Source organism: Neopsephotus bourkii, unplaced genomic scaffold (assembly GCF_033783945.1).
Source record: "Neopsephotus bourkii isolate Nb327-2 ecotype Australia unplaced genomic scaffold, CSIRO-AGI_Nbou_v1 NB_1820, whole genome shotgun sequence".
Taxonomy (NCBI): domain Eukaryota; kingdom Metazoa; phylum Chordata; class Aves; order Psittaciformes; family Psittacidae; genus Neopsephotus; species Neopsephotus bourkii.
The window spans coordinates 5,364,541-5,652,898 of record NW_026902293.1 but is presented as its reverse complement, the minus strand read 5'-3'; the positions used below and the strand labels follow the sequence as shown (position 1 = coordinate 5,652,898).

Sequence of the window (288,358 nt, the reverse complement as noted above, 5' to 3'; positions counted from 1 at the left end):
ATCATTGTCAATTAAACAGTTATTTAAAACATGCAGTCTCAATGCTTTATACTTACATTATAAATAACATTTCTATTCCAGACTCTGTCACAGAAATGGATACTGGTATTCTTGAAATGTATGAACATATTCAGTTAAATATATGCTAATAACATATCATATCTTAAAACAAGCAAGGCAGTGGTTTTGTTAGAAACTCTAAATTGTACCTTATATCCTCATATGTGTGGCATTAAATCTACCCTTTGTATTTTTTGCTTCTCGCATGCATAACTGAAACGGATTTCTTTGCATCTGACCAATGCAGAAACCGCAGGGATATATTTTTAATAGTATTCATTGTGATTAGGAGCTGTGGAATAGCCCCATAGTCATAGCAATGTTAGAATGCCACAACTATTTGATAGGAGACGTTTCAATCTGTCATCATCTTGTGTGCCCTGACCCCGATAATACACCAATTCAACCTGAGGCACAAACAGAAATGGTGAGGTAGGGTTGCATTTTTTTTTTTTTGTTTTTAGCACAGCACCAGTCACGGCTTTCATGCATTCCTGAGAAAAAAAACCCCACAACTTCTTTTATTTCCTGTGCTGTTTATCCCTTATCTAGCCACGTAGAAAGATATTTTGTTTCCTGAAACACAATAAACAAGTGGAAGGGGGAGAAAAATCCTTCCTTAGGTAACCTCAGAACAGAAGAACTTTGTGCATTATGCAGCTCAGGCCATGCCAAAATGCAATTTGGAGGGTGTCCAGCACTTCATTGGAAAGTAATGGTTTTCACTGAACTGAGTTATGACCAGCTGTTTACAGACAGTCTGTGACATACTGATAGAGCAGAACACCGTATGTTGCTTTCCAAATCAAATGATACAAGAAGTGTGACAGAGTGGAGAAACATCTGTCATTAGCAATTTTCAGCACGCTTCACTAATTCTGGACAAAATACGAGTAATGAACTTACCGCAGGAAACTTCAAATACTACCACTGCTGAAACAAGGATATAAACAGCTAGTGCTCCTAATGACGTCTAATTTAATTCATTTGCAGTAAGAAACAAACAAAGTGGGTTATTTGTTTTTGATCATGGGGTAGTAAATAGTAATGCTGATCACAAACATTCATTTTAATCAAAGAAAAAGAGATTGTGGAACTCAACTTTCCTGAAGTTCAGACAGAAGGTGATTATCAGGTGCTTCTTTTTTCTTATTCTTGTCTAATACCAGTGGTCTGGGCGCCTTTTATTTTATTTTTTTTTAAGCCAATGAGAAGTTGTTATGTTACTGTATTACAGATATTGTCCCTTTGCCTTGGTCCTGTCACTTACATATCGTCTGCCCTCCTCCTGAACCTTGAGAGCAAACCTGCACTTTTTCTGCATATTATCACTCCCCAGTGGGCATGAAGACAATGGGGAAAGTAGTCCATTGCTGACTTTTACTCCATTTTCCTGCATTATGGCACTGCTGCTGTCGTTCACATTCTCATGGTTCCAGATGTACTTTTTTAAAAGCTACATTTTAATGTGTATGTGGCCTCTATGTATTACCCGCTTCAGTGTTTTCCGGTTGATTTCTCTATTTTCATCATATCTGAAGACCAACCACTGTAATTTTGTGATGATTTTCACTTTATGTCTTTGAAATCAATTGAATTGTTCTGATATTCACATTCAGGGGCTTTCATTTTCCCTTACCACTGATAACACAGCATTTTCCTGAAACTGTAGGATTAAGTGGAAGCCCACAAGGAAACAAGGGGGAAAATGAAAGGACAGGTTGTTACTCTTTATATGAACTTTCAACTAATGTTCACACAAAGCTATAATATGAAATGCAGAGGATAGATTTAGTCCAATCTATTGGTGTCCTACCTATGGGACTTCCCTTGGAATGGATCCCAGACCAAGAGAGTGAAAGTCATTCTGAACTGATGACTGTAAAATGAGTGTAGGAGGTCTTTGAGTAGCTGTGTAATTGCAAAATTATTCATGATAAAAAGCACTAATCTAGAATTCCCAGGTTTTTTAGAATTTCCTGGGGTGCAGCAGGAAAACTGTGTCACTTTCTAACACCTTGGATAAACCAAACTGGTCCAAGCACAATATGTTGAAGAGGCAGAGAAAATTTATGGAAATATTTTTTTATAGTGGGAGTTTATGATTGAAATATTTTTCTCCCACTTTAATGCAGGAAAGGAAAACTCCTTCACAGAAACCATTTCAAGAACTGCAAATATGAAGTTCCTCTAATTCTTATAGACATCTACATAGGAGAGGAAAGCAAACGGAAAATAGAGGTACCATTGACACCTGTCATTACATTTGTGATCTAGATAATAAAGTAAGCAGACCCAAGCAATTCGCTAACACTAACGCTATTCTTTACATAAACAGTAAATGTTTAGATTTTCCTGTTCACTGACTAACAGCACACATATCATAAACACTAAGCTGTTATAGTACGTTTCGTGTGTTGATTCACTTTAACAGTTGTTAGTGTGAAGACAGGAAAAGAAAAGTGGGTGTAATGAGACCATGTGCAGTATGCTGTGAAAACAGAGGCCCTTATTTGGCATAATGGGTTGCACCATAAGGGCCATAAAATTGTGCATGTGTTAGTATCATTTTAATTATTACGGGTGCCACATGTTAAGCAGAATAGCGGAACTACTAAAACAGCTTCAAAATCCTTACTGCTGATCGCTGCATTTAATTACAAATAGGAACATTTGGAGATAGGTCACCATAAAACCCTTCTGTTGTCAAATGAGCTCAAATCTGATTTTTGTAATTATGTTTTTATACCACAGATCCTGTTAAATAACTATAGGGAATAAAATTTTAATAAGAACTTATTAAATGCAGGTACATCTTGCTTCCTAAGACTATTTATGAATGTTCTTCGTCACATCAAGGTACCATCACTGCTTCTGTTTTGGTCAGTGGTGATCATTCAACCTTAATGCAAATAAGCTGAATAACTTTATGTGCCATGAAATATTGTTTTTTATCAGTGAAGCATAAAAACACTGGATTTCAATTATTCATTCTGTTTGCTAGAGCTGTGTACAGTACTCTAATCCTCTAGTACCAAGGCACTTTCATTATAAAACTACATGTCACATGCAGTAGAATATAATTAACCTTCCTAAGGCAGAGTTTTGTTGTGAGGAATGACAAGTTTTATTGGTCTTTGCCCTTTTCCCTTGTAATAACATATTCTTAAGTTCATATTAATAATGTTCTTTTTTTTAGTATCAAAATGAAAATCATAAATATATCAAATTTGTAATTTAATAAGCAAAAAATGACTATGATATTAAAAGGTGTTAAAAATGGTAATTTTGGATTTAGATAAGTAAACTTTCATTTCATGTAAAGACTGACTATAAAGTTCTCTACACAGAGATTTCTCTTGGGAAGGGTGAACAAATTAAAGAGGTATTCAGCGATATAAAAGGGAAGTAGCAATTGATCATATGTTGTGGGCTGGATTTTGAGTTATACTAAGGACAGCAGCATTGTATTTGGATATATTGTTCAAACAAGATTAAAGGCAGAATGCATGTGCCTGTGTAAATCTCTGTGCATTTATCTGTTCATACTCCCTGTTTCCTTTCTGGAGTTACATGAAAACTTAAACCAAACCTGACCTTGTGGTTTTTCAATTTTAAATATTGTCACCAAATAGAATAGAAAACCAACAACACATTGCAATGTCTAAAGGAACGTCCGTTTTATGAGAGATTGCCATTGGGCTCATGGGCTAACCCTCAGTTAAGAGCATGCTCCAGAGCTACTGCACATACACTGGCTTCAAGAGACCATCAACTGGAAGTAAGCAAATATATAGTGCTTCCTGGAATGAGACTGTTGTAATTTGTAAAATGGTCAGTGGAAGAGAATTACTTTACTAGTTTTGATGCAGACTGACTGCTCTGCATCATTTATAGCTGCATGGTAAAAGCTCTCAACCCACATAGCAGTCCAAAAGCCTATGCCCTGGTTCACAAGAAAAAAAAAGAAAACTCTTGTTGACTTTCATAACTTTTTCAAGAATGTGATTGAATAAAGCTAAATAAAGACCTCAAGATATACTGAGTGCCAGGAAAACAGTCCAGAAGTTTTGGCAATGGCACCAGGCAGGCAACACCAGGAAATAATGGACTCCTCTGTATTAGAACATTTGCAGGTTATGTGCTAATGAGAACCAGTAAAAACATTCGTACCCAGTAGGCTAAAAACATAGATATTGGTCTGGCTTCATTCTGATCTTAGACCATTTTGAGCACTTTTACAACTCCATTGGCCCACATATTATTTGTACTCCTCCCTGTAATGACAGAATGGAGTCCTTATTGCACCTTAGCTCAGTGCTGTAATAATTCATTGTCTGTATGTATGAAATTGTCTCTCACTAATGTGAAATCCTCGTCTGACATAGTCACCCTCCTCCTAAAAGACAGGCAGCTAAAATCAGATGCTTGGCTTCAGTACTTCCATTGTAACTCTGAATCCCATGTAGCTCTGGTTGTGATCCTATTTCATGCTGTAAAGCCTGCTTAGTGTTGGATGGAATTATGTCCTTGCAGGGGAAAAATAATAATAAAGGAGTGTGAAGAATACTCAGCTGATTAACTGACAGGAGTCGTGTAGAGAAGGAAAAAAATAGAGTGTTTTATCTGTGGGGTTTGTTTCAGGCTAATTCCATGAATTGCTCTTGCTCTGCGACTACAGAAATACAAATTTCTTAGTAGCAAGAAAATAATGAAAGGGATATCTATATAAATACTGAAAGTTAAAGAATGGTAAGACAAGTTGTCAGGAACATAATGGCTCATACCTGTGTGTTTGGGTAGGAAATGCTTGTCAACAAAGCGGAAGTCCTGTATACCAGATGTATCAGTCCTCGTTCCTAAGGTACTTGTATTCTGCTGCCTATGGTGACTTGCTTTGGAAATTTGATACTATACTGATGATATCTGTGCTGTATTTATTTGCTTGACTAAATCTCCCCATCTACAAAGGGGGAAAAATCTGATTAAAAAATTAGACACAGTAACTTCTGTTGTTATGGAGGAAAAGGTTAGAAATAGAAAAATAAGGGTTATAAACATTAATTTGTTTTCTGGGAAATAGTATTTTACATAGTTATTTATTTAACTTTAGTATTTGACTTCGGTCACCAAACTAATCATATCTTCTCTTACATAATTTGTATCAGTTCTCAGGTAACAAAGACTATCATCCCCATGGTCGTTGGCTACATTTAGAATCAGACAGTATTACTAGATTTTTAGTATTGAAATTATTTGAAATTTTTATTATAGAAATTATTTGATTGTTCCAATCAGAGGAAAAATATCCTAAAGAATAGGTTGCTATAAATTAAGAAGACTTAGTGTTTCAGTGACTTCATCAGATATGTTTTCTGGTTTTACTTCTCCATAGTGCCTTGTAGTACACATATTTTTGCTGCCAAATTAATTACATTTGCTGGAATTTACAGCTACTAAAGCAGAAACATTTGTGGCCACTTCATTTTTGTCTCTAAGTCTTTGATGACTATGAGGTATAAAGTGCACATAAATGAAAGTGCCACATAGAATCACAGAATTGTAGAGTAGTTAGGCTTGAAAATGACCTTGAAATCATTTAGTTCCAACCCCCTATGATGGGCAGGGACACCTCGCACTAGACCATGTTACCCAAGGCTCTGTCCAACCTGGCTAACAACGACTCCTAAGGGACACCACTTGTTGCTCGTCTTCAGCTGGACACTGAGCCATCGACCACAACTCTTTGCATGTGGCCATCCAGCCAGTTCTTTATCCACCGAGTGGTCCACCTATCAAATTGATGTCTCTCCAATTTAGAGACAAGGACGTCATGTGGGACAGTGTTGAATGCTTTCACAGTATCACAGCATGCTAGAGATTGGAAGGGACCTCAAAAGATCATCTAGTCCAATCCCCCTGCCGGAGCAGGAACACCTAGATAAGTTTACACAGGAATGTACCCAGGCGAGTTTGAATGTCTCCAGAGAAGGAGACTCCACAACCTCCCTGGGGAGCCTGTTCCAGTGTTCCGTCACCCTCACTGAGAAGAAGTTTCTTCTCAGGTTTAAGTGGAACCTCTTGTGTTCCAGTTTGTACCCATTGCCCCTTGTCCTGTCATTGTTTGCCACTGAGAAGAGCCTGGCTCCATCCTCGTGACACTCCCCCTTTATATATTTATATACACTAATAAGGTCACCAATGCTTTGTCCAGGTAGATGACATCAGCTGCTTTGCCCCTATCCTGAGTGTCATTAAATGTGAAGAGAAATATTTTTGCTGCATATTGGGAAGCATTCTTGATGAGACATTCCATCTGGGTCACTCTTCTGGCAAGGCTACTGATGAGGACTGCTGCTTGCAATTGTACATATGTAACATTTTTCTCCTGCAAAATGTTAATGTATGCTGAAATGGAAGCTCACAAATCCACTACATTTGCTTATCTATTAGTTTAATATTCAGAAATATTTGCAAAATGGTCAAGGACCTTTTAGATACTGGTCAAAATGTACCATTTTATTTATGGCCATACTTGCTGTGTCATCCAGTTACTAGAGGTAACTTGACATGTCAGTGCCTTTTGTGAGGCATGTTGTGTTGTGTTAAAGCTTTTAATTTTGGGCCATATCATTAACAAATACACTTTAGCCTCCAGACCTGATCTGGCTTTTCAATGAGTTTAGGTTTAGTACTTTGTAAATGTAGAGAACAGCTAGTGCCCATTGAGCTAATTACCCCTGCAGTACCCACCCATCTCTGGATCTTGGTTCATTTTTGAGATAAGGGAGAAACTGCCATTGCTTTGTTTGTCGTGTGTTTTTGGGGGATGATAATTTAAAGGAATGTCTAAACTTTTTTCATCTGTATCATGCACAGATTCTCTATCCTTCTGAGCCAAATCACGCCCTAAGAAAAACTATCACTTTACTTCCATGAAATGTTACTTCTTATTATGCAAAAGTGTTGCCTGTGTAATTTTATGTGGAATCTTTCTGTTCCTTTCAATCTTATTATGATTGATTTGGCTAAGCTGTCAGCAAATATCAGATTCTCTGCTTATCCAGTTCTGTGTTTTGGTTTCATTGTGAAAGTCTATCAATCACTTTATTAAAGACATTTAAGACTTTCCCTTCATCTCATAGCTCAGCTTGTGTGAATCACAGTGCTTCTCCAGTTGTTACATGATGATGGTCATGAAGAAATGCTTTACTTTCCTTAAGAGTCAAAATAAGCGTATCATGGTACTCAGATACACATGGTACACAGATACACAAAATATCTGAATGACCCTTTAAAATGCTCAGCAAGCAGACAGAAATACTAGCATTGGGGAAGGATGTGACAGAAAGTAGTTATTATCCATATCCAATTATTATCCATAACAGGGTAGAATCTAAAAGCCACCACAAGACTGAAATTCAATTCACTGGAAAGGGATAGAGAGTTGGACTCCTTGCTCTGAATTCTGACTATTTAATTTAAAGAAAGATACCAAAAGGATGGGGGGAGGCTTTTAATTACTACTGCAAAGACAATAAAGAGAATAATCTTACAGTTTCACATATTCACAAATTATTCATGCTGGTTGCTTAAATCTATGGCTAAGGGCATTTATGGAATTTTTTAGAATTCCAATGCAATCCACAGCTCTCTCTGCTCCCATTTTACATATTTGTCATCCCAGAAAATATCTGTGATATTTCTCTGGCTATTCATTCTGTACTATTTATTCTTTACTTACGTGTACCATTGAAAAGATTATGAGATGGCATCCATGCTGAAGAAGCTGAAAATGGGATAACCCAAGAGGATAATTCATGTACTGAAACAGGAGCAGATGTCAAAAGAGACAGCTTGTCTGGTTTGTTTGGATGACGATTCTCTAGCATGTATTGACGGAGCAAGATTGTCAGACAGCCTGTTTGTGAAGTTCAGTATTGCCTGTCTTAATCGTTCTTTATGAGGAGGTGATATTTTGTTGCAGGCAATTGTAGAGTGAAATTTTTGTGCATTGTTTAAAATAAACCAGTGCTGTCCTACTGAGCAGAATCCTTTGCAAATATCCAAAGTCCAGTGAGAACAACTGTCATTTTGACTTCTTAAAATGAAATTGGATGGGCTGCCTCGTCTGTGCACCATGTGCAGAGTTCTGTGCACTTCCTCTGGTGTCCAGATGAGAAGGATTCAACTGACAACAGTGACAAGGAAGGAGAAATTGGTTATAGACGGAAGTTTGGGTAAACCGAGTCATTTAGAAAGTAATATGCATCTGCTACATCCAGGGAAACGTGCTTCCTTAGGGTACAGCTTGTGTTATGATGCAGTGTTAAAGAAAAGGCAATGAGGAATCTGAAGAATTTGTGGTATTTAGTACTGATCAGAAAAACGAAATTCTACCTGGCTGACCATGGTGGGTGATCAGATTTTCAACTGTCTGCTTTCTGTGAAAGTCAACACAAAAATAAACATTCAGCTCAAAAACTGATGTTAACATCTTAAAGGGAATGAATGTACCCCTCAGGTTTTGTGAATCCCAATGATATTAAGGATTGAGGGGTTTAGGATGGAGGCTTAGCTCCTTTTAGCAAACTGAGGAACAGAGAACACACCCTCCAAGAAGAATAAGAAAGGAAAGGTCATAAACCCCTGTCTTCACAGACAGAAATGTAGGTTTTAAGCTAATCTGACATGGTCGTGTATGCCCACCCACCTCAAATATTATTTTATTGATGTTAAATTTGCTTTTCTTAGCTACCTAATTCTTCAGTTTTTCAGTAATACTCTCACTGAAACACTTCCGTTGGCTCCAATTTTTTCTTCTCTTGATGTTGTGGTCATGTTTGTTTAATGTACACAATATTTTGCTCCCCATCTCCTTTTCTGGTTTTTCCAATTTCCTGAAGGCCATAAACTACTGATGGTGATTTCAAGTTTCTTCCATTTTATTTAAAATTCTTGTATTTTACAAGACTAGGATTCTTCAGGTTGAAATTGTTGGATTCTGCTCTCTCTTCCTATTCTTGTTTTACTGTTACTAATGTGCTTTCTACTTAATTTCTCCATCCATGCACTTCTCCCATCATCCTTCATGTCAGTTTTTCCATCTCCTTGAAACAACCTTCTGCCTCTTCTGTGCCAGCCATCAAGCCCCCTTCTTTCAAATCCACTGTTAACTCATATCGTTCCTTTTTATCTGCTGGTGACCATCTTTCCATGACCAGTAGACTATTTCCTCACTAAGCAAATAATAAAACCAGGAAAAGATAAATCAAGACACAAGACTCAAAAGTTACAGTCTGTTTTCATTAGATACTAACTCTGGTGCTCAGCATGATCTGCCCATCATTTTTGTATCTTCCCTCTTTAAAAGGATGCAGGTAAATAGGCACTTTTGTTTTTCTCTTTTTGTCTAAAAACAATCAATTGGTGTTGATATTAAGGTTTATACTAGAACCATATCCAGGCCTTCAGCTGAAAGATCCTGATGTCAAGGTCTTTGCAGTCCTATTTCTTTGTTAAGTGAGATATATATCTCATTCAAATACAAATAATAGTAGAAATCTGAATGAAAAGACCTTCAGAGCTTAAACTTAACATTAGTAAGAAATCTGTGAAAACACAGGTGTTTTAACTGCTGGCGGTTTTGTGCCAGTCATGACATATGGAGCAGACAGTAAGGAGGTGGAATGGAAGACTATCGTTATAATGCATTGACATCATCTTGCATTTTGAGCATTGCAATCTGATTTACTAATCCAATTTATATCAGTGTATGTGTGCTTATGCTTAAATATATGATGAAACAGCCACGTATTTTTAAAGGATGACATATTTTTATTTACACTTAATTTTGCACTTATCAGAATTTTTCTGTCTTTTCATATTGCCTTATGGTGTGTTGCTTGACTCCCACTCTCTGTAAGTGTGAAAAGTCAGGAGGAGAGTTCACAGCAGGTTGATGGCCTGGAGATTAAAAGTCTGTCTAAGGACATTTCAAAGTTGTAAAGGTATTATTCTCACATGTACTTATTTCTTGGTGGGTGTGAACAACAGCTACTCACCAAGCTGGTGTAGTGTGAAATAGTTTCCTGTGAAATGATGTGCAGACATATGCAGAAAGCCACATGTACAGCACGTGCACAGACTCATCCCTGACTTACAGTTAGTGAGATCCTTCCTGATAACTGAGTTAGAAATGACCAGTGGGGAACCTGATGTTTTAATTACCCACACAACTATGTAAATTTTCCATATTTATCAGACTAAATGTATGATCCTGTCCTAATGCTTTGAGATTAACACACTGGAAATGACCTTGACTTCTCAGCAGTAGTTCACTAATCCTAGGCCAACTGCAGACTGAGAATTTTCTCTGTGTGATTGTTCTCTATACATTCCTTTGTTTGTCAGTGCCTGGGATTAATTTTTCCCATGCCCCACAAAAGGAAGCTTTATTCTACTAAATGCTAAAAGTTACTCTTAGTCAACCTAAATATGTCAACTAAATTCAATAAAAGGAAGCTAAGTCTTTTCAGCAATTTTCAAAACCTGATTGATAATTTAATTCATGGCTATTATGGGGATGAGTATAGAATATAGTATAACTGCTACTGCTAGTAATTCACTTTTATCTTTTTAAGGCAGTGAATAGTACACTGGAGCAAGTGGATCCAAGGCTTTTAACAAAGCCTGCTCAGTCACAGATGCCCAGGGTGACTGTGACCAGAATGAGAGGCCTTTTCAACATTCACAGAAGTGAGCTTTTCCTGCCCTGCTGCCATAAACCAGCACAACCACACCTTTCTGGTGGGCCAAAAACTAGTGTGATACATGCCAGAAATGACAATAAGAAATGAAAAGGCCATATGGAGCCATTGCTGCCTGCCAGTCACTGCAGTAGGTGGTAACTGGGACAGGAGACGTATCGGAGAGTCCATGCATTAGGAGACTGAGAGGGTAATGCAAAATCTGGATATGATTCCTGGCAAAACTGGAATTATTTCCTTTATGCTACTTTGCTCTGTTGTGATTTATTATGTTAATAACCCCATATTAAGGATATACTAAGTTTTGTTTCAGAAACAGAACTCAGACTTGATACAACTACTAGGGTAACAATTTTCTTGGAGTAGTATTTGGTGAATATTTGCTAACAGATGCATGTACTTCAGTCACCTGAAAGTCAGGCATTTTATCAGACTTTGCCTGAAGTCATTGAAGAGAGCTAGATGACTCCAGGAGGGGAATCCTCCTATCCTAACGTAAGCAGATTGGATAAGTCATACTTTAGTGGGGTTCATCTCATTGTAAAGTACTTGCCCTAGAGACCAGCTGAAACATGTCCTGGAAAAGCTGGATTCTCTCCAATTACTAGAGTGACTGCTTAGATGAGGATAATGCTCAGATGAGATTAATCCAACTAATGGTAAATACTTTCTGATCAGGAGCATAGTGTGATGTATCAGCATTGTGAGATCTTCTCAGATAATTCCTGATTATTATGCATAGAGGATAAATTTAGAAATGCAGTGCGGGAACTAATGACATTTAAATGGAAAATGGTATTGCAGTATGAATTTGTATATTGAACACAGCATACTTACAGGCACATACAGTAATTTTGTTACTCATAACAATATCTTATTTTACACTAAATGTCCAGTCTTTGGTTTTGATTCCAAGTATACATCTTTGATGCTGCTTTGCTATGGCATTGCCAGATTTCGTTATTCTTTTGAGCTAGTAACTTAATTAAGCTTTCACAATTTTAAAAACATTTTTTTTTAAGATTTTCTGCATATTCCCTCTTCCCATCATTCTGTTTCTTATTGTATGTGATCCACTCCCTTTCATTAGTGGAAAATTAAAACTTGATAACTATTGTCTTGAATACTAAAGAGTTTAAATATAACTTCTGTACCAGTTAGCATGCTAAATACATATGATTCTAAATACTAAAACAAACGTGATGAGAAACAAATTTCAGTGCTTTAAGTGATCTCCTCAAGTACTTGGTGAGGCAATTCTGGAAATTTTTATGCAGGAAGACCTCTGTGCATGTAGAAAATCTCAGATAATTTCACTCCAAATGATTTCTTATCATGCTGTACTGTGTCACTTGCTTGCCAGATGTCCCAACTCCAGCTCTAACCTCACACCTTGTCCTGTGCAGATCAACCTCTGCAGAGCAAACTTAGGGTTTCTACATTTTAGGACATTACCCTGAGAGCAGAGTTCAACGTGAACACGGCTGCCAGGCTGTGATACTAAAAATATTCATTCTTGTTCTGCTGTACCATAGCTTAAGTCAAGGAAGGTCCAAAACAGATAAAGAAGGCCAAAGTTCTTACATGATATCATCTGGCTTAGGTAAAAGAGCTGCCTATAACATAATACCTATTTTGCACTTTAAAGGCGTATTAAGGTGTTAAATTTTGTTAAATGTTTATTGACAAAAGAAAAAGAGGGCACCCATGCAGTCTTGTATCAACCCATTTATTTGGTGCATTTGCTTGCTGATGATAAGAATTTCCCTAAACATCCCAAAGAGCAAAAACAAGTAAATTCAGCCCATTAGATGAAATTATCATTAAATATGAATGCTGTTATCTGTGATCAGGTGCCATTCTTATAAAAAAATGAATCCCATAGGTGTTCATCATGACTTGTGTTCTCATCATGGTCTCACTATATAGGGTTGTGTGTCCAAAGTGTGATAGATCTCCCTCTGTGGAAAAGGTGGGGTTTGCTTTTTCTTTTTTTTTTTTTAATTTATATTCAGTCCCCTTTTTATTTCAAGCATTATCAGTGAGCAATTTGGCTTCATCTTCCTCCTAACTGTGATAGACTTTGTGGACATAACTATTGGCCATAGGCAGATTGCTCCATTATTAACACCGTTTTAATTTGTTTCACAATGACTCAAGGAAGAGGTGATTTTAATGATTTTTTTTAAGCAACTTTATTTTAAGTGTGAACATAGAGCTTCCCTGTTTCCAGGAATTTGAAAAGTAGCTGTTTCCAGGAATTTTTCCTGTTTCCAGGAATTTGCAAAGGCTTATAAAAAGTCACAGAGCAATCTAGGAAGGAAATTAACTCAAAAGGCCATCTATGTGGTCCCAATGCCTACTCAAACACAAGGTTGGTTATTTATTTGCACCAGGTACCTTGTCTGGACAAGTCTGAGGACCTCAAATGACCAAGGTTCCACAGTTTCTCTGGGTAACTTGTTCCAGTGTTTGATCTCCGGCACAGTGGATTTTGTTTCCTGGTATCTCATTGCAATTTCCCTTGTTGCAACTTGCATCTGTTGCCTATGTGCTGTCTCTATGCGCTGCTAGGATCTGTTCTCCAGGCTGTACTTGGCTGGATGGATGCAGTGCTAACTCATCCTCAACTGTTTGTGCACTTGTTTCATCTCGCAAAGTATATGATGAATTTCCACATTTGGAGAAGAAGGCAAACATGTTCAGTTCCCTTCTACTATTTCTCACTTTCATGGTTCACTGCAAGAAAAGTCTAATCCAGAGAAAACACAGTTACCAAAATCCTTATATATTTCTTTATTCATGCCACAAACCCTACAGTAAATCTGTTGGAATTCTTCATTGCTGAAAACTTCTATTTCAAGGAACCATTTATTTTCATGTTCAATGAAAATAGGAATTTAAGACACAATTTAAGACAAAACTTCAGGTGGATCCAATAAAATGCTGCATTTCTATGTGTGAAAACTGTCCAAATATCAGATAGGTATAAGATGTCATGCACAGTTAGGACAGGTTAGAACTGAGAGTAAGAAGCATATTGTTGATACAAATCACTTGTAGGCTTTGCATAAATGATTAAGAGAACTGTCCTGATAACTTTTTCTGATGCTTCTTACATCATGGGTAAAAGCTGTTCTCAGTAGTAGTCTACTTAATTGGAAGGTCCTCTGGAATATCTCAGATTGTGAACATGTCTGCAGAAATCTCTTCTGTACGTGATTCCTGAAAAGTAATTAAAAAAGAAAAGATAGAGAAAAGAAAAAAGAATGAAATGTAGCAGTAATTATCTGCCTTGTAAAAAGCACATTGAAATTACAGGTGCAAGATCCAACTCTACCAAAAATAGTGTTGCTCTAATTTTAATTACTTTTAAAATTTATATTCCTTTAATGAATTTCTAATTAATCAATTTGTATATAGAGATTTGTGTCTCATTGTAAGTAAACAGTTCTGCCAAAAGAAAGTCAGATTCCACTACATCTGTATAGAACAGAAAATTAGGCCCTAAAGAGAGTCAGCTCATCATTATGGAATTAAATTAAGTCTATTGATTAAACCTTCCTATTGAGATTGGGGTTTTTTGGAGGCATGAAGTAGTTTCATTTAGTTACATTACAGCAGTGAGGGAAAGTATATTTAAGGGAATTGCCTGTTCTCTCCAAACAGTCGCAATACACACATTTTACTGATTAATATAATAAAAAAGTCATGTAATTATGAACTAAAAAGAATATTTTTTTGATATTTTGGTGATAAAAATTTCAAAAGCAACGTTTGATTGGCTTTTCATGTTTCTACCGGAGATCCTGTGCCCCACACCCCTTCCTCGCTCTCTAATACTGTTCCTGGACCTCCTCCCCTTCACTTCCCTATTTTCACAGGAAATCATAGAATCATAGAATCATGCTGAGGAATTAAACTGTGTGTCAAATATTTATTGCCCAGCTGAGAACTGGAAGAGAAACATGTGATTCTACCTGAATAACACTCTGTAAGTGTCTCTATAATTCTTAAAGTCAAAAGTTGCTTCTTTTGTGAACAGTTTATGTCTACAATTCAAGTAGCAAGTAAGATACATTGCTAGTAAAATGCACAGTGCTGTGTCATCTGCTGGTTAAGTCACACAGTGCAACTTTGCTGTCATGGCTAATTTACAGATAACTTTGTTATTATGATCCTGGAAGTGGAACAGAGAACAATAGCTGACCTAACCTGCCCAATAAAAGTAATCTTCCACCAAAGGTTATGGCAAAATCAAAAGACTCATGCCCATTTGTGGCCAAAGGGAAATTTAGACCCAGGTCCTTCAGAAGTGCAAGGATACTTTTCACTAACAATAGTGATTAGCACCTTCGTGACACCATTTTATTGCTTAGCCATGTGTTGGTACGTGTGAACACAGATAGACAAAGTCATATAATTTTACTGGACAATGTGAAAACCCATTTACAAATGTTACTGCAGTTCACCATTACCTGCATTCACAGTCCAGAGATCTTCCATTGTTGTGCATAACAACTGGGAGAAATTTCTGGCTATGGTCAATGTAGAGGTTGCAGTCTTCCACCAACAGGTGTTCTTTCCTAATTGCTTCCATTAGTTTCTCTTTATTGCAGGCTTCATCGCCCAGTGAATATAGTGCTTCAGCAGATACCAGATCAGATCTATCAGCTCCAGTGTGACATGCTAATCAATGTGCACTCACAGAGTTCAAACTTAGTGACCTACTTTAGTCAAATGTACTTTTATTTCCCAATACAGTAATTGTTATAATAAATGCAATATTTTAAATAAAACACTATTGGTGCCGAATTTGTGGCAAATACAAATACTTGCCAACATCTGTATCAGAAATGGTGCAGCCAGTAGAACTAGGGAAGTGATTGTGCCCCAGCACTCAGCACTGATGAGACCTCACCTCAAATACTGTGTTCAGTTTTGGACCCCTCACTACAAGAAAGATATTGAGTTCCTGGAGTGAGTCCAAAGAGGGGCAACAAAGCTGGAGAAGGGTCACGAGGAGAGGCTGAGGGAATTGATGTTGTTCAGTCTCCAGAAAAGGAGACATGGGAAGACCTTATTGCTCTTTGCAACTACCTGAAAGGAGGGTGTAGCGAGGTGGGTGTTGGTCTCTTCTCCCAAGTAACAGTGATAGGACAAGGGGAAATGGTCTCAAGATGTGCCAAGGGAGTTTTAGATAGGAAAAATTTCTTCACTGAAATGGTTGTCAATCACTGAGACAGCACTCCTGGTAGTATTTGAATGATGTGTAAATATGGTGATTATAGCCTTGTCAGTGTTAGGTGTATGGTAGAGCTCAATGATCTTAAGGGTCTTTTCTCACCTAAAAATTCTCTCACCATAGATTCTATGATTCTGTGATTTGTAAATATAATGATAAGAGAAGACCTGATTCCCACTGGAAGGAGAGAAACTTCTGACCTTTGTAATCTCACTGCACCATAAAGGTTGATTTATTCTACATCAGGAACCTTCTTGTTCATCAAATCTTTGCCTGCTTTGAATCAGAATCATAGTAATTTTACCAAAGAGTGCATTTTGATTCCTCTTCCTTTTCATGCTTACTGAAGTATTAGCAGACGTATCATGCAAACTGGATTTTTGCTTGCATCATTCATTGTGAACTTTTTTTGCTTTTTTTTTGTTTGTGGTTTTGCTTGAGCATTTTATTTTTTATTTTATCTTTTTATTTTATTTTATTTTATTTTATTTTATTTTTGTGGCACTGCACAGAGATAAACGAAGAACAGAATACTCTTTCAGGCCTTTTTGTGTGTGTGTTGATACTCAAGTCAGAAAGGATAAAATCTTTTTTTTTCAGATCTGAATTCGTTTTTGCAAAAATTACATTTGAAAATAACAACAAAAGATCAGTGTCTTCTTACTTAGGAACTGAAGAAATTCAGTTGAGAATTCTGAAAGACAAAACCCCCAGAAAACTATTGTATGTCTTTCTCTAGGAGTTTGGTTTGATCCAAACCACAACTACATAATTCCATAGCTGCAAGTAATTGCTCCGGAAGTCCCTTTCTGCTAAGGTATTACTTTAAAAATATTCTTCAGTGCCAACTTGCTGTTAAAAGCCTTTTTTTTTAGTGCTAACCATTGTTCCTTCAAAGGTAGATGTCTCTAAAAGCACTGATTTTTGTTTCTGAAATAAATTGTTCTCTACCATTGTCTTTTTGCATTCATTCTCTCCCTGTTTCTCTATTTCTCCATGTTAACACAGAAGCTGATAATAATGTATGACACTTATGAGCAGAAGGTTTCGGAAGGGAAAAGTGTAAATACAAGAAATGCAGAGCCCTGTGTCTAGAACTGCACACTGGTTTTCTAAATTCTGCAGGCTTTAACTTTGTTCTGCTCTTTTCACATTCTCCAAAATGGACAGGTTCATTGGTTTTATCTGTTGTTTACTTTACCCTTCTCTTCCCTTTATTGCTTCCTCAAAGTGCGAAACTGTTCCTCAAGGTTTCCTCTTGAATGTTTCAGCACTGACTGCAAGTGGAGAGAATCATGCAGCTGCTAACCTGAACTTAGAGGCAATTACCAATACAGCTAATAGTGATTGAAGCCTGCAAGTGGAAACAAGACTAATAGACAACATAACCATGAAAACAGCAGCCAGTCTCTGTTTCACAAACATTTTATTAGGATAAACCAAATTTTTTATGGATCAGGTTACTCTGGGCCAAATACTGCTTTTTTGGCAAACTCCCAGCTGACCATCCATTGGCACACTTACGGCTCTTGTGCCTGGACCAGACTCTGCTGCTGGGAGAATTCTCTGCACCAAAACCAACCAGAAAATAGCTTTTTCAGTCAATGTCATTTTGCCTTTTTGCTCTAAAGGTCAAATTACAGAATGAAAGACCTTTCAGATCTCTCATTTTTTTCAGCTAGTGTACATAGAAGTGCCCCCAAATCCTCATCAGCTGATGCCTTTCCCTGCTACCTGATGCAAACATGGTATCTCATTCATCATGCTACCACTGCACCTGTACATTTTTGACCATGTTGCTTGTACCTCAGCATCTCACAACTGCCTTGGCTAAATGCTTAGCCAAGTGAAAGGCCAAATTTTGGCCTGGAGGATTCATAAAACACAGTTCATGACTATGTTTTCCTTCTACCTGCAGTGAATTCAAATAATCCCTGTTTTCTGTTAGTCTCCCAGAAGAAATGTAAATATCAGCATCATGATATGGATTTGTAACATTTTTTTACACTCGCACTCACACATACACACATGCACAATTTCTCTTTCCTTTGTTTTTGGGCATGCTTCCAACAGAACAATATGTGTCACTGAAATCTAGAGCCATTTGCTTAATCCTACCTTCTGGCACTCTCACCTGTGAGTCACAGACACCGTTACAGATGGGATAGACAGATCCTCCAGAGTGCAAACCACTGTTTCAAACTTGCTCTTCCTTAAGATAGCTAACAGAGACAAGGATTTTCTAGCAAAAGAAAGTTAGGTGTTAAAATACTCATAATTAGAAAATAGGGGGGTTGTACACATTTTGGAGGATGATTTTGGTAAAATGTTGCACTGTGACCTTTTCCAGTCCACAGTATTTCTATTTTTGGTACCAAAACCAGCTTTTCAAAAACCAGTCTTCATTTCAGCTAGTGAAATCAATTATTCATAGACTTTTATTGCATAACAAAGTTGCCTAGCTGTGTTTGGGCCCAGTGCCTCTGCTCTCACATCTCAGTTTTTGTTTATTTGCTTCTGCAGATCTGCGTTCCTTAGAAGAAGCACATTTTGAGACCAAACTGTTATTTACTACAAAGAGTTAAAACAGCAAACAAAGCCAACCTAGGACGTAGCATAACAGCTTAGGAAGTAGCATACCATGCTGCTCTTTTCAGTTCAAAAGAAAGGGGGATTTGTTACATAAAGGATCCTTTTGTGGGAGTCTGCTGGCTTGCATGGGTATAGACTGGGTGAATATAAGGTGGTTTGGGGCAGCATTCAGAGGAGGAGTTGATGCTGGTTTGAAGTCAATGGACTACCTGTTGGGACGGGATGGGTGACACCTCCTCTCTCCACTGGCAGTCTTGCCGGCACGGCTACGAATTTGCCCATTTTATGCCAGAAGCCATGATCTCATATTTGTTAGGTATTGGAAGCAGTCAAAGTCAAAAACACTCCTATGGTTTTGAGGACGCGAGGATATTATTCTACTGCTACGCTACAGCTAGTTATGCTGTGCTGCTCTCACTTACTACCTCCTGTGCCGCCACCTGCCAGACCCAGCCCGCCTCATCCGAACGCCGTCTGGCATTGCTGGAGCGTGAGGGGCACGGCCTCCCCGTGAAGGTGGAGTATGTTGGCACCGCAGGCCAACAACCCTTCATTCTTCAATATGGCTGGCGCCCAGGGTCAGCGCAGGAGAAGGTTTTTTTCTGGTCCAAGTAGCTCAAACAAAAGCCAATTACTGCACATACTACGAGCCTAACAGTGCTCCCTGGGAGCAACTCTGTGGCTGTGTGGCAGCTACCTGCAGATCCCCAGCACACTGTTGGATCAGAAAATGTCATGTTCACCTGGCGGGTTAAGAATCTAGATACTCAGCCTGTCTTAAGGTATGGTGTAGATGGAAAGCCCTTTTGTTCAAACTGCAGAACTGCTTCCATGATGTTTACATTCACCTCCTTATTTTCAGTCTTTACAGCTGGTAACAAGCAGTTCAACAGGTCTGATGGTTGTTTTTTATTCCTTTTCTAGGACAAACCTGGTGCTCCCCCTCCACTTACAGGGTCAAACTGCAGTGTTGAGGCATGGAAGGGCCCAGGCATGCACTGACGTGGAAGAATAGCGCAGGCAACGGCACGGCAGCTTGTGGCGTTATGGTATGTAGCCCATACAACAGCAGAGAGGCAGATTGTCTGGCTTGAGCAGAGCCTCTTCTGCTGAGGTGCGCTACCACTGGCTCACTGAAGTGGGGACCTGTAGTCTGGGCCCACTCCCCTGTTCACCCCATTACTCGCCACTGTGGCCACAGTCCAGATGGACACTGCGTTCCGCATGCTGGAGATGAGGCTTTGTTCCCGCTGTCAGTGCTGTGGAGCCCATTTTTCTGAGGAAGCAGCTTTCGGATATTTGGGGTTGTGCCAGGCCCTGATAATCCAGAAAATCCTGAATTTAAGTGTGTTCCTTAAAAATAGTGCTCCCTATGCCTTTCTGTCCAAAGCTCCACATGCTGCCCTAGGAGTAATGGCACCTTGTTTGGCAGAGGTTTTTGTAGGTTCATGTGTGGCTTTTGTTTTAAAATGTATTAATTTATTATAATGTAAAATCATCTGCCTGGGGGATGTAGGATGTTGTTGGACTACAACCAAGTATTGGCTTGTAGCCTTCTAAACCAGAGTGCTAAGAAATAAATCCTAAATAGAAATGGATGAATGGTTTATGTTGAAAATATATTCAACAGACATTAGCCTTCTTTTCTAGGGGTTTTCCTCAAAAAGGTTGATGACTTCTAGATTTGTTCAGCACATGGAATACTGTATGCTGATACTAAAACCAGCAAAAGTTGTTTGCTTAATTGCAAATTATTTGAAATGGTCTTCCTCTCTTTGGGCCCTCCATGGTCTTCTAATTACATTGCATTATTCCTTCTCTCTGATTAGATGAGTGAAAAATTCAGAAACAAAAAAGACATTAATTACAACTAGTTTTCTTTAAATGTTATCTTATTGCCAGTATTATTATATATAAAGAACAGACCAAAGAATGTGAGTAGGGAAAACACACTGAAAATCCATTGTAAAATTATTAACTTGAGTATAATACAAGCAGTACATTCTTTTCCTTCTGAATGATTTTGAAATGCACTTCTTACACCTTGAAGCAATTCCTGTACATTTTATTTCTTATTCTACTAATCTATTAACACTGATTTCCTAAGGTCTTACAAAAACTAGCTATAAAGATTCCCCTAAGGTTAAGATTTAAAGATGCATAATGTTTCAACAGGCAATGCATTATTCTGGAGTAAGATTGTGATATGAGCTGTGATAGTTATTTCCTCTCATATGTTCATTAACAGAATTTGTCAGACTTTTTAGCATGTTTGGTGAATTATAGTGACACTTTTTTTTGGTTCAGTTGCTGCCGAATGAAGTGTAGGTGTGTATAACGTTATATTACTGATGATTAATTTGCACATTTGTAACATCTGCAGATCAATGAGGAGAGAGTACCATTGTGCTACCCCCTTTACAAACACAAAAACTGATTTTTGACATCACAGAGTTTATAGTACTGCAGCACTTCTGCAATTGGTGGTATTTAAGGCAGCTTGCTGCGTCCACTGGCACTTCATTGACCTTAAAAGAGATCCTTATGGGAATGGCAGTCTTCTCATATTCTGCCAGTTATAAAGTTGGGAGAAAAAGACAGAGGGAAGAGACATAATGTGCAAACAAGATTGATGGACACAAATTAACCCAAGCCAGCCCTGTGCAATATGACGTATTCAAATCTACATTTGATGTTTTTCACATTGACTCATCCTTTTTCAAACTGAAACTAGGGTAGGATGGTGTGAAGGATTAGTTAAAAGAATTCACTTTGACCGTAATTGAATTATAGAACGATCATATTCATGGTTACAGGAGTACCTTGTTTTCAATTGGAAGCTATTAGACGGAATTCACAATTAAGGCTTTGGAAAGATAACCACAGAGTACTGGGTTGAAAGTTCTGATATTGTCTCAAAAAAATTAGAGATTTGACAAAGAACAGCATTACTCTCTTCTTATCAGTACTCAATATGCTTGGGGAAAAGCTTCTGTCTAAATCCAGAAATCTGCCATGCTGTGCTCCTGTAATTTCATCTTTACAATTAGTTTTAACAGTGTCGGCAGAAGAATGCCAGTTGACAATTACTAAGCAGAGGGAGAGGACCCTATTTTTTACACAAACATTTTTATTTTTTCATTTCCTCACTTACCCACAGTATTTGTCTCTTTCCATCATCTGTTTTGTCTCTTCAGAAAGCCAGGCTGTAAGCTGTCTGTGGCAGGCACCCATTTTTCATTATTTGTGCAGGTAGGTACTCAAATATAAATAAATACCAAAAAAGGTCTTTTTCACTCCTCAGACAATAAAACATTTAGTATAAGTGATGATACTAATGCTTGAGTGTGAACATGTGTGATGGTGTTGGCTGGGATAAAGATAATTTTCTTCATAGGAGCTAGTATGAGTCTATGTTTTGGATTTGTGATGAAAACCGTGTTGATAATACAGGAATGTTTTCATTACTGCTGAGAAGTGCTTATACAGAGTCAAGGCCTTTTCTGCTCCTTATGTCACCCCAACAGCAAGTAGTGCGCAAGGAGCTGGGAAGGGACACAGGGGGACAGCTGACCCCAACTGACCCCAGGGATATCCCATACCATAAGGTGTCATGCTCAGTATATAAAGCTGGGGGAAGAAGAAGGAAAGGGAGGGGAGGACATTCATAATGACGTTTGTCTTCCCAAGTAACCATTAGTGTGTGGTGGAGCCCTGCTTTCTTGGAGATGGCTGAACACCTGCCTTCCCATGGGAAATGGTGACTGAATTACTTGTTTTGCTCCACTTGCATGCACAGCTTTTGCTTTACTTGTCTATATCTCAACCCACGATTTTCCTCACTTTTACCCTTCTGAATCTCTTCCCCATTCCACTGGAGGGAAGTGACATGTTACACTGAGGTTCCAGCTACCTCAGTGTAGAAACCTGTGAAGAAACTACTACAGACTTTATACATGCAAAACTTAAAATATCCCCCACCAAGCTCGCTGTTGTGGATTGTCTAGGAGGAAAAAACCCCACCACAAACAAATGAAAACCTCCCAAAAGAAGGGCTGTCATCATTAGTAACAATAATGGTAACAGCATAGTTACCTGCATGTTTGACTACCCTAGAAGGGATTTATAGCTTTATGTTTGACTACCTCAAAGATCTTTAAATTTAGGTTGGTAACCAAAAATATTTTGATTGTAAACTTGATCTTTTGAGATGCTATAAGAAGGCACTAAATTCATATAGTTAACGTAAATAAGTAAACCAGACAACTGTGTAAGAAAACTTAGGTAAAACAGATTTCAGAGATATTGAGATTACAGGCTGTTAACACTGTCTTAATCACTGTTAAAATCTGTAATCTCATTAACATTAAAGAACTGGAACCAAACCAGACACAACTGAAAAGTGATTCAAGAAAGATAACTTTTTACTATAGCCTCCAGTACTGCTGTGAAATATAAGACAGAACAAAGGAGAGCTAGAACATTTCAGAGGAGGTTGATGAAATGAAAGCTGTGATGAAATATCTCCTGCCCTCCTTTCCAGCACTTACAATTGAAGATTTTACATTTACTCCAAACTAATATTTGTTAAGAGTCTTCTGTCATGGGGGCCGTGGGGTGTATCCAAATGATGCATAACAATAGTAATGAAATCAGAGAAGACAGAATGGTACAGCTCATATTTTTCTCCATTGTTAAAACTCCTGTGCGTTTGGTCAATGATTTTTATATCAAATTTCTGGTTTAGTGCCTGGATGTTGTTTATGTCAAAATTTCATAGGAAGTTAGAAGCTCAGAATCAGCACTTTTCTGCTTCTGTTTTTGTCCAGTTTAGAATGAACTGGTGAGCTTATCTAGTTTGTATGCTTTAGTTATTGTTCTTTTTGCAGACAGAATTGTAAGATTTTTGATGAAGATAACATAATTAGGTGGGTTTAAACCTTTTTGTCACCCATGATACTTTCACAAGATTTTGAAGATTCAATATTTATAAAACAAAAAGGGGAAGCATTCTATCTGATGCAAACAGTCCTAATGCACAGACTCAGGAGAAACCCTAGATATGGCAATTCAGCATAAAGCAAAGCAATTATTTTTACTTTGTAACAGTCTGTGTATGTTACAAGCAGCATCTTGCAAAAAGTTAGGATGAGAAGGTGAGCAGATCCTCCTTTGTCAACACTATGCAGAAATAAACTCAAACTAAAGAATAAATTACAGATACATAAATGATATCTGTTTACAGCAAGAGATATGACATGGAAAACTCTCTCCAGGATGTGGGCTTTAAGTCTTTCAGTGCTGTGAAGTCAAGGTATGCTGGCCATGACTCAGGGCTAGAGCTGTTATGTTGGATAGAAAGAAATAATTTTGCCCTTGTTTCAGTTTCTGTGATTGGTCTAGTGTAGATCTAGTGTGTAGTTCTGTTTAGAGTGTGCTATGATAATGTAATCTAGAACATGCAAAGGGACGGATGATAGCTGACAATTGTCTCTGGAAGATACAGTTAGTATCTATCTGTAAATATATGCTTCTAAATGGGGAAAAACCCAACTGACCTGTGCACAGCAGCTAACTGATTTTCAAAGAAGAGGGAGAAGAGGCTTTCATGGGACAGCCCCAGATGGGACCTTTAATCAGTCATTCCAAGAATATTCTAGGTCTACAGTAGAAATGGTGGAAAAACTGCAAAGGTAATATAATCAGCAGGTAGAATGACAGGACTTCATGGGGAGGGTTAGCAAAACCTACTCTTGGATTTAAAAGAAGGATGGACACATGACTGTTCTGTAAAGAAAATGAGACTAGTAAGCAACACAGTATATGCAATCTCCTGCCTTAACAGCAGACTGAATATAGTCCTAAGCTTTTGTCTCTCTGAGTTGGTTATCAAAATAGCAGATGCTGCTAAATTTGCCTTTGTGATACTTTTTCAATAATGTTCAGTTTACAGCTATCTGAAGAATACATGGCTGCGTGTACAGGGGAACAAAACCAGGGCTCTTGCTCTTTCCTGAGACACACAATGACTCATCCTTCAATAGATGCAAAAGGAAAACCAGATTCCCAACATCAGGTGGTTTGGTCCAGTGAACGCACAGTGGTAAGCTCTTACAACTCCAAAACTATATGACACCTGAGGTTTGGTGCAGCTTTGCTCTAAATCAGGGAGGTAATAACCGCTCTCACTCATAGCACCAGGGTGCCTATGCAGTTTCTGTTGCACTGTGGCCCATAGGAAGGCTGATGTTATCCTTTCTTCCTTGAGTCTGTCTGGACTATGTATCACTGCTTCTGAGTCAGTTGCGGCTTCTGAAGTTGTGGATGTTGTCCTTTTTGCACAAGCAGTGGAAAGCTTATGTTCATTAATCTGACACTGCTGGGTTCAGTCTCTGTAGCTGGGGTGCCATTATACCACAACTGTATCTTCCAGTAGGACAGATGGGCAATATCAACAATAGCTCTTTGAAAACAATTAAGAAGCATTTTTGATCAGAGGCCAGTGTGCCCACCATCATGGTAAAGTAGTCGGTCTGTCTTGGGTGAAGATGGAAAAAATAATTCCTGAACAGAATGGTTCCTGTATTTGGATGTATTAAAAGCAAATCATGCATTTTTGAAAACTGGAAGTGGGCACTATTCAGGCAGTGCTCTCCCATTTTCACATGCCATGTGGACTCCGGTATAAAAAAAAGAAAGAAAAAAATAATAATGCATATGTGTGGTAATAATCTGCACATGACTGGTTGCTGTAATGTGCACTGCTGTACTGCCAGCAGGGAAGTGAGTGATTGCCTCTCGCCTACACAATGGACGCTGCCTTTGCCTCACATGGTTTTTCAGCAGGAGAGCAAACAAGAGGGGGGGAAATAAGGAATGAAAAGCATTGCCTGACCCCACTGCATCACAACCCTTGTGGCTTGATTAAGTAGTCAATAAGAAGGTTTTTTTGCTTTTAAAAATTTTGTGGGTGGGCTACTGTGCCCAGGGAACTTGCTGAGCAAGAGATGGAAAGCAACTACCTGCCTTTTCCTTTGACCTCTGTGTCTTTTAGCCTGGGTGGAGAGACATATGCCATGGGAGCTGTGTTCACTGGGAAAGTTTTCACTTGTTTTGCTAGTCTGGTGGCTCATCCGGAGCAGTTTGATATTCAAATGAATCTGTCAGGAACAAGAGTATGGTGCTTCAGTTCTTGCTCGGGCCTGATGACATTGATTTGTGAGCATACTGCTTGACTACGGGATGTGTGACAGATAAATTTTATCAAAATTAAGGCACAATTAAACATTTCATCTTCCTAATTACTGGCTGTAGATTCAGCCTGATGACCATGTGCTGTAAGAAATCAGCGACCATTACACATTTTAATGGAGCACAGCTGTCTTACAGCTTGGTAATATTTGCACAGTGCCACAGAACTGTAATTTATGATAAAAAGAAAAAATGTGTATTGGCTCTTTTTTGCCAAAATAGATTAAGGATTCATATACTTTAATGAGATTTGGACCTAGCCTTGGATTATCGTTATAAATGATTTATGTGCATGTTGGTGGACTCCTGTAGTTTTGAGTTGATTTGTGTTTTGGTCGACCGATATGTAATTCAGTATTTCCTTGTGTGCCAGTATTTGCATTCTTTCCCCCGTTCCATTTCAGTTCTATTTTTCCTCCATAACTTAGAGAGAAGGGCAAGTCGGAATGTTAAGAAAGCATTGAGACATATTTTCCAGGAGCCTCCCTCGCAGCAATGCCCACTCCCAAAATCCACCCCTTGCATCCTGGCTCCACATCCTGAGCACAGAGAGGGCAGGATAGAGGGAAAGGGGGAGAGGTGGGTTGCACCAAACTGGATCAGGGTCAGTTCTGCAGCCTGGAAAGCAGGGAACAGGGGAACAGATTCTACCTGAACCCCTGATCATGCAGAGACCTGCTCTAACATTGCTCTGTCTCAAGGCAGAGTATCAAAAAATCTTCCTCCTGCCTGTTTAAATCATGACTTGACTTACAAAAGGGTGCTTGTTTCCCCATTTGATATTTTTCCTGTTCCAGTCAGTTTTTTCCAGAAAATGTGCTGCTGCTCTAAAGGAAAAAAAAAAAAACAAAAAACCCAAATGCCACCAACATACATAAACAAGTTATCATTTTCGGAACCACCAAAAACCACTTCTCCATTATTTCCTTCAGTAGTTTCACAGAATAATTAGTGTGTGGAGTAGGGGAAATGATGACAATAAAAGTAAGTGTTTCATATATATACTTATATACATACATATATATGCGTATATATGCATACACAAACACAACGGCTGTGTTTGTATTTGTGCATGCTTTATTTTTACATTAAACTTAGAGAATCACATTTGCACTAAGTTTAACTGCCTATATTTGCAAGGAGTCACACTGAAGTCCAGTGTTTGCCCCATATGTTGCGAAACCCTGAGACCCATATGTGCAGATGAAAAGAGAAACTAAATTATAATTTTCATAATAAAAAAAAAAAAGTCCTGTCCAAGTTTGATTTACTTCAGTGTTCATATGCTGGAATGTTTCATACTGTACCAGGTTGCATATGCTTGCACACTAATTCTCAATTGCCGTATGCAGTTTGTGACAACCATCTGCTAAGACCTCCCTTAGAGTTCTTTCTCCCACTCAGCCCAGCTGAAATAAAAATATGGACAGAAACACTTTCTGCAGGGAGATTAAAAAGTTAATAGGGGACTTGGAGTTAGACTGTGTATCTGATTCGAGTTCAATTGCTCCTACAACTTATGCCCTCCTTATAAAACATTCCTGAGAGTTAAACATTAAATATAATGGAGAAGTGTAAAATAAAGCCATACTTCCTTTGACAGACTTGACTGGGCCAGAAAGGTAATGAAATATGTATGCACAGTGCACATGTGTTAGCTAGCTCTCACTAACAGTTCTAAACCAGCAGCTTAGACTAACTGTGTATAGCACCTTATCACATTAAAGCACCCTAAAGCAGGAGGGGGGTGAGTGGTGAGAAAAAGAGGGTGTGAGAGAGTAGGGGGCTGAAAATGTGCTTTCAGTTTCCTCACCACAGAAGTAATCCCATTTCAGCCAATCTCGTCAGAAACTCTTGAGTATCAGGCCTTGGCTGCTCTTGTTTAAGCTCAAGGGACAAGCCAGCAACCAGAGCATCTGAAAACCAGGTGAAGGAAATGGGTAGATGAGGAAGTGATGAGCAATGGTAGAGGAGGGAGCCGTGGGATAAGGAAGTGAAGATAAACTCTTACCTTCCAATACCTGATCATCTCCAGTTTTACATTTCACCTTATCATGCAGTAACAGGTTAAATTCCCCACCACAAGTAGTTTTTAGTACTCATGGAAATATGAGAGAGAGAAGGAGCTCAAAACTACAAGTAGTCAGACCCCTGCTCCCAATCAGGACTGCCTGTGCCAAAGCCATAGAGTGCTGGTGGCAGTGTTGACAACTCAGTGTTTAGCTAATCTGTTCTTTAAAACCTTTTGATACAATAAAGTTGGTCCAATCAGATTTTTCCTAAAATCAAATCTATTTCAATTTCTATCATGTAAAGCCTCAAGCTTCTTGCTGGAGTATCTGCTGTCATGGAAAAAGGTGGTGTTAGGTTTCTCTAGTGCTGCTCCTGTGCACATTTGTTGAGGTCCTGGTAGCGGAGTGGAGCAGAAGTAAAGATGACTTCAGGTGTCTTTTACATGCCAATATGATGTTCATCTAATCCATAACAGAATGATGTTTTTGCCCCATGTTTGGTTTTTGAGAGGAGACTAGTGAGAGAAGAATGAAGAGTTATATGTTTTGAGGTAGAAATTATGGGTCTTAGCCTGCATTTCTGTGATGACTTTATTTCAGTCGGTTTTCTGTGTAAGTGTGAGTGAAAAATCAAGGCCAGTGATGAAGCCTAACTGCTCAGAATTAAAAGGAGGAAAAGGGAAAAGAGGAATAATTTTAGATCTGTTGAAAACAGCATAGCTGGAATTCATGTTTTGTTATTTTGTTAAAGACAACACATCAGTTTATTTGGCAAACACAGTATTACTTGGTCAGATTGTCTCAGGTGATAACCTTGGATTTTAAGGGCTCAATAAGTCATAAGGAATTTTTGTCCTAGAAATTGTAAGGCTGCACACATGTAAACCTTGAAGCTGAAACAGGTTTGAACTATTTTAAGAGCTTTTGAAAGGCTGGTATATTAAGTTATATATCAGTCTGTCCCCATTGGTTATTATCTTAACAGCTGCTCTAAGTGTAGCCTATCAGCTCTAGATATAGGAATAACAGTAAATAGTGCATTATGATATTCCAGATGGCACACTTAAAATAAATTGAAATATCCATATATTTGAGAGTTTTCTACAACACTACTATTATGTCATCATTTTTTGTAGGTAGTGTAACAACTACTTACCCCTACAGCATTAAAAATTTTGAGAACATAAATGAGTGGAGAACTGACAACAATCAAATATTCAGCAAGACCTTTTGGCCTCAGAAAATGTTTCAGCATTTGATGCAGGAGTGTATTAGAGGAAGGAATTTACCAGGGATGAGATCTGTTTGCTCTTCTTTCTGCTCATGCCAGCTTTTGGAAATATCTATAAGGCCATGGAATCATGAACCATCTACTGCTGACTAGTAGAATGTGGTGTCTTGAGGGGTGTCTGCTCTATAAGGGGAATAACTACATTAAATGGAATTAGAGAGAAGGGCAGCTCTAGTGACTCAGCATTCATGATGGGGAAAACACACTGAATTCAACTGAAGATCACATGGCCTTCCCATCACAGAGCAAACCCAATTTTTCCTCTGCTGTAAAACTAGCTGCCCTAGGGCACGGTAGCTTGCTTTTGAGGGACTGGGGCTTGATGTGAGGTGGTATAATTCAATAGCTGTTCTAAGAGACTGGTCTACTGAGCCCTGGATATGATACCTGTACTAATTACCATGTGGATTAGTGTTGCACTAACAGCCACATTAAAGCCTCTGCAAATCCACTTTTTTTAACCCCACTTGCATTACTTAGGATACTGATGCTCTCACCTCATTGCACAGACAGGGGGGTTAGCTTCTGGCCTTACTGTAGTTGCTCCAGGGGCCCAGTAGCTCAGCAACTTCAGAAACACAGAAGGCAAGTTATGATGCCCCTTTGTGCATGTGTGTTTGATAACTGGGGCATTGAACAGGTCAACTCAACCTTGACATAAAAATATAAAAATATATCCCAACATATATCCTACAGAAAAATGAGGAAGATAGTACAAATGCCAGAACGTAGTGTAACTGTGATGGTGCTAAGCTGCACAAGGAGCCTCGTCTATCACTAGTGATCTTGCAAGCAGTTGACTTGGCTTTACAACACTAGGTTCTTTGGAAGATGCTTGGGAGAGACATTCATCAGGCTCAGGAAATACTGCTTTTATTGTGTTCACATACACATCACTTGATGTCTAATTTAGTTTTTCTCATCTGTTTGAAAGCTGTTTCCTGCACTGGAATAGTTGTGTTAATTATACTCATGCTTACCAGGCTCGTTGCAAGGGATATGGGTCAGCTCAGATCTCTGCTGAAAACAAGGTAACATGGAAGTGGCTTATGCAGAATCACAGAATAATTTACTGGCTCCTTCAGAGCACTGCTGGTTAGCATCAGGCATCTGTTCTGTTACTGCATCTCGACAGGGGCACAGGGATCTTCACTCAGTGGTGAAAAACTTTTTAACCAAGAGTGCACATGCCCACCTGATCATGGCCACATCATTCTTAGTGTCATTTTTAGGAAACAATTCACTTTCCAGCAACTTTTCTGGATGAAGTTGCCTACAAAATTAGCTTTCTTTTGTAGGTGGGAAAAAAACCCTCAAAAATCTCCACCTCCACAAGGTCAGCTGGGGAGCCCAAACTCACTCTTAAATGATTAGTTCGTATTTTCTAGCTATTAGACTATGCTACACCCAGCTTTATTTCTAGAGAATGCAATATTTATTTATAAGATGTCATGCTTAAGAAATAAAAACAAAATTAACACTGGAATTAATTATAAGACCTTCCTTACCATCCAGTTCTTGGACTCTCGATCCCTGACTTTGGGTGCAACCATACCAACCCTTGTAGTTTTCAATAAAATTTCCATTTATTGACACTAGTCTGAACTGCTGAAAGCAATTACCTGTACATAGCTCTGTATGAGCTGGGAAGAAGCACATTACAGGATGCCTATAGCCACATAACTCAGTATCAGTGGCAAGAGTCACTGTAGGAGCATCACGACAACTGAATGCTGAAAAACCTCTGGCAGATTAGTTCCTCATACTGGTAGGTGTTACTGTGACAATATATCAATCTTTTTAAAGTAATGCATTACCATTCACAGGTCTGTGGGCTGCTTTTATACTTCCATCATCATATCTGTGGCCTTCAAAATTACAGCTGATGGACCTTCTGTCAAGACCCAACTATTTAATCAATGTGACAGCATCCTACATTTTTTGAACCCCAGAGGCCTTGGAAAAGTTTAATGCAGCTTCCAGGTAAAGTTCAATCCACATGGCTGAGTCCCCTGAAGTATTTTGTGCAGAGAACTCCCTTCCCCCGCAATTTAGGAAACCCAATGTCCTTCTTATTTGAAGAAAGTGAAGAGTTAAGCTAGAAGGCCAGGTATTATTGCAATAGAAATATGTGGTTCTCTGCTCCCCACTAAGAAGGCGGGTGCAAGACCTATAGTTAACCCCCACACATTTGGAAGAAACAAGACTTTTGCCAACAATAATGAGATTCTCTCCATCACAATAACCTAATGTATGTTTATGATCATTTGTTGCCTAGAATACGAAAACTAGCATTTTTTGAGGAAAGGAAAAGGTGTGTTATTGTTTGACAGGTAGAACATTTTTATCCATAAATAAACATCCTGATGCTGACCTCAGTTACAATGTGCATGCATTGATATAACTCCATCAATGACCTGAACTTACTTAACACTTTTGTAACCAAATGGTGGTAGGGAAATAGGATTACTTGAAAAAGCCACTGTGGGTCTGTAAGCCTCTCTCCTTTCCCCAGGTATAGCATCTGACCTCAGAAAACACAATCCCTCTTTCTACATATCTTACTTTCCTAGGTAAAATTATTTCCTCTGTCTATGTGTAACACAAATGCATACACACAGGGTCAGAATGTGGTCCACAGTTCTTTTGTTTACAGCACTTGCCAATGAGTGCCAAAAACATGTAAAAGATATAAATGTTAGCCACATTATGATATGAATTTCCTTTAGAAGGGAATGTTTCAGAATTCTAATGGCTGCATTTTCTTTGTCTCTTTGAGTTTTACCTTTTACATGCAACATTATTAAATATAGTCATTATCTGACTTACATAATAATGCCTATAATTATAGCAGAAGCCAGTTCACTTATGGTGAAGTTAAAATGCTACATATGAGATATGTCAGTGTGATCTGTACAATACCAAAAATTTAAACAATGAAAAATAACATTATCAAACATGAAAATCCATTAATGTTAGTCATTAGATTTTAACTATGCTTTTAGGGCAGTTAATATGAAGAAGAGGAAGACACTTCAGCTGACCATGCCTAATGCTGCAAGCATGCAGCAGAATGAAATTCTTTATTTTCCCAGTACTCAATAAAGAGAACTGGAGCATTGCCTATTAAAATACAACACTTTTGATGAAAAGATTCCTTAGTTCCTAGTCCCTTACAATGTCTTCCATCCAGAAATAGTACTGCAGGTACTACATTGCATAAATAAGCTGACCTGTCAGGTTTTTGGCAATTTATGGGGCTGGTCAGCCTGTACATTCATGCAGTTTTTTTCTTGCAATGAGATGTAATGGCTTTTCAGCGCACCATAAGCACAGTTGTGACCACAGGCTCACTAGTGTCATTTTGTGTGCAGTAATGAAGCCTGACGAGTGGTCTCCTGCTTGCAGATAGCCGGCTGTTGTCCTAAAAATGCAAACCATTGCCTCGGGCCATGGAATCAGGAACAGGCAAAGGACAGTGGAACAGGCATGGCTCCCCACTGCTCACCCTCCCTTTAGCACACTGTACTTGGATGCAGTAGAATAGTCTTTACCCTTGTACATAAGGACACAATGAGAGAAAGTGATAAAAGCAATTGTATGAAGGCCATGTTGGAAATCAGGTTTTGTGAAGTTGCTGAGCTGACATTCGGGGAAAAAATTCCCATTGCCAATATGTTTTCCCCCATGCACAGTGAGGCCTTTGAGCAAAAATGCAGCTACTTCATTATCGCTTCCCTTCCTGTATTTTTTTTTAATCTGTATAAATATTTGTGCAGAAATGTGCATGCATGCTTATTTATATTTATTTATATTCTGAGAATATGTACTTACACCCACACTAGCACACATGCACACATGTATACATATATACAGAGAGACAGAGCTAGCAGGCACAGCAAATCACAGGAGCAAACCCCTCTGCTTTTTTTCCCCTCTCAGCTCATCAATATTCCACGGCCCAGGAAGGCCAGGCATGCACGGGGGTTCACACTTCCCACGGCACATCCCCCTCCTTGCTTCGACACCTGAGGGTCGCCAGAGAGCCACTCTGAGCTGGGTAGCACGGTGCTGGGAGATTACTTGATTTCCAGAGAAGCATGAAAAACAAGTCTACCCTTACCCAAACAGCAACTGCGTCTTGTCCTGGGAATGTGTGACATCATTTATTTAAGCCCCTTTCTGTATACCAGACACCACTGATCACCCTTGGTGCCCGTGGCAGCAGACTCTAAATCCTGAAACCTGAAGGGTGGCTTGTTCTTCAGGAGGGTAGGAAATGTGGTTTCCTTATACACACCCAGTGTTTTGTAAACAACTAGAGGCAAAGGATATTGGAGCAAAAGTTACAAATCTGTTTCAGTTATAACCTTGTTGTCATATTTCTTCTCACTGTTTCATAGCTCTCTGGGAGTTATCCTTCCCTCCAAAACTTTTCATGTGGTGGGAAGTGTCTTTGTAAAATGCCATATTAGAAGGAACGTATGGAGGCCAATGCTCTCATGCTTTTCTTGCTGAAACTTTTCCAATCTTCATCCTCAAAATATTTATCCCTTCATCTCATAGACCACAAAAAGCTGCAGTTTATTTGGTGTTTCTCATGCAGAGGTAAAGTTAAGTGGTGCATGAGGATGAGAAGAAGGAAGGCCGGAGGGAGGCAAGACAGGGGATTGTTTGCAGGCACTGCTCATCTGCTGCTCTTTTGTCTTAGAAGTGAGACCCTGGGCCTCAGATATAAAACCTAGACTACGTGTTTTTATATCACTTCACTTCTGAAGTAAGAGGAAATATCTGGTGAAGTATTAGGTCTAAAGCAACCTAACACAGCACAATCAAGCAGTTCATCACATTATGTGGCACTAAAATGGCAAAATCAAAAGCAGTAGCTTCTATTGTAACAGTCAGTCAGTAACGCGGTTTGTAAGAAACACATTGCATCTGTCTTTATTTCTTAAATGTGTAGCTTAATATTGATATTTTTGAAATGTTAAACATAAATCAGAAAACACCGAATGTACAGTGTTTCCTTGGGAACCTTTTTCTTTTTTTTTTTTTTTCCATTTCTGAAATTTTTATAATACAAACTCTGCAAAGTTAAGGTAGCATTACCCCAGTCTTTGGGTATATATAATACAAAATGCTTGAACTTCTGGGACAGCAGCTATTTCTATGGATACAGTATGTTGAACAGACATGGAACAAAGAAAACCAAAACAGTTGGTTCTCTGCTGTCAAGGAAACAAGCTGCTCTTTCTGCTTAAATATCTCTTACCAAAACTAGGAGGAAAAAATCCTCCAGAACTCGAGATTGCACTTAAAAAGAAAAAAAATCTGACCTACAGACACTGGAATAAACGTATTTTCAGATATTTCAGTAGGGGGTATTGTTATGTTTGGCGTAGGTAAATAAACAGAACCCCCTGAAAGCCTCTAAGGCTAAGGTTATTCTTAAAGGTAAATATTATTATTATTATTTTTAAATAGTAGGAGTCCAGAAAGAAAATAAGAAAACATTCTGCAGGGTTCTGGTTTTTGTGCTGTACTTGCTTAGATCACATTTGCTTATTCGTGCTCCTGTCTCCCCTCTGTTCCTTTTTTTTTAAATATATATACCTATTCAAGCCGTTAGGAACTTTGTGGTTTAAAATAACGAAAACTAAACCTCATATTTGTTCAAACCCAGAAAATTTCAATGGGTATTTTTCTGTCAGAAGTATTAAAAGGTGTACTGAATAAAACTACTTCATTTGATGAACAGGAAAAATGAAGATTCATGTATGCGTTCTATATGACACGTCCAATATACAAACGAAATAGAAGACAACAGCTACTCAGAAACATGGTTAAGGTGATATGAGAGAAAGGGGTTACAGGAAAAGGTGAAATTACTCATAACACTTAAAATCTTGGCGTCACCTCCTGGTGAGTGACATTCTGGTTCTGGTTGGAATAAGCTTCATCTTGAGCTCCTGCACAACTCTCAGCAAAGCACCACACTAGGAAATAGGTCTCTTCTAAGACAGAAAAGTATCCTAGGAAAAAGGTCTGAGACATATCACATGAGCTCACAGCATTTCTAGATGTATAAGTACACTGAAAATGCCCAGCTAGCTTTGAAACAAGTTCACAGACACGAATCCTTGCGTGTTCACAACACCATTTCTAATTTGAATGAGGGAACACAAATGAGGTTGAAGGTAAATGATCTGTTGAGTCAAAATTGGCTTTGTTTATGAACCACACAGACTTTCTCTGGCAGGTTCCGTAACACCACATGCAGGCTTATATGTATGATGCCTGGATTCTAAGTGTCCTCCCACCAGTGGGTACTCTCCATGACACATGTTCTTATCTCCCAGTAACAGAAAATCAGTACTTCAGCCTTCTGTGAGCAGGACTCAGGGTAAACCCTATCACTGTACTCTTCTTGAGGGCTAAGAGCTGCAAAGGAACCTGGGTGTGTAAAGCAATCTTGTGTCCAGAGATAGCATCTGCCTTGGAAGGAAGTTACAGAGAAGTTCAGTGTATTTGTCCCATTGCATTTAAGTGGTTAAGGTTGATTTTGAAGACAATCATAATGAAGATCCCTGAGCCTTATGAAAAGTGGCCAGAAGTGAGTCTTTTGCCTGGGTATTCTTGCCTGCTATGTTAGCTTCGTCTTGTAGGCAAGGTATTAAGCTAGAATTAGTTTTTAGAGTGTTTGTCTTGAGAAAAGGCTGTAAACATTTTAAAAACACAACCCTTCAGGAACAAGAAACTGATAGATTCAAAAGGCATACTCCGAAATGTTGTTAAAGATGCTACACACAACCCCACTAAAATAAGAATTACTACTGAAGACCTAGTACTCATCCATAATTAACTTCACAGTGTCTTCTTCACAAGTGCATGGATTATAAAATGCTGTATAGTAACCTTCTTATATTTGAATTTTTTGGCTTTTCTTGCTTTGTTTAGACACTATTGTAGCAGAAAAGAGGAGTGGGTTTGGGGGGGAGGGCTAGTTTGTACACTTGTGAATATTTGAGCTGTGTTTAATCATCCTCATGTGTGAAATCCTTTATTAAAAAAAAATCAGTTTATCTGATACTTACTGCTCTTTAGTACAGCACAGCTTGGTAGCACTAGGTACGTCTTGTTGAAAGTATGTCCATAAATATGTCCCTTGCAGCACAGAACAGCTTGTTAACTTGGCAATCCTCAGCAATTTGCTTTGAAAAGTTTGCCTCAGTTTTGATAGTCCAAATGTAGGGCAAAAAACTCTGAGTAACTTTTTTAGCTAATTTTACCAATTGACACTTTCCTCCCAGTTTTAACTGCCTGTTTACTAGAACAGAGAGCACAGTGTTTTTTCAACCTCATTCAATAAGCTTTTTTCTTGGCAAGGTTTTACTATTTTCAGTGAGCTGGAGCTACCGATTTTCTGTTTTCCTAATGTATAATCTAAAAATCCATTATCTTCAGAAAGTATTTATTCTACAGTCTTAGATATATATATATATAAAGCTGGTGCCAGTATTATATAGGGATGATATTACTACAAATTTGCAATGCTGTCAATCTAAAAAGAATTACAAAAGTGGGCAAATGCTATCTGTCCCTATGTCACAGGCAGAATAAGTGGGGCAGAGAGAGAGCAAGTAAATTGACCAGTACCCAAAGGCTACAAAGGATCAGCAGCCTTGAGAGAAGAACAGATTTTTGCATGGCTGGTGCTGTCGCGAATTTCCGCACTCCTTTGTTTCAGTAACACTTTTGGCTAGCTTTGATGGATATCCTTTGTAATAGGAGAATGCAAGTAGGATGCCTATGCTACTTCTATACCAAATACATTAGGCTGGCTTATGGGAGAAACCCTGAAGTGAAAACTCTTGAGTTTATGTTCTAATTTAGTCACATGAAGACTGTGATTGGAGGTACTTCAAAGTGGGTTACGATGGTTAACTAAGTGAAAGATAATATCCCTTTGCCATTACTGTCTAGTAGGTCTCATTACTCCTCTGGGCATGCTCCTTAGAATAAATTAAAAGGATCCACTGAGAACCATTTTGCTTTGGGTTTCTTTTTTAATGATTGCCAAAAGCCATTTGCTAGAATAGTACAGAATGTTTACAGATGCCTTAGGAAGAAAACAGCAGAATGTGGAACTAATTGTGTTTATTCAAGATAATTATGAAACACAAATGACCATTACTTACAACAAGTCCCCTGACAGCTAGAGTTTGACTCATGGGGCCAGGATCAAACTCAGAAAGGAAAGGCCTTAATGTTAAGTTATACTGTCCATATGGACACCATGTATCAGCACTAACTCTTGCAGTTATTGCTCTCGCCCAGTGCTCTTCCACCCAACTTGTGTTCAGTACAGAATAAGCACAGCTGCTAACTGAAGAGGAAAGGCAGGTGGAAATGATGAGTACTTCAGAAGGAAGATCTTGTTGGGGTGAGAAGCTCTAAGAAATGCAACCACAGACTCTTCTGGCATTTGAAGTAGAAGTTCTGTCATAGGAAAACAAACTAGCTTTGCTGCACCCGTAATGGCGTTTAACCTCATCAAAGGATAGGACACATAAAGCAAATTTAAAGACATGACTATTCATTCCACTGTAAAGAACGATGATAGTACTCACTGCATCTGTGTTCATCCAAAAATGGTTTGTCAAGCCATCCCTATATAGACATGTAAAACTGGTTATACATACGTCTTTCTTGCATAAGAGAAAAAGTGGAATGCAGTGTAGAAATTGCAAAAAAGTAGGTGGAGAAGAAAAATTGTGGAAAATTTAATAGTAAGAAAGTTTTAATAAAATGGATGCTAGATGAAGGGAGCTAAATATAAACTGATACCCTGTTTTTTGTTTTGTTTTGTTTTGTTTTGTTTTTTTTTAATGAGACACTGACTTATTTTTTGGTATTATGTATTTAGGTTTTCTCTAATAATACTCAAATGGTCAATATTGTCATTACAGTTTAATTTCATTTACTTCATTCTTACTGCTGCTGTAGTTAAATTGTTTCTGCTTTGGACAAAAAATGAGATATTTAGACTACCAAAAAATTTATTAACATGTGGTTCTCATACAGAGAGGTCATTTATATTTTTAACAGTGTGAAAACATGATGCAGGCTGTACTGCTTTTGTTGATTTTATTTTCTGGCAACATACACAAAATCCAAAGCTCAGCAATGTCCAAAGGAAAAAACAGCAAGTTCTTTATTGACTCTGGATCTTGTTTTCCCATATGGATGAGAACACACCTTGGTAAAATCCTGGCCAGTTGTTACTTAACATACCATGAATGTAACTTATGTTGAATGCTATAAATCAGCATTCAGTGTAGATTTCAAAATTCCAGGGAAAAGGATGGGAGTTAGAACTAGCACACTAATACAGAATTGTTGATGAGGGTTGAAAGCCACCAGCAAATAAATTGTGACTGAAAAATGCCAGCAGCTCAAGGGGACTAGAAGTGGTCTCAGCACACAGGTTGGATCTTAGCAGTCTGGCTCCCTATTAAGTTCCCGTGTTTCAGTCTTGGTGCTTTTTCCTGGGAAAGAAAATCTCCACTTAGCTCAGTGTTTAATATGGCCAGAAGAAATTAGACCAAGATCTGAAATTAATTGTTAAAAATTTTACAGATGGTTTACCACACCTCCTGTGGCTGTTCAATTTCTGAAGTAAGTAATAGTAAGTGCACTCATATTCAGTAATGAACCCCTCATTGTCATTGTTTTTCCTTGCCCTTTTCTTTACCCTCTTCTCAAGGTACTGCCAAGACCGCAGGCTGTTTCTAGAACCCCCAGGTATGTGCTGAGGCCAGGCAGGAGGGACTCACCATGAACAGGAGTCAATTCCCTGGGGGAGAAAAAGAATTTTGAAGGAAAAAAAAAGGAGTGCCAACCAAGACCTTGCCCATCGTGGGGAGCAGGCACAGGCACTCGTCAGCTGTTTGTGGGCATGGCTGTGAGAGAGAGCAGCAGGAGAGCTAGCCCCAGCAGCAAAGTCCATGTGCTGCTGGTGTCCAGGGAAGTGCCCCGGCAAGGTCCCCTCCACCTTCCACTGGGCTCACAGCAGAACCAGAGACTTCTGTCTGTGTGAATGAGTTCACATTTTTTCAGGTGGACTGAAGTGATTCATGGCCCTGGGGGGAATTTGGTGACTATTTTCTTGTCTTTTAAAGGAAAAAGGGAATTAGAAGAATTCATATTTTCTTATGGTAAGATTTCTGCTTTGAATTTTTTCATCTAATGAGTGATATAGCTATAAGAAGGCAAACTGATTTTTAAAGGACTCAGAAGAAACTCAGAATGAAATTTAACATATAACTGTGTCAAGTAAAAAACTTTGATAGGGTTTGAAAAATTTTCCATGGGTTTTCATTTAATAGCTTTAAATAATGTTTTTACTTAGACCCAGATCTTCCTTTTCTCACTGATTTTTTGGTTCAGCCAGTTTACACTGGAGGGTCAGTCCTTCCTGGTGACAACTCTTTTCACTGAATGCTACAAAGACCAGTCTGTGCTGAGTTCACCAGATCCCCAAACCATGTTTTTAGCCAGAAGGAAGCCTTACCTCTGCCCTATGAGTACGCCTTTTTCTATCACTACAAGTATAGGCTGAAGGGATATGTGAGGAAAAGAAGGTGGAGAAGCAGAAGGCAAATGGTATCCTGGGATGAGCAGTTTATACTAGTGAGAGCTCCTTGGATCTCTTGTCCAGTGCATGTGGGCAAGGAAAAGGGTGGGAATTAATTTAACAGGAGCTACAAAATAATAACAATAAAAAATCAACAGTAAAGCTCTCCAAAATCTCCTGATCTCTTAGGAAAGTAAACCCACAGCCTAGTGAGCTTTATCTCTAAATGCACATTTGAGTAGCCTGACTTCTCAGAGATGGCTGTAAACAGCTTTTAGTGATGACATTTAAATGGGAAGAACTGGAGGGAAAAGGGCCTTTGCTTGCCTTCCCTTCCTTGATTGTCATACCTCATAAAGGGTTAATGAACCACCGGCCAGCTGCCATGCCCCTGTAAGCACCCTGCTCTCCTCTTGGCCGCCAGCTGATCCCCTCACCAAGCCACCAAGGTGAGAGTTCACACACAGAGGTGGATGAGGTTAAAGATAATAAGAGTCTAAACATCCACAGGGAGTTCAGCTCATGTACAAAGTCATAATTACATAAGCCATTACCATTGCCCGGGTGAAAAGAAATCACTGCAAGCAGGGGCAGAAAACATTTGCAAAGACAGGCTTAAGAAGCAAGGATGGAAAATATCAGCCTTTCTCCAGTGGATGCACTGTAGCTTTAGCAAGGCTATAAAATGAGAATTGTTTGGTTATTCAAGTAGAAACCTGTTAAATGGATAACCTTGTTGCAACAATTTCCAATTTTTTTAGCAGGTCTTTTCTTTCAACAGGTATTGATGCAAGCAGCCTCTGCTATTTTTATCAAATGCATTTTAGAACCACAGAAAATGCCACTGAGGATTTAAACCCGGAGTAAGCTACCGACGCAGTGTTTGTAGTACACTGCTTGCTGCTTTCACAAGTTGGACAAACCTCATACATTATGGGCCAAATTATGCCCTTGGATGAGTATGCCTGATTCCCACTGCTGTCAATGTGGCTGTCATAGAAATCTGTGGGAGACCAGCTTGCGCATCCAAAGAGGAATCTAGCCTAAAATCTATTGTGCTCATATTCCTTGTTACTTAGATATTTCTCATGTCTGCCTAACTCTCTTTTTTGTCAAGATAAAATAAACACATTTAAAGATATTCTTAGGAAAAAAATAGATAAAAGACCTCTAGTGCTACATTGTTTTGTTTGTGTGTCTGACTGTAATTAATGGATGTTCTTTACCCAAGGTTTCCTTGTAAAATCCCATATAGATGGGTTTATAGAAATCTAATGTTTCTGTAGCCTTTTGAGTTTTGGACAGGCCTGGCTGATATCCCCTAAAAAGTGAGAATACATGGTGATTTCACCCCAAATTTTACTCTGCCAATTCTCAGCTGCATACCAGTGCTGCCCTCCTGAGAAAATACCTAAAACGAGCCATTCAGGAAGCATTCTGCAGCCTCCATGATGCAGGATCATCTCCCTTCTTCACTCAGGTGTCTGGGACTAAAGGATGGAAATAATTTGCAAATATAAATTACAAATATAAATTACAAGGAAAAGGCAGTTTTGGGGTGGGTAGCCCACATGAAACTCATACCTCGTGGATTGCCCATGGGTACTATTGTGCTATTGTGAGGCTGCATGGATGACACCAGGAAGGATAGAGCTAAGTGACAGCTCCTCTGGAGGTATTCCCACTGGTCCCTCTGAACGTCTCAGGGTGTCCCAGATACCTCTGTGAAACGGTTATCAAGCTCTAGATTTACTCCTCTTCGCACAGTTGCTTTGAATTTATTTTATTCCTAGGCAGCTAGTTGGAGTGGTAAATTTTTACATGCATTCAACATTGTCATAGTCATATCTTGCCTGAGGGCATATTGATCCTTGTTACCATATTGACTTGATGCTTCTACATCTGTCAGCAATAGGTCTACACTTTTTTTTTTCTACAAAGATTGCACATTTTCCTTCCCCTGCCCCAAATCTCCTTCCAAAGTCTCCTTTTATTAAGGTTAAGCACTTCTTTCTTTTTTTTTAAAACGCATCTTTTTAAATGATGTGCCCGTGTTTTCTCAGGTAAAGGTTGTGTAATTATTGTGGTTTAAACTAGCAACAAAGACAACAATCAAGCACCACACAGCTACTTGCTCATTCCCCTCAAAGTGGGTTGGAGGAGAGAATTAGCAGGGTAAAAGTGAGAAAACTCATGGGTTGAGAGATAGACAGTTTAATAGGTAAAGCAAAAGCTGTGCACACAAGCAAAACAAAACAAGGAATTCATTCAACCTTACCCATCAGAAGGCAGGTATTCAGCCATCCCCAGGAAAGCAGGGCTCCAACACACATAATGGTTACTTGGAAGACAAAACCATCACTTCAACATCCCTCTTTCCTTCTTCTTTCCCAGCTTTCTATGCTGAGCATGGAATCATATGGTATGGAATATCCCTCTAGTCAGCTGGGGTCAGCTGTGCTGTCTATGTACCCTCCCAATTCCTTGTGCACCCCCAGCCCACTTGCTGATGGGGTGGTATGAGGAACAGAAAATGCCTTGGCTTTATGTAAGTACTGCTCAGCAGGAATTTAAGCATCCCTGTGTTATTGGCATTGTTTTCAGCACAAATCCAAAACATCAGACCCATGATAGCTCCCATGAAGAAAGTTAACTTTATCTCAGTCAAAATCAGCATTTTCTCCACCCCTTATTCCATACCATTTATGTTGTGCTCAGGTCCCACACTAATACATCACGATTAAACACCACACTTCTTCCCATCTTTTGATAGAATACACAGATATCATTCCCCTAGTCTATGGACCACTCCCATAAAATGTCTGCAAAATGTTCAGAAATATCCACAAAATGCCCACTGAGTGCAGCCATCACTGACCTGACCTGACCTGGTTTTGGTACCCCGTAACTCCACGCAGCACACTTCCTCTACTGTTGTGAGTGACCACGGTAACAGATGGAGCCCAAGGTCATGGATTAAATGTACTCAGTGTATTTTCTCCAGTGTGGACTTATTCTTGGGCTGCAATCCCTTCAGAGGTATACCTACTATGGCACAGATATCACCAAGGCCAACAATGCTTTGAGAGGTACCTGCTCCGGCATGGGCTAATTCATGGCCAAAGACACTTCAGGGTGTCCTGTTCCCACATGGGCTCATCCACAAGCCATAGTCACTTTGACTTGGGTTCAGCAGTACAGCAGCACAGCAGCACAGCAGCACAGGAGCAGTAGCGATGGCCTGGCCATCTGCCTGCCCAGGAAAACCACTTTTTTTTTGTAACATTGCTGATATCAGAATGTTCCCAGGCACAGCAGAGTGAGATGATAAGAACTACAGCAGTACAGCAAGCAGCAAAAGCAAAAAACAGCCACTAAGAAGTACTAGATTCTAACATACAGTAAGGCAAGCAAGTCTTATGACAAACACAGGAGCCTGTCAGTTAAAAGCTAAACAGCAGTAACAGCTATAAATTTAATCTAGCACATTCCAGTCAATTCTGTTACCTTGAACCCCTTGAGCCCTATGCTGGGTGCCAAAAGGGACTGTCATGGTTTAACGGGCAACTAAGCACCACTCAGCCACTTGCTCACCCCCCTCAAGTGAGATGGGGAAGAGAATCAGAATGGTAACAGTGAGGAAACTTGTGAATTGAGACAAAGACAACCAGCTTAATACGTAAAGCAAAAACCATAAAACAAAAAAAGTGAAATGAAGAATTCATTCACCACTTCTCATGGGGAGGCAGGTGTTCTGCCATCTCCAGGAAATCAGGGCTCCATCACATCTAACCCTAACCCTTTCCTTTTTCTTCCCCCAACCTCTTAGGCTGAGCATGGAGTCATGCAGTGTGGAATATCCCTCTAGTCGGCTCAAGTCAGCTGTCCTGGCCATGTCTCCTCCCAGCTCCTCATGCACCCACTAGTCGCTGGTGGGGTGTGTGAGAAGCAGAAAAAACATTGACTCTGTATAAGCACTGCTCAGCAATAATGAAATCATTCCTCTATTATCAACACTGTTTTCAGCACAAATATAAATTGTAGACCCATACTAGCTCCTATGAAGAAAATTAACTTTATCCCAGCCAAAACCAACACAACAGTCTTTAACAAAAAGAAAGGGTTGAAAATGAATTGGCAGCAGAACTTCCTTTCTAAATTATAAATACACAGAAAGCATGTTTTGTATCTCCAGAGTGAAAGAAACAAAGCAAAGGGAAAGTTACCTGTTCATTTATAATTAAATCACTGAAGAATAGGAGAGCAGCAACAAATTGGTCCTTGGCAACAGATATGCTTGCAACAGGAGAATGGCCACTGCAATTTCTTATTTTCGCTCATGTTCTCCATGCAATTTCAAATATAAAGGTCACTAGCCAAAGACAGATGCTAAAGTGGGTCCAAAATAGTTTTTGCTTAACTTCTAGCATTTACTTAACTGATTACTAGTTACAAATCTGACACACAGCAGACATAACAGTGCTCTCAAGGAGATTAAAGGATTAGTCACTCACTAGCTTAATCAGATTAATCAGAGATTTTGAACACAATATATAATTCTATCCACAGAGGGAATACATGATAGCCACATGGTAGCCTAATTTGGGAAGGGATACTAGGGATGGGCAGATCCAGACAAAAGAGGGAAATAAAACTGCTAGTTATCACAAGGATTTTTCTATGTACTGCACTTGTAATACTGCTTCGAGACCTTATATTTTCTGATGGAATTACAAATTCACACAATATAACACCAACATCAGATAGTAGCCTACACAAAGCTATAAGACAACTAACATAATGTCCTGATATAAGCTTGGCATACAATAAATATATGTGTGTGTTTTTCCTTAATTTCATATTTGAAATTGTGTATTTAATTTGCAGGGAGAAGTTATTTCTTTTTTCTTTGGATGTCACAGCATCCGGGGTATGAAACATAAACCGTAGAGAAGGACTGTGTAAAATATTAAAAGCTTTGTGACAAAATCAGAAGATGGTATTTGATACCATAAATTATTCTAAAGTAGAAAAAAACAAATCTATTGCTGTTTGTGAGAGCTGTCAAAGCATTTAAACCTGGTTTTACCTGTGGAGAAATCTAGCATTTTTAAATAAAACATATGCTTCTCTTCCACATAGTTTGAATAAAGGGAAAAGTAGGGTGGAATCTCAGCTCATTGAAACTGAAGTTTTCCTGTAGTAGAGGTACTTAACAACTGTAGTATTTCTATGAACAATTAGTGAAGGAAATAATAGACAACATTCATTAATATGAGCCCTGTTTTTACACGTAAAGAAAGAGAGCAAGGAAAAGCAGCATAACCAAGCTATCTTAATCCATCACCCCCTTCTTAATGAAACCCCAGAATGTTCTTTATTCATGATTTTTTTTTTCCATTTTCACATTTTTTTACTTCCATTTCTGGGATAGTGACCACAACAAGTTTCCTTAGCATTTCCTAAGGTGTCTGTCTGGTGTCTGAATCGTATTCCCTGAATTCCAGTCTTCAGAAAAGAAGCACTTTTGAGAAAGAAACAAAAAAATTAATCTCCATGTGCTTCAGGAAAGACACCGTAGCTGGAAGTAGGCCAGGTTTTCACTCTGAAGAATGCTCTGTGCTTGGCAAAGCCCAGAAATGTGTGTCTGCAATGGCTCTTCTGCTAAGATTTTGAGATTTAATAATTACAGTTCTTTAAAGGAGGAACTGCAGCCTAGTGGGAACATAGCAGCTAACAAGGAAAACCCGTGTTACCAGCAATTAAGTGTTTGTTATGCAGAAACTGTAAAAAGAAATCTGAACTCTCAGAGAGAAACACTCAAACTGTGCAATCTGGCAGCCTGCACTAAGGGTCACACGTGCGGTACACGCATTAAATGAGTCGAGGTGAGCGTCTCTGCTACGTGCAGGCTGCCGATGCTCCTTCAGCAAAGAGCAATTCTAGGACCGCTCTTTGCGGAGAGGATTCAACAAACTTATTTACAGGGGTCCACTGAAAGACTCAGCATTTGCCATCACCTCTCCGGTGGCTTCCCTGTTCCCTTACCCATCCTGCCCCAGACCCAATGTGGTTCCCTGCGGCCAGTTCCTCTTCCTCCAGCCCTGGCAGTCAGATTTCAGCCATGCAACCCGTGGTAACCAGCATCCCATCACTGCTCTCCGATAGGAGAAACACAGACACAGACACAAAGCTGCCTTTGGAAAAACAGCAATCACACGCTCAGGCTTTGCTGTAAAGAAAGAACGTGCTGAATTAAAAATGTGCCAAGAACAACCAGGATGGCATTGCTTTATTTTCACAAAGAAGTCTCTCCTAATTGCACATTAACTGTCTTTTCGCAAGCAAACTTGTTTCCACCTAACGCTGTCAGTCGCAGGAGTATGTGTGTGTGTGTGTGTATGTGTGTGTGTGTTGGGGACGGCGGGGGGAGCTGCTTTGTGGCAGTGTCTGTACGTCTCATGCCTGCGCTGATGGAATTATTGTTTATTTTTTTAATTTTCAGAGGTAGGTTGATGACAGCTGAAGAAGACTGTATTTGCTGAAGAGCAGCATGATGGTAGAGAGGAGCGGAGCTCCTGAGGGAGATCTAATGGTGCCTCTCCTTCCTGCACAGAGATAAAGACTTATAATAAGCGTGTATGTTCACCATCTGGCTCTGTGCATGTGGTCCTTATGGAGGCGAAAGCAGCACAATCTGTAAATGATCAGGAGCCATCGCACTCTCTCCAGAGAATCCACGATGCAATCAAGGTGACAGATGGCATGGCCGCTGCTGTGGCCTCATGGAGAAGATCAAAATCACCTTCAATAAACTCTGACTGAAATGGGCATGAGCACCTCAAAAAAGTCAGTTTGTCAGTCAAACTGCGACAGCAAGCTGCATTGGGGAAACATAGCGGCCAGCTCTCTGTTTTCAATCGTTTCCGTCTGACTGAGCCTGAACTATGATCTTTCTCAAATTGTCCTTTCTGTTTAGCTGAAGCAGGCCAGCAAATTGCCAGATTCATAGCTTTATTGAAGGAAATTGAAAACATGATGTCCTCAATTCAAGGGACAAACAGCTGGCAGGTGCTTGGACACCCAAGCACATAAAATGGACCCCTAGTCTTTTGGACAAGTTTGTCCAACTTTGGTCAGAATAAACATAAATATATTATAAAAGAGCTATAATAAAATTCCAATTTAGGCAGGGTTTATCAGGCATTAGCTGACAGTGATTATATGACTGCAAATGAACCTTGCACCATGTATTAAATGCTGGGTTTTCCCATTTATGCTAAATATTCCACATCTAATGCTAATTATAGTGATTTTTGTTACCCTGTTTTCAGATGAATATCTTAGTATAGCCTTTTTGCCTCAGCTGCTTATCAAGTACAGGCACTAAGGACCCAATCCTGCAAGGCTCCCAACACCCTTCCCTGACAAAATGGCTCAGTACCTTATAGGATCTTCTTTCTGGAGCGAGACCCTCCAGATCACTCACTGTGTGCTGGCAACCTGGCCCCTCCACCTACACCTACACCACCAGCAGCCCCAGATGCCAAATTTCTACCATTGTGCAGGCAGGAGGTACCTACCAGGTGTTTTCTCTTATTTGTGCAAGTGTTTAAGCAACCAAGGGGATAGGTGAGCTTCCCTGAATGCCATGGTGAAGAAATACATTCATTCCTTTTTCTTTCCTATATCTTTCTATTTGTAATTCTTATTTTTACTGTGCCCTTAGCTTGATCATTTTTTTACCTTTTTTAAGGGAAGCTAAAATAATGCACTTCCAGGCTGAAGCCCTATGGCCAAGCTGAAACAAAGAAGGGCAGACTGGGAGGTGACAGAGGAAGAGAAGGGCAGCCTTCCTCCTGCCTGTGGAATCCTGCCCCAAGACCTTCCTGGGGCCCACTGTGTGCCTGCTTCGGTATGAGAAGTGGATGGACGGCTGTGTTCCTGCTCCATGTGGCAGATGGTCACTGTCTTTCTCGGTTTGCTTGTTTGCATGTTTGGTTTTCTACTGCCACATTTAAAGAAGTCCCTGTCGCCCTTAGCCTTCCCAGCTACTCATTTTTAGCTTCGTTACTCGTGAAATATTCTAGAAAGTCCTTTAGCCTGGTTCAAAGTCTGTTAATGGCAGTGAGTCTTTTCTCGAGCTTCGCTGGGTTTGAATCAGTCCTTGGCACTTCTCTGTAAAACAGAGCATTATTAAAAGCAATTTTAAAACTTCCATTTTTCAGTTGGGTGTGGAACATTGGTCCTATTTTAAACTCCAGGCTCCTGTTCCACCTGACTGATTCTGCATGTATAGCTGACCATCCTGGACTGCGCATTTTACAGCTGCAAGATAAATAATAAACCAGTGGCATCTGTACTAGCTACTCCTGTCCCTCTCTACCAATATTATCTTTTTGCAAGTATGGGAGAAAAGCTAAGCTCCCTCTCACCAGTACACAGATGCCAAGAGACTGGGACAGAAATGGCCCGCTGTAAGCACATCATTTTCACCAGGCAGAACAATATTTTGTTACTCCAGCACTCTGGGAGTTGGGTAAAAAGGCAGTGGCAAAGCCTTTCTCTGACAAAGTGGGAGGTGGTGCTAGGAGAACGAGGAAGAAGTTTTAGAGCTAGACTACTGAAGGTTTCTGCTGTCTCTATTGAGAAGTTCGATTTGGGATTATAAGGTCTTGAACTACTTTTTCCTGCAATGTGGTACCAGAGAGCACAGCAGACCAGGTGTGTGAGCAGTTTCTCTCAGAGCAGAACCTTTTCAGTTGTCTGTGATGCTGGTGTCCAATTTATTGTCAGGGAAACATCTGAGTATTGCATGGCCGTTTTCTACGGTGAAGTTGCCAAGACAGAGTTAACAGTGTAAAATAATAACTACAATACTATAAACTTGAGGTTCTTATGTGGACCATGTTAAAACATCTGAATATTTAACATCTTTATTATGGCAACCAGCCTGTGTGGTGAGACATTAAGGCATTTGGACACTGAGATTTTGAAATTTAGTATTTTGAAAAAATAATGCCCTTTACCACAAGCAACAGCGATCTGGGGTTTCTGAGTTGTAAATAAACCCGGGTAGTTTTCTGTCTTGGATTACCTCCTTAGTCCTATTTTATTTGATGCTTGTTTCTGACACTGATCACAAAGGGAATAGCAGGGAAGTCTGCTTTGCTACACTGGTAAAAAGGGCAAAGTCTAGGTCAGGTAATTTTGTTGACAAGCCTCAGTCCACAGCTATGCCCTTGTTATGGAGTTTATTTTCCTGTACCATGATCTTCAGCAGGTTTCTGGGTGGACTCTGGCTGTTGTTGGAGAAGAGGCCTGAATGAGTTCCTGCATGGGAAGAGGAATGTGAAATCACCTTCAAGAGAATGTTTTGAGTATAATGAATGTGTTTACCTTGTGTTTAGTGGGTGACAATGCATGTCACACAATGCATGGCAAATTTCAATAGACACATGCATTATGCCAATGGAGGAAAAGACAGGCCCAATCAAAATTTGTCACTACATGGCTAAGAAATCTGGAGGTCTTTCCCTAGCAGAGAGAAGTTTCACTCAATGCATAGAAATTTGATGTCATATATTATCAGGAGGAAAAAAGAATTGGTTTCTAGATTAATTGAATGAAGTGAAGGGAAATCTAGGGCCAGAAATGCTTTTGTCCTTGAATGTTCTTTTATCGTATTCCAAATAAGGACTCTGTGTCATGGACCTGTGAATACAAAGACTGCTTTTAAATCTCTGCTTCTTGCATGACTGACACTTATAATTCAGTAACATCTTTCAAGATATCCTTTGTGCACATTTATTTCAAAATAATGTATTGAACCTGTAAAATCTTATTAGAATATTTTTGCTGCAATTACACTTCCATATTCTGTGATCAACATTTAAGTTGATTGTCCCTTTTTCAGTATGACCTTACCCCATGACAGCAGAAAGACAGCACAAATACAGTGACAGTTACTGTCTGAAATTAAACAGCTTTTACATCATGTACTGTGGGTATTTTGTTACGTATTGATGGAGGGGATAGCTGAATGAAAAAGGAAAGTGTTTTGTTTTCTGGAAGAAAAATACAGAATTTGGAGCCTAGCAACGTTGCCTGGGGAACATTTAATAATATTGCCATGCGTGCCACATACTAGGGAAATGAACTTCCCAGCTATGTCTAGAAACCCAGGATCACTCCTTACCTTCCTTTTGTTTGCTTGCTTTGTCTCTTTGACTCTCTTTCTAATTGGATAAAACATATTGCTTTAATCTTTCTTGAAATAATTAAAATGGAAGGAAATCAGGAAAAGGGGACTATCAGCATAGAACAACCCACTCTCAGGAGTGGAGTCTCTTCCGTTGGCAGTTCAGGGCAATTTCCATTTCAGTTCCCTGGACAGCTTTATGGGGAAATGGGATGTTCTACTTCCATGGTTATCATCGCAGCAAAGGCAATGAAATATCCCCTTAAGAGGAGGTCAACAGAGTCCAGTATCAAGAGCAGGAGGTTTCAATGGAGAAGAGAGGATGAGAAAATTGAAATAAAGGATTGATTTCAAACACCAATGCCAGTGCTTCATATATAGGACTGTCTTTCATCTAATGAAGTGCCTCTTAAAGGGGGAAAAAAGTAATTCATAAATAAAGCAGATTTCTTCTGCCTGTGAACCAACACGCATTTCTTTAACATTTCTTTAACAACATAAGCATTACTCTGATCAGGTATCACCAGGAAAGTAAAATGGCTATCATAACTTTCTACTGTGAATTTTTCTTTCAAAATTTCTGGCATGTTTCATATAGTCTCTATGGTGGCTATTCATCATGAACCTAAATACAGATAAAATCAAACTAGTATGGAGTGGTCATTTAGAAGAATTTGGGGGTGTGGATTAAGATTGCAAAAATTGATATAGGCAAAAGGGGAATGTTTTGCATGCAATTTTTCTTTTTGCGTGTGCACACAGTTTTACCACCACAACAGATAGACAGATACATCTGTGGATGATACTAAGTAGCTACAAAAAACATACCCCTGTTTAGGAAGGTTCATTTACACAGTGGTCTCAGCCTGATTTCTAATTGTTCATATACTGTCATTTCAACATAAAATCCTGTAATTGTTCCTGTGGTGTGAGCAGATTAGTGAACTCAGAATAGTTGATCTAAACTGAGAAAGCTGAAAGCTGAAACTATTTAGTATCATCGTGTTATATTTTGTGTTATGAATGTACCACAAACCTCTCAGATCATTATGTACTTGGATTACTATTTTAACAGCAGCTGCTTCATCTGGGTGGTACATGGGTTCTGCTCCTATCTACCTGCAGCTCCACCAAAGTCACAGAATGGAAGTCTGATAAGAGGAGATGTATTGCTTTGTATGAGAAAAGGTATTTTCTTTGTCTGGCAAACCACTCCTTTTGTATGCACATCAACCAGATGGCCATTTCAGTTTGTCTCCGACTGTGAATCAGACAATATGGCAGAATTAAGGGAAAAGCAAAACCTTCCCCTCCACCCCTCCTCTCTGTACATAAAATTAGAAATCAACAACCTTTAGGGAGATTTAATTTTAATACTTCATTCCTTTGGTAATTTAGAGACTTCTGACTTTCTCAGTCAGTTACCGTGCATCACTGTCGTTAAGGTTTGTGACTAGTTAAATGCTTAAGGACCACGAGACAGAAAAAAGGGGGTAAGAGATTCAATAAAAAAGGAGGTGTGAAAGGCAGCGGTTATTAAAACAAAAAAAAAAAAAAAGAAAAAAGAAAAAAAGAAGGGTATATTTTGTGCTTTAATTTGGTACAAACCATATTTTGCATGGTAAGTTTCTTGATGGTATGAGACTGTGACTGCAGTTCTCTTTCATCTCATATCAAGAAGTCTGGGGTATTGTTGTAGGACACAGGAAGGTCTTTGCTGATGGTCTACACTATTTTACCCTGCTTTGGAGATCCTTCTGCAAATTTTGAATAGGTACATCATTATCCTGCAAAATTTACAGAGGATTTAGAAAACCAATTTGTTTCTGGACCAGGGGTTGAAGGGCAACTCCCCCACAGGTGGAAAAGGTTAAATGCTCCTAATACGTAAATTTGATGGGTTCAACTGGAGAGTAAGAAACAAGGTGAAAAAAGAGGGCCAGCACAAACCTCGGTAAAACTAAACCTTAAAAAAAGACTGAAATCTGCAACAGGACCCTGAAGACCTTGGCTGTTGGACTTAAAGGGGAAAAAGGCCTTATAAGGTTTACAAGAGACCTACTACCCAGACCTACCTCATGTAGAGCCTCCTGATACTGCTCATTTGACTTATTTGGCATAACTGTGTGGGATAAAATATTACAATAGCTATAAAAAAAACCCAAATCCACTATGCTAAAAAAATAAACAAACAAGCACACAGACAAAACCCCCAAATCCTAGTCCCTGGTAGGAGATGACAAGTCTGTATTAATTCCTGTATTTGACTGAGGTTAATTTTGCACTTTTCCAGATACCATACCAGAAATTTTCAAACATTTAGATACTGATTTTGGCACATTTCTCAACACAAAATGATCTCTCAGTACCAGCAGCTTTTGCTATGTAATACAGTGATAGCCACATGCGGTTGTGAAAAGACACACAGTCTTTGAAGCTTGTAGCCTTATTTTAGTAACTGCTAAAATTAAATCCACAGGTTGACCCCTCAGTTTGCTTGCTATTTCCACCTACTAGTAACCAGTGTAGCAGGAAATATGAAGGTGTTTCTCTAATATGCAAGTAACATAACATCCTCTTGGCTCATAGAAGATGTTCAAGAATGACTGTGAAAGTCTATGCAAAATTAGGTCCTATGAAGTAATGAACCTGGGTCCTTTCAGGATTCTTCCTACAGCTGGCAAGAATGTCTGTCAAATTCTGTTAAAACAGAGTTTCAAATCCTGTTTTAAACTTTTTGTTAGCAAATACTGTAACTTCATTCATGTGACACTTCACATCGAGGACAATAAAGAGTCCTTTCCAATGCATCCCTTGTTGGACATTTTGAATTTATGTCACCAGTGTCAACAAGAAATTGTATTTCATGTTTCCTTCCGTGTTATATATACCTAGTTTAAGTTCAGCTTTAGCAGCTCAGTATTCCATTTATACATACAAATTTTGCCAGAAAGCATGGGAAGAAAAGAGCAGTAAAAAAATTTTGGAACATATAATTTGTTAGTGAGTATCACTTTAAACAGAAATCAGGGTATAGGCTATAAATAAGTAAATTTCAAGAGAATTTGGGATGTTTTGCACCTTTAATCATTTATCTTAAGGCTTTAGAAATTGGATTTCCTGAGGCTGGCTGATGTTTTAGTAAAAGCAAACATAACAGGCAAAAAAAATATGAGATCCTTCTGGAGTTTTGAAATTATTAATTTCAATTCCTGTGCATTAACTTGTGTTAAGAAAACATCGTGAGAGCCAGCAGACATTTTACTAAAGTTTGGTAGGACATAGCCTTTACTCCAAAAGTTTAAGGGTCAACTTGCCAACACAGAGAATGGAGAAGAGGGAAGAAAGAATCAATAATCACGATTTCAACCATAAGATATCTGCTTATAAAATCTCGTAAACTTGAAATTGTGACTGAAATATTATAGATATTATGTTAATTAAGCAAAAAGAAAAAAAGTTGCATGAGGGTTAGTTATTTTTAAATGAATTTTCTAGGCAGGAAAAGTCAAAAGATAGAAGAAGCAAATATTCACGTAGCTTATGAGTTTTCTTTCTTTGTCTCAAGACTTGTATTCTGAGGTAATAAACACTCAGGCTAAACAGCATTTGATACTCATTTTCAGCTTTACATTAGATATCTTTCACTTTACAAGCTTAAGTTTTATCTCTTCTTTAATGTGCTTAGGTCAAGTAAGATATCCATTACAGTCTGAATGCTGACAGATCCTTGAAAAAACCATGAAATTAAAATACCTCAGTGCAAATCTAAGATCTATGGGAAATAACCAATTCTGATGAGGAGTTTCTTTGAACATCAGTGTTCCTGTCTGCAGAAATGAGATCGTAATATGGAATTCTTTTTCAAAGTACTTTGAGATCTGAAATGTCTGAACATACTATATAATGAGTAGGTTTTGTTATCAGTTAGTAGCACATTGTTTCTACCAGACGTATTAGAGAAAGACAGAAGAGATCATGTGATGTGCGGTATGGAATAAAATCCCCAAGGGAAATTCCTTCTTTATCCATGACAATTTTACCTAAATGCAGAGGAAAAAAAGAGTGGCATTCTGAAAAGACTCTGGTCAAATTGCTTTTTTATCCAAGGAGTGGTAGAATTAACATGCTATCTGGTACACAATAACTGAGAGGAAGAATACATTTGCCAGCATATCTGCATTTTGATACTCCTGCCATATAATTCTGATGCACTAGATATCAAATACAAGCACAAGAATCTGCATACTCATCTTTATCAATATTATAATACAAAGAAAGAAAACTGTTGGTTTGCTTGATGATTAAAAATAATTCCTAACGGGCAGGAAAATTTTTGTTAGGTATCTCCAAATCTCGTCACCATTCTCTTACTGGGTGATCTGTAATCTTACTCTGAAGTCACTTCAAACCTATGGAAGAAAATCCCAAAGGTCAACAAAACAAGTAATTTTTCTTCTTTGAACTGGCATGCAATTTCTACATTAAATAAAATTTATACCCCTACATAAACAGACTGCTTAAAATTAATGTCTTCCTACCTTTATCCAGTTATCTTCTCATGATTTTAAATAATCAGAAGTCATAACTTATGGTATATGAAGACCTGAGTGTTTTATATGTTGTTATCATTCCAGAAGATGGCTTCCACAGATGTACGTATAGCCTGCAGTGTGTGTGTATGTATCATCTCAATTACTAAGGCTCTGGAGACAAAGCCACCTCTTGTGCAGTTCTTAAGTACATGAATAACCTTAAGCACATGACTCATTCTGTTGATTGGAATATCATCTCATGCATTTAAAGTTATATACATGCTGAAGGGATCTGATGGATCACGGACAAAACAAGTAGGGACTGTAGCACTGTGGAGCTGATGATGCTCTTGTTGTAAGACTCATTATCCCTGGTTTTGCATGAATTTTAACAAAGCAGAGCATTTGTGATTAGTGGGAATTCTTTAAGGTTTATTTTAATTTGTTTGGTTTTATTCCATTGTGCATGGCCTGTTTTTATGCTTGTGTTTCCAAGGAAACAGTTGTAAAGTGGAATTTGATATGATGTGTTATCAGGTTCCTTGTCAGCAAGTTTCAAGTGATGGTTATGAACTTGACAAATTAAGTTTGAAAAAATTATGATTTGGGTATTAAGATAGTACTACAAGTATAATGTTTGTTGTCATGTGAATTATGTTCTAATGCTTTAATTTGGGGTGGAACAGATAAATTGTTCTGATCACTACAAGGTGGTCACAGTATTGATAGCACACATCTAAAATACAGTGTACACAACACTGGGAGCAATGCTTGAGTATGTTGCTGGTTTGATATAAACTCATGAGAAAGTACATTGAGTTAAATTAGATGGACTCCATTTAAGAAGCCCTTTATCTTTAATAGATGTCTAAAAGTAAAAGGAAAGTGAAATCTAACTGGGTGAACCTGTGTCTTATATACCAAAATACAAGTGGGAGTTGCAAATACGATAAGTTTATGTGGATGCAGTACTTTGGATGATATTTACAATCTGTTAATTGCTGTGCAAGCACAAACACAAATGTTTATTCCAAAACATTTGTACAAATGTATGTGTTTAAGAGAGCAACAAACTGAAGTTCTGTTCCTCAGCTCCTAAGCTTCTTTATTATTTTCATTGCAATAATGAAGGCCCCTTGAGTAAATGCACCAAAAAAAAAAGAAAAGAAGGCATTGCCAAAAAAAAAAAATCTTCCTGAAAAATTCTCTAGATCAGAAATGCTCTAGATCCAAGTTTGTGTCTGTGATATTTTTCACTGCTATTGACCTTAGGACTAGGAAACTCCAAACTCATACTGGAGATTGTTTCACATAATACTGTTTTTCAGTGGTCAGAGGTCTCTGTCTTAATTAGAGCCTGAGGAACAGGATTTCACAGGAAAATTAATGCCAGGCAAGGAGTCAAACCTGATTTTCCTCAGCTTTAAGCTATTGCCTTAATGCCTGAGCTGATCTCCCTCCCCTAATTTACAAGTGACATGAAAATGAAAATGAAAAAATCTAAATGGGGATTATTGAAATGTTTACGTCTTGACATCTTCAGAACACTCTTCTTTTTCTTGTTCCAGTTTCATAAATTTAGGGGTTAAGTCTTCCAAATCCTAGCTTTTTTACACATGAGAAAGTTGCTGCCTGCTCCTGATTTGATGTTCCTACCTTGAACCTTTAGCAAGTGTGATCCCAGGGAGTTGAATCTTAACACTCGAAAAGAATGTTTTCCCTGTAGACTACAGTATTCGCAGCGGCCCAAAAGTGTGTAATTTTTAATGTTTTTTGGAAAGATTTCTGACCAAAGATAGGTGAGGTGTTATAGGTGAATTAATTTCAAGCATAACCCTGGAGAAATCACCACTATTTGTACAGTTGTTTATGCAAGTGTACAAAAAGTGCACATGAATACACAAGTACGCTTACTGTGGTTTTTTTTATTCTTCGTATATTAAGAGTAAAACCAGTTTATGGGTGTTTTTTTTTTTTTTTGTATTAACAATTTGAAGTGAGTTAATTTAAAATCAGCATAGCTAGACTTGGTGAGGCAAGTGTGAAGTGTACGCTCAGTCATAGAAGTAAGTAATTTCATTTAAAATATTGCATTATTGTAGTTATATTTGCCTTAGACTTTTCCCTTTAGTAACAGTTTAAAAGAAGGAAAAGGAAAACAATTCAATTGAAGACAATTGAACCTGACACAGAAGACTGTAAAAGCTTGAAAGATGGTCTAATGTGGAAATACATATTTCAACAATTTGTAAATTGTGCATTGTATACTTAATGAATAATTGTGGTCTGCTTGTCACATATGAATGTAGACAATTGTTAATGTACTATCACGTCAGTCCATACGACAGAGACATTAAATTGTTGATACAGAAATGCACATTGAACAAACAGCACCAAAGAAAAATAACTTGCCACTGTTCAAGCATTAATAAATGAGCTATTTTAATGTTGTTAGAGGTTGGAAGAAGTCTCATTTTGACACAACTAAATCTTTAAAGATCCCCTTCCTTAAATGTATATTACAAGAGTGCAAAATGCATCCACATATGATGTGTTGTTATCTTGTCTGTCTCTTTTTCTAATTCCGTCTTTTAATGTCATTTAAAAATGGCTAGGGGAGTGTTTTGAAGGCTTTTAAGACAAAAAAAAAAAAAAAAAAAAGCTGGTCTCATTTCCAAGACAAGTCTTGCTATGAAGTCTCAGGAATCAGTCTGGGTGAGTTATTGCAAATCCTCTAAGAAAATGGAAATGCACAGGCTATAACAGCTCAATTTAAAATAGAAAATCTACTTTGCGTGTGTGTGAGTGTGTGTGTGTGTGTGTGTGTGTGTGTGCAGGCAAACATGGCATTCAGGAGAGTGAAATGAAATGAGCCAGAAACTTCTCACATTTTCCTGGCATCTGTGGCGTGTCGCCATATGAGAACCATATGACTGCTGGCAGATTGGCATGTCAGCTCAAGCATGTACAACTTGACCTCTCAGAGCTCTGTGTTTATCAGTTTATAACAGGAATATTGATACAATTTTAGCTGCAGTCTTTCTGTGCAAGGACACTTCATCCTTTCACAGTCCTAATTCTCCTTTGCTAAAATGACAGCACCTTGTTTTTGAAGTTGCTTTTCCACTCGGAGAAGAAAAAAAGCAAAGGCGGCAGAAGACAGCAGAAAGCTGTTCTGTGTGCCAGAATGATGTTTCATTCATTGTTTTGTTAACTGTGAAGTTCTTAGTAGAGTTTGTCATGGGATTGCCTGGCTGACTTGTGCTGTCTTTGTGGTTGAAAACCCCATCAATATTAAAGACAGAGGTGGAGACAAAAATCTGTATTGTGTTAAAGCTGAAAGCCAATGCTGAGGTATACCTTCACAGAGAAGATTATTGTCCTGGCATTTATTCACCTGAAAGGATAAACAGACAATACATAAAAATGTGAATGGGCAGATTTTCACCTCAAGCTGGCTTTAGTTGTCTTCATATTCAAATGAGTGGAATGCAAGCATATATTAATTGCCACAACTCATATATATGCAGTTAAATATCAGGATGGTGGATGTGGTATAGAATCTGAGACAAATAGCTCTCCATCAAGAATAAGATACTGGAGAGAAGTATAACCATAAATCTGAGTTTGCTTAAAAAATCAGATGTCATACAAACTTATCTGGCTGTCTATGGCCAGGTGAGAATTAATAACAATGAAATGATGTGGATATAGCCTGACCATGATCTGGATTGCAGACAGAAATAAAAAGTACAGAGAGCACTTCTGACCATACAGTTTCATTTAAATTGTCTTTGTCACCATAATTTCCTTCAAGATTTAAAGTTCATCTTTGATCCTTACACACTTGAACATACACTTACACTATGACTTGTTCCACTTCACAGTGTGGAAAGATATGTAATGAACACGCATTGCTTCACATTAGTGGTTGCAACTATAGCTACACTGCCCTTCAGAAATAACATTGTTCATACCCGCTCAAACTTCCTTGAAGCTTAAGATTTAAACTCTTGTAATTTTTTAAATTTTCTCAGTACAGGCAATTTAATTAACATTTCATCAGGGTAGATTCTAGGACCAAAGTTAAACCTTTCTCACCCACTGTCTTGACCAGAAACTTCATAGAGATGGTGCTATAATGACTAGTTACTTTGAAAAGACTGGCATGAAGGGTAGAATGAAAAGCAGTGAAGAATACTAGCAGGAAATTTTAATTAGATGACATCCTGAAGACAAAAAAACAAAATTAGAATAATTTTGCTTGTTCTATTAAAAAGAAATAAAACAAACAAACCAAACCCAACAAACTAGGAACTGAAAGAGAGTAAAATCTCAGTTTCCCCAAAGGCAGACCATGGGACACTATGGGATACAAAGCAACATCCTGTCACATGCAACTATAGTACTCTATATAACTCAGACAGGGAATCTGAGGTGATCAAAATTGCCATTTACAATGTCTTTGAGAGAATTTATCAGAAAACCTAAAATATTTGGATGTATTTTCCAGAATCTCATTCAACAGTCTTTTCACACTGATGGATTGGAAGAAAGCAAAAAACATAGAAATAAAGAAGGGAGGGAAAATGGCTCTGTTCTGCTGAAAATGGAGAGCTATTTATTTCTAGTTTGTTTTGGCAGGTGATGTTTGGCCAGCAAATCTGATATTGTGGTAAGGCCAAACGTTTTTGAGTTTACCCATCTGTAACCTCTACACAACCTATGAAATTTAAAAAATTCAAATTTTCACAATCTTTCATGCATGATGAACTCTGATTTAGTTTTCATTATCATCTGTAGTCTGAATCTCTGCTGATAGCTTGAGAAAACTTGCCATATCAAATTACTGCAAAAGATGTCCAGTCTCTGTAAAAGAGCAATGAGCAATATCTATTTGACAATTGTCTTTTTTGTTGGCCGAGACATACTCTGTCAAAAACACCACTATGGATTGATGATGACATCTAAAGGGGCAAAGTGCATACTCAGAAAGACCATTGAAAATCAAATATGGACACAAATTCTCATGGATGTGTCAGTTCATGAATTCACACACACATTTGCACTGTTGCGCACTCAGAACTGGGAACAAACTCTCTCCAAATTGCATATATGGTCTGAGATCTTTTTTCCTCTATTAAGGAAATAAAAAATCCCAAGAGATTATTTGCAATTACAGCCACATTTTCTTATCACATTATCTTTATATATAAAGTATTATCTTGAATGGTGGCAAAAAATATGTTGAGAGGTAATAAGAATTGAAAGTGTACCTGTGGCTTATGGTGGTGGCATGCCTTTTTGGTAAAGCCAAAGGTAAAGCCAGTTCTGAGCTTTGAGTTCATCTTAAGCCATGGGCACCAAATAATCAAATTGTAGTCATCTGGGGAGAATGGCATAAATCGTCATAAGACAATATAAAAGATCTTACAGTTGTTACAGTATAAACTTGACTGAATGGTAGATTTATACATGAATAAGCAAAGCCTCTCATCATTAAATAGCACTTAGTGTAAATGGACCAGTCAAGCTGTTTGTGCTTTTTTGTTCTTTTCATAGAAGTGTAGTAGGGGGTGCTTAAGCGTAGGATTCAGAAGGGAGGGAAAATCATTTACTGCAGCATGCGGACAGGTTTGAGTGAAAGCAGATTTCCATGCAAGAATGAAATATGAGCCAGGGAAAACACCCCTTTCTGAGCACACTCACAAGCCCTGATTACATGGCCCACAGCTGGAGTTAATCCAGATTCCTGTTTAATTAAATAGTAGCAGGCATTCTGCTGTACTACATCAAAATACACAGAGATGGAGGTGAAAATCAAAACATGATATCCACTTCCTCTTCATTGTTACTGAGGAAAGGTAAGATTTATTTAAAATAGTTCAATGAGAATCCATTAATGGCAGGAGATAAATTCCAACTGCATAAAGAAATGTACGTGATAAAGTGGTGGCACTAACGGAACAATGTTATTGAATAAACTGTGCATCAAATAACCTGTACTATAATTTGCTGTGAGAAAATCCATCCCATCCTGAGCCCACATTATCAACTTGTTTCTGAAAAAGAATAAGCTTTTTTTCTTCATAGCAATAAGAAGAAAATCTTCAGCTGAAGGATCTCTATATTAAAAAAAAACCCAGGATATACTGTCCCATTTTAAAGCTGGGCACTTATTTATCCCATGGGCAGGACCTGTCCTTCAGCATCTATCAAGCTCTACTGAAGTCTTTCACAGGTTGGAGTTGGAAATTTCCTCAGTCTTTGGGATTAGCAGCTCATCTGCAATGGAAGTTGAGTGAGATGTGAAAGGCATCCTCCAATGTTAAAGGGTATGACAGAAGTAACCAGGTGAGAACTTCCTTACAAAAAAATAAAGATGTATGCTCTTCTTCTCCCTAAAAGGAAGATCTTTTCTTTATTACAGTTTCCATCTTTGGCACAGATATGTTGATTTCATTGCATGCCAGAGGCTGCCTGATTGAGAAGACATAAAATAGATACTTGGGAAAACACAGACCATGAATATTTCCTTTATTTGAAAAAATCAGGTTTTCCAGCATATCTTATCAAGCAGGAAACAGTATGGATAGAAATTATGGTATTGTACATTTTTATAACATTATATGGCAAACATGGCTAACGTCCTTGAAGAAATAACAATCACACCACCACCATCTGGGTTTCCTCCTGTCGTGAAATATAAGGGTTGAGTCCTCTTTGCTATTTGGCTGAAGTCAACAGCAAAGAAAATTACTGACCATAGACAGTAAAGAGGTTCTGGGTCCTTGAAGAGAAAGACTATTGAGTGGGTAAGCAAAAAGTGGATGTGAGGAGCAATATTTCCCTCAAAACACATGTTGGCCCACTCTGAAAGGAAAGTATTTCTTTCTATTCTTTTTGCTGAAAACACGAACTGAGAGGAATAAATGAACCTGAATTGCAGATGGTTTAACAGTGGTCAAAGCTAAATGTTGTCTTTATGTAACTTCTTTTTAACTGGTGTAAACCCTTTCACAGAGATTACTGAGCCAAAGATCAGCAGGATTCAGCAAATGTACAAAACCTTTCTGTGGTTACTGAGAGCATCCAGTCACATTAAATTAGAATACATTGTTTCCTAACAGTACGAGTACTCCTATCTTAAAGAGTGAAACATCCTGATTGCCTGCTGATCCTGGCTAAGACATTATTTCCAGGGCAGGCAGATGACTTCATACGGAGTTTTAAACTGTGATGTGACACATCAGAGGCCAATTAGATGGACTACTGGTCTCACCTGACATGGTTATTCTTATCTCCCTTTTGCTGTTGCTTGTCTCTTTGTCTGTTTTAGCATCATCCTTCTTATCACTTAGGCACACCTTTGAACATATAAAAATATATTATTTATATCACATACCTCAACTGCCCCTGTCCCACTGCCCTCCACTCTATCTCTGGTAGCCTGTGCCCTCCGCTTCATCTCTGAACATGTTACCCCTTCCCAGAGTCCCTCCGTATGTTTTTCCTCAACCCTTGACACATTTCAACTCTGTGGGAACATCCTTAAAAGACTCCCTTAAAGAGTGAGTTAGAATTGATTTCCATCTTTCTCCACACATTCTTTCCACAGGCTTGCCACTGTAGCAGGCTTGCCAGGGGTGGAAAGGATGGCAATAAATGAATTCGAGAAATGCTGGCACCTAAAAGAAAGAGCAGTGTTTCAGAAGAAGAAAACATTTGCTCTAAATTTTGCTTAATATATCTGTAAAATCTTTCTAAAATACCTGTCTGGTTTCCAAATCCAGCCTCAATTGTCCCTTTTTTTTTTTTCCTGTGTTTGAGACCCCATGTTTGCCTCCCTCCACGCACACCTGCAAGAGGGTCCTCAGAAGTAACGCTTTGCTTCAGCTTTCCTCTTCCAGGCTAGTCATGTAGGCCAGGGTGCAGCTGGCCTCAGCCTGCACTACCACACTGGTACTGGCTCCCATTTCACACCCATGATGTTCCTGGTAATAGAGGTGCATTAGAAACATGCTTGTGGGCACCGTGCTCTGGGCAGCGCCTGCTAGGATACAAACCACAGGTAAATCATGTGCTCTACAAAATGAAGTATTTGGATTCAAGAGTAGAGCGATATCATCTCCATTTTCTTGCCATCCACGTTGCAATACATTTACTTTATGACATCTAAAAAGCGCGAGGATTTTCCATCACAGCTGCTTCATCTATATGCGTTATATATGTGCTCCATGCATATACAGTGTGTCTATGGCCAGCCTAAGACTCCCAAGAAGCCTTATAGGGCTCCCACACTAGTAGCATCTCCCATGAGAGACAGAGGGGTTTCCTGATGTGCAGATGCAGATCACATTCCCACTGCAGGAAGGCAGGTGCAGGCAGGGATGCCCCAGACTGGTAAGGCTGTTGCCCTATAGCTCAGTCCTGTCTCCTGGTGCTGCTGGGGGAAGCCTGGAGCACCCTATCTAGGTCATTTTCTCACTGCATTGTCATTGCTTTAGTTCTTTTTTACTCTGATTGGTTTTGCTTCTTCAGCCCACACTCGGTCACCTTGATTTCTTTCTCAATGCATTAATCTTATTTTTTTCCTTTTCTTGTAATGGCCTTATTTTTTTCCATCTATTTATTTCTTTCTGCATGTCTACAGCTCCTTCTCTACCTAAATCAGAGAACTTAATATCTTTAAGGAAAGAAGCCCTAGTTTGAAACCTAGGCTTTTACTTTGGCAGAATGGATTTTCCTCTTATGGCAATTTCCTTCTTTCCCCAAAATAGAGTTTTAAAAAGAATTGGAAACATAAACCAGACTAACTAAAAAGAAACCCAGTTTTAATAAAATGTCATTCAGGTTTGAATGACAGAGTGAGGCTGTGCACTTGATATACTATAAAAAGCCTTAAACACCAGTATATTATGAGAAAAAGTAACTGCTATTCTTCATGAAGGTGCCATTTATCAGCATGTGAGGAGGTTATTCAAGTGAATAGATTAACAAACATGAACTAAAGTGTAATGTTTATCAGCTGTCCTGTTTAACTCTAAATAACATCACGGAAGATGGCTCTTAAAAATGAAATGGCCATCAATCATTACACATTGCCATTTTACATGGGAAGCTATATATAGCCCTATGGAAACAATGCCTATATGAGGTGTGCCACCGGGGGTCACTCCACCAGGCAAAGGAGAAAGGCTGAATCACACACCTTGGGAAGGCACAGGCAAGCACTCTATCATTTTAATAACACTCTCATTGCAGAAAGTTTCACCAGTTATGGCCATGATGCTTAATTGCTCTCATTTATCTCCCTAATAAATGATGTCATTGACTTAGAGCTGTAGTACAAATACAACTGGCAAGTCTGTAAGTAAACCTGCTGTCCACATCTACTGATGAGAGTGAGGGAATAAATGAGAATATGAAATGCAGTAAAGGCTTTAACAATGTAGATAGATGAAATTTAGGACAGCAAAACCAATTTTTTTTTGCCTTCTTTCTCTGTCTGAGACCACTTATATTTATTGAGCAGCGATAAACTAAGAATACATACGGAGAAACCCCAAATGCCCTGAGTGCAGAAGTAAGCCTATTTTGTAATGCTGGATGGACAGTTGTCCTTTGGTCCTGCTGTATCTTCACATAGTCAGAGAAGCTGAGAGGCAGTGCAGTGGATCCCTCTCTCTGTGCATAGGAAAAAAAGCTTTCAGAACCTTATTTTCTTTGTAGTGAAGTACTATTCTCTCATGAGGTAGAATAAGGAAAGTAATAAAGTGAAAAAAAACAAACAAAGGAACTGATGAAAAAAAAAAAAAGCCCCCCCAAATGGCTTTACTCAAGGTGAATGAACAAACAGAAAAATAAACCAAACAACACAACCAACAAACAAATACATTTTTAGCAATGACACTGCTTTATCTCCATAGGGTACAAATCACTGCCATTTCCAAGTCTTTACCTCCCTTGCAGAGGTTACCACCTGCTGCATTTCCAGCAGGTCTGGATGGCGCTGCTGTGGCCTGGCCAGGGGCCGTCAGAACCACTGTGCCCAGGCAGGATGATCTGTGAGCATCCAGGAGATGTGTCCAAGGTGGCTGCATTTGTGTTTGCTTACTTGTTTGTTCTCCTATACTTCTATTTCTCTCCTATATCTCTAAAAGTAATCTGTTCTGACAGAGCTCAGATTTCAGAGCCAGTCTGGACTTCTCAGCTCTGCCCTTAAAGGTGGGAAACAAGAGAGGGCTGTTAATATCCTTCTTCCTAGAAATCCTCCTTTCCCAGTGTCAGGGATTAAATGGCTAGAGTTTGACAGTTAAGAAAAGTTGACTGATCTCCACTGACCTTTGTGCCTGCAAGGGCAGAAAGCAGCAGGACTTCAGAAGTCTGAGCACACTAAAAGTGGTTGTGCAAGATGATGGGAGTCTTGGGGCATCCTGTGCTGCTTCATGCGGGAAATTATGTGATTATTTGAGATAAACTTCCTGGGAATTGCTAGGCTCCTCAACACAGGATTAAAAAAAAAAAGAAAGCTCCTTTAAGGAAAGCATAAAGGGAATGAGGGAGACAGAGCATGAACACAGAAAAGCCAAGGGGCTTCTGCAGGGCAGAATTAGGTAATCACCTACTTGAGCAAATTAGAGGTATAGCAGGGAAGGATCAGTGACCCTGCAGCAAAGCTGGGCTGCTCCTTTCTCGGAACAGTTTGTTGATCGTTCTATTATTCTATTGCTTTTCAAGCAAGGGAGGATGATTTTTAAAGATGCTCCCTGTTTATGGCATGGCTTTAGATTTATTTTTATTTTTTTTAAGGTCTTGCACCTCTATCTGGAGCGCTCAAACTGCCGGTGGGCAGATAGCTTGCCACTGCAGCACCGAGAGACTTCCTCAGCAGAGTTCACAACTGCGGCTAACAGTTTGGGTGGTTCTACTAAAAATACATTACACCTGGAGATACTTGATGACTCTTTTCCCAGAGCTGATGAAAATTACTGTTACTTTTTTGAAGGGAATTTTCAGGAAGTGTTAAAAATATCTGTAATAAGAGGAGTTGGCTCTAAATGTAATATTCGCCACAGCTTTGAACTGTTGGCAAATCCAGTTTGCTTCCTACAATATCTCCACATTTCTTTATGGAAATAACTTCACACAGTTGGAATCTGTGAGAAAAAAGGTGATAAAGGTCATGAAATGATACCAGATTTTCATTTCTACTGTATGAAATTCATAGTGTGCAGGATCACAAACAGCAGCTAACAAGTTAGATTGTATTCTTTATATAGACCCTTTTGTGATTAGACCTTGACTTTTTTTTATGTGAAAGCACAAGAGGTTGATATTGTGTGGGAAGTTCAAGGCACCCAGAATACGGGGTGTAAAAATAAGGAGAAAAAGGATTTATTTCCCCATTTTAGACACCTTTTAAAATATTAGAAAAATGTTTCAGGTCATTTCAAAAACAATGGTTTTGAAATGTTGGTAGAATTTTAATAATTTATGGAATTAAACCTTTGCTTTTATAAATGTCTCTCACTGGTGTTAGAGAAAATAGTAAATGAAGAGGAATTAATTATTACTAAACCGCAAATTCAAATTTGTGGTTAAAAATGCTGAAGAAAAAGATTTCAGTTTGTACCACAGTCTCTTTAAAACCTTTCAATTTTCCTAGGTGAACAACCTAGAAAAACAATGGAACTTTACAAAAAGCTTCGGTTGTGCTGACACGGAATTGTAAACATTTCACTCAGGCACCTGTGGCAGCAACAGGCACTTGGTCTGTGAAGGGCTAGGGTTTTCCTAGGAACAGAAGACTGAATAAGAAGTAGGGAATAAGGACAGGAAAGTCGAGAAACTACTGCACAAGTTATAGAGTGGTAGAAAATGGAAACACATAGAAGAAAGGCAGTAACATGAATGGAGACTCAACAGCTGAGACAAAGCAACTATTGAAAATACGAACTGTAGATGGAAGCCAATGAGTTGTATTGGCATAATGAGGGAAGCATTAAAAGGTTTTAGGAAAGACACTAACTAGCAAAAGATGCAAAAGAAAAGACCACAGTGGGGCACTGGTGACAGTTCTGAAAGTGGGACTGTTAAAGAAGAGAAATATGATGTAGAGATAGCAGAAAGGGTATGGAATGACAGCTGGAAATATGTGTGCAAGCTGCTGTGAACTAGCCATGCATGTTCCACAATAACACATATTCATTTATTCACTCTGGATGAAATCCTGGCTCAGTGGCAGACCGTGGGAGTTTTGCCATTGACTTCACTAGGACCAGGATTTGCTGGTTTTGGTTTAGTTCCATGAACAGTGTCTGTCTCATTTTAAGTGCAGAAATATGTTTAAAAATGAAAAAGTTAAGTTTGCAAATCGTAAAATGTCATTACTCAAAAGGTTGGACCACGACTACAGAAACCCCTTCTTCAGAAACCAGTTGGGTGGGCAGCTTCTGCATTAATGGAATGGAATATTTGTTTGGAAGGGACTTAACATGACAATATAGTCCAAGTGCTTGACCAATTCAGGGCTGACCAAGTTAAAGCATGTTATTAAGGGCATTGTCCAAATGCCTCTTAAACACTGACAGGTTTGGAGCATCAATCACCTCTCTATGGAGCCTGTTACAGTGTTTGACCACCCTCTCAGTAAAGAAATGCTTCCTAATATCAAGTCTAAACTTCCCCTGGTGCAGCTTTGAGCCATTCCCCCATGTCCCATCACTGGATCCCAGTGAGACCTATCCGCACCTCCCTCTCTTCTTCCCCTCCATAGAAAGCTGCAGAGAGCAATGAGGTCATTCTCTCAGCCTCCTTCTCTCCAAACTAAGCAAGCCCAACTTCCTCAGCCACTTCTCGTAGGACATGCCTCCGCTACTTTCACCAGCTTTTTTGCCCTCCTGTGGATGCAAGGACCTTCTTAAATTGTGAGGCCCAGAACTGCACACAGTATTCAAGGTTTCTCATGTCTCTGCCTATAAATGGTAATAAATGCACTGGCCACCAGCCATTTTTGTTGTGCTTATGTATGGCTCTACAATAGACAAAAGGCATATTATTTCTTTCTTCTATTTTTGTGTTCTGCAAATTTCCACTAATGTGAAATTTCAATAAAAGTTGTAAAGAAATATCAATGTGTAGATAATATATAGTAATAAATGAGTGATATTTAATAGCCTGTTACTTGAGTATTGTTTTGTGATAACTAAAATATCAAGGTGTATTTTAAACTAAAAAAGTTAAATCCTGATCTTTGGGAAAGCAATAAGGACTTTTAGCTGAATTTCAGTGAAGTTGTTTTTGATGTCTAAATAAATAACACATGAGAATATTAGTGTAACCAAGTAGGATATTGTTTGATTCAAAATACAGATATATTATATACCAACTGAATCATGCAAATAGTTCTGCTTTGGGTGTTATCAGGGTAATGATGTTGTAAAACATTATTCCTGACTGGTAACCTTATCTTTCACACCCTTTGCAAGATATCTAAAATGCCATATTAAGACACTTTTAAAAATAAATAATTTCTTCCACTTCCTGGAGTGAAGTGCTTTTCATCAGAGCATACATTCAGTATAAAAATAAAAGGAAACCTTTGCAATTTTTCTGCAAAATTAAACACTGCTATCTGAATCACTGACAGAAATATATTTACATATTTCAGGCTAAAGATCTTTTGTAAATGTTTGGTTACCACATTCAAACCTTTCAACACTTCATCCAAAATCACATTATTCTTATGAAGATACAACAAGAAGTCAAAGAAGAAAATGTAAAAATCTCCACTTCAATAATACGAAGGTTGTGAAATGAGCTGACAACATCCAGGAAGCTCAAAGTTGTGGCTGGCGGTTTGTCCTTAACTCAAGCTGTGTGAAAAAAATTGAATAGCACTAATGCATGCTAGCTGAGCCCAAAATTTGAACCCCTCAGCCCATCCCTCTGTCTCTATTTGAGTTATGGGAGCTGTTGTTTTAAGGTCTCATTTTTGAACTTGGCTTCGGTGTTGCTGTTAGGGGGCTTGCGTGGCACTTCCACATAAAATAAATCTTTGCTCTAAAGACCTGTTTTGTCCAGGTATGTGCCAGTGCAACAGCCAGGACTCAGGATGTTGGTTACAAACATCAGTGTCTTTCTGTAGGCTTCAGCAAACACGCAACAGCTTGCTAGACACCTATTGAGAAAACTTTTCCATTTCCTGCTTTCTCTCTTTCACCCTTGCTATAGTTTATTGGCCTTTTATGTATTTCTAACCTGTGATACTCACTAAGGCTAACACTTAACAAGATAAGGACACCATATATGTTTAAAATCTCAGGAGAACTCAGAGATGACCTATAGGTGAAACCTATTCCTTTCTAGGAACAGAAGCCAATGACAGAAAAGTCAGCTCTAATGGTGCTTGGGGAAAATACCTGCATTTCAACATGATATGTAGTCAGCTTAAGGGGAGCAGGACAGACTTCCACTCATGCCTTGGGAATTCTGAGTGTAGAAATAAGTTCCCTGAAAACTGAGTAAAGCAGCTTTTATTAGTTCACAGCCTAAGGAATCTCTCTTGCACTTCTGAATATACTACCAAGAACACTGTTTCAGCTAAAAAGAAATACTTTCTCAAGTTGTTCAAATCCTGCTATGCCTTATAAAAATAGAGCTTAGGCTGGACAGAATGTACAAAAGTCTGTGTCTATCTCGTAGCATTTCTTTTTTCCAAACTGTGATTAAATATTCAATACCTGTATTTCAGTATAAGTAAGGTGCCTGCAGGATTTTGATGTTTACTTTCTTTGAATCCTCCTTCCTCTAGCATTGCTTCCCAAGTTACTGTGTACTTGTATTACAGATTAATCTGAGCAATTTCCATAAGAGTGAGCCTTGACAATGTTCACTGGTTCTCGTGGGATAACACTTCTGTGACCCCTATTTGTGAAGCCTTCCTGCCCATTCCTGGCAATGTCTTCTTAATAAATCTGAGATCAAACCACCAGCGGAAGGTGCTGGTAGAGGAATAATACTAATATTTTGTAAAAAGAACCAACCCCCACACTAGAGAAGGTACTTAAAAAAATTAGAACGTCTGAGATAAAAGGTGTAGAGAACATGACAGTCTGTCAGTAGAAGTCTGAGCTGATAAAGCCAGCAGTTTGTTGAAATGTAACGGCCTTCTACTAAAATGCTGGGAGAGTAACAAGGCACCCGTGCAAAAAAAGAGGAAAAAAAAGAGGCTGAATGGACATTTTAATTAACTCATGTGCAATTTTAATTAAAAACATAATGTGTCAGGAAAATGAATAATGCCTTGGGGCAATAAAATAGCTAGGTTTTCTGTTCAGTCTTCTGCTTCATGTATTTTATGGAAGTAGGATATTATTGTTAAAGGGTAAAAAACACCCCCTCCAACCTCCCACCACCTCTCCATATACATCCAACTGAGAACACATAATGTAACAAAAAACAAAGGTGTGAACAAAGGGAACAGGATTAAATCAAGATAACGTACAAGATACTCTGTGTTGCCATTGTGTCAGCTGTGCCACAGCCCTTCTGGATCTTAACACCAAAACTTTGACCTTCAACTTCAAAGTCAGTGTTTTGGTCTTAATACCGAAAAAACATGGGTGCCCCCATTTTTGAGTGAAAACTTGAAATGTCTGAGTATTATCAGGCCTTCATGAAGAAATGGTGGTCTCCAGTCTTTACAGATTAAGCCATTCTAAGCTGTGGGGATTCTGTATCTGTACCAGAAGTCACATGACTTTTTAAATAAGAAAACTAAAGCTTTTAAATATCAGAAAGGAAAAAAAACTAAAATAAACCAAGGGGAACAAAAGTTGAGGAAAGTTAACTTTTCCCCAAATGGAAAATGTAGAATGTCTAAACCTATTTATTTCCTTTCTTTGCCCAGATACCACTTAGCCCTTACTGAAAGAGATTTGAAATTCTAGCAGCTATAGCATAGCCTGGGGCAAAGGCAGGGTCACAAGCACCATCATATAACACATTTTAAGGGCTGTCAGAGATGTTTCTTCAGTCTCTGTCCTCAGCAGTCCCAAAGTCACTGGCTTGCTGCAGGGACTTGCTACCTGGTCATACCTTTTCTGTGGCTCACATCACTTTGACCGTAAATCACGTCTAAACTGTGAGAAGGCTGTTTTCCTTAATGCACTCTGAAAGCATATGAAGCTTTGTGTGCAAACAGTTCTGGGCCACATTCAGTCTGCATCAGTTTTTGCAGAGCTCTAGTTCAATGGGCTTCCATGCGAAGCCCTGACACCCAGGATCTCCTATAAATGTCCCTGTGTACGTTTAAGATCCTAAATTTAATCTTCTAACTTTAAAAATCTGGTGCCAGTTATGAGCAGTTTCTAGGCTGATTTTTCTTTTTCTCTTCTGAAAGTAACATGCAATGCTGTGATGAGCTGGTGCCTGAGTGTCCATGAGAGAATAGATAGGGCAGCATAGACAGCAGCAATCCAAAAGCTGCCTGCTCCATGACTTTGAGAAAATTACTGATTTGGAAGTGGAGGTAACAATACTGAAGGTGGGCAAACAGTCTGAGTGCAAATGTTGTTCCTCAGCACGAAATGTCACTGCTAGAAATGAAGTAAAAGTCCCTGTGGGATCTGCACATAACAAGTTGATCTTCAGAGCTCTCAACAAGCAACCCGTTCCCCAGCCTTTGCATCAGTATTTGCCTGCACATTAGCAAGCACAGCAGAAGCCCTAATCCAAACCCTACAACTTTTATACACGAGTGACAAACCCTTTCATACCATGCCACTGCCAAAAGCAGCTGTTTCATGGACATTAATAATCACTATCTGAAACGAAGTGAAAGGTTGTTGGTCAGGCTTTGTAAGGAGTGACACAACCATTTCAGATAGAGCATCAAGGCACTCATGTGCTGCTTTTGCTGGACCCTTCTGAAAGAGATAATGATAAACAGTTGTACCACTCTTATTTCTGAACTTTTTCCACTTGAGTAGGATTTGGGTAGGCAAATTTTAGGCAATAGGAATTTGAATTTTGGATTCCAGGATGAGATTTTTTGATCTGGTCCTGTAACAGGACCAAATGTGATTAATGGATTTGCTCTGGACTTGGGAAGAAATTTCTGTTAGCTGCAAACTCTCTGAAACCCTAGTTCAGTAATTTTGTTCTCTCTGCTTACCTGTATGGTGGTGAGCACAGCACTCCCCTAGTTCTGACACTACTGTGAGGATACATAGGCTATAGAGTCCTCACACCCTAGCATCGTGGAATCACATAGATGCACACACAGGAGAGACCCAAGTGCCGTGGGGCCATATCTGCCAAAGTCCCCAGAAAACATACTTGTAAAGTCTTCCTCGTCCATTTAATTTTCTCTTCCTGCTCCATTTAATTGCCTGTAATTCAGTCATCCCTCCAGCTTTCTCATATCAGATTTGGGATTTTTCCCAAGGAACAACCCACACTTGCTGAAGGGTTATGGATCTGCACTGAAACAACAGCACAGGAATCCCTCTCAGAGTAAATGTTTAAAGACAAACATTTGCAGTATTTCACGGCAGGTTTGTTTCTTCCCCATGGCAGGCCGTGGTGGAAGGTTCATTGCACAACCTGGTGCCGAACCTGCAGAAGCACCTCTGCCTCTGGAGTTGCAGTAGTGTCAGATGTACCCTCATCACCACCGTTCACTGCCCAAACTTTAAAAGCCAAGACAAACTGTGTTTTTTTAGTCCTGCAGCAAACAGTGGAGGGCTTGCTGCAGAAACATGCAGGGTTTAGACATATAACAAGCAAATATGAGGTAAGGATCAGCCTACAAAAGCCTCTCCATCCGAGGTCACTTCATTTAGACTGTGTATATGTCTGCATTCAGTTAAAACACTGAAATTCCTGAGAGCGAGGTTGAAAGGTCTGTTTCTCAGAGCCTGAGGGAAAAACCCAAACTGATTTTCACAGTACAGAAAATTCCTTTGTTAGAAGTGCTTCTTTAATGCTTCCTCAGACCTGTTACTTGTCTTTTCCCCTTTTTGGTTCCCATCAAATTATAGGCTATAGCATATGTAATAAATAAAAACTACAATTCCAGGTTGCATGCACTATTGCTGAACAAATGTGTTCTAGCAATATGCCTGCCATTTATATTTACTTCTCACAAATAATCTCACTTTTGGCACTGCAGGAGTGGCCACGGTAGGAGTTAATGTTATGCAAATTCTGGAGAATATTTGGTTTCATTCTTTTTTTTTGCCTTTTTTTTTTTTTTTTTCCCAGTCATTCACTTGATTCTAAGACTGTCATTCACTGAAGGAATAGTAACACACCATTTGATTTAGGAGAGCAATCACGATTCATGTTTCAAGTCCTGAATATTCACAATAAACTGAAATAATTGTTACAGAATTATTCATCAAATTGCTTTGAATAACAAATAAATATAGTGGAATTATGGTCTGAATGCAGATGCTTCACAAAGGGGCAAATACAGTAAAATGAACTAAATAAATTCTTAGCTGCTAACTGGGGGTTAGACTTCTACATTCTTCGATTGTTTGAGCAGGAGTTTCCTTTGTAACCTATCCATTGATTTCAGTGGGATGATCTTCACTGGTATGATTTGCAGTATAAAAATTTTGCCATAGAAATGTTGAGCAACAGAAAAGAAAAACAATTTGATACCTTGACCTGGTGTCTTTATTTCTGGCCATAGACTAGGAGGATCTGAAAAGATGTATTTATTCGCAAGAGCTGTAAAGCAAATTTATTTGCTTGTGCCTCTGAGTCTATTTATAAACTTACACCAAATGTTAAGGAGTTGAAGTCTGTCCACTGAGTATTGCAGACCTCTCTCATAATTTCTCTCTACAATTGGGCAGCCTTAAAGGTCTCAAAAAATAGTGTTCCTAGGTCAGCTGGGATGCCTGATATGCATCTGTATATGTTAAGGGCCATTCTGCCTCTGATGGCAGCAGAGTTGTGTCCTCTAGCTGCATTTGTGCAGCCTGAACTGAGCAGTCAGGGACTGAGCAGAGGCTCCAGAAGGCTAATTGTGGCTACTGGCTGACAGTTATTTTCTCTCAATTCCTACTTAAATCACTTAAAAAACTACTGAAACCATTTATTTGTATTTTGCTTAGTAAAGATTTGTCTGCCTCAAAGCTGGAGCCAGAATTCAGTTGGTCACATTTGTTTTGGTAGAAGTCCACATGGGGACACTGCTGCAATAAATGTGCCTACTTTTGAAACAGATCAGGATTGAAGTGAAATAGAAGTACAGCGAGCTGCAAAATCAGAATTTTTCACAGACTTCTTCAAAGGGTACAGGTGTAGCTCATATTCAAATCAACTAACTTGTTCTCGAGTTCCACATAGACATGCTCTATACCACCTTCTAGCCTAAATGTGAGATCTCATTTCTAAAAGCATTCCATAAGAAGTGTTTCCCACCTTTCAGAGTACGAAACAAAATACCTGCCTAAACATCTGCAGAATCACCTATGCTACTGAGGCCTGGTGTGCAGTTCAGTGGTTGCTAGCAGAGACTTTCCTCTTGTGTAACAGAGATCTCCCTGGTGAAACCTCTTTCTATACTGCTTGCCTAAAAGTCAGGGATGGAAACACCAATGAAACTCAAGTCTGTCCTCTGGTTTAGAGGCCCAGAAATTTTTTTAATCACTCCTGTACCCCAAAAATGATTACGATAAACTTTTCTCACCTGATCTCCCCCAAAATACTTTCATTATGGCCATGAAATGGCTTGCAGTCATCTTATAAATATAACAGCACTTGGGACTTTCAGGTTATGTGCTTATTAATGTTTTGCAAAATGTTTCTGGACATGGTGACTGCAAACAGACCTATGCATAGGTGGAGGAGTTCCACATACCCTTTTTAAGGAAGTTTCACAGGTCTAGGAGAATCCAGATCACCTTGACTGTTCTATAGATCCATCAAATATTTTGTATGAGAGTTTAAGCTTGTGAGCCCTAAAATTTTACTTATAAAGGAAGTGGACTAGATCATTTACAAAGAAATAATTGCATACATCATCTAATTTGTGTATACAGTGCAATCAGCACTGGAGGACCATAAATATTTATGTGCTTGTAAGGTAGATACATAAACAGTATCTACCATTATTTAGATTAGTAGATGTAAATCAACCTCTTTGCCTCAAGGTATCGACTAATCCTTATGGGATTTATCCCTTCCGCTCTGCACTCAACATTTCCGTATTGTCCAGGTAAGTTGCATAGGTTGACAACATGGTGTCTCAAAGCTCCTTGAGAGAAGATGTCACACAACTAGTCTGGAACAAAATGACAAACAGTGGCTTTGCAGGTTCCAGCAGCAAGCTCTGCCCATCCGTCTTTAGTTTCCCTGTATGGCAAATACATATTGTCAGAAAAAAGAGGTTTCAAAAATTCAGAGCATTGAGGTTTGTATCCACGGTTAATGTTGTCTGTTGCAGATGCAGAGATAATTAATGTAATCTAACACATCTTGAGGTAAACTAATGTGCATACAGATATAAACAACAATTTCAATCTTTTAAAGAGCACAAATCTGGTGCTTATTAGAACGGTTCATAATCACTCCCATTTCAAGTTCTGCATGAGAATATGCTGTAATGAGGAATTTAAAATCTTCTAATTAGACGATTTTATAAAACAGACAGATAATAAAAATGGTGACAGTTGCACAGAGAAGGATGAGAAAACACTGTAGAATGGAAAGAAAGGAAGGAAAAGGGTATAAATGAAGAAAAAATAAACACAATGAGTTACTGTTGTAACAAATTTATTCTACAAAATTTGAAGCGTACTGCAGTTTTAAATTTCACAGTGTGAAAATCTACTATTAGATTTCTTTTTATAAAGTTGTGTTAGAATAGGTAGACTTATGCTGACTGACAATTTTATTTGATTAAGGGCTGCTTACTAAGCCTTGGGGTTTATTTACTAAAGTTTTAGCACTGCAGAACAGGAAATAGAGGTATCTAGACAGTTTGTTAAAAGTGATCAAAGCACCTATTTAATAATTCTTAGCTATGGAGCCATTGCAGAGCTATTTACCCTGCTTTGTATTCAGTGAGATATTGGAACAAATAAAAAATATTTTCTATATATTTTGAAGAAGGATGATGTTCTGCTAAAAGACAGGAAGGGGTAAGAAGCTGACTCTACAGTGAGCAATTCTTCCTCTTCTATCACAGTGTAAGTACCAGGTGGGATGCTAAGGGCTGTTTATTCCCCAGCAATACACAGAAAACACTGCAGAACAGTCTGTTTGAGAATGAAGGTGACAGGTGACCCTTGTTAGGATAGATTGCACCTCAAGAGGAGGATTGTCCTATTTCCTTCTTTTTAAGTTCATTTTGCCCTTGTAATTTTAACAGAGACATTTTAAAAGGCTTGGAAATGACACTTTAACTGTGAGACTCATTTTGTTTTATGTTGTCACTGAACCAGCTGATTTTCCCCAACGGTTTAAGTTATTTCCAGATTGTCACAGGGGATGCCACACGCTAGCTAGATACTGAGCAAGTGCCTATCCAAAGAGTTGCTGCATTTCCAAATGCTCCATACCAGTGGGAGAAAATCAAGGAAGTACATATGTTGCATCTAGTTTCCACAATATTTTGGGTGTGACTGACTAGACTCATATGTTCCCATATTTCACCAGCAGATATGTATTGGACTCAGAAACAATTCCACACTATCAATATGAAAGTGATGTGCGAAGCCAAGAATGATATTACTTTAGATCTTGCCAACTAGTCTTGATCAATAGATGAAGGTCAACTCACTCAAACACATATATCTATTTCTGATCAACCAGTTATAGCTGCGTAGCTGGGAAATTGTTTATCAGTTAGGAGCTAATCTGCATATATTAAAAGAGCAATGTTCCTCTTTACTGTTAAATAAATATCAGTGTTGCAAATGATAGCTTATTTTGTGAGGAATTGTTGTCTTAAGTAAATCTATAAATGATAACAAAGAGAAAGCAGTTCAAAACTCATCCAGAAGTGAACTTGTTGAGTAAATGTATCCTAGTATGATGTTTTGGTGCAATTATTCAGCAAGAAATGACCAGTATGTCATAAAAGATAAAGTACGCTTTTCTCCTTCCACTTGCAAATAGAGATAAAAAAATTGCTTTCAGAGAGAAGTCTAAAATTTGACTAAAAAGAAAATAAGATAAATCAGAACCTTCTGAGAGAAACTAAAATTATAGTAGAGAAAGGCTGCTTTCCTTTTTCATACTGTAGCACATAAAAAGTAGAGACATTTGACACTCCAATAATTTTACTTTTGACAAGGGCATGGAATTTCGTGAGGCAAAATCACTAGCAACATCATTCCCTATTTGCAAGCTTGGACTGACTTGCCATTGTCTTTTATTTCTTCTCCTTTTGCCCATACACTGAAACGATGTCTATGGCTCCTGGCACTTTCATCTTAAGCTTCAGCAGGCACTGAAGTAAGGGGATTCTTGCTCTGTCTCAGTAGGCTTTGATATGAAGTAACTTAAGGTGTAGCAGGGCAGTCTAACAATGCCATACTTCTCTCATAACAGGTGGATTCTCTTGTTTGATTTCTTCACTGAAAAATTCTTTCTGCCTCAAAGTGCAGAACAGACTTGCATATCACATATATCTACTTCCTCTCATTCTTACCAAGCTTTACCTAGAATGGCCTTTCTAGCAATACAGGCCACAGCTGTAGTGAATTGCTATTCCAACATAACTTGTTCTAAAAGTAAGAGCCTAAGACAACCCTGAGAGCCATAGTTACCTGCTTTCAACATTGAAATTAAATATAGGTAATTTTAATCCCTAGAACTGAGAGATGCCTCACTTGAACAGAGGCCATCCAGCTTAACTTCTACATGTATGTGTGCAGGGCTGGTGAATAATTCAGTTGTCTCTGTATAGAGAGGCACAAAATATTTCTATGTCCAGTTGCTCAAAATTGATAACTGCAGCTACCTGTGTCTGCTCAGGGATTTTTGACTTCTGAACCAAAGAAGAAAACTACATGAGATAGCAAATGGGACGTAGAGAACATAATAGATGGGTGATAAACTGCAGTTCACATAATTTTGTGGTTTATTGCATTATGTAGTGTGGCTATACGTGGTGTGGAGAGCAGAAAAGCATCACCCCTCAGTAAAGCATTGTTCTACAAAACTTTACTTGAGAATTTCAGTAACGCCAGTGAGCCCCAGTTAAAAACCAAGACACCAACAGCTCATCTGTGGCTTGCACTGGAATGGTAAAGTGGCAAGAGCTTTTGATGGCTTTATTTCATTAAGCCAAAAGATGAGTGAATTCTTGATTCTTCTCATCCAAAATCCAAGTATTCACAAATCAAGCTTTGTTCAAGGTGTACAATAATTTTAAAAGGAGTTTTCTCCTTAATGAACACCTGATCTGCTCCTGGCAAAATGCATCTCTAAGCAGTCTCTTCCTACTTTTTCTCACTAGGTAGCTCAAATTGGAGTATGCTGTAGAAGATTTTCACACCATAGGTGGGCTATTGGGAGCTTTAGAAGGTAAGACCTGATTATTGAATAGCCATGGAGAATATGTCAGCTTCATATGGAGAAGAGGAGCAAATAAATAGCAAAAGTCCTCTGCTGAAAATAGTTCTTAAGTAGAGAGTCTGGCAAGGATTATCTGAGAAAGAAAAATGTTTAGTCTTGGCTATTGAAAGTCAAAATTTCACACCGTAACCACAAAGGACTCTGGTTTTCAGCAGAACTGAGAAGCTGGCTTTCACCGCTGCTGTTAAGTCCCCAGTTACAGAGGTGTGAAATGTTTACTTAGGAAGTGCAATCCTTCACAAGTGACAATGCAAAAACATTCATGCCTATGAGAAAACGCCATTTGCATGTATGCGTGAATATGTCTAAACCCCCTAGATTTTATCCACTGAGTCTCTTGCAGGAAGAAATATTTCTTAGACTGACCTCTTCCCTTGTGTTTCACTGGGAACTTTGCCACCAGGGGTAGAATTTTCTCTGTTGCTTCTGCTCCCATTGAGGACTGCACTGAAACCTGGTGACAGGAACTTCTGAGCCTGTGTATTATCATGCCACGGCATGGTCCTTCTTCCCCATGCCGTTTACTTTGGGGCCATGCTGACTTTCTCCAGCCTTACTTCAAAGATATTTTAACTGCAGGCAAAGACATTATAAAAGGCAAAGACTGGTTCATATTTCAGTAAGACCACTGTCCTACTCATCCCTTTGCTTGAGACCTGAGAGCAATGATAACCCAACTGGCCTTGGATTATCCATTCACAGCAACATTTTGGTTCATAATTGAGTTAAACAACTAGTAATTCCTACAGCCAGAAAGCATGAATGGGATGATAAGGGAAGACTGATTTATGGTCACTTGGTATCTGAAAGGTGTAGCATTCTATTTAACAAATAGTATTCCTCTAGATTGGAAAACATCATAAACACATTGGAAAACCTTCAGCCAGGGCCCATAAACCACATGTATTTTTTTAACATTTTAATTTAGCTATCTGTTTTGGATTACATAAATAAAAAAATGAATTCTGTATTTTTTTTTCTGAAATAAATCAATTCTGCTACATTGGAATTGCCGATTAGATAGAGCATTAGGGAATGTATAAAACTGCATCTTTAACAGACATGACAACATTTCTCAATGAGAATCAAGCAGTTTGCAGTGACCTTCATGTTGATCAGTGGGGGGTCAGTACTGGCATTAAATCATTTTGATTCACAGATGAGATCAACATATTCATATTTGTTTGCCAAATGTGTATTTTAATTTAAGCTTCCTCTGATTGATGCATGTAATTTATGCTGCTTAGAACTAAGGCATCATATTTTTCTTTTTTCCTAACTAACCGGGGGAGACTTTCTTGGAAACAGATAAAGGAAAGAGTCCAGTAATTTGTAGCAATGTGACTACAGCCACACATGTTCTAGAATTAATGTTCTTCATTAGGGTGAGGAGTATCAGCTGTATATATACATCAGGATTTTAATTAACTTGGTCCCCACAACAGGACACATGATTCAAACTGTTTTTCCTTTATTCCTTATTAGATTAAAAAAAAAATCCAAATCAAAATGATGTAAAGTTAAAACAGAAAAAAAGCCCCCAACCAAAACCAACCCCAAGAACAAGCAACAAGAAACAAAATTTAAGAGTTGCAGTCAAGGTCAGGTATATTTCTATAAGTCAGAATTAATCATTGTTAGTTATTTGGCACTGATTGCTCACAGAACTGTGCTCTGACTGAGAGGTTAGCAGTTCTACCCACCCTGCATAGCCCAGTCTGACACAAGGGTAGTTACCCATTCATGGGACAGTTTAAATTCTTTTCATGCATTTTTAGGATATACACTATTGCATTTACAAGCTACTTGCAATTGTCTACAGAAACTGCAACTACTGAAAAAGAAGAAAGATTTGGATTCTGAGACAAGGGCATATTTTGAGGAAAACACAACTAATCTTCCAAGGCAACCTTCCCCACATCTCCAAAATTTCCACAGGTATTTTGTCATGTAAAAAATGCATCCAAGAAAATGAAGCCTTTTTTTTACAGTAATGTAGGCAATAGCAGGACAGTGCTTTTCATGTAGCCTCAGGTATGACACACATGAGACCTCAAATCATTTGTGCATTCAGGCAGAAGATCATGGAGCTGGGTATTGGGTTAGATAAGATTGGTACTGACACCATATAACTCCATGGCTGGAGTACAGAAAGGGACTTACACAGGTGGAGCCAAGAATGGTGACAAATAATATGTACGACATTTCCTCACTCTGTGCCTCAACACGGTATCTTGTTTAGTTCTAGGCATGTTCTCATGTGTGTGTGTTCAAGAGAGAAAGTATAATACCATGGAGACCTCCCCACAATACACTTCTTGCTGGTCAGAAGGAAAGTCAGTGAGAAGTGCCTTGCTCTCTGAATGCAAGGAGTTGCATTTGATGCTCACTGGTCTTAGACCAGCTTCAGAGAATCCTGCAATGGTTTGGGGTTGGAAGGAACCTTAAAAGTCATCTAGTGCCAACCTGCTGCCACAGGAGTGGACACCTCCCATTAGACCAGGTTGCTCCAAGCCATGTCCAACCTGGCCTTGAACACAGCCAAAGATGGGGGAGCCACAGCTCCTCTGGGCAACGTGTGTCAGCACCTCACCCCCCTCATAGAATCACAGAATAGTTAGGGTTGGAAAGGACCTTAAGACCATCAAGTTCCAACCCCCCCTGCCATGGGCAGGGACACCTCGCTCTAAACCATATCACCCAAGGCCTCGTCCAACCTGGCCTTGAACACTGCCAGGGATGAAGCATTCACAACCTCCCTGGGCAACCTATTCCAGTGCCTCACCACCCTAACAGGAAAGAATTTCCTCCTTATATCCAATCTAAACTTCCCCTGTTTAAGTTTGAACCCATTACCCCTTGTCCTATCACTACAGTCCCTAGTGAAGAGTCCATCCCCAGCATCCCTATAGGCCCCCTTCAGATACTGGAAGGCTGCTATGAGGTCTCCACACAGACTTCTCTTCTCCAGGCTGAACAGACCCAACTTTCTCAGCCGATCTTCATATGGGAGGTGCTCCAGTCCCCTGAACATTCTCATGGCCCTCCTCTGGACTTGTTCCAACAGATCCATGTCCTTTTTATGTTGAGGACACCAGAACTGCACACAATACTACCAAGTGAGGTCTCATGAGAGCAGAGTAGAGGGACACACTCCTTTTGATGCAGCCCAGGATATGGTTGGCTTTCTGGGCTGCAAGCGCACACTGCCAGCTCATGTTCATTTTCTCATCGACCAGCACCCCCAAGTCCTTCTCCGCAGGGCTGCTCTGAATCTGTTCTCATAGTGAAGAACTTCCTAATATCTAATCTAAATCTATCCTCCTTCATTTTCAAGCCATTCCCCCTTGTTCTATCACTACATGCTTTTGTAAAATGTCCCTCTCCGGCTCTCTTGTAGGCTCCATTTAGGTACCGGAAGGCTGTTACAAGATCTCCTTGGAGAAGGTTCTCCCTTGCCTGTAAAGACGATCTTCACCTTTTCTATAGAAATTATTACTGTGCTAAAAGACTGTTTATGCCTACTACTATCTTGGAATTTACCTAAAAATTTATTTACCTAAAATATTGTTGGCCGGGATTCAAAGCAAGATGAATTGTTGCACCTTATACAATCTGAACAAGAACTCATGTTTGAACAAAAATGTCTGTACTGGTGTGACTGAGATCCTCCCCTTTAGCAAGGAGTGCATTGCAACAGTGAGATACAGTTTATTTAATTAACGAAATTCAGAAGACATGAATAAAACCTACATGCAGCTAAATCTTCTGGGGTTAGCCTTTGCATAATTTTTGCCTTCTGACACAAATTCAGGCTGGAGTCTGACTTGTCGTTAGATACCTCCTACCCTATCTATTTTGGACATCCAAGATGTAATTCAGAGAGATTAATATCCTACATTCTTTATACAATCAACAGAAGAGGTATACTGATGGAAAGATGTAGATTTGATGCTAAAGTTAGGACAGATTCCCATAGCTTTGAAATAGTGGAAAATAGATATGCTGCAGAGAAACATGGAGGATCCTAACATGATGACAAAATATCCTGGCAATCTTGGCACAGACCCTTAAACAATATAGTCTTGGTAAAATAGCACTAGTCTTTGTTGTTTTCCCATGAGCTTTTATTTGTTTCTAGCATCTTAAACTGTCCTGTTAATCAGAGTAATTGAAAAGACGCCTTTTATCAGTCTGGAGACACTGGAACCAGCTGATTCCTTAAATGTTTGCATTTCCAATAAAATAAATTGCATATTTAAAGGACAAGAAATGACACAAATTTATGTTTCACTATGTCACAGTGATTTAAAAAAAAAAAAGGATTATAAACTGCTGTTTTTTTTTCAGGAATTAAGAATTTTGCTATCATACCATACATTTTCAGTTGGCAATAAACAACTAAAAGATATTTATTTTGGGCTTAATACAAACATGTTTGAAGCTCATCTAACAAGAGGACACTGCCTTCATTTTACTCTAGGAGAATGAGGCTATCAAGTGTTTTGAGGCTAAGAAAAAATTTAACTGGTTGGTTGTGTCTGTTAAATAATAAATCGAGACTGTACATCTAGAGATCTATGCCTGGAAGTCGACCTGGCAGTCAAAATCCAGGTTGCACACTCCCTTTGTTTAAGAATATCACAGGTCATAAAAAAATTGCCTATTAACAAAGCCATTAATCAGCTGATTATTTCCATACCATTATGTCTTACATCATTCCAACCACCAGCAATATGGAAATATTGTCAAATATTTCCTAAAAAGAAAAAAAACCCAAAAGCTCACACTTTCTCTGCAGTTGATCGGATAAGCTCTCTCTCATACATCAGAAAGCTGACTACTTTCCAACAACTTGATTTCACAAATGGAAAAACAGCATCTGTTTTCCCGCAGCTCCACATATGGCTCTCACTGTTGCTGCACGGAGCTGAAGCAGGTAGCCCCTGCGAGCACAGCCCTCTGGAGCCCCATGGCCCCCTGGGACCGGCCAGCATAGCCCGGCTGCGAGGGACACCATCTCCCCAGGCATTTGGAAGCTCATACTTCATCAGCATATGCAAAGCATCCTTCCCAACGTCAACTTGTGGGGGAAAATGCTCAGACGTGTATTTAGGGCTCTTGCGCTTGTCTGTTTGCTGTGGTGATTTCAGTATACCTATTCCAAGGCATGACTGCTCAAGGACTTCAGAAAATGCCTAGCTGTCATCAGCAGAGCGTGAGGGCACCTCAAATAATTTTCAGGCAGAGTGGTGTGTGCATGTGAAGAAAAGAAACAGAGCATCTATGCTAGAATTAAGATAAAATGCATGCATTTTTCCTCCACGGCACATGATTATTTTTGGCTCTGTAATGTGTGCTATGCTATCCAGCAGCTCTTGCTGGTCCATTTGGAGGAGTTTGAAGCTGAAGTCAGATAAAAATATCCAGGTTGGTGGGTTTGGGTTTGTTGGGGTTTTTTCCTTTTCTTATGTTTTGGTAAGCATGCGTGCTTGAGAAGGTCAAGGGACTGTAAGCATCAGAAATTACATTTCTGAATGCATCCACAGTCCAGATATATTTCAAACAGATGCTCTTATTCTTGGACTGCCCAGCCAATGACCTTAACCCCGATTTGGAAGGACAACTCAATCTACAATAAAGAGGAAAGGTGATTTAGTCTCCAGCCAGTCTTGAACCTCTCTGAACACAGTTTGTCACTTGTACTGAAACATCAAATCATTTGGTAATGTGAACTATCTCCCACTAGCAATCAAACTGAGACTAATCATTAGTCTTTCCCTTTAAAATTTGGCTCTGAATAATTGCAGTGATAAAATACTCTCTATTTTTCCTCTCCATAACAAAATGTAATGCATAACTGTCTATTTAACAACCCATCTATACAACTGTTTTAGACTTCTTGAAGTCCATACTCAGGAGAAAACAAGACTATTTTCTGTGGCCACTGCTGGAGACAGCTTTATAGCAAGTTGCTACTTGAAAAAAAAAAAAAAAATTGGTTAAAAAATACCATTCTTTTCTTCAAAGCTTTTATGCATATCTTCAAACTGGGCCCCAAAATTCTAAAAGTTTGGATTAAATCTAACAACACTAACAGTAACCGCACATCCTCTGGTGAGACAGCATCTCAATTCACAACATCAAGAAAGCACCGTGATCCAGGATAAATGCTGACATGTGGCTGCAGCAAGACGTCTTTAACAGGGAATAGCACAACCCCAAAAACTGGATGCAGCCCACCTTTGGGGCAGGAAGAAGTAAACAAAACTCATGGCTGTATTTGCCACAGAAGAGGCAGCAACACCTCAGAGATTACTTCAGAGAGACAGGGGCAGCAGGTGGGTCTGGAGAAAGTGAAGGTAAGAGATGAAGGAAAATGAAGGGCATGAAGAGAATGTGGAAAGAAAAGTGAATACGGAAGAAAAAAGAGAAAGAGAATCAGAGGTTAAAGTCGGTGAGAGGATGTATAAGGGGGGGCAGAATAGTGCTAAATGTGATATTTAGGAAATCAGATGTCTCCTCTGATCTCTTACATATCAGCTGAAGGAAAACAAAGCTCAATGTGATTTTGTTTGATGCAGGGAAAACAAACATCCCGTTACTGAAATCTGTGACAGTGTACAGCATCATTCTACTCACCTATGTCAGGAAGGAGCTGCTAGTGCTTAATTAGCCAGGGCAGACTTCAGACTGCGAGGGAGAGGGAGAAAGAGAAATGCCAGCTTGGCAGCTGGTTTGCAGGATGGCAAAAATCTTCATTTTCAGTAAAATGGGGAGCCAGATTAAACTAGGTATTAGGGCAAAAAGCCAGCCAGGCTGCTTTGCTTGGCCTCTCGTGGCTTTAGTTTTGTTCTTAGTGAATTGTGTGTTGTGAAGCAAATGCTCTCTGCATGCTCTGAAGACCTGGGCAAGATGAAAAGTCCACTGATGCCTGAACCTAGAGGGAGAGGCAGTTTGTGTTTTAGGGGGCTTAACCTTCTCGTATTCAGGAGATGGCAGAGTGTTCCAAGCGCTCTGTAGATGGCTGGATACTTCATCTGGAAAAATGCTGGGACCTACACTGAAACTGAAAGGCCAGGAGGGAAGCAGAGCTCCATGTGCACTGTTGCCTGCCGCAGTCAGCACTGTGGCAACAAGGTGTCTGCTTTTCATGGCTGCTGAATATCTTCTCAATACTGAAAGACTGACACATGGAAAATTATATTGGAGTCATTTAATAGTTATCTTTGTCACTTGGAAAGTAAATGTGCTGTGAGGTCAGTGCAGAAATCCAACACTTTCCAGGAAATTTTCAGAATAGCACCAACAACCATTGTACGGCTGCCACCTAAGTGTCGCAGTTTCTGTTTGTTTGATAACCTCAGTTTCTAATGTATTAGTAAAGGTATGTTTTTATTTGCCTTGTGGTAAACGTGGCAAATAGAGACCATATTTTCTGTCAGACTCGTTTATCCATGGATAAAGTTCCTTAAAAAGAAAATATCTAAGCCCTAATATAACAGGTGCCTATAGGAAAAACACCAAAAATGTAGTTGATGTAAAAACAGGCATTGTGGCATATTAAAAAATACGATTCCTCCTTTTAATATCAAGGTCTGTGTTTTTATGTTGAATCATGCTTCCATGTAGCACTCCATTTCACTCAGTGAAATGCCATGGTTGTATTTGAAATGAAAAGCAAAATTCCTCCCTCACAGAGCAGTAAATTTTCCAAGTGTTTGTGGTTTGTTCTTTTCAGATGGATGAAAAAAGGAGGGAATCCACCTCAGAAATTATTAGAATACTGTCATAGTATCATTCATCTTGGCAAAAGTTGACTGAGCAGATGATGAAGATCCACTTAACTTGGACTCAATCAAAGGTTTCGCTATTTTCATTTCACAGGCCAGATGTAGCTCATCACCAGTTGGAGCTGATTTCAGAAGAGGTGTTGAGTTTGTTGGTCCAAGAGAGGATCTGATCCAGGCATCAAAGGGAGCCACGAGAGAAGTGTGTTCTCCCCCCCTGCTTGCAATTGTCTGCAGTACTGGCTGCTCACTTGTGACAAACTTGCACTACTGTCCCAGAGCAAGGGTTCCTGTACCCCTCTTCTCAATCCTCCCCTCCCTGTCCAAACCTACTGTCCTGCCAGCAGCCAGCTAAGCAGCGCAGACCTGGCACCTGCACAAAAGTGAGGAGGAATTGCTAATAAATGCAAGCCTGTGCGCTGGGAAAATTAGGAGCCAGCTTCCTGCTGCGTGTTCACTTGACTCACCCACACCCATACACCAAGCAAGGAGGTAGCTATCTGTTAACCGCTTTTCCTTTGTGATTCTTAAACTTTTACACTGTTTTGTGGGAAATGCATTCCAAGTTATCTGTGCAGCATCTGTTGCCTTCTCTTTCTGACCCATGTAAGAAGCTTTGCTGGTCTAAAATGACTGAAATGGCTTATTGATGATGCCCACAGCATTCAAGATGCAAAAAGTTCAGCAATGCCCCAGCAGGATGCAAAAAGTGTGTGAAAATTTTTCTTACCCTGTCTTATGTCCTTAAATACAAAGTGTGACTGAAACATTACTGTTGCCTATTTTCCCCTGTTTCTGTCACTGATTCTAATCAGAGTTCAGTACACCTCTTGAAAATGAAAGCCCTTGAAAGCAGTGGTAAATAGAAACTATCTATTATTCTTGTATTAATGTAGTATAGGTTTGTTTTGTTTGGGTATGATTCAGCCGTATACAGAGGGTCAGCCTGAAGCCTAGGCATAACATTGGGAGCTTCAGAACCTAACTAGACTTTCTCTGGGTTTCACACTTTTTTCCTGATACTTCACATGAAGTGACCTTCCTCTCTCTTGTAGATTTTATAAGAATGGGTCACAGGAATCTCTGATGCATTTACAAAGTTTTGTCAGCATTAGTAGTATAAAAAGCTCTTTCTGATATTCCTCGATTTCCAGTCTCTGACTGGATAATCTTCAAAATGACTAACCAGCAGAGAAGGAAAACTTCATAAAGATGTTGCAATCAAACAAACTAGTGAAGTATTAATTTGTTTTTTCCAACACAGATCTATGCTGGGGTCAAAAACCGTAGTCCCATTACAGACTTTACAAGGTCAGATTTCTGCTTGTTCAGAAAAACAGACTGCATGTTAGTTGCTTGCAATGTTTTGTTCCAACAAAAACTATTCAAATTCACCTTCTCCAAGTGTCTGAAAGGATGAACAAATTGAAATTCCTACTGCAACAATATATTATATTAGAACAGTAAATATATTTATCACTGTTGTAAAAGATGGGCTGCCAGTTTTGTGCTTCTCCTTTCACATTTCTTCATTTTCTTCTTTACCATCATGCTAATGACAGCAACCAAAAAAAAAAACACTTAAAAAAACCCCAACAAACCCCCTTCCCCCATTGCCCCAGCAATCACCATTTGGAACATTTTCATAAATGTTCTTTTCAAGACGTGCCCTACTCAATGAAATAGATGCCTGAAATCACGCATACTTCAGCGTATTTCCTTTTCACATTCCTTCTGGACGTGTATTTATATGCCAACTCGTCTTCATAAATTTCATACAGGCCTTATAATAGCACAAATTAATGATGCTACTAGAAAAGAACTCATCTGCTTTCAAAGGAGCAATAATCATGTCAGAGGTGCAGTTGGCATGAAGATGATTGAGTTGCACCTCTTCTCTGAGATATTTTCAGGGATGAATCATCCCTTACATAACATATAGCAATGGACAAATTTTCCATGTTACTCTGATACCTCATGCCATCACATTTAATTGTGTAACAGTCAATCACTCTCGCATAAATTTGCTTCCTCAATGATTTGTTGTAAGACCGTGGTAGATGTGTTTTCGGTAAGCTGATTCCAGACTTCAGAAGACACGTGTCTGACACTACACTGAATTGCAGGAACTGCAGGGTAGTGACACACCTTTCTGGACACAAACTCCCCTTCTGACTCTTTGATGTGAGCTAATTGGAACTCCTCTCTCGAATATTGACTCCTCCTTTGTGAACAATTACAAGGGAAAATGACAGACAATAAGAATTCACTTTACTGTAAATAAAAGACCTGCTTACACATTTTGCTTAAAAGACTTTTTCATATCCCTGTATATCAAAAATTCGCTTTACTGCTTTTGTCATTTTTCAGGTTATGCCTTGCACCTCTCTTTGAGAGATGGTTACATTAATCATTCTTCTAATACTGCAAGCTGAATTGCTGACCACAAGGCCCAGGCTTCTCCTGTACCACAGTACACAGACAGTATTGCTGACATGACAGAGTATTATCACACTTTCAAGCCAGTCTTCTAGAGAACTCTTTGGGTTACTGACTATTTTAATAAACCAGAGTTCTTTTTAGCACACATTATTGAGGTTTTTCATTGTGGACTGTTTTGAATAATGAAATTACACAGAAGTAATTAAAAACAGTAGTTTTGTATTAAATAGTTATTATACTGGTGGGTTCCAAACACGGAAAGTCCAGGAACACTGGCCTTACTTAGAAAAATGTTTTCAGCAGAAAACCATAGATCTGGCACAGCATATCAGGCTGCTATTTCACACAGTGCTTCACAGAGTACGGGATATCTATAAACCACCCACTCTTCAGGACTGGTAACATTTCACGTCATCTTAGTGCATGACATCTCTGTATGCCAGAGTGGTGAAGTGGGTTTATATCTACGTTGACTTTAACCTGGCTGAGAGTGATTCATCTCATTTTACTTTAAACATGTAACTGAAGTGACTAAGTTAGTAATCTAGATGCCCTGCAGCTTAGGTTGATTCCATTTTGTGCTGGTGCATTAGGATTCACACCCCTAACCTGCTTCTCTGCCCCCTTCCACTGAGCCTAGCTTACCTTAGTGAGGTGCCAAAAGATACATGGGATAAATGAAATGAAATTAAAATATTGGATGGAATTCTGAAAAAAAAAAAAAAGACCCACAATTATTAAAGGAGCATCTCTGCTAACAATAGAAGTATCAGAACTCAGTTCCTCTGATGAGGAGGACAGTTGATTAGAATTTTCTAACATTGATATTTCAAAATCTTCAACAGGTATCAGATTCTTTTTACCAGAGGAGAGGGATGTACACATACATTACCTAACATATTCCACACCAATGACACCTGCATGAAAGAGCTCCCAACAGACATTTATTCTGTGATAGTAATTTTAACGTGAATCTTTACTATATCGGTTTTTCGTAGATTTCAATAGAGGCTTTATCTAAGCCATAGAAATGCTGAAGAAGGGAAAATCAACCTGTTTAACACTGAACACAGTAGAGAAAGAGACCATAATTTTGGAAACAATATGTAAAGTCTTCTCTCTCTTACACAAAAAAGAATTTAAAATCAGGAAAGTCTTTAAAGTTCACTGAAGACATAATATTGTGAATGGTATTTGAGATCTGAATTCTGCTAGACTGTATTTTCCCTTCCACTTCAAAGTTTCAAACAGTGCAATAAATTTCCCTCCCCTCCAGTTATACTTTGTAGGCACTCAACACAAAGCTTAGCTGCAACCTATGTGATCTAAGCCTCCATACAAAAAGTTATGCTTTTCTTAACTGGCTACTGTATATGATAGGCTATCATATACTAAACTTTTCCCTTGATACATTCCCTTTTCCTGGCAGAAATTTTGTCTGGATAGAGCTTCAGAATCTTGAAAATCTGCCCAGAAATTCCAGATGTTTGCCAGCCTGGCTGAGGTAGTAACACTGGGTGGGACACTCGGGACATTCAGAAATCCTGATTGTGTCTGCAGTGGACATGGACATCAACACTGAAAGATATGTAGGATATGGCTGGGGTTCTGGGAAAGCATCTGTCAACAGTGCAACTTGTGCTCAGGAGACAAGATGGACAAACTTCATCCTACCTCAGTCTGCAAGATTGCTCTTGTACTTCACACTTAAGATGACTTGTGCAATAAACCTTGTCTTGCCAACTTTTCCTCAGCTTGGCTATTATGACATTGTTGAGGGGATGTAATTTGATTCCCATCAGTTTGGAGAACTCAGGTTACCCATTGCACAGAACATGTTCAAGGCTGCTGGCTTTTCTGTTTAATATCATCTCAAGTCTCTTTAGATCTAGGCCTTCCAGCAAGGACATCCAGAGCCTGACAGAAGCAAGAGAAAAGTCTCCTAGAAATGACACTGTAGGTGAAAAAAAGTATTTTATGTTCATATTTTCTGCAGTGGTCTTTCTGGGTCAATAAATTGTACCTTTGGACAAAGGGCCTGATAAAGGTTCTGGCTCCACTTTATGCCTACTGTTGAATTCAGCCTTTATTTGATATCGTGGTGGGTTCATGAAAGTCAAAGTACTTGCTCATCTGTTAGCCAGAGTGAAATCCAAGATGTAGATGTTCATTTCAAGGGACTGTATATAGTTTTTGACTGATTCAGTTCATAAGATTTTGGACTCATACAAAACATTTATTCTACCTTCATAAAGATACAAACATACACTTTTCACCTGCCTTTTCCAGTGCCACTTTGCAGAACAGAGCATCAGGCTTAATCTTGCATTGTTACAAAAGATCTTGGCAAACCTAAGTTGTTCAATGGATGTAGGGCCTTGTGTCAAATCTTTTATATATTTCTCTGGATAAACAGAGAGAACTGGCTTTAAGAAAAAAAGGCATCTGACAATAATTCGTGTTCTGGGAAGTTACATAAAACAGGAAACATGCCAGTAAAGAGTTTCTTCACTTTTAAAATGTGTCCAAATTAAAGGACAATTGCCTTGGTTGACCAGAGACAGATTTCTTTGGTAGCTTGCCCACAAAAACAATCCAAGAATAATGAGTGCAAGTAGCTGGACAATATTTTTCTAAAAACCATTGCTTGAGCAAACATCATGTTTCTACAGATGACCAGCATGACTTTATGTTCTGTGTTTAAATAATCCAGTATTCATTTCCCTGCTTTCCTTCTTTCTGAGTGTCCTTCCATGGCAATCTCCCTGTTGGTGGGAAGATCATGTATTTCAGTACCTCTGTGAAAAAAAAACAAACTTATCTTTCTTTTTTATATAATAAATTAGACCAGGAGTCTTTATTTTCATTATAGTGCTTTTGGCTCTGTGGTGATGCAGTGAAACTCAGTAACTTCCTATTTTTATGTCTTAGTGGATGTTACTGCAAGCTGAAAACTTCCTAACTTCTAAATATTATGGATTTGCTGGCTTTTAGTGCATTTCTTGACAATGTAATCAATCTTTCCTCCAGCTTTATTTTTATCAAGAAATGGCATCTTTTTATAGGAAAAGAGAAAACAAAACCAAAACAACCTGACTTGAGGTCTGGACTCACACACAGTTTCCTTTGCAGTAAGGATGAAGAAAGACATAGAACCTGAGTGACAGGTATGTTATCACTTGTATGAAATGGACTACTTTTGCTAGACTCTCCCCACACAACTGTTAATAGCCTATAGCACAAAACATTTGTATTTAAACAAAGCATGGGTTATTTGTTTCATGTATCCTCTCTTGTTGGACACTCTATTCCTTTGCTTTTTATTTGCTTTTCCTCTTTATAGTCTGTCATTTTAACCTATATATCTAAAGGAATTTATAATAGCCTCTTTGCATGCATATAAAAAACAAGGTTTTTTCAGTTATTAAAAAGTACTTCACGAAAAGAAAATTCATAATGCTCTTTGACATTCCATCCTCCTCACATGGCTTGTGAGACATCAAGTATTTCTCTCTCTAGTTTGTGGAAGTCTGTAAAAACTGGGAAGCTGGAAATCAGGATCTGGTATGAGGCACCCAGCATTTATAGTTTTAATCAAATTTTAAACATTCTAAACTGATTTAGGGTCTTAAACCAGAAAGTATTGCTTTGGAAACCTATCAGCTACACTTAAGCAAAAGCATATACAACATTTTTATTCAGGAACTGAAAAGAATTTTTTCTTTCTCTCTTTCTGAAGAAAATTTCCATTAAATCTCTCATGTGAATACTACTTTAAAAAATGGGTTTATTTTCTCAGAGAAACAAAATTTCCTGTGAATATTTGCCACACAGTAGATATTTTCCCCTCTGAGGTATACTGACCCTGGCTGGGTGCGAGGTGCCCCCCAAAGACACTCTGTCACTCCTCGCCTCAGCTGGATGGGGGGAGAGAAAATAAGATGGCTCATGTATTGAGATAAGGATAGGGAGATGATTCAGCAGTTACTGACATGGGCAAAACAGATTCAATCTAGGGAAATTAATTTAATTTACTACTAATCAAATCAGAGTAAGATTATGACAAAATAAAAGCTAAACCTTAAACCACTTCTATCTTCCCCTCCCTTTTTCCCAGGCTTAACTCTACTCCCAAATTCAGTACCTCCTCACTATCACCCTGCCAGTGGTGCAGGAATAAGAGTGCAGGGTCCTTTTCATAGACCTTTGTGTCTGCAGAGTTGTTTCTGTTCTCACTCCTCTTTCCTGATGAAGTTGCTGTTCAGTGGGTTTTTTTTTTCTTCTTAATTAGAGTTGCTACCACCATCATTAATGGGCTCCACCTTGGCCAGTGACAAGTTCCCTCTTTGGAGCTGGCTGTTGTTAGCCTCATCAGACACAGGGGAAGGTTCTATCAGCTTCTCACAGAAACCACCTCTGTAGCCCCCACCACTACCAAAACCATGCCATGCAAACCCAATACCCAAATTCCAAAATAAAACTGCTGATATTAACAGCTTACTGAAGTCAAAAAGCATTCATTTTTTTAGGGTTTTTAATTGAAGACTAGAACTTAGATAGCATGGCATGGAGTTTTTTGAATTAGGTTTTTGCCAAGATTTGACTCTGACAGCTAAGGGCTGGGTAGTTAACTGCTTTTAATCATATTATTCTCACAACTTGTGTCAGCATTGCCTAGAGCTACAGAAAGCTGCCCAGTATTGTAGAGACTGAGATTCTAGTAAACAAAAATCAGTGTAAAATGTGAACGAAACTACATCAGTGTGGATTTAGACAAAAAGAGATGGGGAAGGGTAAACTCTCACTTACCCTCTACCCTCTAATCTGCAAATAAGAGGGGTGAATGGTTGTAACACAGGCAGCACTAATGGGCAGCAGTGTGTATGATTTACAGAAGCAAAGGTGAATGGAGGTGGGGGGCGATCGTGGTAGTGCAGAAGACAAGAAGCCAGAGCCCAGCTGCTGCGTAACCATGGGCAACTACACGGACTCACAGGGAATTTCAAAGGTGCCAGCACAACTGTCTTTGGGGTCTGCCAAACAGCCAGATGCTGGTGCGGAGTGAATGTTTTAGACCATTTGCCATACTGTTTTCAGAATTCTACCTGATCGTCTTCCCAGCTCCTTTGGAAAACCCAGTGGTGTGTTAATTGCAAACTTCATAAAAGGAAAAAAAAATAAGTCCACAGTAAGCTTAGTGTATTTACAGAACTTCTGCTGAAATGCAAGACAAAAATGTACACTGTTACAATCAATATGTTAAAATTCATGGGCAATGTATAACATCCATGGCCTCTCTGATTAAAAATGAAATTCCTTCTTTCTGTAATATCCAGGGATTTTCATTAAGCAAAATGAAGACCTTAAGGACAACTACTAAAAGCAGCAGCTGACATTCTTGTTGGTAGAGCTATACAGTGGCCTGTGACTTATTTTTTCCCCACTTATTCCTAGTGAGGCAACACATATCTGCCCCGTATACCCTTCTTCTGAAAACCCTCTGACCACTGGAGAAATAGGAGAGTCCTGTAATAATTCGTGGTTAAGTATGTCTGATGAGAAGGGTAAGCTGAAGCTATAGATTTGCCATCGGTAGATGCCTGTCTGTTGATTAGATATAACTGTGTTTTTATTTCCATCTCTTCCAGATTAGAGGATATAAAAGCAGTCACCTGTCAACCCAATCCAGCAATGAAATTCAGCAGCCTATTGTCCCAATCACTGCTTTCAATCACTCTAAACGGTCTCCAGAGACAATCATTATTATAGGACATGTTCCTAAGAGTAGATAAATGGAGCTCAACCTGCCAGCCTGCATAGGGAAAGATGGACAGTCTTGGCCAAAAATATGAAAGGGCCTGGAGCTTTATTGACATTTACATCAAAAATAGTTAGCAATGAAAGCAGCTGTTGTGGAGAGCTTTCACCACAACGTGTTTGGAATATGCTGTGAATTGAAATACAGACCTCCTGACAAGCAATTTACCTTCTGTCATTCTCCATGTGCTTGCAGCATTACTGGGTACTTGCTGTGATAGCCCACTTAAAGCTGCACATGTGTACAGTTTGGATGAAAGATTAACTGCAATTTGAGGCAGGAAGTAACGAATTGTGGAGTGTCATTCATAATGGCCGACATTGTCATCTGCAGGGTGACACCACAGCAAGAAGGTGCCTCTGTTGTGACGAGCTTATAGATTCAGATGTCATTCATCCTAATGAAGATCTGCCTACAGTTCTAATAAACAGAGTGTGAGACAGCTCAGGATTATAAGCATTAATCTGCCTTGTTTGTTGACATTAACATGATGACTAAAATGCCATTATGCAAGAAATTCTTTCTAAAGCTATTAAAAAGGGGCAATCTTAATGTGAGTATTACAGCCCAGAACAAAAGATGTGCCAGGAGTTAATGTCCGTGTTTACTCTTGTCATTTTCTACACCGCATTGATTTTTTTATTTCTCAAAATAAATTATGTTGCACAAAAGTTTCTGCTATTTCATGAATATAGTACCACTTATTGCAGCTGAAATATAACCCACATGCTGGTTTCCCCTAATGCAAGATGTAATCCATTAACCCCCAGTGCTCATAGCAGGTTATGTTTAATGCAAATAACAATAGGATAAATATTTAGCTATCGTTTTGTGAAAACAACAAACCTAAATCATGCCAAGCTTACTTAAAAGGAAGAATTATGCTAATATTTAATTTAAATAATTGACCTAATATGTAGGTAGATTGGATTTTCTTTTCAGCCACACAAATAAGCCATTTTCAAGCTGATGCAGTGCTCTTGACTATGGGTGTCAATGGAGAACTGCCAAGGCTGATTTTTCCAAAGACATCAAGTCTCTTACAAGTCATTATCAACTGGAATTGAAATAAATCTGTGCGTAAATCTGTGTTTAAAGAGGGCTAGAAGGATATGAAGGGGTTTCATCTTTATCCCTGCAGAAGTAGATGACATATATAAAAATGGATTTGTGTGCCTGTCTTTACAACTAAGCTTAAATATCATTTGCTATCTAAAAACTGTATACACTAGCAAAATCCAGGCAGCAATCTAGTATCTCAGATAAGGGCTAAAATATTTTCATTGTAGGTACACCTAAGACACACAGGTTTTAAAGGACGGTGATGCAGATGGGAGATTTTTTTGCACTTGTGCATGCTTCTTCATCTTGGTTTGGTTTTTGTTTTGCTGTTTGTTTTGGGGTGTTGTTTTTTTTTACACTTAGTTCTTAAAACCAGCTTGAAAATTCTTAATTCTTAATTTATGTAAGACACGTTTCACCAGAACATAGCTATTGCTATTTTTGCTGTCTGGATGTGGAACAAATTACACTCCTCAGTAAGAAATTTGGGTTGAGGGTAGGTTAGTAAAAGATCTTCTAAAAAAGTTAGTCAAAATCTAGTGGCAGCTGTTATCTTTGTAATGTGTCGGTGGAGGACAAGGTGAGAGATTTATCTTGACATATGTTTGCCTGTATATCAATGGATAGAGGCGAAGCGATTTAAAACCGAGGAGGACCTAGAAGACATGCTGAGGGACAAGAAAATTATTCACTGGGCCTTCTAAGTCTTTTATATCTCTGCAAAATGGACAACATTAAATAGTCATATCTACCACAGTGCAACAGGAAAAGAGTGGGAAGAAACTCTATGCTATGTGTGGGACCATTCTAGGCTGCTTCTAAGGAGAGCTGGGAAGTGGGATCGTTATTGTAATTCTGTGACTTAGTGACTGAAAACTACATGCTACAGCAAATCTAAGCATGGATTTTTGTTTTTCCTTCTACTAAGGAAGTTTTTCCTACTAAGCCATGATACCTTTAGAAAGGTCCTACTGTAACACTAATAAAACAGAAACTAAAATTGCCAAAGGGTGCATTTACTCCATGGGAGATCCAGGTTCCTCCAGGAGGTAAAAGAAGCACCCATTAAAGGTGAAGGATAAACTACCAGTTTATGTCAGGGGTATATTTTTGACCTACAGGCCAAGTCTACTATTGCAGCTAAAAATGAGAAAGGCCTTCAGACTGGGAAGTCACTGGACTCCAAATGCAGTAACTGGGGTGATTTAAAGGTCTTGGAGTCAGGTTTAAAAGGGATACTGCTCGAAGCAAGGAGCTTCCAGAAGAAGCAGGGGCATGGCATGGCATTTTAAGCCCAGACAAATAAGGAAATACCTCTGAGTGGAATAATCCTGAACCTCAGGTTACAGAAATCTCTCATGAAAGCAGGAATTTGATCTCATTTCAAACAGTCAAGAAGGGAACACATTCATTGTATGGCAGGACCTGGAGAATGTGGCAATTCCCTTCTCCCCTGGTCCTGGAGCAGAGTAGAACCTGGCACGTGGGGGGCTCAGGTTCATTGCATTTATTCTGTTTGATGGGGCCCTAATTCCACCCTGGGGCCTCTTTGGGGGGTCAGGATATTTGGTTTGGTCTCCAAGTCTCCATATGGATGAGTGGGCTTTTTCTTAGAAGGTGAGAAGACGATTTCAGGTCTTCTTGAAGGGGGATTGTGCTGAAAGGTTAACTGCCAGGCACTAAGCTCAGTTGTGCTAGGGACTAGCAATAAGGCAATGAAGAAATCCTAAGGGGGGAGATGGAAGCTGGCCTCTGCATTCCCCTGCTTGTCTATGTGGGATATGCTCTGAGGGTCTGAAGCACAAGGTTGAGCTCACACAGAGGCATCCCATATGGCTTATTGTCTTCTACATCCCTTCCATGGTATGACTCCCTTGGCAACACTGACAGGCAGTCCCTGTTGGCTGTTTCAGCTGGGTGGGACTTCTGTCTCAGCTAGCACTGACTCCCTGACATATTTCTGACTAGAGATATGCTCTGTCCCAAGGGGAATGTACCTCAAAGAGCAGCTGCTCGTCCTGCCCCCTGCACCAGCTACACATCTCCGGAGCACCAGATGCATACAGCAGCTTTCACGGTGTCTACAGCAGTGAGTTGGAACAACACAGTACTGAACCATTTTCCTGTTCTGTTTGAACAAGGCTGCTATTTATTTCTTAAGCCTGCATCAGGTAGATGAGGACAGCACAAAATTAAAATTTCAAGTCCTTCTGAGAGGATTTTCCTCTTGCAAAACACTGTGGCCCTTCATGGTGGTAATCTGGCTGTTTGTGGGAAGTGTCCTAGAGGTAAGAGTGAAATGCCACCTGCAAGCATGCTTCTAAAACTTCTACAATCTATCTCAATTACATAGCCATGAGAGTTATTCCAGGCTACAGAAACCCTGCTGCCATGGTTTAACCCCAGCTGCAGCCATGCCACACGCAGCTACTTGACCATTTTCCCACAGTCAGCTGGGGGAGAAAATGACAAGGGTAAAAGAGAGGAAATTCATGGGTAGCGATAAAGACAGTATAACAGGTAAAGCAAAAGCCACACATGCAAGCAGAGCAAAACAAGGAATTAATTCACCACTTCCCACCACAGGCAGGGAAGTGTTTAGCCATACACAGGAGAGAAGGAGTTCACCATATGTAATGGTTACTTGGAAAGACACACACCATCACTTCCAACATCCCCTCTTCCTTCTTCTTCCCCTACCTTTACATGCTATGACATCTTATGGTGTGGAAAATCTCCTGGGTCAGCTGGGGCCAGCTTTCCGGCTGTGTCACCGCCCAGCTTCTTGTGCACCCCCAGCCTGCTCACTGATGGGGTGACGCAAGGGTCAGAAAAGGCCTTGAGTCTGTGTAAGCACTGCTCAGCAGTAACTGAAACATCCCTCAATTATCAACACTGTTTTCAGCACAAATCCAAAATGTAGCCCCACACCAGCTACTATGAAGAAAATTAACTTTATCCCACATCTGCTTTGGCTTCATGTAAACTGTGATACAGGATGTATGCCCACAGCAGGGTCCTGGTCCTCTGAACAGGGGAGGTGCTTGGAAACACACCATGTATTTTGCCACCCTCTGCACATAGGTAGCCTTCCTGTGGAAAAAAAGAGGATTTGAGATGGTGAGGTAGAGAGGATAAAACCCCTGAATCACATCCAGACAGAGACAGTTCAGTCCTGGAAATCGCCTGCAAGCCACAGGCTGGGCCAGCTCTGAGGGTCTATCTTCATCACTCCTCAGGCCCAGTCCAAACGCAGCAGATTCACAGGATATCGATTCAGCAGAAATATTATCAGTAGATTCAAAAGCCACCTCTGTGAATATTTGTTGGAACTTTTTTTTTTTTACTTTATTTATTTTTTTGTAATGAAAAAGACTTTTGAACTGGTATATACTTACATTTGCTTGTTTGTTTGTTTCCAAGGAACAAAAGGAAGAATTCCAACAATGCAAACCCAGCTGAGATTTGGGATGAAATGTTTTTTTTTGCTGGGAAGTGCTTTTGCTTGTCGCATATATTTATTTTCTGGTAGAATCTAGCCATCCAGAAATGTCCACAAGCTCTAAGAAACGAGTCTGCAAGAACAGGCTTCTTACCACGCTTTTAGTTCTGGACTCAGAGCAAAAACATAGCTGATTTATTAGACATTGCTAGAAATGCAAATGAATTGTTTGAAGTTAACTACAGATTTTGGTGGCATAAGTGTCCCACAGATCCGACTGACTGAAGACGTGAACAGGTGAATAACATCCGAATTACTGATTACTTTCTGTATTTAAAATGAGAGTGGAGTAGAATATTTCTATAAGGCAAAGGAAAGTGATAGCAGAAAGCGTGAGGAGAATTTGAAGGAGAAATAAATTTAAAAAAAAAAAGGGGGGAAATTTTTTTTAAGATAAAAGTAGATAGAACCCAAAGTATATGTTGTTGAACAGACCCAAAGTATTTTTAACTAAGAGTTTCATCTGTTTTGAATTAATTCACTGAATAAAAACATTGCCTTTTCTAAGCAAAGTCTGATGCACAGCTTTCACAGAGCTTGGCAAAGCTTACATCAAATCACTTGTGTCTTTAATTAGACCTTGTGCTGGGAAGAAGCTGACTGTGACTTTAGGGGTCAAGATGGAGAGTCTTATTTTTAAGAGAGAATAATAATGGGTCATTGAACCACGGGGTAGATGTTCAGAAAGCACGAGCATTCGACTGCCAGTCAAGTTTCCATTTGGATCTAGGAGCAGATCAGAAAAATTCCATTAGCCTGCGTGAATTGTCAAGACTTGCTGCAAGGCTAAGGGGAGTAAGACAGAAAGGGTCTCCTGGTGGTCACAGTGATCTGATGGAAAGCAAGGGCTTTTGGTCTCTGCTTTGATATTTTCATATCAGAGAAAAATACTGGCCTTAATAATGGAAGGGAAGAAAGCCAAAACTAAAGGTCTGAAAATTGCTGATTTTCCCACAAGTATTAGGAGAAGTAGTCAAATAAATACACTGGAGGATTATCTTTTCCTCTTTTCAGACTGCATTAACTTTCAGCCAGAGCTATGTAGGCATATTTCTAGCCCAGAAGCTGGACCTACTTTTGCCTCCTCTAACACTGTCATTAAACAGTAACACTATCTGGCAGCAACAAACAGTGCAAAATAAGTCTAAGATTATCCAACAGCACACACAGCTGAGAACATTCAAAACCAGCTGGCAAGTGTTTGGATTTACTCCAGATTCTCATAGTTGTCTTCCTTAATGCAGACAAAGGTAACAAATGTGAAAGAGGGGCCAAAGATTCCTGGTTTGCTCCCATGCTGTGCTTCCACCATCACACTGATTATCTGGTGATCTTCGCTAACAAGGACACACTGTGATTTTCCTTCCTTAAATCCCCTGAATTTTGTTGAACCTTGGCAACTGATAGAACAAAGAATAAAAAAACAACATCCATGAGGACAGCATGTGACTGAAAGGAAAAAATCTTCTGACATATCTTAGTGAAACCTTGCAAACTGATTATGTTGTGTATGAATTTTCTTCATTGTGCTCAAAGGACCACACAAAATCAGCCCTCCAAAACCTGAAGTCTTGGCTTATTGCCATCAGAAAAATCCAGACTCAGAGAACAAGTCCTTGAGCAAAGGACTTGTCTCTTTCATGCAGCTCTTGTAAAAGAAGGAAAGACTTCAGACAGGCATTGCCTGACACTAAAACCTGCTCATCTGCCTGTGGTAAATCTGTGTTTGATACACCGATACAGATGTGCCCATGCTTGCCTTTAATTTGAGACCTTACATTGCTTGTAGCTGACATTCAAACTAGCAAACGGAATAAAAGCTTGATTGCTCCGACCACACCAAGCGTGAGCTCCAGTCTCCTTTCTGCAGTACGCCTGTGCTGCTGGCAGCAGTAGGCTGCTCCACATGACACTGGTGAAAGAAAAATTGTGAATGTCGTGTTACTATCTACTTCTACTATTTCTATTTGTACTCAAAGAAGAGGCATGCTTTTAACTTCAAGAACAACTGCTTCTCCCCAGTCTCCCCAGCCCTCCCAAGTTCCTCTGACAGACTTGGGAGCTACATGAATCACATCCTTTGTGAAACACTGAGGTTATTTGGTATCATGAGAAGACACTCCTGCATTTAGCCAGACAGTATATTTTCTCTGTGAGTAGCTATATAATTTTCTAGCCAAGTTCAGCAATAAGATGTTGTTAGAAAGTGCAGGTGAATTCTTGCAGCTCTTGATCTCAGTGCTTTACAGAGTAGAAGTACCCTTGTAAGGACATGTCCTATTCAGCATACCTGGAGGACCCTTGTGGAGACCATCTGTGCCCTTTCCTGAAGGCAATCTGGACCAAAACTGCCTCATTCCTGGGGGGAAGGGTGTAACACTCAACTACAAATGCTGGGGGAAAAAAGGTATACTTCTTATTGTGATGTGTGCCTTCTCTTGATTCTAGATATGATCTCCAAGAGGTATTGTAAGACAGAGGAAAACCTAAGCTGGTGTTTGATATTTGTAGTACAGCAGGACCCAGGAGCCCAAGTCAGTGTCAGGGCTCCCTTGTGCCAACTTTCCTTCAAAAACTTTTTATGCTTTATCCTATTTACCTACTAATAGTGTTTTTCTCTCCTTTTTAGTTTCTTACAACTTTGGGTTTGTTTTTTTCCCCTTTCTTTCTTAGGGGCTTATTCCCTCTCTCCTGTTTCTGAAAATCAGTAGGGAAAGCAAAAAATTTAATTTCATTTAATGGGCTTCCCAGATTGCATTTGGTGACTAACTGACAAAGAAACTCCCCTGCTAGGGAAAATTTCCTTCGAGGTCTTCTTTTCTCGTAATAGGAACAGTTTGAACAAGCAGTACTTGTTTCTTTTAAAAGAATTTTCTGAATAAACACCTTTAGTTGGAATTCTTTTGCTTGACTTCCTTATGACTTTGGGAGTACTTGTTGCAAAAGTTACCCTTTAAGCTAATTAATAAATTACTACTCTGTTTCGCAAACATCTTCATTCTAACCCTCCAAGTCAGCTACCCTCATAGACAGGTGAGGGTTGCTTCAGAGCTGATATAAGTTGCCCCAGATCTGAATGAGGAACTGGAGGAGACAGAAATGGGCAAGAAGAGAGGACTAGTTATAAATCTGGCCAAGACACTGAAGGGGACACCATTTCCAGGCTTTCATTCCACGCTGCAGATGCACAGAGAGAAAAACCTGAATGCAGTAGAACCAGTGAGCTTCACTGTGCTCCAGCTGGTTTACAGCTATAAATTGACAGCCCTTAGGAACAAAACTTTTTAAGGTAAGTACTGTTAGAGATGCAGCTAACAGTCTGTGATGTCTGTTAGACATCCATGGCTGTGGAGCTGCAGATCACCCCACTGAGACGGAGGTGAACGCCTCCTTCCAGACCTGTCTCCCTCATGTCCTGGGGTCAGTTTGCTGCTGTCTTATGAGATGAGCAAACAGATTGAGCAGCAGCTCTGGCAGGCAGGGGCCAGCGGGGCCCAGTCTCTGCAAAAAGTGACCCAGTGAGTGTGCTGAAGGGATGGGAAAGCCCTTGAGACGTGTCATGGCCATACTGCTCCCCCTAGCACTTGGCTTCTTCCCCCCCTGCCTTTTAATCTTGTCCTGTCACTCTGCCCATACATAAGCTCTGCTACCTGTGAACCTTATGCCTCTCCTGCATAGTCACACAGAAGCATAAATAAATAATGATAGCAAAGGGTGGGGAGGGATCTGAATTTCAACATTTAAAGTAAAGCTCTGAGATAAGGGAAGTTGTGGTCAATTGAGCAAACAAACCTTGGACGAATAAAGAAAGTTCAGGGGAGAACAAATGAATGAATAAATAAACAGATAAAGTGCTTGTGTGAAGTTTTAAATGAAGAGTCAGCTGCTCCATAAAACCAGGAAGCCTTTAAAGTAGGAGGAGAAAGAGACATTTGTTTTCTGTATGGAGAAAACCATAGCCTTGCTGAGGTGGAAGGAGCAGTGGTTAGAGTCTGGGTACTTTCATTTCCACTTACAGTGCATGCAATTGTGGAGGCAGGCTTCTGCTCTAACGAGATGAGGAGACAGGGTTTAAGCTTGTAAGTTGAGTGAGTCCCTATGGACAAAGGGTAGAGCCGCATCTGGGCTAAGATGAAGCATGAATCAAGCTTTGCCACTACTGAGATCATTCTAGTTTCCCTTCTTACCACTTGCTTCTTATTTTTTGTTAGTTACATTTTCTTGAACTGAAAGGCTTTTTAGTTGCAGGACCGGTTATAAACAGCTCTCAGTGATCAGTCTGAAGGAGTATGAAAAAAGAAAGGTATCTGCATTTACCTGATTCTGCATTTCACTAGCCTGTTTCTGGTTCGAGTTCAATATAATTTCCTTGTTTCTCATTCATACAAAAGGTGACTCCTCTCATGAAGATATTTCAAATATCTTGTTGATAAATATTTGATATAGACATATTGTTATGCAATTTCTGACCTAAAATGACATATTTGTTTGCTTATCTATTCACAAGAAGAGCAAATAAAACTTAAATTGTAAATTATATTGCATTAAAAGAATGCAAAGAATCTCCTTAACAACATTCGCAAGTGCTTCCCTGTAAAGAAAAGTTTATGAAACACATTTAAATATTTATGGAATGTTAAAAAATGAGGCATTAATTGGCAAATGACTTAATTGAAATTCTTTTTTGAGTAATTAGGAGCAAATACTTTCGTCCCTGTTTTGCATGCCATTTGTCTTGTTCTCTGTTTGATAAAGCCTGCCTGTCAGTCAACCTTTGCTGCAGGTAATTTTTTGTCTCTGTGGGGAAAATCTTCAAAAATTACATCTGAATTTAAAATATTTTGATTATCATTTTTGTCTAACAAATTCTCCTTTTTACTTCATCTTCTATATGTCCCAGTGAAGCAGCATCCTGGGAATTTAGGGCCTGAAGATGAAATCCTGCATCAAGGCATTACTGAGTTTCCAAAACACTCTCCTGAGAACAAACTGAATCAATCTAGAATCAACAAACAGTGCAGTTAATTAATGAGTACACCATAAGGGAGCTTTTTTAAACAATGTTGACTGCTGCTGCCTCAGGACCAATAGCACCAGAAGTTATTGCTGGTTTCAAAGAAGTGATTCTTAGGGCTCCCCCAAGGCACCTTTTGCTTACATTAGCTATTTACTACAACTTTTCCTCTTATTTGCACCCTAGGGAAAGTATACTTATTTGCTAAATTACTTTTTAAGTGATGCTTCTTCATGCCAGTAGCCTGAGGCATATGAAGGAAGATGCTATAGCATAAATAACAGCAGAAATTGAGCTGCTTTACAGCAAAATGCATGGAAAACCTTCAAGCTGGACATCACTCAAGCAGTGCTTCCAAGCAAAGCTGAACCTGGAGGGCTGGGGAGAGCCTCAGGGGCTAACTGCACACCCAGCCAACTATGTGCCACTAGTGGACACAGACCCACACAAATGCATGGCTCCCCAGAGGGAGCAGCCCTGCAATGACTTCAGAGAATAAGGGCAGGATAATTGAGAAAAAAAAAAGAAACAAACCAGACGTCCAGCCACTATGAAGTGGGGAAGCCGGACTGATCTTAGAAGAGTGATGCAGGTTTGCACAAGGTGAGATCCTGGATAGCAGACTGTCTCCAACAATGAGCTGCATATTCAAACTACAGCCTTTAATGTAAAAAAAACCCCAAATCCATACAAAGGAATAATAAATATGTGACTGCGTTTTCTTTAAGGTCACAGTGCTACACAGTGACAATGCAGTGATTATTTTTCTTGTGTAACTTTGGAATTTCCCTTTCGGGACACTCTGTAGGAGGAGGAAAAATTATCTAAAGTAGGAGGCTGTGTTTACCAAACACCCTTCAAAAGATAAGCTGGGTAGATCATCATGTTCTTGCAAAATGATGTTTTCTTATTACAGCTTTGCAGTAAGAGTTTAAAATTATTGTTAAGTAGGGTCAAGCTATCACTGGCCTGGGGTAAAGTTGTTTGTGTGTGTAACTAAATTCAGATGTTGGAAAAATTGTGGAAATTCCTATTTTAAAGACCCTTGCTGGCAATTTTACTTACCTAAGGCATGCTTTGAGCTCTCTTAACTGTAACAGCATCTGTTATTCACCAATTTAAAGTGTCCCATGAAATGGAAGTGTAGAAATATTAATCTAAATCCGTATGTCAGCATTACATATTGATAAGTCCAAGAGACTGTACAAGCATTGGAGACAGCAATAATCAGTTGACAGTATTGATTGGATCCTGCTGAAATGTATTTCCAGTCTTCACATGCTTTAGTAACATTTACTTACAAGTTACCCCTACCATAAATATTTTAGTGGGGATTTACTGATGAAATGTAATTCCTCAATGTTAGCAATAATTAATATTCCAGTTTGCTCATGTTATAAAATGCTATAGCATTTTAACCAGATTTTTGCAGGACCAAGAGTGGTGACCTGCAGGATGGGGGTGAAGCAAAATCTTTGTGTTTCTGGAGGACTTTCTCTGCAAAGGTTCAGGCAGACTGAAAATGAAAGGATCCTGAAAAATGCTGCCTTTGTTCCCAGAGAAGACAGACAGTGAAATCTGTTGCCAGGAGGGCAAGTGCTGTCTAAACCCAGGAAGTTAAACTCAGTCATTTAATTCTCTTATGTTTATGTCTGGTTTTGTTAATTTACTGTGAATTTGAATGGACTTTGCAGCACAGGCACCATGACAGGTTTTGACCCCAGCAACAACCATCTGCTGGGAGGGAAAGACCTCTTTGCCACCAAGGCCTGAGCACACAGTGCGTGAGCCTTGTGCAGCTGAGTGTGAGGATGCTGTTTCTTCGGAGCTCTTCCTGGCATTGCCACTATTTATTTATTTTGTGGGATCCAGTTTCCCCAAGCGAGTGCTGTGTGCTGCATACCAGAGCAGCTTCACTCAGGCACTGTGACCAGAGCTGGGGTGCTAGCTGGCCCCAGGGTCTAATCTCTGCAGGTCAGTGCTCAGCAGGGCAGTGCAGGTTTGGCTGCAGAGAAAGGTCCACAGAAGTTGCCATTTCCCTAGTGCTGTTTGGGGTCGATTCCATTTACTTCAGATTCATAGAATCATAGAATCATAGAATAGTTAGGGTTGGAAAGGACCTTAAGATCATCAAGTTCCAACCCCCCTGCCACCAGCAGGGACACCTCGCTCTAAACCATATCACCCAAGGCCTCGTCCAACCTGGCCTTGAACACTGCCAGGGATGGAGCATTCACAACCTCTCTGGGCAACCTATTCCAGTGCCTCACCACCCTAACAGGAAAGAATTTCCTCCTTATATCCAATCTAAACTTCCCCTGTTTAAGTTTTAACCCATTACCCCTTGTCCTATCACTACAATCCCTAATGAAGACTCCCTCCCCAGCATTCCTATAGGCCCCCTTCAGATACTGGAAGGCTGCTATGAGGTCTCCATGCAGCCTTCTCTTCTCCAGGCTGAACAGCCCCAACTTTCTCAGCCTGTCTTCATATGGGAGGTGCTCCAGCCCCTGATCATCCTCCTGGCCTTCCTCTGGACTTGTTCCAACAGCTGCAGTCACTTTGGTCTTGACATCAAGGAGCATCTTCTAATTGTGCTTTGATGCTAATAAATTATACCTGATTAAAAAGATGAAACAAATAAACAAAGATTGCTTAAATAAAAAAATAGAATAAAAGTGGGTAGTGAGGTGGAAAGCTGAAGCACTTCCATTAAAAAAAACGCATCAGATTTGTACTGCTACTAGTGATGGTTCTGATTTCAGCCAGCTCTCAGAGCACCTTTATGAAGCAGCTTGTACATGATGTTTTAAATGTCCCAGTAATAAATAAATGTTGCTTCTCCCCTCCAAACCTCAAATAAGGTTTAGTATACTTAAAGGATATGACTTCAGATCAGAAGTGTTCATATCAAGCATTTCTATAAACAACATTTTTGTATCGAATAGAAACAAAAGTAATTTACACTTGGCATTGATCCACTGAATACTGCCTCAGTAGGAAAGTAAATGGGTAATCTCTATATTTATTTGTTCCTTGATATAAAGTTAAAATCTGCCTTAGAGATGTGTATCAGACTGTTGCATGTAAAAGCTGGAGATGTTTGCCTGCTTATCTTATGTAATATTCTAGTAACATGAACCACCAAAATCCTGGGACAGAATTTCTGCCTTACAAAAATTATTGTCAGTATCTGCTTTTGTGTGTCATTCTTGTATCAGATGGATGTGAGGGAATCAATTATTGAATCAAATCACTCAAAATTTTTAGTATGTGAAGGAAACAGTGTGCAACACGCTTTGTGGCATCACCTGCTGTCCTGTCTAGTATATTTATAACTCAGCAGTACCACCTCAACATCTCCAGTCTTCAACAATGAACTCAACCAAATCATGTCCCCAAATCCTTCCCTTTTCTCCACTGGATATGGGACCCTTTCACCTCTCTTATAATGGCTATAATAGGTTGATTTGTTCCAAGTGCTGAGTGTTGTGCTTTCTATACTTCTGCCCAACTGTGTTCTTTGTTCTATGCTAATTGAAAAGACTTAGGAAAGTATTTATTTTATGCACAACTTGGCCAGCTAATTCAAGTTGTTTTGTAGTGGATCTTATTCTCAAAATCACCTCTTATTTTACAGGGATGTTTTCTCTCTCTGATGATCTTACCAGCAAACTGTCCATCTACTACCAGTAGACTTTGACTGCACCACCCACTCCAGAAACAAACTGCCTACTCTTCCCTGTTCACAGTAACTCTGTTGGGCATGCAAGATTCATCTAATGTTTCTTGAGCGTTTGGACTTAGGTACTGTTATTAACCTGCATAGCTACAGGGAGTATAATGTGAGGTTTCTGAATATGCTTCAGTATGAACACTTGGTAGGGCCAAATGATAGCTCCCTCTGGACTTCTGTACTTCCAAAACACTTAGAAAAGTGTGAAGCTCTCCATATTGTAATGGAGAAGATTCCAGGCAGAAAAGACAAAACTTCTGACTGCAGGTCAAGTACCTAAAATTTAGGTATGATGCTGGATCCAGTGGCAGATCCTGTGTGGATTGACAGTGCTTCACAAATTTTAGAGTGCCTAAGGATTTAGTTCTTGACTGAACCCAAATTCTGGGTCCTCTACAACTTCAGAAATGCTGTACTAGTATGAACACATTCAACCAGTTCAAACTCTCTAAAATGTTTCTGAGGAGTTGTCTTTGTACAAGAGGTTTTATGACAGACAAAGTACTGTCTATGCCTGCAGCTGTAATTGCTTTCTAACTCAGGCATCACCTAGGCTCCCCTTCTGACATGGAGCTTCATAAAAATATATAAACAAAATAAAATCTGTATTCTGACTAATTTCACAGACAATTGTGAATCCACACTTAACCTGGATGAAGCTTATATTAGCGGTTGATTCTATCGTGAATACGGCTGGCATGAAGGACTGTGCAACGCAATCTCTGACTTGTTTATGGTGAAGTTTAGAAAACATTTTCACTTTTTCTAACGTCAGATCATCTGAATTAGTGGAAGATAACGTCTAGTTTAAGTTGTGAGCTGAAATAACATACTTTAATTAGCAACATAATAGGTAATAGAAGTGAATATGAATATTGACATACAGCTAGTCTCTACTTAGGCCTTAAGAAATTCCATCAAAAACTGAGCTACTAAGTATCATGAGTTTTCTGGAACACATATCATCAGCGCTGGGATTCTAGAAGGTGGGGTTTATAAAGCTGGATCAGTTGGGGATAATGTTGCAGCAGAGTTTGGGACCCCCAACTCCCATATAGTCCTTTGCTGCAATTGCTTGGCAAAAAGAGTTTGGGTGGTGTTTTTGGTGTTTAACCACTTGTCCTGGGTTCAGCAGTAGCAGTCGTTTTTTCTCCTTCTTGGCAGCTGGTGCAGTGCTGTGTTTTTGACTTTCGGCCTGGGAACGGTGCTAATAGCACTGATATTTTTAGTTACTGCTCAAATGTTTGGTGTGGCCAAGGACTCTGTGAGCCTCATGCTCTGCCAGGGAGGAGGGGAAGCTGGGAGGAAGCAGAGACAGGACACGTGACCCAAACTGACCAAAGAGGTATTCCATACCACCAGCATGTCATGCCCAGGATGTACCTGGGAGTTACCTGGAAGGGCTAGGAGACTGCGGGGTTGGAGGAGGTATCGGTCGGTGCTTGGTCAGGTGGGGTGGGCCGAGTTATCAGTCGGCTGGTGATGAGGTGTTGCATTCTCTCCCCTTGTTATTTCCTTTATCATTACTATTATTGATGGTAGCAGTAGTGGTTTGTCTTATACCCCAGTTACTAAACTGTTCTTATCTCAACCCGTGGGAGTTGCATTCTTTTGATTCTCCTTCCCATCCCTCTGGGAGCAGGGGGAGGGCAAAAATTTGGGGGAGTGAGAAAGCGACTGCGTGATTTATGGCTGACTTTGTTTAAACCACGACACCACTTCTGTTTTTTGGGTTTGGGTTTGCTTTTTTTTTCTCCTGTACAACATCAGACTGCTTGATTGTTATAGCTGCAAGAGTTTGAAATGCAGTTTGCAAGTCAAACTGTTTCGAAGTAGCCCTGAGGGGAAGGAAAACAAATATTCCCTTAACCTTCATTCTAATTATAGCAGTCATTAAAATATAAGAAACAAAGAACCGTGCTTATTAAAATTACCTTCTGTTGATAGTACCTCTTTTAGTGTGGTTCATACTGGCAGATGTTTAGTGAAAACATCTTTGTGGGAGAAAGATAATGCTTATAAATTGAGATCAATTAACCAAACATTTTTAAATATTCAGATACTCCCTACCATATTTTATATTATTTGTAAGCAGGTGAGTTATTTTTAAAATGCATTTCCATTATAGTTACCTCTGTGATTGTTCAGCTTTGCACAGTCCACTTAAATGTACAGTCCTGATGAAATGACAGTGTTTGATAGCTAGGATACAGAACTGGCATTGTATGCTCTTCAGATAAGCAAACAGGAAGAGCAGAAGTGGCTGTTTCCCACTGAAGACTTAATTTCCCTCTGCAATGAGAACTCTTGATTCTGTAATCATAAATTAATTAGGTTAATTTTGAGATTATTAATATAACTGCCTCCTACTTCAAACAACAAAGCCATCTGCTTTTATAAGGCATTGGAGAGGTGCAGACTTCTGCTCTAAATCATCTACCTTCTCATCGGTCTGATTTCCTATGCTGCAATTTTCAGTGGGCTTCAGAGCAGGTGCAAATATCCTGAACTTGTGACAGAAGTAACTATTGCACTGGATTCAAGATACACTGTGCTTTGGAAAGATTGATTTCTGGCTGTCCAGTGATAAATAGAGGATACCAGAATAAGAGGAACACTCTCCTTTTTAGCCATAATTTGCACCTGAGTGGATAATCCTCTGTAAATTAAGTGGCTTTTCATGATGATGTCTAGAACAGGCTGTTGATCTCTATTTCTCTATTATAGAAGTTAGATCTGGAAACCTCTACTCGATTCAGTTTTCAGTTTTCTTCCCAGCAGATAACTTTGTTATAATAAAGAGTTTTAAAAAATCGTAAGAGATTCCGTATTTATTCTAGAGGTGATCTCTGTGTCCTTACACTTTTCATAATCTACAGAAAACCATGAAGTTTTAGAAAACTACTTAAATATTTTTAAGCAGTATGTACATCTGGAAAAAATGGCATTTTGGAGTGGTGGACCTACTAGTCTGATATAGACAGTAACAGTTTGGTTTTCTTTCTTGGTGCTCATGCCACATGGCCTCCAACTGGCTTACAGGATTGTTCTGGCATTAGCAAAATGAAGCAGCCAGAGCAATCAGCATGGGACTAAGGGGCTCTAACTCTCAGACTGGTGCTGTGTTGCATGTCTACCTTTATAGGAAAATACATGTTGCTTTTGATGAACATGACGGTGATAGTATACACTACTGATTTAATTCTCCTAAGTTGGGGAATTGTAGCATGTAAACCAGGTTACAGAGGCTTGTATGAAATTCAGGTCACACCTGACACAAGAAAGACAAAGGAGATGACTTCTGGGAAGCTGCATATCCCAGCAGTAAAAGAGAGAGCAGAACAAGCTCTTTAAGTTGAGTTCTCGAAGCTCCATGGCATGCAAGTGTCAGCTGGTATCTTGAACTCTGTCATGTTTTGTGGCTGTGAATATGAAGACCATTCAGAGTGAAAAGAGCACAACAAGAGCACCAAGCATAGGGCTGATGGTATGAAAACAAACTGTTCAGGGAGCAGGTGGGAAGCAATGGGGGCCAAGCACCTTAACCCCACTTCAAGCATGTCTACAGCTCTAGCAGCAGAAGGCAGATGTAATCGGCATGGATCCTGAGGCAGCTCAGCTACTGCAGTGACATGTGTATCCTTTATCACTGGAGTCTAAGCTGAAACTGCCAAAGCATTTCTGCAGCATTTAAACATTTGCTTTTATTCAATACATGGATTATTTCTTCTGTTGTGCCTATATCAAAATAGGTAAGGAGTGGGCCTCTACAACAGCAGAAATTCTCCTGAGCTACTTGCTACAGAGGTATATTGAGACAGAAATGACCAGAAACTAGTTTCAGTATGCAACCATCCAGAGTTCTTCAGTAAATTTGTCTCATCTCATGTAAGAGAATAACATTGATTCATTCATTTTTTTTCTTAATCTGTATCTGGTTTTCTTAGCTAAAAGAAAAACAGCATCTGAATCTCTATTTCTATTTTAAAAAATAAACCTAGCAGATCAGTTAATATGAGTATTATTGGTATTTGCTGTGTATGCCCATAGGGCTTGCTTCTGAAGACTCTTTTATTGCCTAGCAAGAGGTAATTCTCGATCCTCCGTGACTAATGCCACCAGGAAAATCTGATGATTTGTAGCAGCCTATTCCATGTTCTGTTGTGTCTTTTTACCTCTAAAATCTGTCCCTTGTCTTTTTCTGTGAAAAGAAGAGCAAAGGAAAAATGTGATTCTGATAGGTTTTTATTTTACTGAAGTGCACAATTATTATATAATATATGGAATCATATATGTCCTGAAGACAAAATGCTTGAAGCTATCAGTGTTACACAACTTGCTTTCAGAAATGAGTTTTCACCTCTTGTTGAGTCTCAGGTAAAGAATTGTTACTTAAAATAAATACGTCTTAGATTCTCTTAGCATTGACACAGACACTAGTACATTCAACTTGAGCTGGAGCAGAACAGATAGCTTTCCTCTGCACTTAACAATACAGGCTATAGAGTGACTTGGCCTTTTTAGATGAGGGGCCCAATTCCTTAAAGGTAGATTTCCATAGGGTTCTGGAACATATTTCTTTACTAAAGCCTAATAGGATCCTAAAAAAATAAAATAAAAATAAAAAAAAGTTAAAAAATCTGGATATTTAGAAGCCTTGCACAAGTTGCAATCAATGTTTTTTTCCCTTAAAGATGTCATGCAAACAAGTGGGGTACTATTTTATGTGAAACTAAATGCATAACGGAAATCACCAATTCAGATTCTGTTCTGTCATACTCCAAATGCATTTAAATTAAGGATAATGTTTTCTACTTACACTTGTACCAGAAAAAACAACTGTGGGGGTTGCTTATTGCTAGATGTTATGGAAGCAACCTGCAGTAAGTCATGTATACTCCGCTTTTACTTCTGAAATATCGCAGGCACTATCTATCTGCTTCATTCTGTTTGGAGCCTTATGTTAAAAAAAAAAAAAAACAACAAAAGAAAACAAAAAGAGTTTGGCTTTGAAAAATCACAGCAAAACTCAAATAATCCAATATTATATGTATTTTGAAAAATAAATATCGTCTAGTTTAGAATGTGACTATAGAGGTAAAAGCACCAGTTGCATTCAGTAATTGCCAGCAGTCAGCATTATTGCACACAGAAAATTGACTAGTATAGCCAATATAAATTATTGATGCACTCATATTGACTTATTCTGACTTTGATGGATAGAAAATGTGACACTATTATAATATGCATATTGTATTAATAACATAACTAATCAAAGTTCATTTTTAACAAACTATGACATAAGGCCTTAAATTATTGATGGAGAACAGTTTAGGAACGGTTAGTGCATTAGTTGAATGTGCTCATTTCACTGACCATTTGGTCTGGTCCCATCTGCCACAAGTTAGCTTCCTCATCTCTCTAGTACCCATTCAGGTGCATTTGGAGCATCTGGAATATTAGTTCTCTATGGAGAAATAAGATCTCACCATGACTCGCCAATGCTCCCTGCAGTTCCATGCTCCCCAGCAGCCTCTTCAACAATAGGACAAGGCCCTTATCAGTTCCAGGTCTTATAATTTAATCTCATAAAACAATGTAACTTAGTCCCTTGGAGAGCCTTGCCTTATTAATAAAAAATGCAAGCATACAATTTACATTGTTACAGTGACATTCCTCATATTGCTTTTTTTTTCCTTCTGTCAAAAGCTACTGGAAAAAGCTTGGTAAAGAGAGACTTATTCAAGAAAACAATGTGGCTGTTTGAGCTAGGTGGCCTACAGTTATAGCATGAAAATGAAGAAAAGGTGGAGACAGGGGTGGGAGAGATGTGAGACACGGAGGAGTTATTGCACTAAAGGAGATCTGGTTTTTTAATTCTTTAGCTTGGCAATGCTAAAAAAAAGTATGGAGTGCAAAACAAGAAGTGCTCGCTTTTGATCCATCTTTGCAGTTAACTGCTGTAATAACAAACATACCATATTTGTTGAAGGACTCTTGTTAATACTAGTAGCACCATTTAGCAGTCTGTTGGACAGTGAAGCAGGACAACACATAATGTGGAGCAAAGCACTAAAACAAATGGCTTCCTGTGACTTTTATTTAAGTTTTGTGGTACAAATTTGCCATCTGTAGCATGCAGTGTCTGCAGGCTGTGTCCATTTCCACAGATGTTTTAAGTTAGAAGTTGTTCTTTGTTCTTAACCCTGAAATAGCATCTCAAGAAGAACGTCGAGGAGAAGCAAAAGGTTGGAAGCTTAAAGAAAACCTTACCTGGTGGCAGGAATCTTTGGAAAGAACATATTTTTCATTGCCAGCCTTTACTGGGGGTGGTGGGAAATGATGCTCATTAACTGACAGCTTAGCAGACCTTCCAGAACTCCCCCTCCACTCTGCTGATTTTCTGCTGTAGGATGACTTCAGTCCTCTTTATGCTGGAAGACTTGCCATACTCCCACATGGTCTCCTAGACTGGATCAGCTTGCCCACCTAAGCAGCACTTTGTATGCTTACACTGAGTCTCTGACTTACTTAAAACTTAAGTGTGCTAAATGGGTTTCAGTAATTACCAGCAGCAATCAGAGCATGAGTCAGAGGATGAAGTCAGCCTCTGAATGAACAAAAAGATATGTCAAAGAACTCTTTGGTTAATCTTGCCAAAAAAGTCTTTATTTTTGGGTTCCCATAGTCAGAGAGTATATGATTTTACTTGTTCTTCCTTTAGGTAGGCTGCAATTACTGTCCCCATTGAAACAGAATGAGGTCTGAAAAAGATGTATTTCAGGAAACATTCACACAGCAAGCCACCATTTACTGTAACAACATGGACCCAGGAGCCAATGGTGAAAATGTATCTGGATTTTCCATGTGGCTCCAGAGAATCAAGGTGGTGTTTCTATCTCCATCCTCAGCTTGCTTGCCACCTCACTGTCTAAAAACAAGCCGGAAAAGGCTTCTCTGGTGCTAGGTTTTCTGTCCTAGTCACAGGTGAGAGGTTATTAAGGGCAACTGAGAAATATCACAGCCACACTGCAGTGTGATCTGTTTTATGTGACTAGCATATAATAAAGGAAGCTGTGAAGAAGTTTCCAGCTTTACAGCTCTGGTATCATGCACTGAGGATGTCTGTGGTTCTCCAGCTCAGTCACTTGCTGAGGGAATGCTTGGGAACTTCCAAAAGCTCAAGCTGGACTATTTCCCTCTTACTGACAAAACCACCACATTTGGCTTCCCCATCCTTGCCAGACATGACTAACTCTCAGGACTCATAAAAGCAGTTCTGAAGAAGTGTTTTCTCTGAAGTGTATCAGAGGTATAAATGAGAAAAGCTTTCTTTTTTTTCTTTCTTTTTAAATGTTGCGAGGAGACTGTGCCCCATGAGACAGCAGAACCATCAAATTTTAACTCAATGTGCTGTGCATATCTCACAAGCTGAACATGGCTGTGATATCAGTATGTGATTTTAGGAAACATGGTGCAAAGTACAGACGGGACAAAAAAGTGTTTTCCTACTGCTGCTGGCAAAAGTACTTATTTTGGTATTCTAACTGCTAGGGAGCATATGATCTCCAACTGTTTCTTCCAGAAGAATTAAAAATTGTCAAGTGGCATTCTGTCTTCTTCCTGGATTTCACACAAACAGCTGGCTAAACTTCTGTGCTCCCTCACCCTTCTGCTGGAGCCCGGTCTTCAGTCACCAGCTCTCCTTTTTGCCCTTCTATTTAAACATTGTTTACGCTTTATTAGTCTAAGTGACGTAAGGCATTCTGCAAGGTATTGAAATAAAGAACAAAAAAATGCGTGGTAGATTTGTCAAAGTGCACTTGAACAAGGACTGAGATCTGACACTCCCAGTGTAAGTCAAAGGCTTTATCCATATTGGCAAGTTATTAAATCCCTGTATGATTTCACACACAACATGAACTGCCCAATTAAAGACGAGAAACCATAAAAGAAGCAATATTTTTCCTGAACTATATATTTTATAATTAAATTGTTTGTTTCCATGCCAGAGAAAACTGAGTATCTTGACTGCCTATCTGCATGCTTAAATCCTCACTGTAATATAGCTTAGTCAAAACCTGGGGCTAGATGTATGCCCTGCTCACAGTGCCTTCTTCAATCTACCAAACCCCCCTAAATTCTTGCTCCTGTTATTGGTGCCTGATTGCACTATTCATAGGATATGAATATTCATATTCATAGGATATGAATTTTTCTAATGGGAGCTAAAATGCTGTGTAGACCAGGTCTTGCAAAACAAAGTTGAGGTTAGTTTTAAAGGGGAGTTTTTGAGATACTAAGATCTCTCCAAGCAGGGAAACCCTGTTTTATTTCTTCAGGCTTAGTGAATTTAGTAGTACATTCTATTTGCATTCAGATTGTGCCTCAGTACATGGACACAGCTTTTCTGTTGCTGATTTTCTTTGTGTATTATGGTTATGAAAGTGTGAATGACAGCCCAATTACTATTTCATGTTCTAGGTGAAAGGCATGGTGCCATCTCTCTTTGAAGGTGGCTTGGAAACCTTCCATAGAGGACAGAAGGCAGAGGTTGTACCATGCAACATCACAGAGGCTGCAGTGTCACAAGCCGTGTTGCAACATGAAAATACTGGTATAGCTTAGGCAATGTCTGACCTATATTCTGTCTAAGCATACAATGGAGAGATTAAGATATTCCAGGGTAGAATTTATTTACCCATGCAGGCTGTCCATACTAAAGCACCAGAACCTAATTAAAGACATTGGCTGAAGTGCTCTGCCCTGCCAGGATGGGCAAACGTGGGATGTCCACATTTCACTGGAGGTCTGAACTGCCCTTCCCACTCACACATCTGTGACAAAATCATCTTTCCCATCAGCATCCAGTCTCTTAGGGATGGTACAGTAAAAGGGTACAAGAAAAATTCTGCTGTGGTTTTATGTGCAGATTTCTGAGCCTCTCTAATAGGTTTTTTGGAGGGACTTGGATTTCATGGGCTATAGCTATGTCATAATGAGTCTTTGTTTAAGCCCAGAGCATATGGACACAAGCCCAGGCTGTGGCATGGACTTTCACTGAGCTCCATTCAGTGCTTGTGGAGAGAAAGCCTGATCCCATCTTCCCCCTTATAGAGAAGCCATGTCCCTTCTGCCTGCAGTACGAACTGGTTTTGTGCAGTTGTCCTAGTCACCAGCCTGTAACACACATCACCTTACAGCGATTGCACCTTGCTGAACTCAGGCAGCAAAGTCAGGCCAGGGTCATTGACAAGAGCCAATACCACACACAGAAAGGACTGAAGGGGTGCAATAGGCAGCCTAGTGTGGATACAGGGAGGTGGAAGGGTGCTGTGCCCTCAGTGATGCTGTGGCCGGTGCTCGGATGAGCAATGCAGCCCTTTCTTCCAGCTCCATCAGAGATGCAACTCCTCACACAGTATGATCACTTAGTGCCAGTTAGACATACAAGCTAGAGCTCTAATAGTAGGGGAAAATGTCCTGTTTCCTCCTTTTAAATTAATGAATATACTGCTTTCTCCCGTTAAATAGCATGTAATTTTTCCATCTACTACATTTGAAAATATGAAAGTGCTACCTGTTTTATTTGGTCAGCGGAAGTGCAAACTTAAAAAGAAGCCAAGGTATTTTTTGTGTATTTTGATCAGTTTAGTAATGTAACAAGGTGATGCTTAGCTATGGAGCATTCATTTGAGGAGTGGTTTCTTTTGCACTGCATCATGAAATATATGGGAACAAGATTATATCTACAGTTACTGCAATCTCAAATTACTAATTTGTTCAATGAAATTCAACTCCTCCCAAGATTGCCCCAGGACTATATAATGATTTGAAGTGTTAATGCTTGCATTGGGATCTTTACATTAGCAAATAAATCTGGGAAAATAAATGCATCCATTTGTCTGCCTTGCAGGGATATTTCTGAGGAGGCAGCTGCATGCTGTTTTGTTTCATTGTGTTGGTTTGGTTTTAACCAGTTTGGCTTTCTTTTCAGCCATGCTGCAGGATACGGAGGCTCCATTTCAGTGGTAAAAATGTTTCTTTTTATCCAAAACCGTAAACGTGTCAGCTCCACCGTGGAAATTGTAAGGCTACATAATACAGCTCTATTTGCAGTAGGATGGACTATAAAAGACACCATAGAGGGAGTCGGTCTTCTTTACTACTTGACTTCCAACCCTGAAAGCAGCCTATAAAGACCTATCTTCAGACTTTACTGAGGAAACCAGCAGAAAAATATAAAAAATATCTTAATTGAAGTAAAAATGTGAATTAATTTTTAAACTGAGATCATGTCTTTGAGGTTCAGCAAATTTGGGGGTCAGCCTCAAGTAATCCCTCCTGTAGGAAAAGTTTCACGTGAGACAGATAAAAAAATCAGATTTCTTTAGATATCAGCTACAGTGACTGAAATAACATCGGTTCACAAAAACAAGGTTCAAAAAAAAAGAGTTTAATAATAAATCCTATTTTCAAATAATTGTTTGACCAGCTCCAGGTGAAGGAAGACCTTGGGAAAGAGATTCCACAACTGCAAACACATGCATAACTGCTACACATCCCATCTCTTGACTTTGGCAAGTAATATACATTTCTCTCCTCTTTCAATCTTCAGAAATGAAAAAAGAAAAAAAAAACCCAGAACCAACTAAATTCTTATTTTTAACTTGGAAATCTGAGACTGCTCTCGTTCTTGCTTCCATTGCATCCACGGAAGATGCACCCATCTAAAAATTGTTGTATTTTCTTTAAAGGATATCTAGGCTAGCAGATGGCTCAACTAATATTTATTTCAAATTTGAAGGTGTATTGAAGAGAGAGAGACACATACTCAACTGGTCCTAACATCACTGTCTCGGCTCCCTGGACAGTGAAAAGAAAGGAGTATTTCTGGATAGCTAGTTTAGATTTTGGCATCTGACTTTTGGTGGCTTAGGTTAAATGAGATGAATCCCACCCTCAGTGAAGCTGTGCTGCCAATGGCAGATAAATAAAAGCTGTCTAAAATCTCCAGTGTGAAAATAAACTGGTATTTGGAATATATAGACCCCTGTTTCTCATCAAACACCAACAGCTATACCTGTCACCTTAGGGGATATATAAGGCTAGCTAGCTAGCTAGATATTTCCCACTTTGTGTCTAACTGCCATCACTGGTAGTAGGAGATGTAAGTGGGCATTGAGAGCAGAACATAACCCACTTTCAAGTACCTCAATTATTTTTACTTTGCATGGAAATATGATTAGTTGTAATGAGAATTCAGAACTCAATGAAGGTGAGGTAGCTTAATGGTAAGAATTTAGTGTACTTTTACAATCTGATTATCTTAAAATGTCTCAACTTATAGCTTTTTCAAGCAGACACAATGGACCTTATTCAATAAGTTTGCTTAATCAGGTGTTACTTGCAGAGAAATACTACCATTCTTCTAAAAATAAAAGATTGTTTCCATGTGTTACTACTGGGCTTTTTCCTTTTCTTTCTCTGAAAGGGATTTCTGATATAGCCCTGAAATTCTTTTATTAAATGTCTTTATTTCACTGAATCCAAAATAGCCTGTAAAACGGTCTCCCCTGTGTTTAGGTTTTCATATGTATCTTATGATAGCAGTAAATTAGAGGTATTTTAGCCTCCAGAAAATTATTTGGCAAAAAACAACTTAATTAACAAAGCATGGCTTTGTAGGAACTAGGAAAGCCATGGCTTTCAGGGCTTAGGCCCTGAAGAATGAGCTTCCTAAACCTGGCTTTGTCACTGGTGGTTATTATGGTGTTATTTCAAGAAGCTTGTCACATCCTCACCCTGCCTCAGGGTTTTCAGCTGTAAAAAGGAGGCAGCAATACTTCCCGTATCTCAGGACAAACCACGAGCATAGACAGTGTTTTATTTGGTGCTTGAACAAGCTGTATGAAAAAGCTTAGCCAGTATCAGAGTTACAGTGCACTGTTCGTGCCTTTCTCCCCATGAAGGCCACAGCCTCTTCATTTTGTGTTCAGAAATGAGTAATTTTGTGAAAATGGCCTTGGTATGCTTCCTTAAGGTCATAAACTGTGTCCACTTTCCTCTGCTTCTTTGGGACTGCTGCACTTAGTATAATAAGACACAGACTGAGGTGGGAACACTCCATTTGTGATTGCAATAATTCAATGTTTTTCCTGGTGTAGCTTTGGCTTATGACAGGATTAAGCAACCTCAAGCAAAATACGTAGTTTTAGGAAAACCACAAAGTCAGCTACACAGTGGTGGTTGTTTTCACATTTTACATAAATTGGACAGGTATATATTTATGCATATATGAAGCACCTAACAAAGAAAATGTCCTTCACCCTTTCCATGTTTAAAGGTTAAGACAAATAAGAACTCGGTACTTGCCATGTCACCAACGTAGGCGGGTATGAGGAACCAGGAAAGCGTCTTTCACGTGTTGTCTTCTGGTATGCTGTGTCAAGTCGGATACTTATCTCTCTGTGTTAACTCAAGCTGTCTAAACATTAATTTTCCAGGGTAAGCCATCAGAGCCTGAACACAGCACTTCTTCTCTTAAAGTCAGTCTTTAGGAAGGTGTAATATATTGTCTTTCAGAAGTTTTAATCTTTCCTCTGAGTATATAGGGGTCCAGATGTCCATTTTAGTCTAAAATTAAGAAATAATTTACACTAGCATTGAGCAAAAAGAAACCAGCCTTCAGATTACTTGAAAATGCTAAAAATCTAAAAAGGATGTAAGAACTGTAGATATGCAGAATGGTTTTAAATATACACATAATTCACTTTTAGCCCAATAAAGAAAAAGTTTGTTAATGCTATGGAATATCTATGGATAATTTTTAATACTTGGTCTTCAATAAAAAACACATATATTGCTAGTGAGGGCACAAACCATATAGATTTTTGATTGATGACATATCATGTGAGAAACCCACTATCACTGAACAGACTGGTATCCTATGTCAAAATAGTAGGCAAACAAATGACTAACATGTTAGGGATGGCAAAAATCTGTCACCTCACACTATCAGCACCTCTCCACAGTTTTTCAATGCTGCTATTTAGTATCAAACAGCCTATGGGATCTAGGAGGCTAAACTAGAAGAAAACTTTTAAAATTTTGAAAGAATATAATGATTCAGAAAACATCAGGATAGGGCAAACTTACGAAATTGAATCCTGTAGCCCATACTCATTCAAATTGATTAAAGTTTTATCTGGGTAAGTACAAAATTTCACATTTTGACAGCATTTGCCAAGTGGTACTTTTTACTGATGGATATAGGAGATCGATGGTGCCATTTCAGTCTGTTGAATCTCAATTTATTTACCAGAAAGAAAAATAGTCTGGGACTGAAAATGAAATCCAAAGTAGACACTAGAAGTTTGGGAAAAGCTAAGAAGCAAGTATTGTGGTGACTTCTTTAAGTGTAGCAACAAAATGCCAAATGGCAACATGACAGAAGTAGTTTAAAGATCATTCTATGACTCAGTGCTTGAACAAATTTGGGTCTATTTTGGATGGCAATGCAGAAGGTCATTCCTTATTCATGTCTAGAGAAGTCACTGGAGTTGCTCTGATCTCACTGATGATGCCACTGGGAGAAGAGCATCACCCTCATCTTTTAATTTCCTTTACTTGCTGATCCAAGTTGTCATTTGTCTCATATACATTCACTGAGAACTCACTTTTATTGTTGCAAATGGTTGTAATATAAAACAACAGTTTGTGGAGCAGACCTTTTGGATGATGTTCAGGATACTGTTATGATATTGTCCATTTTGAAGTCTGCCATGTCCTGTGAACCTCCATTCACGTTCAAAGTCACTTTCCTATTGTCTCTGTCATATGCACATACGGACAATGAATACGTTTTTGAAAACTAGAGCTTTCAGTGACTGGCTCAGCTACCACCATCCTTAACAAGCTTGTTTTAGTCTATTACTTCAAATTAATTTTTTAAGATTAGAGCATTAGAGACTATGTCTGCTGGGGCTACAGTTGGAAAGACAAGTCTGAGGGCTAGACTATGAAATAAAAACAGCACATAAGGGAAGAAAACTGCCTAAAGGAAACATACTGTTGTTTGAATAGCAGACGAGAGGTAGGAGGCAACCAGTTGAAATAACCCTCGTTTTTCAAAACTGGGAAAAAGGTCCAGATCCTCTTTAATATGCCAAACTCAAACTAAGGCTTTGCCAGTTTTATCCTATCCTACACATTTTTCTTATCACAGTGGCTGGCTTTTGAGAGATACTGGTAAAAAAAAAAGGGGAAAATTGTAAATGCTTTAGGGATTGCAACATGCCCGCTGGCAGATATACACTGGGGAGGAGGGGGCAGAGAGTGCTATAGTTGCCTCTTTGGTATTCTCTGTTTGATATATCTCATATGCCACATGGCAGGGAAATATCATTTTGTGTACAACTTCGTGCACCCATTAAACTTTGCAAGTCAAATACTGAGTTCCCAGAGCATTCATAAAAGGGGAGAAGCTTTATTTGTATAATAGAAAAGAATAAAAAAGCAGATGTGACAACCAGGAGATTGTCATAAACACTCTGAGATTGTATGTTCTGGCTTCTTCTGATTTCTGGACCTTGACAGCTCACTTTCTAGTTAATTTCTACAAAGTAAATAATTATTTCTTAAAGAAAACTAAGATTTTTCTTTGTCTCCAAGGTCTGGAGCTTAAACAAAATGATGAGGCCCTTACTGTTACTGAGAGACAGCAAAACTGAGTCTAAAAGTCTGTCCAGAACCTGTAGCTCTGACAATACTAAAACCAAGAGTTCCTTTGAGAAGCACCCACTTATTAGTCAGGTGAAAGCAGAGCAGGTAGTACAGGACATTCCTGACTGAAGTCCTTCTAACAGAAATATTCATCTAGGTCAAAGGAGATGATGCTGTTGCCTCAGCCCCAGATGGCATTTGATGCCCATTCCAGTTCCCTCTGCTTCTTCTGTGAATATTTAATACTGGCAGCTTCAACAGCCTCACCTGGCTGCTGAGGCACCTAGGAAACCCAAGCCTGAATCCTAGTGCAACTTCAGGTACAAATAGGAAAGGCATATTAATGTGATTTGTGTGTACGTACTCCAAAAATTGTGATCAACAGACTACCGTGAGCTGTGACTTTTGGACTTCTATGCAGCTAAAAGGTTTGTCAATACAACTTCAGCCTTTATTTGAAAAAGGGTGCCTGCAATATTATGCGTTACACTCCCTGTTCTTTTTTTCTCTGCTGAGCACATTTTGTGTAGTTCTCCACGATTTGGTTAGATCTGAGATCCCCAACTATCAGATTTATACCTGCATCCTTATGCTAAACTTGTCTAATTGTAATAGATTTCCCATTAATTTAGCTAATACACATCATGCACGTAATTCTCACCAGGTCAAAAACACTAATTAAGACTGAGCAGTAGTTAATATGTCCTGCCTAACTAACTCTCTTCCAGAGAAAAGAGTTTGAACCTGCATAGTCAAAAATTAAATACAAAATCAAGCACCACCAAAATGACCAGGAACTGATAAGTTTCCTATTTTAATCTGACAAAGAAATCCTCCTACAAAAACAGAACCTCTGAAGCTGTATCCATCCTGCATCACATAATCCTTTGTGAGAGAATCAGAACTCCATATCAGCTGAGAGTAGGTATGTGCATACATGAATGTATGTAGAATTACTTGAACAGCACACTACACTATTTCCCAAAGGTAAAATGTGCATCAATTGAATAGTTCGCTTTCAACTGAGTGGTCTTCACGTTTACCTCCTTCTCAAAAAACTGACTGTGTTTAAAGCAGGACAGAAATATTTTTTCCTTAAGTGGTTTAAGAAAAAAAGTGCTGAAAATTGCTGCTACATCCATTTTTAAATTAAGTTTAACAACATAATTGCTGCTAAACCTTCTCTTCTCCCCTACCCCCAAAAAAGAAGTGTATTTGAGGATACAGAATGTCATTGAAAAACTGAGAGAAAATATTTCAAACTGCTCTGTTGTTAGCATAGTATGGTTATAGGAAAACATATACTAGTGAGTTGGAATCATATCATCCTGAGCATCTGCACTACTCCTCCTTGGAGAGTGCATACTAATCATCGCTCTTCATGGTCAGTAACCACATAAGGACAACACCAGACGATGCCAGTGGTTTTGGTCCTGTAGCATTTATACGCTTTCCTGCAAAGATAGTCATGCCAGATAATATTTGTCAACCTTGTCTTTGGTCTTCTCTCTTGATTGAGGCAGATGTTTATTTTCCATCTGCACTATATGTCAGTGCAACTGCAGCCTTCATCTGGCAAAGGGTGCCTGTAATATTATGAGGCCATCGCATAAGCTGCTGGAAAGATTACTCTTGTGAATAAAATCAGTTTATGGCTAAAAACATTTATTCTTCATTTTGATAAGCCCTTAACAAATGAAAATTTGCTTCCTTACACTTTTGCCAAGCATAGGACCATGTTTATTTCTAGCTATATGGGTCACGAAGGATTCCCAGCTGTTAGATAGAGTCAGTTGTGCATTGCTGCACTCAACAACATCTGTTTCACAAAAACAGTATCCAGCTTTTAGCGCTCAAATGGAGGTTATACCATATGCCAGCAGACCACTTAGTTTTTACCTTGGGAACCAACTTTACACTAGTCAAGGTAACAGAGGAAGTACTGAGTATTTAAATGCTACCAGGCTTCAGTCACATCTTCATGTGCTCTTGTCATTTCCAACTATATATAGTGAAATTAGTTCCAAGTGTATACCGCAAGCTGTTCCTCTGTTTAATAATTAACTGGAAGAAAGTTTGTTTGCAAAACAGTTAAAATGTTTTTTGTGATAGACTCTGATGTTGAAAGTGGTGCCATAAGATGCTTCTGCAAATACAGAACCTTGTTAAAATGTCAAATAATATCAGCTATCAACAAAGGCAGATCAGGTTGAATACCCTTTAACTACTGAGCAGGATGTCAAAAAGCCATACTACCGTGGAACTCTTCAGAGCCTCTCAAGCCATTCAAAATGTCTGGCTGTGTTATACTACCAGGATGTTTCGATTATGATTTATGCTGTTCTACCAACTGTCTTCTTTCCTCTCATTTGATTTTAATCACTTAATGGCTCTCCAGAAATAAAGTTTTAAAAATACGTATCTTTGACAGCAACAGATAAATTGGATTAAAGGAGATGCTTCTGATAGGTGAATCATTCTCTAAGGAGAATACCAAAGAATTTTTATGCCCTTACTGGTACTAGGAGGACTGTTGTCACTGTAGTATTGATTGGTATTATATTGCACTTCGTGATGTAGTAAAGCGGATTTGTCTGATGATGATTCATTTCTATCATAAATGTTTTGTTGCAAAATACATTCCTTAATTCCCAGTAAGATGTTTTCAATAGCAAATGGATTAAATTGGTGTGCTGTCCATAATAGCTACAAGATTCACATACTTGATTCTACCAAATTGTACCAGTGAGTACATGGATGATGTTAGTGAAGTGAATGACTTAGATTCTGTTAATACAGACAAATTTTACTTGTATGGAAGGCAACCGACTGCAGTGAAATTATTCTTCATTGAAATGATGAAAAAAGTATCATTGAAATGATACTATAGACCAGTTTGCTCCAAGTCCCATCCTTAGTTTGTAGAACTGAAGAACAAGATGGAGTGGAGATCTCATAGCAGACTTCCAGTATCTGAAGGGGCCTATAGCGATGCTGAGGAGGGACTCTTCATTAAGGGACTGTAGTGACAGGATAAGGGGTAATCAGTTCAAACTTAAACAGGGGAAGTTTAGATTGGATATAAGGAGGAAATTCATTACTGTGAGGGTGGCGAGGCACTGGAATAGGTTGCCCAGGGAGGTTGTGAATGCTCCATCCCTGGCAGTGTTCAAGGTCAGGCTGGACTAAGCCTTGGGTGATATGGTTTATTGTGAGGTGTTCCTGCCCATGGCAGGGAGGGTTGGAACTTGATGATCTTAAGGTCCTTTCCAACCCTAACTATTCTATGATTCTAAGATGAGTCCAGCTGTACTGCATAATTTCTTATCTCTATTTCCCTACCATTACATAACCAAGAAACTAACAGATTCATATCACCAAATATATTCTGTCCTGCCAACTTCAGGGAAGCAGCAATAAATTCACTTGTTCTGTTGTAACTCTTCTGTGAGCAACACGTAGTAGGAGTTGTATCTAACTTACAATGTCTCCTTAACTTACCTTCTGCTCTTTTCTAGGGGGACAGGGACTAGATCACCATGCCTTTTTCCTGGCTGCTCATATTTTTCTTCTGGATGAAAATGATGCAGTGTAACATGCTGGTATGGAGTTCACATCCTGATATGGAGAAAGGTATAGCCAAAAAAGCATTCACCTCCAACAAAAGATGTTCTCTGTTCACTATTACAGACTTTTCCAGAGCATCACAAAGCTTTTCTTTGGGGAAATGTGTCAATTAGTCTACAAAAAGCAAAACAAGATCCTAAGTAACCCAAGTCATAAATTATATTTAGAATTCAGGGGGTTTGTCCCCAAAAGGGATATTGACAAGAACAAGGACTGCAGGGCAGATCAGTACATTAGAGGCATCCTGAACAGGATGATGTGACCTTATGGTTCAGTTTATGTATCCTTTTGCAGAAAACAGATGTTGAAGTTTCAGATAAATAGGGATGGAAGAGAAATAAGATAGTCTAGTTTTTAAATACAGGTTAGGTACTTGATAGATAGAAAATCTTCCCAGATAGCTAGTGCAAACTGGTTTAGCAAAATTAAATCAAGGAAATTACACCCATTTACATTGTCTCAGGGCTTGGCCTCTATGGCTTCTTTGTTGTTTTTTCTTAATTTTGCTCACTGTAGTAAGGTATGTAACTGAGCTACATCTGCAACATTTACATAAATCAATGGTGGAAATTTGAGTTTTCAAACCTGTTTTCTGTTTCCAAGCCTTTAAGAAGTCATCCAGCTAAGAATGATCTGCTCAAAGGGTAATATGGAATACTTCATTAATTGTAAAAACCAAACTGAAATCCAGGAAATTATCAGTTCTACCTACTCATGATGGAAAAAAACCATATTTGCTTATATTTTGGATATATTTTTTCTATCTTTATTTATTTTAAGTTCTCTGGGATATTGATGCCTTTCTGTAAGCATGTATCATGCCTGAGTTCGGCTATTTTTATAAACAGTAACAGTTTAGTCTGTTCTTCCCTCAAAGGCTAAAATCACTGAAGCTTTGAGACTCCCATTTATTCACCAGCAATTGTCTGAAGAGTCGCATCCTCCACAGACTAAAACAGGGATTTTATTTAAAAATAAAGTAACCTTTGCAAAAATGAAAAGTACGATGTAACTTTATGGCTTTCATCTTAGAGTGCACATTATTTTCCAAAGAAAGTGGGAAGTGTTACTGTTTCTATTTTTCAGTCTTCAGAAATTTATAAGTTCCTGGAAAATCTTCCCTTCTATTCACTGCTCTTTGGCATCCAGCTCAGTTTTAAAGTATTGGCCCTTGCTCCACTTGGGAAACAAGAGGATTCACAGGAATGAAAATAAGATTGATTGACACGGCTAGGGTGCTGGGAATATTTACTGTTCCAAATCAAACAACAGCAAAAAAATGTTCCCTCCTCAATGCAGGACCTTATCAGTGGGTTTTATTTTGCAATATTTTTGGCCAAGCATGCTAAACTTGTCACAGTAACTCTGCACATCCAGCATAAAGAGGTACTCCTGCTACCACTGATAGGAGAGCAGGTAAGTACATTAGACTTATCCTGGACTTTGAAACTTTGCTCTTTCCTCCTAGTGAATCATTGACAAGAACAAGGGACCTCTCAGTGCTCCCTTTCAGCCCCTTAATTTCTACCACACACCTGTACAATCTTCCTTCACGTAAGAAGAATTGCATGGGTACTTCAAAAGCCCACCTTTAGCTTGGAGTGTCTATGCTGCTGCAAAGCTGTGATGTCTCACAGCTGTCAGCTAGAAAGAGCTGCTCTTCATTTGTCAGCAACAGCTGAAACGTCAATATTGAATCTGTGACCCTCATTGAACATCTAGTCCCACACTGTCATTTTTCAGAGCCCTGCATGCTTCTTCATGGAGCCCCATAGCCTCAGCAGGATAACAGGAGGGTGTCCTTTCCAGGGCAGAGGGGTCAGACAAATTCTTGTTCAACCCTTTGATGGTTTCACTGTCATATCTCCACTTTTCATACATTTCATCTACCAAATCAAGGATGATAACTGGCACCATCCACTTCTGGCTTCCCAGTGTCTGTCACCTAGAATTTTTATTATGGTTTTGTATTTCTGCTTCATGCCCTTTTCCTTTCTCCCCCATTTAAAACTCTTCATTGGCTTTATTTAAGATCTCCCTAAGCTTACAAGTTTGGTGAGCTTTCCTGAACAAAATATATTCAAAAACAAGCTGGTTTTCCAGGTGGGTTTTCCCAAGCTCTCATAGCTCTCATTAGAATAAAGTTTTTACAGTTACATCTGTGCAAACACTGAAAGCAAATATAGTGTAATGGCACAGAGCTGAAAGAAGTTAAGTACACCTCTCCACCTGCCAAGGCCCAGATGTGGGAAATAACAAGGCACAAAGACCCCAAATATTGGGACACAGCACAATTATTGCTACAGAAGGCTTTGGTACTATGTTAGTTTAATTTCTTGAAGCACAGTATTTTCTGAAATGATTTTTTCCCATTTCTGCTGCAAGCAGTTTTGCAGCACTAAGCATGAGGTAAGATTTATAATGTCGCTACAACCAGAAACGAGCAAAATGTTTGTCTGCAGTGAAGAATGCCCATCATTAAGGGAGGATATAAAGAGAGATGTTGGTGTCTACTACCAGAGATGGATAGGTAAGATATGCAACTTACAGCAGGACTTATTGCCTTACAGAGTTTGGATGTGTATTGAGAGAGTGCAAGAAAAGTCTGTTTTCTGGTACTTCTGAATTTCCCTAACTTCCCTTCAACCCCACAAATGAGGGCAGTAACACTCACACTGAATCTTTTTCTCTTCAGAAATCCTCTTATTTCTTCTCACCAAGTAATGTTATGTAGCATACAAAGGCAGTGCTGCTTCTTAAAGCTGTTTCTTAAACAGATAAATCCGCTGTTGGGGCCAGATACTTGCATCTAACAGACAGGCACAAACTGACATTAACTATTGATGGTGAAAGCCTGGAAAACTTCCAAGATGTAGTGGACTCAGTACATCTTGTCATACCGGGTCAGGCCACAGCTCTGCTGTATCTAGTATCTGATCTTTAATGATAAATATGACACTACTAGGTCATGTGCAGCAGAACACTCTCTCAAATACGCTTTTTCCCATTTTGTGCAGTTATACAGACTTGTATGGTCTTACAGACTTCACGGGTTGGACATGCCAGCCACATCTTTCCCTTTAAATATTACCAACATCTGTAATAATTGTAATGAATGGAAAAGTGCAAACAAAAACATAAAATGCCTTGTATTTACATTCTGACAACACAGCCCATATCTGACAGATAAGGATTGGTAATAAAGCCAGGTACCCTTGGATTTCTGTGGGGAAAGTTTTGTTTGGGGTTTTTTGGTTGGTTTTTTTTTTTCCCAAATATTTGCTATATTTCAAGCATTATCAAGGGGAATTTATTTACTGATCTAGAAAGAGTGAAATCCCATGCTTAATAGAAATTATTTAAAAACCTAGATTCATCCTTCTTTTGTTAGCTTATGGTAGTTGGAAGAATTGGACAAGAACCATGTTTAGATTTCAAGTGTAAGGATTTGCTTTGTCATGTTGCATCAGTCTTCGTATCTTTTTTAAGAAGAGGTATTTATCAACCTGTAATGTAGGTTTCAATCATCTCTGTCAGTGCAGGATAATGGAAACTGGTGAAATATGAACAGAAGTGTGGGGAAAATATAGAAAAGACCTTCACATAATTACTGGTGTATCCAAGTTACTTGACTCTTCAGTTTGCTCAGATAGCTGATTTACTATAGTATTTTTGTCTTTGTTCCTAACCTCACCTGTGAAGCTTTTGCGCTTTGCATATAATTTCATATATGATCAATTAAAATATCATATATGATCAATTATATTTCAAATAATCACATTAATCTCAGCAAGAGATTAATAGTCACACAGACTTAACTAATAAGGACCATATTCCACAAATAACTGACACAAGAAAGGTTACTCAGGGAATAGAATGCTACTAAACGTGCACTAAATGGTGGCCTTGCATTAGTAGGTAATGTAGTGGGTAGGTAATGTGTAACCAGGCAAGTGCTCTCCATTTGTATTTCACTCAGAAGTTATCCATCTCTGTTTGAAAAAGCAGAATTTTTTTAGAGTTGAGAAATGGTTTGTATGCTTAAAAGCTTGTAGCTTTCTCAATGGCTTCAGCTGTTCTGATGGTACGTATTTTCTCTGCCTCCAATCCAAGACTTGTGTTTGTCCTTAAACCTAATGGGTAGTGATCAGCAGTAATTCTATCACTTGTTTTGATGACAACTTCAGAGGTTGTTGATCCTACCACTGCAGAAAGACTCTCAACTAATGATAGTTTATTTGTCTACACCTTCTCTGGAAAATTTGAGACTAAGTCTTCCTCTCAGTCCTGATACTGGATACAGAAATAGCTGTTGTCAGCTAAATGGACCTGTAAAGACCTTATTTAGCTGCTGAAAATATTCTGCTTGAGTTTTGTTGCCTAGTGTTTTCCTGAATCCAGTTTTCCTGAACATTAGTATATTAAAAGTTTGGTACTTGTTCAGATTTTTTCAGCATAGGTATAAGGGGGGTGTAATCTCAAAAAATTTGGATGTCTGCAGTGACAGATTGCCATATCTGAGATTTGGCTTCTTTGGTGGTCAGCAGAGAGAAGGAGAATTTATTTGATCTCTTTTAGATATCTGCTTTATAGAATAATAATAGAATAATAGAAATTTTTAGGTTGGAAAAGACCTGGAAAATCATCGAGTCCAACCATTAATCCAGCACTGCCAAGGCCACCACTAAAAAATGTCCCCAGGTACCACATAGAATCATAGAATAGTTAGGGTTGGAAAGGACCTTAAGATCATCAAGTTCCAACCCCCCTGCCATGGGCAGGAACACCTCACACTAAACCATATCAACCTGGTCTTGAACACTGCCAGGGATGGAACATTCACAACCTCCCTGGGCAACCCATTCCAGTGCCTCACCTCCTTAACAGGAAAGAATTTCCTCCTTATATCCAATCTAAACTTCCCCTGTTTAAGTTTTAACTCGGTACCCCTTGTCCTATCACTACAGTACCTACTGAAGACATCTACATATCTTTTAGATACCTCCAGGTATGGTGACTCTACCACTTACCTGGATAGCTTGTTCTAATGCTTGACAACCATTTTGGTGAAGAAATTGTTCCTAATACTCAGTCAAAATCTCCCCTTCTGCAGCCTGAGGCTGTTTCCTCTTGTTCCGTCACTTCTTATGATGAGGTAGATCGCTATGGAAGAGTTTGTCTCTCTGCTGCTAACAGGTGAAAAAGAAAGTAACATACATAGAGTCTCCTCTGTAAACACCTTTATGTGGTTTAATAAATCCCTCCCACCCAGAGTGTGCTGTCACTTTTTCTGAGTTGTAAAATGTCATTAACAAAAACAGTTGAAGGAGAACATACAGTACTTGAAAAATCTGTTCCTTTACCTCTAGCTCACTGGTCTGAATGAAGACTGAGAGTGCTCATGGTCTAAAAGCTGTTCAGTGACCTCTGTGACATGGGTCTTCAGATTTTGGATTTGCAAAATCCTAAAAATAACCTTCTTCTTGCCATCCACCTGCTCCATTGCCACTGCTTGCACGCTTGGAGTGTTTGCTTAGGCATGTTAAATGTAAGGGGTTTTCTTCATCCTTGGAAACAAGCTCTTTAGGAATTATTATGACAAATGAAAGAATAAAGGGAAGAATACAGATTTACCTGATCTTGTCAGCAAGCACTATTGTCTAGAGCTAGTACCAACCAACACAGTACCAGACAGGATATCAGAAGACAGGGACTCCCCTAACTACAGATTTGCACTCAAACTGTCTACTGACTTGATGTAATTTTCCAATGCCAAATAAGACCTTTGTCCTAATTTTAAAAACAATTCATAGTTTAATCCCCAGTTGCATCAAATTTGCATTATGAATTCTGCTGACAGCTAAGCTCTTCAGGGGCAACACTAATCACAAATCTAAGAGCAAAGCTGGGGACACAGTGTTCTCTGTTCAGGGCATCTGGCTAAGGAACAGCAGTCCAGAGGAAAACAGCTTTAGAAAATGTTGCAAAAGCTATGAGATATCCTTTTATCTCTATAATTTACAATGCACAATTTGAACACCTTTTCCTCTCTCCATCTCAAAATCTTATCTGGGGAAACCATAACACAACAGAGTTTTGGCCTTATATGTACTGGAGATTCCCTGAATCCTTCTGCGCACTTTACTATTGCAAATGCCTTCATTTAGTGCCAGGACTTCTGGCAACAGTATAAAACCCTGAGATGTACAGAATAAATATTGTTGTGATTCCCAGGACTATTGAGAGGCCAGGTGGTGCAATTGCATAACAACCTGTTAGGTTGAAGCAGAGGTGAATGAAGATAGAGGCAAATGCCAGACAAGTTGGTCAGGACTTTTTTTTCCTTATGCCAAGGAACATGCTAGCCTCTGGTGCTTCAGGTTATTCGGGGAAGACAGTACTCTCATTGCCTATTGAAGAGATTTACATTATCCTGTGTTCTGTTTCCAGGGGAGGTTACTTTGTGCCTGGCAAGGATAGAAGCTGGTAAAAGAATTAAAAATTCAACTTTCCTTAAAACATTCATGCAAAAATCTGTACCTACCTAGTTGAATGCCTAAATTACTTTGCCTTTCTAAGGATTACGTAACTGTATGTTTTCCATATTCAACATTATTTCAAGGACATTACCTGAAAAGGCTGGCTATCTAGAGCCCACCTCACAGAAGCATTAATATATTAATAGCACCTGTTGGTATAATTGGGAAACAAAGCTGTAAAGAGCTATTTCAGTCTATTCATACTAGAAAAGTTAGAAAATGCTTATGGTATCATTTTTAAATGCTCTGAGTACCAGTGTTTGTAATGTAATGACAGTGCCATTAAATCCTTGGTACATGTTCATACCACTCTCACACAGACACCACAGGGACCCCATAACGGTTCAAGAGCTGTTCTCTGTAGGCAGTGAGACTTCACAGGTACTCACAATTAGATGGAGTTTGTTGTCTCAAGACTGCATCTGATTACTAAGGAGAAGAAAAAAGTCTCTTAAACCCCCCATTATTGGTGTTGTGCCATTCATCAAAAGGTTCTCAGCCCTTTTGTAAGCACAGAAGCAGACAAGCAGTGGATATGAAGTTTGTAACAGCTGTGGCAGTAGATCCCACAGTGCAAAGATAAGAAAGAGGAGGTAGCTGGTGAAAGAAACTCTGGAAATCTCTGTAATAAAAATGTTTCCAACCATAACCTTAAAATAATAACTATGCTGTTCATCAGGCATTCCAGCCAATAGCTCATGCTCTGTCCCATTGCATCATACACTTGCATCCCACTGGTAATGACTTGTTCTTTGAATTGCAATTAACCTATTTAAGACCAATTAAGAAACAGATATTGAATAGGCCTGCAGTATTACAGCTCAGTACTCACAGAAGATGACAATGATGTTTTAATTAAATATGGGAGCAAAAGGTCTCAAACTGAAGCTTACAGCTAACTAAGCAGCAGTCATTTGGTTACTGAACAGGCAAGGAGCTTTATGGTCTCCTTCCACATGGTTCAGCCTCCATAGCTCTCAAGTTTGCTTAAGGCTAAATAGCTTTCCTAATCTATTATTGCACAGAAGAAGTCCCTCCCGCCCCCATTTTCCAGACCGCAGTTTGGTATGTTTTAACAAACTATGATAATCCCTTGGTTTTTGCACAGCAACAGTATGGCTGATAAAGTGATTTCATTTAGGCAAATTAACTCTGTTAGTTACATGAAAGATTGAACACTGTTATCTTATGCTGGTATGTGCGAAGTCTCATAAGTGCAAAATACACATCAAGGGCCAATTTCATATGAAAAGCTCCTGATAGTATAAGAGCTGGTTAATATTTCTGAATTATTAAGTCTGACAGCATAATCATGCTTTTTTGTTGTTTAGGCTGTTGATACCAGATGTTTAATGCACAGTAAAATGTGACAGTGTAATAGGAAGCATTTTAAGGAAGCGCAATTTTGGAAAATGAAGAAACTACTTGGGGTAATTTAAAGCATAAAAACAGATGCTGGAATGTGGAGCTGCTTTAATTTCAAATAAATAGGAAGCCTTCCTTTAGAAACCTATCGATACCACCATTCACTTTTCTCTCCTGGATGTAGACCTATGGCCAGCACAGCTGTGGCCAGCTTAGGCTGGGAAGTCAGGTCAAAGTGTCAAGTCTCACCATCACATGATGTTCAACACCATCCCTTGGCTATGGTCACTGCAAATGTGAAGGAGGGATCACTCCCACTGCCTTAAGGCCAATTGTTCTGCCTCTGCTGGTTATTTAGCAGGACGACCAAACGAATGAAGTAAAAACTTGACTGCAATGCTCTTCCTGGTGTACTACTGGATTCAAGAAAGTTTTGCAGGTATTTCAGGGACATCAGGTTTACATTTGGATGTGCTACCAAGCTGGTTATAAAATTTGGCTGAATTTAGACCACAGATGCTTTTGTTAGCTCTTATAAATTGAGATTATTAAAAAATACTGCACAATGGGACAAAACACTATCTATGATTACATATTTCTTTAAAATATATTTGACAAAATATATATATTTAATAATGTGTGTTGCATATTAAAGACTAGCTTCATATGGAAGCAACAGACAATAATGAGTGCTGATCAGTATTTTGGGACTGCCGAGTCTAATAACATAATCACGCTTCCCTTCTCCTTGCTGCTTCTTTTGGCACCAGATGCTTAAAGCACAGTAAAATGGAACCTTAATGTTCTCTGTAATTAATGGGTGAACACACAGAAGTATATACAGGCCAGTTGTGTTTCTATTAAGATGTCATATAATTTATGAGAGAAAACAGATGTTCTTTTAAACAATTTTCACTTGGTGTGCCTGGAATTACCCTTGAGAAATGAGATGTTGTGGGAATTTTCCATGACAAAAAGGAGTGAATTTCATACTTAAAAAATAGCTGTTATCATACAGAAATGATACAAGGCTGGAAACTTTGTCAGCAAAAGCCATTCCAGTTTGATTATACGTCTCCTTGCGTGTTGCAAGAAGTCCAGTTTTTAGGCAAGAGCGCTCACAGAGCTCAACTGAAGGAGAGAGTTTATCTACAGGAGAAGATTAGGTCTCTCCTGATCTCTGACTATTTAACATGTTGATTTGTGTTGGGGTTTTTTTCTTTTTGAAAGTCACTTCTTCTCCTTGCCCCAAGAAAGCTCTGTCAGGTCCTCTTTGACACCCATCTGAACACAACTGGTATTTCAGCTTTCTTCAGTGGCTCTGATTTGCAGAGAACAGCTGATGAGAACTTTCTAATAAATGGCTTTTTGAAGGTGTCACAATTCAACCACCTCAAAGAAAGCACTCAGATAGGCCTTAGCTCAAATGGGTTTTGCGTCATCAACTTAGTGGCACAGTGAATTACGTCTTCAAAGCACTTTGCAAGTATTTTTTTAGCACGACACCCTTCGCAAATGAAGAAATTATTTTCAACCCATGAAAAAGTGTGGCAGAAATGGAAGAACACCGTGAAAAGCTACACAGGTAAAAGCCAAGCTCAAAACAGAACTGAAAGCTCAAATACTCCATCAAATTCTTGCAGCTTTGCTATTTATCCCATATCATCTGAAGGGCAATAACTATCTGTGAATACACAATTAGTTCATGGCAAAGGAAAGGTTAATTAGCCTACCTCAGTCCATGGTGGAAAAAGTGTAGTGGCTTAGATTGTGCACAGCAACATTCCTCATCACTGGTCTTCATATCCAACGCTTAGGCCTCTCAACCATGATTTGAAAAATTCATAAACCTAATCAATGTATTTGCTTTAATTTTCTAAATTGTGAGAAATCTTCCCTTGGGTTGTCCTCTGGTCACTGTTTTCCCCAGGCTTCAAAAACATATGACCAAAGGGTACTGCCATGTGGACCAGATCTATAAGGCAGGACAGGAGGAAGATACTGAACTTTAGTTGCTCAGCACTGTTTTCCAAAGTAAAACAAAGATTCAGGATCAGATCCTGGGTCTAAGATTGTCCCATTATCTCATTTCAAATTAAAATAAGCTTTCCTAATCTTTCATTGCACAATCTGCTAATATTTTTTTTGTAAACAGATGTGTAGTAGACAGCTGTTTTGTTTAACAACCAACTGAGAAAACCAGTCTCCTGAATGTAGCAAATAAACAGATGAAACATTAGATTTAGAATTGCTTCTTTCAGAAATATCAGCCAGAAAATACTAGTGAGGACATGTCTGCCTAATGCCTCTTCTTCTTAGCAATTCACATACTCCTTCTGGAAAACAGGGCAACTCCTCTGTTTCCAGCACACGTGAATGAAATGAATAAGCCATCTACTCTCCAGTTTGTACATCATTAGTTTATCTTATACAAATACAATTAAGATAGAAATAAAACTCAAATTTGGGGAGCTTTGGTGCAAAACTGCACTGATGGGCTACTTGTAATCGTGGATTTGAGCAGCAAGTACAAATAATCGTATCAACATCTGAACCAAGAACACCCACCCCTCAAAATCCTACTGACTCACCAATAGATTGCAAGAGTCTTCTGTGCTTCCAGTCACTCAACACAGTTTGTCAGGGCTTCTGAGAATTGTAGTAATACATTTGGGAGGGGGAAACACTTAAAAGGAAAATCTATTTCTGTATGGTTTTGTGGCTTTGACGTTTTACAATACAGACTTATTTCTCCTGGCAGTCTGGTCACTCACGTATTGCCCTCATTAAGTTGTATGACTCCCAAAGTGTCAACGAATAATTTGAGATGCCCAAAACAGAGTAACTATTTCATAGGATAAAGATTCCTGGTTTGATGTTGAGGATTGCTGGGAACAATTCATACAGGGCTACTGTATTAAGGGAAACTTTTGAAAAACATGAAATTTTTTGCAAGTATGTTTCTCTCATTTTTTAAGGAAAAAAACCTAACACCTTTATATCTCACAATAAGCTCCATGCAAATCAATGGGTTATGATAGAACCTCCCTCAGGAGGAAGGAACACTAAAAATACCCTGAAACTAAAGCCATGATGATTCTTTTGCTGGGAGAAGCACATTAGTATAACAGAAGTGTTCTCGGCAGCTTCCCTAACCCCAGCTGTACTTTTCAAGGATACAGATGACTCTGATTATAAGGATGGCTCTACAGAGCACTTTGTTCACTCCCCAAAAGATCTGCTGCTCGAGGACTTGATGTCAAGATAACTTACCTTGCTTTGCTTGCTATGCCCTGGGAGACTGAAAGAACTCCTGCTCTCAAGAGATTTCATAAGAGATGTGGTTTTTTTTAAGTCTGTTTAAAGTCAGGTATTTTTGTCTGCTTCCCTGCAAGAGGACTGTTCCTGACAGTACTTATTTATTTCCAGAAGGCTGTGGTCAATATGCCTACCGTATTGATTATAAGAGCAGATCCTGATCTCAGGCTGGAGTAAAGTAATCACTCCAGATTTAAACCAGCACAATAAAGCTCAGAATACAGCCCACAGTTTTGTTGTATGGGAGCTAGTCTTCTCAGGGAGATACATCTAGGGGAACATGAGGGTTCTTCAGTGTCTTCATAAGTTGTGCATTGCACACACGCTCTGCTTTTTTATTGTTTTATAGTTGTTCTGTTCATATAGACACAGTCACAAAGTACTGTGGAGAAAACTGTTCACAGAAATCAGGAGACAGGTTAAGTTTCCACAGCCTCCACTGATTTTAAAGACTTAAAAATTAGCATGCCTGAGGATCAGGCATGTTAAAGAGACTGTAGGCAGTATTTGTTTAGAAATGGATAGCTAAAACACTAATCACTAAAATTCACTGTTATTTAACAGAGCCTAAATTTAATAATGAATTTCCCTCCCTCAGAAAAACATATTTGTATGTTAAATATGAAACTGAGCTAAGAAGAAATATTATTGTGTCAAAATTAATGTCAGGAGGAGGAAGCCACGCTATTGGAACAGCAGTTATATCAGGTGTGAAAAAAGTTGTTGTTAAAGAGCAGGTTTTGACTATATTGTTCCAGAAAAAATGATTAGATGAGACAACAAAGCAAGGAATTAAACACGACATGTAGGAGCAAGGGGTGCAGAAAAACAACAGAAATCGAGAGGCAAAACCTGAGTGGGAATTTTTTTGGAGAGTACAGCCATCAGCCGGGGGGGATTCAGAGCCATATTAAGACACCTTAAACTTAGGGTTCGTTCGTAGGTGTTCACATCTGCTTTAGGTGTTCACATCTGTCCAACTCCCCTTGGTGCTCATTGGAGAGCTACCATGTGTGGAGCCAGAGCTAATGACAGTAATACCTGTCCATTTGAAGGGAAATGTCTCCATTGACCATAAAGAGAGTTTAACTACTACCTTATCTGTAGACGCCTATATACTCATTTTTACACATTAAAACACATCTAAATGTCCTGATCTTGAACATAATAATCTATGTTGAAATGGCAGGTAATGATGTTACAGGAGCCAAGCTGAGAACCTGGCAGTGGAAGCCAGGGAAAACATGACATTAAACAGAGGAAAGCAGTGGATGGGGAAAGCAGCTGTAACCTTGAAACTGGCTGGAAGCATGTAAGAACCATACCTCCTTTTCTTCCTTCCCACCGTTACAGTGAATAAATTGAGAGAAAAATATGAGGTGTCCTGTGCTAAAGAAACAGAAAGTGATATAAAAACGTTCATTTAATGTGGTTTTAATTTACAGCTATATTCTAGTTCATATATATTGACAAGTCAACCCTTAGAAGTATTTGTGATGCTACATATTAGGACACCCCCTCTCCCCAAATATAATATTATTAGTACGGAACAAAAATATAAGGTGGTATGACTTTCAATTATTAGTGCTACTCCTCCTTGTTATTTCTCATTTGCAGCAGTGCCTGTGAGAATGAGGGAATAGTACACATTCAGAGGTTGATGATAAACAGAGAGGATAGTCCTCAAGGTTCTTCATTAGTGAAGAATACATCACATTTCCAGATAGTACTTCTACTGAACATGCTAGGCCATCTGCTCATGAGGCTTTTGGTTTCATTTCAGACACAACTGGCTTCAGCCCATCTCTAGCAGTCAATAAAAAGAAAGTTTCTAAAAAATGAATTACCATCCCAAAACACAAATCACTTTTTGCAAATGTTACGATAAAGTTTCCAAGCAATGCAAAGTGGGCTACCATATGTGCAAACCTCCGTGGGCTCGTAAGAAGGGAGACATTCCCATTGTAGTTCTCTGAGGCCATGTATATTTTCATGTTAATATGCCAGTATTAAAATCTATAGTCATTCTCCTTCTTTCTTAGCCACTACTGAAAAAAAAATAAATTTTGTTCCATTTAAATATCCAGGTTTAACAGTTGGTTTTCTTTTTCAAAGCACACTGCTAATGTCAGTAATCGTAAGAAGTCAGCAAAAATTTCACATTGGTTGAAAGGAATTTATGGACATTTTCTAGTGAGGACTTACTTGCAACAGGACTATCATCAACTCAAGAACAGGTCAGGTGTGACTTTTTCCAGCCAGCTGCTGAAAATCTCCAAGGGTGGGCTAAACCCTGATTTCTCTGGGTAACCTCTACCACTGCTGCATCACTGTCCTGGTGACAAACTGTTTCCTAATGACCAACCTGCGCATCCCAAGCCACAGCTGGAGTTTACTGTTTGCTTCCAACAAATAGTATAATGCAGAGGGCCAGCAATGGCTGCAAGAATGACTCAAATATTAGATAAACTTGATCAACAAGAGTCAGGTAGAATCTAAAGGGAAACAGATTCTGTCTGTACATTGGCACTAAATCCTAAGTCTTCTGCCTGCAGCACTTTATTAATAATTATTATAATAAATATGTTATTAATAATCCTGTGCCCACAAGCATTTCTATCCTGCAAGCACTATCAGAAGGGATCATCAGAGGAAATCAACTATTTGATTTTAATCTAGTGTTAGTTACTGCCATGCATCAGAAAGACAGGATGACTGAGACAGCGGAGATGTTGGGGACCCTGCTTGTCACAAGAAAGACAGCAAGGATCTGCTGGATCTGTTCCTGCCTTGTTTTAAAAGGCAGGCTTCCTGCATGATTTGGCAGAGTAAGAATTTACTATTTTATAAGCTTACACAAAAAAATTAACATAGGTTATTTAAATTTCCCTTATAGTAATCTGTATATTATTAAAAATAGCATTTGCCTTTCATCAGTGGCCTCCTGACAGTGGAAGAGTAGGGGTTTTGTTGACATTTTAAGATTGGGACTGTCTTTGAATTTTAAATTCTCTCTTATTGCAATAACCTGCTGACTGCTGAGTTGCAGCGCTGGGAGCCTTTCAGCAAGGAGCCTTTCACAGTGCAGGCTGGGCTTCGGCAAGACACTTGACTTGTTCTGATTGTTTGGGGTACTCTGGAATCTAGTGCCATGTTTTGTTGAACTTCTAATATTCCTCAGTCAAAATAGAACGTCAACTGAATAGTGGACTTCCCAGCCTAAGCTGAAGAATTGAAGATCCTGACTCTTTGGATCAAGCTGAATGAATGGTTGAAGCACCTTCTCAGGGCTGACATGGCTCCTTCTGCACAGCACTGTTTGCTAAGGTGTGTAATAAATCTTGTACTGCAATTGCCTGTATAGCTGCCGTTTCATTAATTCACAGCAGACTTCAGCCTTGAGGGCTACTGGTCTGGCACCTTTCAAAAGCATGACACTTAGACCTTGTCAAATGGACCAGACCCAAAGATTTAAGGTGAAGCTGAGGCACCCAGCCCCTAGGCTGGAGAAGCTCTGTGCTAAGATGCAGGAGCCAGATACGGGTGCACTTTGGACTCACATGCCCAAAGCTAAATACAAAACCTTTCAAGATGAAAGCTAAGGGTCAAATGTTTAGCACAATCAGACATTTCTAAGATCATCAACACTTTAAACAAAATTCTTTATTTTCGCATCTGCAATAGCAAACACTAAATGAACAGTGAACGAGTGAGAGGTACTAGAGTTATTCACATCTTCTGGGTGTACTTTCAGAGTGCCTTTTCTCCAGACCATTCTAGAAGACAAACAGCATGTTGTATATAAATCACAAACAGCATGTTGCCAATAAATCACAATGCAAAATGCTTTTGTCTACTGACAGTTAAAATTATTTTTAAAATAAAAGTGAAAAGAAACATTTGAATTTTATGTAGTAGTTTGTCACTAATATCATTCCCTATATTTTTGTTTAATAAAAGACTCTGTGGGAAGATGGATATCATTGTAGTGGAGAAAATATTTCCCTAATATTTGACTTTCTGTAAACTTTTAAGGACAAAATTTTAAGATTAAAAAAATATACTTAACAAGTAGAGCACATATTTTACTGCTTTCAAAGTTGTTGAGACAGGAACTTGTAAACGTATCAATTTTATTGTAATAGGTAATAGAATAATATGCCATCTCCCAGTAGATGAATAATTACACTATTACACTTTTCTGCTTCATGAAGATTGACTTTGGTAGGAGTTCTAAATGTAAAACACTTATAGGCTGAAGTCCTTGGTGTTGTTTTCAGAGCTGAAATATCTGTTTCAAGTGCAAAATTTCCAGCAGATGCTCCTCACTGTCACTGAACTTAAGTAATGTCTCAGTTTCAGTTCAGTGAGGCTGCTCAGGATTTTCAAGCTAATCAAGTGCTTAAGTGATACACTGCATGAAGATCAACTTTTTTCTAAAACATATATATAATGAAAAATATAACTTAAAGTTTTCTAGAATGAAAAAATTGCTAGGGATACTTAACCAAGTAGCCTGATATAAACAGATTATTTAAGCAAAGTAATTTTTATTCTCCTTCAAAGTCCAAGCACTGGGTTAAAAATCTAAATGCAAATAGAAGTAAACTTTAATTTTGAGAGAAGCTCAATATTTATCAGGAATTCGGTACCACTAATTAAGTATTTCTTACACTGTTTTAGAAGTTACTTGGAATTTACCTAGACAAAAATGCATGGAATCCAGGGATAATTCCATGATAGCATCACAGAAATGTAATTAGGTATAACAGAAATAAATACAAAATCCAACAGAAAAACCTCATGCTGTCATTATGCTTTCAACCAGCCTATGCCATTTAATACAAAACTGTGTCTGAGGCAATAGAGAATTCTTTGAGTTATCACAAAAAGCAATAGGAAAGACTTGATTTTCAAATAAATGGGACCTTTTCAAAAATAAGGAAGGAAATATGATAATTTATGGTCTGGATATATAAAAGTTTGAAATTTACAGGGGCTTGTGAAATACACATATCACCATTTAGTGCTTGTGAATATAATACAAAAGCATAATGGATGTTGGGAAGGCACATCTCTGAAGCCTGTGCAACTGGTTACTAACCATAGGATCTCCTCCTATTAATGTAGAAGCAGCGATGCTTCCATCTGGAGTAAAGGGAAGGAAATGAACGCCCACCCAAAAACACAGCTCACCCAGAAACTGAAACTGGGGAAAAACTGGCTGGAGAGTATCGTTACATGGAAATACCTGTGTGTTTCTGGAGGCAGAAGCCACCTGTGACCTGCAAAAGAGAAACAGAAGTCTCAGAGAGCAAAAGCAGGAACCAGGGGACCTGGCAGAAGCAAAAAAGTAATAGCTAGAGAAAGGCTTAGAAATGCAAACAAAAGAAACACCCTGTTCCCTGAACTGGAAATCAGGCTTTTGCTCTCTGTACAGAAATAGGGTAGCATCAAGAACATGTCTTATTCCACTCACTACCAGTTTTTCCTTCTGTAAGGAAAAAAACACACGATGATAAGTGTTTTTCAAGGTAAACAATTATTTTCCTTTTTATTAAATATTTCTGTTTTGGTTTAGGAGTTTTTTAATGTGTCCTCACTTGCTTAAATTTGTGGTAGCCATTTGTTTGATTGATGTTTGTGAACTCCATCATGGCCTACTTTTGCATGCTCATGTGTGATATGGCCAGGTCACTCTGCTGCTTTGGTTAAACCACTGACATCTGCATCTGATAATATTTTGGATCCTCCAGAACTATGAAGCAACCCAAACTATGAAGCAATCATTTGAATTAAAGTACAGAGGACAAACCCACAAATTCAAATACATTCCCCCACAGGCACAACACTACACTTTTTTTCAGGTTTTAACCAGGCCTTCACTATTAAGCCAGAACCATGTTTTTAGAGAATACTTTTAAAGCCAAAACACTTTTCAAAGACAAGGCTTTCCAAGTGGAGCCATTTTTAACTGATTTTAGAAAGTCTGTGTTATCAAAGCAAAAGATGCATAGCAATAACCAGTAAGATCTGTATAGCTTCAGCTCACAGCTCTGATAGAAACTGAATGGATCCAAGTAGTTCCCTTTCTTCATTTGTAACATTCCTTTTCCCTAGTAATCAAGCATTGTCTTGGTTGTGCTTACAGACGTAAAGCAGAATAACATTCAAGTGTTCCTTCCATCACTTCAATGCCATAAGCAGCTCAAAATTCACTGCTTAACTTCAGTTATGGCATGAGTTTCCACACACAAATGAACCAGTGGAAAGTGTTCCTGAATGGCTCTAAATACCCAGGAGGGTATAAATGTCTCCATCTATTGCTGCCTTCCCTTCATCAGCTACATACTCAGATGACCCATAGACTGCATTACATGCTGATGCATGGAGGATTTTAAGAGGTTATGTGTTCAGCAGATAGGTGACCAAAATGCTGTGCTGCTTTCATCATTCCACATGTGTGTATATATGCTAAGGAATAAATCCTATTCCAATTCAGTATTACCATTCAGGAATTACAATATGTTCTCTCCTGTTTTTAAAGTCCAGTGCTTGAATTCATAGGGCTGCATCTACTTTTGTATTCCTCTTTTTATTCCTGCATCTTAGTGACATCAGTTCTGCTTGTGGAGATGACACTCAGGAAGTATCCTGTCCCTTCTCATACACTGCCCACTTACCGGAGGCCAACCTCAGTATGTGTGTAAAGGAGAGCTCCAGTGCCTTCTAATAGCATGACAAAGTGAGTATGTCTTCAGTTTCAACTTAGCCTGTGACAAACCTGGAAGGTAACCGTGGGCATAAGCTGTCTGCACACGTATTTCCCACTTCCCCTTTCACAGGATCTATGCTTGTGCCACTCTTTAGAGAGAAGTTAAGGCAAAATAACTTGTGAGGTCTGATTTTAGAGCTGCTTGAACTTAAGTCTTTATCCACCCACAGAAGATTTAATGGAGCAAATCTATTTAGGACAGAGTCAAGTACAGACTCTACCTCACCGCCCACCAATTCCTTTAATTAAAACTCCTCCCGTAGGTGTGCCTCAGCACAACAAGGAACACCTTTAGCAACCCCAATAGCTTTACTGGCCAACTTCAGGCTTTGACAGATTTGCAGCACAAGATTAAAATCAGCTGACTGACATAATGATGGGCCAGTAGCATCTGCCCCAGCCTTGTCATGAAGTCTCTGGGATAAGAACATACGTGTCCCAGTGAATGAGCTGAGCGTTGCTCACCAAATGACAAAGGACTAATTCAGATCTGGTTTAGTTTAACACCAGCAACCAAAACTGACTCCCAAGGACAAGAAACAGTAAAGGTAATAAACCCAGAGACTAATGGAATAGAAAGATGCCATTTTGAAGTAAATTTGGTTCTGTTTTTTAAAGGTACTGAGCAATCTCAAGTACCTTTTAACTGATTGCACATTAACTCTGAACAACTGGCTGCTACGCCAGTTTCTGGACTTTCCATACAGAATTTACTGTGCTATGTTGTTTACTTTTTGTTCTTCACATTTAGTCTTAATTCAAATTAGTAACTACGATAAAATCTGGTAACAAAATATAAGCCCAAATCCTTTAATTGATATCTTAATCATGACAAGACTGATCAGCAAGACCATTCATAGAAAGCAGTATCAGATAACAATCAATGCAGTAAGTTAGCAAAACCCAAAGAACACACATCACATTTAAAGGCATGGTTTAAAAGATTTGTAACACTAATGAATGTAATGAAAAATTGTGGTGTAGAAGTAGCTAATAAGAAAGAAAAAATGATTGTGCAGGAGTGTAGTTAGCACCGTGGGAATCATTGTCAGCTCTAGTCTAAGACATCAGGATTTAGAAATCCTGTGATTGAGTCACGTTATTTGAGTCACATTTCAGGTTTATATGAGCTTTTTCTCCTTGAAATCTTGTTAACTGCATTTCTTTTCAGGGTGAATGTGAACACACAAGCACGCATTTGGAACTTGTGTGTATCTCCACTTTTTGACAGCAATGTGATTTTAGTTGATAATTCCCCTGTGTTTTGTTGTTAATTAACTTCCATAGACACGGTAACTCTTGGCATTGGTTTTTTTTGAAAGATTTTCTTCTATACTTTGATCCAGTCAGCACTGCTCTACCTTGCCTGCTCTTGCCAAGACAGCTCACAAGTTGTTGAGTGTATTTCAACTGATTTTATTTCAATTCAGGAGATCTAGTCTCCTTTTTAAGCATTTTCTTCTGTTTGTTTTGTTTGGGCTTTTTTATATATTTGACATATGTATTTGCCCTGTTTGCAATGGTTAGTATTCCTGACTTAGCAGCTTAATTATTTTAACACAATACCCCAGCCAGTGATTTTCTTTTGTTAGTGATCATATATTTCCTTCATTTCCCTATATGGGGGTTCAGAAATGTCTGTGGGTGGATTCCTGGTTGCATTGAAGTCAGTAGTGTCATCATCCTTGAAGACAAACCTGTCCGGATTTTACTGTCTCCCTTTCCTCGGCTTCTACTGACTAACCATTTGGATCTTGTTACATCACAGTCTATCAATAACACACTTGCTAATGCTTCTAGGATTTGTAATCTGCAATCTTCAATCGTTTGTTCTTTTCACTTGGGTGACTTCCTCTTGAACTATTTATGTTTGCAAGTCAGGACATTTCACCCCCTTGCTGATTCACCCTTATAACAGCCAGGACTGTGAGAGCCATTTTTTTTATGTTTCCTTCCCATCCAATCCTTTTTCTCCTCTTTCTCTCCTCTTTCTCTCCTCTTCCTCTCCTCTCTTCCATTTTGTGCTACAGCTATGTTCAATACTCCAGAGAAATGAAAACTTTCCAGATGTTGTTTATATATACACACCTGCCAGTTAACGAGTTAATAAATGGTATTTGTTTTTGTAGCAGTGCAAACACTCTTTAGTTGCCCCAAATATTTGTTGATAGCAAAGACTGCACTACTCCCAAGGCAAATAAAACTGAATTGTAGCAAAGTAACAAGTATATTTTGAAGGTTACAAAGTCAGCTATTAGAAACTTAGGAAATCCCAGAATTGTCGGCCTTTAATAAATGTAAGTATGATATAGTTCCATTCATTTTTCATCAGAACTTTGCCAAATTCTGTCAATATAATCCTGGTCAGGAATACAGCATTCTTCAAAATTTTGTGCTGTAACTCAGGGCATACACCTAAGTGCCTTACTATACTGCAAATGTTAATTTTGGTTAGGGTGTATTAGCATTAATATTTTCATGCATACTTATCAGTAGGGAAGCTAAATGCTGGTTATTTTTAAGCCAAGAGTGCTATACATATTCAAAGTGCAAGTCCTGAATACTCTGCTGTTTTTTTACATCTAGATACCTATAGATACGTGTCTCTTTTGATCAGCTTAGCACTTTGGCATATCAGACTCAAGCTCTCAAGTTGAGCCTGTGGAAAATGAGGGACTATCAGACACCACACTACTAGCCTATGAGCAGTATGACGGTATACAACTTACCACAGACAAGGGTGGTAACTTCAAGGAGAATCTTTGGTTATCCAGAACAGCCACTGTTCTTGCAGTCACTTCCTTGCCTTACCAAGTTTCCAGCTAAAACAAGAAATAAGCAGGAACCCTCCACCCCTCTTTTTCTACATACTTTAGATTTATCTGTAAAATCATTCCTTAACCACACCCTTTTAGACATGTGTATATATTAAAATTTTCTCATTAAAAAGTCAGAATGAAAATGTGAAAATTCTCCCAGATGACATCATACTCGCATATCCCTAGCATCACCAGGGCTGAAAACCTTCATGCTGTAGCACAGCTCTTTTTCCTTTAACTCCCAGAACAGGAAGTCTTATTTTCCCATAGTCCACATCTTAGGCTGCCAGGCCATTTCACTGCATGGCTGTGGGATGAGTTGAATCGATGGCTTATCTGTTGGCATGCTATTCCTTCTTCTCCTTTAGTGACTGAGTCTTTTGCCAGATTAGGAAGTAAGCAGTTCTCACTGTGACCACATAATTGTTAGATATAACAGAAGGGAAATGACAGGATCACATGCCTTGTGGCACAGATGGCAGTAAGGAGAAATGTCACCATGTCTTTTGAGGCTCTTTGCAGTTGCACCATCTTACACAAAGTAAAACTACAGCCAAGAGGATGTAGCTTCATCTGTTGGTACCTTCTTCTCCTGATCCTCTTGCCCATCACTTTTATGCTTTCCCAGTGTCAGTTTTTGACCCAAATCTTCCCTCCTATTGAGACCCCTGCAAACTGTAGGAGTCATCTCACTGTTTCGACCTCAGTTCTCTTGGCTACTCCTCTCCCATACTGTCATTTCCACACATTTTCAGTTCCACCTCTCTTCTTTGATTTCACCTTTAAGTCATATACAAATTCCACACCTTCATCTCTACTCTGAGGCAATGTCAGTTCTGTCACACTCCTCCTCAAAATCTTTCCTATTATTACACTCCTTCTCTCACTTCATTTGGTTTCCAAATTTCATCTTGCTTATTTGTCCCCATTTTTTGCTCATCTATTCCTAATTGTCTTTTTTACTTCCCTCCCTGGATCCCATTCATGATTTTTAGTGTAGTTAGTCCCGCACCTCTACCAGCCAATGCCACTGCTTCTGCCCAGTAGACCGCCCAGCTTCTTTTTTTATTCCTGACATGATACAAATCCACGTGTTGGTGCACATAACAGATATGTGTTTGGCATGTCAGTCCACATGATAGCGGGAAGTGAGACTACGACATCTGAAGTGCAGGGGCAGAGGAATGGGACTTTTCACTTCTTTCAGCATGGGGTCTTGTTCAGAGCTCAGGCAGATCAGCTATGATTGACACAGGAGGTCATGGGAGAGAGGCTACAGAGCTGCATTACAAAAGCATGAAATGCAGATTGAGCCATTCTTGAAGGGGAGGACACAAAGTGAGAATCAAATGTATTAGTCTTAAATCTAGTGAGTGAGATGAGAGGTCTGTAGCCTTTTTGTACTACACTTAAATCACTGCACTTCCCTTTGCGTGTATCCTAGCAGGAAGAGAGACAGAGAGCAGTGAACAAAAAGGCTTTTAGTACTGTTGCCCTGAATTCAGCCTGATCGCTATTAGCTCAGAGCTTCACTTTCAGAGAAAACAGCTGCTGAGCTAAGAGCTGGAAGCAGACCCAGTTCCAGTGGCATCTTCAAGGAACTAAGCCCCAAAGGTCCAGCAGGTCACAAGAGTATACAAAACCTCTCTTCCTGAGGGGCTTATAACCTAAATAAATTTTGACAGATTATCTTTGACACAGAGGTTAATTTGTTGACCCCATTTCAAAGTCTGATGCTACTGCCATTTCTTAAAATCAGTAAAAATGTTACAAAAATACATAAATTGTTTTGATTGAAATAATTCACATACATTTAAACTGAAGGCAAGAACTGACTTGCAGTATTGCAACTGCAATGGTTACAGCAGAGTAAAGCTATAAGCTGTTGAAAATAGCCTTACATGAGTTGTGCTGGGCAAGTGGAAAAACAAGCTTTGCTCCTGCCATTGCTTGTAACACATATGTCACTGGTGTTTCAGTGACGCAGAATCTGCTTCTGTCTAAGCCTGGGAGTTTAAATCCTTGTGCACATGAAATCTACCCAGTAGAACAGGCATTTGTCCATGTGCTGCATATAGCAAAATCACACTGTGATGTGTAACATACAGTACAGATTGCAGTATATACTGTTCGAAGTTTATTTTGAGTCTTTGCATTTTCATAAGATAAAAAAATATGATCTATATCATCTTACAACATTGGCAGTATGAAACATACACACAGTATGCATTTTGAACTGTAGCATATGTACAGAATGTTCACAATTTAAACAGGAGAAATGTAACCAAGCAGCTATCATCTATCTATCTATCTATCTATCTATCTATCTATCTATCTATCTATCTATCTATTCTAGGCTTACTATCATGGTATTAGGAACCTCTCAGAAATCTTGGTGGCTTCCAAATGAAAAGCCCTCCAAGCTTATCTTACGAATTCTCTGTCTCTCCCTCTGACCCAGTATATATCTGCAGATGCCTTCACCTCTCTCCAGCCTGCAGCTGTTTGTATCAGATTTCTAAGCACACAAACTGCACTTGAAGAAATTTGACAAGGAGCCAACATCAGGAACAACAGCAATTACACGCCACCAGTAAGGATAACAACTGCATGTAGTTGTATCCATCTGGAGGGTAAAGTTATCATTTTCCAAACATAACAGTATTTGCATTCTTTCTCCTCACTTATGACCAGGCTTCAGCAAGACCTCCATAAAGATCTCAGGACAGCTTGAAACTGAAGATCTCTCCAATTCTTAAAAAGCCATTTTTCAACATGAGACCGTATTACTGTAAGACTAGGTTTGCACCTCCTGAAAAGGAAATAAGTTTCCTCTTTTCTGATACAGCTGTGTTAAAGGGGACTGTTCAGCCTCATCTTCTTTCTCCAGGTAGCTGAGATGGCAATATGTACAGATACATCTATTGTAATTTTAACTGTGTATGCTATGTGCAAATACTGTCCAGCTGGATCTGCATCGAGGTAGTTCATACTATAGAAATCTGACACCAAACTTCAACAGGTTTGGGCTTCTATTAATCCGTACTGTTGGGCTTTGTAAAGGGTTGACACAGAAACACACACAGCACTCATAGGGTACTTAGGACCTTTTGGGTTGCATTCTGTGCATTTTAAAATAACAGTGTCTTACTCGTGGTGTGGTGCTTTCTGTTGTGTGGGGTTTGTTTGGTTTTTTTCCATCTACAGTTGATCTGAGATGATAACTTTTGACAAGTATTCAAAGTGCAAACTAGAAAGTGTTGTTGTAACCCTCTTCACATCCTCTGCCAGAACTACAGTGATCTTGTTATTTTGAATCTGGATGAGGACTTATTCCAGTGGCCATAGATGTTTAATGGTATGTGGACAGTTGTTTCCCGCTATACTGAAGTGAAACACTGGATTTTCACAGCAGATGTCACTTGGAAAATGAGTAATATTTTACACTGGTTTACGTCTTACAGGGCAACACTTTTCTGTCCTAAATTGCTCCTTTTCTAAGAATTAATAAGAGTAATAGCTGAGAAACCCCCCTGGAATTCCCAAGCTGGGGATTTCAAACACATTTGCCTACAAAAAGCCCTACAGAGCTGTAAGTAAAACATTAGTTTCTCTTACAGTTTCCCTCCGTGCATTGTATTGCACAATTGTGTCTGATTTTTTTCATCTCAAGAAGCTCAACTGATGGTTTTAAGCAGTAGTGACCGGATCCTGACACACTTTAATGTGAGACACACTGATTTGCTCTTAACGGCATTTTATTGAAATTAGGAGGAATGTTTGAGGAAGAAGACACACAGTGCAAACCCTCTGATGTGAGTCAGGCCTCTGAAAACAGCGAGATCTGCTAAAGTCAGGAGGGTTTGTGGCTAACTGGATATTTTATCTGCTATGATGCATTTGGGTGTCTGTAATTCAGAGGAAACTTAAAACAGGGCAATTCATAAAACTGAGTGTTGCAAAACTTTTGTCCAAGGTGAAAATATATAAACCACCAAATATTAAGAAACAATAATGTGTAATACTATATGCAGCTGAGAATGAATAAGGTACACAAACTTCTGTCAGCATTCAACCAAACCACAGTTCTAGAAACTGAAGCATATTACTGTATCAGAGTGAATTTCCTTTGAACGATACCTCCCATCACAGCAATGTTTTGAGCACATTAAAAGGCAATAGTGCTGTAAGGTACAGCTTTGTTACCCTCCCTGCCCTGTCATGCAGCACCAAACTCCCTAGACTTCTACCCCATTCCACCCCATCCCTCTTCCTACAGCTGGGGATCCCTCTACTGCCTCTGGTTTTAGTTTCCCACTTCCTCTTCTCTTGTCCTTCTCTGTAACGCGCCAGGGAGGCTAGCATGGTGGAATAAAGGACTGGACCTGTCTTCTTCTCATGCAGCAAAACCTCAAAACCCAACCTTCACTGTCTGTACTTCACTTCTCCTACCTCAGGTTAAATTTTACTAAGCTGGGCGGGAGTTGTTTTTAAGCAGGAACACGCATCAGGTGTTTGTCCCAAAACCAAGAGGAGCCAAAGGCGGTACCTGCCCAAGCCGAGCACTGTTTGCGCTGGGGACAGGCCTCGGCCTCTCGGTCGGGTCCGTGGGGGCCGCGATCCCGGCTGGAGGGGATCTCAGGGCAGGAGCCGCTTTCCGGGACGGTGGGAAGATCCCGCAAACCCCCTCCCCCGTCTCCGTTCTGGGACCTCCCCGCCGCATCGGAGCCTTTCCCGCAAGCGAAGCCCCGGGCTCCTCTCGCCGCCGGGAGGCCGCGGGGGCGAGCGGGCGCGACCCTCCCCGCGCCGGGCGCTCCCCGGGGAGGAGCCGGCCGGGTCGCACCGGGCCCGCTCGCCAAGGCCGGCTCCGAGCAGCCAAACCCAGCCCCCTAGGCTCGGGGTGGGCGGGGAGGGGCGGCCGGCCTGGCGCCTCTGCTGCGGGGAGCAGGAGGACGGGCGAAACTTTCCTCCCCGGCGGCGGCAAGGTACCAGTGGCAGCCGAGGCGAGCGCTGCCGGCATGGGCCCCGACACGCTGCAGCTCGGCACCTATGGCGGGGCGGCTGCCGCCGCTCTGCTCCTCTGGGCCGTGTGCCTGCTCTGCAGGAGGAAAAGGTATCGGGGTGCCGGGGGACGGGCGCCGCATTCCTTCACGGTCGCGCCAGGGTAGCGGGGCTGCGAGGCGGCCACCGCGCCGCCGAGCCACGCATTGGGCCGCGCTTCCCTTCGCCCGCCCCTCCTCGCCGGGAAGCCCTATCAGCGCCCGCCGCCGCCACCGCCGCCCCCAGCCCGGACGGGCGGCAGGGCCCAGGGGATGGCGGCCCATGGTCCCCCGCAGCGGTGGGGGAGAGCGCGGGGCCGCGGGAGGAGCGAGGGGCAGCCGGGGAGGCGTGGGGCTGCGGACGGCGGCGGCTGTAATCCTGGCTGGCGGGTGGGGGACGCCGCTCGTTCATGGGCGCCTGGGGAATGTGGTCTGGCCCTTCTAGTTACTCCAAAACAAGGGGTGCCCGAAGAGCGCAGCCCGGCCCGTGGCAGTTCGGAGTGTGAATGAAGATGGTTGACCCTTCGGTTTGCTCAAAACCTGGGGGTTAACTTGTGCGCCCTATGTAGCAAAAGAGACCCAGTGCGGCACTTGAGAGCCTTCCCGTGGAGTCCAGGGTGCACCGACCTGACCTGCAGAGGCAGGGTGGACAAATGCTGCGGCTGGGTTGCAACATCGGCCCTCGCTGCCCGTTTTTTTTGGTGATAAGTAGCTGACGCGTAATAGCAAAGCCTCTAGAGCTCGGGTCATTTGGGTGACTTTTCTTTGTGTCTCTTTAGTTGATAGTGTTAGGTTTAGTTTGTTTCAGCTAAAGCGTCACAGAGGGTACACACGTTGTGGGACGCTTTAAGTTGAAGTTGCAGGTTTTGGGGAGGAATTTTCTTGGGGGGAAGGAAGTGCTGCCTAGAACTATTCCTCCTGTTCCTGAGCAATACCTGTTTCTTTATATGCTAACACCTTACCCCGTACTTTTAACTTGTGTTGCAATACTTTATGCTTTTCAGTGTCTCTACTGCAGCTGATGAATAAATGTGTGTAAAGGCTTCGGGGATGAAGAGTGAAGAAGGGGAGGGATCAGTATTCACTATTTTGTTTACTTATGGTTTTAATTTGTGTAATGAAACACATAGCAAATACTAAATTTAATTCTTAATAGTAAACATTTGCTTTTCCTAATCATTAAAAGTTACTTTTGGAAGGTTTAGACATGCACAGATGCAGAAAAGAAATTGCAGTACTAGCCTCTGAACAAGTCAGAAAGTCAGTTTTTAGACCAATAGCCCAAACTTTGGGATCATATATAGAATGAATCAAATAACAGAAAAAAGTAGTGAAAATTCTTGGTTTCATTCCAGAAGGCATCTGTCACTGACTGTAAACAGAGATGGGCTATTTCCATGATGTCTGTTTTGGAACCATTATTAATGTGATTTGAGTTAGAGAGCCTAATCCTTCCTTTAAGTAGAAGACATCCATCCCAATGTTCGAGTGGGGTCATCCTGTAAGACAAACTACTTGACAGAGTAGCTCAGGATGCAGCTTCATGTTTTTGAAGATGAGTGGATAGCTGATTACCAAGTCATCCTCCCTGTTGCTTATCTGCCCCCATGTGAGCTGGTTCTGAGAGCTAAACCAGAAAAAAAATGCTTACTTTTTTTTGACAGGTTTAGTTTCCTGCAAGTTTAGCTCCCTGAAGGAGGTCAGCACAGAAAACAAAAAACATATGAAATTGTGCCTGTTGTTAGTAGAAATTCTAGTAGAATTGTGAAAGACTGGATTTTTGAAACTGGAAAAAGGAAAAGCTCTTGCTTGTAAAGTTTTCAGCCAGATGTAAGTGGTAGGGAAAAAGGATCAAAGAACACATTTTGAGTAATTTTCATAACTCTTGTGGCTGTAGAGGTTTTAAAATGTGCTTTTAAAGTCTATAGCAAAATTGTTTGGACATTTGTGCTACCACAGAATGATGTTATACAGGAGGTCTCAGCAGCAAGGCATACTGTCTTGTCCAATAAAGGAAACTGCTGTTTGATTAATAAACTACTTCTTTAAAACCTGTGCTGTTTCTCAAAGAAGTGTACAAAGCACTAGCTTGCAAGCAACTGGAAATAAAAAGTGAAAAACCCCATCAACATCTGTGTAGCACAGGCCTCAGTATAAGATGCTGGTGTTGAAGTGCTATCCTGCTCCAGCAAAATGTGCAATTAATTTTTCTTAGTCACAAAAGAAATTGGGCATGGTCTGGAGAGATGTCTGGCAGCAGCTGCAGGAAGAAAAGCTGTACTATGGGCACAGCGTGTTTAAAAATGGGTATGAGGCTTAGTTCATGCTCCTGAGATTTGGTGCTGAGAAAGTTGGGGCTGTTCAGCCTGGAGAAGAGAAGGCTGTGTGGAGACCTCATAGCAGCCTTCCAGTATCTGAAGGGGGCCTATAGGGATGCTGGGGATGAGCTCTTCATTAGGGACTGTAGTGGTAGGACAAGGGGTAATGGGTTAAAACTTAAACAGGGGAAGTTTGGATTGGATATAAGGAGGAAATTCTTTCCTGTAAGGGTAGTGAGGCACTGGAATAGGTTGTCCAGGGAGGTTGTGAATACTTCATCCGTGGCAGTGTTCAAGGCCAGGTTGGACGAGGCCTTGGGGAATATGGTTTAGAGCGAGGTGTCCCTGCCCATGGCAGGGGGGTTGGAACTTGATGATCTTAAGGTCCTTTCCAACCCTAACCATTCTATGATTCTAAGTTTGTGATCTCCCCTTGCTTATCTGAGCCTTACCTGTTTATCCATCCCCATGTATCCTTCATGTGTCAGGTTTCTTCTTTCCTTGTATTCTATTTGGATCTAAAACCCAGCAGCAGGCAGGGCTACCCCCCTCAGAAATCCATGAAAAACACTTGGGAACCTGTTGACATTGGAGCTGTTGGCAAATTACTGAATAAATGCCAAAGCGAAGGTTGTCATGCCTCATACCTGTTGGGACAGAAACACAAACTTCTCTGGTTTTGCAGAGATTGCCTATGCTAGATAAAATGTTGCTACTTCATCTGTGCATGTGTTTTTATAGAAATTACTATGTTGCCCTAATGTTGGTGTGCTTGTACCAGTGTGGAAACTGTATAAGGGAATTGTTATGTTTAAGGTACTAAAACTTTACCAGGATAATCAAATTTAGCATCTTAACCACAGCCATGCATGGATTCCATCAGGATAGCAACAGCAATCAAGTGCGTATGTATAGAAATGAAGAGTTTAAGTAAATAAATATACGCTGCTAAGTGCTAACTTGCACTTCAGAGTTCTGTAAGTTTGTTTTGCCGGATGATGCCTCTGTTCTGCTGGACCAAGGTGAAGCACAGCCACCTACTCTGAGAGTTAATGAGTCCCGGAGTGTAATGAGGGTTTATGTCCCAGAAGAAAAAACTCTCCAAATCCATCACTGATGTTCCTTAAGCAGGTGTTGCAGGATTTTGTCTTACTTGGAGTGAGGTGCTTCTGCTTTGTTTCCTCTCAGGCTGAGTGCTCGTTACTGGAGAGAAGGTTTTGTAAGGAGAGGTGTTGTATTAACTTAATCTGCCATTGCCTTTTCCTGGAGTGAGATTGGTTTAATCTGGCATTAAGGGATTTCAGGGTGAGTTCAGTATGGGTGTTCTTAATGAAGTATTTAGATCTATTCTTTGGAGACAGCAAAAAAGGGAAGTGGAATTTCTTTTTGTATTAATGTTTATCATATGAGTTCTGGAGGCAGTAATAACACAAAGGAAACTAATTGGAGTCTTTGCCAGATTTCATATCACAGATGGTGAAGAAACAGAACAAAAGTTTCCTTAATCACAGAAAATTTTGAGTTAAACTTCAGTGTCAGATGAGGCTCAGTGCCTTCTGCATGCTACAGAAAGATCTTCCTCTTACTGGTTAATGAAGAAAAGCCTATCTAGGCTGTTTGCTGGGGAATGTGTTTTCTCCAGAGAGAGCTTCCTTTGTGGTGCTTCATGACAGTATTTCAGCTATGGCAAAACCTGATGACTTCCTAGCCTGGAGATTGTACAGATTGGTCTCTTTTGTCTTCATAAAATGTCTAAATCAGCTCCAGCTTTATGCAGTCTTTTTGTTTTCAAACTGTTTTTCCACTAGCTATGCACAGTCTCAGGTAGCAGGAGGTGAGACAGCAGGTGAAGCCAGCTCCTGCTCATGTTCCAGGAGTAAAGCTGCCCAAATCAGGGAAGGGCCCTCAAAATCAGCAGGGGTTGGTTCCTAGTTACTTCTGTAGGTGTAGTACTATTCCACTTTTTGTTGCTCAAACTGATGCTTATTTTTGAGTGCTAGTGTCTATTGCATGTCTATGACTGAAAATGATCACAAATTGTAACCAACAGTTTGGGAATGAGGCTGGGATGCTCTCTGCTTCCCTCCCTGTGGGGCAAACATTGCAAATTACCAGGAAGAGGAGGAGGGTCAGGCTTCAATTAAAACCACTGGCTTTGGAGAAGGGGAGGGTGGAGAGAAGTGAAACAAAGATTGTTGTATCCATATTTATCCCTTGAAATTGGATCCTGCTGTCCTGAGGTTTGCATCCCAAAGTTCATCAGACAAAAAAGATACAGACCCAACCTAGAAATACTCATTGTAGATCTATCTCTGCTTGGAAAGTTAAAACACATCCTACAAGAGCAACACCAGTGAAGGAGTTTATAAAAATTATTGCCTCTGGAACTCCACAGATTGGTGGGGTTGGTATTAATTATCAGGAATGGGCTTCACAGTCAGGATTGCTTGCATGGAATGATACAGTTGCTGTACGGCACATGTAACCTATGTGGGTTTTACTGTACAGCAGTATGTGTGCTAGGTTAGACAGAGCAAATATGTTCTAATATATTATTTCTGACCTGTTTCTAATGCATCAGAACATAGTATATAAAAAACGTAAACAGTATAATTGTAGATTAAAATTAACATACAAAGAATTTGATACATTTCTGAGAAAGGATTTTGCTATGGCCTAAGTTTCGGATTTAAAGCCTTGTTGAAGCAAAGTATCTTTCGTTTTTCTCTTTTATTCTATCCCCTAAAATACCTCCAATCTATACAATCTCATTCATTTAAGATGCTTTTCCAAAAAAATTGCTCTCTTGAACCTAGACAGATATTGTTGAAAAGAATATAGATTTTGTCTTTGCCTTCAAGAACATCTTATCCTTCTCTGTGACAAGCTGTGAGCTTGCTAACAGCTCTCTTACCAAGTGAATTGTAGTTCACAAGATGTCATCAGCCTGTCTTTTTTACCACTTTTGCTAATTTAGGCAATATGTTAAGGTAGTTTTCAGTTGGAGGGAACATCAGGAAGGACAGAGAGAAGGATACCAGAAAAATCTATCCTTTCCCTTCTTACCTTGTCTTTCTACAAAGGCCTTTTTCTCCATCCTTTTGGTTGGAGTTCTGGGGAGCACATGCGTTTTCATGACCTCCTTTTGTTTATGTAATTGTCCACTCTTCTTCTACTCTGAAAAGATTAGGGCTGAAGACTGGAACTGTTTAAAGCAGAAAAGTAACAGTTCTATTTCTTAACTAGCCTTAAAAACCCTTTCTTTCTCACCATCACACTTGGGTTTTCTGTCAACTTTTCACTGCTCTGCCAAGATGTGGCGGAAGGTTATTTCTCTGATTGCTGCTTCTGGTAAGTGCTTAGTGGAAGTCGAAGAAAACAAGCAAACCTGTAGCCTTCTCAAGATGTACAAGACTCAGTTCACCGGCTTTTGGTTTTCTTATGGCACTAACAGAGCTAGAGAGCCATTATGTTGAGAGTCCCAAGATGGTTTTTTCCTTTTTCATTTCTTTTATTCACTGCAGCTTCTCATCCTTCTGATATGTAGTCTGGATATCATGTACACCTTGGGTTCTCTTCCTACCAAGGCTTTGAATATGACGCCTTTGTTAGCAGATAATTAACTTTTCCAATAATCTATGATTTACAGTATTCTTTGCTTAAGGTACACTGCCACCTAGCAACAGTTTCCCTTCCCTCCCAGTTTTCTTGACCTACTTTGTCAGGGGTTGTTCAGCTTTAGTTTGTGCCTAGTCTGGTCTTGATTAGCATCCAGAACCCATCAGTAGATGCCATCCTGGTAAATGCATATGTGTGTGTGGTGCAGATATTTTTAGTGGCAATAAGAACTGCTAGCTTCAGGTTTCTCAATAAAAAACAATGGTTTTTACTTTTACAGTGGTTTTTTCCTTTCAGTGTTTTTGTGGAAAATGCCTATAATTTTTTATTTTTATTTCTTTTTCCTTAGAAGTGCTAAGTTTTCATTTCTTCTGTTCATTATTTGGAAGAAATAAAATTAAGGTGCAAGAATTAACAGCCTTCTGCTGTTTTTATTATTCCAGTGTAACACGAAGCATGGACCATCCATCTAGAGTATTGTACACAAATGCACATAGGTTACAGGAAGTACTGAACGATTAACCCTTCTGCTCGTCCTCTGAGTTGATAGTCCTAAAAGTATGAATGAGGAAAACCCAGGTAAATGCAGGGTGCTTCAAAAATGAGATTTATGCTTACTACTCTCCTTAGAGGAGGAAAACACGCTCATTGGCAAATTTTAGCTGAAACATTACATATAAAGGCTGGTGTAAAGGAAGACACAAATGGGGAAATTCTTAATCCTATTGTCCTCTTACAGGAGATATTAACTACTCTTCCTTTAGGCATAATAGTGAAATTTGCCACCTGATGTGTTTTAATTGTTGGTGATGTAACTAGAGAAGTACATTGCCAGGCAGCTGCAGGACAAACTGGAGTCCCAGCCCATGAACCTACCTGGGCCTCTGACTCCCCAGCAAGGAGTGACTGAACTTGTAGTCTTGCTTGTGGACTCTGCCTCAATTCCTCCCCTGTAAACTGGAGGTCAGTGTGACCTCGTCTTTATGTACCGATAGCACAGCTGAATGCTTCACATCATATGCAGTTATCAGAGAAGCTGAAAAATATTCTCCCCTGGTATATAACTACTCAACATGTGCTAAGGAACTGTTGCTTGGCCATTCCCTTTGTCCTGCATGCTGAAGTACAAGTCCTAGTTAGTGTTTCAAGCCAGAAATGCCACATTTTCTCACAATATTCAGCTAAGCTGTTGGGTCATGTCAGACGCTTTAGTATTTAACTCGCTTATCGGAATTACAGTCCCATATAAAATTGTTTGGTTTTTTTTTTTTTTTTGTTTTGAGTTGGGTTTTTTTTTTCAGTCAAGTATTTTGATTAAGAAGTTGGGCAGGGCTTGTTTTGGTAAAGTAATATAATTGTTCTTTGTACTCCATCTAGTCACTTATTTTGCTTAGTACATCGTAATGCCAGGGACTGGGGGAAATGTAGAAGCTAAAAGAAACAGCATAAGTGCAATGTTAATACACTATATGAAGTTAAGGAAAATCTCACAGCTAAGTTGGCAGTCTTATTCTCTTTTATCCAAATTTTATAGAGCTACTTGGTAGTGGAGCCAGGGTTGGAACTCATTTTCCTGACTTCTAGTTTTGTGCTTTAGCTTGCTGCCTTTCCTTTCCAACACACTTACCATATATGACATTATAGCTGTCTGGTAAACTAACTTTTTCAACCACGAGGCAGATTTTTACTTCGGATTTAAAACTTCAGTGGTGTTCCTTTTCTTTCCCAACCATTTACTGATCCTTCTACAAGATGCGTTTAGTGTTTTAGGCTAATATCCATTTGCACGCCGTCTGGGTGAATTTTGGCTGACTGAGAGTCCCATAAAACAAAAGTTTCCTCTTTACAAACCACATGGAGCTTGGCTGTAGATATTCAGTTCCTTTCTCCACAAACTGTTTTTAATGGTGCCAGATTCTTCTGTTTCTTCTCCTTGTTTGGCACATGTCAGGCAAAAAAATCTTGGCTCTCATATAGAACATATCTTGTTTCCTCTTAACTGCTCGTACTTTCTATTCGTAATTCAAATCAGCAGAAAAATGCTATGATTGTGCTTCTCGTGATTTAATCTTGTAGTTTCCTAAGCAATATTCTAATGTTCTTTAAAAAGTAGCGTGCTCTCATACTGTAGGCCTGGTGGTAGGGGATTCTAGCTGAATGCAACAAGCATGTGCCTGTTGATTTGGGAAAGTGTTGCATGGTGTCCTGAAGGGGTGGCTTGCTCAAGCCCTGGGGAGGCATGTGAAAGAAGAACAGATAAGCAAAATGAAGCTAAAATGGGATGTTAGAGGAGTGTCCTGTCTGTCACACAGCTGACCCCATCTTATGCTGCAGTGAAAACCCAGACTGAAACACTGCATGTTGCAGGCTTATGTCCATAGCCAGAAGTTGAAGAAGCATCTCCTTCCTGGCATCCATGGCATCCAGAGAGCCTGTGCATGTTTGTCACAAGCTACTCGTGTTACTTGCTGACAACTTCACTCTGCATCCATGGGAGTTGATCTGCTACTGATGGCTAAGGCAGAATGTAGTACTGCTGAGTGTGGGTGCTTATCTGGTTTCTTGTGGCTCCCTAGCAAAGCGGTCTGCTCTTTCCTTACCCCAGTTTCTTGCTTCTCAGAAGGCCCTTGCCCAGATTTTCCCTGAGTAGTCATTACAAATTATTATGTCACTTGCCTTGCCTAAAAACATAGGAAAAAACAGTGAAATTTTTGAACGATATGTTGAGAAAAATTGGAAAATTGCCAGATTTTTATTACTTTTTAAAGTGATGCAGTATTTAGAAAAAAATAATGGTCTCATTTCAACAGTGTGTGGGAAGGCAGAAGTTTTCCAATTATTAGCTCTGGCAGTAATTACTTAAAAAAAAAACAAAACGAAGAAACCTGTATATTCCTTAAGAAGACAAACTACTGCTGCTGAAGCACCTTAGACAGAATTAATGGAAAATTGGTGATTAAAATGGGGTTCCTGAGAAGCCAATATTTCAGTCTTTTTGGACTCTTTTTTTTCCTTTTGTATGCATGGATTTACCCCTTTGTCACAGTGTAATACTGTAGTCTTTGAAGGCTTCAGGGAGATGGTCTCCAACTTTCTAATAGGACCACAAGGAAAATCAAAGTATTTTCAGACATCCTCATTTAATCTGGTTAACAAAAGTAGGATGCTGAAAGAAGGACAGTTGTTGATATCTGCTTGGAGAAAATTTGAACGACTTCCATTGCTGGTCTGCGCAACTGCTCTACAGTAGAGTTTGGTCATCGCTTTCCCAGCTGGGAAACACTGCTCCATGTTTTCCTCTTTAGTGCTGGCATGGTTTTTTTAGGTTACAGTAGCTCCACTTCAGAGCTTCTGGTGTATGCTAGATCATAGCCATTCTAATTCTGTCCAGCTGGTTTTTCATCATGATAAGCTTTGGGAGTCACATTTGGGAATTTTCTCCGAAAATAGCTCAAACAGTGGATTGATGACAAGGTATAATTCTTTCCTTCAGTTGTTCAGGAATCGCTCTGTGATACTTACTCATCTCAGACTTCATTAAGAAAGAAGAAGCCTTCTTGGAAGATTTTTTGTTTCGGTCATTACTGCATTTGTAAAACGTTTCCAGTGGAGTAGGCGTTTCTTCCTTCTTCCTTTCAAAAACTTCTGTTCTTCTATTGGATGGGAGTTTTTTCAGTTTTTTAAAAGATTTTCAGATGTCTGGATTATTTTTCAGCACAATAACCGTTTTGCTTAAATAGCAAATTCCCAAGCCCTACAGCTGAGGGCAAGGCATATTGCCAGAGCCCGCACTGCAATGTTTTTGTGTGATTCCCATTTAAAAGCAGCAGCTGTGTATCTGTACAAGAAGTGAAAATGTCTCTCAATTCAGGAGTCATCCAAGAACCAATTGTAAAATGTGATGAAAGCACAGAATTGATATTGGGGCAAACAGGGAGGAAAAATGAAAGTATTCAGACAGCAGGCTTATATGTGCTGCTTCTTTTAACCCTAATACATGCCTGAAAGATTCTAATTCAACAGCAGTAGGAATTAGATGTGTGTGTCTGATGATGAAATTAAGCTTACAGGGCATGACAGTACACCAAACTGTTTGGGCTTTTCAGTAATAGTTGTCATCAGAGCATGCATGACTGATGGAGATTCATTTCCAGGCCCTGGAACAAGTGCAGCAAGCCAGGTTCAGAGCCTGGGCTCCTTCTGAGTACCAAATGAGGGAAATTCGAAGTTTGTCTCCTAGAGGCTTGCACGTAGTATCCTTTAAAGCCAGGTTAAATTATCTGTCGCTGCTAAGGAGCAACACAGAATTGATCACAGCAGGACTGGAGAGGTTTCCCGTGTATGTCAGCATGCAGTGGCTTGGGAAACAGCTGCTTGCGCAATGTCTGGTTTGTGGTTGAACAGACAGCTGAATTTCTGGCATTGCTGCTTTAAGATACAAAAATTATAATTAAACTTCAAAGAAATTTTGCATATGTGAATGAGTCAGAGTTATGTTTTTTTTTCCCTGTAAGCCGTTTAGTTTCTTGCATCCTGTGTAGTGAGAATGCTGCTAGATCCTATCTGATAATACCACATTAGGAGTGAAGGGATTTTTTTTTTCATAACCTGTGGACTTCCTCAGATAGAACCATATCAGCTATAATAAATTTAGAGCCTTAAACTCCCGTTGTTATGAAGACTTTAAAATAAAACTGTGCATGCAACTCCTATTGGCTCTGCAGTGGTAAGAAGCTAAAATAGACAATGTTGAGATCTGCTGGGCTCAGAAGAAAGTTCAGGCTTCCTGGCTTCACAATCTCATTTGCAGAAGTAGGACATACCTACTGTTTTGCCCTCAGGACAGATGTCCCATATAGCACAGTTGTTGTGACCCATCCAGTCTTGAATCCTGTATAGTTCAGGCCATTGCAGTGTCTCCTGCATCAGCTACGTTAAATTCTGCTTGAACACAATCCTTCTTGAAATGCAGAAAGATTTTCTGCCCTTGGTTTATTATTTCCTTTGAGTGATGAGTAGTCCAATGCTTATCCTGTAGGTTGTTCTTACCATTCTGTCTTTGCTTTGAGAAAGGGGGTGAATTCAGTCTCATTAGTGGATGCATATGTCCTTTTAAACACTGACAAGATTTAATTAGAAGTGATGAAAGATAGCCTAAGATGGCATCCAAAACTAACAAAGAAGGCCATCTCCTGTTCCAAGTATTGAATCCTGCTGAAAAAAAAAAAAAACCCAACCAAAAAAAAACCTGCTTAAAGGTGCTGACAAGCTCATCTGACATGTCTTTATTTGTGTCTCAATGGCAAGTTAGTAGGGACTGAAGCAACTTGCCATCTATCCTTTCTCCCCACTCCAGGATCATTTGGGTGGACCAATGTAAGTGTAGTGCCTGATGCTACTCTGTAGTCTTTACATTGCATGCTTGCTCGCTTGTTTTGGGACAGAAGAAGAGCAGCCAGGTTTTAACTAACACTATAAAAAACAGAGCTAATTCAGATGGGACCAGATGAACAAATGCTTCATTTTTTTGCTTAGATATGAAAAAAAAAATCTTGTTTGATTTGTTTTGCACGTTATTTCAGTGTATATGCTTATTAATAATACCTCTGAGACTGTTGTTTAGGAGCCAGGCATATGTGTAAGCTCATGCCTTCAAATTGTGTTTTAACAGTTCCAGAGACAAAAATGCACTATATAAAATAGAAATGTGAGAGATAAAGCAACTTAAACTGTAGTGATAAGGTTCATTTCATAAAAATGAAAGCCCAAGAAGATTTTTCAGCACAAATACAATGTGCTGATTTGGAATGTCAGATGATTTGTGTCATCAGAACATGAGAAAAAAACCCCAACAAATCAGTATGCTTATAGTTGTAACTTTGTAGGCAATTGATGGTGTTAGAAATGTCCAATAGAGACATGGTTTTGATTCCTCAGTCACTGAGCGTGAAGATGTCACACTGGGCTCAGTTTTCGATGAAAGACTGCACTGTTGGAGATGGCAAGGAGATGGAAGTCCCCATGTGTCTATGATGATGGTGGCTTCCAAAATGAAGGCTGCCCTAGGACACCTGCACGTGCAGGACATTGCCACACCCCATAGATATTCTCAGTGGGCAGGACCCAAGCCTCTGGGTGACAAAATCCCTGCTGTTACCACCTATGACCATTTGTACCTCTGGTATCCTATTTAGTCCCAGGCGCGCTTATCAGGTATAGCTATAGATTCAGCTCTGCTGTATCAGATGCTTCTTTTTACTTTTTGTGAGAAATACCAATTTATCTCCTTAAAGGCAGCAAGTTACTGGAAAGTGTTTCCTGCTCATGGCAGTCAGTTAATTTCTCTTAAGATTGTGGAAGGGACAGGTCACTTAATTGTCTTCAAAAGAACAAATTTTACTGGAAGCTAGTGCAGAACATGGGTATCTTATTTGCCAGTGTTGGGCTGGTCAAAGAGCTTCAATAAGTATGATTTTGCCTGCTAAATTTCTCTGCTCTGTATATGGAAAGCAACCAGCACATTTGGATTCTGTAATATAAATAAGGTCCTTGGACCTTACTGCAGTTCTGCTGATAATAATTATAACCTGACTGCAGAGTTTGGCTGGTGGGTAATGCTAGGTTTATGTCAATAAAGGATGAAGTCTGTATTTATCATTTTTTTCTCTTTCAGCTGGATTTATATTTTGTATGATCCCTTTTTTCTGCTAGGTATTAGAGTGTTTTTTTTTTTTTCTGATTTCTCAGTTTGCTTTTTTGCTGTTCACAGAATTCACTGTGCTGTGTAGGAACTGTCCTCTTGAATTCCCATTGCTCTGCTCAGGGAGTAAGCTAGGCTAATGAGACCCTTCTTTGTTTCATTTGAGTGGGTTTTGCTAATTGCTTTTATCACATTGGAACCTGTAAGGGGATTTTCCATAGATAAAATGACAATAAAAAAATGAATCGCTTTTTGTTGGCAAGTCACCTGGCAATTCCGCCTGGTTTCTCAACATAGCTGTCAGCAGATGTGAGTGACTTCTTAACGCCCAGTGTCTCTAATTGCCCTCTATTTCCCCTCTGGTCTCCTTGGATGGGATTTATTTCTCAGTTGATGGGATGAAACACAAAAGCAGGTTGTGGTGGAGTGCATCTCCAGTCAGCAGTAGGGAGGATGACAGGGTGAATTAGAGTGGTCAACATGTAGCAGGAAGAGAAATTTCATCCTGCCTCTTGCACTGTCCTGTGGTTGTGGCTGATCTGTCCCCATCCCATTTCATCCTTGTATCATCACTTCCTTACAGCCCAGCTCATGCTGGGAGCCTGCTGCTTCTGCAGATCAAAGGGGCAGGGACTTCAACACTTTAGCCTTCCCAAAGGTTTATGCTCTCCCAGTTATCCATTTGCACCCATCTTCTCCCCAAGTCTTGTTCAGTATACTGATCAGCAACATAAGCATCCATCTACCCAGGACTGTACTGTTATTTTCAGCTTGAGGACAGTATTAGGTTTTGTGAATGTCCTAAAAAAAGATGATTGAATGTATTTCAAAGACCGAGAATGAGATGGCAGCTATTAGTCAAGCATACCTAGGAGTGAACAGCATCTATGAGTCCCTGTGCTCTGGTCTTTGAAGAAAATTTATGATGAATCCTAATGGAGTTTACTGAACCACTGGATTTGTAATTATTGCTGTCTATGAATTTTACTTGGTTTATGTTAAATCAAGGTATATTTGGGGTTGTTTTGTTGTTTTCTTTTTGTCTAGCTTGAAACTTTGCCCTCGAGCTATGCTGTAGTCCCTTTTTATCTTCAACTTGGTCAAGAGTAGCCTGAAAGCTCCTTGCCTTTTCTTGCAACACTTCTTCAGGCCTCCTTCCTTCACCCAGAGAAGGGATTAGAGCCGTCACTATTCTCTTCATTTATATAATCCTGTCATTGCCCTGACACCAGCGTAATCTTCTTGACTGGCTGATCAAACTGATTTTCAACAGTTTTAGACAGAGTAAAAAATTAGTGCATTTAAATCTTCCTTGATTTTTCTGGCAGTTTTTCTGGCATTCAGTCTAGCATTTTCTTTTATCTCAAGTCTCTTTTGTTATTTACTGTGCTTATCTTCCTCCCTATAAAATATCTACTACAGCTGGTGTTTTTACTCTTTAGGCTCTAATTCTCCTAATCTTAGGATAAAGCAGTTAACGAATGATAACAGACCCTTATCAGACTTTGTATTATTGCAGTGTTCGACATGACTTTTTGGCCTTACTTTATACATTTGAGGGTTTCCACTCATTTCAGCAAGCCCGGGATTTTACTTTAGATATTTGCTCACAGCATAGAGCTTCTGTAGTGGCTGCAGCGTTATCATATAGCCAAACAAAATAATCCTTTCCGTAAGTGGTGCATGTAGATTTAGCATTTTTGTGGTTTATAACACATCGGTAGCAACTGAAATAATTCTGCAGTAAGAAAAACTGTTCAAAACCATAGCAAATCTTGCTGCTGTGCATCTTTGAAAAGGGGACAGAGGTCTGGTTTGTGATCCTGCTTCTACCAAGAAATAGCTTTGGATTTTATTACACAGGGAGGTTTGAATTTTTACGTTGCAGGATGAAAATACACAGTACTTGAGGGTGCTCTGGGGAGAGTCACAGTCACTGAATTTCTCAGGGACATTTTGAACACCAACAAAGTTTTGCCTACATGGCCGCATTAGACGGGGCTGGAATTTGTCTCTATTCTCACCCCAGTGTAGCTGTGCCTGCAGAAGCCCTCTGGCAGCAGTATCTTGAGGGGCAGAAGAGATTTCTGTAGCAGCTCTTTCTGGTTGAGGAACCAGCTTAGTGTGTCTGTTCGACGTGCGTTTGCTCACATAGTGTTTACTGTCAAGTAGGGCAGACCAGGCCATATGGGCAGGTTTGGAAATCTTGATGCTAAAGACATGCAGCCTGACACAAATCTTTGCTTCCGCTGGACTTTGCCTTCAATGGTTCACTATCTCTACATGCTAACTACCATGTTAAGAATACTACTTGCTTAGTTGGGGTTAATGAGTGTAATGTTCTGATTCAGTGAATTGATGAAGCAATGCCTTCCTTTTAAGCCATTGAATAGTTTCCTATTTTAGTGGGATTTGAGCTTCTAAGTGGAGCAAAAGCTCAAGTTTTTTGGCAGATCAGCACTTTCTTGCTGAGGCAAATGTGAATTTCTCATTTGATGGTATGATACAGAATATGCAGTAGCATTTCCTTGCCTTAGTTCTACTAATTCCCGGGGGAAAGAATGTGACACTAATTTTATGCTTTGAACAGAATTTCAAAGCTCAATTTTCATACAGCTAAAATGTCTTGACTCATTGATTCTTGAAGAGTTTACAATTCAATGTTTGGAATTTAATTTAAATTGCCTAGAAGTTTGCAGAGGATGAGACCACTTCTTGTTGGTAACAGGTTACTTAAAGATAGAACTTTCACTTCCATCTGCATACTCATGCTAGTTGACATCTTAAAAGGCTAGGGTTGATTCTAGGTTTCATTGTATATGCAATATTGCATATATTTGAATTGTATGGATTGCATGCTGGCCACATGGCCCTGATCATGAGTCAGCATTTTTTTTCTCATTTCTAGCTCTCTGAAGCTGTGATTTGTCTCTCAAAACTCCTTTCTGGGTCTATAAGGCTAGCAGCTGCCTGCGGCTAGCCACCGTTGGCAAACTCACTGTCCTCTGCTAAATCCACCCTTTATTTTTCTGTCCACAAACTGACATGCTTGTGCTTAACCACATCTGCTGATGAGTCCAATCTGGTGTTTCCCAGTGGGATACTAGCTTTCTAAAAAACAGTCTGAGGCTTACTCTCCTTTCATTAAAAAAGATGGGGAGGTGTAATTCTGTTGACTTAGAACAGAAATGCTCTTCTGAAGAAGAAGGCTGAAGCCTTTAGAGCCTTTTTTCATTTGAAAGCAGAGACTTCTGTGTTCCAGCTGTGGACCACATCAGATGTGAATTTTCTGTAGTCACATGACAAAACTAATCACATAGTTGCTAAGAGTGGCAAAGTGGCTTTTGAGCCACAAAGATTTTATGTCATTGTAGTATTTTTTTGTTTGCTTGGGTCATCTGGAAACTGAGATGGTACTTCTTTAAGAAAATCCATCCTGAGTTTGTCTCATGAGTAGGTCCTTTGGTAGCCTTCAGCTGCACAGAGCTGGCCACAGTTTGTTATCAGTGAATTTTTGGGAATTTCTTCTGATCACTTTAGGACAAGATAGTTCCTTCTAGTACCAAAAAAAAAAAAAAAAAAAAAAAGAAAAAGGAAAAAAAGAAAGAAATAAAACAAGAACTGTAAGCAACTGAGAAGGTAACTTCTGGGTGTACAATGGAAAAGGTGTAGGGTAGGGAGTTTAACTGGGGTATAATAGGTGGTAAATCTTCTGGAAATAGAGAGAGCTCATAATAGGAGAATGGTAGACTGAAAACCCCAACCATCCTTTGATTACTACTACATTTAAGCATTCCTGCAATCTTAGCATACTAATTAACCACAACTGATACATAATGTATGCTTGTAAATAAGTAATTTTCCTTTAACTCCGGTTTAACTCTTGTAGATGCTATTTTAGGTGCTCGTTTTGGTGTAAGCTTTACATTAATTTAGCTGTACTGTTTGGTGTCAAAAATTAAACTTAGTTAAATTGATAAATGTTTCATGATACATATCTTTTAAATAATATCAGTACATAGGTCTTGTCAGTCTATAGCTTTATGACAATCAGTAAGTTGTAAAAGAAAAAGATACCTCTTTTTTTCTTCCTTAAAACTGGTTTATATTGGTTGCCCTTTTTTTAGTATCCATTACCATTTATCATCAATTCAGGCACTTGGAGATCTTTGTGTGAAACTGGAAGCAAAGCCCAACTCCTTACTGATGTGTTGAAATGAATGTGTTTTCTGAGTTCGTGTATGATCATCTGAGCTTCTGTTTTTTCCCTTTCCCTTTCATTATTTTCTTAAAAAAAAAAAAAAAATTGCAAAAAAATTGTTAGGAGAACCAAACCGTTAACCAGTCTTTGTGCTGCTGCAGCTATGGCAGTGCTGGAAGCTTGCTGTATGTGTGCTGCATTGATGATCCCTAATTCATGTCTTTAAATCACGCAGTCTGTGGTTGGGTGTGCTACTGCGTGGTACAAGTAGGTCATCTTCACTGTGTGCCTGCGGGGATGGAGCCACATTGGGGCTCAAATTGCTGTTATTTCAACAAGACCTCAGTGAAATAAAAATGCTGAATGTTCACCACTAAAGTTATGGTGAAATTCAGTTTATTATTGCACATACAGTGTTGTCAGAAACTTGAAACTCTTTTTACAACCTGATTAGTCAAGAGTTCAGTGAGGAGTTAGTTCACACTTTGGATTCCTTGTCTGTGTGATCTACTGTGTTTCTTTGCTTCATATGTGAGAGCACCTGGCATACAACTCCTTAGAAACCATAGCTAGTTCCTCACTCTAGTGCTAGTGCCAGTGCCATAAGGGTCCAGCCTGGTTTTATGTCCTTTGCACCATTTTTGGACCAGTGGACCTTGCTGAATTTACTCGTTACCCAATTTACAGCAGGGATTTATTCAGATGATGCCCAGTATATCTGGCTCCTGCAGAGCAGGGAGTGCCTCCCTTGCTTAGCAGGGAGCATCCTATTCTAAAAGGACTCTCTGCCCATTTTTTCTGAGTGATCAGGAACTTACCTGGGTGGAACTCATGTACAATTGTGTAGGTCCACTTGGATTTTCTTGTGGATGAAAAGTAAAGGCTCTCTCATACGCAGGAGTAACAGAAGATGCAGTCGATGGCCAATGTAGTATTAAAAATACAGTCATTTTATCTTGGCTTATTAACAGTGGTGACTACAGTAATTAATACAGTTTGAAAATAGGAAAGAATATAGAACAAAGACATTTAGGCAACTTGTTTGTAATTCCCCTAAATGTACTCTGCTTCAAAAAAATTACTTCAAGAAGTTGATAAGTCTTTTTTGCTCCACAAAATCAAAACAAAATTGCTTTTCCATTTTTCAACCTGGTGCTTCTGCCAGCTTTGTTATGCTGGGAACATGATGTGGTGTAAAAGGCATCTGTAACCTCAGGCTCTTAAGAAAAGGCCCATGTTTTATACATTATTCTCTTCTATTCGATGGATACCTTCTAGGAAATGTCTTTGTTGTTCTTTTTTCCAGTACAGAAATACTGCTTCAACATGTTCTGTGCTGAAATGTCAGCATTGTGCTGTTGTGTAGGTGGTAGTATGTATTATACACAGTTTTCAAAACCTGAATAATCAGTGATGTGCATGACTTTGCCAGGGAAAACAAATGGCTGTGTCATCTTGATTTCGGTATATCAAGAAAATGTAACCTATAAAAGTTAATTAGCATTCTTCCAGAAGGGGGTTGTTTAACTAACATCTTTGTTTCCATGTTTTCAGTTTTGTCAGAAGTTGAGGGAGTGTTTTATTCTGTTGCTAATATATACCCATAGATTTGCAGAGTATTTCACAGAGCTTTAGCTACCATGCATCCGTCCTTCATTTTGGCGAACAGCTACGTTTACCACTCCTTGAACAACTGCTTAAATCCACTGAACAGTTTTATCCTGTTTTTCATGTAATTTTTTGCATGGCTTTTATAAATAAAATTTCTTGAGCCTGATGGTGTTCCTGTTATCAATCAAAATGAGGTTTCGGTGATATTAATCCAAGGAACCCTGCCATTGTCATTGAAATCTTGACTATCTGCATCATCTTGACTGTCTGCATCACTGGTTACTGCTGGGAGTTGATGGATCTCTTTCACCTGCTCTCTCTTTCTCTCTCATGACTTTTGTTCTCTAACAGACTCAGTTCTTCCCGTTCAACCTGGATATTACTGACATTTGGCTATATCAGATCCGCAGAAGGTCCTGGTCTGAAACAAGGCTGAAGTTTGAGCACTCATAACACTGAATTGAGTAATCTCACTTGTTTTTTTTTATAACTCTTCAATTCATTAGCCTTCCTCCACTGCTTTAGATTTAGATAGAATACTTAGGTGCTTGCACACTACGTGTTTTCACACCAGCACTACTTAACTATGTGCTAAGGTAAATTATAAGAATTAGGGAACAGGCTTCTCGTGCATTAGCTGGTTTTATAAGCTCTGTCTAGACTGAGGTCTTCCCAAGGTTTAAAAATCATAGAATCATAGAATAGTTAGGGTTGGAAAGGACCTTAAGATCATCCAGTTCCAACCCCCATGGCAGGACACCTCACACTAAACGGTATCACCCAAGGCCTCATCCAGGCTGGTCTTGAATACTGCCAGGGATGGAGCATTCACAACCTCCCTGGGCAATCTATTCCAGTGCCTCACCACCCTAACAGGAAAGAATTTCCTCCTTATATCCAATCTAAACTTCCCCTGTTTAAGTTTTAATCCATTACCCCTTGTCCTATCACTACAGTCCCTAATGAAGAATCCCTCCCCAGCATCCCTATAGGCCCCCTTCAGATACTGGAAGGCTGCTATGAGGTCTCCATGCAGCCTTCTCTTCTCCAGGCTGAACAGCCCCAACTTTCTCAGCCTATCTTCATACGGGAGGTGCTCCAGTCCCCTGATCATTCTCGTGGCCCTCCTCTGGACTTGTTCCAACAGTTCCATGTCTTTTTTATGTTGAGGACACCAGAACTGCACACAATACTCCAAGTGAGCTCTCACAAGAGCAGAGTAAAGGGGCAGGATCACCTCCTTCGACCTGCTGGTCACACTTCTTTTGATGCAGCCCAGGATATGGTTGGCTTTCTGGGCTGCAAGCGCACACTGCCAGCTCATGTTCATTTTCTCATCGACCATCACCCCCATGTTCTTCTCTGCAGGGCTGCTCTGAATCTCTTCTCCACCCTACCTGTAGCTGTGTCTGGGATTGCTCCGACCCAGGCGTAGGACCTTGCACTTGGCATGGTTAAACTTCATGAGGTTGGCATCAGCCCACCTCACAAGCGTGTCAAGGTCTCTCTGGATGGCATTCCTTCCCTCCAGCATATCAACCGAACCACACAGCTTGGTGTCATCAGCAAACTTCCCGATGGCACATTCAATCCCACTGTCTATGTCAGCGACGAAGATGTTAAACAAGACCGGTCACAACACCGATCCCTGAGGGACACCACTCGTTACTGGTCTCCAGCCGGACACTGAGCCATTGACCACAACTCTTTGTGTGCGGCCATCCAGCCAGTTCTTTATTCACCAAGTGGTCCATTCATCAAATTGATGTCTCTCCAATTTAGAGACAAGGATGTCGTGTGGGACAGTGTAACGCTTTACACAAGTCCAGGTAGATGACATCAACTGCTCTACTTCTGTCCATCAGTTCCATAGCCCCATCATAGAACGCCACCAAATTGGTCAGTCAGGATTCCCCCTTAGTGAAGCCATGCTGGCTGTCACCAAGCCCCTTGTTGTAGGGAGCCTACTTTATCCCTAGTCTGGTTTTTATTTGCTCTGTACCTGTAGAATCCCTTCCTGTTATCCTTAACATCCCTAGCCAAGTTTAATTCTAACTGGGCCTTAGCTTTCCTAACCTGGTCCCTCGCTTCCCGGACAACACCCCTGTACTCTTCCCAGGTCACCTGTCCTTGCTTCCACTTTTTGTAAGCCTCCTTTTTCATTTGAACTTTCCTCAGCAGCTCCTTATCCATCCAAGAAGGTCTCCTGGCCCTCCTGCTGCACTTCCCTCTAGTTGGGATGCAACACTCCTGAGCTTGTAGCAGGTGATCCTTGAATATCAACCAAGAGTCTTGGGCCCCCCTGCCCTCTAGGGCTATATCCCATGGAACCTTACTAAGCAGGTTCCTAAAGAGGCCAAAGTCTGCTCTTTTGAAGTCTAGGGCAGTGAGCTTGCTGCATGCTCTTCTCACTGTCCTGAGGGTCTCAAATTCAACCATCTCGTGATCACTGCATCCAAGGCTGCCCTGGAGCATCACATTTCCAACAAGCCCTTCCCTGTTGGTGAGCACGAGGTCAAGCATGGCACCTCTCCTTCTCAGCTCCTCTATTACTTGCAGAAGGAAGTTGTTTTCCACACAAAAGAGGAACCTCCTGGATTGCTTGTGCTGGGCCATACCGTCATTCCAACAGATGTCAGGGTGGTTGAATTCCCCCATGAGGACAAGGGCCTGTGAGCGTGAGGCTTTTCCTATCTGTCTATAGAGTGCTTCATCCGAACCTTCCTCTTGATTCAAGCGGTCTGTAACAGATCCCCACAGTAATGTCTTCCATAGCTGTTTTCCCTTTAACCCTGACCCACAAACTCTCTGTCGACTGCTCACCTGTCCCCAGATGGAGTTCCATACTCTCCTGCCTATCCCTAATATAAAAGGCAACTCCCCCTCCCTGCCTGCTGGGCCTGTCTTATCTAAAGAGTCTGTAACCTTCCATTCCAACATTCCAGTCATAGGAGCCATCCCACCACGTTTCTGCAATGCTTATTATATCATACCCCTGTAGACATGCGCACATCTCTAATTTCTCTTGTTTGTTCCCCAAATCAAAGATAAATGAAATTATACTCTCATAGTAAAATTATATCAGTAGTTTTACGACTATTCTAGAAGTGAAGATGAGGTTTTCTTCTGGATATTACTTCTGGATGTTAATATTTACAGAAAGTGTTCAAGAAAAAGAAGTTAGTGAAGAAGTCTTATTTTAATTTTATTGAGGCCCTTATAGAAAAGATAATCCTTAAGAGGCCAGATTTTCAAGCCTGTTAAGCCTTCTGAGATGCACTTGCTGTGTACCAAATTCTTCCTTAAAATGCCAAAGTTAAGATGGTCTTATGGATAACAGCTTTGTTTCCACTGCTCTGTAAGTGTATGCTTGGGACTTTTATTTGGGAGTCAGATTTGACGTTGTTACTGCACTGTATATTAAAATGTTTGGTGTCCTTTAATGCAGACCCTGGATGGTGGCTAGAACCTGTGCCTAAACTTCAGCATCATAACTGACTCCTTAACACAGTGAGGGAAAACTTAACGAATGGTGGTCTCTGTGGTAAAGTAATGGTGGAATCAGGGCAAAGTAATCTGAGAATTATTGGTATTTAGAGGGCTGGTTTTTCCGAGTTACTGTTGTTATGAAGTTTCTGTGCAGTCTCATTATTCTTGGGCTTGTTCTGAGCATGATCTGTTTAAGTATGTCATGTCTTTGATTGTGAGAGTATCTACTTTGACCCTTTGCTTGAAGCAGGCTTTAATATTTCACCTGCCAGTGCCGTGTCAATGTATCTTTGGAGAGCATGTGTCTTCCACACCATCCCCTGGCTTTCTTGGTAGCCAGTTCATTCTGTTCCTCATCCTTGTCTTTAAGTTACCACGTTCAAAACCAGGGTTTGCAGTTTCCTTGTCAGTGGTGGTTGCTATGTGCTTCTCTAAAATGAAGGCCTGCTAAGGCTCGATTTTTTTTTCATTTAAGCCTTAACTGAGGTTTTGCAAATAAGTAATTCCCTGCCCTCTTTAGAGATGGTGTCTTCATAAGAGGGGTTTTGGAATTAAACCCTGTATATGTCTGACAGCTGGATTTCAAACCCCAGCACCTGGCTGATTACTAATATCCTTGCCCGTGTTTCCAAGCAAATATGCTTTCTCACAGAGTTCAGTTTTCTTTCTTTTCATGATTTTCACTGTATCTAATATGCTTGTTCTCTCATCTCTCACCTTTAGTCCTGCCAACCACATCACCATATTTTGAATTTTTCCTGTGAGCACTCCAATTACCCTTACTCATTTGTAACAGACTAATTGACTTGGGGGTTGAGAGAGGCTGCTACAAAGAGTTATTAAATACAAAAAAAGAACATCCATTAGTAGAGGGTGAAAGTGTAATCTTTAAGGTAAGACAGGATATGTTGTGTTATATCCATAGTATATCCCTTTCTGTCTTTAGTTTTTATTAGTAAAAGTTGTTTTCAGTTCTTTACTGACCCAAGTTGTATAGTTTTCCAACCTTTGGCTAATAAGAATCTAAGTCCTCTTGAAGTATTCTAACTCTTGTTCACATTTTCGATTTCTAATTTGCCCTCCCCAGTTAGCAATTGCTAGGGTTTCCTGTAGCATTTGGAAACTGTGTTCTTTAAAGCTGTTGACTTTGGAACTGTCTACATTGAACGTAATCCAGGACATGATTACTGATTACTGCAACAGCAGCTTCCAGCCCAAAGATTTATTTCATCTATGTGTGTCTGCATAGTTAATGGTCTGAACAGGGTATCTCTAGTGATGGTAAGATACGGAAACTCTAATGGTGTTTTCAAACTGCCTGCGTGGCAAACAAAGAGAAGCCCCTCACGTCAAAATGATTTTATTTCACATACTGGATAGGTGCATGAAGACAAGTACATCCTTAAGTGTGTGAAGAGCTGTGATAACGACACACAGTTTCTTCATCACCCTCTCACCCCAAACCACTCAGGCACAGAGCTGTAGCTATGAAACTACCATGAAACTGGGAAGTAAGGTAGCTTTGTTGAGCCATGGGGTCTGCAAACCATACACAGCCATGAGCCTCCACCCTCAGTGCTTCTGAGCAGTGTCCTAGCACAAATAGCTCTGAGGCTTTGGAACCCGGCTGGGTGATCAGGTCACGAAGCAAGCATAGGGACAGCCTTCAGGTGCTCTCAGACACATTAGCATCTGCTCTGCTGATTGCCAGAGCCTATTCTGAGCCCTGCAGTTTCTGTGGTCTACACTGCTCTGCAGCCTCACTGATCTTAAATGGCTGGAGTGGGGACAGCTGTAGTTCTTGCAAATAAGACTCCTTTGCTACTGATACTGTGTTAATGTATGTATGTAATTTAACTATTTATTTCAAGTATTTTTTGAACTTTTAACTCTGAGGAGTAGGTAACAGTGTAAAATTACTCAAAATAGATCACTAAAAAGTTTCTTTTTTCTTCCTGTCTTCATACTGTACTATGCTAATGTTAGACATACTATAATATGGACAATTATAAGGCAAACTCAGTAATTTCATTTAATATAGAATCATAGAATAGTTAGGGTTGGAAAGGACCTTAAGATCAAGTTCCAACCTCCCTGCCATGGGCAGGGATACCTCACCCAAGGCCTCGTCCAGTCTGGCCTTGAACATTGCCAGGGATGGAGCATTCACAACCTCCCCGGGCAAGCTAGATATTTAGTGAGAGAAAAGAGTGAAAGACTGTTTCCAAGGTCTGGAACTGTTAAAAGTTCTTCCTGCCAAGAACAGTGAGAGCAGGTGGAATGATGGGGAGCAAGCCAGTGACAGGACAAGCAGGAGGAGGGTGCAGTGCAATCTGTGGGATGGGGTAGCTTCAATTCTTTGTGGACATGGGTAAGTTAATAAAGACTTGAAAGCTGTAAAGTGCTGTCTCATATGCAGAAACATCTTGTGGAGGTAGGGTGGACTTCTGTGCATGGGCTTGGGAGAAGGTGGAAGATTTGGGGTTGGGAGGAAGATAAACAGTCATTGGGGTGAGTCTTCCTAAAGGCTTGGATTGTCCAAAAGTACTTTGGAAAAGCCGTAATATAGACAAACGTTTGTGTGATGAAGGCACACAGAATAGAGAAGATGTCCTCAAAGGCTTGAGAAGATTTGTGTTCAGTTTAGTATCCTGTTATTAAATGGTGAATTATGAAGGGAAAAATCACAATAGAAGATAACTAAGAGGTGGTAGTGGACATTTGGTTCCTTTTGTATTGGTACAGAATGTGTTTAAACTTTCTGTTTCTCTAGACACATTTTCACATTCCAGGTTAATCACGTCAGAAGATAAAATGAGATCTTTCTGTATTTGAATTTGAACCAAGATATACCAGGAAGACTTCGCAGAGGAAAAGAGGATTTTCAATAAAATGGTGAACGCTTCTGGGTTAAATGTTCCATCTTACCCAGTTAGTGACCTCACCTACAAAAAGCCAGAGAGTTCACATTTCCTTTGCCAAATAGAAAAAAATGTGATCCCTACCTAAGTAAATATTCAATACAGTATTTTGTACAAAGCATAATGTCACTGTACCTCAAATAATAATGAAAAATGAAGAGATAATGTATGTATATTAAAGCCAAAAGACATGAGCTTCCATTTAAAGAGTTTTCTTGGAAAAACTGTCAGACTTCATCCCCTCCAGTACTGACAGAACTGGAGCTATTAGTCTATATAAAAATTATAAGTGACTGTAAAATATGTCTATCTGAATTAACTGCAGGAAAGTAATTCCAAGAGAAAGGGTTAATATGTCATTATTACAATAATTACAAGTCTTGGAAAAAGAAGCATTACTAAGTGAGAAAATAAGTGTTGCATTCAGTTCAAGCTCCCTTTGAAGGGTTGCATTTCTTTTTATCAAACTATTTTACGCTTTACTTCTGTAGTTTTTACTTCTGTATTTCAGTGTGAGGACAAAAAGCATACCTTCCACAATGAGCCCCTACTGTAATAAGAATTACAGAAATGTGCAATAGTGTCTTTATACTTCTATAGAAGTGTAACATTTATTTTTATCTACCTATATATATATATAATATTTAAAACTAGTCCTTTCTCTCTTGTCAGTGTGCTGTGCCATATGGTGCCGAGCAACATGCCAGATGATAAAAATATTCCTAGAACATATGATATCATCAGTCAATTCAAGAGGGGTGAAACTTCTTGACCAAAGCATTTGTGGCTTTGATACATTTTCCTAGGTGTAAAGCGTATATTTTGAAATGATGAAGTCTGTCCAAGAGGTCTCCTTTTATGCAAATTCTAAAGTACCAGCTTAGAATATTTTGCTTGTTAAAAAATGTTGAAACTAAATGAATTTTGTTTTAACAAAGGAATTCATGGCAAACTAACAGTTCTTTTCATAGCAAGAAATGATTCACCTTCTTCTTTTCAATATATATCGCTGATAGCTGCTCTGGTGTTGGAATCGTGCCATGAAGAATGGCACCTCTTCATCTCTCTTCTTCGTTCGCGGAGAAGATGAAATACAGTGTTCAGTCAGAGAATTTTCATGTTTGGTGCATACATCTATCTGTACACACTTGGGAAAAGACCATGTGTGCCGACAAAAAAGAAAAGGAAAAAAAAAAAAGGACTATTAAGTATGATGGTTTCCATCATATGGTTTCGTTGGGTTTTTCTCACTTTATGTTGAGCTTGTTTCCTGTTTCTAACTGTTTGCACCAAACAAAAAGAAAAACAGAAAATGAAGTGGTTTTTTTTTTCCATTGGCAGAGTGACTATTGGTCAAGAGGCCTGCTATGGGCAAACTGTGAGTGTTTCTTCGGAAAATATCATAAGGATGCTACAAAGCAAATAGAAAAGAAACATTAAAAACTGTAGGAACAATGCTGCAGGAAAAGTGGTCTTTGCAATAGTGTTAGCGATACACGTGGTAAACAACCAACTCACATGCTAGAAGTGTGCGCACAGACGGTGTCTTTAGCTGCCTGCCAGTTCTCTGTTCGTTCGTGTCTTTGTCATGGGAGGAATATTAAGGAGAAAAGCCTCGACTTTGAGTTAGGATATAAAAATTGTGCTAGTTGAGGATTATCTCTGTGTCACTGGACTCTTTCTTCCTGCTTGTCTTCCTTCATATGTTTCCTTACAGTGTTTGTATTTTACCTGAGAATCTCCTTAGTATCAGGTTCAGTGTTACTGGGTCAGTGTTTTTCAGATTCATCTTAAAACTCAAGTGTGTGTTGCAGCACTCTCATTCTGTATTCACTGTTTTCAGATTTACAGTCCTTAAGTTGCTTCACCTCCCATCAAATATCAGTTAAGGCTTCAACCTGTTTATTTTTGGTAAAAAAATGCTTTACAAGAGTTCTTGAATATCCCAGGATAGAAACCTCTGTTATACAAGACATGGTTTAAAACATAGCATCTGGTCTGGTTGTTATAATCTAGTGTATAGAATGAACGAATTAACTGGGCCTGAATGAAAAGTAACATTCAGAAGTGTGTTTAAAAAATCTGTTTTGCATATTGCTAGACTCAGACCTCTCATATTACAGTCCCACTAATTCTCCAGTCATCCATTAAGTTCCCAAAGAGCTAGGATGTGTATTTATAATTAAAAACATGACAAAATGTCTGTGTGAGAGAAAAAAAGGGTTTGTTTGGTTTTTTTTTTGTGCAATGTGAAGAAGGAAAAAGGGGTTCAAAGTAAAATTTATAAAGCTGAGAACAAAGTGTAAATGCTGCCAGAAATTAGTGTCTGTATATCAGTATGTATGCTGCTGATGTAATGGAAAAAATGTAGTCCTAACTTCCAGTTTATACTTTCCACCTTTTCCTTCTGTGAGTACTCTTCTTCATGTTTAATGGTTCTCTATAACAACCTCTTTCAACCCATGAACTCGTCAGCAGTTTTTTTTACAGGTTAATATACTTACAAATTATTTTTAATAGAATAGCCTCATTAGAGGGCAGATTTATTGACAACCCCCACCACCAACTCCCCAATTTTTTCTTTGCAACTCAACTGTGTACCTGATTTAGTGTTTTTATGGTGACTGATTAGTTAGGCAAGGAGTGCTTTCCCTTGTGCTTGAAGTCTGAACCTCTTGAATGTCTCCAGAGGTACATCACATCACAGGCATTTTACTGACTGAGACACTATCTTTGTTCAGGTTTTGTATGTTTAATGCAGAATTAAATGGGGTTAAGATCCAGAACCCTTGTGCTTGTGCTCATCATTTATGAAATGGGGCACATAACATTTTTGCATGTATGTATTTGATAATAACTAATTCAAATCTTGAAAATGCAACATCCTTCTTGTAACCCTTGCTCTCCAAACCAAGATCAAATCTACGGATCCTGTGTAACCCTGTGGATCTGAACTTGTCCTTTGCCTAAAACTTGTGAGTAGCATTGCTGTTGTTTTCTAAGCCAAGGTGACCATAATGTGCAGGGACAAACCATGTTGCAAATGGGATGCACTTCTTTCAGGAAGAACTAAGTAGCTGGCTGTAGTTAAAAGCAAAAGACCTAAATTGATTTCTGTGGGGGGTTCTGGTGCCTAAAAATATTCGTCACTGACTTGAGACTGAATTAGGCCAGTATGTCAGAGCAAAAGTCATGGATGTGATTAAAGGCTAAAATGATCTATGCTATGTCTACTTAATGTAAGAATAAAGCAGTACTTAATAATGTTATACAGTCACCTTTCACCTCCTGCCTGAGGATCTTGTCATTACAGTAATTTAGGGCTAGAGAGAATTATTTTCCCTAACCTATTGATGAGGGAACTGACAGGCAGAGACTTTAAAGGTGCTGTTAAGAGTTAATGGGTTCTGGACCAGCATGGGGCTTGGCTGTGTAGCTGGAGTTGGAGTCATGGAACCATGTCTGGTCTTGTGGCAGGGGGATCTCCCATGCATTGGATCATATAATGGGTGCTGGCTATCATAACTGAACATTTCTTAGTTTACTGTCTTAGTATTGTAACCTGCAGACCATCTCAATTAATTTGCAATCAGGAAGAAACAACACAGTGGGATCAGAAGGATCCCTGAAGGACAGGGACCTGCTGGAGAGACTCCAGCGCAGGACAACTAAGATGATTAAGGGAGTGGAGCATCTCCCTTATGAGGAAAGACTGAGGGAGCTGGGTCTCTATAGTTTGGAGAAGAGGAGATTGAGGGGTGACCTTATTAGTGTATATAAATATATAAAGGGGGAGTGTCACGAGGATGGAGCCAGGCTCTTCTCAGTGGCGAACAATGAAAGGACAAGGGGCAATGGGTACAAACTGGAACACAAGAGGTTCCACTTAAACCTGAGAAGAAACTTCTTCTCAGTGAGGGTGACGGAACACTGGAACAGGCTGCCCAGGGAGGTTGTGGAATCTCCTTCTTTGGAGAAATTCAACACCCGCCTGGACACGTTCCTGTGTAACCTTATCTAGGTGTTCCTGCTCCGGCAGGGGGATTGGACTAGATAATCTTTTGAGGTCCCTTCCAATCTCTAACATACTGTGATACTGTGATATTGTGATAGAAGCACTGGCTAAACAAGTAGGAGCTAACGAGGCCGTGTGATGCTCCATACAGCTCTGTGGCAGTAACCTGCCAGTAAAGCATCTCAGCAGGTGTGTTAACAGCACATGCTACTCTTGTGTAACCTCAGTTAGGCTGCTTCTGGGCTACAGCTTGCCTGTTTGCTACATAACATACCTAAGGAATGCAAATCAGACACAGTTTGATTATTATTGTTATTTTTTAATATGTATGAAGCAATTAATAAATTTGACCGGTCTTAGCTATCTACACTGTAAATATTTTCAATGGGGATCTACGCTCTCGAGTGGTGAAGACTAACTAGAGACAGCAAAGCTCAGAAGTTATAGGCACTGCTGAAAGAAATTTTTGGGCTCTTGCAATCTTTAATATTCGTTCTTATAAGATCACATTTTCAGAAGGTAGAGAAACACAGTTATGAACACAAAAATATACATGCTTGTATGGGTTAGTGCAGTTAGTTCACTACACAAGCAAATGCATATTTCAGCACCTATTTACCCCTTCTGAAGTGTAGTTATGCAATGAATCCACCCACTTGCTATAAACCTGAATGAAGATATAAGCTGCATATAAGTTGTTTACATTGCAAATCTCTGCCTCTTTTAGAAAATCCAACTCTTACTCACTTCATATGAGCATCTCGCAGGATTTTAAGAATTCGTCTTAACAGAAAGCAGATGGTTTCAGAAAGCTGAAATGAAGAAGGAAAAGGAAGAAATTGAAGATCAGAGCTAAAATGTATAAAGTTAAATGAAAACTACCATGATAACTTTTTTCTAAGACAGTGGATTACAATGATTAGTCTCATGTCCTGGCATGCAGGAAAAAGGAAAATTTTAAAGATGTTTATAAAGTGGCAACTTTCTTTTTTAATCTGGGAAGTGTTCAACAGTAAATTGCAGAGCACAGGTTAGCATGTCTTCTTTGTCTGTCTTGTTAGGAGGTGGTGTCTGGTGGCAATATATAACTCTTCCCTAGGATCTCCACTTGTAAAATCCCATAGTTCCTTACTATGCAAAGCCCTAGGGACTCTTGCCTCTGTGCTTAAGTTGAAAGAGGACATCACCTCTCAGATAAAGGAATGAAAACTTCTCCATGTCAGCAAGAGAAGTGTGTCTATCTGCTCTGCTTGGCCTCTATCTCCAAAGACAGGCCCTGCCTCTCCAAGGCTCTGTGGATTAGGGCAACCTCAAAGAGGGCTCTTAACAGTCCTACTGTGAAAATCAACAGCCTGTTTTGAATTAGCAGAAAGAGTAATTTCCTGTTGCAGTACCAATATTTCCTATTTATTAAAATGAGAGGACAAGATTTAAATATAGCATAAACTTCCGATACTGTGTAGTATTTCTTGGAGGACTGTGTTTGCTATGTTTATTTGCCTCAGGGGTAACACTTTTTTTATGTACATTGTGAGGCTCAATAGTCTGGCAGCAGCAGCGCTCAGAACTGCTTTTCTTGATACTGTGCATCTGTCTCTGTTATGGTATCTATAGCAAAGTTGATAGCGAAGAAATAGATAGTGAAGATGTCTCTGGACTCAGTTTTTTAGTGATGCTGTTTTCCAAAAGATTGTGGTTAATTCTAGTGTGAGATAATATGCTAACCTTTTTTTGCCTGTGGCTATTCTTAAGGGAAGAGTGATGAAATTTTGATGTAAATACTGTACAGGTTAATTAGTGTCTGTTGTCTCCACATGGCTAAGTAATCCTTTTGGGCTTGTGTGAGAAGGATCATGTGTGCTTTATTAATGATCAATATTCAATCAACATAACTTTTTCATTATTTAAAACTTGTGTTCTGTCATGAATTCATAGGTCTCATCAAGAACCAGAGGTAATCAATATGAAAATAAACTATATTCATATTTAATAGTTCCTCTGTGTCACTGCTGTTACTGTTGGGGTTTTTTATACTGAAAGTTCATCTTTAAATAGCTGATATAAGCATGGGTGGTCTATCTTCCCCTTTCCACCTTCATGACTATGGGACTGATTTCCAATGACTACATGATGCTGGTGTGCTGCCTGTGCTGCGTGGACTTAGAAAGCGGAGCCTCAGCTTCCCAGTAATTTTTCAAAGCAGGGCTCTATAAATTGCACTGATGGGGGAGTATTCAAATACCCAGATGGGAGGAGAGTTGATTATAAAAGCTATTGCTCTTCAAACTTCACTCATGAGCCCGTGATTCCATTTTGAAAATACTCTATTCCAGAGCATTTTCTTTTTACTCAGTCTCAAAAAGTTGCTGTTTTCAAACCATTTTTGGTTCTCAGTAGCAGACAAGCATTAGGCAGATGTCTAGCAGCAGTAGCAGAAGCACCATTATTGTACATCTCCATAAAGATGTAGCTATTATTCTTACTGGGAGAAAGTACATATCTCTACATATTCTCTATATCTTTGTATACCATACATAGAGATATTCAGAAAAGGGCAAACTATCCACATGGCTTATTAAAACACATGGCTTCTGCACCTTTTCTTCCTCTCAGGTTATTTTTATAGCAAGTTTGAGATACATGTAGGAAAAGAAAATTATTTCCTCAATGGAATTTGTAGTTCAGATTCTCCACTAATCAACCCCTGTGCTATTCATACCCCTGTCCAGAGGTTTGTGTGTAAATCCATTCTGCAGTTTCTGGAGACACCAACTGATTTTCAAAGCCTGATGGAAAGTCACAGCATTAATATAGAAAGTAAAGCATAGTATATGAATACTGTGTTAGTACAGGACTACACCTAGTCAATAACTATGGGGTTTCAATGGCAAGAACAATGGATTAATTTTATATCATTGGCTTTTAGTAGCACTTATGAGTTGGTCTGGGACAGTTCTTACTGAAATCACTGCTAAAACCAGTGTCAGGGTTGGAAAGCCCAACACTGAGGTCATGTTGTGTTATCAGGTGGTTAACTTCACTCTGGATGCTTTCATACCCTTGAGTGGCCCACATGGACAAGTAGTCAGGAGTAATTTGTTTTTCAGTATGAACAAGCCTAATGTATTGGCTGTGCGCAGGCAAGTTTTGAAAGCTTTTGAAAACAGCAGCACTGTTTCGTGCTGGAGGCATTACTGGTCCTACTGAGCTGAAAAGAAATGGTGGTGAGATCATGAGCTGGAATGCCATTCATCCCCGGAGTTCAGGGGTTAAGACCTCACTGGACTGAACTCTTCCTTCTTGTGCTTTGAAGCAGCTTATGTCCTAGATTCGCTAGGCGAGGAGCATTTCCTTTGTTCCTTTTATTCTTCAGCGTGGCTTGTCATTAGCGTAAATATTGATGCAGAGTACCTTCCTGGAGGCTCATCAGACGGCATGTATAGTTGGGGGAAGGGAGCATTTCTAAAGCATGGTTCATCTCATTTTAAATAAGTCTAAAACAGATTAGACAAATTGCAACTTAAAAGGAGATTGCTCATCCAGATGTGTCCTTGTGTGCCTCTGCCAGAACTGGCCACATACATCAAGCCAGGACTTTGTTTTTCTTGTTACTCTTAAATAATGGTCATTCTAATAGCACATATGCACAGTATTTCAAACTGGATTAAAAATATCCTGGAAATTTGGTATCCAGTGAATTTCCCAAACACTTTTCTGTTTTCTTAAACTCTCCTGAGGTTAAGACTCATTCTGTGTGAATGTCCAAGTACAATTGCTTCTTGATTTGTAACAGCTGCTGCAAAAAAAGAGTCTTTTGCATTAACAATCCTGGGCAGGCAGTCAGATTTTAAACTCTGGGCTACTCTATTCACTCTCCCTGGTCCTCTCAGGAGACCAGTGAATCAAGGAAAAAAAAATATGGATACTTACATGTTGTGCAAAGTGACAGGCTCAAAAGCTTTCTGGAAGGATGCAACAAGTATGTGAAGACTGAAAATCTAATTTGGAGACATGATGTTATGAGACACTTCAGATGAGGAAAGAAATTAAATTTAAATTTTTATGAAAATTTTTACTGGTGCAAATATTGTTTAAAAAAGAAAAGTTTCTTAGATGGTCAGTAGAGGGCAGGCATATTTTATTTCTGAAGAACCTTTGCCCGCTACTGTGTGCAAAGAATATTTGTTCTATCTTCAGATTTGAGGAGTATAAGTCTACTTTGTCATATTACAGTGGTATAAATCAGCAGTAATAATTTAAAAAGACATTGTCAACTCCTTTGAGGAGGTAAATGTCCATTTTAAAGCAATTGGAGGATATGAGTTATGACTACAGGCATTTAATTTCTGTGTTTAGATTGTAAAAACCATGGCATAAAAAACCTGAAATACTGCCGCTACTGAGTACTAGAGAAGAATCATTTCTCAGCTGAATTCTGTAAAATGCCGTAGTTCTTTCTGATGTGAACTACTATATCACTAATGGGGTGGAAACACTCTTGAAAGTCACGATTGTTTAAATCTTCAGCTCGGTAACAGAGATTCTTCTTGAAGATCTGACTAGCCAAGCGACTTTAAACCTAAAGGAGCAATGCCTCTTTTAATTTCTACCTGCCTTCTTCTGTAATTGAAACAGTGTTTATATTTCAGCTGGACAGAATAGCTAACAGGTTCTGAATACAGGATAAAATCAGTGTCATATCTGATTAACTCAACAGAAAAAATTAAAGCGGATTTAAAGAAGCATTTATTCTGAATGAGCCCATTCTTTCCCAAATGCTTTCTAGCCCTGAAACAAAATGTAGACAGAGTCTTTTCAGGAAACACAGTGATATAAACACATCTTTAATGTTATTATGGTATACAACTTTTGAAGTCTTTGAATGAGATTTATTCTCAAAGAGAATGAACTATAAAAACATGCATGCTGATGCTGTAAAAGACTGGAAATTTTTGTTAACCCTTATGAAAGTATGCGCGATCAGACTTGCTGCAGTGAAGTTATACATGCAAGTAGCAGTAACATGAGACAAGGATTATCTCATCTACCATTTCTTTCTATGGCTTGACAGTTCCATTTTTTTCAGGCAAGCCTGAAATTCACATAGACACCTTTACTTAGGATCGAAAATGGTTTGAAGATTCGTCCCCAAATATGCAGTTCTCATTCACTTTGTCCTCTCTCTAGCCATCAAGAGGAAGTCTTCATTACATTTCAGAACTATTTCAGATAGAAGAAGTGAATGCTCTGAAATATGTTGGCCATCAGCTCCAGCTTCCTAGGATTTGGACTCATTTGTTTGGGTGCTGCGTTGCCTTCAGTACAACCAAGGCTTAGACATGTGTGACTGAGGTAACAGAGGTCTTTGAATTGCACTTGTAACCAAAAATGAAACCAAGTTTGTGCTATTGCTTTCATTCTTTTTAAAGAAGTGATGTGGCCTTACAGGCAAGGAGCTGAATTTTTATGCTACTCATGCTTTCCATATGGTCTCCAGGATTAGTTTCAGTTTTTCATTCTAGAAATTAATGGAGGTCCATATTTTTTGTCCAATACAGCCAGATACTAAAATGATGGATCTGTGTAAGAAATGAAAGCTCATTGAAGAGATTCAAATGTTAGAACCTTCAAATGATTTCAATCAAAATTGGACTTGCTATCATGTGGGTACATGTTACTAAATTAACGACAATTTTATCTACTTGTATCTTTGTTGTAGTCATCTAGGCAGATGGAAGAGCTGTCCATATGCAGCCTATATCATATACAAATTTTACAGGATATACTTTATTCTAATCTTGTGCTTAACCCCTGAATGATCTAGTGTTATGTTTCCTATGAAATACTAAGTATAAAAACTGAACTTGCTGCTTAATGCTTTTAGGTGACTGGATTTCACAGCACTTTGACTAGATACAAAATCTGCAACTTTACTGTATATTGTTCTGTTAATAACACTGCAGCAAAATATTTGTAGCCATATGGGTCTTAATAAGAAAAAACATTATTCCTGTCAATAGTGCAATAATCATTATGTCAAGCCAACATAGATAACTTTCAAAGTTTTAATGCACAAGCTTTCAAAAAGAACTTTTTCCTTTAAAATCTGTGCCTTTGACTTGACGTAGTGAAACTGCTGTAGTTTAAATTTCAAGATTACTTGCACTGACAACATCAACTTGAAACCTTGTCATTTCACAGGAAAAAAAAAAGAGCTAGTGGTTTCTATTTCTATGTTATCTTGCCAGTTTCTGTAATTCTGCGGTTATATTTTCCTCTTTAATGACTTCTTATCTCCTGTGCTGGACTGCAAAGCTCTCACAAAAGCAGGGGAAAATCCATTTATGCAGAGTAACAATGAAACAGACTTCAAACAAAATGATACTTTTAAACACAAATTTTTATGTGAATTTTTTACACAAATTCTATTTTTACAAAGTAAACAGAGATTAGAGAATCTAATTATGTTATTAGTGTTGCTTATCAGTGCAGACCTATTTATTATTATGTTAGTGGTGAGCGTGGTAAAAACTGGAAATAATTTCTCTTTCACAAAATTAAGACAGACAGATGGCTGTAGAGGAAACAGCGATGAATTGAAATGGTCTGCTCTATAGTAGGTCAGAGATTTTCATCAAGAAATACGGGATCAAGGTCTTACTGAATGTATTCAGTACTACCTTAAAAAAAAACCCAGAACTGCTGTTTTAGCTTCTCTGAGTTTTTTAAGACTTAGGACAATTGTGCATGTAGGCAGCTATGTAGCATGTATTAGCTGTCTACCATAAACTCCTTAAAAGTGTTATGTGGACCACCTATGGTCTCCAGCAGTTGCAAAACAACTCATCCGTATAAAGCTGAAGAATACCCATGACCACAATCAAGTGTGAGCTGTCCTTCAGAACTGTTTCTTTCTGGTGAAGCCACGTTGAGTGCTGTGGATTCTTGTGCCCAGTCTTCATCATCTACAATCACTTGTCTTCAGAGGTGCTGAAATAGTTGTTTCTATGGCTGCTCTTCTGCTTTTTCTCTTTGATGCTTTCCCTGATGCGAAGGCTGAAATGTGTTGTAAGAGACACAAGTGGAAATAACAGTATGGCAAGCTGAATTGAGGTAACCTAGATGTGACTGCATGATGATGTTCAACTCTTAATTCCATACCTGTATAAAAGTCTGTATGGTTAAAAAGTTTTTAAAGGGGAATAAGAAATAGTTCCTATGGAGTAGGATAGGAAAAAACGCATTACAGAGAGTGGGAGGGATGAGCCTGTGGTGGAGGATGAATGTATTGGAGACTTAGAGGGGTAAAAAGAAAAGTGATAGAAAGGAGGAAGAAAAGAATCTCGTTTGTCTCTTGCATAAAAACTTGTGCCTGAGGAAGAGCTCACTTGAACATTAACAAATAAAATGACTCAGGAAGGCTGACCAGGGAGGCATTAAACTGGAATCAAAATGGAGAGGAAAAGGGCTTTCTTTGGGGTTTTTGGCAACAGAATGCTCCCTGATTGCTCCCTCCTCACACATACACCCTTCACACCTTTTTTTTATATCCCACCCACCCCTCCCCCCAGCCCCCCAGGTAAAAATCTCCTGATTTCCCAGCTTCTTGTCATTCTGTAAACTGAGGTGGGACTTCTGACCCACCATCATATTTATTACCATTTTGCAATACCACCCGAAGTCTCAAACATGTGGTCAGGACCTTTTTGGGAGCAAGGCTGTGAAAACAAAGAAAAATCATAAATTTTATGTGCTGAAGTCTGGTTCAGAGGCTGTTGAAGGCCATGTGAAGACTCCCATTAATATGAATTTGTGGTTAACATTTTAAATGTGCTGGAAAACTAACTATGTGTCTACATACTGCGGTAACATGTCATTAGGAGATGCAGCACCAGCTCTCAGCATCTGAGCAGTAGAAACCTGAGATAATTCATCCCAAGATGCAGACTGAAATCCTGGCCTTGTTGAAGAAAGTGGGAGTAGGATTTTAGCCCTGCAGCTTCTGGGACAGGAATTGGCTCGAGTTTCTACATGGGTCTTACACAGTAGTGATGTAGTGCATCTACAGTGGTTAACTGCTAGATTATCTTACAATAGAAGGTGGCCAGGTTTTGTTGGTTCGATCTTAAAGCATAAGCTCTATTAAATATAAACAGAAGCAGCCTGGCAGGACTGAAGAAAGTTAGGCTTAGCCATTAATTCCATAAGTACTCATTCTTCCAGTTGCCAAGCCCAGTTTGGCCCTGGTCTGCTCCCACAGAGAGATGTTGGAACAATTCGTATGCACCTAGAATACAATCAGGTGGTAAAAACCAGCCAGCATGAATTTGTCAAGAGCAAATTGTGTCAAACCAATCTCATTTCCTTCTTTGACAGGGTAACTGGCCTAGTGGATAACAGAGAAGTAGGAGATGTGATGTATCTTGACTTCAGTGAGGCTTTTGACACTGTCCGACATGACATTCTTATGAGCAAGCTTGAAAAATATGGCCTAGATGAAATCACCATAAGTGGCTGCAAAGCAGTTGAAAAAAGTGTTCTCAAAGAGAAGTTATCAGTGGTGCTCTTTCCAACTTCAGCAGAGGCAGCTTGCCTAGCATTGCTCGCAGGTCTCTCCCATAGGAAGTTCTGCTCCCTAATCTATCATTCAAAATGCTAATGAGAAAATACGCTTTATTATTTTACAGGGACAATGGGTTGATGGGGGGAGATTTTTGCAACACTTTGAAGGAATGAATCATTTCAGAAGTATCTATATAACAATCAACCAGGTGAAATTTGGTAAAAAAGTGCAAAATACTGCCCTTGGAAAAGATATGGTAACTGCACAAAGACAAAAGGTGGAAGTAATTGGAAGGCAGAAGAGTGTCTGGGGTTTTAGGAGATCACAAGTGAAATATAACTCACAAAGGACATGCTATTGCAAATAAAGCACCTCTTTTTGGGGGGATTCTTTAACAGGAGTGTCATGTGTAAGACATGGGAAGTAATTATTTTGCACCATATGGTGCTGGTGAGGCCTCAGCTGGAGTATTGAATCCAGTTTGGGGGACTGCATATAAAGAAAGATGTAGATAAATTGGAGAGTTTCCAAAGGAAATCACGAGGAAATGAAGAATTTTCAAACTATGATTTAAAAAGAAAGGTTGAAAGAACTAGGTTTACCTAGCATATTTATTAAACTTACCTCTTTTATGGTGCTGGAAGGTCTAGACAGTCTTCTGAGATTCCTGTTTTTGTAGTCCTCACTGCAATATTGGCTGACTAATGTACTCATCTCAGGCATGATTAGTTAATGACCTAGTGGAGACACCTTTAATGATGTAATAACAGAGTCATCAGAAAAGATCTGAAGGAACAGGCCACTTGGAGTGGCTTCACAGCTTTTCTCTGTGCAAGTACAGCAGTAAGGAATTCAAATTTATTGGTGAAATAGAGAAGCCAGTGTTCAAAACTGACATCATTAGTAATGTAGAGAAAAACTACTTTGTACATGATGAGTATTTTTGTGCATGGCCACATGGATTTAAGTATCATAATTTTGACAAGTTGGTTTCCTTCTGTAAAATTTTCTTCACTGGAGATTTCTGATTAGATACAGATTTGATTATTATTTTTTCTGAATTCAAATGCAGAGTGAGAACAATGTATTTAGAAAGTAATTTATTTTTTAAGAAATTAGTAAGTCCACATTTACAGTATATGGCCAGATTTTTCTTTCTTTTTTATGCTTGCTTGTCAATTCCAAGATACAGCTGCTGAAATATATCATTTAGACTTTGAGGTATTGATAAAATGATTGCTGGCCCTTGCTGTATGTTTTTCTGCTTTTTCTTTAGAACTGTGTGACATATACTTACCTATACCTACCAAAAAGTTCCTAGTGTTTGAAGGATTCAGTCCAGTGTGCTCTGCTGAAAGGTGAAGTTAGAGTAAGAACGTCCAGATTAACTGTGGAGCAGCTCAGCTCAGCGGACTAATGCCGTGCCAGGTATGGCATTTATCTTTGCTGCAGAAAGTTCATATGGTCCCTGACAAAATATTAATAGAACAGGAGATAACAAATCTTTGTAAGCTGTTAAGTAAGGAATAATATATATAATTACTTTTTTTCCTAAAACCGAAATCCCCCTATGCTGCCTCAAGAAGAGTTAGGCTTTCCGATGTGGTTTGAGGGAGTTTAAGCTTCCCCAAAGTTGCAGCAATTTCTGGATCAAGTGAAAGTTGTCTTGTATCCTGCAAAGGATAATACTGCACAGGCTTCCCAGAAGGATAAGACTGCCCATTTGTCATCCCTAGGTGAGGCTTTGTGGCCAGTGAAGCTGAGGAGCCATGGTTATGTCTCCGTTTCATCCTGTCCTTCACATCCTTCCAGACCAACATGTGGCATGGCTGTGTTCAAGGGAGCGGAGACCATTTGCTTTGTTGTAACACAGCTTCTCTGCCTTGGAGGTTGCAAATACCTGTGAAGTGAGTGGAAATGATGCAGTTGTCCACAGATATGAGCAGAATCTGTATTACAACTCAGCCTGTGCCTTCCCCAATACAATGCTTGAAAAGCATTTGTGTTTGCCTGAAAAAAAAAAGGCAAAAAACATCTCTGTCTCTTATATATACACAGACACACAAACAACAACAACAACAACAACAACAACAACAAAGGAAAGAAAAAATCAGGACCTAGTTTAATCTCTGCAAACTCCAGGCAGCTCAAAGTTGAACTTCCTGTTCAATTATTAATTCATTGCTTTTGTTTGTGGGTATTGCAGTGTATGTGGTCTATGAGATTACCTGCTGACTGTCTTTTTTCATATCGATGTGGCTAGCCCACTGGAGGGATTAAAAGTGAAGCTTCCTTTAGTGTTTGCGCTTTGCAGTGTTACGGGGCACGGGGAAGTTGTTTCGCATGTCTGCGAGGGGAGCTGCACGTGGATGTGAATTAATAGAGTTTTTAAATGTATTTTTAATTTTTATCTGCAAGCAAGCTCTATTATCAGCTAGATGATAAAATGTCTTGAATAGTTGACTCTAGGGCTTTCACTAAACTGCCCATGAATGCTGAAACCATCTGTTTTTCTGGACGTTTGTCAGGGTGAGTGTGGCAGAGGCAGCTGTTTGAAAAGGGACGCTTTGGATGATGAACCAGCCCATTGTTTCTGAGCAATTCGCTTGCATTCAGAGGCTCTACCCAAGCGTACTATAGAGCAATCAAAATCAAACTATTGTTTGTCCCAATCATATTGATCTGAAAAGAAGGTGGCAGGATGACCGCATTGTAGATGCAAATAGTTGTTTAGAGCAGCTGTATGCTGGCCAATATGTACCACAGTAGGAAACCTACATGGAAGCTAGAGGGCTCCCTGCACCCTACTGGGGAAAAAGAAAAGATGATGCCAGATTGAACTCCAGTCTACAGCAAAAATGAAGGCTCTGGACTGTTGGTATTGGTAGTAATTTGCTTTTTACAGCAGTGCTTGACATTAACCCTGTAGTGCCTTAGTAATTAAAGTCAATTGTTTGGGAGGTTTTCCTGCAAGCATATTGCAAAGACTTTATCAAGGCAATTATCTAAAGCCACTGCAATGAAATCCAGGAGCAACTGGATTGCTTGGATGTCAACTATCAATTTTCTCTTCTATAAAAATTAATTGCATTTTTGTTGTTGTTTTCTATGTGGAAACATTCATGCACTGTTTAAAGTTTTCATAATTTATTTATGATGATGAAAATATAGCAGCTGAATCGAAACATATTGTGGTGTTCGTTTCTGTGTTAAATATAGCTGTCTTATCTCTGCAGAAAGCAGGGGAAAAGATGATCTTTAGTGCATGTAATGAAGATTATAGCTTTTAGTTTAGAGTAACTGAGAAAGCTGCATTTCATCCATTAACATTTTAGGCTTTTTAGTTGTCCTTGTCACTTCATTGCATGCATGCTAATATCTCCTCATATAAAATTTAATCTGTCGAACTAAATGAAGGAATTAGTATCTGAAAGACATCTTTCATTAAGCAATTAACGAATCTTTCTAACAAATCTACAAAAGCATATGTGTTTATATTTAATAAGTATTTGTATGATCAGCCAATTACAATACATAAATACATCTCTTTATTTGTGATATTACAAAATCTAAACTTACAATTAAGTTGTAATTATGCTTTAGAAAACCTATTGCAATTGTCAACAACTGTGGTTAGGGGACCGCTGTCTTTCAAAATCATCACAGTCACATAAAGCTTAATATCTATTTCTTCCTGTAAGAATCTTTTTTTCCTGTCTCTTTATGATTTATGGGTGGAAATGATGAAGTAGTAAAGAATCTGCAGAGGGAATACATTTGAGGATGTGTCTTTTTAAAATTAACAATGAATGATGTATATGTGCATGTAGGAGGGAAGCAAACAAGAAGAGGATGCCAGCCTGGATGAAAAGAAGATCACCTGCACCAGCTGCAACACATTTCCTTTCACAGCTTTAGAGTAGACTTTCAAATGTATTCTCTTTTCAGGCTGCTTGCATAATTTTATGAAGCGACACCCCACTGTAACTTAAACTATCACTAAACCAGCTTCAGCCTCTGTGTAAAAAGTGAAAAACATAAGTAAAACCAGTGATACTGTCCCTTTGCCTTTGCACCATTATTAACTTGTTTGGGAGTAATTTTCCTAGCAGTATACATGAATGCTTACTTCCCGGGCTTAGTTTTTGTCTGTATTACTTTAGTTTTCAGAATGCTTTATCTGATGCATAGGCGTGCAGATGCAGCAGCAGAATGGTCAATTGACTAATAAGTCTTTTAATACATATATAAAAAAAATCACAAAAGCCTGCTCAATTTTCTTGAATAAGGCAGTGTTCCTGTACTAGTTGCTGTCTGATTTGGCCTGTTTTTTAAAAAATATTTTTTTTAAATTAAGTCTTTACTTGGATCATGAAGTTGTTTGAAGCAAAAGACTATAGTAAAGCAGATGAGCAATAAATTGTCCTAGCTTCAAGTAATGGCCACTTTCCTGAGTGCGGACCAGGTTCTGCATTAAATGGTTCATTTTCAAGCACATACAGTGTCTACAACAAATCTAAGTACTTCCTTCTACTAAATAATAAAGAATAATATTCTTCAAAGGTTTCTACTCTTCTGAGTGTGTGTAGGTGCATGGCAGGTGGCAGGAAAACTCCACAGGCAAGAACTGAAGGGTGGGTAGGAGGAATAAACCCCCAAGTACTTACAAAATAGTGCACCTGCATTCCTTCCCTGGGGATGAGAGTGAGTCCTGGGGAAGAGTTAATCAATTACAGGAAGGTACTTGGTTGTTACAAAAATGAATTTGGCCAGTAGAAGACTTGTTTTACTTTCCAGACATACCAAGCAGCATTAAGACAGACAATGTAGCATACTTGATTTGACTCGTTTGCTTATCTTTTTCATTAGCAGTTTGCTACCTGACTGTTTCAGAGCCAGTTCCCCAAGTGTTAAAATAACTCACCAGCTTGACAGCTATCATATATGTCTGGCAGTATTAACAAAGTGCAATCCTTGCCATAAAGTTTGAAAAAAAAAATGTATCAGACACCTACTCACTGGTTGCCAGAGGACCAAACCTCTGAGCATGAGAGAGACAGAGGGAGATGCTGTACCACCAGAGTTTGAGGATGACGAGGAGCCAAGCCACCTGCTATCTTCACCTCCTGGAAAGGGTGGTGTTGAGGAATCCTGGGAATCTCTGTTCGCTCTCGGGTACTGTGAAAGTCTGCTCAAAGTTTCACCCTTTGTGTTAGACTCAGATGTGTTTGTCTTGTGTTGTGGTGGAGGCCAAAGTCATCTGCCCAAGGATGCTTTCATCTGTGTGCAGTGTGCTGCACAAAATACTGGTAAGACCCATTCCCATCTTGAAAGAGCCCTGGTTTCTCTCAAGCATCAGCAGCTTCCTTCTTCTTTGAATCTTTTGTTTGCTCTCACATAGCTTCCTGGATGTGGGCTTTTAGTATGCTCCTTTTTATATGCCTTCAGCAATTGATTCCAGTGCCTACTTCCGATGTTACTCAGTTTCACCAAATACTGGTGTTGTGAAATTAAAGCTGGAGATTTTACCAAGCGCAGTTCCTGGATCTGCTTTACCTCAAATGGAATAACACAAACAAGAGCTAGAGAATATCAGTGTTTGTTTATAGTCCTGCTAGTGAAGAGCAGTATAAAGATGCAGATAGACAGAAATCAGTGCCTTGGAAAAATAATGCATCACTAGGGTGTTGCACTTTAACCTTTTCCCATGGCCTGTTCTCATCAGAAGAATTGAGGAGATGCACTTGGATATAGGTGTAGGGTTGTGGTTTCATACTGAGTTATCTGAAGGAATCATTTGTCTGTGTTTTTAAGCTACATTGGTCAACCCAGTGTCTCCATTTCCTGATACAAACCTGAATTGTAAGAGAGGTAGATGCAAACGGTAATGCAGAACTATTAGTGCTGCATGTCTGTGTATTAACATTACTCAGCTAAGTCTTTTTGATAGGAAACAAAGATGGGACTTTCTTTTTTACAGCAGTGGAAGGCTTAGATCTTTAAATCCTGGTAGAGACAAGGAAATTCTAGTCTGACATAAATGTTTCTTTGGAGTGGGCACATGCAAATAAAGCCTGTTTTGCTTTGTTTCCTTTAGGATTTTAGTCACCTTAGTATAAAAATGCATACATTTGATCCCACCTTTTTTCTTTCATTATTTTTTTTTGTTTTAACACATGCTGTTATAATACCCTAAAAAGATTTTTTAAGCAGTCTCCTTTTCCTGGGGAAAATTTTCTTCAAAAAGAAACGTTTTGACAAGGATACTGATTAACATCCTTTCACAAGGTGAATAATATGTTAGGCGAAAATGTAGTAGAGTTAGAGAATTTGGCACAAAATTGGAATAAGGACAAAATGTTGTCAGAATTGGGTGCTGGAAGCCATATGCTTCTTTTTTGAAGGTGGGTCACGTTTTTAGCTGTCAGATTGCTAAGAATCCTCACATCACCCGTGGACTTCAGGCAGAGACAGGTTTTTCACCATGGTGGAAAGGCAGGCCTGCCTGCTACACCCAGTTTGGCACATTAATTTGAAAGTTGTATGACAAGGCATCTGATTTATCAAGCCTAATTTGTGACGTGGAAGAGCTTCTCTTACTGAGATTTGATTTCCACTCTTCCTGTGGCAAACTGTCATTTTACCACAAGTTTTAGAAAACAGGGAAAATTTGGTTTGTTGGTTTATCTTTCACCAAAGGATTCAGTTTGTGAAGTGCTTGAATAGGAATTTTAAGAACACAGTAAGTTTTCTGACTTGTGGTCCAGGCATCGTTCCCCATTTGAGAGAACGAAGAAAGAGGTGAAAAAGTGAAGACATATAAATATTAGACTGCTTATCTCAACCCTGAATGAGCTCATAGGTAATTTGCACCCAGACTTTTGTGCCCGTACTTTTCACTACCTCAAATAAATCTGCTGTTTTCACCTTCTGCTTCTTCACAGTGTATTTTTGCTATGCTAAATAAGTGTATCTCCCTGTCCAAAGAGCTGGTCTCACTCCTGTAGCATATACATTTTTATTTTTTTAATTGTCCAATGAATTTTATTTGAAATTCCAGATGGGCTTTAATCGGAGGTTTTTTTGGGGTGATACAAGTATTTCTATTGACAATATGTGGCATGATAACACTATCATGGTTTTGCATCTTTTTACTGGGAGAAATTAATAGCTCTTCGTCCTTGGCCTCATTTGTGTTTTCAGTTAAGGAAGCAACCCAGCAGAAATTCTTGTTTCTGTCCTGAAGTGCGCAACCTATCTGCTGAGGCTGACAGGTCTTCCATTACTCATGTCCCACGTTTCTTTGTTGTGGTTTCTAGTCCTTTTTGTCGCCAGTGAATCCTGACTTCAAGTTCTTGTTAGCATCCTTATATTTAATATTTTATTGGGGAAAGTATTAAACCTCGTTAATCTTAAAGCCTGTCCCTAAAGTACTTCACTAGTAACCTCTTTCCTATATGAGTCATCCTTTTTTTTTTATAAACTACTGGTTTCTGCAGTCACTTCGTGACCCCTGGAGATGCTCTGCTGAGTTCCAGATAGATTATGAATTACTGGTTTTGTTGTACTTGTTTTTAACCCATAGTTCTGCTAGAAAAGGAATATTTCATGTCTAGCTGGGTCCTTTAAAAAATTGTTTCAAAACCTCAGTATCGCTACAGGTGCGTAGTACCTTACGACAGTGCTACTGCTACAAAGAAATGGACATAGTCATGATTTGTATGCAACTACTGATTTCTATGAAGAGTGTATATATTTCCACAAAAATTAGCACAGTGTTCTTTTCAAAGCAGACTATTCTTAAGTTTTAATCTTTTTCAGTGTTTGAAAATGAAGTTCAATTGCACTTTACATGTGTTGTATTTCACAAGAAGGAGTTATATGCAGCAATTTAACATGCAGAATTTCTATTTCTATATGTTTTTTAATCAGAAACTTATTAGTTCTGAAAGGTGTCTTTTCAGCTTTCCAAGTATAAGCTAACAAATATGGACCCATTTGCACTGAGAGAAAAATTATCCTACTTGCAAATGAGTTTCAAAAAGAGAGACTGCTTATGGTTATTAAGAGATCCTGTAGCAATCTTTGTTCTAGCATGCTCATCCATTCCTGCTTTAGATGCTTACCAAGTCATGTATCCCCATCATCTCAGAAAATACCTTCCCCTTACTAATATTTGCTTTAGGTTTGATTTGACACTTCATTATTTATTTTCTATCTTCAGCTGTCCATGTTTTAATTCCAAAACAGTGAATAGCAGTTTCTAAGTGTCTTCACTACCATAGTTCTCATGTAACTGAGTGGGGTCAGCCCTCAAAACAGAGCTGATCACCAGCAAAAGGGAAGTTTTCCTGGCTGTTTTCCTCAAGCAAGTGCATCTCTCAGGAAGCTTTCTCATGTTTCATTAGGAGGAATAACTGACCTCTCAGTTCCTATGTGAATTTCACATTTGGAAAAGTAGGTGATGCAGCACTTCTAAAGACATGGAGACTAATGTATTGATATATCAAGCAAATTTGATATTCAGTACTCACTGCAGACAAATACTGCACATTCAGTCTGTGATATGCATAATAGTAATCAGTATCAAATGAAGAATGTGTCCTCAGCCTTCAACTTGAAGTAAAGGCTTTATTCTCAAATGACATTAACTCATTCCAGCAATGAGTGAATCAAAGTTTAATGATAGTAATGAGGCTAAATAAACAGAGTTTATGCATAAAATAAATATGAATGGTCATAAATATCAATTAGTTTCATAACCTTAAAGATTTTAAGTCAAAAACTTTGTTACCATCATTTTATTTTATTTTTTAACTGATGGGTATTTACCTCCACTCCTATTTTAAAGCCAGTTTCTCTTCTGCATCAAACACAAGAAATATAAAATATTGATGGAAAATTTTGTGTAATAACATAGCACAGTGGTGGTTCAAATACAGTCATAAACAATGGATGGCAGTTATAGTAAAATAAATGTTTGGCATAACTTATAAAAAAATGCAATAGTTTTGTGTAGCCTTTTTCAAAAAGGCTTAGCAATAAAATTTACTTTTTTCTGAAATTTATTAGAAATTTCACAAAGGGTTAATTGGGTTGATTTATATTGCCACTACAGGATAAAGATTAAGAGTTTAACTGTAGACTCCCCATGTCCAGCTGAACTGAGATATACTCTTTTTCATCAGTCTGAATCATAGAATCATAGAATGGTTAGGGCTGGAAATGACCTTAAGATCATCAAGTTCCAACCCCCCTGCCATGGGCAGGGACACCTCGCTCTAAACCATATCACCCAAGGCCTTGTTAGGAGAATTACTGTATTATAATGGTATTAATTATATTTATATATATATAATAATACATATATATATTAATATCAAAAATCGTGGTATTAAGAAAGAATAAAAAGTGGTTGCTACAGTTGCAGTAACTTTTGCTAAAATGGGTGTTGACGTTTAGCTATTGTCAGAAAATGGATCAAAGTGTTTGCTTTATTAAAGGATAAAATCAATGCTGCCATGTGAGGAGGTGGGAGTGTACTTCTGCTCCAGATAACCTGTATGTGATGTCCAGTTTTCAGCATGATTACTACCCAGGACTTGGTGGGATTCGTGCACAGACCCCTTATCTGAGTGTGGTGGTATTTGTACCGCAGTGTGTTGAACCCTTTTAGCCTCTGGCGTGTCCAAATAGGCATTCAGAGCAGTTCCAATGTGAGTTTGTACTCCGGTTTTGTTCTCTCCCTGGTCACCTCTCCTGAGATGCTGTTAATGGTTTTGTGGAAATCATTTATGATGCAGGGACATGCTGTAATGAAGACATAAAGGGCGCCATTCATTCTCCTAAACAGAGATGTCTGTCCTGCATGGCCTCCAGCTGTGGGTCCAGAAGGAAGTAATTCTCCCTCCATGGCAGTGTCAAACCTGCCAGCTCTGTGTGAATGTGGAATAAATACCATGGAGCATCTCACGGTACTGGATAGAACCCTGTCTTGAGGCAGCTGAATTGAGCCCTGCTTGTTTACTTCAGGTGAAATAAATCAGTTCGAGCATCATTGACTGTACTGGTTGCTGTTGGGGGCAGGGAAAAAGCAGAGACAGAGCATTTTTATATACATACATTCCGGTACATGAATTTAATCTGAAACCGAATCCCATGTATGCAGCAAAAAGCAGGGTACTTACTATCTTCTTCGGTACATGGGACACAGGCTGGAAATCGTTGATATACTGCTCTCTACCAACCTAAAGCCATTGTGGTGCATACTCTTTAAATAAAATGTGACATTCTGGTAAAGGAAGTGTAAGATACATTCAACCTTACTAAGTTCGTGCACCTGACCAGATTAAGTGCAGCCTGTAGCTGTCCCTCTGCAGTCAAGGGAGGTAAGACAGCTCTATAGAAGAATTCAGATCTCAAGCACCCGAGTTGGCACTGGGCACTAGGAGCAGTACTTTCCATCAGCTGTGTAAGATTTGCAGATTGCTTAGAATCCTTACTGATTGCTATAATTTAAGCAAAATGAATCTTGACCTAAATTGGTTTATGTTAGAGCTTCAGAGAATGCCCCTAGAATGTAAGCCAGGTATAATAAACAGTCTGTGAGGAGTGTATTACCCCAGCAATGTTAGGAAGGCAGGCAAATAGCAAACAGATTTGGTGGCTGGCTGACCCAGGTATTAGGCTGACTGTTAAATTTGAGTTAGGAATTATTTTCTTGCTCATCTTCTTTAAAAGCATGGCCTGCTGATTTTGTGTCATGGGTGTGATTAGGTAATGTAACCGTGACCGCCAGCCCGTGTCTTCTCCGTGGTGAATTCATGAAAGAACAGGGGATTATTCCGGTGGGAAGGAAGGGGAAAACTGATTAATTCCCAGGAATACATCCCTACAATAAACTAATGTTCTTTGGGAGCAATGCCTGGAAATTCTTTTTGTCCTCCAACAATAATTTCTGTTTGTGGGACAAAGCTCTCTTCTTAATTATCTTCTCTCTGGAAAACAGAAGAGCTGTTCTGGGAAATAAAACAAGGTGACTAAAAAGAGAGAGACCTGAATTCCATTCCAGGGCAGAAGTCCCTTGTTTTGTCCAGCTGGAAGGAGCTGCATATTTGCTCTCACTTGGGTCTGCACAAGAGCTGAGCAAGAAGTAATAACTCTTGCAGGGATGTGGCTCTTCTCATAGAGGGTGAGCTTCAGGCTTTAGGCCCTTTTCTTCCACTGTATTTCTAACCCTGCCGCAGTGAGTTGTCCGCTTAATTACAACAATGCTGAGTTTTTTTCAAGATTAAAAATCAAAGTTGAAAAGTAGGGGGTGTGTTAGAATTGTCCAAATATGAAGTACAGGCAGCTGTACTACCCAGCATCTCCCCATGAGGACTCATTACAATGCCTGAGGTTCTGCTTGATGGTGTCAGAAATGCTACAGCTTCCTGTCTGCCAGCAGCAACCTCCTATCTCAGCAGCTCTTCTTAATACCACTGATGATCTTGAGGGAAAGTCAGTATAAAAATACTAGATTAACTTCTACCCATCTTTCAAGCAGAAGCATCCGTTTTTTGAATGGGGTGATCTGGGCTGAATACCTGCAGGCAACTCAACTTCATGATTTAGGAGGTTTCTTCCAACGCTGTGTTCACTCATTGTTGTTTGAGTTGCCGTAACCTTAATTAAGATTGCCTTCTTACAGTATTTTTTAAAACATGTTCTTGGAAGCGTTGGACTGCTTATGAGTTTAAAGCAAATTAACAATACTCCTTTTTTTCTTTTTTCTTCCCTCTGTAAAAGCTGTTTTACAATATGTCTCTTGTAAACTTGCAGCTTTCAAAGTTTCTGTATCAGAATGTGAATTGATTATGGGATTTGGTGGATCGTATCCCATTAGCTCTTTGGCTTGCAGGAAACAGCCCTCGACCTATTTTTTTTTTTAAGCTTTATTTCATAGATGTTTTCAAAACTGTCTGAAGATCAAAAAAGCATGGTCATTCATTTAAATTTACTTGAAGACCAGCGGTTCATGGCTAATGAATGTATGGTTTATTAATCAAATGTATGTAGCTGAAAGAAGCCAACTACAATTCACTTACAATTGCGATTTTACCCTATTTTAACGTTATTTTAATGAGCTACAGATTTGAATGTGGGCTTTGTTCATCTGTTGCTTCCACTCAATTGCAGTTTCACCCTAAGAAGACACAAGACAGATTGATCAGGCTTCCAGTCATTGTGAGACTTAAATGAAGTGAACAGGGCCTTATGTTTCAAAACCAAATGAGAGGATTAAAGCCACAAAGAAAAAAAAAAATCTCCTATGTTATCTGTCTGCTGTTCTTAAATTTGATTAAGCTACTTGCCACTGAGCACTTTTGGTTTTACTGTAAATACAGCCTAGAAATAAATTTTCATGGCCGCAGGCACCAATCAGCAAGTGATACCATGAATAATTAGCACTTAGAAACACTTGTTCATGTTAGAATATTTCTTTGACTGCCATTTCCAAAAACACACTCAGATAATAGGACAGTACATCTCTTTAAGGTCTAATTGAAATAGAGCTCTGTGCCAGCAGTTACAGTAGTAGTATAAGCAAAGTTTTCTGAATATTTTTTTTTGTATCTGTGTAATACAAGTTTGTATTTTGTGAGAAGGGGGGGGGGAGAAATAGTCTCTGGTTAAACTATAATGATAAAATGTATTCATATTTTGGTTTTTTAACTGCAGCATTCAGGTTTGGCCTATAAAAGGCACTTTTGAACCTGAATATGACCGTATCTAATATTATCTTCATAAAATGTAAGCAGATTGCAATGACCTGTAAAATAATGAAATGGCCTGTGAAGACAGTGTAAGCAAGAATTCTGTATCCATCTTTATTCTTATTCTGCTTTATTCTTAAAGGCACTCCAGTTGGCTTGAGAATGTCTGATAGAGAGAAGCAATCCCTGTGAGTTATACTGGACATAAACTCTAGGAACAGCAATGTAGGAGCATAGCTCAGTTTTATAGACTTTGCTTTGGTTTGTATGTTTAACTTTTGACATAAGTGTGTTTGAACTGTGAAATCCCTCAAGAAATACTGTAAAAATATTTATCACACTCTAATAATGCTATATTTTTCACGTGTTTAATTTACCTATTTTATAATTTATTTTGATGCCAATTGCACATTTCTGTATTTGATGTACACCTTTTTTGTTCTGAATTGCCTTTTGAATTTTGCATGAAAAAATGTTAACTAGCAAAGCAATCTACCATATATGTTATTTCACCCTACTGTAGGGTGACTTTCTGTGCAGAAAATCCTGTCTGCAGATTCTGGTGGCCTGAATAATGTGGGGTATCTTCATGGAGCAGGCTAAATTTGCAACTGGTGAAACTGAGGCAGAGAAGGAAAACCTAGACTTTCTGATGCATTTAAGCATATCTTAGGTGACTGCTGTCTCTATGCAGAAAATGAAATGCCAGCTGCCATAACCGTGCCACTTTTAACCTAGCCAGAGCAAGAGCAGTGAAGGGTAGGGAAGCTGTGGCAGTGGTCAGCAAATGGACTTGGGGGCAGCCTAGCTGTATCTTCACTGATGCTGCCTGTAGTATCAAGGTGAAAGCTAACTGGAGATTGCCTTACTAGACTGCGAACTGTGCCTTCATTCAACAACCTAAGGACAAATGCAATATAGAAATTCTAAGATTATGATCAGATTTAAGAGTCCCAGACTCCCAGATTTGCATGGTTTTCTCTTGAGCATTCAGACTCTCCTTGTCTTGTCTAAGTGTTAGACTAATGTCTATCAGTCTCAGGAATTAAATGTGTGAGAATGAACACATTGATAAGAAAAACTAATTTATAATCAACACTGAGTCTTTATGCAAAAATTTAGAATAATGCAGGTCTTAAATCTGTCTGATTACCACACATTGTTTGTTTTTAAATAATGTGCTTCATGAAGTACATTTTTTGTGTTCTGGGGAGATGATCATTAATAGGCCTTTGTGTTTTCTCAGCCTTTGTGTGGCCATATGTAAACTTGAGTAACCGAGTTCTGTTGTGTACATCTGTGTCTAGCTGAAGTCAAAGGTGATTTGATTTTTTTTTTTTCACTCCAAATCAGAATTTAAATTTAAGTGAAAAAAAATATTGGTGTGAATATGAAGCACAAATATTCAGCTTCTGTATGTTAGTTTTTATGCAAATCCATGGTATTATGTAAGAAGAAAGCTTTAAGAAATATTTGCATGTATTTTTAAGAAGACTGAATTATTTTATCTTTCATGAAAGTATGTATGAAGACAAAAGCACATAGTGCAGTGAAATTTTATAAAGCATTTGTGGGCTCATTTTCTGCAGTGCAGGGTGTTGGCAGCATAGTCAGTGAATATTTCTGTATAGATTCACAGTGTTAAACAAATTTCTCTTGACATTCAGTATATGTAAGTAACTGAGAATATAGATCATTTCATTTAGTGTTCAGTCATCTAAAATCAATGCATTTGGGATATTAGTACTTAGCTTTGATATAAATGAGTAATCTACCATGTATTAAGCTTGCTCTGTTTAAACTGAAGTTTCCAGATAGCACAGGTTACCATCTGTATTTTTTCATATTATTATTGCCCTCATAATAAGTTCAAGGTGAGATTTTCAGGCAGTAAGCTGCAAGTCAGTTTTCATACAAACACTTCAGAAAAGCTATCTTGACATCAGCAGCTTATTAAGTCTTCCATCTATAATTTAAATGACTACACCTGTGTTATTTTTATTTCTTCATTATTTTGTGGCTGCTCGTTTAAAAATGTTTAAAGCATTGAAAACGTCTCTGCAAATATGTGTGAAAGGAGACAATTGTTCTTGTAGTAAAGGCCAGGAAAACACACAAAAGAGGCCACAGTGAGACGATAAACATAAAGGTCCAGGAGATATTATGATGAGGGTCACAGATACTGTGTTCCAATCAAGCTCAATAAGTTCTGAATTCCTATTATGTTTCTCAAGCCTCCAAAAAGACATGGGAAGAAACCAAAAGTTTAAGTCAAATAAAAAGCACTTAAGCCAAGACCACATGAATGTATAGCTGGGTAATGGAGCTTTCATCTCTGAAATAAAACCAGTTCAATTCAATTGGAACTGAAGTTTCTTCCCCCTTTGAAAAAGTTTATTTTAATGAGTTTCCATTTTATGCGTGGGTTGTTCTTTAATCGATGCTGCTCCATTGAAGTTTTGCCCAATGAAGACACAAGACAGATTGTCCAAGCTTGCGGCTATTGTTGGGAGTTGATGAAGTGTATGGGCCCTTATGGTTGATAACAGAAGTAGATGGTCAGAGCCAATAAATAAAACTTTAACTCTGATTGTTGGGTGCTTTATGCTGAAAAGCTTTCTATTACCATGAATCTTTGGTTTTGAAGGACTTGTGAACCCAAAGGCAGCTTGTAGCTCTGTCACACAAAGTCGGTCAGACAAGCAGCAATCTGTCCTATCCGATAAACCCAGCTTTGTCTTTTTAAATCCTAGACTTCTCTTCAGGAATCAACATTGTTAATATCTTGACAGACCATTAACTTCATAATGCATGTATCTGCTGCCCTGTTGGTTTATCATAAAAAATTGATGTTTGCAGAAGTTAAATTTTGCTGCCCTTGCTCATGTTTTTACAAAGCAAATATTAGATAAAAACAATTTTAACAACTTTGAGGAAATTAATAAAATATTTTTGTGACAGCACTGAGAGTCACAAGTGTAAAAGAACCATAAAAAGATTCATATTCAATATAGTAAGAAATCAGAATGTTAAATCTAGGATCTTGAGGGGTTTTCAATAAGAGATTTATTTTGCAGATAGAGCAGTCCCAGAGCCAGATTTGTTTGTTGCTTGATCTGAAAAGATCTCAGTGAACAGAAGAGCAAATACGAAGTCAATTAAAATATTCTGCATATTTACTGAAGAAATGTCATTCATTTCAATTTTAAGGAGAAAAACTGTTTAATATTGGTGTTATAACTGGTTTTGTTTGAGCAGCAATACTCAGAGTGTGGCAGCTAGTGGCTGCCTCACTTTGGAGGTGTCATGCAGATACAATGGAAGATATTTGGCCTTAGGGTATCCTGGAGTTTCTTGATTCTTGAGGCAAAAGAAAAGTCAGGAGGTGAAGAATCCTGAACAGCTGGGAAAATGGAGGGAGTGCGGGTGTGGGTACACTTGGGATGGATGGCGGAAGGGAGAAGTTGTTTGTGAAGAAGCAGGAGAGGTGATTCTCTGGGAATGTCTGTTGTCTACTTACATGAAGGTCATTTAAGACCTTACAATTTTCTGTGGCTCTTACACTTCTTCGATATCTAGGTAAAGGAAGATCTTTCAGTGGTGTGTGAAGTGGCTTGGCTAATATTTGTCACTTGATTATTTTTTGTTATTCCTTATATCTGAACACAAGAAAAGTTTTTTTACTGTTAAGGGTGGTCAAAACATTGGAACAGGTTCCTTAGACAGGTTATGGGGTCTGCCATCTATCAATACATGGTCCTAGACATGGACCATGGGCAATATGAGTGTTAAATGACCCTGCTTGACCATGTGGGTTGGACTGTATGCTCTCAAAGGGTCCCTCGCAAACCTAAATGCCAGTTGTTTTTATCCTGGTAGCCATGTTGTCTGGGTTCTAATACTCTATGTTTTTGGCGTGTGTTTCAGGAAAGAGAGGAGAGAAAGGTGCAGCTTGCATATGGAATAGGAGGTCATTCTCAGATTGGCTGCCAAAAGAACTCCTTTACTGTAATGATCAGCTTTTAATCTGCAATGGTAATTGGAGCAACATCAGCTTACATACAGTACCTGGGGAAGGTGGGCAAATCGTTTTTATGCATGCTTATTATGCCTGAAAAAAAATCTCTATTTAGCCTTAGTATTTGGCATAGTTGCCTTACTAACTGGTACTGTACTGAACAGTGTTGATCATTCTTCAGTCAGGCGTTTGATGGGAATGAAAATACTTATTTTTTTCCTTAGAAGACCTGCATTTTATCCATCTTGTAGAACAAGTTAGGCTTGTGAGAAGAAGTGACACAGAAAAAGGAAATAATGTGCAAGATGTGGGAGGTCAAATGGATGCATTTAGTGTATACCAAAGAATCCTGGACTGTAGCTATTGTGCCCCTAAACTGTGCATCAGTGTTTAAGGAATGACTTAGGATGAGGTATAGAAACCCTTTATTGTATGTGCAATACACTAACTGCTCCTTCAATGCAATATGCCAACCCTAGCTAGTCTTCATAGCAATAAAGATTTCATGTGCTATACCATACTCTTTCAAACCACACTTTAACCCAGAGTGTGTTGTTTAACTCAAAATATGTGTACAACTCTGTTGGGATGTGGGTAGCTGGAAAGGCTGAACTTAACATCAAGAAGCTTTGAAATACTTGAGGGAAAGACAGCTGCTAAAATCTCTGTGAAGACTGGACACAGATGAAGCCAATTCCATGGCAAATTAAAGGTCAGACTAATTTAATGTTGACCAAAGTTATTTAGCACCCAAGATGAGTTCCTCAGGCACTTGTGAGCGAGTGAGCTAATTGCAGCCTCAGTCCAAGTCACAAAGAACTTGTACTGTGCAGGTTGTCTTTTGGCTCTCTGAGTAGATAAGTCACTAACTGAAAGGATTTAAAGTTTTGATGTTGGCTTACTCCAACTGATAACACTTCCATCTTTACTACGTTTTTCTGTCCATTGCTGTTGAAGAACACTGTGTTCTAGGAACTGGTGGTAGCATGGTCTGTTATAGCACTCATTATATATTATATATATAGTCATTATATATATGTATTATATAGATTTTCTTACTGGTTCCTGCCTCTCTTTTGTAACATACTTGGAGATTTGAGCAGGAATAGTGATATGAAATTCTGGATATTATTGTATTATGTTATGCCGAGTGGCTTTGTGCGAGCATATCTCCTTACTGAGGAATATGAAACGTGAGCTCTTGCAGATGAGATTCATTCCCTTGCCAATGCCCATCCTTGCACAAAAGCTTCACTGCCAGCTCTTTCCCAGAGAGGGCTTGTGGCTGTACAGACATCCTAAATAGCAGCAGACTGGACACCCCACAGAGCCCAGTGAGAGAGGGAGAGGCACAACCATCAAGCAGTGAATTAGACTCACTTTGCCACTCCCTGTAAGCACAAAGGCAATTCTCTGAGAAGACTCAGACTCTAGAGCTCTCTCTGAGCAGGGAGCAGTGCTCCTTCCTAAGGCATCTAATTATGAGTCTGTTCCTGGGTATTACCTGGCACAGGGAGGCGTGCTTGCATTTTCCTCATGAGAAAATTATTCTTCTTCCTCTAATTACATGTGGTAGGAATTTATTCTTTTTACATTTAAATCGGTTTTATATCAAGCTTCTTTTACCTGGTAATATACCTCAGGTTATAGAGTTCCCTTAATTCCTCTACTAATGGAATTGGAGAATCTGCCTGTTGTTCCCACAGGATGCCCTGAAGGGTGATTATCTGTGCTTTGCATTGGATAGACTAGTTCATGTGGGGATTTTGCCAGTTTCAGCAATTACACATCAGACAGAATCATAGAATCATAGAATAGTTAGGTTTGGAAAGGACCTTAAGATCATCTAGTTCCAACCCCCCTGCCATGAGCAGGGATACATCACACTAAACCATGTCACCCAAGGCTCATGGAAGAAGAAATCATAGAATCACAGAATAGTTTGGGTTGCAAGGCACTTTCAAAGGAAAGAGTCCTGGGTAGTTAGAGTCTGCCGTCACCTTAACTTACTACCATCTTAAAAGCCATTCTCTTTTATGTAGCATCAGTAGAGCTTTGGTGGTGAGCTTACCTTAATGAAAGGGAAGGTTGTTGGAAGAGAGCAGTTCACCATTTAAGATAATGAAATAAAATGTGCAGTTAAAATCCTGGCTGTAGTTTGGATAAATTTGCAGCCATAGGTCCTTTTCTGTGCATCACCTGCAGTTGTGGCACCTGAGGACCATGGAATGCACTTTGGCTGTAGGAAAGGACTAAGATGTGACACTGCGTTGCAGGTCCCTGTCATACTCAGAGCTCAGGTTCCATCCAGGAGCTGCACAATTGCTAAATAACCGACTTTGGCTTTTCTGGTCGAGCTGTAGTGGTTAATGACACGAGTTCTGGAAATCCCTGTTGCATTAAGCATTGTTTCAGGTCAGCAGAGCACCGACAATCTGACTTCTAAGTCTTTGGAACATAAAGCAGCATCCAGTAGGAAAACTGTACTTGATAAAGTAAACTTCTTTCGGCGGAAGATAAGGAACGTTAGAATTCGATTTGTATGGTAAAAGTACTGGCTAGAGGCTATATCGTTTGGTGTCCTTTATTATAATCCCCAATTGCCAGATATGGGTCAAAAAGGTAAGATGTACTCTTTTGTACAAAAGCAGTGGAGTAATGAGGACATCTGTTTTCATATGGTTCTTGACACACACTACCAGAAATTTGATGTCATGCTGTCCAAACTTGTACATCATTGCAGAATTGCATTAGCTTTTCTGATTGATTCTGACAAGTCACTGACAGTTTTTGAGGTGAAACACAGACATGACAAAGGGCAAGCAGAGGCTGCATATGTCAGCTGGAACACTCCCTTGTTGACTTGAAAGGGTGAAAATCTTTCAGTCTTGTCTTTATCTGCCCCTTGCTTCTTTTTAATCTCCCTACCCTTGCCCCAGTGTGTGCAGCTTTAGACATTATTTGGTTATAGGAGAGGGTCCTTTTGGATTTTCTCTTCAAATAAGTATAGTGCCAAGGAATCATTTTCGTTTCATGGGTTAATGCCCATAAGGTAAAAAAAAATGTAGTTCAATAAATGTATTCCTCCTGAATCATGAAAGGTTGATTTTGTTTATCATATACACCATAAACATAGTATTTTGTGGTTTGTATTTACACGTGCATAAGCTTAATTTACCCCCACGGTGTCAAGCAAGTCCTTATTTTCTTTCCAGAAAGTATCAATGTATACGTGCTAACACATACTGTTTTAAACTACCAGTGCTATGAAAAAAAACAGTTGGGTTTTTTTTTTTTTAAGTTGTAAGGGGTTTGGGGTGGTTGTTTTTTAAGAAAAATAAGGACAAATTGCATTCCAGTAATTACGTGTATATATATATATATATATACACACACAGGTTTACCAGCTCTGAAACAACACAGGATTCCCCCCGGTGCTACTGTCAGTAAGGTCAAAGGCACCATTTGTTCTCAGTATATGTTTCTAGGTATACTAGCAAAAGAGCATGTGGTGTGATGTAGCATAGCAAGTTGGGGTTGCATTTTATTTCATCATTTTGCATGCTGTGTTCTGCTCCAGCCCTTCCCTATGCAATGGATGGTAATTTTTTTTGGCCATGACCGATTTTGTTCATTTCTTGAGAAAAAGCTGATCAGCAAATGGAGGTTGGTTGCATTGTAAGTATTTGCTGCTGAAACACTCGGTGTTCTTTAAAAGAAGAATGTAACACAAATGGAAGGTGATGCATTGTAGGTGAAATACTGAAGTTTGTATTTATTATTTTAATGAGAAGATAGCTTCAAACTATATTCTTCTTAGTAAAAGAAAGCTCCCCTTTGACAAAGTTTCTTTAATTAAGAACAGATCTTTTTACAAAACATTATTGTAGTTGTATTAAAGAAGCATATTAATGAAAAAAGTGAATAATTAAGGAAAAATATAATTAACTGTAGAGTCTTAAAGTAGTATCCAAGTATTAAACCACAGATTATATGAATGTTGCTTAGATCTGGGTTTTTCATAAGCTAAGAAATTTCATTTTGAAAGGGTTGTGGTCTCTCAGTTACATTAGTGGGAGGCACTTACAGTTGAATCACATTATCAGCTCTTCCTAGAAAGAGGAATATGTGAAGCAAAGCAACAAACTTCCCCACCTTATCATCATGTAAATTCCAAGAGACGGCCTTATCTTAGTGCCTTCACCCCATTGGACTCTGTGAAATGGAGCAAGTTAAATGTTTTCAAAATACTTGATCTGTGGTCACCTGCTTTCTTTTTCCTATGGAGATGCAGACCTCTCCTAGTTGCAAGAAACTTGCTTTTCTCAGTTAACCTTTGCAGACATCTGAGATGATACTGATTGTCTGAGATGTGGGGTTGCACTTTGAAAACTCCTGGCATTTGGAGAGTCATGTCATCTCACTGTACATGCTGAGCTGCTAAAATTATGCACTGATCAAGCAGTAGTTGCGGTGTCTGTTAAAGGTGTAGCTGTACAGGCAGACCCACGAGAAGCTCAGTCGTTGGACTGTCAGAGCTCATATGGGCAAAGCTGGCCTTAGGAAGCATGTAAACACTACTTCCTCCATCTCCCACTTGGAAGAAGCAGCACAGTGTGATCAGCTTCAGCTTTGATTGTTTCAGATTACAAGCTGAATCAGCCATATTCAGGAATGATTTTGTTCCATTTTGAACTCTGGAGAGACTTGCACCAGTAAGCTGCCATTTGGGAAGCCTTGTTGTCATCAGTTTGAGCTGCGTACCCACAGAGGAGAGTGGCACAAGCAGCAATACAAGAGCTCAGACACAAAACAACATTGACTTGTGGCTGCATTTGATGACCTTAGTGTATCCTTTTGCATTCTTTGTTGTATTTCCAATGCAAGTTTATATGCAAAAACATACATTATCAAACTCTTTCAACATTTAGGACAAATACAGGGAGCAAGGTGATTTTTTAGCAGATACCTTAAAGCATCTTCTTTCTTTTTTTTTTTTTTTTTTTTTTGCTTAAATGCCATTGACTTGAATTTCCATTGTACTTTGTGTGGTGAAACTTAGAGATATATGAAAAAGTATTCTCTGTTGGTTTTGCATACATAATTTGAGCTCACCAGCTGGAATCACATGTATATGTAAATGACAGCAGATTTGGGCTCATAATTGTTCAAATTGGCTATGGCATTTGTTATGTCAACCCTGTGTTCTCAGTGCTGCCACTTTGATTTCAATCAAAATTTTGTTAGGCAGGAGTCATGGAAAATCCATTCTTTTAAGTGTGTAACTTCCTCCTGGTGCAGTCTGGAGTCAGCATACACTTAAAGAATTATCTTAGCAAATGGCAGTCTTTTAATAATTTAGTCTGTAGCATAGTCTTAACAGGTTATATTCTTCAGAGACTTGCAAACTGCCCATCAAGATAGCTTCCAGTACTAATGATGGATATTTTAGTTTAATCTATGACAGTAAATTAGAATTATTTTTTTTTCTCAAATCTGTGTGAGTAATTTAATCTCCTCATCTATGAGGGCATGCTGTAGATATTACTTATCAGGGATAATTGCTAGCTGCCATGCCATTTATGAAATTAGGACCTATATTACATTACATGTATATGTAGGTATATACATTCCTTTACCTAAATGTGCTCTCTTTGATGTAATTCAGATGGGTCCAGTTTAATCCTCATGTTTGACTTGGGAGGAGGAGCCTGCTCAGCCCACAGCATACTCCTACTTTCTGGTTTTCAGTGTTTCCAAATTGTTGGCTATTTCACTAATATACCCTCTAATTTTTCTGGCATGCCTAGAAAAATCCCTCTCCCTTCTCACGCCATCTGATCTTGGGAGGATTACAGTAGGAAAAAAAACCTATTGTTATTTTACCTCCTGAGAAGTTGTTACTTTACACAACACTCTGAGTTGTGTACTCAGAAGCTGTCATTACTTTTTAACCTTTCCTTTACATATTTGCTTTTATAGTTCCTTTGGGTTCTGAGCACAGTCACACAGATAAGCAAGCCTGGATGGCAGACCTGGACAGGCAAACAGCTGCTCTTATGATATTTATAAAAGATAATGCCAACAGTTTCTCAGTTCCTCACAGGCCTGACTCTTCATTAAAAAGAATTGAAAGTGCAGTGCCATCAGCCTTAAAATCAGAGAGTGACCAGCGCAGAAATATAAACTGATTTATACTGTCACAAAGTACATTTTGGTGTCTTAGTTAGGTAAGGCTCAAGCAGAGTAGAAGTGCCTTAAGGCACAGGCAGGTTCTGAGCTTTATGCTCAGAAAGCATTTTACTGCCATGATAATGTGTCTCTGAAATTAAGCATCCTATCCAATGGCTGATAGTCTTTTAGTTAATTTATCACTATGCAGTATCTATACAGTCACTTACAATGACAAGCTGTAGTATAGACCGTAAACCTTTCCTGTGGCAGACTGTGCCTGCAGACTTTGTCTGAACCTCTGCTGTAAATGTTCCCAATGGGCCTTTTTTTCCTACCAGATGAGGTTGATTACTGCCCTTGGTCATGGGTGTGTATGTGAGGAGAACCACTCTGAGTAATGCTGGAGATGCTCCAGGTCCTCCTCATGCACCCCAGTCTCCTCCTGTCCCTTGGTTTATCTCAGCAGAGGACATCTTACAGATGTGCCCACTGAAATTCATAGAATCGTAGAATAGTTAGGGTTGGAAAGGACCTTAAGATCATCTAGTTCCAACCCCCTGCCATGGGCAGGGACACCTCACATAAATCATGTCACCCAAGGCTCTGTCCAGCCTGGCCTTGAACAGAGCCAGGGATGGAGCATTCAGAGCTTCCCTGGGCAACCTATTCCAGTGCCTTACCACACTAACAGGAAAGAATTTCCTCTTTATATCCAATCTAAACTTCCCCTGTTTAAGTTGAACCCATTACCCCTTGTCTACACTACAGTCCCTAATGAAGAGTCCATCCCCAGCATCCCTATAGGCCCCCTTCAGATACTGGAAGGCTGCTATGAGGTCTCCACGCAGCCTTCTCTTCCCCAGGCTGAACAGCCCCAACTTTCTCAGCCGGTCTTCATATGGGAGGTGCTCCAGTCCCCTGATCATTCTCGTGGCCCTCGTCTGGACTTGTTCCAACAGTTCCATGTCCTTTTTACGCTGAGGACACCAGAACTGCACACAATACTCCAAGTGAGGTCTCACGAGAGCAGAATAGAGGGGCAGGATCACCTCCTTCGACCTGCTGGTCACGTTCCTTTTGATGCAGCCCAGGATACGGTTGGCTTTCTGGGCTGCAAGTGCACACTGCCGGCTCATGTTCAGTTCCTCATCAACCAACATCCCCAAGTCCTTCTCCGCAGGGCTGCTCTGAATCTCTTCTCTGCCCAGCCTGTAGCTGTGTCTGGGATTGCTCCAACCCAGGTGTAGGACCTTGCACTTGGCATGATTAAACTTCATGAGGTTGGCATCAGCCCACCTCACAAGCGTGTCAAGGTCCCTCTGGATGGCATTCCTTCCTTCCAGCGTATCAACCGGACCACACAGCTTGGTGTCACAGGCAAACTTGCTGAGGGTGCACTCAATCTCACTGCCCATGTCAGCGACAAAGATGTTAAACAGGATCAGTCCCAACACCGATCCCTGAGGGATGCCACTCATTACTGGTCTCCAGCTGGACATTGAGCCATTGACCACAACTCTTTGTGTGCTGCCATCCAGCCAGTTCTTTATCCACCAAGTGGTCCATCCATCAAATTGATGTATCTCCAATTTAAAGACAAGGATGTCGTGCGGAACAGTGTCAAACGCTTTGCACAAGTCCAGGTAGATGACATCAAGTGCTTTACCCCTGTCCCTCAGTTCTGTAGCCCCATCATAGAAGGCCACCAAATTGGTCAGGCAGGATTTCCCCTTAGTGAAGCCATGCTGGCTGTCACCAAGCACCTTGTTGCTTTTCATGTGCCTTAGCATGCCTTCCAGGAGAATCTGCTCCAAGATTTTGCCAGGCACAGAGGTGAGACTGACTGGTCTGTAATTCCCTGGGTCATCCATTTTCCCCTTCTTGAAAATGGGGGTTATATTTCCCTTTTTCCAGTTGTCAGGAACTTCACCTGACTGCCATGATTTTTCAAATATGATTGCCAGTGGCTTAGCAACTTCATTTGCCAGCTCCTTCAGGACCTGTGGATGGATTTCTTTAGGTCCCGTGGACTTGTGCACATTCAGGTTTTTTAAATGGTTTTGAACCAGATCCTCTCCTACAGTGGGCCTAGGGTCTTCATTTTCACAGTCCATGGATTCATAGAATGGTTTGGGTTGGAAGGGACTTAACGACCATCTAGTTCCAACCTCCTGCCATGGGCAGGGACACCTTCCACTAGACCAGGTTTCTTAAAGGCTGATCCTACCTGGCCTTGAACACTTCCAGGGATGGGGCATCCACAGCTTCTCAGGTCAGCCTCTGCCAGGGCCTCACCACCCTCAAGGTAAAGAATTTCTTCCTAATATCTAGTATAAATCTGCCCTCTTTCAGCTTAAAGCCCTTACCCCTTGTCCTATCACTACTTGCTCTTATAAAATGTCCCTCTCCAGCATTCTTGCATTTTTGATGCATCAGCTCATGCACTAGCCATTCCTCTGTTAGACCCACAGACTAATCACTGACATTTTCAGGAAAAGTACGATTTTGAGTTCTTCAATGCTGTTGTATGTGCATTTCTACCTAGCTAGGTGCTTGGTTTTGCCATCAGCAAAGCTGAATTTCATCCAGTGATTGTAGGTCTAATTCTTTGGTCTCATTTGTCAGCTTGGTTTCTGAGAATCTCATTACTATGTAATGGTTGTATATTTTAAATTGCCTTTATGATGGTAATTGCTGATTTGTATGACTGTTTGAATTTGTATAGTGCCTGTTTATGAGACCAATGTGTGTTTACATCCTGAACTCCACATTTGTGTATTCCGTTCATTCTGTTGATATTGGCTTGATGGATAGCCTGTTAAGATGGAGCACAGCTCCAGTGTCCACCAGTATACTGGGCTGCCCTAACCCTTCCCACCCAGCTATAATGTGTGTTTTTTAAAAACAGTTTCTACTGTGGTCTGGATTTCATTGCAAACTATTGCAGAAACAAATACTCATACTCTGTAACATTTAAAACCCATTACTGTACATTTGTCATGCTGGTTGAGTGTGGCAGCACCATTCCAGCATTAAATTAATTGTAAGAAAAGTGCTCCTGGGCACGACAGCTTGGTTTCTATACTGAGATCCAGATTGTAAAAAACTTGCTGATTTATACCCCATTGGATCCAAATGTTTTTATGTTATTAAAAGATTTGTAAGTACACCTTCTATTTAGAATGCTTGTGAAGGTGTAATTTATAGATGGTTCTTGATGTACTGGGGAAAAATAGAAAAATACTTCCCTGGAAATAATAGCTTGGTGAATTTTTGCCTCAAAACAACTCTTTGGCAGTCTGACAGGTCTAAGGGAGGAAAAGGTAGGTTATGCTTAAGGACAACAAAGACAGAAAAAGGGTATGAGATTAGGATAGGCAGACACATCCAGTGATTCTGCGGTTAAAAGGAGTTATTCCTCAAAGTTCAGGGTAAATCCCACCTCTGCCATGTTTTCTTTTCAGGGGAAATGCTTCCTTAAAGCCCCTTAAAAGAAGGGCTTAGTTTCTCTATTAAAATTGTGATTTATAGGCGGTACAACCTGCCTCACAAGTTTTCATTCTGCAAAGTAAAACTGCTTTGATGAGGAAAAATAAAGCAACATCAGAAGGCATAACACTATGTTTGTCTTCCAGAAACAAACAAGGCTGTTGACATTCTTTTAAGCCCTAATTTTGTCTAAGCAGTGGCTCATTTCAGAGACTGGCAGGTAAAATGATTGTCATCAGGAAGGCAGTTTTCTCCTGACAACCTTCCAGTTCTGCGACTCATGCCCTAAGACCATGCATCATCATTACAATTGTTCTGCAATGTTGTTGGTTTGTTTTGTTTTTTTTTTGTTGTTTGCAGCAGAATTGCAGGCACACATATAGAAGTCTGAGCAGTGAAGCTTTAACTAGAAGTGTATTCGTATGCAGAAGCATAACCGTTCCTTATCAATTCAGATGCAAAAGTTGCATATCTGGTATACAAGAGGACAAAGCTCAAAGGCACAGAGAAATTTCAAACAACAAGGTGTTCAAAATGTGACAGCAGCACTATTTAGACATATCAGCTTTTTTCTTGGATCCTCTGCTTTCAAGGTACTACACCTTTGGTTTTAGAAGGGGGGTATTTTCTAAAATTTATTGTGCAAGACCTGAATCAGCTGAAACTGATTACATGGAGTTTGGGCTTTTTCTCCAATAGCAGCAAAACCACACATGTAAAAATAGGGGAGGGGGGATTAGTAGGTCTTCACTCATTACTGGGCAGATGTTTCCAGGAATGTTGAAATAAATCCATTTGGTTGCAGGTAAGATAGTACTTAAAGTGCCAGCTCTCATTGAATGTTTGTGGAGCCACTCTTTCCTCTGTTACAGCTCTTTCAGACTGTGGCAGGTGACAGGAGTACTTCTGAATGGCTTCTGAGAGTTGTGGGGGCTCTTTCTTCAAGCTTTGGTATCCCTGCCATTTCACAACACTGCCTTCCCTCATTTTTCAGTGCACGTGTAAGAGTACTCAAGTGGGCTCAGCTCCTTAGTTACTGGGAGCTGGTACAAAACCAAACAAGTCAGTGACAAGATTTCACTCCAGCAGACCTTATATTGTGAACTTTCAGTATGTACTGAAAAGAAGGTACCAGATCAAAGCAAGTTTTCTTTCAAAGAAGCCAAGATATCTTCCCACTGAGAGAAATTTTCTTGCCAAATGCTGGCTCTCCAACTGTGGCCATCTTGACTAGGGAGCTATTTAAAGCAAGCATGCAATGATTTTACTTCTTTTTTTTTTTTTTTCATTATGGCAAGACTTTTACTCCACTTCTTATGGATGGCTGAGCTGTTGATGCTCAAGCTTTCCTTAAAAAGTATGTTCAGACAGAAATAAAGATCAGGAAATTTCAGAGGGAAAGTGATAACTGGGAGGATCTGAAAGCGGAATTAAAACAGACATTTTTAGTATAAATATTTGGGTTGTTTCTGCTGCTGTAATCACAACCATTTATCTTTATTTGATATATTCTAACCTAAGTCAGAGCACACCTGACATGGTTGTTGCATCCACTTGGATGTGTATTTTCTCTTCCACTCTCAGACATGGTTTATAGCTGCTAAAGAAAGGGCATCATATGAGTGGTTCAGAAACTGAGGCCAGATATGCCAGTCTCAGTTAAGATAAATACTGTTGCCTTGGATGACAAACTGTCCTTTTTCTGATCCCTTGGACACAAAACATGGATGTGGCATTATGTATATTAGGAAGCATCCTGCAAAAAAATTGTTGGGTTTATATAGAATGTGTCCAAAGCTGTTTAATATTTGTTGAAAAAAGCCTGGGAAAAAAATTAAATCTACTAAGAGCTAGAAACAAACAAGGTATCCAGCAGTTGCTCATCAACTGTAAAGCTATGTCAACTTATTCCAGGTTAGGAAGGAATAGTGAGTAGTGGAACCACTGAAGGGATTCATTCACGACTGAAGGGCTTACTTTTCAGGGTGGACTGACCTGTACATTTTCTCCACAAAATTAATGAAGTCAAGACACACATATGCTTAGTCTGCCTAAGATCTGGACACAGATTTTTGACCCTTGATCAATATAATATCTGGTTTATCTTTTTTAAGTTTTATTACTTGGAGATCTCCATTAGCCAAAGAATGAACAATTTGGGTGTTAGCTGATGTTGAGTTACAGCTTGAGCAGCTTTCTGAGGTGGATGAAAGGAACTCTCTTTCATGTCTACATTTATAAGAATTTGTCCTCAGAACTTGAGGAAATTATGGCTAATTCCTGACCTCAAGTCACTCACCTTTATAGGTCTAGCCCCTGTGTAAATGAGCATTTCGAATAGCACTTTCATTATTTCCAAGATGACACTAGCTTCTGGAGAATATTTTTCTTCTCTGTTAGTTGCTATCCTTGATGAGGAAAGCTTGGGTTTTGTTTTCTAAGTTCACTGCAAGTTTACATGCCATAGAATGAGTACTTAGGGTTCAACATTTATTATATGTCTTATGATGAACAGGCAATGTCTTTTTGGTCTTTTCCAAAAACTTGTAGCAGTTTATCATCCAGGTCACGTAGGCGAATATAGCTTTGAACTACCTAAACACCAGTAATAGAATTGAACTCATTTATTTAAAGGTGGAAATATGCACATGCTTGATTTTAATTAGCATGCCTTACTTTCTTATTTCTGCCCTTGTTATAAGAAAGAACTTTACATTCTTCCAGTCTTCCTTCCAACCAACACTGCTCTTCTTGCCCTTTTCTCCATTGCTGTGGCCCCTGCTACCAGTCCTCCTGTGAATCAGGCATGTGATACAGACACCATTATCAGCTACTCATGGCTTCTAGTCCAAGCATGCCAAATCTTACAGATTATTTTGCATAACATTTTTAAGAGACCCTTTCTTGTCCGTCTGTATATCTCTCATGCTTGCTCAGTTCCCTGCTCCGTTATGCCTCGGTTATTGCACCTTAGCACATGACCGCCAGGGATGGATCTATCAAATGCAACATGCTTGGTCTCATTCTTGCAGTCTCTCATGGTCTCTCTTCTAACTGATTCAACTAACCTTTCATTTAGTATCCAAGTATTTATGCACTCTTCCTTAGTCCAGAATGTCAGTTAATTTTTGAGGGTATTGAGGATATTGCCCTTGAGAATTGACTTTCAGAGTTTGCATTTCCTGTGATGACACAAAAAAGGGTCCATCTGCTTACGTGCCAAGATGACTGCTAACTGATGTTAACTGAATGCTTTTCCTGTGCTATTTTATTCTGTCTTTAAACAGACATTGTATATTGTCTAAAGTATGATCTTTGAGGAAGAAAGCGCCTTCTTCATCTGGTTTGGCTTTGTGCAATGCCTAATGCATCGGGTTTCTGATCCGTGATTCAGCTTATATAGTTCAAAATAAAGTACAACTAGATTGTTCTACTGATTGCCTCTAATAGCATTATTTATGTCTAGTCATTTTTATAGTTTTACTTGCAAGCAGTAACTTGTTAATTCCTGTAAATTTCAAAGTCAGAAAAATTCATTCTGAGATTATGAAGTAAGAGTAGATCAGACCTTCCTTAAACAATCAGGACTGTTGAACACAAAAATAAAGGACACCAACAACTTAAGCTGCATTTATGTTATTATTCCAAGGCAGTTTACTGTCTGGAAAAAAAAAAAAGATTATTTTTTTTCTCCATTTGCTTCTATTTTATAGTACTTTGTTTATAAATTGCTATACTGTTTCCCTGAAGGAAATGGTGAGAATGAATCCAAAGCCTGTTGAAGCCAGTGGGGCATTAGTCAGATTTGACATTTGTTTGTTTGTGCCTTTGATACAGAAGGAAGGTTGGGTTCAGGGTTTTTTAGCAAAAATACACAAATCTGATTGCAAACCCACAGAACTAGTAAACTGGCTTGAGGGCAGGTCTGACCCCTGAAGCTGCTTTTAAATCATGCTCTTAATTGACTGCATTTAAAGTTGACTTCTCTTTGAACAGCCTCATATGGATAGGAAAGAGAAATCCCAAAATCTTTAATTGATGGTTAGGGTTCTTTTTCTAATTTTTCTTCTGATTGATACTCCAGACTTTGTGTGAAGAGATAGGCATTGCCGAAATAGTTACCTAGAAAATGAGTAGTTTCTTACACACAGATTTTAGTTTTGACTCAAAAAAAAAAATAGTGGCCTCTTTGCCAGAGGCAAATTGTAATCTGGCAGGCACACAAGGCCCTAAAGACTTCAGAGGAGCTGAGCAGAATGGCCCATATATCTCATTTTAAAGCTTCCTGCAATAGCTTTGAGTCCAATAAGTACGTTGGAAAGGTCTGCCTCTTGACACAGCAACAGAGGAAGAAAGATTAGACAGGCACTGTATTCCCAGTGTGGAGGCCTAATTTCTTTCTTTATCAGAAGGACCTCAGCAACGTGCTGTTGGATATGATAAATGTGTTTTTTACCATTAGGATGATGATGATGATGGTCTTGTCATAATTTTGTGCTGCAAGTGATGAAATCTGTGAAAGGGGGGATTTTCAACATAAGGAAAGAAGAAAAAGAGAAGCTCCTTATTATCTACAAAACTTTTGAATTTCCTAAAACTGATGGACATGCCATGTTTTTTGAAACCACATTACTTGGCCACATTACTTTTTTGGGAGGCTTAGTAAGAGGAGGAGCTTTAGTGTGTATCACCTCTCTGCTATTCTGTGTGTTTTGTGTAAAGTATGCACATTGAACAAATGTACCTGAGATTGCTAGCCTCTCTTGCCTTAATTCACCACTGTTTTCATTTCTGCTCACTGGGTAGCCCAGTGAATAAGCAATCTGTTTCCTTCTGCACTTCTAGTAGGGGCTAGCCTGGGAGTCCCGGCTTCTCTCCAGGTTCAGCTGTTTAACAACAACCCCCTGGACTAAAATTGCCTTTTTTCCGCATTGTGGGCATGTGCTGGCTCAGAGGAGTGACTGTGCTGGATTAAACTGAAGGTCCAGAAGACTTCATCTGAGGTGCCTCTGGCCTTTGCTGCAATAACATCTCTGTGTGCAGTTTCCAGTGCCATTTGTCCTCAAAAGGACAAATGTCCTTGGAAGCCAAGAACATTCCTTTTGACTTCAGCGTAATCTGAATTCAGTCCTCATCTCAAACAACCCTAACCATTCTGTGATTCTTTGTTTCTATTAAGTAAAATCTGATATCAAAACAGACCACAGATAGAAGTTTAGGGAAAAAGGTATACTGAAGGCAGACTGGATTAAATGTTTTATATGATTTATATATACATGTATAGATAAATGTATATATTGTATATACATATATAGAGAGACATATACTTCTTTAAATAAAATAAATAAGTAAAAATCTATTTTTCATCTTAAGGAAAAATTACCCCCTGATAGTTCTCTATAAAGCAGAAGGCTTCACTTTATTTTTTTCCGTTAATGTGAATGCTCACAGGTTGCATGTTAGGCTTGTTTTGGAGGAAGCTGGGTATTGAAGGAGCCCTGTTCTGAGAGAACACAATTCATCCGTTAGGATTCAGAATTCCTGAGGGGCAGAGCTGTCAGGAGTGGTTGACATTTAGAGGAGAAGAAGCTGTCTTCTATGAATGCTGTGCAAGTGTTTCAAAGGTTTTGAAAACAGGGAGTAAATGAACACTATACATAAACACTTAAAGGAAAGGTGCTCCTGGTAACCTGCAGATGTGAACTGCTGAGCCACACTAGATCTGGATACAGAGGATGAAATCTGGTGTTATCACGGGAATATGGCTGATGTTGACATCTGTTCAGATTCATTTTGCTTACAGAGAAGAAAGGAAAGAACAAAAATCTTCAGTGTTAGTAAAAGTTGTTGTTGAATGTGTTTGAATGCAGGAGAAAAACCTGCAAAGACAGATTTAAATTAATTTAGAGTCACAGAAGGGATTAGGAGGCATTTCAGTGGTGTAGTAAATTAGTACTGAGATCTTTCACCTCCAGCCATGAGTTCAAACTCATGCCAAGCTGCAAGCTGATAAAAACCAAGTGATTTAAACTATCTCCTTACTAGGGCATGGTTTCTTGTGTGTGCCTCTGTTCAGTTGTAAACCATTTTCATTATTTTTTATTTCAATGTGGGATTATTGCTTTGTAGATTTACAAAACTGATATATTTTCAACATTAATTACAATTTTTATAAGAAGAGCTTTGTCCTGATTGAATTAAAATGTTTCAGAACATAGCTACTGTAACTAATGGAACTGGTTTAGTATGGCCATTCTAACAGGGATATGGAAGCTGTTTATTCTTTTATTTATATAAGAAGAATTCATGTACATTTGTGTGTACAAATAGTCTTTTTTATGATAAAAATACTAAGAAGGGAATTGTATGTTTTTAAAAACCTTAAACCCTTAATCTTTCCATTTTACATAATAGCTAGACTTGGATATAAGTAATGTCATTTGGATGTTCAGTACAACATATGCTCTGAAAGCTCAGCCAGCTACATTGATAAGATAACCCTACTTCTCCACATACTATGGGTGCAGATTTGAATTTAACACTGTTAAGCTGTGGATGTGAAATGAGAGATCATGTGAGGCCTTTTTCAGAGATCCAACCATAAACCATACATTCAAATGATACCAAGTCATAAATTCATAAAAGTGAAATAGCCCAATGTTTATGTTTCTCTCACGCTCCATAACTCAGACATTTTGTGTATATGTCTGGTTGTGGCATACGGTTTTCTTCTATCAGAAAGTTACAAAGATCTGAATAATGTTACATAAAAAAATGGGAGAAAAGCTCTGGTATTTTTCATTGTTGCGATTACTATCTGGTGGTACATGGTATAGGCGACACAAAACCTATATCCTAGACAACATGAGATACAACTTTCAGTAGGTATCTCTGTGAAATAAACATCATTTTATGTATTTATTTTATTTTAGAAATGTATTATAATCTCTCATTGCTGAGGCAATATTTTATTAATCATTCTTTCCTGGAAGAAAAATAACATCTCACTAGTCAGTCAGGAATTTATACGGTTCTGGAAGCTGCATAAGACAGCCTTTATGGACAAGAAAAGGACCTTTTAGAGAATTAGAGAAGCATAAATGTTTGTAAATAAAAGCCCCAAATGTGCCAGTCTTGCTCATTGGAGTAACTCAGTTTACTTCAGGAGAAGGAATTATTTCATATGTCAGTATGAAGCACCTAGTGAAAAAACTATGAATTTGTAATTTCTTAAATAATTCATCTCTGGTGATGGACAAAGCATATTGAAACATTTAAATTGTAATGCATTTTGTTTTATTTTCAGACTAACAGGTAGGATATGCAGCAGTTTTCAGGGTTATTGTGTAATGGGTAACATCTCTGATAGATTATTTACATGTTGGGTGTTTTAAATTTTTATTTATTTCATAGACATACTTTACAAAATATCATAGGCTGGCATCTCTACAGTAGCTCGGAGCTGCTCTTTAAAATGTCCTTGACTTTAAAAAAGTATATAGCCAGAATAGGCATATTCTTGGCTTCAATGTAATTTGCCTTAGTCCACTCTCTGACAAGGCTGTTTAGGAGGGAGGACGCCAGTGTTTTCCAACAGAAAAATTCATACTGGGTGAAATTCAGTGTTTGACAGTAACACAAAAAGACATTAGAAGCAGGTATGAAGGCACCTACTACAGGGGATTCCAAATCTTAATTGGACTTTTTTTTTTTTTGTTTCTGCAATACTAACAGTTGGAGAGTTTAATGTTAATTAAATAAAACCAGTAGAATCCTTCTGTCATCATTAAGCTCGGGGGGAAGCTACTAATGTACTGCATTATAACAAAGTATTTTGTGCTTGGGCTGTGTATTGGGAAGAGCCTCAGTTTGGGAAGAGGAACAGCAAAGGACAGCAGGCTCCTTCTCCATTGTATTTTCTTGGGGTTTTTTCACATGTTAGGACTGGGGAGTGGAGCAGCTAAGAATATTTATTTTTAACAGGGAAAAACCCCACTGCAGTTTGAATATTCTATCTTAAATATAAGGAACCAGAATTGCCTAACTCCTGGCATCCCTTCCCTTAAGGACACAAGGCAGAGTACCTTTACAGCTTTACCTATCTGGGCTTTCAAGTTGTCACCTCTAAACTACACCTTCAGCTCATGCATGGTGCTTCGCCTTTTACGTCACATTGAGCGCTTGTGGGACTCAGCAGGGCTAACAGTTCTAAGGGCACCATGAGCCTCCCAAGGTCCTCCCGGCCCTCTTCAATTCAACATAGATAGTCTTGAGGGTTAGATCCAGTGTGATAAACAATAATGAGCTTTTTATTGCCACGTGATAGCCTTCTGATTTCTTATTCTTCAGGTAATTACTTGGTTTGTGATAGAAGAGGTGAGGATGGTTTAAGAATTTCTTGGAAATGTGCCTCACTGCATTAGCAACTGCAACAACCCAGACTTAGCTGGAGTTTTTTCATACTTTTCAGTAGAGTATTTGAGAGACCATTAAATGTGAATTTAATTAATCCTTACGATTCCTTTGGGAGATATAAGATTGTTATTAATCCTATTTTACGGATGGGAAAACTGAGATAGTTTCAGGCAACTCACTTCTATGTGGTGAGCCACTGATGGAGCAAAGATGATAACGTAAGACCTCCTAACTAACTCCTAGCCCTCTGCCTCATCTCCAAGCCATGCTGTTTTACTGCCAGACATACTGCATCTCCAAACCCTTTGAAACCTATGCCAACTCTAAGTTCTTCAAGCCTCCTTAAGTTCATACTGAGGCTGTGGAAGAACATGCGCAAGCCTGCAGCTGATGGTGTAACGTAAAAAGGAAGAGAATGGTATCCTGTAATTAAGGGTGGCTTCAATTCTGGTACTTCCTAACTTTATGACTGATAAAACAATGTACCTTTGAGATGTAAAGTGCCATTCTTTGAGTTTGTTTTCTCTGTATTCTCAGAAAGCCAAAAGGAATGTGGTGCTTGCCATTGTAGCAACAACTTCCTACACAGGTGATGATCACCCATCCAACCCTGGGCCTTTAGGACTATGCTACAGGCTGTTTCAGCTTGTTAGGGGATTAAGCTGGAAGCATAATGAGCCTTTTTCCTTTAGGCACCAACTATCACAGGGGTATGCACATCACGTTTAAATGGTGCCCTATCTAGGGGGGGTTGAAAAAGAAACGAAGGAGGACTGGAGGATAATTGGACAACAATCCCCAGCAGCCCGGGATGGGGTGTACTGAGTCCCAGAAGTTTTTGCTTTCTGGATGATTTGGCTGTTTATGGGATTGATGCACAGTCTGCAAAGAGGAGGGTTCTGCTGGGGCGGTGGCTCTTGGGGACCCTGCCTCTTGCTGCCTTTAAGCACGCTGTATTTCCTTTTTATTGCACCTGCAAGCAGTGCTCAGGAGTAAGGCACTAAATTTTGTATACCATCTGGATGTCAGCAAGCATCGCGAAGAGGGGGTTTGTATTCCAGTTAGGATGCTGGTTTGCCTTAGCAGACTGATGCAAATGGGACAGAATAGCTCTGGGTTTGTTCTGCTCACTCCAGCATACTGAGCTGGGCTAAAAAAAATAATGAAAAAAAAATTATAATTTTCACCTCTTTCTCAGAGAAGAAAGCTTTCTCCAAGAGGCTGATTTGTTTTGTTGAAAACAGACAGAAAAGGCAAAGCCCTTTGTTTCTAAATTCTTGTTCCTCTAAGACTCATCCTGACTGTAAATCTGAGAGTAGTGGCTTAATAGGTTTTTGGCCACACTTCTAACCCTGTAAAGCGGACAGAGAAACCTGCCTTGGGCATTTTTGTTCTGTTTTTTACCTCACAATAAGTGTATAATAATCCTGTATAGGTAACATGTTGTCGGATTTGTAAGGCAGATCACCAGCATGCTGCTTATGGGCTGAGTTCATGATATATTCTTGTTATGTCCATCCTTGGATCCAACTCTGACTTCAGTACAAAGTTTCACCCTCCTGACTTTCAGACATAAGCATATGGTAAAAATACAACTGTCAGCAGCCAAAATACTGCCCTGTGTCTGCTCATCTCCTGGGACATGGATAATTATTTGAAACACAATCATCTAAGGGCTTGTGTCAGAAAGTGGAGAGTGGGAAGGTGCTGGGATAGGGGTAAGGAGTGGCTGCAGCCATACGGGTTTCAACAAAGTGCAGAGCAATGCCACATGCCAGAAAATACTGCACCTACCTCTTGCATTTTGTATAAGCAATTTTCCAGTCTGTTGTCTTCCGTCAAATGCAATGTTCTGAGACATTTAAATTAAATAAATATTGCGGTTGAGTTATATTTAGAGCCATGTGAAATTTCTCTAGTGAAACTCCTAGCCAGGCAAAACATGCCGGCTTTCAGGTTTCCGTACCACTTGAAGCTTCGTCTGGGTTTGTCGGAGGGGTTGCTCATGAAATCTGTCTGCAAACGTGGGCTGCTTTCCAAAGACGGCCGGCAGAAGCTCTGCCTGCAGCTATGGATGCTGCCAGGGAGATCTGGGCAAAACAGGGCTGAGTCCAGGTGAGCCTTGGGAGAAAGTTGAGTTTCTTGCAGATGAAAGGTCAAAAAAGCTAATGATGAGACAGGCAGCTGATGGATATTGAAATGACGGTTTGCATAAACCTCCCACCCTTGCTCGTTGTAATCACTGAGCTTTCACATTTGCCTCTCTTCCCAGACGTGTGTTGCTTATCTAATGGGGAAGGGTGTTTATGTAATGCATCCGAGCACATGTGGGGCTGGCCGAGGTGAGTGTAGGTGCATGGAAAACCTTTGAGATAGGGTGGGAGCCTGCTGGGATGGGGGCTGCAGTGCGGCCCTGAGCAGAACAGGCTGTCCCTGGCTTGCTTGGCCATCCATCTCCCTCCATCTCCTCCACCTAGCAAGGGCCAGCTCCCAGCACACTGCTTCTTCCCCAGGGAGTCACCCTAATCCCAAAGCGTTCCCAAGGGCACCACTTTTCTCTGTGGAGTGCAGTCAGGTGAAGCACTCCTGCTCGGCTGAAGTCCCATTTTGAGGCTTCTTGAGCACAAGTACATTAGGTCTGTGCATCCCCCTTGCTCTGCCGAGGGCGGCCAGCAGCAGTGCAACAGTTTGTCAGGTGGGTGGCTGGTGCCACACAGGCTCCAGTGTATGTTTTACTGCGCTTTTCTCCCAACAGTAAAATCCAGTCAAATGGATTTTGATAAAGCAGCAAGTGCTATTCTCTCTCCCTTTTCATGGCATGATGGGGAGGGGAGGCTGAGCATACCTTTAAATCACAGTCCTGCCTCTTCATAAACATTCCCAAAATAATTTCAAAATATACAAAGGCTTTACTGTAGAATATATATTAATGAGGAAATGGGCAGATTTGTTCACCGCAGTGGTGGTCTAGCTGTGAAGGTTATGTAATAAAATTGAATTTTAAACACCTTTTCAAATAATAACCTACATTGTCTAAAAGCTTTTTTTAAATTATTTTAACTCAGTAGGACCCTTCTTTTATTAATTTAGAAGTTAACCTTGTTTGATACAGTGCTAGGAAGGGGCACAGAAACCTTTATTCTTTCAGAGGGCTGAATTCTTTTGTGAGATATGATAGACAAAGCTGGCAACCCTTGTACAAGATATGTAAAGCCTGTCTCCAGACATTGTGACATTGCTACAGACAGAGTTTGTCATCCATAAATTTACAGCTTATTTCAGTCTATTCATAAATTGACTAAATTTTTTTTTGAAAGAAAAAAATATATATAGGTGTATAAAATACCCAGTTACAGGTTGTGTTCTATTTAGCCCTTGATTGAAACGTATTGCTCCTCAGTATCTTTTAGCTATGAAAATTATAATATGGAACAGAGATTAGAATGAAATTATCATGGCTAGAAGGCATTTACTCAGTGGTGGCAGCCACATAAACCTGAGCCCTGAGAATGATGATAATGCATTAGGTTCTGCATGCCCGATATTATTGCTGTACATTATGTATGTTTCATTTATACTATTTCGCACACACCAGCAACGCTGACAGATAGGTAATTACTCTCTGCGCCAATGAACACTTATCAGCCCCGCTGCTGTTTATTGCTGGGATGAAGTGCGCTTGTCAGTCAAGGTCACTTGTTTGTGTGTCCTTTTTAATAGTTCTTTCACAGTTGTTGAACTTTGCGGGTGTTTCTTATGGCAAGCTTTCGGCAGGTTGCTTTACTACATCACCTGCCTTATTAAAGTCATTTGTATTTATCGCTTTAATTGATAAACAGCCTGAGTTGCAGGAAGCAGAACTGGAGACAGGAAGGAGCATATTTTGTTGGTCAGCTGATCTGAGGAGGTGTGTGGTCTTGGATGACCTCAAAAGCAATGTTTTGCAGAGACCCTCAGACCCTGCTGGGCCACCAGTGTAAGCTGGTGAAATCTCTTGTGATAAAGAGAAACATGAATTTAATGGCGATGGATACCAATGCAATCTTCAGACTGCTGTAGGGCTGCTGCTTGTGCTTTTTGTCAGGATATTTGCCATTTCTGAAAAGGGTTCATATTTACGCCCTTAGGATATGCCTGCAGTAGACCAAGCTGCTTTGCTTGCTTTCAAGTCAGGGTTTCCTTTTCTACAAGAAGCTTCACAGAAACTGTCTGTTGTTGCATAAAATATGTTTTCCAGGCTGTGCGTGTGGCTCTCAATTTATTTATTTTTTTTTCTGTTCTTCAAAGTAATAGTGTCAAAGGCATTATGGTAAGACCATAACTTCTTTGGTTACAAAGTATAATTTCACAAGCTTTTCCTTTTACTCTTTCTCTTTTTTTCTTTATCTTTTCCTTCCTTCCTTCCTTCCTTCCTTCCTTGTGTCCTTCCTTCCTTGTTTCCTTGTTTCCTCGTTTCTTTCCTTGTTTCTTTCCTTGTTTCCTCTTTTCCTTCCTTGTTTCCTCGTTTCCTTATTTCCTCGTTTCCTTCCTTGTTTCCTTCCTTTTTTCCTTCCCACCCTTTTCCTTCCTTCCTAATTTCCTTGTTTCCTTGTTTCCCTCCTTGTTTCCTTGTTTCCCTCTTTCCTTTCTTGTTTCCTTCCTTGTTTCCTCCCTTCCTTTTTTCCTTCCCTGTTTCCTTCCTTCCTTGTTTCCTTCTTTCATTGTTTCCCTCCTTGTTTCCTTCTTTGTTTCCTTCCTTCCCTGTTTCCTTACTTCCTTCCCTGTTTCCTTCCTTCCCTGTTTGCTACTGAAGCTTTATTAGAAAAAACAGAATAACCTCTAGGTTATTCTAATAATTTATCCAGTCAAGATAACTGTAGCTATTTCCTTAAGCCTGTAATCAGCCCGAGTTTGTATGTTGTGAGATTTATACGGCAGTTCCTTATTACCAAAGAAACAGTTAAAAAGGATTTATGTAGTGTGTGTGTCTGGAATTTCTCTGTGTGTTCCCAACTTCTGCACTCTCGTGCCTCCTTGGCCCCTTTCGTAGAGGGCAGTATTTTGAAGTGGAGACTGAACATTCAATTAAATGCAAATTTTATTCAGGCATTAAAGCGAATCACATTCATTCATTAAACTCAAATGATGCTTTTATTTAGAAATATATATCAGCACATGGTAGCACCACATGCTGCTTATAAATAACTATGGTGATCCAGTTGTGCAAAAGTATATAATTTCATTATTAAAGGATTTAAACTCCTTACAAGGTGCATGGTGTCCATGAATGTTTCACTTAATTTGATTACATCCATAGAAAAAGCATTTCACTTACATGGAATGCAGTGGGTCTCCTGTCTTACAGCGCCATTCTAATGCATTATGATCCCAATCTCATACTTGAAGGTGCTGACTTGGCTAGATCTGTTTAATATTTTGAGTGCATAAATGCAGATTTAGGCGATTCGGTTCGTTTCTGAATCTGGCCTGCCCAGCTTCCACATTTTCAAACCACTTCCTTCTCTTAGTTCTTAGTTACCAGAGTGTTACAAAGAAAGGGGTTTGATCTCATGTAGATAGCATAGCATTAATTACCCTGACACTAATTAAACTGCATCAAACAAATACCACCGTGTTCCTCAGGGGGACAACAGAAGGCAGTTTAAAATAATTACTGGAGCTTCATGCATGTGTGAAGTTTTCATTACTCTTAGGACACAAGCAGAAGAGATTTGATATCATTAAAATCCCCCCCTTTAGTGTTTGCAAAAAATGACTAAAATGTCCTCGGAGCATATTGATGTCTAAATAGTAGTGATTTCAGTTCTTGCGAATAGTAACTTTTCTTTAAGAATTGTAAGCCTGTGAAGCAGGAACAGGTGTTCCAGTCCACATTCTGGTATGATTATGTATTAGCTTATGTTTGTCAGACCATTTCATTAACCACCCACTGCTATCACATATACATATACTTTGTTCTTTCTGAACCATGAAATGAAATGCATATATCTTCACTAATGCTTGCTATCAATGTAAATGAGAAAAGGAGGCTTATTACCAATCACTGCTGCTGTGAAGCACACACCTCTGTACAGTTACAGGTAATAAACATCTTTTTGTAAGTAGGAAGCAAGATATATTGAGTTCTATGTACTGTAAGAAGGAGGCATGCCTTCCAGTGCACTCCAGTATTAATAGATTGCAATTCTCGGCCGTGTGTACTTATTCAACAGGACATCCTAAAGCACCTTTGTGAACCAGAAGATGCTACTTCTTTCCTTGCTCATTTATATCTTGCAAATGTTTTGAAGCTAGCAAGACTTGCCTGGCCAACAGTTAATGGGCAGCTTCCCCAAGGAAAATTGGAGTGTGTTTGTGCCATTGAGCAAGTGCTGGTTTCTGGATCAGCGGTCGCTACTGTCACAGCCCACAGCTTTACAGGCCCTTTGGAAAAGTGAGTGGAAGACTGATGTCCCTGCTTGGGGCCAGGGGTTGGACCAGGTGGTCTTTGAAAGGTCCCTTTCACCCCAACCCGTTCTGTATAGTTCCACATACCACATACCAGCAAGCAAAGATGATACCAGAGGCAATAAATGTGGAAAATCTGGAGTTGCAAACTTGATGTAAATGCTGTACTTTGCTAAAGCTTGTATATGTTTCCCACTATAAGTCCCATATTTCCCAATACTCCAAAAACCACCAAAACAATTGTGCAGATTCATTTAACCTCTTTATTTCTGGAGATGGATATGCTGTTGGCAAACTTCTTTGAATTTAGTAGCAATGGCAAGTGCCTATGGTGGAAATCGACAGAAAGCCTTTCTCAATCTGCACTAGTCATAGTATTTCGAGTATGTGATTCTGTTCTGGGTTCAGCAGTAGCAGTCATTTTTTCTCCTTCTTAGTAGCTGGTGCAGTGCTGTGTTTTTGACTTTCAGCCTGGGAACAGTGCTGATAACACCGATGTTTTTAGTTGCTGCTCAGTAATGTTTACTCTGACCAAGGACTGTCTGAGCCTCACGCTCTGCCAGGGAAGAGGGGAAGCCAGGAGGAATTGGAGACAGGACACCTGACCCAAACTAGCCAGAGAGGTATTCCATACCACAGCACATCATACCCAGTATATAAACTGGGGGCAGTTACCTGGAAGGGCTAGATCACAGCTCAGGTTTGGCTGGGTATCGGTCAGCGGGTGGTGAGCGGTTGTATTCTCTTCCCTTGTTATTTCCCTTATCATTGTTATCATTGGTGGCAGCAGCAGTGGTTTGTGTTATACCTTAGTTACTGGGCTGCTCTTATCCCAACCCATGGGAGTTACATTCTTTCGATTATCCTCTCCATCCCTCCAGAGTGGAGGGGAGGAAGGGGAGGGAGAGAGTGAGAGGCTGCGTGGTTCTCAGTTACTGACTGGACTTATGACAGATTCTTTCTCAAAATTTGATTATGTATAATTGGAATGTATATAGTCATGTATCATAACCCATTTATTTTCTGTCTCCTTTGAGGAACTATTTAAAAGATTTATCTGTAATGGAAGGTCCGGCAACTCTGGTGGTGCTTCTTTTTCTTTTTTAAATTAAAGTAATGCCTGGATATTACTAAATCTGCTGCCTGGAATATAACATTGCATTAGGGTTGTGCAATTGACAGACTAAGTAGAGATGATCAAAACTGATTGGAGAGGAAATACAAAATTAATCCAGTTGTAGGATTCTGCAAACCCAACAAACATGCACAGCAGAGTACTTTTATTTCTTTGGAGCCAGATGGTTTGTCCTATTTTAAGCTGATAGATTCTTCATGCATTTCTTTTGGATGTCATTGGTTTTAACTGCCAGACAGTATCTACTGTTAGAACTTTCCTTATTCCTGGATTATTTAAAGAGTATTTTTGGCACATTCAAATGATCATACTGTACACCAAGTTAATTTTTCCTTACACTTAGCTCATACGTGAAAAAAGTGTTTATATAATGAAAAAACCCTCTAAAATGAACAGTTCTTTTTTTCCTTCTTTTGACATGATGTTGACAGAAGTCGCTTTGATGTAGTTTAGAGTCATGAATTTTCTATCTGTTCTGTTTTTCCTGGGGCTCCATCTATTCAGACATCCTGATCTGTCATTTTGCAACACTTTGTGAAGTGCTTGACAGATAGCGGTTTTGACAAGTGCTGGACATCAGCAGCAATTCAGAATAAGCAGTGTATATTTCTCCAGGTAAAGTGACAAAACGTCTAAAAGCGTAAGAAGAACTGTACAGTCTTCAATCACATTTAATGTTACAAAGCAAGACTTTTTCTGCTTTCTCCATTTGTTCTATAGCACGCAGTGGCTCAGACTTGAGTATCTGCTGGAATTTTGGATTGAGAACTTTCTATTTTCTTTTTGTATTTCCTAACGCACAACTCATTTCTCCAATCTGATTAAAAAAATGAAAGGGCTTCCTGAGACTGAGATCTGGAAAAATGCAGCACAACTAACGTTTCATGTAATAATAATTTTCAGGGTCTTCTAGTATTTGACATAAGCAATATGTACGTGATCAATCATCTCCAGTTTCTTTTATTTTATTTGATTTTTTTTTAATGCCATTTTCATTCTACAAGTAAGGTGTATAAATAAAATAATTCAGGAAAGTCACCATTATTGATTAGTCATCCCATTTCCTATTCCACTTCCTAACTCCATTCCTGAAGGTAGCTTATGTCATATCACCCATAGGTACTCACAGATTCCGTATTTATATTATGTAGTATATTGAAAATGTAAAACATTTCATATAATTATTTTGCATCTGTATTCACTCAAGAAACAGCTGTTGAAAGTTGTGAGGGATGCAAAATGGCACAGCCTGAAGATGTTCTTGTTCATTCAGCTAACTCCTTTTTGATGTGATACCTACTGGCAGGGTTGTGTGGTGAATTCAACTTCTTTGACAGCCATCAGCCCCACTGACCAGTAGTTTCAGGTTTTGTAGTTAGGGGAAAGATGAGAAAAAATATTTCCATAATTTAGGGATTTTTTTTCAGCTGCTGGATCGAAAACCCCTGCCAACAGCTATCTAAATCAACACCATGCCAACATGTTCTGTAGTCCGAAGGTCATTCAAACATCTGGCCCCACAGTCTTGTTCTTTAAGGTTTGTCACTGGGCAGCATCTGTTTATAGATTCTTTCTCAACCTCTCTTTGATCACTTTGACAGCAAAAAGAAGCTTCTATCACCCTTGATGTGCTAAGATAAAAATATCAGGAACATCGGACTGTTGTAAAATTTGATGCAATTTCATATAATACTATATCTACAATTTTATTTTCTCGAATTTAATCTTTTTTTTTCTTGGCTGAGTTAGAGGGAATTATGTGGTACTTTCTGCTGTTGAGATTAAAAAAAAAAAAAGTATTGTCAGAGGTGATATGTTCAGTGGGAACATGAAAATGACTACGCTAAGCAGGTCTTGCCCAGCTGAGCTTGGTCAGCATTTAAAAAAAATAAAAAGTGTGGAAAGTGAACAGAGCCGGCATATTTCACTTCAGTCTATTTTGAGTATCGTTATCTAACTCTCTCTGTACTCCTGTCCCGTGTAGTCCTACAAAGAGTTACCTGTTTCATAAAGGTTTATATATGATCCTATGTCTTTAGATATTTCTCTTCTAAATAATAATGGGAAAAAATGGGAATATCATTGCTTCCCTGTTTCACTTTACTAACTTATGATTAACTTTGTGATCTACCATTTGAAAGCAATGCAGGAACTTCTTGCTTTATTCTAGACAAGAATAAACAGGCTGTCTTTACCTTGGTCTTTTGCTTTAAAAAAAAACATTTGGGAGTCTTTGACAGTGTTAGGATTATCCTATTTATGAATATTACTGAAATCTAGTTTGTCCCATGATGGAAAAGATCTCAGATAACATGTTGTCTTGGGATTCTATCCTCAGCAAAGACACTTTGTTTGATGATATGTGACCCAGGGACAGACACAACCTGTGATATGAATGCAGAAAATAATGTATATGTGGAATTAATTTTTGTTTATGCACTTCCAGAGTTTGTGGCAAACACTGCAGACAGTCCTAGAGTCCTTTGTTACTCCATGGAGTCAGTTATGCAGGCCTACTCATCTTCAGCAGAGTGATTTAGGGGGCCTGTAGGGATGCTGGGGAGGGACTCTTCATTAGGGAGTGTAGTGACAGGACAAGGGGTAATGGGTTAAAACTTAAACAGGGAAAGTTTAGATTGGATATAAGGAAGAATTCTTTACTGTTAGGGTGGTGAGGCACTGGAATGGGCTGCCCAGGGAGGTTGTGAATGCTCCATCCCTGGCAGTGTTCAAGGCCAGGTGGACGAAGCCTTGTGTGATATGGTTTAGTGTGAGGTGTCCCTGCCCGTGGCACGGGGGTTGGAACTTGATGATCTTAAAGTCCTTTCCAACCGTAACTATTCTATGATTCTATGATCTCTGCATGATAACTTAATTAAATATACACCTAAAGTCCTGAGTCCTGTACATCTATCATGCACAGCCACCTCAGTTCTGTAGTGGTGGTTTTACTGATACATATCCATCTCTTAGGTAGAAATGAGCCGTGAGCTTATTTCAGCTAGGCTGTTGACAGCCAATAGATAGCTAAAATTTCTGACTGTCATCAGCTGAGTGTGAGAAAATCACCGTATGTGAAAACTGGGAGCAGACACCTCTTAGTTAGGCGCTGGTCAGCTTTGTAAAATGATATGGGAATGCCTACATCAAATGGCCCATGTGAGGGGACTCTGGCCCTGCTGTTCTCTCAGGTGCCATTATCCTGGGCATTGAGAGCATGAAGCTTTCTCTTCACAAATGCTAGTAGTATAACAAGAAAGGGGTACTGGGGAGTGAGGGGTGGTACTGTTGGCATATTCAGGCTTTAGCTGTGTCGTGGTTTAAGCCCAGGCCATAAATCAGAACCATGCATTCTACCCCACCCCACTTTCTTCCCCCTCTCCCGGAGGGGTTGGAAGGAGAATTGAAAGAATATAACTCCCACGGGTTGAGATAAGAACAGTCCAGTAACTAAGGTATAACAAATCACTACTGCTGCCACCAATAATAATAATGCTAAAGGAAATAATAAGGGAAGAGAATACAATACTACCCACCAACCAATAATACCCAGCCCAACTCCAGCAGTGAACTAGCCTTTCTGGGTAACAATCTGTTTACATCCTGGGCATGACGTGCTGTGGTATGGAATACCTCTTTGGCTAGTTTGGGTCAGGTGTCCTGTCTCTGCTTCCTCCCGGCTTCCCCTCCTCCCTGGCAGAGCATGAGGCTCAGAAAGTCCTTGGTCAGACTAAACAACTTAGCAACAACTGAAAACATCGGTGTTATTAGCGCTGTTCCCAGGCCAAAAGTAAAAAACACAGCACTGCTCCAGCTACTAAGAAGGAGAAAAAATGACTGCTACTGCTGAACCCAGGACAAGTTGAAATTTCTTTTTTCCCCAAAACTACAGCTAAGCCGTGAAGAGTGTTAGCAGTACAGAAGGTAAGTTTGTACTCAACAGAGGGGAGAGAAGAAAGGCAAGGGGCAGGTGTGGCCTCCTTCCCCACCAAGGCACCCTAATTCTGAGGGGCTTATACTGAAGAAGGAAGAACTTAATCCTTACTGAACCATGTCCAATAACTTTGAGGGGCAAGATGACATGGACACTTGAAGAGATTTCTAGTTGTATGAGAGAGGGGAAAGATCAATCTTCAGAGATATTTTCAGGAAGAAGTGGTAACATTTTGTTATAATCTAATATGCAAAGAAGGCCAAGCCTAAGACTGTAGATCTGAAATATACAGAGGGTAGGCGCTTCCATAGTAACTGTGAAAGAGATGTAGGCTTTGAATTTAAATTCCAGCTAGCACATTTAATAGTGTACAAACTGTTTAAGATAGATTACTTCAGCGTAATTCTGCCCGGAATCTTGATTTTTATTTGAGCAGTATTGTGAAATGGATTGATTGCACAATCCCATATCTTGTCTGTTCTTCTATCTCTTGCTTGGTGTCATGATGCTTTCTTTGCAGTTTCTGTTTCTGTGTAATTTTTCAAGTCCACTTGAACGTATGATCCATACTCCTTTTCCTGTGCCTTACTGCTTTTAACTGTATATTGATTAATCCCTGTCTTCTTGTCTTCCTCCCTTTAGCTCTCCTTTCCTTTGTAGCAATATTTTATCTCTTCTTTTTGTCTACTCTAATAAAATCTTATTACTGAAGGGCTGAATTAGTGGCATGTCATAGTCCCGTCCATTCATTTCCAGACAACTTTTGACTCAGGAAATACCTAGCTGAAGGAGACAATATAAGAAAGCAAAAACTGTTGGGTGGGATTTTCCCCCATGATGTTTTTGCAGAACAGTCAGTGTCACCTGCAAGAATCAGAAGATTTCATCCTATTATTAGTGCTAACATTAAAAAGACATGGGCACTTTCTGAGAAAAATGGACATCAGGATTTCTGATGTCCAAACCTGTCACCCTCTGAGGTGAGCTGTAGAGAATCCTTCTTGGAAGTGGTACAGGCTTGAGAAGCAAGAAAGCCGCATGTTAGCATTAATTGCACTGAAAGATCATACTAGGTAGAACTAATAGTTTCTATATAACTCAGAAGCTGCTTACTTTTAAGTTCTAAGATGAGCAAATAAATGTTCACACAGAAACTCTCCAGGAATACAAAGGCCTGACAGAAAGGAAAGACTCAGGTAAATCTTATTCCTTGTCTGCAACTTATACGTGGTTAAAACGTCAGTCAAAACTTTAGCTGATGAAGTAAAAAGCTGGATACGAATGAGCCTATATGAAAAGCAGCACTGAGAGCAGTGCAGTGAGCACACACATGAAGCAGTACAGTTTCCAGCGCTACGGCTGTGAAATGAGACCTCTGCTTCACTAGCTGCAAAAAAGCATATATCAGCTTGTGTGTTTTTATCTAGTATGTTGCTTTTGGAAGTATATTTTTATGATGCATTACTAGAGAATGAGCAAGCTTTTGGCTTAGGGGTATATCTGACTGGAGGACCCGGGTAACTATAGACCGGTCAGCCTCACCTCCATTCCTGGGAAAGTGATGGAACACCTTATCCTTGGTGCCATCTTAAGGCATATCAAGGATAAGAGGGTTATGAGGAGCAGTCAACATGGCTTCACCAAGGGGAAGTCATGCTTGACCAATCTCGTAGCCTTTTATGAGGAAATAACACAGTGGATGGATGATGGCAGAGCGGTGGATGTGGTCTACCTTGACTTCAGCAAAGCGTTTGACACGGTCTCCCACAGCATCCTTGCAGCTAAATTGAGGAAGTGTGGTCTGGATGATAGGGTAGTGAGGTGGACTGTGAACTGGCTGAAGGAGTCTAGTTGGAGGCCTGTATCTAGTGGAGTGCCTCAAGGGTCGGTACTGGGACCAGTATTATTGAATATATTCATCAACGATTTGGATGAGGGTATTGAGTGTACTATCAGCAAGTTTGCTGATGACACTAAGCTGGGAGGAGTGGCTGACACGCCAGAAGGCTGTGCTGCCATCCAGAGGGACCTGGACAGGCTGGAGAGCTGGGCGGGGAATAACTTGATGAAATATAACAAGGGAAAGTGTAGAGTCCTGCATCTGGGCAGGAACAACCCCAGGTTCCAGTATAGGCTGGGGAACGACCTGTTAGAGAGCAGTGTAGGGGAGAGGGACCTGGGGGTCCTGGTGGACGACAGGGTGACCATGAGCCAACACTGTGCCCTTGTGGCCAAGAAGGCCAATGGCATCCTGGGTTGTATTAGAAGGGGGGTGGTTAGTAGGTCAAGAGAGGTCCTCCTTCCCCTCTACTCAGCCCTGGTGAGACCTCATCTGGAATATTGTGTCCAGTTCTGGGCCCCTCAGTTTAAGAAGGACAGGGACCTGCTGGAGAGAGTCCAGTGCAGGGCAACTAAGATGATTAAGGGAGTGGAGCATCTCCCTTATGAGGAAAGACTGAGGGAGCTGGGTCTCTATAGTTTGGAGAAGAGGAGATTGAGGGGTGACCTTATTAGTGTATATAAATATATAAAGGGGGAGTGTCACGAGGATGGAGCCAGGCTCTTCTCGGTGGCAAACAATGATAGGACAAGGGGAAATGGGTACAAACTGGAACACAAGAGGTTCCACTTAAACCTGAGAAGAAACTTCTTCTCAGTGAGGGTGACGGAACACTGGAACAGGCTGCCCAGGGAGGTTGTGGAATCTCCTTCTTTGGAGACATTCAAAACCCGCCTGGACACATTCCTGTGTAACCTTATCTAGGCGTTCCTGCTCCGGCAGGGGGATTGGACTAGATGATCTTTTGAGGTCCCTTCCAATCTCTAACATACTGTGATACTGTGATACTGTGTGACTGAAGACTATGTATTTTCTTGTGTCTGTTTCTGGCTTCCTTCCTCCCCTCCCCAAGTCAGAAACCTGATTTATTAACATTTTGTCTTGGTTATGTTAAGTTTAAAGGTAAGTGGTCAAGATGAAGCTACCAGCTTCCCTAGCTGAGTTTCATGTTCACTCCAAGGCCAGCAGCAGATGCGTGCCAGGTCGTGCAGGCACATGCCTTTTGCCTCATCTAGTTTCTGTGAATCTGTGACTCGATTTATTTCGGGTTTGTGTGCAGTATTTTTCTAATTTTAGACTTTCCACACATGAATTTCACTAAACCTTTGATTAGCATGTCAAACTTTTCGTTTCTACAATATTTTCCACACAGACACCTTGCCAGACTCTAGGTAAAGGACAGCCCTTTGAAACCTATGAGATCTGAACTGAGTTGATTAGGATGCTGCCTTCTTCTACCTCAGAGTTTGGCATTTTTAGTTCTCTTATTTTCTGCCTTCCTAGACCTTTGGTTGACTCCCAAATATGTTCTTTTTTCTTTCAGCTTGATGTTCCCCACTGTTTCATTCTTGGTCCTATTCTCCTTTCTCCCTCTTTTCTTCTTCTCTCTCCTGGTACTTACTTCAGGCAGCTCTGCCCAGCTGGCTGTATGGCAAGGCACCTGCTCTGTTCTTCACACAATAGAGATGGAACCCACTAGCCAAGTGCTGGGTGTTGTGGGCACATCATGGATGGAGGCAGCACAACCACCAAGATTGCCTGTCCTCATGCCACAATGTTGAGCTTTGGAGGGAGGATGAGGATCCTACCAACACAGGAATGAGGGATGTTCCATTGGCCAGAAAGTTGGCATTTTAGTGGGATTATTAGCTCCATTTTCAAATCAAGAAGGGCTTCTAATAAAGAATATGGGCCTTTAATATGTCAGAGATGTCTTTAAAATAAGGTGCTGGCCTTGCTCAGCATTGTCTAGGAGCACAACTGGCTTAAAGCCCCTAGGAAGACATCCCTGACTCACTGCCTGCAAGGCAGGGTTGAACTGATGGCTGCTGTTTGCTTTCTGTGATGAAACTTCCCAGAGATGATATTGAAGGCTGAAGAGCCTTTCCAAGGCAGACCAGAATAATTTGTGTACACAAATAAGTAGCCTGAATGCTATACAAAACAGCATATTACAGAGGCTATAAGTATTTTTCCACATTTCTTGCACAACCAACCAGGCTCATAACTGTTTATGCCACCTGTAATTAAAAATGAGATAATCCCAGCGATTTGAGAAAGTCTTATATTATTAATATCCATTTCCTTGTTGCTTGCTGCAGTGAAGGATAATTAATTGTAAAGACATTTTTATAAGCAATGCAATAATCTTCTCTAAGCAAAAGCTAATGTTTAAAAAGTAAGAAAATTGATAATGCAATTAATTATGTGGGTATTACAATAATCTAACCTCCTTGGTCTAAAGTTGGTGCCTAGGGACAGTATTATCCACACATTAAATTGAAATGAACAATAATATTCTCTTTATCATTGCAGTCTAGGAAATGGCAGATGTGACATAGCTGCAGCCTTATGGAGTTGCTTAGGTTGAAATTTAGAGCAGTTATCGAAGAAGTGGATTTGTTTTCATCAGTAGATATTCAAAGATCTGTCTCTAATATCCTAAAAGGATGTTCCAGCTAGAGGTTTTAAGACTTACCCCAAATGAATTCATAGGCTTTATAGTGTAACAATGCTTCCAAATTTCACAGGTGGATTTGTATCTAGATGACAGGTTAATGAGGCTGTGTCCACCTCATCACCAGCTTTAACCTGTGTTATAAATACATTTAACTCTGCAAGTAAACATTCATTAAACATGGATTTTTATTAGTTGTAAACACTGTATTTCAGAATTACCCATATTATTTCCAAAACAAACCTTAAGGAAGGAAACAATAAACATAAACAAGTACTTTTTTTAAATGCTAATTTACAAGAAAATTAATAGAAGATATTGTTCATAGTAGATACAGAAAACAATACATAGTTATTTCAATCTATTGTGCTGAGCGTTTTTGTGAAGGACTGTAAATGCTTAACCAATTTGGTATATTGTTATAATTTACCTACAATATTTTGCTAATATTACAGATGGCAGTAGAAGTTCAAGATTAAATTACTTATCTGTTAGTCAATTAGACTTCAACAGGTTGCTTATAATATAACAAGAAAATGAGCATTTAAAGTTTTACGAGTTGTAACAGTAAAATGATAATGCACAAGTAGGTAAAATACAACACTGATAGTAAGGAAAATGGTAGGAACTGAATTAGCTCTGTATACGTGTCTGTGATAATGTGTTTTATATATAACGTGAATGTATACTTTGTTATTCATTTTGAAGGAGAGAGATCAATGTGAGCTTTATTAGTAAAGAAAATAGATCTGTTGTAATAAGTAGGAAAATGTTTGCATGAAATAGGGTAAAAGGGAGTTTTTGTGTTTGATGTGTCGGCTGTTGATTTATTTGTAGGTATATATGCATAGACATATTGCTCTAATCTTAAGTAGTCTTTACAGCAAACCCTGAAGTGTCTCTTTCCAATGGAGAATCAATATTTTGTTCTGAGGAAGAGTATGATGTGTCATGTGGTGGCCTGTTGTTGCGATGCAGAGCACCAGAGATTCAGAAGGCAACATGAAGGAGTGGAGATTTATGAAATAGTTGCTCTCCAAGAACTTTGCTGTATGAGTTTTGGACTTGCTATCTTCCATCTATCTTCACAGTGTGGCACACACTTCTGGGCTCTGTCACTTCCTAGGGGAAATCTGGACTTGTAGGAGCTTCTTGTGGGTTTCAGCAGGTATTTGTCAAGGGAACTTGTGATTCTTCTTGTTACATTTGAAATGGAGCCCAAACACTTGTTCTTACTTTCTTTCTATGGTCTGTATATGGCTTGGCCCTGGGCTTGCATCAAGATGGCTTGAGCTAGCAAAGCTGTTAGCAAGACTTGGTACTGTGAGTGGTGTGCATGTTTCACATAGAGCTATCCATCAGTTCAATCAGGAGGTCATCATGTGCGGTAGGCAGTTTAGAGATAGCTACATTTCAATCCTTATTCCCTTATAAACACACTTAGAGCATGAAGTCTTGAAGCTATCCAAGCATCAAAGCACATGAAAATAACAAAAAAAAAAAAAAAAAAAAGAAAATCCCCAAAACCAACAAGAAGAACATAAAAATTCCACCTTTGGACATTTAGATCCATAATTCATAAATAGCTGCCTGCTTCATTCTGCATTGTGGTTTGAATTAAGTGTTTGCTTATGTTCTGCAGGGTTTGGAGACATACATTGCAGAGTGTTTAAATTTGTTGCTGGCATGTTAAGACCACGGTATTCTAATGTCCTGAATTATATAATACTACTGAGCACCCTTTGTAAATTTCTGAATGCTGTGAGTGATTCAGCTTCTGGGCATTAGTTAAGTTGTTACATAGATGATTTCACTCATAATTGTAGACAGTTTTGCTTCCTTGTTTTTCTTTTTTTTTCTTTGGCAAACAGGATTGTTTCACTAGTGGTAATAGTGTTGCCTGTTGCTATTGCAAGTTTAGCCAGCTGTGAAGCTGCACTTACGTTTGTTATTACCCTGCACTTAGTTATGAAATGCAGCCTATTAATTATTTCATTAAAATGTGAAATACTGGGCCCAGCCTTGGGGGATATTCCACTTTCTCCGGCTGCTTTACATTTCCGTTCATCTTAATGGCAGTTCAGGCTGTTTCTTTACATTTATGTGTAATTTCCTTTGGCTGTCACTGCCTCTTCCTTCTAAATACTTCAGCCAATATTTTCCAGTATTGATTAAATTCAGGTTTCAGCTTGGGAACTGTCATTGCAACTTCTGATCTCTTATTTCCCCCTCAGTGCGGTGGTTGAAGGTTGAGATGTACAGGGTTGGAGGTCAGGAGTACAACACTTCTTATTCACCATGGACCAGATTTCCAGAATAATACCCATCTTCAAGCATTAAAACATTTGACCCGTAACCCACCTTGGTGACTGCATCTAACATAATAGCCCCATTTTGATTTTTTTTTTCTTTGGCTCTGATTGGTATTGCAGTGAACTTGTTGGGAATTTAATAGCTATCATGACAATTTTTATTTTCCAAATGAAACAATGCCCCCTGGTGCTCTAGGATTCGAGAGGTCTGATTTTACAGTCAAAATAAAAATAAAACCAAATAGAATCTTTTCAGACAGATACTTCTTGTCCCTAAATCTGCCAGCTACCACTCAAATGCTGTCACTGTCACTCACAGGAGATGGGGAAAAACACTGTCAGTGCTGAGTAACAAAGAGGGTAACGGGGGAATAAAAGCAGACTTGAAAAGAGATACATGTCAGTTAGGCAGGGTAAAAGCAAATTATAGAAGAAAAAAAGAAAATGTAAGGATCAAGACAAGAAAGAGTCTAATGAAAGGAACAGCCAGAGAAAAGTAAAATTAAAACTGTCTGCTTAATGAAATGTAAAATCTAGATAGTGATAGAGAAGAAGCTATAATATTAAAAATGGAAGTACTTTTTTATAAAAAGATTGAATATAATAAAGGTATTACAGAAGAAAAAGACAAAGAGTGTACTGAAAAAATATGCAATCAAGGGCATTAAATTAAAATGGCAAATCTAAAATGGAAGAGAATATAGAAGGTATATATTAAGTGCATGAATACTACAGAAATTAGTAGAATAAATGTAATTTGATATTTTCTGTGCACTAAGCAAATAGATTATCAATGCAGAAATTTAAACCTCAGAGTGGAAAGCTGGTATCAGTAAAGCTGATAAGCAGTGAAATGAAGCAGTTGATCTCTCTTCAGTTTAGCCTGTCACTAGCAGTTGCTTCTTTAGAAATTAAGATGCAAAATTAAAAAATTACTCCTGATGGGCACAGCACACGTGAACCGTGAGAATATCACTTATCCTGTTTGCAGACAGCAAATTCCAGTGCAAACATGCTTTCTCACAGCCACGCAGCTGACGGGAGTGTCAGCTTTTGAAGACCAGTCAATAGAGCAGACACTGCCATGAATCACCATCTCTGATGGAGCATGGGGCTATGAATGCTACCAGAGCTATCTGTAACACCAAAACAGACAGCAAAGAATAAAAAAACGAAGGCAGAAGAAAGGCAAAGGAATCAACCCCACTGCTGCAGCTGCAAGATGTGTAAACAACCATGCTCTGACAGTTTTTTTCCAGTCGCAGGCAGGGATGAAATAGCACAGCTCAGAAGCAGGGATGTCTGAAAATTGCTTGAAGGTGGCATTCTGTTCCCACAGTCCTGGAGCAGCAATGAGTCAGTCAAGTCCCTCACTGTAAGTTAGCATAGCCTGAAGGCTGCTGTAAATCATTCTGGCTGCCAGTGACCCTGCAACAGCAGAGAGGGGTTGCTGGGGCATACCAAAGTCTTGGCTGTACTTCTTTTCTTTTGACCGTGTCCTCTAGCCTGACCAGAGGAGTTGGGAGGGGGTTGAGGGGGAATCAGGGGAGAAGAGGAGAAGTGAAAGCATACAAATAGCCATGATGCCTGTTCAACTGGAAGACCCCCACTTCTGCTGTGGCTGGCAAAGGTCCAGCAGCTGACTGTGGTGGGAACCAATCCCAGCATAAGCAAGAGAAGTTCTATAGCAGAGCAATGGCCAGAGGCATTGGTAGGGTTTGTTTTCAATAATCTGCTTTTCAAAGGAATTTTTTTGAGAGTTCTTCAGATTGTATAGAGTTCCCTTTTCCTGGGAATCTCATCATGATGGTGATGTGTTTGTAGCTCCTGTTGACTGTAGCTCATGTTGTCCATGTTCTGTGACCACCATGGTCACTTTTGGTTTTGTACCAATGTTAATCAGATATTATCCCATGCCCATTATCGTTTGGCCTAGCAATAGCGATATTTAAATTAATGCTGCATTGTGGATTTATACCATTGAGTATAGGTCATGATTTTAATTTGGCTTTTATTTACCTGCTCTTATAAAGTAAATGCATATAGCAGATCAGGAGAAAAGCATGAGACTGTGATTTGAATTTTTCCTTTCTTCTTTGAAGAGGAAAATTCCAAAGAATATAAATACCAAAATTTCTGTTCCGTAATCCTAACTCCAAATATTTACATTTTGGATTTGGATGCTGTTGTTAGTCACCTCTGAGGTGACCCTGTATGTGATGGAGGCTGCAGTTAAGAGTGTGATGTGTTTCCAAACTCTTCTCTGTGTCCTGCTCTTGCTAATTCAGTGTGAGCAAAATGTGTGCATCTTAGAAGATCATGATGCTTTCCAAGCCAAAGGGCATACATTCTGAAACCTTCCCTTTCTCCCATTAAGCAGTGAACAGCCTAACCTTACTAGCGGGTAGCCAAAAGAATTGGAATTCTGTCGAACTGATTAGTAACGACAAATAATTGAGAAGGCTGTTAGAGGAGATCTTGTGGCACAGGAAAAATTATTATCCTTTTTAATAATGCCTTAAAAGCAGTTCCAAAAATTTCATTTTCAGTCATCTGGGTATTCTGTCCTGTGCAACAAAAGTAGAGTGATATTTGAAGTACTGAGCAGCACCACTGGTCTTACAAATAGTAGATATCTCTTATCTTGCATATCTCTGCAGTTATGCAGTCATATGCATAACCTGCACATCCAGTGCAAAGGATATAGTTTATACTTCCAGATCTATTTTAATGAAAGTGTAAGGATGTATCTTCCCCACTGATCAAACCTCCGTGAAGGCAGGTATAGAAGAACACAGATATTCAGTCATTTGCTGTCTCTACTTGCCTGTGGCAAGAGGATAAGATCCCTTGATACAATCCATGATAAGGCAATTGTAGTTTGTAACCACAGGTGCTTGTGATGTAGCACATATGCTGTAATCCATAATTAAATTTAGTGCTATTGATAGTGTAGCTTGTAATGTCTTGGCTTTTTCTGATCATTTAGAACAGAAGTTTTTAAAGGAAAGAAAAGATATATGTGTTCGTTGGATGTATGTCAACGCTGGTTGACACTGTCAGCAGCTGAGGACTTGATCTTCAGGGTGTAAATTCATTTAGCTCAGATGATGCCAGGAGAGCTGTGTCAGTCTGCAGTACTTTAAGCTCTGTCTCAAGGACACCCAGTACCATCGGTAGGAACCTCTTATACAGGATAAGTAGAGTTCCTTGGAGAGGATTCAGGGCTTTCCTGACAGGAGCTTTAGCACCAGCAGTGGTCCTGTAGATCTGGAGCTGCCAAAAGAGATGCACAATCTCTGTCTGTTGCCTTTAATCACAACTGAGGGGAAAACTGTTTCATTCCATCTTCAAGTCTTAAAACTGCTAACATTCAAAAATATTGAAGTTCATCTGATTCTACAGGATTTGCCTGCTGCTTTCTTCTCCCTGGCCTTTTTAGGTAGCACAGATTGCGGCTATTAATGCTTGCATGTGGGAGATTGTGTCAGAGCCTTACCTGTGTCCATGCAAATACAAAGATCTTCATGCAATGGTGAGCATTTCATCCCATCCACAGAAATACCTATTGGATACCGGGTTGACCAGTCATTGCAGCTAGTTCTAGTTCACAAAATAGAGGAATGTTTATGGTAGCTTGGGGGAAGTCGTGAGAGCTGGATATTCACTGCACTCACAATTAATGTAGAAGGCAGTACTGGAGAATGCTTCCAGATTCCTTTGCATGGGACAGTCTGCTGAGCAGGTATCTTTGATTTAGCAGCAGGATGGAGCTGAAATCATGTCTTGACATGCAAGCATTTTGGATTAATAGCTTAATTTTTCCTTGAGGATTGATGGCTTAGTCTGTCGTTTATTTGTTTGAGATATTTTATGATCTGATGATTTCTCCTCACATATTTTAGTCAGGCATTTTATGTATCATTGTTGCTTTATGTTTTCTATTACTGGAAATTAATTTCTCACACAGTGTCTTCATTTCATTATATAATATAATCACACGTGCATTTTGCATGAATAGGAAGAATCTGTTTTAATTTAGCCATTATATAGTTTGCTATCTTGGGTTTTCCTGTTAAAATTCCCAAGTTTTTGTTTTAGCATAACAATAGTCATATTCATTGCTTCTTACATTATAACAAAAGCACTCAGATGTCAGTTCATAGATTGACATAATCAGCTTTGTCTCCTAATTAGAAAAGAGAATAAAGCTGTTTAGGGTTGTCAGTAAAATGACAGTAGTATCATTAACAGAAGGCTACATTGGATGAGAACAGTGCAAATGCTTGGAATTGGAATGTTAAAATTTTTTGCTGATAACCTTTCATTTCTAATTTTCATTTCCTTATGATTTTTCTTTCTAATTGGAAAGTAATAAAGCCAAAGGTACATAATACAGCATATAAATGGAACAATTACTGGTGATGGAGAACATAAGCTCCTTCTGTAAAGACTCAAGTTTATACCAAAGTAGACCTACAGCTAGGAGAAACTGTTGTTCAGGATTCCTGCCTACTCTCAAAGCAAAATTCAACATGGCCAATGCACCCTTTGATCCACTCCTCATTTGTATGATGTCACCAGTTGTTCATGAATAACGGGACAGCTTATGGATCTTAATATGAAATTCCAGACACATCCCAGATGTGACTTCTCAGAGCAGCGCATGACAGGAAGTCTTTTCACAATTAGTCTGAATTAGGCTTAAAACATGACATCAGTCTACTAGCATTGACTTCAGTGAGTCCATATTTTGCACATTTCTCCATCAGTTTATGATGGTGTTGATATCCACCCTTTGGTATAATAGAAGTCCGTTGTACTTGTAGGACACTGGCTTTCAGCTGAATCAAATAAAAATTCCTAAATCTGACTGAATTTGAAATACTCAAATACTGGGAAAATGGGAAGTACATGCTTCAGGATTCAGACATACAGATGGAAATACCATTGCAAGTTGCATCTAGGAGTTATCTGAGGTGGCTTACCCCAGGAGGGTCTAGGCATTCACAAGACTCAGAATTTCATCAACTTTACTGGCAACTTCAGTTAGCGGATTTTCAGACTTCCTACATATCCAACTGTCTTTTGGCAAGCAATATTAAGGTCCTTCTAGGAAGAAATCTGAGCTGCTTTGTCTCTTCAGCATTAGTCAAATGACAAAATTTGAGGTGCCAATCAGCTAGCTGGCAGATCAAGTAGCCAGTCACCTGAGAGAGCACCCTTGAGTGTATTCTAAAACGCCCCCACCTACAGCTTTCTGTACGAGATGAGTGGCTGTGCAGCCAGTCTCGGAGGCGTTTCAGCAGGGAGAATGATGAATGGGTGAGCCACTTGGCCATGGTCCCAAGCTTGCCTTCATTCCTATGCAGTAATATTAGCATGGATGAGGTGTCCTAAACCTTTGTCTCTGCCAGGCTGCATCCACTTTCTTTTCATTAGAACCTGTAAAGCTCATTATCTCCCCAATAGAAATGGTTTACGCTTTTAAGATTTCATGAAGCCTTGATGCTTCCATGAACTTTATGTTCTGTGTATAGACAGCTGCCTTATCTACTGTTTGGGATTTAGCATTTAATTCTGTTGGGCTTCAAAACAAGTATAATAGTGCTTGGTTGGAATAGCTGGTTGGAAAATCTTGAACATTTATTTAATAAAATTCCTAATTTTCAAATTCAAGCCTTTTACTTGATGGAAAATGGAAATTACTGTTGCCAACACCAGGGAGTTTAGATCTCTCCTATACCCTTGAACCAAAGTTGGAAATTATTCAGTTGCTGAGCTGAGTAGCTTCAGTGCAGGCACGACTGGCACTGGAACACTCCTGTGCAGTGCACAGTGGGATTTCCTGAACTCGGGAAGCCCAGAGAGCTGGCAGGAGCCTGTGGCTCACATCACAGTGGCCAATGGGACCTGGGCAAGCAGATGGTGTGGTGTGGCAGTCTGTGCAGAAGAACCTGCAGGAGGGGTGCTGAGCCCTTGCCTGCTCAGCCAGGGAACAGTGGCATCCACCCAGCAGAAAGCCATGGGTTCTCTAAGATCTGCACCCACCATGGCTGATGCAGCTACCCAGACAGAGCTCCGGCGGGAGCATGCTGCCGCCCAGGAGTCTGGCTGTGGGCTGTGCCTGCCTCTTACACCAGTATGGAGCGGTGAGCACCCCTGGGGAGGTGTGCCCAGGTAGAGGAACCCCTCTGCTTAGTGACAGAGCACCTTGACGACAACCAGGTGATCACAGCTGATCAGCATGACTTTATGAAAGGCAGGTTGTGCTTGAACAACCTGATGTCCTTCTATGACAAGGTCACCCGCTTAGCAGACAAGAGAAAGGCTGTGGAGGTTGACTACTTAGACTTTAATGAAGCTTTTGATGCCATTTCCCACATAATTCTCCTGGAGAAACTGACCGCTCATGGTTTGGATGGGTGCACTCTTTGCTGGGTAAAAAATTGGCTGGATGGCCGAGTCCAAAGTGTGGTGGCAGTCAGAGTTAAATCGAATTTGTTGCTGATGACAAGTGGTGTTCCCCAGGGCTCAGTACTGTGGCCTGTTCTGTTTAATACCTTTATCAATGATCTGGATGAGAGGATCAAGTGAACCCTCAGTAAGTCTGCAAACAGCACCGAGTTGGGTGGAAGTATTTATTTGCTTGAGTGTAGAAAGGCTCTACAGAGGGATCTGGACAGGCTGGATCAATGGACAGAAGCCAATTGTATGAGGTTCAGTGCTAGGTCCTTCATTTGGACCACAACAACCCCAGGCAACACTACAGCTGGAAAGCTGCCTGGCTGAAAAGAACCTGGGGTGTTGGTCAACAGCTTGATGAATATGAGCCATCAGGGTGCCCAGGCAGCCAAGAAGGCCAACAGCATCCTGGCTTGTGTCAGAAATAGTGTGGCAAGCAGGGCCAGGGCAGTGATCATGCCCCTATACTTAGCACTGGTGAGGCTGCATCTTGAGTGCGGTGTTCAGTTTTGTGCCCCTCACTACTAGAGAGATATTGAGGTGCTGAAGCAGGTCCAGAGAAGGGCAACGAAGCTAGAGAAGGATCTGGAACACAAGTCTTACGAAGAGCAGCTGAGGGAACTGGGGTTGTTTAGCCTGGAGAAAAGGAGACTCAGACCTTACTGCTCTCTACGACTACCTGAAAGGAGGTTGTAGCAAGGTAGTTGTTGATCTCTTCTCTCAAACAGCAAGTGACAGGAAAAGAGGAAATGGCCTCAAGCTGCACCAGAGGAAGTTTAGACTGGATATTAGGAAAAATTTCTTTGCCAAAAGGGTTGTCAAGTGTAGGAACAGGCAGCCCAGGGAAGTGATTAAGACACCATCCTTAGAGGTGTTTGAAAGATGTGTAGATGTGGCACTTAGGAACGTGGTTTAGTGGTGGACTTGGCAGTGCTAGGTTACCATTTGGGCTTGATCTTTAAGGTCTTTTCCAACCTTAGCAATTCTGTGATTCTATGAAATTGTGCAATTGTGCAGTATCTGTATTTTGGGGAAAGAAAAAAAGTATATATTTCAATAGATCTAGGACAAGCAAGTCTTGGACTATTCAGAAATATGATTGTATCATAATCCAAGTATTACTTTGTGCAGGAAACAGCTTAGGAAAACAATGAAACAAGTATTCATTTGCAATTGTAATATCTCTGATTACAGTCCCCAAGTTGACATTTACTCAATTTAATTAAAAAAAAATTGAGAATTGTATTTATATTTTCTACTCTATCTTTCACAGCAGAGGGATTTAAAACATGTTCAGACCTACAATGTCCCAGTTACTGTTCCATCTTATGATCTTCAATTAATAATATTTTACTTTCCATGGCTGCAGAATGAAAATGTATTCTTGATTTACCTAAAACTGGAATTAATTAGGTTACCTGAAAGTGACAAGGATGTTGTACATTCCAGAGAACTCACAGAAACAGAAGGCCAAGAGCCTCATTTAAGGGTTTAACCCTTATGCCCTTGAACACAATAGAGTTTACATAAATATTTAAAAAGGGCAGCTGCAGACCAATTAAAGGAATATATTTTCCAAGCATCAAACCATTGTTTTCAGGCAATACACTGAAGCTCTTATACTGATACATATTAAATCTGTTAAGGACTCAGCAGAGTTTCAGGCTCAGGAGAGGGAAAAGCAGATGAGAGCACCCCAGGGGGAGTTTGGGCAGAGATCGCTTGTGAGATGCATAGCCCAGCTCACAGGGTGTCCGCATGGGCTGCAGGTGGCTGCATACTGCTCTGTAAATCCATCCGGGAAGGAGACGGCACAACCATCCCTCTCGTTAGTCCTTTCCTAGGAAAAGCTGTGGGCATGCTGAGAAGGCTGCAACGGTCTTCATTCTGATATCTGCTAAATAAAATTGAGGAGCAGCTGTTTTGTGGGAAATATATTTGAGATTTTTTTTTTTTAATCTTTAAAAATAAGGCTGTTTAAAGATACTTCAGAGCTTCCCTCATAATGAGAGGTTTAGCTTCAGGCTAGCCCTACCAAAGAATGCTTAGTAAAAAACTACATTTCATATGCGCTTACTTCAGACTAATGGGCTGCCATTACATAGCAGGAAGCATGAATTATAGAAGGGTGCTGCTCATACACATGGTGACGTGAAAATTGCCACTACCCAGCCCTAAGAAAACAAATTTGCAAGCAGTCAGGGATTTTTGCTCCCTACTTGTGGCGACTTGATAAGGCAGGGATAGGACTTACACAACTGTGAACTACAAGAAAGGCTGGCTTGAAAAATACCCATGTGTTCTACTGGAAGCAGGGGCAGAGCCAGAATAGAGCTAGGGGAAGGAGAAGGAGGGAAATGGTACAAGTGGAATGGAAAACAGAGTGGGGAAGTTTTGGAAGAGGAGATGTGCGAAGAAAGAGCACAGAAGTACATCTAGGAAAGAGGAGAGACTTGTGAGGAGCAAAAGATAAAGAGCTGATATTGCAACATGCTTTCTGCTGAAATAAGTCACCTATAGTTTCTCCTGAGAGAAGTAAAATCACATAGAAACTGAAATGTTAACCTAGGCTGGTGGCAGAGGGAGATGAAGCAGGAGAGAATGAATGTGCAGTGGAGAGTCCAGTTACAGGACTGTTTGTCAGAACATGTGCAATAGACTTGCAGCACTGCAAGGAAAAGAGGGAAAATGAGAATCTAGGGAGGAAGTGTGTGTAATACTTTGGAAGAGAAGAAGACCGACTCATACTACGTACATCTTACAGACATTAAAATATTCACCCAAGTACAGTACTCAGTTGCTGTTTTCCTGTGATATATGAATTAGTGACAGTGTCAGTTATCTTCCTTCATTATATAATTTCAGCTTTAAGTGAACAACTTTAACCTATCTGTATTGCTAATAAAGACCAGAAAAAAAAAAAAAAAAAAAAGCCTTTTCACTCCTTTTCTCTCTAGTGATGATAAAGAACCTAAAAAGATACCAAACTTTTGGACAGCTCAGTTATATGAAAATGAAGGGGCTATTTTCATTACCTTTTTATTCCAATAAATATCCTCATTATTTGGCATTCATACAGTTTTTCAGGAAATATTTGATTTTTACATTTTCCCTCTTAAATTATATGTAATAAACTCAAAGAAAACACAGTTGCTGCACATAGAAGCAGCAATATCTTTCCATCTATCATTCCCCTCTCTTGCCTTGTTACCACGGTATTTTAAACATGATAATGTCCCACCACTGTTTCTGAGATTTCCTGAATTTATTTGTTTGCTTATTATGTAAGGAATGATTTCTGCCTATTTGAATATATTTCTGTGGGGAGTGCTGACATTCTTATCCACACTTCACTTGTCATTTCTAGGCCAGACAGTTAATATGATTTCCTGCTATGAGCTACTTACTGTGTACAGTTTTAACATGTATTGCAGCAAGGCAGTATATGAAAGTGCAGAAATGGCTTATGAAAGAGATGGATATTGGGGAGGAGTTGTTGGGTTCTCTTAGGTAAAGCCAGTTGATGTGCAAGCATAAATAGTGGTAAAAGGAAGTACCAGTGGACTTTATATTCTGATCTCATCCTTCTCACATGAATACAGGAAAATAAGTGTTTATGTTTGTGGATAATACCAAAAGAGGAGCAGCTTCAATCCTGCAAAGGAGAAGTTAGCATTGCAAATGGCAAACTGGAAAACACAGAGGACTAACCAACAGCATCTGGACAGGACCACAGTCTTTTCTCTGCAAAAAGGCTGAGGGCTCTAATGGTTCCCAAGCTGGATTTTTGTCACAGAGGTGATTTTGCACAGAAAGCTGAGGTTGTGCTGGGAGGCAAAGCCACGTGTGTCACCCTTGAGATGGGAGAGGTAATTCCTCTGCTGTACTCAGTGCAGAGCACTGCCATAGAGCAGGGCGTGTGCTAACACAAGAAAATCGAACGGGGAGTGACATAAGTATATAGAGGTCTAGAAAATCGTTATAAGGAAATACTGGAAGAAATTGAGGTTATTTAACCTAAAGGAGACTTAAGGGAGAAGATGATAAGTACCTTTCAATATATTAAGTGCTCCTGCAGAAGTGAAGGGAGTCATTTATTCTCTTATTTTTTTGCAGGCAGAATGAGAAGTAGTGGGCTTAAGGTAGAACAGGAAGATAAAGGTTAGATGTGAGAAGAAACTTTCTGATAATGACAGATTGCTTGAGGAGACTGTAGAGACTCCATTACTGAGCATCTTCCAGAACACCATAGGCAAATATGAGGCAAGATATCAGTGCACAGCACCCTACCTGGGACATGAGGCATGGAATAAATAACCTCTCATCATCCCTTTCTGGCCTATTTTTCTTCCATTAAATATAAATTAAGAGGGGGAAAGCCCTTGGATGGGTAAATTATCTCAAATCTGTGTTACTTAAATGTAATAGAACAAACTTGGACTTGGTCGGGCAAAGCATTGAGTAATTGTGGCAGCTCTCACTGACCTCACCCAGAGCAGAAGTAAGGTAGGATTTCAAGGATGGGGCCATAAGCACTTAATTTATATTAATTTTTGATATTGCTGAATTACTGTTGCATTCCCCAAGTCTTGTCTTCCCATGACTGTTATGTTGGGTGTTAAGAAACTTTATATTAAATTTTCTAAAGGACCTTTCTGGGAATTGTCAGCATTAGATACAACTTGAGCCAAGAGGTTTTTTGCAGTGGGTTTCCATTTTAAAACTATTCAAATTAATTTCCCACGATGGTATTTAATTTTAGACAATGTCCCAGCCAGTCACTACAAGTAGTGGTTGAATTTATGGATGTGTCGTTGTATGTACGTACAATGTCAACCTACAATTGTTGAGATAATTTAGCCTAAAAAATTGCAAAGTAATATAATTTCCTAGAGAGCAGTATTTCAGAGCTTCTGAATGAGTTGTTGAGTACTGGTATCTTTTGGATATTTGGGGATGACCTAAAGGAAATTACTGGAATAGAGAAAAAAGAAGAGCTCCTGTGAGGATGGCAACACAGGTTAGAGATCTCAGCAACAAAAAAGCTTGTAATATTTTTTATTTTAAAATAAGAAAGGATTTTCATTTTAAATCCCAAAGGTTCTTGACATGAAAAGCTTTCGACTAAAGGATTGCATTTTTCTGTGGGGGAGAAAAAAAAAATCACTGCAAAAATTCACTGTTTGGTTGGTTTGTTTTCGTCAACATTTCTCCCAGTTTGTCTCACATTATCACTAGAGTCTGCCTTTGCTGTACTGCTCTTTTTGGGAGCGCAGATAAACTCCTCTTTCCTGGTGCTTAACAGTGTATTTGCTATTTTTTCCTGAGCCTTTTTCTTTTACGAGTGATCTTTAGCCTAACGAAAAAGAGGAGGCTATCAGTACTGCAGCACGAAATCAAATCACTTTACCTAGGCAAAAGTACAGGTGTCAACAGCAGTTTTTTCCATCCCAGGGCTCTTGTTTCTTCTTCACTGAGTCAATCCATGTCTGCATCTCTGTCAAGACTTGGCCTGATGCATCCATTTATTCCGCATAAGCTCCCAAGTAGTGATCAGACAGAGCAACGTCCGGTCCTTACCTCTGCAAGAAGTATGTGAGCTGAGATTTCAGAGGTAGAAGACTGTGTATTGTTAAATCTCTCAACTGGCTTGTTCTGCAGGGAATAGTTTTTCATAATGCATGTGTTCAGCCTGGAAAATTTGGAGTTCTTGATGTCACTGAGGCAGGTGATCTGGATGGGGCATTTTATAAGTATTGAAAAATGGTGTTGTGGACAAATACTTTGAAGATTTTTTATATTTATGTCCTCATAGATACAAAACAACTGGTGCTGGGAGCAGGTCTGGAGGAAACTGTAACTGCTGAATTAAAAGGACATAGGAAGATAGACTTACTGCCTTTCTCCTGTCCTAACTTTCCTGTGTTTGCTCTCTCATAATACAAGAAGACACTCCAGACACCACATTCTGGGGATTTCCTTTGTTGGGGTTGAAGCCTTTGGCCTCATTCTTTTCCTCACAGTTAGAGGGCTCATAAGCCCCTGGAAAGACAGTGTCTGTCATGTCTTGTTGCTTAAATATTGTGGTCGGCCTGTGAATAATCTCAAACTGCTTTGACGTGTTCATAATAGCTTTTGTTCTACTTCTGTACCCATCCATTTCCATTCCTTAAAGTCCCCCAGCATGGAGGGTTCCAGCTTGGAAGCAGTGTGTGATGATTTGGCCAGAGATGTTACGGGAAAATCAGACCTTTAATTTTTGTGGAAGGTAACAATGACTTGGCATGGAAAATGACCCCTCTGTGGCACATGATATTACGGTTAGAGCTTTTTCTCCCTGGCTTGCAGGTGTTTTTCTCCCTTTAGTGAAAGTTTCTGAGAAGCGGTCAGCTGAACCGGCTGTACCCTGCAGAGTGATGTGTTGATGTGGGGCTTCTTCAGCTGTGCTGTGTGCAGTGAAGGCTGCGTTAACACCAGATGCCAATCATACACCACCAGTGGATTTGCAAGATTATAGGACAGGAAAAAAGATGAAGGTTAAGCACAGGGCACAATAGAGATTACTTATGGTAATGAATTGTATAATTTTTCTAGACAGATCTGGATTAATGTTTATCCCAGGAAAGAGATTACTGTATGTCTGATTCTAGTTGTAAACAGACATTATTAAACAGAAGGTTTATGTTCATGAAATGCGACTATGGGTGTTAAAGCACTTATGATTTATTATGTGCAAAAAGAAAAATTAACCTGTTCATCTGCTATAGTACAAGATGCGCTGTGGATTTTTGCATAATTTGGAAGGCATCTGCTCCCTTGGAATACAAATAACCAGTGAAATGAGAAGGATTCTCCTCTCGTTTACACTGATCCAATGTCCTACACTGCAGTGATGTTGAATGGTTTAACCAACAAAAGAATAGTCTTTATTGCTTTTGCAAAGCAATAATATTTCTATGAGAGATAATGTTGGCAAAGTCTGTTTGCTTGTAAATTTTTAGGGAATTTTCTTACAACTGAGAAAAAAAAAAACACAACAAAAAAGTAAATGTGCAGAGAGCTTAACAAATGACCTTATTTGTGTTTCCCAAATAATTCCCTGTCAGTAATTGAAAGCACAATGTTTGCAGACCTTAAATTTTTTTAAAATATATATATATTGAATTATTTTTTCACATAATTGATGTTGTAGACCATTTTTCTCCTGCTTTATTGCATCACTGCTGCTATGAGTGAGCTATAGGTACAACATCCACATTTTTTAATACCACCTTACCTAAGGAGCTAAATAATCACACCTGAGTCAGTGTTCTGAGTGAGGTAAAAAAATCTCACCTCAAGGAAAGTGCAAACTCCAAAACTTTGCTTATTTGGTAGAGAAGACATTGCAACTGTATTGCTTTCTAGCAAGAAAGTATCTTTTCACTGTGAAAGCAAAGAAAAATTAGGTTTCAAAATCTGTTCATCCTATTTATGGGCTGTATTTGTAGCCAGCTGATTTTTGCATAATGCCATTTGAAATTATCCATTTAACAATGATGGATGATACAAATGTGTTGCTTTGCCTCCACTTTGTAACTGATCTGTCTACTTATAGATTGTATTGGACATGTTGCTGATGCTTTATTTGTAAAATTCACTTACATATGTGAGAAATTTGTCCATTAAGTCTTACTGACTTCACAGCGGCTTCTCAGATAACTAAACTTATTCCTGTATGCAAGCAAAGCCAGTCCAAGCCATAAAAAGCATAGGAACATAGAGCAAAAAGACCTGGGAATATTATGAGGTGTGTTAAGTGAATTAAAATTTAAGCAGTTAAACGACTTCTGAATAAAATGTAACCTGGTAAGACGTTCTGAATGCTTTAGATTAAAGAAGTTACAATCTTAAATTGCCATCAAAACACTTGATTTTGCTCTTATATATTTCTTAGCTCTATTTTACGTTTGGTACAACATTATATATTGTGTCATGAAAAATATGTAACTAACATTTTCAATATTTTTCCTAATTATCAAATCTTCCAATGCCTGTGAAGAGCTGAAGTTCACAAACATATTGATTAACCCATAAAAGTTTCTGTGGGCTTTTCTAATGGTTCAGTGTAGCCTCTGAAGCTGATGAGAACTTCTGGAGGTACCCGGGATGCAGGTGAGAGTCCTTCAAGAAGCCAGGGTCAGCTGCTTAAGAGTTTGTGCAGTGAAGCGTTGTATTTTGGGAGGCACTAAAATATACGAGGTGCTCTTTTCTTCACTTTGTATTAGCAGACATCGATAAGTCATAGAGATGACCTCCATCTTCCAAAGAGAAGGAAAGCTAGAAATGAAGACACATTTCTGTTATCAGTCTGCTGTGGGTCGTAAGTTGAACTGGTGGTATATTTTCCTCTGAAAGCTGCATAGCCTTGACACAGTGTTTAACAGTATTAAGCTTATTGCTGCTGAGCTAAACATGTCTGAAGCGAACGATGACCCTCACGTCTTTACAATAGCAAAATGTCTCCCTGATGTGATCCTACAGACTTGGAGCATTAAGTTAATTTTCCCCTGGATTTCTGAGCTGCCTTCTTTTTACCCGGTCTACAGCTTGTGAAGAATACAGCTTCTGACCAAATGACAGAACATGGAGGGTGAAATTAGATGCATTCAATTAGAAGATGACAAAAAGACCATCTAAATATTTGTCAGGGTACTACTTACAGGGCGTAGTGTCCAGACTAGGAAGTGAAAGGTGGCTGCTCTCAGGATTTAGTAGTCTGGGGGGTGAAAAATATGGGTAAATCATCCAGATTCCTTATGGGCTTGGAAGGGATAATTGAGGGTATCAAGTTGGCTGTTATGCTTCCAGGGCTGGTGATCCTTTTCATGTAATCTCAGATTAGTCCTTTTCTTGTATTCACTATTACAGAATTAACCATCACAAAGTTTTTTGGACCACTTTTTATTATCCATCCACCACTAGAGGATGAATAATGCAGCGGTTTATGGGAGGTATTGTAAAAAGGGGCTGCACCTTCTCCACAATTAAAAAAACCTACCACAAAACAAACAAAACCCCAAAGCCACAAAACCCAAAGAAACAAAAAAGAATGGACAAACTTGTCAACTGTGAGACTGTGGTGTTTGGACCAGAAAGATGCTCTTGAAAACCAACATTCAAAATAAGTGCTAAATTGAATTAAGAGATTGAGTTACGCAGCTTGGTTTGGCCACATCTGTTTGTCTACATATTAAAATCATAGCAACTTTTTAAATCAGAGAGCAAATCTCAGGCTTTTAATTTCTTGTTCAGAAAATTTTAATAAGGAAAATATAAGATGCAAATACAGCCTATGATGTTTACCTTTTTTTTTTTTTTTCATTTCTGTTGCAGCAGTTCAAGGGAGAATGTGACTATGATAGGGTTAATCCAGCTACATAAAAATCCATGCTGTGTATGATAGTAGTAAAGCTTGTGATCCCTTGATCTTTGATTAGATCCAAGCTAGTAAATATCTTGTATTTAATCAGAATGAGTTGTACTGCATGTAGTATAAGTCACCTTCACAGATGGGATGTAGCAGCAGAGTTGTTCGTGAATATTTGTTTTAATCTTTTCCAGAGCAAGCACGCTCTATGTTTCTTTGTTGTAAATCAGATTCAAGCAACTAAAGACCAGCATGAAGGAAAGACATTTACTTGCAGGCAGGAATAGAAAAGTGTGGGAACCTTTTTTCCTTTTTAAAGAAAAATGTAACTTCCTAGATTCTGGAAAGGTATTTTTCAGTATTCCATAAACGTAACCAAGACACCATGGCTGCTTTTTTAGACTGGGATGCAAATACCATCACTAGAATTTAATCTTTAACTGTTCGTGCACATTTCTACCTTAGGAGACTATGAATGTACGGAGATTAAGATTTATTATGGTAAATGTTTAGCCTCTATTATTATTCTATATTTTGAAGTGATTTCGTTAGAATGGTAGCTGTTCTGTGTGCTGCTAAACTGAAATTATTAAAACATTATCTGTAGGGCTAGTTGTTTTGTGTGGTTTGTCAGCGTCCTATTTACCTAAATCTGTCATAATTGCCTTCTGATACATCTTCCTCTGACATGCCAAATATTGAAAATGAGATGACTCTTTACCGGGAGACTTTCTACCAAATGTCATTTTTCTGTGTTCATAACTTGATGGTAATAACTGTACGACCTGTAGTTAAATGCATCTCAATTTCTCTCACTTATTTTTCCTAATCACCACACAGAGCCTTCTGTGCTCAGAGGTGTGATTAGATTTAACCTGCCATCATATCTGAAGAACTTTCTGTACAACATATTATACATTGCAAGAATTATATATGTAAATGGTGGCTCTAAGTGTAATATATAAATAGATAAAAAGATGAGTTGCTCTCATGCCAAAGTTAATTCCTCATCATTTTTTTTCTGTTTTTAACAGGAAGTCTGGAGAGCCCCCACTAATAAATGGCTGGATCCCTTACCTTGGGAAGGCTCTGATTTTTAGAAAAGATGCTTTCAAATTCTTACTGGATCAGCAAAAGAAACTTGGAGATATTTTCACTGTACATATTGCTGGTGAGACATATTTTAGTATTTCTCCTTTTTTTTTTTTACATTGGTGAAGTTAAATACTAATTCAGATGCTTAGTTTAGAATCTTCTTTATTCAAAACCATTTTTGTGTAGCATAGACCAATAAAAATTACTTAAATTCACGTGTATTGTACGAATAATAATTATCTATAGGATATAATTATGAACATGTGGATTTCTGTACAGCTATAGGTGTATATGCATATTGACAGAATTTGTAGGCATGTAATGTATGAGCATAGCTTTTGCCAGCACGTTTAATTGTGTATTGTTTGGGGATTTTTTTCTTAAAGAAGGGAGAACTAGCATCATCTTGACACTGCACAGAAAAATATCAGATTAAATTTAGAAAACAAGAAAAAAAGTGCAGAATATGTTCTCACACATTTTACAACTGGTTGACAGGAACACAAGGGAATGAATGACACATTGACTCAGTGATACAATCAGGACTGGAACACAGAAACTTCCCATTGCCAGCCTTTTACTCTGATCTTGCTTGCTGAAAATAACAATATAATAAAGTATGATATAACCTTGCTGCTTTCTGTATTTACAGCTGTATTACTACACTAGCTTGAATACAAACATTTGAGTGATTTCACGTAGACATTTAGCTGTAGAAGGAAAACATAGAATGAAACTGGAATCTTGAATGAAACCTTAATATGTAAATTTACATATATATACACAGAGATATGCTTTTAACTAAAATCAATTTAAAACCCAGTATTTGCTTCTATTCAGAAAAAGGCAAACTCTTATTAGTGTAGGTGTATGTAATGGAACTTTTTCCCCTTTACATGCTGACATACTTGTTCAAATGATCAACTTTAGAGTTAAGTCTATCTCAGTTCTAGCTGTTCCTGTATTTTTAGGGAGTTTCAAATAAAAATGTAAAGTATAAAGTGTGCTTTGTAATTTCATGCAGTAGCTTGAAATTACATTCATATTAGCTTTATATTTCAATACAAGTAATACTTTGCAATAAAAATAATATTTTTCTTCAAAAGTCAATTAATTAAATTGTAAGCCATATGTTTAGTTAATAAAATTTTTCTTCGTCTTACCAAATCTGTTCATTTTTTTTCATTTGGAAGAGCATTTTTACTTCTATTAAATGTGTGATATTTTTTATTCATTCAGGGGTTTTTTCTTTGGAAACTGGTACACTTAGGGTTTTTTTCCTACTTGAAAGGGAGTTTGTTGAAATATAGTTTTTGTTGAAATACAGTCTTTTTTATTGTTAATGTATATTCACACTATATACATTTGTGGCTTCTTACAAATACAGATTAATAGTTGTAATTCAGAGACTACCTTAGTACATTCATAGAACCAGATGCAGTCATACTTCAGAATCCTTACTGGGTTTAATCAAATGCTTATTTCTTTATGCAAGACTGTGTTTAGAGCTTTGTGTGTTCAAGCAATTTATGGGTGTAATCTAGTTTAACAAATTTCTATTTGTGTGCTAGACAAAATTCCATTTCACCTAATCTCCCTGTATTTGGGTATTTTGAGGAAGCCTTCCTTGATAAAGACTGAGTAAATGGAGTGAGTTCTGGATCATTTCAGCCTTATGCAGGAAGATCTTTGATTTTGTGAGTTTGTCATAACAGATATTCCCCTTTAAGTTCTCTTTTCTTGTTATGAAAATACTGGCCATCAAGAATTCACTGAGGAGAAACAGTTTGTCATTCACTAGTCAAGGAAGAAGCTGAAGCTAGTTAGTACCTCCTATCATGTCCTCATCTGAAGACGCACAGAATTTCTATATGTCTTACTGATTCGAGAAAGATGATGTTTATATGTTCGGCAAACACAGCATAGCTTGCTGTATATGGACTATCATTACTTTCCCCCCCCGGTGGGTGTCTAAAGGTCCTGTCAAAAAATTCTATCAATATATATTGTTCTAATTATTGGTTCTCAAACTAGTTCATTTGGAAAATGCGGAACGATGCTCGGAGTTTCTGGCATTGCCCCGTACCGGTAATGCGATTTTGCTGATTGTACTTTCTCATGTGATGAGCGAATGATTGTCATCCCTAAAAGTCGCAAGGGACATGGATGTCATCTTAATAAAGAAATTAAAAAGCACATCTTTCTATGAGAAACAATGTAAATTCCTGACCTGTCGCAGAAAATAGTTCTCTAATTGGTTTTGTGTGGTGGTGCAGCAGAATCGTTTTCCCCAAACGTCATGCCAGCGAAGCACCACTGTACATCATTGTCAGCAGTTCAGCAGAATCTCCCTAATAAGAGGATGATTACGTAAATGCAATAGTCTTCAAAAAAAAAAAAAAAAAAAAAAGAAGGAAAAGAAAAGGAGGGGGGGAGAGAGAGGAGAGAGTCTGTGTGTTGAGATGATATACTTCCTAAGCCAAACTCTGCTTGTTAAGGGTCAGCAGGATAGGCAGACAGATAGGTAAGAACTTGAAACAATTTTGTCATTGTTTCTTGGGATTAAACTTTGTCTCCTTTTCCTGGCATGTTATTAGGAATGATACTGAACTTTACAACACTCTCTCTGAGACCAACTCAACTTTTAATAAGATAGGGGTTTTCCACTAAACACACTTGCTTTTTTTTCAAATGCTGCTGCTAAGTCATTCTTTTCTTTTAAATCATGATACAGTTACAGTAACATGCCACATTTTTCTCTTAAGCAAAAGGTAATTTACATTAACTCCTTACCAAGTTGAAGCCTGCTGCAAGCATTACGGAAATAATATCCATCATTGCATGCCATCTGAAATGCTTGTCTTTTATCATTAGCATTAGAAAGCTCCAGAATGCATTATTAGAGTAATTTCTTAACTATTATACAAATACTGGCTTCTGTGCTTGGATTTACCAATGTTGACAATCTTCATATTTTCCACATCAATCTTCTATTTCTAGGAGACTAAGCTATTTGCAGCATGGGTGTAACGCAGACTGAAGGATTGGGTGGGGAAGTATGAATTCTCTGTAGCTATATTAAAAAAAATAAAAAAAATCTGAGGGCTTTTTACAGAAACAGGGATACATCTCCACTGGCTTTTATAGTGATAAATAAATTAGCTCAGTGACTTGAACTATTGGGAATTGGAGTGTGACATTTCTATATGGACATGTCTACTTAGTTTTTGTGTTAAAGGATTTTTTTACAATCCAACAAGGAAAGGCTTAGTCCCCAGTGGTTTTTATATAAATACCTTCAATATTCAAGTCTTCCTGATTTGTGGAGCATGTGGTATGCCTCCACTTTTGGCTTATCTGGCATTTACCTTTACCACTACTCTGATGGAAATTCATGAGCATCTAGATTTTGGTTCATTTTCAGAAAAGGCTACTTGTCTGAGATAGTTCTTGGCATTAGCTGCAATGGAAAGTCATGGGAGGGGGGGAAGCTGCATTTTAAAATACTAGATAATAACTGGAAACTTTAGGAAAGATTTACATTTGTTGGTCTCTGACACTGCCAGGGACAATCAGTGGGAAGAGACCTCTTCGGGGGCGACAGAATTTAAAAAGCAAAATTAAGGACCATATTGACACGTATAAAATTTAAAATCATAACTTGAGGTGAGAAAGTTTGTTCCAGTTCGGATGTTTGCTGCTCAGGGTAGAGGAGGTGTTGGGGCATGGTTTTGTAATTAGCAATCTGTTCCTGTGTGGAAGAGACTGGGGTAGCCGGTGTAGCCGTGTAGTGCATCTGTGTGCGAGTATGACTGTAATTGCTAAAGGCTCCCATACCCACTCTCACAACAACTTTCTAACTGCCGTTAATTAGCCCTAGATTTTAGTCTTTTTTTCTAATTAAGAGATCTAAAATTAGACTCTTAGTGAGGTACGTAAACAAGCTGCCTTTGTTACAAAGGGGTTCTAGTTTTCTGACTACATAGACCTTTACTGACTGCAGTAACAAAAGTATTTGGGTTTATGTGTTTATATGTATTGTTTATTTGCAGTGATGTCGTCTGGAGCCTGAATTGATTCTACAAAATGAATTATATTTCAGTACATACTTAGTTTTTGCTACCAGGAACCTGATGAGAATAATAAAAATCAGGATCTTTAATATTCTGTTTCTCAGAGGGTTTGTTGGTTGGTTTGGTTTTTTCTGTTAAAGTATATGCTAGTGTTGAGTGAGTTTTGATCTAAAATTATTGCTAAAATAGTTAGTTTGTCTGAAAACTCATTTGCTGAAAATCATTTTCTTACATAAAGATGATAAGAATTGATGTGCGTTTGCTAAGTGTCTGATTAAAGATCACAAAGAAACTCATATTTTGCATCAGAAATAAGCAGATGGTGGACAGATGGTTTAAATTAATATTAATTAAAAATCTTAACTTAAATTGTTTACCCTGTAAACGCAAAGTTAGGAAGCCAGCTTTCATCTTTAGGGTTAATAACACTCCAGATCTATTTATTAAAGATTGCTCCAATGGGCATTCTTTCCAAGCTTTGATTGCAAAGATGGTAGCCTCAATAAAGAGCATGAAAATGGATGAAAGCTAGAAAGATAGAGCAATTCTAGGACTCTTAACAAAGATCCTGCAGAGGTCCCAGGCTAAAAATTCCTACTGATGTCTGTGGTCTGGGAAGGAAGAAATCGTTCAATAAGGGTCTGAGGATTCTGGATCTCTTTTTCATTCTGGTTTCTTGATATATCCATTTTTTTAAATTAATTTCCACTTTTGTGATTATTTATGTTACAGTAAGGCAAATTCTACTCAAAAATCTTAAAAACCTTCACTTGCTGTTGACAAAAAAAAAAAAAAAAAAAAAGGTGTCAAATTCTGTCTTAATTTCTCCCTTGTGTTTCCTTACTGGTTCATTGGGATTGCAGTGGATGTAACTGGGACGGAAATTATGGCATCTGGTAATTGCAGAGGAAATCCAAAGTGGTGCACTCAGATTTACCATAGGGCACTGACTGAGTATATGTAAGACAGAATACAGAATAACTATGATAATTCAAATATCAGTATATGGTAACCATGGATACTTGTTGACATTTTTAGTGGTAGTGACTACTTTATCTCAGGACATCTGTCACAGAGCCAAATTTGGTCCTCCGTTAAGCATGTAGTGTTCCCATTAAAATCAAAGGAGATTTGTCCCTTTAGTGATACAGAATTAGACTGTAAGTCCTTGAAGCTTTGCTGTTTTCCTATTTTGTAACTGGAATATTTCACAGAGGACGTGTACATTTTAATGTACACATTAAAGAGGATGGGTACCCTTTTTCCCTAATTCATCTCTCTATTCAAGTTGAGAATAAGGAATTCTAAATTTAGGTTTAACATGAGAATAAAGGGTTAAGATTCATTTGAGCTTTTTGAGTGTTACCATTTTGATTCATGGTTGTTCACCAAAATGCTCTTCTTTAGTATCTGACTTAAAGTTTAGGGAGAAATTGCAGGATTTTTCTGTCAGGGACAACTTGAAAAAATGTCAAATGATGCAATCCTGTCTGTCTATACAAGCAGCCTAAGGTATGGGTGTGTCACCTCACTAAGAACCTCAGGGAGGGTAGATGGTTCACGGTTCACTCTCAATAGACAATAGCACTAGGACAGTGTGTATCCCAGAATGGCATCCATCTTAAAAATGGTAGCCTGCTCCACTGTAATCCGTGGCTTCAAAATGAAGCCCTAAGGTAGTGATTTGACAGATACTAAGCACATTCTCAACAAAAAGTTAGCAAAACTTCAGGAAAAAAAACAACAAACAGATGTAGGAGAGGCTTTAAATGTTGGGGGGGTTCCAGTTTGCACTTAAAGCTCTAACCAGCAGATATTGAGTTCCTGTGTCATCTGCTTGAAGAAAAGCTGCCTAAGTGGCATGTTTTCCACTCCAGCCCCCATTGTTCACTTTCCTCAAGGCAGGTGAAATGTGTCTCTCCCTTCCTGCTGGTAATCTTCTAATGCTGCTGCAACTACACATTGTATTTTCATGAATTACACCGTAGTAGTAGATTATTTATTTCAGAATACCACAATGACAGAGATCATTTTTGGCAAAACCAGTACATCAGTCTATACGGACATGGCTTCACACTGATTTTAAAAGAGCCATGAAATTATACACAGGTGGAATCTGCATCCTGACAAAGAGAATCTAAATAAAACTTGTTGCGTCTTACTTTTTTTGTTTGTTGATTTGTTTTGGATTTTTTTGTTGTTGTTTTCTTCTTTGCAGATTTCTTCACAGATCCTTGCTTTGGGAAATTTCTGCATTCTTTTTGTCCAGACTTTGGCTTATTTTCAGTTATTACTTCTGAAAGTGTCATCAGATTTTAAAAGTACAAGTCTCAATTTTTTTCTTTTCTTCAATTCAGGTAGATATATTACTTTTATCATGGATCCATTTCAATATGTCTATGTCATCCGAAATAGCAAGCAACTTGAATTTTATGAATTCGCTGATAAAATGGCTTCCAAAACTTTTGACTACCCAGCCTTGTCGAAAGGAAAATTCCCTGATCTCAAGGAAAACCTGCACAGAATCTACCAGTATCTACAAGGCAAGCCTTTGGATATCATTTCTGACCACATGATGAAAAATCTCCAGGATATATTTGAATGGAAATGCTCACAAGCAACAGATTGGGAAACAGAAAAAATGTACAAATTCTGCTGCTCTGTAATGTTTGAAGCCAGTTTTGTAACACTGTATGGAAGAGTTCCTGCTGCAGATGGCCACAAAGTTATTAGTGAAATCAGAGACAAATTTATCAAGTTTGATGCCAGCTTTCCCTATTTAGCTGCAAACATACCAATTGAGTTGCTAGGAGCTACCAAGAAAGTTCGGAAGGAGCTTATACATCATTTTTTACTTCAGAACATGACAAAATGGCTGGGAGGGTCAAAAGTGGTCCAAGCCAGACAAGATATATTTGAGAAATACGAGCTGCTTGGAGATTATGACAAAGCAGGTAGGAAACTTATGAATGATTGCTTGTCTAAAATAAAATAATTTACTATAGACCTTTGAAATAAAAAGGCAAAATGGCGACCTTGAAATTTTTTTATGTTCTTTCTAATTGGCTAATGATAAAATGTTTTACTCTGAAACAACCCTCTATGATAATTGATTTTTTTTTTTTGTGCTGAGGTGGTAAAACAAGATACTTAATGGTGATAATGAGAAAGATTATAACTGAGCTGCATTTCCTCCCCTTATTCCCCCCACCCCACCCCCCCGACATTACATTTCAAACTATTCTCATTAAGCAGAAAATTAGACTTCAGAAGCCTATTGGTCCTCATTAGCATTCACTGATCCTTGGCTGGGTCTGTGTCCTAACATCTTTTAATTAGCACACTGCAAATCTAATCAGTGTAATAAACGCTATTAATCTTCCTTTTCACTTATTTTCTCCCAGCACATCATTTTGCCTTCCTGTGGGCCTCTGTGGGAAACACGATTCCAGCTACATTCTGGGCCATGTATTATCTTCTGCGGCACCCAGAAGCTCTTGCAGCAGTGCGTGACGAGATTGACCATTTGCTGCAGTCAACAGGTCAAAAGAGAGGGCCCACATATAACATCCACCTCACCAGAGAACAATTGGACAACCTGGTCTACCTAGGTAATTTATCTGTTAGGAAGAAAAGAGGGGCTCTCCCAGCAAACTCAGTTTATCACTCATTTCTGCTTACTGAGAAGGTGGAGGACACAGCTGCCTAATTGACATAATAACACCCATTTACATCAATTATAAATTATGTAGTTTATAGCTGTAGATACTCTCATTGCATGTAAACATTAAAGCCTAGGTAATTAACTATGCAAGGTATGCAAAAGGCTAAATAGAAGCTTTGCAATTATTTGAAAAAAAGTTGATGCCTAATAAGTTGTTTGATTCTGAGCATCTGCCGAAGTGTTAATGCATTTCAAATACTTCTGTATGGTACTGCCAAGAACGACCCTTTTCTGAAATTAAAGTGGGATAATGTATTTAAACTGCAAATGTAATTTTATCACAAGCAGTTTCTTTCTTTCTCTCTCTGTAACAAAACAAAGGCTTCTAAAGCGGTTTTCAGTTGAGTGATGCCTCCAAACAAAATATACAGAGGTAAAGGCTTGCAGTGTAGAAACATTTTTTTCACTATTGGAAATGTTACTTTGGTTCAAAATAGGGAGGTTTAAGGGAGATACAGGTCTTCCAATTCTAAATCGGGGGGTCAGAGAGAGACTCTTGCCAGTGGCTATTGGAACTTGCTTGATTCAGAAGCTGAATAGGCCTTCGGAGCATCAGTTGATGGTTTCACTTTGTTTGCTAGTGCACAGGCATTGATAAGATAAATGCTAAAATTAGGTCAATAGAGGACAGAGGGTGTATCAGGTCAGAACCTAACCTTTAAGCCTCTGAAAATCTCTATGGGTAGTATTAATAGGGTAGACACCAGCTGAATAAAAGCTTAAAGGTTCAGTACTCCTCTCTTTTCAAATACCAAAACCAGTCCCTGTTAAAACTGACCTCATGGCTGTATGTTTTGGTATCTCATGTCTGTATTTCTTGGTAACTCATGGCCTGAACTGATGTTCCACACTTAAATGAAGCTGTCAAGAGAGTGGTGGAGCAGTGTGGTTTCTGTGCCTGGTTTGGATCTAAGTAATGGCTGCTGTTCTTCAGGACCATTCAGTGTGGCATGTCTCAAGAATCTGTGTTCAAAATTCATTTGCTTCTCATAGTACAAATATAAAATTAAGTTTGATTCAGCTACTTTTTGTTAGAGCATTAATGTTAATCTTACATGGTGTAAGTCTAGCAAGTTGGTTTCATCTGTAGTCATGGCTGTTTTGGTGCAGATTTATCTCTAACTGATGAAGAATGCTTTTGAATTAGGGGAGATATGGATGACAAGAGCAATTCCAAAGAATAACACAACATTCTAAGCATTTAATATACTTTTAAGGAACACTGATGCTTAACATCAGACCCAGCATCCACCAAACAAGATAAAAGGAAAATTATCAAGTTTCAGTAAGATCAGGACAGAATTTATTTTGTATTTGGAAACTGATACGGGAATGGCAAGGAGATTAAAAAAAAAGAAAAAAAAAGAGGCACCCCAGAAGTGTAGGAATAAGGAAAATAAAAGTGTGTACTTTGCTAAAACCCTCTGGTGCAAAGTGGTATGAGCAATTTAAAACATTAACTGTGTCATTGCTGTGTTTCGCCTTGAAATCTTGAAGTACCTTGGTAACATTTGATTTATGTGTTGAAAGTGCCACATCCTATTTTGTAGTATTCTTGTAACACTTTTGTTAAATTTTATAATCATGTTAAACATAATGTGATATGAACAGAAGCTAGATTTCAGTTATTCTGGCACTTAAGTCATAAAAGGCTGGATACTGCCCCATAAAATAATAATATAAAAAAAATTTGTACCATAAGAGAATGAAAATCATGCTTCATTGGAAAGAGGAAAGGGATGTTTTGTTAATAAATGTGTAAGAGGGACAAAGGTCCCCATTTGCATTGCTTGGGCACCAAAAATCCCCCACACTGAAGAAAGGCTATGGGCGAGAACTGCCTTTGCCCTTGCAGCTCACTGACCCCAACCTCCAAGGCCAAGCTTTTCTGCTTCCCACTCTCCCTGTGCCAGCCCAGAGTGTAGGAAACTAGGATTTGTGTCCCTGCTCTCGAGTAAAGCAGACCAGGTGGGATTCTTGTACGTTCAGCACCTTGTCATCTCACTCTCCTGTTTTAAGCGCTCTGATTCTCCGTCCTCTTTTTGGCCTACTATAACAAGAGCCTTTTTTTGGATTCCTCATGCTATGGAGAACACGCAAAAATTGCTAAAAAGCCTTTCTGTGGAGGCAAAGTTGTTATGGTCAGATTCTTTGGGTCTAGGGAACAACATGCCCTGATTTACTTCTAAATTCAAAGCACAGGTATGTGATATTTTATTAAAAGAAAAAAAAAAAAAAAAGGCTTTCAACCCACAGCAGAACTAGCACATTTTCACCCTCATTATTTTTTTCTGATGGCATTCCTGGGACAGTACTCTTTGTTTTGTCTACGTAAGACTTTTCCCAAAACCCAAATGCACTTACTTGTGTGTGCAGAGTAACATACATTATTAGTCATTATGGCTCACAATGGAGCTCTAATATGGTAAACAACACATGAGAATGGTCTGTCAGTTTTTATGGTTATAATGGAAACGCAAAGGGTAAAGCAGAGATGTACTTAGTGCATGTTTAATGCTAGACATGTTTAGTCAGTTCGTTTGTTTAATATTAGTCCATTCATTTATATGGTGAAGTATTCTTGCCCCAGGTCATTGCTGAATCCCAGATATCTCCTGCGAAAAGAGCACAGCTTGAAAAATTGTTTTGTACACAAGAAAGGGTAGGAACCCAAAAACAGCTCATACAGAGTGTGTAGTCATAACATAAAAATGCTAAGCACTAAAATCGTTGGTTGGATTGAGAGAAATTAATATCTTTTCCTGGAATGGGCTGGGCAGTATCATTCAGTTCTTAGTAAGATGCAAATGTACTTGTTTCAGATTATTGTTTGTGTTGGCACACCGTGATGCCTGTGTGTAAATGACCCCTCCCCCCAAAAAAAATATTTGCATACTCAATAGCTATTTCCCTACAATACACTCTAATAATTACAGTAACCTATTACCTGCTATGTGTTAGTGTAAAATTAACAATCCATTATGCACAATAAGTTTTATAAAACATTTATAGATAGAGATCATGTTTAATTAAAATTAACTTGCCTACGAAAGCCAAATGCACTTATGATTCCAATGACCTTTTATTACCTGCAGTCCCTTGTTTTGGCTGGATGATTGACAGCTTGCTGTTTGGCTACCATGTTGTATTTCAGCTGACAAGACTTTTCATTTTAACTCAATTTGCCTGCCTATCACAAGCTGGTGGCAGGCCAGGCTCAAGTCACCCAGCTTTGCCTCAGCAGCTTGCTCTATTTCTCATTAGTACGCATTTATTCAGTGGAAATTGGAAGACAAATGCTTGAAGGCATGTGAACTAAGTATAGCAAATTAGGGTTTAAAGACTGAATATTTATAAGTATATTGAAACAGTTTTTAAAAAAAAATCTAGAATGAATTGGAAGCTGAGTGCTAGCTTTAGTATAAGAAACGAAAAGAGAAGTGGGAGGATTCTAAGAATAACAATACTATGAGAGAGATATCTCTCTCTTCCTTCCCCCCCCTTCTAGAAAACATGTAAAATCTCTCTGACAACACCTTATCAAACAACAGCCTGGCTTCTTTATGTAGCGCTTGCACAGTGAAGTTTAGCATCTCATGTGTGTAAGAAGGGGGGGGGGGGAATGAGGGTCATGTTCATTTGCTGCTTGGTTATCCCTTGGTATGCTTTAAATTGCCTTGTTTGTTCGGCACAAGCACAGAAACAGATGTTGTTCTACCGTGCTGGATAATTTACTGTACCTCACAGTTCAGAATGGAAGGCCTCCCAAGCTACCCAGCTGGTCTGTCAGCAGCGATGGCTGGTGTCTGCTGAACTATGACAACTGCAAGTAAAGGCTGCAGTTTTATTGTGCAGTTGTCATTCCTCTCAATGTATAGCCCCAGCATTTGTGGAAAGCTGACTGTCTATTTTTTTAATGTGAGCTTGCAAAGCCATATAAGCTCCATTCTCCTTTGTTGATCATAATGTGACTCATTACTTTTGTCATCTAATGATTATCGGCATGATCGCTCAGAGCGAGAGCCAAGCTCGCCTTCCACACATAACTGGTACTGGAAGTTAAAACAGATTTGTCATTTACGATCTGACCGCTAAGCCACACTTTGTGCTCCATTATTGTGATTAACTTCTGCATAAGATATGCTGCCCAATTGTCAATTGGGATCCGGCAGCGGGCAGGGACTGCTGCACTTTCTGGGAAGATGTCCACTGATGGGATGTGACCACATCAGTTGGGTGGTTAAATGTAAACCTGCTATTTTGCAGCAGCAATTTAATAATTTTTTGTTGGTTGTTTTTTGTTTGTTTTTTTTTCCCCCTATTTTCCCTCTTCCTCATTTGATTTCTGCTGTTGTTACATATGTCACCACCATTTCCAAATAGTGGACCATCACAGAGTTACCAGCTTCATTGTCCGCAGGTTGAAGACCATCTGGGAGCGGAGGCTGGACCCTTTCTTTGTACCACGTAAAGTTTTGTTGCCAGAGCGCTGCCAGTTGAAATCTATCGTGTCAGGTGCCTTGTGGCTATCCGCAGTAGAGGCCATCTTCTGGAACCAGGGTTCTTTTCTGGCTTCGTCACCAACAAGCCGATTTGACTCTGCCTGATTATAGTAACGAAGGCAGTCCAAAAGAATATGCACAGACTCACTGTACGTCACATTGAATCATGGTGCTGGCCACACAAAGCTGACCGCAGCCTCATTTCTTTAGACAAATGCATGCTTAAGGAAAAACCTCCTGCAAGAAAGCATCCAGGGCCACTTTATTTGCTATGCATGCTGCACCAGATTTAATTTTTAGTGAAAGAACGTTTGCTATTTTTTTTTTTTCAGAGGCATCTACACTGAGTAGCTACTATCTCTGATAAACTAACCTTTTGGGTGCAGCAGTCATAGTGCCTTGGTGAACACTTAAAGAAGGCTTATTTGATACCGCAGAACATAAATGCAGACACAAATGGATTATTATGTGCAAATGAAACCCTATTTTAGGCTGTTTTTCACACTGATGGTTAGAAGGAATCAAGTCACATATAACAGTGCCCATACACGCTGGTGGAAAAATAGTCAGTTTTGATTACAAAGTGAGAGATGCAGCCCTAGACAGGAGCTACATACTGATATACATGCTATCAGAATGATTTATGCAAATTATGCATATTATTCCCAAAGGAATTCCTCCTCAAACTGCCAGGATAAATTGCCGGAAATTAGCCATAAAATCTGTCGTGCTAGGAGCAAAAGGTGAAGGCCACTGGGAGAGCAAGGACATTCAGCTTCTGGAGCTTTCCAGGATGTGATGGTGGAGACAGAAATCTTGCTTTCCCTAAGCCTGAGAGGACTATGTTTCCTTTTCTCTTGGCTAATTAAAAGTGTCTTTCTCTTTTAAAATTACCAAGCAAATAATGAATTGCTTTCATTCACTCTGACCATAACAGACACTATCATTTGGCAATGTAACACACTGGAAACAAAATAAAGAAGTTTTTAAATCCTTAGATTTGCTATAAAATTAACAAAATTATTTTTCTGACATGTAGTCCTGCCATTACATCCAACAGCTTTCAAAAGGCAAGCTAAACAGCTCCATGGATGTTTTCACTGGTATTTGCTAGCAACCTCCAAAATACATGTAAATACGTAAAGCGTTCTTGTATTTTGATTGTGTTGCTTTCAACATGATGCCTGAATAATGACTTTCCACCCAAAACGCAGTGCTTCCTACAGCTGACAGGATTTCTGAGCACCATTAGTGAGAATCATATCGGGAGGTTCAGCATCGTGGCTGCCCCCCCCCCCCCCCAGCCCTGTGGGATTATTTATTGCCTCCTCCTGGTCTCTGCTTTATGTTTGGTTTGGTTTGTGGATTTTTCCTTTTTTTTTTCTTTTCCTTTAGCCTGCCGTACTAAACCCATCAAGATTCAGCAGCTGTAGCCATGTATAACTTCCAGTCATCTCCCATATTTCTGATGCTTCCCTCCCTCCACTTTTGTTTAATCGCAGAGAGTGCCTTAAACGAGAGTTTACGAATGTGCTCATCCTCCATGAACATTCGCATCAGCCAGGAGGATTTTGTTCTCAAGCTTGAAGGGAATCAAGAAGTCGGTTTGAGGAAAGGAGACTGGATAGCCCTTTACCCACAGATTTTGCACATGGACCCTGAGGTCTATGAAGATCCTAAGGTAAACATTCAGCTGGTGCTACTCTTCCTACTCCAGGCACATAGCAGCAGCCAAGCCTTTTGTGATCTCTGGGTTGTGGGGCTTTTTACTGCTGTTCCTTCTTGTGGAACAAATCTTGCTACTTTCAGATGTATTTCGTAGGGCCTGATAGGTCAAAGGATTCATGGCCTGAAGAGAAAAATATGGTGATGAGACTGCTTTCAAAGGAATTGACAATTGCACATTGACTACCATAAACTTTAGGCTAAATGTGGGTTTTGTTTGGCAGTGGATCATTTGATACCCAAGGAGGGCTGAATAATAGAAGGTGGTTTAAATACCAAATAATGTGGGCCATTTAGCTAAGTGCCCGCAAAGCATCATTGACTTTCTGAAGCCCTATAATAGTGGTGTCTTACTTGAGCCTTATGCTTTTTCACCTCCCTTCATAGGGATTCACCCCTTCTTGATCAATTAGTAGAGTGTTGTGAACTTGAGGCTGTAAAGGTGTTGCTCTGCAGCAAGGCTCAGAGGGTAATTGTGTCATCTCCTTGTATTTTTCTCTGATGCTGGAGTTAATGAATATCAAAGGCTCGAAATTAGTCCATCCTTCCTCAGCCTTAATACAGCTTCAGAAGTTCACCACCTGCATGCAAATTGGGTAGTCCTTGTCTTGGCTAGGTTGCTCCCACAGATTGCTGTCCCATGCACAGGGTGCCAGGAAGGAAGAGTAAGGTGCACACTGAGGCTCATAAATGGCTCCTCTGCCTGAGAGGCAAGAGCTCATACCTGATCTGTTCCTCATCCCCATTTTCCTAAGCAAATGGCTGTCTCCCAGGCATGCTGATTTGCATCCTTGGCATTTGAGCCAAAGAAGAAGGGAACTGGATATTTTTTACATATTTATAGAAAACTCATGTGAAAGGCATTTCTTGCTGGGGCTCTGCCTTTCAGGAATTTTGGGATATGAGGTTGCAGAGGAAAGGTGAGATTCAGGTGCCTTGTTGGTGCATGTCAGCATCTCACTGTACAAGAACTCCACCAACCTTCTTATCTTAACTTATCGGAGTTAGCATAAGTGAGGAATAGTCATGGGGATGAACATTGGAGCCACAAAAATTGAAATTATGTTCAGGATGGTTCTGCTGGCTGTCCCCACCCAAAAATAAGGACAAAGCCCCCTGAGAAAATTAGAGTTTTAAAAAAGTATCCATATATTGGCAAATAGTCAATTAATATTTCTATCCTTAAAAAGTAACAGTTAACAAATCAGCTTTTTCTTATTTTATTCTTAACACCTTATTTTGGAGAACATTATTGATTTGTCAAAGTCCATCTGTTTGTTTAGGTCCTAGACCAAAAGCATCAGTGTGGAAACTGATCCCCTCCCTTATCCAATAATTGCCGGAATATATTACCATATTTCCATTGCTTGAATATATCTGCTTAGTATCAGCTCGGCTCAGCTTTCACAGTACAGCTTTAGTTCATATATTTTATCTTTTTGATAGTGAATGAGCAATCCACACATTGCGGTACATTGACTTCAGCACATGGGCCCTCTCGAAAAGTGGGGAAATCACTGTTCTGTTTAGTTCTTAAAATATGCAGTGTGCTTTCAACAATAACTACTGAGGATCAGATAGTGATGGAGAATGAATTTTTTGAAAGGTGCAGTCTTGAGCTTGTCATGTATTTAGGGAAAACTTTCCTGGGAAAACAGGCAGCTTGACGAGATAATTTTGTAGCAATGCTTTTCTCCTGAATACATAAATTTAAGTTCAAGCTATCTTCCGCTTTGGCACCATACTGTGTAAGTGTAAGCATATACTATTGACCTCTTTCTCCACTCATCAAAACCTAATAAACAAGTCACTTCTCTGTGAAGTGGATAAAGTGAACCCCTAAATCCTAACTCAGCTAGTTATGGAGCTCGGTAAAAGAGTTCTGCATATCCCATAGAGCGAAATATCAGGAAACCGTACATGGTGGCTTCCCAAACAAAGCCAAATACAAGATGTGACAGAGGGAGACTTATATCAATCACAGGAGATTGCTCCATTTTCATAATACTCTTCACAGGCCGTCCACAAGGAACTTTATCATCTGCTCTTGCTCAGTGTCTTCACCCCTTCATTGCCATCAATCACGCTGACTCTTCCCAGGAGGCCTTGTGCATGACTGAAAGCTCCGTTATTGTCAAAAATTAGTTGTTATTTAGGCAACGCACTGGCTTTTAAGGAAAGAGTGTCCTACCCAAGGGGTTTCAGCAGCACAAACCTGAGTTTGATGTCACTGTCACTGTCTCAGTTCTTGTCTCACACTTGTTTTCTGCTTTCCCAGTTCCTTAGACACCAATCTATTTTTTGTTCAAAGCAATTACAAGTCTCAGATGGCTCTTAAGAGGACAAAGAAAGCATAAGGTTTGACCCAGTATGTCTACGTGTTCAATACCACCACTCATAATTGCTCCAGACGCCAGGAGTGCACCTTGTGGAAATGTTCCAACAAAATGAAGAGCTCTGGTTTGGGTTGGGTTGTTTTTTTTAAGCTGTTGCAGTTCATATTTAGCAGTGGTGATTTTAGACCAGTACGATTTAGATTACAGGAAGTGAATCTTTTTTTAAGGGAGTAGGGATATTCTAGGCTTTCATTTGTCATTGTGCTTCTTCAAATGAAGTGATAACTTATGAAGGAAAAAAAATAAATGCCATGCTTTCTTTTGTCTGGGATGTTCAAAGAGACTGAAAAGAATTACTTGTCAGTAATAAGAATTACTTATCTTTGTGGAAAATCCAGACCTCTGCCATTTAGAAAAACAAGATCCTGTTCTTCAACCCAAAGTTACATCCCCTTCAATGCACCTTGTATTTGTTCCCTTTCTCATAGGCCACCTCCCCTGCCACTGTTTTTTTCTTGACAGCAAGACCTGCAGTGCATGTTTTACAAAGCCTTTAATCTAATGGGTAGATCAGTATCGCTGTGTTTTTCATTGTAGTGTGTTTCTTTTTTAATCAGTAGAGGTTGGTTTCTGTCTGACTGACTTGTTCCCAGCCAGCTCCAAATGGCTGCTGCTATAGCAGATGTATGCAAAGCAGGACAAATGCTAATGAGTGACCATAAGCAAGAAGTGTCTGTCATTTTTATTCAAAGCATGCAGGAGGATTTTGTAAGTGGTTAATTTGCCATTGACTGAGTGAGGATGCCAGATCTCCTTCATTCAAAAACATGAATTATCTCTAAACAGGGATCCTGCTACTGGAAAATAGTCAGAAAGATCTACAATTTATGGGACATAGGTTAGAAGTGTAGCCTCAAGCCTTATTTGAAAGCACTTGCCTTAAAATGGTCAGTTGCTACTACTGCTTTGCACACAGCTTCTGGAGCAAAACATTTGAAGGTAAGATGTGGCAAATTAAGCAGCAACCATCTCCAACTGAAGGGAAAATTGACTGCAAAGCATCAGGTCTGGTTTTCAAATAACCTGCACCACTGGGTGAAAAAGAAGGATGGATATTGCTCTAGCTTGCAAGAGCAAGATCGGTGCAATGCATTAATTTATTCATAGGCATTTGCAGAATTTGGCAGATTATCCTTATTCATGATGTATGTACCACACTGAGCGTGTATGATGCTTTACAAGAAAATTGTCCTTCCACTAAGGTTCATTGTCCCTGCTACAAAGCGGTCAAAATCTAATTACAATCAATATACGTGAGACAGTGGATGAGACATGGAATTTGAAGGAGCTTGATGTAAAAAGGCTAAGCTAAGTAAGTGGATTTGAGGAGTGTTCCTTGCAAGGAAGATAATGTGAGTCAATGAAACCTGAGAGAACCAACTAAAAAGGAGAAGCTGTCAGCTCCTTGGCTTCCTCTTTATCTTATTTTCTGGGTTTCAGAACCATTACTGTTGTGCAAACAAAGCCACTCATGTAACTGCCTTGTTAGATATCACGCTATCTCTCTTTTATTTTCAGGAGTATAAGTTTGATCGATATATAGAGAATGGCAAGAAGAAAACCACATTCTACAAGGCAGGAAGAAAACTGAAGTATTTCCTAATGCCCTTTGGCTCTGGGATCAGCATGTGTCCAGGGAGGTTCCTTGCAATGAATGAGATGAAGATGTTTCTTTTCTTACTTCTGGCTCATTTTGATGTAGAACTAGTGGAAAACAAAGCTGTAAGACTTGATAACAGTCGTATGGGCCTTGGTATCCTCCTGCCAGATGTCGATATTGACTTCCGTTACAAGCTGAGGTCCTTAAGAAAGTGAGTGGCTGCCTATATGCCTTCTACTAATCTCCATGTTTGCTCTGTTTTATCACTTGGCTTTGTATTTTTTGAACCATTTGCTTTTCCCTCTCTGCTTTTACCTCCTTCCTGTTTGTTTCTAAGGAGAAAAGCTCTTTGGCTCGAAGTAGATACCAGATGAAGGGACATGCAACCTCATTTTGTCCTGCTTGAGTCATGAGTAGTAAGCTGAGATGACAAGAGTTTGGCCAAGTAAATAGTCCAGTGTCCCTACACGACAGACCCCCCAGCTCTTGACCATGAATTGGGTATGATTTACAGGGAGGATGACATCAAGCTGAATCCAGGCCATTTATATGGCAAATGGGCTCAGCAACCCTTTATCACAGGGATTAGATTGGAAGGTCCCATACACCCACCATCTGGAGGCATCTCTGCATCTGGTCATAGAAGAATAATAGCAAGAAAGGGAGAACTTAATTCTAGGGGGTGAAAGACTTCTTAGTGATTATTATTCTAACTTTCTATTTACTCTGTTCTCTTCATGGTCTTCTGTGTCTTACCCCTTATTTGGGAGACGTAATGGAAGCTGTATTGGGTGGCAGGGAATGATTTGCAAGACTGTCTTACTGGCAACGCATTTCTGACTTTAGTTTGGTGTACTGAGGGTGAATGCTTTGCTTCTCTTTTTCTTTTTCCCTTTTTTTTCCTTTTTTTTTTCCTTTTTTTTCTTTTTTTTTTTTTTTTTCTGCAGTGCAAAGAAATTAAAATCTGTGATTTTTTCCTGCAGTCATTTTCAGTCAGAAGGGAGGTTCTGTTGATTTTAATACGATCTGGATCAAGCCTAAATTATCTTTTTTGGCTTTTGAGCCAAAAAGAAAAATATATTATTAAGGGAGAAGATATATGAGCCTGTTTGAAACATTCTAGCATCTCAAAATGACCTTCTGTTTCTCTCACTGATTTCCTAGTAACATGTCCATGTGTTTATTTTGACCATTTCTTGTGTTTGTTCTTTTCTGCAAGAAGGCAAAAGAAGAAGAGGGCTTCCAGAGCAAGTGTGGTATCTAAACCTACTTTTTAATAGTGTTTTACTGTGCCCAAGTTATGCATAGTGTGGCCTGTGTTTGGAAATGTATTTGTCCATCTACAAATTGGAAAACAGGCTCTTCCCTGCAGCCAAAATTTGGCCAAGTGAAAACCCTGGGCAGCCCCATTCTGGGGGTTACCTGTATCCTGACTGTCCAGCCTGCTTCACTGGGTCACCAGCTCTTGTTCCAAAATTAATTAATTTTAATTAGCAAGGTGTTTAGTCCCTGTCTCTTCCCAGCCCTCACTTCAAAGACTGATGAGGATTCTTGTGGCTGTCCAGTCTCAATTTGCCAAGAGGATAATTGTGATGGGAGAGTAGCCATGTCTGTGGGCCTTGCCTTGTTTTCCCAAAAAACATCTCTCTTTGGGATGTACCAGTGTAAGTCTTTTAAAGTCATAAATTTTACTCATCCCTAAAGCATTTGATGGCCTATGGATGGAAACTTCTGCGTACATAGTAAGGGTGAGAATTATTTATTGTTATTTGCGTAGGAGCCTGTGTAGTTATTCATGTAAAGCACATACCCTAAATAAGCAACAGCATCAGTAGAAAGGCTTTCAGAGACTGGCACAGACACACTCTAAATCCTCTGAGGAGAAAATTATAGTTTTGTGAGATATATTGGATAAACATTTTATCTTCATATATATTATCAATAATGTCTGCAGTGTTGGAGTGTGCTTACATTAAATGGGCTTTGCAGTTGATTAAATGTTTTAACTTTGCTTCAACATTTAATGAACAGCAAAAGCTGATTATTGCTTTGTGCTACAGGATAGAATTTGTTTCTGTGGAAAGATTCTTGTACCCAAGTTACTTGCTCCTGTAGTTACTCCGTAGGAGCTGTTCTGTACTCAGCCATAGCTCACAATGCAGTCTGGACATTAGAGCCTGCTTTATTGAGAGAGGAGATGTTGGTATCATTGCACTGCTGACTGTATTCCATTATTGCTTGAGTGTAAGCAGTAAAATGTCTCAAGACACAGTTTTGATAAATCTATCTTTGGCACTTTGAAACAAAGCTGAGGCAACTGCAAAAATAACCATAGGTATTAGTTTTAAACAGCAGATTTTATATATATATAATTGTATTCTATTTGGGGGATTTTCAATTAGGATATCACAGGCTTCTGCATAATTTGGTAGGACATAATAGGACTGTGCCAAAAGTATGTGCAAATAATTAGTAATTTTGGATTAATTGCTGATCAGTTTGTATAGTATCTATTTTGAAATTAAAAGAGCTAGATTGTCTCCAAAATAGTCAGTTAAATCTGTAGGGCATGCATCCATTTAAAAAAGAAGAAAAGGGTCAGAGTCTTTCCCAGGAGCTGCAGGAAACCTCCATGAAGGCACTTGAAGGGCTTTCATGGGGTTGGAGAGCACTCCTTGCACCACACAAAAGGCCAGCATTTCACTGGATAAGAGTGAGTTAGTCTTTTTGCTTAGGGACCAAAATAATCAAAGATAAAGCAGGGCCTACCCAGTTTGTCCTGAACTGTGTCCCTTGTAACTCGTACTCCTGGTAGATTAGTTTTACTGATAAGTAATGTATCACTACCTTAGCATACCCCAGCTGCAGAGGAGGTAGTCCTCACCCCCATATACAGTCATGAGAGCTAGAGCAGGACAGACCAGCCCTTCTGGTCCATGTACTCCTTAGCTGAGGAAGTGACTTATTGAGAGTCAGCAGCTCCTCTGACCAGGACTGACTTGGTCTCTGTGGAGCAGGGAGTGAAAGGCCCATGATGTCAATAAACCACAGCAGTGCAAGAGGATGAGGGTACACCATTCCTGGAGGTCCCAGCTGGAGCCATGACAACAGTATGTTTTATGACATAGGACACAATGCAGTTTTTCATGATCTCTGCTGCCACAGAGCCCAGGAGTGACCAGCTCTTAGTGTCTGTCAGAGGGCCACAAAGACAGCAAAGTCATTGACACAGAAATAGCAGTGCTGTTTACAGGCATTCAGGTGCCAGTGGTGCTGCAGGAGTGAGTGGTGGGAGACAGTCAGACGTTGCGCCTCCCTTGTCCATGTCCCTCCTCTCCCCTTCAGCAGGAGGGTCTGCCCTGCAAGCCCAGCAGTGCCTGCTCATCTCACCAGGCAGGTGTAGGGTCAGCTAGGAGGAGTGCATGGGTGCCCCTGGAATCTCTCTGCTGTTTCTCTAGTGAAACAGTGCACTTGTCAGTCTGAGATATGACTTGTCTGGTCAGTACAAGTCTCCGACTGTAAGTTGTCCCTGACTATGGTTATACTGATAGTATATTCTGCTATTAAAAAAAAAAAAAATCAACTTTTTCTCATTTAAAATAGATTTATTAAGTCAGTATGGCCCTTTACAGCACCTGAGAAAACTGAATTCATTATGAACTAATGTGAATGCTAAAATGTGGTTTTTTATCACCATTTTAATTTACAGATTGTATGTTTTCTATTTTCATGCTGGCACTCTGTACTGCTATGAGCTATTGTAAACTTTTTAAACTGTTACATTGATTAAAAGACCATCCCTCCCAACATGTCCTAATGTGCTAATACAAAACTGTGTAATAATTGTTCTTGAGTTTATGCTTTTAAGCCAGTTGCATGTCGGTGTTGCTATTTTTATGAATAATTACTGTGAATTTCTCTTGTAGAATTATAAATAATCTTTTATTTCCTCATTATTGAACTTTCTGACATTCAAAAGATTGTGAATTGCTCTTAATTGTGCAAACTGACATTCTGTATATAGATGAACAATGGTTAGATTCTACTTTAATAGTTAATATCCACCATTAAGGCTCTTAGATCACATAAAGGTATATTGTGAATTTCTGAGCAAGAAAATTAAAATTTCATTATTTTAGTAATCTAACATCTTAAATGAATTTTGTATTTTAAGGGCACAATAAAAATGAATATATATATTTTAATATTGAATGACTGTCTATGGTATTTTTTCCCTCACATTTACACTTTTCTCACAGATTCACAACTATTACTTTCATTTTTAAAGTATTTATTCAGCATACCACATTTTTCTGTAACTTGATCTTGAAAGGTATTTCAAGAAATAAAAATAAAATTAAAAAAACAACAACAACAAAAACCAAAACAAAACCAAACTCTAATTCATCACTGACATGGAGCAACTTCCTTGAATTTAGGAAATTAGTAAATCTGTTTTACTCTCCCATCAAACTTAAGCAACTTCTTACCAGGTAAGAAAAAGGAGTGGTACTTCTGGCATTCCTAGGACATTATTCAAAATTAGTACAAAGATCTGCAATCCACTAGTGATTCCCAAATACACCTCCTAGGCTTTTCCTTTTACAAACCTCTGCATAATACAAGATGTACTACCTGGTGTAAAGCATTCTGTCCTCTCAGATCATTCATTTTAAAAGGGGAAATGAATAAAAATTGTTACAATACACAGCCCTGTGCCAGCAAAGCACAGCTTGGCTTTTGTAAGTATCACTGTAACTACAGAGTTCTACAAGTAGGTATTTAATATGAAGGTTGTACCCCAAAGACATCAGCGTTTCTTCATTTGCTCATACAGAAATGCTTGTCAGGTATGGCTGTGAGGGTTGAAGGTGTGTCCTAGAGAAGATAGACCTTGCAGCAGTTTTCTGGGTTTGATGAATGTGTTTGTAACTATGCAATTGCTTTAACTCCAGGTTATAGTAGAAGTTAGTGAAGTTTGCAAATAAAAAGTGGCATTTTTTGAGATTTCTTGAAGGGCACATTTCTGACTGAGCTTTCCGTGATGGTCTGAAAGATGGCTTGGGCAGGGGGGATTAGTAAGACCTCCTAACACTGTATAATACTTGGGTTGATACAAAGTTCTTTCTTGATGTTACTTACATCTCACTGTATTTTAAAATTACTCAGACATCAATTTATGCATGACATATGATTAATTCATATGAATAGAGCTGTCTTAAATGTCACACCATAGGAAGTGTTTTCCCTCCTATTGCCTAAACCAGCCTTTGTACCCTAGCTAGCCACGTCCCGATACCCACAACATAGCAGAAAAATTATCTCATTACAAAAACACCCTTTAAAACTACGTGTGTGAAAGTACTGTTATCCTTAAGTTCTTTTCTATGTTTATAAATGGTAATAAGTATGAAGAAATGTAATTGCTGCATATATAAAAGCACAAAAAAAAAAAAAAAAAGAAAGAAAATGTAGCATTTTCATTTGAAAACAAAGAATTAAACTGTACTGGGACCTTTATCCTCATATAAACCAGTACTGTGTCTGTGTAGCCTGTCCTGTGCATCAGGCACTGATTCTGTGTGGATACATCATTTGTAATAGCAGAAATGTGCTTGTCTTCAAAACTGTTTACACCAAAACAAGTAACGAAAAAGAAGCCTAAGCTTCAGTTGCTCCTGGTAGGAGCCTTGCAGGATTCTATCTTGCAAGACTTTGTTAAACCGATTTTGACACTGATGTGTTGGTTTGTATTTGTTTCCCCCTAAGCAGCAGCTATGAGTACAGCGAAGTTGAATAAAAGTCGAGATTCTGGCTACAGGGAGAGTGAAAGACAGCAAGTAAACACCACGGGATGACTTTTGACAGTGACTTCTTTCCTACCAGCTCATCCTTCCAACTACCTCTTTCTTCCAAACATTTTAGCCGCAAACTCCTACAGGCAGCAAGGCTTTCCCTGTCTGATTTCCACCCCGTGAGACAGTACATCGGCTTTCTGCTCAATGTGATTTTCAGATGACTTCTAAACATGAAATCTTTACCGCAGCCCCTCGCAAAATCGGCATCGCAGGTAGCTACAGCTGGGAGCAGTGCCGCTAAAGCTTTGAACCTGAAAACTGGACGGGTATTAGTTGGGCTGGGAACTGCTGAGGACGGGATTGAAGCACAGGGAATACCGACGCTTCTGGAGGGCTCCGCTCCGGGATCCCGTCTCGGAGTGTCACTGGCCCGCGGCTGGACCGCGGACCCCTCCCGACCGCTCCGTCAGCCCGCCGGGCTCCGGTTCTCCGACCCCCTGCAGGGGTGAGGAGAGATTCCTGCAGCCCCTTCCTAAAAACAACCCTTGCTTCGAGGAATGCTGGAGTGGGGAAAAGGGTGAGATGACTCCAGGGGAGGTTCCTAGGGAAGAGGTCTGGGTGTTACGGGAGTTTGGAGGGCTTCGGCTGGTGGAGAGGTTTACTCCGGAAAGGCGATTGTTTGCCCTTAATCCTCAATTACGAGGATTTCAAAATAGTATTAGAAGAGCAATCTGTTCTGCAACTTCTCGGAAGAAATAATTGTTGATTTAGATAAGCACTGATCCCTTCAGCGTTTGATGAAGACGTTAATTTATGGCTGTCTAGCAGTTTATGGCTGTCATTAGATTTTCAGCTTTGTCTCTGTTCGAGATGTATCTTTCTTTTTATTTTAATCTGAGACAATTATGTAAGAAAACGGCTATGTTTGCTCTAAAATGCATCGTTTTCCTATAGCGTTTCAAATTATTCACAGATCATAGTTCTTATATGTGCATATATGAATTTAAAAATACAGCAGTAAAGTGCTTGAAACAGACCATAAATTTGCTTCATATTTTATTACACGTCTCTGAATCAGATTGAGAGGACAAGGGCAACTAGGGGCTTAGGGGAGGATTTAACCCTTCCCGAGGTGGAGAGCCGACCAGAGCAGCGCAAACTCCCTCCGGAGCGCTTGGGGAGGGGGCTGACACCGATCTGATGAGTGACCACGGGGAAATGAGGCTGGCTCCCTCTCTTTGCTCATTTAGCAGCTGCTCCTTCCGTGGCATAGCCGGCTGCCTGGGCTCCCCGAATCAGGCCCGGGGCGCCGGGGCCGCCGCGCTGGGGTCCGCTCCCGGCCGTGGCTCCAGCCTTCCCTCCCGCCGGGGCCGGGAGGGCACCTGGCCGGCGTGCAGGACCGGCTTAACCCCTGCAGTGCTGCCTGAGCCAAGCGTGATACTTCGCAGGGAGCCAGCACTAACCCTCCGACGGTAGTCCACCGGGGGGGGGGGGGGGAAGGACCCAGCCCCGTCGAGCAGCCTCGCGGAACGGGCGACGGTGACAGGGACCGGGGCCCACAGCCAGTTCCCCAGAGTTTTGTCCCGCCCCGCCAAGGAGCTGTTCCACCCTTACTGAAGACTTAGGATCCCTCTGGCCTGTTGGCAGCGGGTGCGATCAAAGTTACAAATGATCCCGGAGAGAAGTGGCCGAGATCTGGCTTCTTTATTTTAGTCTCCAACTTACCTCCTTCCGCCACTACCACCACCAAAAAAAGGTGTTAATTGCCGTAAAGTTTCTGAACACGTGGATAATTTACTTTGTCTGCTGCGTTTTAATTAAAAGCAAACTTATTTATGTTTCTGATGTTTATATTACGCGATTTAATTACGTTTAGAGGCAGAGTCGCACTTCCCCCCCTGCCCCCCTTCCACTCTAAATCACATTTTCATTAAAGGTTTTAATAAGAAAACTCACTTGACCACTATTCATTATCTAGTCCCCTCCATGCACACAAGTTCACTTACCCATTCATTTATTCACTTACTCATTCCAGCAGATCCGCTGCAACTGCTGCTAGCAGGGATGTGAACACTCATAATTATTTGTCAAAGTCTGGAAAGTGTATTATCCCTTCTTCTAGTGGTAATTAGTTACCATAGCATCTAATACGTAAATGTGCCCAGAGCACACCATTAACAGTTAAGCGGAGGATTCAATTTAACACATGATTATATCTTTCATAAGTCATTACATTAGGAAAGCCAATGTCACTCATGCTGGGACAATTTGAGGCTCCGAGACGGGGTACGGGGCCGAGAAGGAGCCGGGCTGAGCGGCGAGGGGCAGAGGGAGCCTTCGGAGGAGGCTGGGGGCGAGACCGCGGCTGTGGGAAGGTGGGAAAAGGGGAAGAAGCTCCTTGGAAGGGGGGGACACGTTCGGTTCCGGCTAAGCGATCCATCAAGCGTTAAGAGGGGCGGGGGGGCTCTCTCCTCCCCCCACCCCCGGCACACACACGGCGCACACGTTGGCCAGACCTGCCCAGGACTGGTCGGCGGCTTCTCGTCGCTCTCCGACGAGGCTGCTGGGTGCAGAGGGCTGGGGGTACAGGCAGCACCCCTCCCTGCCAGACACCCCTTCCCCCCTCTGCAGCGTGAAAGGAGGAAGCGAGAGAGCGCAAAGCTGGGAGGCATCAGGGAATGAAGAGTGTTTCATTCTGCTTTCCCGCTTCAAAGCAGAGACAGGCGAGGGAGAGGGGAGTAGAGGAGCCGCTACATGTGCCACAGGCGGCCCCGCAGCCCGCACTCTGCCCGGCCTGCACCTAGGCCCTTCACCAGTGCCCGGGAGGCAGAAGCCCCCCGCGGGCCCTCTCACCCCGCTTTCCAGCCCGGCTCCTGGCCTCTCCGGGAGTTTGCTGGGACCTCACCTGCTTCCCGCGTCCCACGCCTTCCCGGGGAACCCCTCCGGGAAGCCCGCTCTGTAGGCAGGGATATTAAGCGGTAAAGATCGCAGCAAACGTGTCCCTCGATGTTAGATGCACGAACACACACTCACACAGACACACACACACACAGGCACGCACCACGCCAAGCTGGTGGCCGTGGTTAATTCCTAATCAGAATGATGGACAGCAGAGACAGAACAATACAAACTAATGGCTGTGTTGCTGATCACTTTACCCCTTGATTAAAGACACCCAATTATGGCGCAGAACAGTGTCGTAATTATGTTCCTTAATCACATCCAGGAGGTTTAATTGCCTTAACGATGTGTTTCATTAAATGAATTTAGGTATTATAGTCGACAGTTTTCATACACAGTTGTTTTCAAATTAACATAATATTAGACATCGTCATGGAAATTGTTTTAATAATCATAATTAGACGCACCCAGCCTTTGTCTAGTAAATGCTGAGAGACGCTTCTCCTTGCGCCTGGAGGCTGATCTGCCCACCCTCTCTGGGCTGCCTTCCCACAGCTCCGTGGCACTTTACAGTTATGTTTCCTGAAAAGTTACAGGTTCTGATTAATCTTTTTTGATGGGAAGTGGAGCAGAAAAGATTTATCCCCTTCCTCCGCCTCTGGTGCTGCCGTTAGGAGAGGCGGCTCCGTGGACCCCTGCCGCCGACCTGGGCCTCCCGAGAGGAGGGGAGACCCTGCGGGACCGGGACCCCCGGGCCGGGCCCAGCGCAGGGCTGGCAGCTCTGGTGAGCTGCCCGCTCCTCTGACCTCAGATCTGGGGCAGGTCGGAGGCGACACGAGGGGACGGGTGGCTCCAAAACTTGAGGGTAGGGAGGAGATGGGGGAGGGGAGTCCGGTAGCTCACCCCGGAGCACACCCAGCACCACGGTAGAAACGCACCACAGAGAAGACCTTTTCCCCCTCCCCTCTTTGGGACACTCTGAGCTGGGAGTGGGGTGCCAAGGGGGTACCGTGGCGCCCTCAGAGCAGGGCAAAGGAAATTAAAAGGAAATTATCCCCCCCCCCCCCCCCCCATCTGGAGATAGACGCTTAACAAAGCACAACACAACAAAAGCGTTTGTTCAAAATATTTTAATAAAGATTCTTTCCGACATAGATACACATACAAACGATCATACATTGCTGTCATAATCTGACCTATTTAATATATATCACTCTTTACACATCCGTGACCTGCCAACAGATCCATCATGGCTCCTATTTTGCCATCCAACCTGACAGTCCGAATTTGTATTATCTGCAAGTAGTGGAAAACAGCAGGACTCGTTTTTGAAAAGGGAAGAAAAAAAAAGAAAACAAATATCTTGATTTACAAATGGCAGAGAGACAACCACCCAGCCATGCAAACTCAAACTGAAGGCTCACTTTGGGTGAACAGCTACTTCTTGCTTTTCATCTCTTATTTTCCTTCTCCGAAAACCCTCCCCCCCAGCCCCCAGAAATAAAAGAGAAGAATTCCACGCGTTCTGTAAATCAGCCGAAAGTATTTTAAAGTATTTTAACTTAAATAATCATCCACAGTCAGAATAATTTACATACACATTAAAAGCGGTTTAAATTATACCTTTGAAAACACAGCGCCTGGGAAAACACTGGCTTGGCAAGTGTTCTTGTAGCAGCTATTGATCTGATGCCTTGTAAAAGTAAATAGCTATTACCTGTTCTAATGCAAAGAATACCCTCTCAAAATTAGTTGTTTGAGCAATTAAGAATACACCTTTCCTGTAATTTTTGGACTGAAGCAATTTATTAAAGCTCAATTTAAATACAGGGATGATGCAACTTAAAATCCAGATGACCTTTCATAAGCCTAAGCAGCTCGGATACATCAACATTTCTGGTTATACGTTGTTGGCAAATAAACGTTTTAAACACTTGGCACACAGCTTAAGTTAATCCATAAACAGAATTTCAGAAGCATTTAAAGTAACTGCACGTAAGACCCGTGACCTTAACACATGATAAATATTGTTGGTGTGGAAGGGTCATTTAAAGAATAACAAATAAATAGCATGTCCTGTTTATACATCATTGCAAAGTGAAAAGAAACAAGGTGCACATAAATATTTCTATTAAAAATGCGATACTTTCAGCCACACGGAGTAGGCTTTTGATCTTTTTCCTCTTTTTTTAACTCTCTTAATTTATTTTTTTTAAATCACTCTCACCAAACTTTGCGCATTTTCACAGGATCAAAGTTCAGAGAC

The 288,358-nt window shown here is 39.5% G+C and overlaps 1 protein-coding gene and 2 long non-coding RNA genes across 4 annotated transcripts; 2 read left to right on the top strand and 1 right to left on the bottom strand.

The window, feature by feature from the left end:
* The first annotated feature begins 19,618 nt into the window (after positions 1–19,618).
* LOC133206692 (uncharacterized) lies at positions 19,619–47,566 on the top strand. 2 transcript variants are annotated; one of them, XR_009723838.1, is made up of 3 exons: positions 19,619–19,715; positions 21,864–21,918; positions 46,362–47,566. It is a non-coding gene; the product is annotated as an uncharacterized LOC133206692 (long non-coding RNA). The 2 variants fall into 2 exon arrangements; XR_009723837.1 differs by lacking the exon at positions 46,362–47,566 and adding an exon at positions 38,987–41,012.
* Positions 47,567–151,554: 103,988 nt separating this feature from the next.
* LOC133206720 (cytochrome P450 7B1) lies at positions 151,555–281,605 on the top strand. The gene is made up of 6 exons (XM_061342922.1): positions 151,555–151,843; positions 259,313–259,449; positions 265,804–266,400; positions 266,851–267,057; positions 273,175–273,353; positions 277,312–281,605. The coding sequence occupies exons 1-6, from the start codon at positions 151,749–151,751 to the stop codon at positions 277,606–277,608; spliced, it is 1,512 nt and encodes a 503-aa protein (XP_061198906.1). The 5' UTR covers positions 151,555–151,748; the 3' UTR covers positions 277,609–281,605.
* On the bottom strand, positions 260,419–285,626 carry LOC133206721 (uncharacterized). Its single transcript, XR_009723855.1, has 3 exons — positions 285,198–285,626; positions 261,604–261,724; positions 260,419–261,517 (listed from the first exon to the last, which is right to left on the bottom strand). It is a non-coding gene; the product is annotated as an uncharacterized LOC133206721 (long non-coding RNA).
* Between the last annotated feature and the right edge of the window lie 2,732 nt (positions 285,627–288,358).

Bases quoted from the DNA above. Each gene is read 5' to 3' on its own strand.
- LOC133206720 (XM_061342922.1), top strand. From the start codon at position 151,749: ATGGGCCCCGACACGCTGCAGCTCGGCACCTATGGCGGGGCGGCTGCC. The intron at 266,401-266,850 runs GTAGGAAACTTA...ATTTTCTCCCAG, and splicing joins TGGAGATTATGACAAAGCAG to CACATCATTTTGCCTTCCTG. The intron at 273,354-277,311 runs GTAAACATTCAG...TTTTATTTTCAG, and splicing joins AGGTCTATGAAGATCCTAAG to GAGTATAAGTTTGATCGATA.